General features: G+C 46.2%; 1 protein-coding gene across 3 annotated transcripts; it reads left to right on the top strand.

The window, feature by feature from the left end:
• The first annotated feature begins 73,210 nt into the window (after positions 1-73,210).
• TSSK4 (testis specific serine kinase 4) lies at positions 73,211-264,380 on the top strand. 3 transcript variants are annotated; one of them, XM_069238169.1, is made up of 6 exons: positions 73,211-73,381; positions 114,056-114,276; positions 117,826-117,836; positions 187,862-187,876; positions 189,593-189,939; positions 263,957-264,380. In XM_069238169.1, exons 1-6 carry the CDS (start codon positions 73,214-73,216, stop codon positions 264,203-264,205), a joined length of 1,011 nt encoding a protein of 336 aa, XP_069094270.1. In that variant the 5' UTR covers positions 73,211-73,213; the 3' UTR covers positions 264,206-264,380. The 3 variants fall into 3 exon arrangements, 2 of the variants coding, with proteins under 2 accessions (XP_069094270.1, XP_069094269.1); XM_069238168.1 differs by lacking the exons at positions 117,826-117,836; positions 187,862-187,876 and having other exon boundaries at positions 114,056-114,270; positions 189,591-189,939; XR_011204809.1 differs by lacking the exons at positions 73,211-73,381; positions 114,056-114,276; positions 117,826-117,836; positions 187,862-187,876; positions 189,593-189,939 and adding an exon at positions 211,811-211,887 and having other exon boundaries at positions 263,957-264,081.
• The last annotated feature ends 23,978 nt before the right edge of the window (positions 264,381-288,358 follow it).

Below are 288,358 nucleotides of genomic sequence, written 5' to 3'. Positions count from 1 at the left end.
ATGATGCGTGGGGCCATGAATGTAGGGAGTGATGTGGATGTAAGCCAAATCTGAGGGGTGCTGAGGCGTCCTGGCCAGAGTGCAGCATGTAAGGTGCTCGGTGTATGTGCATCAGTACATGGGTGGGAACTGGTGGGCAATGAGTATGACGGTCCGGACGGGTGAGTGATTTCCATTTCTGCTGTCTTTTCCCTCCAGGTCAGTGTCCACCAGAAAAAGGGTATTTGGCGTGCCATCGCCAAGGAGGTGCGGACCCTGGGGGTCTTTCACAGGCAGAGCACCCACTGCCCAAGAGATGGGAGGACCGGCGCCGCTGGTGCAAGAAGACAGCGGAGGCCCAGCTGGGGCTGGCCTCCCAACGTGGAAGGGGTGCCCGTCGCACCATGACCCCCCTAATGTTCCACAACCTGGCGGTAACCTATCCGGAGTTGGATGGGCGCTTGAGGGCATCACAGCAGCAACAAGGGGGTGAGTACAGATTCAGAGTCATGGCTTTGCGTGCGTTAAGGTGTTACCTTGGTGGGGGATGTGGGCTGTGGGTGCCCCTAGGCCAGGGTGAACATGGCAGTGTAGGTCCCTTGTTGGGCAGGCTCTGGAGCACTACTACCCAAATAGTGTAAGTGGCCATCTACTACTGGGCAGGGTCCTGTGGGTTTCTGTTGTGCAGATGCTGGCATTAGGCATTGTACTCCATGGGCTGGTGACTAGCTGTGTAACTGGTAGTGCATGGCCTAGTGCATAGGGCTGATCCCTGCGTGTAGTGTATGCCAACGGTGGTTTTGTTGCTGCCATTGACCAAGTGTATCCTCTGTCTCTTCCCTCCCCTTTTTTTTTGTCACCCTGTCCTTGTGTGCATTAGCATCATGTGGCAGAAGAGCAGAGGCACCGGCGACGGAGGGAGCTGCATCCCACATGGGCCTGGAGGCCGAATCCACTGAGGGTGAAGGCACCAGTGGGACGAAGGGTGAGGGGAGCACCACGATGGGGATAAGAGGGGAGACCACAGACAGCGAATCCTCCTCCGATGGAAGCTCCCCGGCGGTGGCAGACACCTCTGTGCCCACCCTAACAACAGGTACAACCGCCACCCCCCCTACCAGCACTGCCCTCCCAGCAGCGTGTTTCCCGTGCCTGCTCACCCAGGAGGGTGGGCATCTCCTTCGCCCCAGGCACCACAGGCCCTACCCCAGTCAGTCCTGCTTCCTTCAGTGCGGAGGCTATTGACAACCTGAGATCCCTCTCTGTTGGGCAGTTAACCATTCTGAATACCATCCAGGGTGTTGAGAGGCACTTGCAACCAACAAATGCATACCTGGAGGACATTCACTCTGGCGTGGCAGCCCAACAGAGAGCATTTCAGGCTCTGGCCCAGTATCGTCTCCACTCACACCTGCATGCACTACATCCTCATCCACTACCTCCATCACCAGCACGCCCATCACAACATACCCCTCACTCGCAGTCACCACCCCCTCAACCATGCACACATCCCCTGTGTCCTCTCCCAGTGTCTGTGACCCCTCCTCCCAAAATACACAAATGCAAGCACCCACCCACCCAAGAGCCATCCACCTCACAAAAGCATCCAGTCCATGCACCTTCACCCAAACTCAGCAGACAGACACCTCCTACAACCACTTCCTCTTCATCCACTCCCAAACCTTCACCCTCTTCCCGCCCCAATGTCCCTAAGAAGCTTTTCCTCTCCACCGTTGACCTCTTCCCTACCACTAAACCCCACCCACCGTCCTTCATGTCGGGCAGGGTGGTCAGAACGCAGGCAAGCACCTCAGCCACAGCCACACAGTCCATGGCCACAGTAGTGTCGACAGCTATTGCAGGAGGGAGAGGATCCCGGTCACCAGGCAGCAACACCTCTTCCTCCAAAACCTCTCCATATTTCCGTCCCAGTGTGTCTAAAAAACTTTTCCTGGCTAACATTGACCTCTTCCCTACCCCTCCCCCCGTCCTTCCCCTTGGGCTAGGATATCCAGATCCCAGGCCAGCACCTCAGCACCCAAGTCGGGGTCTGCTGTGGTCACTGCAACTCCCAGAGGATCAAAGGGGGTACCCGCCAGGCCAGACAGTGTGCCACTGACCCTTGCAAAGGAGCAACCCATTCCGCCACCTGCCAAGGTAAAGAAGGGGCCAGCATGCAGCACAGGCAAGGAGCACCACTCACCCAGCAAGGCCTTCTCCAAAACTCAAGCTGCCAGTGCCAAGGTCCCAGCAGCATCTGCCAAGGTCAGGAAGGGGCAGACAAGCCAAGGCAAGGCACTTCAGGCCTCAGCGGCACCAGATGAGGGCCTGGTGTCCACCATCAGAACCAACAGCCCCACCGCCTGTACTGCAGCAAGCACCGCCACAAGCACCATCGCAAGCACCGCCACCTACCCCGCCGCTGCCACAACAACTGTCAGCAGCAGCATCTCCAGTGGGAAGCCGTCCGAGGCTGCAGGAGACAGGCTGGTGCCTCCCTCCACCACTACGGTATCTGCACGACGGACAGCACCACCAGCATCCATACTGCAGGCACCGCCATCTGCCCCGCCACCTGCTCTGCCACAACAAATGTCAGCAGCAGCATCCCCAATGGGCAGCCGTCCGAGGCTGCAGGAGACGGCCTGGAGCCTCCCACCACCACTGGAAGCATCCTCATCAGCACCGGTACTACCACAAGTATGCAGCCTTAGTCTCCACAGGATGGAGTTGGGCCCTGCCTCCATGGAGTATCATGCTACCTGTTCCCTGCAAATCTCGTGCCTCGGACACCCAGGTGAGGGAATGTGAACTGCCACACCCGAAGTGCAGCATCACTGGGCACAAAGCCCCCTCCAGAACCAGTGGAGAAATGCATCCACTCCCCCTATCCTTGGCAGGATGAAGCAGACTGGGCACAAAGCCCCCTCCAGAACCAGTGGAGATGCCACCCCCTTGAGAGACTGTGGCCTTGCACTCCCCAGGACCAAGCAGTAGGCAACCCACCCACTGGAGAGACTTGAGAGACTGTGGCTTTGCACTCCCCAGGACCAAGAAGTGGGCAACCCACACACTTGAGAGACTTGAGAGGCTGTGGTTTTGCACCCCCTAGACCAAGCAGTGGGCAACCCACCCACTTGAGAGACTGTGGCTTGTGCACTCCCCAGGACATCGCTGTGGGCATGGAGCCCCCTCGAGGATCAGTGGCGTAGTACCATCTTCCGGCTGAGGTGTCCTCCCCTTCCCCGTCCTCCTGAGGTGCCTGTGTGTTTTCTACCTGATGCCCCTGCAGTGTTCTCTCCGTATTGAGGCAGGAGTCAAGTGTGGGCTTTGTCCATGATTTTTGGCCCAGTGGACCACGGACATTTACAAAGGACAGTGTATGGCCTTCTGTACATATTGTAAATAATTGTATATACTGTTTTTCGAATTGTTAAGCATATCTGCCTATTTCCAATATATCACAGATTTGACTCCATTCCTTTTCTCCTTGCGTTCTTCCAAAGGGGTTACGGGGTGTAAATGTAATGTTGATGCATGTTTTTGTGTGTATGGTGTTGTGGGTGAGGGTGGGATTGTTGCGTTTTGCATGTGTGTGTCACTCTCTTTTTCCTCCCCCCTCACCTGTGTGCTAGGTGCAGTACTCACCATGGTCGTCGCCGCCGCCTCCTGTGATATTCCTCGTGTATAAGGAGGTACACCAGCATGGGTAGGACCTGCAGCTCGGGCTCCATGGCCTCCTGGTTCTTTGTTGATTGTCGGAAGGTGATTGGTTTCCCTTCCAAGTCCTGTTTCCACTGTGCTTTTGATGGCATTGGTACCGCCCCGGAAAATCTGGCGGATTGGCGGGTTGTGATGGGGTGGACGGAACATTGTCTTCCGCCTGTCTGTTGGCGGTGACAGCCGCGGTGTTTGCTGCTACTGCCGTGGCGGTCAATGTGTTAAAGTGGCTGTTGGTGTTGACGGTTTCCACCGTGGTCATGATTCAATTTTTTTTTTTTTACCACCAGCCTGTTGGCAGTATTACCGCCGCTTTAACACCAACCGCCAGGGTTGTAATGAGGGCCTTAGTGATTAAGTATTTCTGTGATGGCTCTGAAGGTACTTTGTTTCTGCAATGCGACCACAGAAACATTTTGAAAGAAATGTATCCAGTGGCTGTTACAAATTCTCTCATCAGACTTTGGGCTGTTGGATTCTGTCACATTGGATCTGGTGCTCCTTCCTTCTCCAGCAGTGTCTGGACTGGGCCCTGAACATAGGCTTGCACATCCTCTCCTTCTGCACTCTTTGGTGCACTTCTGCTGTTCTGGTTTAGAAGTGGTCCATCTGGAATGATGTTTGTGATCCTCCTCTTTCCTTGTAAAGTCGTATTTTGCTCCTCGAGTTTCATTATCTACTGACTTATCGGTTCTCGTTTTGTGGACCTGTTGTACACCTTTCTGTGTCCATGTATATTCGTAATCTGCCACTACCTTATCTCCCTTTTCCTGTACAGCTTCCTTCTCTCCTCACCATTTTATTTTAGTCTGCCTATGTTCAGGAAACAAATAAGAGAGGAAGACGTAGGACACTTAAGTTACCATCTTGGTGTGGAACCTCAGGTTGGGTTTTTTGTGTCATGAGTGTCTGGGATGCCCTGTTCCCATGAGGAGCAGAGTCAAGACTGATTTGCATATAACTGGGTCCATATTGAGGTGGCATGGCAGGAAATAAACAATGGGATTGATATGTGGTGTTAAGCGATTGCAGAGGCTGAGTTTATTCAAGCATTCCAACAATCACCTTGTTCTTTTTGCACCAATCAACCCAGTCTGCTGACAAGATAGAGAAACCAGGTGCAAACCATCCAAGAACTCTGATACATCCTGTGCAGAGGAACTGGTCTCAGCTATACAGAGCCTTATAATAAATGTACAGTTCTTTGTTAGTCTGTGTCTGGGTATTAACAACTGTTCAAGATGAGATGTGAGCCACCAGGATTGAGTGATGGTGGTATTCAACTCTCAGTAAATGTGCCAACAATCAGCCCACTTTATTAGATTTGGAGCATTGTAGAGTTAGGTTTTGCCAATCATCATGGAGGGACAGGCGCCAGATAGTGTCCATTTGTGTTCTCCTGGTTTTCACCAGTATTAGTCTGATACGGCCCGAATGGGAATCTGTTATTTCAAGGCAAATGAGCGCTATCTCAAGTCTTTGAACATCTTCAGCCAGTGTCTTATGGACCCCATAAAAAGTATCAATACACACCCCTCCCGAAAGCAGACCTTAAAAGATTCCCATTCAACCCCCAAAAATGCAGACATCCAAGTGTTCTCATTGAAATATTGCGAGGTCTGTGTCCTGATTTCATCTCTAAATGCGATGTCTTGGAGTGATCATGGTAGGAAGCGCCATGTAGGTATACAGGAAAGTGGGTTACCGCACTTTATGTGCAGAACTGGTGTGTGGTCTGAAGGAGTGTGGCATAAGAACCTAGGAACATTGTGAGGGTACGTTGTGAATGGAGACATAAGTGTGAACTTCCAGTCCCAACAGGTGATGTTCCTGACAGATATCACTGAGGCCACACTGATGAATCCATAAACCAACCCCTCTGCTACTCAAATTACTAGTGCGCCAGGCACTGGAGGCCTGGATCTCTCCAGTTCTAAAGAATACACAGAGTTTAAATATTCTGTCCAAAGGGAAGAATATCTATTGGCGCAGTGATAAAATATGATAATGTGCCCACAAAGTCAAGCTGCACAAAGGTGAGAGCTTAAATGAATGTCAATGTAAACTGCTGACCATCCAGAGCCCTGTGATGATTAGGTATCTGCCCCCTTTATTTATTACAGTGTAGTGAAAATCAAAGGGGAGGTCTGATCAGATCCACACTAGAATGCCCCATGCATAAGAACAGTAGGAATTTGTTATGTATATGTATGCAGCAAAGTGCGAAGTTCTAGACTGTAGAATGTTTGTTTTAGCAGCGCTGGTGACTCGCAGCGTTCAGGGCTGAAGGTTGTGGCTTCGGACCATTGTGAGGACACCGGTGCTGACATTACCGAGAGAATAAAGCTTCCTGAATGTATTCCCCCTACGGTGTCGTATTTATGTTACTGCACAACACTACATATTTTGGCCACAAGTTTATCAGCAACGCCTACCAAACCTATGTGCCAAATTTATTGTTCCGGCAGATCTGGAGTCCTCACCCAATGGCTCCTGTATCTTCTTGTTTGCTGGTGTGATAAGACGATACGCACTTTCAAAATTCTTTGTTTAGAAACGTATAAGTCTTGTTTTCAACACAGGACTTTCGTGCAGTTGCTGGCGCAAGTCCTTGCTATTCATAACGCGTCCCTTTATGATATTTTATTACACATCAGGACTCGTTTTAGGCCAATGAATCTTTTGACCCAGTTGAGAGACACCTTAGGACGAGATAGCTAATCAATATATCAATCAATACATCAATACATCAATAATGTCATCAATATTTATCACGACAATGCATTTCACTTTAGTCAGAGTCATTAATCAATTCAAAGACATTACCATGACCTTTCAGCCATGAATAACCACACCTTGTTTAGTAGAATTTTATGAATTTTATTCCCTATTAATTACAATCTAACAGCAAATGCGTTAATCTCAACACCAAGAAACATAATAGCATAGTCACAATATGCAACTTTGATATGCTTTCATGTAGGCGAGAATCACAAACATCAGAAAATAACACAGTGTGTACATAGATCAATTTTAGCAGAGTGTCAATAACACGTCAGTTTCAACAAAGCATAGTTTTGGTCGTTTGTCTATTTGCGTCAGTTTGATGAACACCTGTCCTGACCACTGATTAGCATTCGCATGTTGGGCTTCATGCAAAACAATTTAGAACACTAATTTGGAAAACATCTAGCTAAGGTCTCTGTCAAAAGCAAGCAGTTGGTACCTAGAAAGGAAAAGCAAACAGACAAATTAGAAATGCATTGTCATAATTACCCTCCAAGGATTAGGTCAGTACACAGCTTCAGTCTTCGGCTTCAGGACATCAGTCAAATCGCCATCAGTCAGAACTCAGCTCTGGGGCAAAAAGGCACTTCCTCATAAGGAGGTAAAGTGTAAATGGGCAATCTAAGGGCGAGGATGGGTTTTAATTAAACCAAAAAGTCACCAAACAAGTCTGGATAAAATCAATAGCATTCCCTACCTAATTCTAAATGCCTTCCAGTGACATGGGTTTTTATCCCTTTTTTCAATGTACATTCCCCCAAAATTCTATTGGTCGTTTGTTATACCCCACTATCTTTAACCTATCAAATTAAGCATTAGGTAATCCTAATCTTCACCCCATATTGTTTTACACGTTTTTGATTGGTCCTTATAATTGACGTCTTCAGAAATGGCACGTCCGGTGTGATTTCATCCTCCTGTAATTCTTTGCACATCTTTTGGTCAGCAGTTCCATTGTCTTCACCGGTTTGAATGACCTTGTACATTACATTAATCTACACTGTTTCAATTCACTTTTACCATTTAGGGGGTCATTCCAACCTCGGCGGTAAAAGGCGCTTACCGCCAGACAGAAGACCGCCATAACACCGCCGCGGTCGCGGTAAACCGCCACGGTCATTCTGACCCACAACAGGCAAACCGCCAAAATCCCGACATCCACAGAAGTCCGCCACACCAAAGGGCAGCGAGAAACTGGCGATGACCAAACCTCCACCGTCACGCCAACAGAAATACGCCCACACTATCACGACACACAAATCCACGCGGCGGTCTTTCAACCGCGGTATTTCATTGGCGGTACACACCGCCGCGCTCGAAATACACATACTTGTACAAAACACAGCCACATTGGACAATTCAAAATACACACTCCTGATACACATACACACACCACTCCCACACACCCAACACAATATAAAACACACACCCACATCACCCACAAACCTCCACTCCTACAGATTTTGTGATCTCGCATCCGAGAAAAGACATCCGAGCACCCAGACGCCCAATTCACTGTCTCCCAGCAATAGTAGCACGCACTTCACACAACACAACAATACACATCACCACACTTAGCACCACACAATCCACCCCACACATCACCCACACCACCCCATGGCACCGCGAAGACACCCCAGGTTCTCAGATGATGAACTCAGGGTCATGGTGGAGGAAATTGTACGAGTAGCGCCACAGCTGTTCGGGACACAGGTGCAGCACACCACCATTGCCAGGAAGATGGAGCTATGGAGCAGAATAGTCTACAGGGTCAACGCTGTGGGACAGCACCCAAGAAATAGGGACGACATCAGAAACAGACCTACGGGGGAAGGTGCGTTCCATGGTATCCAGGCACAACATCGCTGTGCAGTGGACTGGCGCGGGCCCCCACCTACTCCCCCAGAATTTACAGCATGGGAGGAGCAGGTCTTGAACATCCTGCATCCTGAGGGGCCTCGCAGGAGTAGCTGGAGGAATGGACTCTGGTAAGTGAAATCTTCACTACTTCATCCCCCCCACCCCACCAGCATGCCAATTCATACCCCCACCCCCATCACACCTACTCCTTGCAAATGTCTCACCAACACAACCCACCCATCCCAAAACCTAGCCCTGCATGCGACCACACAGCATGGACACCCATCACCAAAGCATGCCCACTGCACATACCCATCCCCCCCCCACCACCATCACAACATCCCCCACAAAGGAATGCCAGCACTGGGGTACACGGGCACCCACCCATTGCACGCTATTGGCACACACAGAAGCAATAACCATACTTTTATAACCCTGCAGGACCCGAATGCCACGTCACCGCGCAGGAGGGTCCACAAATGTCCACTCCACCCCCAGAAGAGGCTCACAGTGAGGACAGCAGCTCTGTCTCCCTGGATTTAGATGACCAGCCCGGTCCATCGGGGACCTCGGGACAGTCGATTCCCCTCAGACAGCCACAGGCCACAGCAGACCTTCCCCCCTCTGGGAATATTAGCACAGCACCCACCCAGCGGGCCCATACCTCTGTCCCCAGGACACGTCAATCAGCGGTGTGTCGACCACTACAGGGAACCCAGGCTAACCCACCACCCCAACAACAACAGGGACCTGGGGGCAGTGGTAGTGGGCACACGGTCCAGGGGACAGAGGCCCAGGGAAACAGGGGAACTGGGAGGGCTGCTGTGCGACAGGTGGGGGGACCGGCCAAGGGAACCCACTCTCCACGAGGCCCTCTCCTCCATCATGGGAGCATACCACCACTCCCAGGAGACGATGGCGACGGTCCTGGCCAGGTTTCAGGAGATCCAGCTTCTGGAGGAGGAACAGTATATGGGGTTCAGGGAGGAACTCAGAAACATCAGTTCCGCCATGGGTACCATCGTAGTGGCCCTCAATCAGGTAGTCACCACATTGAGGGACACTGTGGCACCTCAAAGGGCCCCTGTCACTAGCATGGACCAAGAACTGCCTACCACCTCCGCCGGCGCTAGTGGACAGGAGGCCCCGACACAAGACCAACAGGCCACCAGAACCCCACCCCCTGCAGAAGGAGAACCACCCTGCAAGCGGGCCCTGAGATCCAGGAAGAAGACAGAGTGAGATGTCAAGACCCCCACCAGCAAAGGATACCGCCCTGATTGTCATCCCACTGTCCCACATTGACACCCTGTCCAACTTTAAACTGCACCTGCTCCACCTTCCACAGGCATTTGGACAATGCACCTGTTATTCTGATAGTCTGGACTCTGCCATGGACAATCCTCCACCATCACCCCTCACCGATTTGCAAGCACCCATCCAATTTAGAGCACTTGAATAAACACACTTATTGCACAGAAACAATCTGGAGTCTGCCTGTGATTTTAACAAATGTATTATACATGACAGTGCCAAAATGTTCATTCACATTGTGATGCCAACAAACCGCTGTCACACAGCTGTAGTCCATGGTGAAACAAATCAGATGTCACGCAGTCGGGCCCACATCTCTGAAAACGGAAGGGAAAGTCACAACTCAGTTACCATAAACTGGGGGAATAAGTCAGACAGTAGAGAGGTAGAACTCTTTAAGTAAATGTAATATACCGGTGTGTACTCTTACCTGTGTGTCATTGAAAATACTGCTGTATTACTGTGTTCCTGTTCTCCATATCGTCCTCTTCGCCTTCCTCCTCTTCACTCTCCACAGGCTCCACAGCTGCTACAACACCACCATCTGGACCATCCTCCTGCAGAAAAGGCACCTGGCGTCGCAAAGCCAGGTTGTGAAGCATACAGCAGGCCACGATGATCTGGCACACCTTCTTTGGTGAGTACATCAGGGATCCACCTGTCATATGGAGGCACCTGAACCTGGCCTTCAGGAGGCCAAAGGTTCGCTCAATCACCCTCCTAGTACGCCCATGGGCCTCATTGTACCGTTCCTCTGCCCTGGTCCTGGGATTCCTCACTGGGGTCAATAGCCAGGAAAGGTTGGGGTAACCAGAGTCCCCTAATAGCCACACCCGGTGCCTCTGGAGTTCACCCATCACATACGGGATGCTGCTATTCCGCAGGATGTAGGCGTCATGCACTGACCCAGGGAACTTGGCATTAACATGGGAGATGTACTGGTCTGCCAAACACACCATCTGCACATTCATGGAATGATAACTCTTCCTGTTCCTGTACACCTGTTCACTCCTGCTGGGGGGGACCAAAGCAACATATGTCCCATCAATGGCACCAATGATGTTGGGAATATGTCCAAGGGCATAGAAATCAGCCTTCACTGTAAGCAAATCCCCCACCTCAGGGAAAATGATGTAGCTCTGCATGTGTTTCAGCAGGGCAGACAACACTATGGACAACACCTTTGAAAACATGGGCTGGGACATCCCTGATGATATGGCCACTGTTGTTTGAAATGACCCACTTGCAAAGAAATGGAGTACTGACAGCACCTGCACTAGAGGGGGGATCCCTGTGGGTTGGCGGATTGGTGACATCAGGTCTGGCTCCAGCTGGGCACACAGTTCCTGTATAGTGGCTCGGTCAAGCCTGTATGTCAGTATGACATGTCGTTCCTCCATTGTCGACAGGTCCACCAGCGGTCTGTACACAGGAAGATTCCTCCATCTCCTCGCATGTCCCAGCGGACGGTGCCTATGAAGGACAAAAGCGAGCACAGAGTCAATCAACCCACAGGTACGTTCCCACAGCTTTCACACTACACGATTCACAATGCATTGAATGGTTTGTATGAGTGTTGATGCAAGGCCTAGGTATGTGTGACGCAGTAGTAATTAAGCCATGTGGGCCCTTGAAATGGCGGCTGCCTGACCTGTGAAGTGCGACAGTGGGATGTGAGGTCAATGCGCTGGCGTGGCACACCGTGGCGGTAGGCGGTCGAAGACCGCGACGCAAAGCAGCATTGGTTAACATTGAACCCTATGGGTCTCAGGAGCCAATGACGATGTGCGCCGGCGGTCGCGGGACGCACCGCCGCGGGACGCACCGCCGCGGGCGTGACCGCCATTTTCTATCTGCTTAATCACTCGATACCTGATCTTCCACAGGAGAGGACCTACACTGCAAGTGCTGCTGTGACCTCGGTCTGGAAGAGAAAATGGCTGTTGCGACTGGGGAAAGGGACCCTGCCTTCACTTCTGAAGAATTGGAGAAACTCGTGGATGGGGTCCTCCCCCAGTATGCGCAACTCTACGGTCCTCCAGACCAACAGGTAAGTACACTGGGACCATGCTTTGTGGCCAATGCCTGTGTTGAGTCGGGTGGATGAAAGATGGTGGGGAGGGGAGCGATTGAGGCATGCATCAGATGAGAGATGAGAGCATGTGCCACATGGCAAGGGTGGGGATGGGGGGCCATTCACATCGAGCATGCAGAAGGTGATGATTTTATTTCTCCCCCTGTACATGTCACATAGGTCAGCGCCCACCAGAAAGTCGCTATTTGGCGTGCCATCGCCAAGGACGTCCGGACCCTGGGGGTCCACAACAGACGGGGCACCCACTGCCAGAAGAGGTGGGAGGACATCCGACGCTGGAGCAGGAAGACGGCGGAAGCTCAGCTGGGGATGGACTCCCAATGTAGGAGGGGTGCCAGTCGTACTTTGACCCCCCTGATGTCCCGGATCCTGGCGGTGGCCTACCCCGATTTGGATGGGCGCGTGAGGACAACACAGCAGACACAAGGGGGTGAGTACAAACACATTCTGGTAACTTTGCGCGCAGTGGAGGTGTCTGGGTGGGGGAGGAGGGCTGTGGGTATCCCTAGGCCAGGGCGATTTCTGTAGGCTAGGCCCCTCCGTAAGGTATGGCCCTGTGCCCCCGCCCCCCACCTCTGTAGGGTGCCAGGTACAGCTATTCATGGCCCTGTGTCATCTATGTGTGCAGTTGTTGTCCATAGGCTTGTAGGCCACGTCCCACTGATTGAGTAGTCGACCCCAAGTGCGCGGCGTAGTGCAGGGGGCTTCTGTGTCTGTCCTCTCCGCCAACGGTGTCACCTATGCATGTACTCAACATGTCTTTATTTCTCCCCCCCCCCTTTTTTGTGGTCTTCCTGTTCATGTGTGCATTAGCATCATCAGGCGGAGGAGAAGTGGCATCGGAGCACGAGGGAGCTGCATCCCACATGGCCCTGGAGGGCCATGCAACTGACTCTGAGTACACCAGTGGGACGGAGGGCGAGGGGAGCTCCACAGCGGGGACACGTGCTGATGTCAGTGACAGCGACTCGTCCTCTGAAGGGAGCTCCCTTGTGGTGGCGGCAACATCCGTGCCCCCTGCAACAACAGATACAGCCGCCACCCAGCGCACCAGCACCGCCCTACCAGCAGCCCCTCAGCGTTCGCCCCGTGCCGGCTCACCCAGGAAGGTGGGCATCACCTTCACCCCAGGCACCTCAGGCCCTGCCCCAGTCACCCCTGCTGCCCTCAGTGAGGAGGTCATTGACCTCCTGAGGACCATCATTGTTGGGCAGTCTACCCTTTTGAATGCCATCCAGGGTGTAGAGAGGGAGGTGCACCGGAGTAATGCATACCTGGAGGGCATTCATTCTGTTCAGGCTGCCCATCAGCGATCGTTCAACGCTCTGGCCTCAGCACTGACGGCAGCAATTGTCCCTGTCTCTAGCCTCCCCCCTCCAACTACCTCCACCCAGACCCAATCCCCTGTACCTCTGCCTATCCCAGATACACCATCAGACCAGCCTGCACACACCTCAACACCCAAGGGAAGCTCATCCAGACATAAGCACCACACATCACACAAGCATTCACACAAGCAACATCCACATGCAGACATACCAACAGCCACTGCCTCCTCTGTGTCCCCCTCCTCCTCATCTCCCTCCTCCCTCCCTGTGACATCTCCACTCACACTTGCATGCACAACATCTTCAGCCACTACGTCCATCACCAGCACACCCACCAGAACACTCCGCACACGTGCAGCACCACCCCACTACCATTTACACGTCCCCTGTGTCCTCTCCCAGTGTGTCTGTCACCCCCTCTTCCAAACCACACAAACGCAGGCAGCCACCCACCCAACAGCCATCCACCTCACGAAAGCCTCCAGCCCAAGCACCTGCACCCAAAGACACCAGACTTCACTCTCCTACAACCACATCCTCTTCCTCCACTCCCATACCCACTACACCTACCCGTCCCTCTCTTTCTAAATTGCTTTTCTTTTCCAAACTTGACCTCTTTCCAACAACTCCCCCATCCCGTCCTTCTCATAAGACTCCAATCAGCACCTCAGCCACCACAAAACCAGGACCTATCAAGACTGTTGTCCAAGGACTGTGGAGTCCCCCACCCTCAAGGGCAGCTAGTTCTGCTAGGAGCCGGGGCACGGCCAGCCCACCCCCGGAAAAGCAGCAAAAAATTGCCAGTGCCCGGCGCGGGAGGCCAACGACACCAGGGAGCAAAATCCCTACCCTGGCTCCGTCAGGAAGTGGGGTGCCACCTGGCACACCGCCAAAGATTGGAAAGGGCCACAGACGAGCAGGGAAGGAGGGCAAGGGCAGCACGCCCGACAAGTCCGGCAGCAGGCCAGCTGGCCAGGAGGGCCCCACCAGCCCCATACCAGGTGTGCAGGAGGACACCCAGAGGCCCGGTACTGCAGCCCAGGAGGGCCCCGCAAGCCAACAGACATATGGGCAGGAAGGCCCCACCAGCCACATGTCAGGTGGCGAGTGACATCCATGCCATGGCCGGATCTGCTGACCTGGACACTCATCTCAAGCACCGCTGCATTGGGCCCTTTCTCTCAAGCACCGCTGCATTGGGCCCTTTCTCTCAAGCACCGCTGAACTGGGCCCTTCAAGTCAAGCACCGCTGAACAGGGCACCGCTGTCTCAAGCACCGCTGAACAGGGCACCGCCGTCTCAAGCACCGCTGAACAGGGCACCGCCGTCTCAAGCACCGCTGAACTGGGCCCTTCAAGTCAAGCACCGCTGAACAGGGCACCGCCGTCTCAAGCACCACTGAACAGGGCACCGCCGTCTTAAGCACTGCTGCGCTGGGCCCTTCATCTCAAGCACCGCTGCGCTGGGCCCTTCATCTCAAGCACCGCTGCGCTGGGCCCTTCATCTCAAGCACCGCTGCGCTGGGCCCTTCATCTCAAGCACCGCTGCGCTGGGCCCTTCATCTCAAGCACCGCTCCGCTGGGCACCGCTGTCTCAAGCACCGCTGAACTGGGCCCTTCATCTCAAGCACCGCTCCGCTGGGCCCTTCATCTCAAGCACCGCTGCGCTGGGCCCTTCATCTCAAGCACCGCTCCGCTGGGCACCGCTGTCTCAAGCACTGCTGAACTGGACCCTTCATCTCAAGCACCGCTGCGCTGGGCCCTTCATCTCAAGCACCGCTCCGCTGGGCACCGCTGTCTTAAGCACCGCTGAACTGGGCCCTTCATCTCAAGCACCGCTGCGCTGGGCCCTTCATCTCAAGCACCGCTCCGCTGGGCACCGCTGTCTCAAGCACCGCTGAACTTGGCCCTTCATCTCAAGCACCGCTGCGCAGGGCCCTTCATCTCAAGCACCGCTGCGCTGGGCCCTTCATCTCAAGCTCCGCTCCGCTGGGCACCGCCGTCTCAAGCACCGCTGCGCTGGGCCCTTCATCTCAAGCACCGCTGCGCTGGGCCCTTCATCTCAAGCACCGCTCCGCTGGGCACCGCTGTCTCAAGCCCCGCTGAACTGGGCCCTTCATCTCAAGCACCGCTGCTCTGGGCTCTTCATCTCAAGCACCGCTGCGCTGGGCCCTTCATCTCAAGCACCGCTGGCCCATTGGCGGAAGGGGCAGGCCCGCATTTATGTCGGGCAGGGCTGCACGAAGCACTCTGGGCACTAGTCCCCCTCCAGTACCAGTGGAGACTGTCATCCACTTGTGAGACTGTGGCTTTGCACTCCCCAGGATGGTACAGTGGGCAACCCACCCACTGTAGAGACTTGTGAGACTGTGGCTTTGCACTCCCCAGGATGTAACAGTGGGCAACCCATCAACTGTAGAGACTTGTGAGACTGTGGCTTTGCACTCCCCAGGATGGTACAGTGGGCAACCCACCCACTGTAGAGACTTGTGAGACTGTGGCTTTGCACTCCCCAGGATGTAACAGTGGGCAACCCACCCACTGTAGAGACTTGTGAGACTGTGGCTTTGCACTCCCCAGGATGGCACAGTGGGCAACCCACCCACTGTAGAGACTTGAGAGACTGTGGCTTTGCACTCCCCAGGATGGAACAGTGGGCAACCCACCCACTGTAGAGACTTGAGAGACTGTGGCTTTGCACTCCCCAGGATTGAACAGTGGCCATGGAGGCCCCTCGTGGATCTGGCGTCGTGGACTCATCTGGCTGAGGTGCCCCCCTTCCATTCCCCCTGAGGTGCCTGTAGTTTTGCTATCTGATGCCCCTGCAGTGTTCTCTCCGATGGAGTCAGGTATCCTGTGTGGGCTTTGCCCATGTGTTTTGGCCCAGTGGCCCACGAACAATGGCTGATACACATATCGGACAGGAGAATTTATGTATATATAGTTATAGATGTTTGATATATTTTATACTCAGCCTTACAATATAATTCAAATTTTATGATCATTTCCTTTTGTCTTTGCATTCTTGCGGGGGGGTTTGGGGTGGGGGTAACTGTGATGTATTGCTATGCATTGATGTGTGTGTTGTAGGGGGTGAGGGTGGGGGTGGGTGTGTCGCGTATGTGTGTGCCCGTAATGTTTTCTCCTCCCCCCTCCCCTGTGTCGTAGGTGCAGTACTCATCGTTGTCTTCTGCGCCGGCGTTCGTGCTCCTGGTAGAGGAGCAGGAATACAATAGCTGGGAGGATGTGGAGTTCGGGTTCCATGCTGTCCTGATTCCTCGTGGGGTGTATGGAGGTGAGCGTTTTCCATTCGAAATGTCTGTTTCTGGCGTGTTTTTATCGGCGGGGCTACCGCCCCGGAAAAGGTGGCGGATTGGTGGGTTGTGATAGGGTGGGCGGTACATTGACTCCCGCCTGTCTGTTGCCGGTGACCGCTGCGCTGTTTGTTTGTCCCGCCGTGGCGGTCGGAGTGTTAAAGTGGCGGTCTCTGTTGGCGGTTTCCGCCAGGGTCAGAATTCCATTTTTTTAACCACCAGCCTGTTGGCGGGTTAGCCGCCACTTTAACACCGACCGCCAGGGTTGGAATGACCTCCTTAGTCTGTGGACGAGGGGAGATGGTGAGAACGGATCTTAACATGGTTACATTCATCTTCCAAGTCGAAGGGAAAAGAATAAACAGGGTCATGGCCCTTTGTGAGTCAGCACAATGAAAAATAGAAAAATGCATTTAATATGAGAGCCAAGCAGCCAAGCTTTGGCTTATGCTAACTTAAGGCCTATGAGGTTTTCAATACAGATTTAATAACGCAAATGTTAGTATAAACTTATTTGAACGTAACAAACATTTGGTCATCATTATTAGTTTGCGTATACATTGGTGGCCACTCTTCGTGGTCACAATTCAAGCGCACGTCTAAGCAAAAGTGCTATTATTATAGTTTCTATGCGGCACCATCACACCTTAATTCATAAACAGTTCATGTTAATATAGATTATATATGCTACGCTCTCCCACTATCGTGTTGCCGTAGACTGCGCATGCCTACAAATTACAAGCCCTAGCTTTAGAAATCACTTCATACAACATTTTCGGCCATTTTGGAAATAGAGAGTCTAATTTTAAAGAATTACAGCAAAAGGCACGCTTTTTGCCTGCGCCGCGACCATTGAATTACATTCTCAGCGATAGGCATGCTTTCTCTGCCTATTACATACGGTTGACAACATCTACTTGTGGTCAACTTTTACAGCGATAGGTACGCTATTATGTGCTTATTGCACTAAATTTGACAATTTAAACATTTTACTGTTGTGCAAAATGTATCTTTATTATGTTTGGAGGGAAAGGAGAATTAAAAAAAAAAATGTACTTTATTATATTTATCCATGATTTTGCTGTTACCATTTAGTTTTGTACGAGCATGCAAACTGCTAATCTTCCATCACCTTTTCTTGCAGAGCCAGGTGTGCCTAGGTTAAAGTGGCTTCACTGGGTTAAAATGTTTGAAACTTATTTGGTGGCTATTGATGGGTTGAATTTCTCAGCTGTAAGGAAAAAAGCTATTTTGTATAACTGTCTTGGGCCGGAGGGTCAAAGGATTTTTCATTATCACCCACAGTTATTTCCTCCTTCTTCCATACAATGGGATGTATTTACAGAGGCAATAAAAACGCTTGAAAGTCATTTTTAAGATGATCTTAGTGTCATTGTAGAGAGGCCTAAGTTTTTCACAAGGAAACAGTTTCAACATGAAACTATTGATAATTACCTAGCAGCGTTAATAATTGTGACTTTTGAAGGTCCTTTAGATCAATATTTAAGAGATCAGTTAGCTGTTAATGGTTTTGATAGCAGGATTCAAGAGAAAAGTTTGTGTTGCAGAAATCCCATGTTATGTGAATTGTGGAGACTGCAAGAGGGATTGAACGTTCTGTTACGGCCTCAAGAGAGTTAAGTAAAACTAAAATGGCTCAGACAGAAAATGTAGCTATACTTGCGCTTAAAAACTAGCTTTCAAAGAATGATTTAGGTGAACTGAAGAGAGGCAATGGGGTTACATCTTGTTTTAGGTGTGGCTCTAAACCACACTTGGCGAATGCTAAAAACTGTCCTGCATTAGGCAAAGTATGTGTGAGATTTAAATAAATAGAACATTTTGCACGTGTTTGTAAGAACACTCCAACAGTCATGTTAGTTGATTCACAATTGTTGACAGATGTGAATCATTTTGATTTGACAAATGAGGTTGGTGATTTGAATTTTGAGAAGAAACGTGTACTATCAATTAACATGTTATCACTATCTTAGGAGGTGAAATATAGTAAATCACATAGCAACAAAGGTCCTATATGTGAAGTGACAATTGGAGCCAATGACATGCGAGTCACTGTTGATTAAGGTTCGATAATTTTGATAATTTCTGAGAATGATTTTTATTCTAGGTGGAAGGACATCACATTGTATCTACTACACATTGAGAAAGTTGCATTTTGGGGAAATAAATATGATCGGTTACTTTGAAGAAAAGATTCAGTATCAGCACAAATACATTCATACAAAAGTATATGTGGCCAAGAAAGGGTACAATATTTAAGGGTGGAGAGACCAGGGTCAGTTAGGACTGCTTCTCAAACCTGGTACTGATGAACCAATTACCTTGTGTTAGACCTGACAGCCTTAGGGTGGTTACCCCCAACTTTTTGCCTGCCTCCCTCCACTTTGTGACACTGTTTTTGCTGGTTTTAGGACCCTGTGCACTTTACCACTCCTAACCAGTGCTAAAGTGCATATGCTCTCTCCCTTGAAACATGGTGACATTGGCCCATACCCAATTGGCATATTTAATTTATTTGTAAGTCCCTAGTAAAGTGCACTGCATGTGCCCAGGGCCTGTAAATTAAATGCTACTAGTGGGCCTGCAGCACTGATTGTGCCACCCACATACGTAGCCGCTTAACCATGTCTCAGCCTGCCATTACAAGGCCTGTATGGGCAGTTTCACTGCCACTTTGACTTGGCATTTAAAAGTACTTGCCAAGCCTTAAACTCCCCCTTTTCTACTCATAAGTCACCCCTAAGGTAGGCCCTAGGTAATCCAGAGTGCAGGGTGCTGTGTAGGTAAAAAGCAGGACATATATCTGTGTGTTTTATATGTCCTGGTAGTGGAAAACTCCTAGATTTGGTTTCCACTGATGTGAGGCCTGCTCCTATCATAGGCTAACATTAAGGCTACCCTCATAAATTGTTTGAGTGGTAGATTCTGATAAGAAAGGGGTAAACAGGTCATATTTAGTATGGCCAGAATGGTAATACAAAATCCTGCTGACTGGTGAAGTTGGATTTTAGATTACTATTTTAGAAATGCTACTTTTAGAAAGTGAGCTTTTCTCTGCATTTACATCCTTCTGTGCCTTACACCCTGTACACCTTAATAGAAAAAATTGAAGTAAAAGTGAACTTATTACAAGAGGTTCTTAAGAAGCATGATTCAATTTTTCAAGACAAATTGGGAATGGTGAAAGGTTTCAAACATAAAATTATACTGAAACCAGATACTGTTCCTATTGTTCACAAAGTTCGAAGTGTCCTGTTAAGTATTAGAGTGGAGTTGAAGGAGCGCCTTAAAGGTCTTTGTGATGATGGTGTCATCAAACTATTGATTCTTCCCAATGGATTTCACCTCTCATGGTGGCTCTTAAAAAAATTGGTGACCTTAGACTTTGCATTGACTTGAGGTCACTAAAAAAAAAACATACAAGTTGATTGTTTCCCATTACCCAGAATCCAAGATACGTTAGCACAGTTGGGAGGTATGAATGTTTTCACTACCATTGGCTTGAAAGCAGCCTATCATCATGTGAACTCAGCAAGGAGTCTCGTCCTCTCACGGCATTCGTTACACACTATGGAGTGTTTTTTTTCTTACGCATGCCATTTGGTTTAGCTTCGGCGGTAGCAATATTTCAGAAACTCATGTATCATCTGTTTGGGGATGTGGAAAGGGGTGTTGGTTTATCAAGTTGACATCCTAATTGGTTCTGATTCTGAGGATGAACATTTGCTGGAGTTAGACAAAGTTTTAGGCATTTTAAGAGATCATGGTATCACGGTAAACAAAAGATAAGTGTAAGCTCATGGTAAATAAAGTGGAATATATGGGTCACAGAATTTCGGCTTCAGGTATGTCAACCAAAAAGGATCTCATTTTGGGGACTAAGAAATGTGCATCTCCTACTAACAAAGATGACAAGATCATTTCTTAGTCTTTGTGAATATTATTCACATTTTGTCCAAAATTTTGAACTACAAACTAAGCCACTGCATAAACTGTTGAGGATAGGGGAAACATTTGTATGGGAAAGTGAGCAAGAAGAGGCTTTTGACACACTTAAGGCGCTCATAGTTGGTGCGCCAGCTCTACAACCTTATCGAGACAACATTACATCTATTGTAACGGTTGATGCGAGTGGTATAGGTTTAGGTGCTGTTTTGAGCCAAATAGTTGACGGTAAGGAGAACACTATACCATTCGCGTTTAGGCGATCGTCATTGGTGGAGGCAAATTACAGCACACTCAAAAGAGAGGCTTTGGCTTGCGTGTGGGATGCCCAGCATTTTTCTACATATTTATGGGGCAGGAGATTCATTTTGGTTATGGATCAGAAACAGATGGTTTATCTGTGGAATTTTAAAACATTTGGTAAGTCCAGCCCAAGATTAACAAGATTGTTATATAAATTATATGATTTCAACATTGAAATGAAACATGTAACAGAAAAGGAAAATTGCAGAGCAGATTTCTTATCCAGAAGTCCAGTGGTTCAGTGTGTGTGTGATTGACGGTGTGAGTGTGTTGGAAGGTGTTATTTCGCAACATTGGTGGATAGAAATGTGCAACCAAGGACAAGGGTCAGATAACTCTCGAGTGGACGTCCTACGGAGGGGTTACTGTCTATGATCTTACAACCTTATTCTAAACTTAAGGAAAACTTGAGTGCTGAGGGTGGTATAATAATGAGGGGAGAGTGTCTAAATCCAACCTGTGCGTTTAAGAGGAATATTGATAAAGTTGGCTCACAGTGGTCATGTGGGCATCACAGGTACTAGAAAACATGTCAGATTGTACTATTGGTGGCCAGGAATTGGCACGGAAATTGAGGTGACAGTAAACAGTTGTAGGGAATGTGGTCAAGCTGACAAGAGAATGCACACCCACAATGTACCTTTGTGCCCAGTGCAGTTTCTGGACAGACCTTGGGAGAAAATAGGAATAGACTTCAAAGGACCCATTGGTGGTCTCTGTGAGGGCAAACGATTTGTGTTGGTGGCGGTAGACTATCATTCTAAATGGATCCATTATAAGTTCTTGAGAGAACCAAATGCTGAAGGTGTAGTGGCGTTTTTAAAAGAATTGTTTCGTAACAAAGGGATACCAGCGTTTTTGGTTATGGATAATGGTGTACAATATGTCTCACGCTTGGTGGAAGAATTTTTGGAAGGGATGAGTGTTAAACATCTCACCACTGCTTTGTATAGTCCTCAAGGAAATGGTTTGGTTGAAAGAGACAATAGAATACTTAAGGAGACTAGCTAACACTTTAGGTAGATTTGTGCAGGACACAGTAGCTGAAAGAGTTTGGTGTTATCACAACACACCACATGCTACCACAGGTGTTTCACCATTTGTGTTGTCAAGAGGGAGACATTCAAGTAATGAGCTGTCTCTGACATGGGTAGTTCATGAAACTAATGTGAGTGACGGAATACTTGATATTATGCAAATTAAGGCAAGAGTTGATGGTTCCCAATTTGCCAGTAAAAGGTGGTATGATTTACTCAAGAATGTGAGTGATGTGCATTTCAATATAGGTGACAGAATTAAGGTACAGAAGCCTAGAAGGGAGGGGTGTGAGGGTTCTAGATTTTTTCCTGAAACCAAGGTTGCATGTGTTTCCAGAAAATGCGGTTAAGGCGGAGAGTGGGAAATGGTGTAACAAAAGAGACATTGTTAAAATCCCAAATTGCAGTACATCTTCCTGGATGCATGAATACAGAACTAGTGGGAAAGGAGAGGTTGGTGAGTGTGGTGGATACATGAATGGAATGAATTCATTTAGCGAGAGTTCTAATCTCGACCTGAATGAGAGGCAGGAATGGAGAACAAGTGATGTGGGTAGAGGAGTTGGTGATGCACCTCTATTTGTTGAGAGGAACACAGTAACAGTTGAAGATGCATCCATTGAGGTTAGAGACATCACACAGAATGTACAAGACGATCTCACATTTGATCCTGTAGATTTTGCTAATGGGGTGACTAATGCGGGTCCCAGGGAGTTAAAAGGGAGACTTAGAAAGTACATCAATAAACTTCAACATTTGAATGATTATGAAACGTTTTAAAAGAAAAGGAAAAGTAATACATTATAATGATGTTTACTGTTTTTGAATTGGTTTTAATGTTATGTGTTTTTGTGATGGTTGTAAAAGGGGAAGGTGTGTTATGTGTATGTATGCAGCAAAGTGCAAAGTGCGAAGTTCCAGATTGTAGGATGTTTGTTTCAGCAGCGTGGTGACTCACAGTGTTCGAGGTAACAACAGTTGGCTGACGGGTGTGGCTTCAGACGGCTGTGAGGACACCGGTGCTGACATTACCGAGAGAATAAAGCTTCCTGGATTTATTCACCCTACAGTGTCATGTTTATGTTACTGCACGACACGACAGGATTCTTAAAGTCCTGGCTTTTCCAGCTCCTCTGCAGGTGCATTCCACCACCACCTGAAAGAGGGGTCTTTTGCAGGCAGGCAATATCAATGTTGCATCCGGGAAGGTATGAGTAAATGCTGTGTCTTGGTCATGTGCCCCATTCCCCCGATACACCAGGACAATATTCTATATGTGTCACCTGCCATGTTTGGAGGTGTTGTCATGGACTTAAGTCTTTTCTGCTCATGAACAGCATTAGGATTGTTTAGAGAGCAGCAGAGCAATCGGCCCACTCCTTTATAATAATAAAATGCACCTTTGCCTGTGCCCCGAGAGTTGGTTCTTAAAGACTTGCCAAAGCTCTTACTTTCTCTAGTCCCTGGAGGCATCTCACCAGTTAGTGAACCTGAGTGCTGCTCTTTTTCCTTTTTCCCTATCAGTCCGAGGTCTGGCCTGTGGAAATTCCAGATCTAGACCCTTAGAATAATAGAAACAAAAAAATACATAAATTGTGCATTCTGCTTGGGTGAGTGGCAGCCTTTCCTCTTACAAAGCTATCCACCGCAATAGAAAACAATAAGAAACAAGCACTGGCAAGCCAATAGGTCTGGCATCACCACCTGTCTTTTGGCAATTTTTGTTTTGTTTTCTTGTGGTTTTGGCTAAATGTATTGTTCGGGAAGAGGCCAGGCCCTCATAAATCTAAACAAAAACCTTTGCTGAAGGCAAAACTTCTGTTTTAGTCTAAAACAAACACACACATTGACATAGTACTCTCTGGCACGGCACTGAAGGGAAGTACTTTGTGTGTTGGTGTGCTCCTTATGAAAGGGGAGCAAGCCATAAAAATTCAGTCAATGGCTGAAGTGGGCTGACACATTACCCCTTGATGCATGCTGGAGTGGGTGCAAAAATGTGAATGACATAACCACAGACTAGTGGATGAAATCTGGTTGAAACCACTTTAGGGGACTATATTATACACATAATAATAGTAAATTCAATTCTTGCCTAGCACAGACTTAAAACAAGCCAGTCTTTCTTACATTAGCTGCCAGCCTCTAGACTTTGGGAAAGAAATGCAAGAAAAAAAGGCGAAGGCAAGAAACAAAGAGGAAGGCTACAAATAAAGATAGAAAGAGGAAGGTAACAAAGAAAGAAAGAGGAAAGAAAGAATGAGGAAGGCAAGAAAGAAAAAGGAGAGGAAAGAAAAGGGAAAGAAGGCAGGAAAGAAACAGAAAAGAAGGAAAGGTAGAAAGAAGGAAAGAAAGCAGAAAGACAAAAGGAAAGGAATGAAGAGGAAAGATGTAAAAAGAGCAAAGAAGGATAGAAAGTAGGGCGTGGCTAACCACGAAGCATGATGGCCACACCGTAGCAGAGCTCCTGCGACCTTTTGGATTAATCCCCAAAAAACCACCACATACATCTGGCCCAGGAGCGGGCATAGAGGCATCCAGTGTTTGCCTCTACTGAGGGAGTTGAGACATCGTATCCGCGACCCGATGATGTTCCGGTGCTGAGTTGGACAGTGGGGCCTGCGTGTGGAGTTGCAGACTCGAGTGGCCAGCACCGCCTCAGGCGCCGCTAACGGGCGAGGCGGGCCACAGCAACCCACCGCTCCAGAGTTTTCCTCTGCAGCAGCAGGCGACCTGACAAGCGGCTGTGGAGTCCCCGATTTGGGGGGGGGAACACAAAAGGAATACTGGCAAGGTAGGGCCCTGGAAGAACCCTGGCCGGTCTGGATGGGACAACCGGTCAGCTGCAGACGCTAAAGTGAGACCTGGGGATGGCACTTCCCTTACAGTAGGCTCCCCTCCACATCTGGATACCCCAGCCAGGGGCTGCCTGAGATCTGCCGCTGTTGTGAGTGGCGTGTGATTCTGGTGTGATTCTGGGTCCTGGGCCCGAGGTAGGAGGGCACAATGCTATCGCAGAGACCCAGAGGGGCAGCCACATGGACTAGGACTCTGGGGCACAATGCTTGCTCTGACACCCTGTGGGCGGTACACATGGACACCCGGGGCCCACACAACACTGATGCTGCCAGGGGACCCCTCCTGGGGGCTGAAATTGTGGACTTATGTGCCAAGGAATGGAGCAGGCAGACATTAATCCTTCCTTTGCATTTTGCGCAGCTGGGGCTGGTGACTGAGACTGAGAGGAAGTGAGGGGGGCAGAGAAACATCGGCCCCTCTACAATCAACTGGACTACAAGTGGAGTGTCTCCCCCAAGGTCCACCCTTTCTGCAAGACAGTAGACCCTATGGTGCTGCCCGTAAGATCCACTGCAGGCAGGTGGCATGGTTGCGGTGAGTCCGGAGCATCTGGACTAACATCACAAGCCTTGGATGGAGTGAGATGCTCCATCCCTCCTGAAAGTTTGCTAGCTGGACGCGGCAACCAACCCTACTGGCCTTCCACACCCTCCCCTACTCTTGCCTGCTGAATGTCCACAGACCCACAGCAAACATGACAGGTGGCAAAAGCACTAGAGATGGGCACCAAACAAAAATGGACATATTCACTCAGCCTAAAGACTCTACAGGGGCTTACGGGATGGATGAACCGTGTCCTGTGACTGAACCTGCACACTTTGAGGAAGAGAGCTTCCCCCAAAAAGACATAATGGCACTATACAGAGCAACCGTGGTGCTCTTGAAACAATGATTGACACGGTCTTGACAGAAGTCACACTCATGAGGGCAGATTTCCACAACTTGACTCCTTGAATACCCTTAAAGATGATTCTGCAACCCTCAAGGAACAAGTCAGGGAACTTAAGGCCACCACTGAGGTACTTCAGACAAAAATATAGGACTTTCAGGGGCGCTCCCACAGGAACAATGGCTGAATAAATGGCGTGCCTGAAAAATCAAAAGGGCAACTGCAGACCTCTTTGCAGAAGAGCTTATCCGGAAGCAGCTACAGCCGCGCTATCTCTCTAAATATTTCTCTGTGGAAAAAGCACACCATGTACCAAGTACACTGCCCAGGCCCAGCACACTCCCGCCCCAATATAATATGAATGTTTAACTATCGGGACTGGGAAGTAAAACTTCAAACTACACGCAGCGCTCCACCTCTCCAGATTGGCAATTAAAACATTACCTTTTTCCCCGACTTCACATTAAGCGTGCAGAAACTACGCCGCAGATTTCTCGACATCAAGAGAGCTCTCTGGGATCGAGAGCTCAAATACTCAATGTTATTCCCAGCACACCTCTGTTTGATATCCAACGGTGCTTCACCAGAGGCAAAATGGGACTAGCTCTAGGGCTTGCAAAGAGTTGGAGAAATGGGAAGACAGGACCACTCCAGGAAGCACTGTGGGGAGCAGCACCGCCTCAGTACACCCACGACTTCCAGAAGAGAGGCCATGCAGAAGCCCCACACCACCAAACGTGGAACACCACCCATCCCAGCAGGAGCAGCCCAACAAAAATCAAAAAGATTGGTTTGAACCTGCAGACTGAGACTGTCGAAGCGGGGACACTCCCTGCTGCATAAACTTGTGGTTCCACTATGCTTTCTCAACTGCATTGAACTGGACATGGCAGAGCTGTTTGACACTGGCTATAAAAGCACTCCTGTTTACTAGTTTCATGTTTAGTTGGGGTAATAGGCACTCTGCACAGTTGATGTGGTGGGTAGTTCGGTTCCCGCATTGCAGGGAGGCAGGTAGGGGGGATGTGGTTAATAGGGGCTGTTGTTTGTTTGTGATTGTTGTTAATGCTAATGTAAGATACTCCTACCACCAGAGAGAGACACCATTACCCACTATAGACAAGCAGGTGCAGTCCATCGGTGGCCTCACCACCAGACAGATTTACCCACAACAGGCCATAAACTCTTAAGCATGCAAACCTGAGTGAAGACAGTGACACTGAGACCCTCATTATGACATTGGCGATAAATCCCACTTACTGCCACGCTGACTGCTGCCAACATACCGCCGCCGCAGCGGGTATACGTTCCCCATATTATGACACACATCCGTCACTATTCAGCCACACATACAACTCCGCCACACAAAAGGTCAGTGATAAACTGGCAGTATCCAAACCCACACCGTTAAGCCAACAGAACAACGCCCATCACATTATGACCCACGAATCACGACGGCGTACAATGGCGGTAAACCATTGGCAGTACATACCGCCGTGCTCAAAATACACACACTCAAACAAGACAGCACCACATTGGACAAATTACATAATACACACCTGACACCCATGCACACACCACACCCACACACACCCACACCACTATAAAACATACACCCACAGTATGCACAAACATTTACGACTAGAAACCATTGCCACAGGACAGACACCATGACCACAGACAAGACCAGAGCCACACACCACCATCACCTATTTCACCACGCACGCACTCCACATCACACACCCAAACAATCACCCTACACACCCTCACTCACGCTACTCACACAACACCCATGGCACCACAAAGAAACCCCCGATTCTCAGAGAAGGAGCTAAGGGTCATGGTGGAGGAAATCATCAGGGTAGAGCCACAGCTATTTGGAGCACAGGTGCAGCAGATATCCATTGCAAGGAAGATGGAGCTATGGTGGAGAATCGTGGACAGGGTCAACGATGTGGGACAGCACCCCAGAACAAGGGATGATATCAGGAAGAGGTGGAACTACCTACGGGGGAAGATATGTTCCATAGCAGCAAGACACCAGCTCGCTGTACAGCAGACTGGCAGTGGACCCCCCCCCCACAACTAACAGCATGAGAGGAGCAAGTCTTGGCAATCATGCATCCTAAGGGCCTGGCCGGAGTAGCTGGAGGACTCGACTCTGGTAAGTCAACTCCATACTACTACTACCCACCTACCTGCATGTCATCACATACCCCCACCCCACCCTCATTCCCATCACTCCGCCACCTCCCACACACCCCACCATCACATATCACCCAATCCAATGCCAAGCCCTGCATGCACCACCAATTCATGGACATCACTGACAGCCCTGCATGGACACCTATCACTAAAGCATGCACACTAGAGAGAATCAGCTAGCCCACCACATACCAACTCACACAATTTAAAGCTGCCAGGGCAAATACAACCATAGAGGGCAACCCACTGATGCACAATATGTCACACAAAGAAACAATAACACTGCATTTACATCCCCACAGGTATCCCAGCCAATGTCAGTGCAGAAGAGGAGCCAGCAATTTCCAGTCCCCCCACAGAAGAGGCCCACAGTGATGACAGCGACTCTGGTCGCCTCGGTCTGGATGACCAACCTGGCCCATCAGGGACCTCCGGACAGCTGGTTACCCAGGCACAGCCACACACCACCACACAGCCTCCCCCCTCAGGAAACACCACCACAGCACCCACCCAGCGTACCCATACCTCTGTCACCAGGCTACATTAATCAGCAGTGTGTCCACCACTACAGGGACCCCAGGGCACACCTAGCCCCCAAGACAATCAGGGACCTGGGGTCAATGCAGTGGGCACACAGTTCAGGGGACGGAGGCACAGGACAACAGGGAGACTGAGAGGACTGCTGTGCGCCAGGGGGAGGACAGGCCCAGGGAACCAACTCTCCAGGAGGCACTCACCAAGATCATGGGAGCATACCAACATTTCCAGGATACGCTGGGCCAAATCCTGGCCAACGTGCAGGAGAACAGGCAGCTGCAGGAGGGACAGTAACAGAGGATCAGGGAGGACTTGCAGGCCATTAACACCACCCTGGTCTCCATTGCAGGGGTACTGGCAGACATGGCCAACATAATGAGGGAGGCAGTCTCACAACAGCGGGCCCCTTCCACCAGCCAGACATCTGAACTGCCTTCCACCTCTGCTGACGCTACTGGACAGGAGGCCCCGCCACAGGACCAATAGGCCACCAGCACCTGCAGAAGGAGAACCACCCTGCAAACGTTCCCTGTGATCCAGGCAGAAGCCAGAGACTATTGCCTAGTTCCCCGCCAGGAAATGAGACTCTCCTGATTGTCACCTGAGTGTCCCACTATGTCACCCTGTCCACCCTGAACTGCCATTGCTCCGCTTCCTATGTTTCCATGGACAATGCATATGTGATACAAATAGACTGGAACTCTACCCTGGACTTTCCTCCATCATCACCCCATCCCAATGCACTTACCCCACTCCTCCGTATCACTTCAATAAATATCCTTTTAACAAATACAAGTATGGAGTATGTCAAATGATTTAAGTATGTATCCGTCTAACCAGGTTCAAACATTGCAATGCAACTGTACAGTAATGTACACATAGGATAGACCTGTAGTTGGCTGCAGTGATCACACCAGGAGAGATAGTGGGGCACCAACATCTGCAAAAAGAGTTGCCAAACGGTCCAGTGAGTGGGCATAGAAGTGGGAAATTACAGCCTGCTAGTGGCAATGTTAAACAAATAAAATATCAATTAAATGTGAAGTAACACTGTTTTACCTGTGTGTCATTGGAAGTATTGTCGAATCACTGCAGTTCTGTTGTCCTCATCCTCATCCTCTGCCTCCTCATCTTCACTGTCCACAGGGTCCACTGCTGCCACACGGGCATCTCCAGCCTCCTCCTCCTGCAGAAAAGATATATGGCGTCTCAAGGCAAGGTTATGCAACAAGCAGCTTGCCACGATTATCAAGCAGACCTTCTTGAGTAAGTAGCACAGGGATCCACCTGTTAGATGGAGGCACCGAAACCTGGCCTTCAGGAGGCCAAAGGTACGTTCAATTATCCTTCTTGTTCGCCCATGTGCCTCATTGTAACATTCCTCTGTCCTTGTCCTGGGATTCCTCACAGGGGTCAGTAGCCATGATAGGTTAGGGTAACCAGAGTCACCTGCAAATATCGAGGGACAACATTTAGCCACACACTATCCCATATGGCCCACACCATACCCATACACCAACATGCACTGGGTGGGAACCAGGGCTCACATATTAGCCACACCCGTGCCTCTGTAGTTGGGCCATCACATTTGGGATGCTGCTATTCCTCAGGATAAAGGCATCATGCACCAACCCAGGATACTTAGCACTGACGTGGGTGATGTACTGGTCCGCCAGGTACACCATCTTCACATTCGTGGATAGAAAACTCTTTCGATTTAAGTCAGCCTTCACTGTGGCCAAATCCTCCACCTGGGGGAAAACAATGTAGCTGCACATGTGTTTAATCAGGGCAGCCAACACTCTGGTCAGCAGTATTGAGAACATTGGCTGTGACATTCCTGCTGCCTAGCCCACTGTCACTTGGAAAGAACCATTTGCCAAGAAATGGAGCACAGATAGTACTTGCACAAGAGGGGGGATCCCAGTGGGGTGATGGATAGCAGATATTAGGTCAGGCTCCAATTGGGCACACAGCTCCGTGATTGTGGCCCTGTCAAGTTTATAGTTGAGTACGATGTGCCGTCCTCCAGTGTTGCCAAGTCCACCAGGGGTGTGTACACTGGGGTATGTCTCCATCTCCTATTCATCCGCAGATGTAGCAATCTATGGGGCAAAAGAGTAAGAAGACAGTCACAAACTGTACATCGTAGCCACAACAGTACATTGCATGATGCCAGTTTTGTATGTATATATGGCATATGTCCTGTATGTCCAATTGTGTACTGTGACACAGTTATAATCAAGGGCCTGCCGCCCCCCCCCCGAAATGGCATCTGCCTGTCCTGTGTGGTGGGACAGGTGGAAGTGAGGTAATTCTGCTGACGTTGTACGCCATTGCGGGAGGCGGTCAGGGAACCACTGTGCAACTCCTCATTGGATAATATTGGCCCCTATGGGTTACAGTGGCCAATGGTGATGTATGCCGGTGGTGACGGTATGCACCACCATGGACGTGACTGCCATTTTCTATCTTATCATTCACTTGCTACCTGACCTCCAACAGGAGAGTACCTACACTGCATGTGCTACTGTGACCTGTGTCTGGAACCTACCATGGCTCGTATGACTGGGGAAAGGGCCCCTGCCTTCACCTCGGCGGAGTTGGAGCGACTGGTGGATGGGGTCCTACCCCAGTACCGACTGCTGTATGGCCTCCAGACCAATAGGTGAGTACACTGTGAGCACGATGCATGGAGCATGAATGCATGGAGTGGTGTGTGTGAAGGCCTTGTGTAGAGGGGGAGGGGGTGGATGGCCTCTGGGCGGCAAACAACTTGTGTGCTGGGCTCTGTGTGTGCAAATGGCAATGTGAAGGGGCTTGGTGGGTCATGAGTGTAACAGGCAGGACGGTCTGACTAATACCTTTACCTGTGTGTATTTTTCTGCAGGTCAGCGCCCATTAAAAAGAGTCTATGGCGTGCCATCACTAAGGAGGTGCGGACCCCCAGGGTCTACGGCAGGCGGAGCACCCACTGTTGGAAACGGTGGGAGGACCTGAGACACTGGGCACGGAAGACGGTGGAGGTCCAGCTGGGGCTGGCCTCCCAACAAGTAAGGGGTGCCTGTCAAACCCTGACCCCCCTGATGGCCCTCATACTGACGGTGGCCTATCCGGAGCTGGATGGGCGCTTGAGGGCATCACAGCAGCCACAAGGGGGTGAGTACAGTTCCCATCATTACAACTTATGCATGGTAGGGGGGTACCCGGATGGGGGATGTGTGTCAGTGGGTGCCCTTAGGCCAGGCCTGACATTGGAGAGTAGGTCCTATGTTGGCCCCGGGTTCTGTACTGATATTCCTGCTACCTAGCTTGTAGTCATCCACTACTGGGCGGGGTTGTGTAGGTCCCAGGTGTGCTTCAGTTGGCGGTATGTGTCCCTGCCCATGCCCTGGTGGCTAGCATTATTACTGGTAGTGCATTGCATAGTACGTAGGCCTATACCCTGTGTGTTGGTGTGCTATGTACACCAACAGTGGTGTTGGTGTAGCCATTGACCAAGCGTATCCTTTGTCTCTCTTTGAGACTGTGGCCTATCACTCACCAGGACCAAGCACAGGGCATGTTGCCCCCTCCAGAACCAGTGGTGCTTTTCCATCTGCTGGCTGAGGTGCCCCCTGTTCCCCATCCCCCTGAGGTGCATGGCTATTTTCCAGTGGATGCTCCTGCAATGTTCTCTTGGTGTTGCTGCAGGAGACAAGTGGGGCCTTGGACTTTGTCATGTGGCCCTGTGGCCCACGCGCATTGAGGACTGGGCAGTTTCCCTTGAACTGTACATATGTATATAGCATTAGTTGTATTTTGGTATTTCTACTGTATTTATATTATTACACTCACTTTCATCTATTCCTGTAGTTCTTGCATTATTCCTGACGGGTACGGGTACAGGGTAAATATGTTTTATTCCTGCATCTGATTGTGTGTATGCTGTTGGGGGTGTGGGTGGGGTTGTGTGTTGTGCGTGTGTCTCACTTTCTTTTTCCTCCCCTCTCCCCTGTGTGCTAGGCTGCTGCACTCACCATGGTCTTCTTTACCGTCATTGGTGTTCTTGGTGGCGCAAGCCCTAGAAGATCATTGGAAAAATCTGCAGCTCGGGCTCCATGGCGGCGTGGTTCTTCCCTGTGTCTCCAATGGGGAGTCCTTTCCCTTCTGTGCAGTGTTTCTGCCAGGCTTTTGATGTTGTTGGTACCGCCTTGGAAAAGGTGGCAGATTGGGTTGTCTTAATATGGCTGTAGACAGCTACCGCCGTGGTGGCTGTTTCCGCCCTGGAGGTCAGTGTGGTAAAGTGGCTGTCTATCTGAGTGCTCACCATCATGGTCATAATTTGGCGTTAATTACTGCTAGCCTGTTGGCCATATTACCGCCACTTTATCACCTACCGCCAGGGTTGTAATGAGGGCCTGAGTCTCCTATCCTGTAATGTTAATGGGCTTGGGGCCAAGGTCAAAGGAGGAATGGTCTTGCAGTACCTTAAGAGACACTCCCCAGGCTTGGTCATCCTGCAGAGCCCCACCTACTGGGAAATAAATGCCATGGATTAGACAGGTGTAGATACAAGATGATCGTCCACAGCCGATACACTGCCAATGGGGTGGGCAACCTGGTGAAAAAATCACTCACCCTCTCCATCCAACGGATTTGGCCCAATGAGCAGGGACGACATGTGGCCCTTGCAGGGAGCTGGGAAGAGTCTCCATTAACATACTCTCAGTGTACACCCCCCAACACTCCACGATGCCACACTATCAACACTGAACACTTTCTTACTAGATCTCCCAGAAGGGGAATAATGAAAGGGGATTTTAATGCAACACTATGTGAAGCTATGGACTATCAACCCCTCAGACAAACAAGTCCAGCTTATCGACCCTTAGCGGACTTCCTCGCAGCCCAGGGGCTAATGGACATGTGGCACACATTTAACCCCACTGACAAACACTTTACATTTCATTCTGGGGCACACAACACTCTCTCCTGCATTAACTACTTCATCGCATCGGCCCACCACCTGACACAAGTACAGGAGGTCTACCACCTGGCATGGGGAATTTCAGATCATTTCCCTTTGTGAATGGTCTTTGCTTGGGTGAGGGACACAATCACAGACGTATTGTGATGAACCCCTGGTACCTCAAGAAGCCGAAAGTCAGGGCAGCACTGACAGAAGAGACGGAGCACTACTTTGAGGAGAATGCCTCCTCATGGACTCTGCACAAACGTTATGGGAGGCCTATAAGGTGATAATCAAAGGAGTTGGTCTATCCGCAATAGTGGGGCAGAAGAAGGAAAAATGGGCTAAGATGGAGACTCTTGCGCAGGAGATTTTGGCTCTTGAGGTGGGCCCTCCAGAGGGGACAGTCGCTGCCCAAATACTGACCCTCACAAATCCACCAAGACAAACCACGAGGTGGTACAAGCCCACCTTTACAAAGCCGGTGACAAAGCAGGGAAACTCTTAGCCTGGCTAGATAGGAGGGAAGCAGCAAACAGGTGGGTAGGGGGAGTACGGTCCACAACTGGAAAATTGGTCGTGACGGGGAGGGCATAGCGGAGACCTTCCCAACCTATTATACCGGACTCTACTCTCCAGGGGTTACAACCACGAGAGTAGACTCCTGTCAACTTCTGGCAGACACCTACCTCCCAATGTTACTCACAGAAGAAAGAGAAACCCTGGAGAAGGAGCTCTCAACATAGGAAATAGTAGTGGTCATCATAGGTCATCATGGGTTTTGAAGCCTGGCAAAGTGACAGGCCCCAATGGAGTCCCAATTGAACTGTATAAACTATAAGCCACTAAACTTGCCCCCCACTTTAAAAAGATGTATGAAGATAGCCAGATACAGGGAATGCTCCCTATGGACTAAGGCCTGGCCTCCACAGTAGTTATACACAAGGACTGGAATCCGGAAGAGGAATGCAGCTCCTACCGGCCGATTTCTCTTCTCTATGCGTGAGTGAAAATACTAGCTAAAGTGCTGGCCTCCTGACTTATCACAATTATTCATATGTTGGTTCACCCCAACCTATCTGGCTTCATGCCGAGCTGAAGTACAGCACTGAACTTTCGCAGATTGCACAGGGTACTTGGCCAGGCTGGGGCAATGCGAGAGAAAGCCCTTATGTCCTTCAACACAGTGGAATAGCCATAACTGTTTGCAGTGTTGGAGAGGCTGGGATTTGGCCCCCGATTTATCACCTGGGTGAGGCTCTTTTACTCTTCTCCTCTAGCATAGGTGGTGGTGAATGGGGCAATATCAAGGTCATTTGCGCTTTGGCATGGCAGTAGACAGGTGTAGGAGGCTGGTCTGGCTTATACTGGGTACCTGATGGTACTTACACCTTGTACCAGGTCCAGTTATCCCTTATTAGTAGATTAATAGTGTTCTAGCAGCTTAGGCTGATAGAGATAGCTATAGCAGAGCAGCTTAGGCTGAACTAGGAGACATGCAAAGCTCCTACAATACCACTTATATCATATAGCACTATATCATAAGAAACACAATACTCAGAGTTACCAAAAATAAAGGTACTTTATTTTAGTGACAATGTGCCAAAAATATCTCAGAGCATATACTCCCTTAGGAGGTAAGTTAAATACACAAAATATACACACAAACCCAAATCAGGTAAGTAAACAGTTAGAAAAGTAGTGCAAACACTGTAGAATACAATAGGGTGCATTAGGAGACAATAGGCCTAGGGGCAGCACAAACCGTATACTCAAAAAGTGGAATGCGAACCACAAATGGACCCCAGGCCTAGTGTAGTGTGTAGAGGGTCGCTGGGAGTGTAAGAAAACACTAAGGGTGTCCAAGATACCCCACCTTAAGACCCTGAAAAGTAGTAGTAAAGTTACCCTACTGCCCCAGAAACACAGTAAAGTTGTGATAGGGGATTCTGCAAGAACAACAACTGACTGCAAAGCACTGAAGGCATATTCCTGGACCTGAGGACCTGCAGAGGAAGGGGACCAAGTCCAAGAGTCACGCAAGTGTCCAGGGGGGATAGGAGCCCACTAGACCCCGGATGAAGGAGCAAAAGGGCTGCCTCCGGGTAGAAGAAGCTGAAAATTCTGCAACAACGGAAGAAGCCAGGAACTTCTCCTTTGCCCAAAAGATGTCCCACGGCGTGCTGGAGGATGCAGAGTTGTTTCCACGTATATAAAACAACACACAAGCCTTGCTAGCTGCAAGAGTCGCAGTTAAAGAAAATGGGTGCTGCCCGGGCCCAGGAAGGACCAGGAGGTCGACTCTTGGAGTAGGAGACAGAGGGGGCGCTCAGCCCGCAGAAGCACTTGAACATGCGTTCAAGAAATCTGAGCACGGCGGTCATCTCAACACTACAAAGGAGGGTCCCACGAATTCAGTGGTCAACTCAGTGAGTTCAGCAATGCAGTTCGTAGTGCTGGGGACCTGGGCTATGCTGTGAACGAAGGATTCCTTGCAAAAGTGCCCTGAAGCCCTAGCAGCTGCAGTTCACGCAGTACACAGGATTACTGTCTGGCGTGGGAAGGCAAGGACTTACCTCCACCAAATTGGGACAGAAGGACCTCTGGACTGTTGGAGTCATTTGGATCCAGCTCCTGTGTTCCAGAGACCACACTCGTCAATATGAGAGGGGACCCAGAGGACCAGTGATGCAGAAGTTTGGTGCGTGCATTAGCAGAGGGAAGATTCCGTCCACCCACAGGAGATTTCTTCTTGGCTTCCAGTGCAGGGTGAAGGCAGACTGCCCTCAGAGCATGCACCACCAGGAAACAGTAGAGAAAGGCGCCAGGATTAGGCGCTACAATGTTGCTGGTGGTCGTCTTGCCACTTTGTTGCGGTTTTGCAGGTGTCCTGGTGCGGTCAGTGGTTGATGCTTGGCAGAAGTCAAAGAGGGAGATGCAGAGGAACTCTGGTGAGCTCTTGCATTTGTTATCTGAAGAGAAACCCACAGGAGAGACCCTAAATAGCCCTCAGAGGAGGATTGGCTCCCTAACCAGGTAAGAACCTATCAGGAGGGGTCTCTGACGTCACCTGCGGGCACTGGCCACTCCGAGGCCTCCATTGTGCCCTCACACCTCTGCATTCAAGATGGCAGAGGTCTGGGACACACTGGAGGAGCTCTGGGCACCACCCCTGGGGTGGTGATGGACAGGGGAATGGTCACTCCCCTTTCCTTTGTCCAGTTTCACGCCAGAGCAGAGGCTGGGAGATCCCCGAACCGGTGTAGACTGGTTTATGCAAGGAGGGCACCATCTGTGCCCTTCAAAGCATTCCCAGAGGCCAGGAGAGGCTACTACTCTCAGGCCCTTAACACCTATTTCCAAAGGGAGAGAGTGTAACACCCTCTCTCAGAGGAAATCCTTTGTTCTGCCTTCCTGGGACTGGGCTACCTAGACCCCAGGAGGGCAGAAACCTGTCTGAGGGTTGGCAGCAGCGGTAGCTGCAGTGAAAACCACAGAGAGCTAGTTTGGCAGTACCCGGGGTCCATGCTGGAGCCCCGGGGATGCATTGAACTGGCACCCCAATACCAGACTTGGCATGGGGGGACAATTCCATGATCTTAGACATGTTACATGGCTATATTCGGAGTTACCATTGTGAAGCTACATATTGGTGTTGACCGATATGTGGTGCACCCGTGTAATGGTGTCACCGCACTCACAAAGTCCAGGGAAATTGCCCTGAACAATGTGGGGGCACCTTGGCTAGTGCCAGGTTGCCCTCACACTTAGTACCTTCGCACCTAACCGTCACTAAGTGAGGGTTAGACATATAGGTGACTTATAAGTTACTTACGTGCAGTGTAAAATGGCTGTGAAATAACGTGGACGTTATTTCACTCAGGCTGCACTGGCAGTCCTGTGTAAGAATTGTCTGTGCTCCCTATGGGTGGCAAAAGAAATGCTGCAGCCCATAGGGATCTCCTGGAACCCCAATACCCTGGGTACCTAGGTACCATATGCTAGGGAATTACAAGGTTGTTCCAGTGTGCCAAATTAGAATTGGTGAAAATGGTCACTAGCCTGCAGTGACAATTTTAAAAGCAGAGAGAGCATAAGCACTGAGTTTCTGGTTAGCAAAGCCTCAGTGACACAGTTAGGCACCACAAAGGGAACACATATAGGCCACAAACTATGAGCACTGGAGTCCTGGCTAGCAGGATCCCAGTGACACAGGCAAAAACAAACTGACACACAAGTAAAAATGGGGGTAACATGCCAGGCAAGATGGTACTTTCCTACAACAGAGGTGCCCGCTTCCCCCCCACTCCTGTTTGCCATGGATCTTGAACCACTGGCAGCATTGGTGAGAATGGTCCCACTGATTAAGGGACTATGTTGGACTGAACAGTGGGAGGACAGAATATCACTTTATGCAGATGATATTCTGCTCTATGTTACAGAATCCCCTACTTCTCTTATCTGGATAATGCATATAATGACCCAGTTTGGGCAATACTCCAGATACACAATAAACTGGGCAAAGTCAAGCATTTACATCCTTAAAGGTGAGGTGCCTCGACTGCCTCAGGGCTGTGCCGCAGAAATAGTGACCAATGGATTTAAGTATCTGGCAACCTATGTAACTGCTGACCCTGCTCGATAATACGCCCGTAACCTGCTTCCTCTCCTGACTCAACTCAAACTGGACAGCCAACACTGGAGATCTCACCCGCTGTTGCTGTTAGGAAGAGCAGCCTATGTTAAAATTATAGCCCTACCTTGCTTCCTGTATATTCTGCACAACACACCCTACCCTGTCCCTCAAATCTACTACAGAGAAATAGATAGTGAACTTAGGACTCTCTTATGGAATGGGGGCCAGGCAAGAATAGCGTTAACCAAACTGACCAGGGGGTGGTACGACGGAGGAATCACCCTTCTCAACATTGAGAAATACCCACTGGGCAGCGCAAATGACAACCATTAATTACTGGGTACACACACTCCGAAGATGACCCAGTGTATGAAATGGACAGACAACTGATGCAACAAGGAGGGTACTTAAGGGCCTTTTACGCATCCCCCAAGCTGACGCACAACCAAGGACCAACATTGGTGACAGCCGGTTACTGGCACATCGCACTCAACACTTTGGGGAGGGAGGGGAATATAACACAGACCACCCCCCTCTGGGACTTAAAGGCACTGGGCACACTGGGGAATTTACCAGGCTTTGATAAATGCGGTCTGTGCTCCCCAGAGGGATGGAACTGCCTGCATCCTCCCCTCTGGAGAGTAGGTTGCTGGAGGACCATTTACCTAAAAAGGCCATCTCCCTCACTTACTAGGCATTGATTAACAACTCTCCAGACCCGCTAAAGCACTTAAGAACAAAATGATGTGGGGTATCTGGAAGAAGAAGAATGGTGCAAAGCATGGCCACCCTGCGGGAGGTGGGGATTCAATTCAGGTTTCGCTTGGTGTAGTTGAAAATCCTCCACAGAGTATATCTGTCATGCTCGGTCAGAATTAAGATGGGCAGGGCACCTGCAATCTTTGTCTCAGGTGGTGTGAACTAGAGGGGGTCCTTCCTACACATTATTTGGAAATGCCTTGAGGTACAAAACTATTGGTCTTCAGTGATGGCATGCCTGAATGAGATCTGTGAGAGTATGATGGCAGTCTCGATAAAATGGTGTCTGTTAAATATATGAGACACATCGGATCTCTTTTGTTGATGACTCTCGGCATGTTGATCGCTAAAAGGATTATGGGGGTTGCCCCAGGTATCATCGCTGAGAGACTGGAAGCCAGATATGGACTGGTGTATGATGGCAGACAGGGTGACATATGAGAGTTGGGGTGCCCATAGAAGAGGGGGATAATTCGGGGGAAATGTAAAAAATACAGGGGAGGACTGTGCAGCGCCCTTCCTCACAGCTCACAGACCACCCCTTCTCCACTGACTGGATCCCATTACAAGGAGAGCACTGGTTGCCACTCTGGGGTGGGGGATGAGAGTGAAATGCCAAACGGGCCATTTAACACTATGATTATTGATTGTCTCTATTGTGTTATTCTATTCCAGTCATGAGTTAGCATGTATTTTGTATTCTTGCCATGTTACTAATAAAAGGTTGTTTTTTTTAAAAAGAAGGAAAGAAAGTCAGAAAAAAGAAAGAAGGAAGGAAGGAAAAAAGCAACAAAAGCAAGAGGAATGAAGGATGAAAGGAATGAAGAAGAATAGAAAGATGGAATGACAGACAATGAGCTCATATTCAAAGTTCATGCGAGCTGCTGGTATTGTGTAAAAAATCAGCAGTCAGATAAACACAAGCCAATTCAAGAGGCAGTCACCACTATAAGTGAAGTTAGCCAGTAGCTAAAGTAGGCAAACCCAATCCCCCATGCTGCATGCTGTAGCGGGCGAATGCAAAATGTGAATGACAAAAGAACAGGTGAATAGATGAAGAGAGCTGGCTAAAAGCCCCTTTATGTAAATATATTACACATATAATTTTAATAAAATCAAAAGAAAGGTCTTGGCTACTACCATACCTAAAAAGGGGGAACTCACAACGAGTGATTTCATCTGCCCACTGCCCAAAAATGGTGTAACATGGCGACAAAGAGGGAGACATCCTTTGAAAGGAGGTATCCAATGCTAGAAAGTACAATTACAGTACCTACCCGATAATTGATGGGGCACTGAATGGGGAGGAAATAAGGAGGGTGGGAAGGGGCTCTGCAGAGCGGCACGTCTGGAGGCGGGTAACAGAGTTCAGTTTCATGTCAGTTTATTCCATTGGACTGACCGCACCACTCCAACACTATTACATTTAACATACAAGTAATGTCAACAGGGCATTTAAATCCTCTAACCTGGAGATCTAGGGAGTCTGTTGACTGGAGACAGCCTGGGCATGAGGGCATGGCAGAAGAGTGACACTGTGGGAGGCATAGCCGCAACGGCTATGGTGGTGGACATGTGGCGCTGAGTTCCGCAGCCAGGACTCCCGTAGACCCATTAATCCTGTATCCCACGGGGTCCACAGCAATGCGCTTGACCGCAGACGGTCAGCTGATGATGAGGGATAAGCTCTGGGGACCACAATCCCCCTACAAAAATTGGCTAGGAAAGTGTTGGAAATGGTGCTGGCTCAGATTGCCCTAGTGGTCAAGGACGATGCTGCCAAGCTACATAAGCTTCAGGCAGAGGTCAAGGACCTCTATACACACCTGGAAAATGCAGAAGAGTGGTCAAGATGTAACAATGTGTGTATAATTGGGGTCTGTGAAAAGACTGAGTGCCCGAGTGATAACCTATTTGTTAATAAATGGCTCCTGGATACCGTGCTTGTGGCCAGGTTTTGACGTTAAAAACGGTATAGTAGAGTGCACTCAAAGTCCTGGGGCGCCCCCTTGGCTCTGTGGTTCCCCTCATGTTTGATCATAGCCAGACTGCTGAATTTCAGGGACTATGACTTCATCCTGCAGGTGGTGCGCATACATGGCCAGGGGGCGATGGACGATCTTTCAGTGAATACTTACCCAGACAATAGCAATACAGTACCTCCGCACTCAGTTTTTAAATATGTGCTGCTCTTCCCAGCAAAGCTCCAGATTTCCATGGCAGAGAAATCCTGTTTTTCATGACACTGGGCAAAGTTTGGGATTTGTTGGAAACACAAGGTCATCCATGACCCACATCCGAGGAAGTAGTACCCCAGACCGAGAGGCGTCCCTAGAAATCACCCCACATGGGGTGTTGGGGGAGGAAGATGACACCAACCAAGCATCAGGCCTGTGAGGCGAGAGCCCAGTTGGTACGAGAAGTTCAAAAAGTACATCCCAGGGCAGCGGACAACAAATGGGCAGCACTCTGATGAGGATCTTCTGAATCCAGCAACAGCAATTTGGCCTCTAGGGTGGAGCTGGACGAGGCAGGTCTGACGGCGGTCACCCCGATGACTGCAGAAAAATTGCTCTAGCCCATGAGGACAAAGGCCAAGGACTAAGATGTACAGCAGTGGGCACACAACACAAGGATGGCTAGGGTTCCACCGCCTTCAGGCAATGGCAACACTGGCTGCGGGAGGGTAGCCACTCCCATATCTAACAAGAACTTTCTGACAATGGTGAAGGATTGTATATAATGGTTTAGGATGCCACATGCATCTCAAGCATTGGGGAGGCGGTCAGATGGATGGTGTGATGCTGTACAAGGTGACAGGGAGGGTGCAGAAGATTGTTGTGGGGGAGTTGTGATAGGCAGAGACTCGACTCTTATGCTAAGGGGAGACCTAGGTAGGGTGGTCAGAGGAGGGGGACACACGCAAGACAGACACAAGACTGGGGGCATTTCTGGCAGCTTTGGGATAGGCTGACCCATGGCAGCACACAAACGCAAATGAACGACAGTACTCATACTCATCAAATAAGATGACAACTTTCTCAAAGACTATTTTCTGAAGCCAGTAGGCTATCTGGGATGATGTTGCAACATAAGATACTTACTGAGAGCAATCTCAGACCATTCTCTGCTCTCAATGCAAACAACACGACAACATCCCAGAATTGAGAAGGGCTGGTCTTTTGATCCCAGTGTCTTGACTGACTAGCGGACTAAAAACTTTACACAATACGTGCTCTGTATAATTGGACATCACTATCTGGGAAGCATTTAAGGCATGTGGAGGGCAATGGAAGGAACATGAGAGAGAGGAACATGAAATAGAGGAACAATTGGTAGAGCGAGAAGCACAATATGTGGCTCAACCAAGTCAGTGGTTGGCAACCTCAATAGAGACTAAGGCCCTCATTAGGACCCTGGCGGATGGTGGTATTTTGGAGAAAACTAATGCCAATAGGCTGGCGGTACCTTTCCCCAAAATATGACATTGGCGGTTTGGCTCAAGCCAAACCGCCAATGTACCACTCCGTCCGTCAGGGCGATAACAACCGCTGGGCTGGAGACTTCAGTTTCCAGCCAGGCGGCCGTCACTGTCCCACCCGCGGGGTTATGACCCTGCCTACCACCATGGTTTTCGTGGCTTTCTCACCGCCACGAAAACCATGGTGGTAGGCACTATCAGTGACAGGGAAACCCTTCCCTTTCACTTATAGGGGTCTTCCCTGCCCCACTCCCCAGGTTTCCCCCCAACCCCACTCCCATTCCACACCCTCCCCCACGACATACACACACATCCACGCACCATCGAACACACGCATTCACACACATACCCATTCAACCACGTATGAATACCCCGATTCACACGACACAACATACATGCGCACTCACAATCATACATGCACACACGCATTCCACATGCCACACACCTGCATACACGCACGCACCAACATACATACACACAACACCCCCTGCCCCCTCCCCTGTCGGAGCACCCAACTTACCTGATGTCAGGGGGTCCTCCAGCAGAAGACGGGACAGGGCGCTGCATCCGCTAACAGAACACCACCAGGCCGTATCATATGTCAAGATACGGTCTGTGGTGATCTACGGGCGTGGTGCTGCTGCTGGCACCAGCACCACCTTACTATCATGGCCGCAGCCGGCATTCCGCTATCCTTCTGGTAGCCGCAGCAATGGTATTTTGGCAGCTGTTGCCGTGGCGGTAGGCGGTCTATACTGCCATTGTTATAATGAGTTCCCAAGTGAGAGGAATATCGATGCCTTATGCATCAATAGGCCAGGGCAATTTTTGGATCCAACGAATATAAATTGTACAAGGTGGTAAATAAGGCAGGGAAATGACTTGCATTGCTCGCGAGACATGAGGAGGGACAGACGTGGATGCAGAAGATCACCCTGGCTGCCGGGCAAGAGGTCGAATCAGCAGCAGAAATAGCAGAGGCATTTGTAGACTTCTTGTGGAGTCTCTCAGCAGCATAACAAAGGCCACACAGCCCCCATGGAGCAGAGGGGCCCCGAGCTCAAGTGGGCCCCCTCAACACAATATCCTGGCCTGACAGCTCCCGGGTGAGTTTGGGGGAGGCCCTCCATGTACTTTGCAGGGAAACCCCCTCAAATATCATTACACCACTGAAGCCTCTATGCCCCATGTATAGAAACCACCACTATATGCGAACTGAAGGGTTTTCTGGCAGATATCCCAATGCCTACTCTAGGAGTGGGGTGAGGCAGTGAAGCTCCTGGAGGAGGAAATCCTGGAAGAAGAAATAGAGGAGGCACTGTCTCAGATGAACAGCTGAAAAGCTACTGGACCCAATGGCCTTCCCCAAGAACTCTTTAAATGTATCAAGAGCCAAGTATTAAAGCCAATACAGGCCACGCTTTGCAAGTCCAAATGGAAAGGGGAACTGCCACGAGATCTGCAACAAGCAATGATAATCTTTATCTATAAAAAGGGGTGTCACCCTGCTCAGTGTCCTCTTACAGCCCTATCTCACTCCTGAATGTGGAAGTGAAACTGTTGGCACAGGTGTTGGCGAACCGCCTAATGCGGATTATACATCAGGTGGTGGCACAAGACCGATCAGGCTTTATGCCCCACAGGTGCACTTTCACAATCTCCGGCAGCTCTTCAGATTTCTGGCAAGATGGGGAGACTGGCGAGCCAGCAGTATTCATGGCCTTGGATTGGCCATACGTACAGGCTGCATTTGAACAGATGATGATTCAGCTCATCATTCTGTGCGTGGGTCAAACTGCTCTATTCCAATCCTATAGCCAGTGTGTGCATCAACGGGGCACTTTCAGTAGAAATCCCCCAGGAAGAAAAACTAGACAAGGACGTTCTTCTCTGTTCCCTCTCCTTTTTGCACTTGTGATTAAATCAATGGCCAACTGGATTAGAAAAGATGCTTTAACCCAGGGACTGTGATGGGATCACATTGACAGGATACTGGAGATCTTTGGGGTGTTCGGACACTATTCAGGCCTCCGGCCTCAATCCTGTCAGTTCTGTGTGTGGTAAATGCTACACTCTCTTTTAACAAACATGTGCTGACAGCCCAAAGGTCTGCATTTTATTGGCTGGAGTGAAACATTCCTTCGAATTAGAACAACCAGTGGCGGCTGACACAAATTAAAAGGGGCGGGCAGGTGGAGGGGGCACAGGAGGGAGTGCGGAGGGAGAGGATATAATTCCGAAGGAAACATCGGAGTGGTAATTACAGAGTGAACACAAAGCATGATCTAAAATGATGTGCAGGGACACCTTTCTCTTGTATATGTAAGTCTAATGATCATATTGTCTACTTGTTGCATGTAAAAACTTGCACGACGTCCTAAGATATTTTGACTTTGCATATAGATGCCTCGCTGAATTCAGACACCCATGCACAATTTTTATACATTCCAGAATGTTTTTAATATATTGTGGTTGGATTTCAGCACTGGCTGAAATTTGCAGGGCGAAAAAAGGCTGGCAATTACTAGGAGATTTAAATTTGTTGCACAATGCATCAAAGTCAGCCTGCTATTCCACATTTTTAGGGATAAACTTGAAAGTGGCTATATTTAGTGCATTGATAATCCAGTATTGACGAGACATTCATAATTGGAGGCCTTTAAAGCAAATGATGCGTCTGTTGTCTTTTGTACTTTTCTAAGTTTTTTATTAAACAAATATAACAGAGGTAAAATACAGTACTTTCCTGCCATAGTGTGTGACAAACCATGTCAACCTGAAACAGAAGAACAAACCTCCAACTTTCCGATCCTTAAAATGTTTGAACATAGACAGCCTAATGACTGAACTCATCTCAACTCCAAGTCTGAAGATGATACCTCTCTAAACAACTTCAACGCTTTTTGGAAAAGTATGTGAAAATCCACGTCCTAATTGAAACATGCAAGTGCAAGCTAAAGCCTTCAGCCTTGTACACTAAAGACCATGCTGACAATAAATGATCCACCTGCAGGCAAGAAACAAATAGAAGAAAAACAGAGCTCCTGATGATGTCATGACACTTAAGTCCTGCCACGTATAATGCAGACAGCTCATCATATCAGCCTAAGAAAAGTACTTAACCAACAGCATAAATTAAGTCATCAACACAAGCAGATCACTCTTCGAGATAACCAAGCACTACATCCATCTCCTGCCGGACCCATCAATCCCTCACTCCACAGAAAAGTGCAATGCCACCAACCTCTATAGTGCAAAAATTACAGAAGATCCGAAGGCATAGTGACAATACCAAACATGCTTTAATGCGCAACCCGCCCCATGGAATCATGTAGTGGTTATCCCTCAAAGCCATGTGCTTTTGCACATCTAGCCAATACACTCAACTCCCTCACAAACATTTCTTATGCAGATGAGCTCTTATCCTTGTCCTTCATCAAAGTTCCCTCTGGGCACACTCTCTCATTCCTACTCACCACTGTCAATGTCTCCCTCATTCAAGGCATCCTTCCAGAAGCACGTAAGACATGCTACAAACCTAGACTCTAATGATCTCACCAACTACAGGTCGTCACTCACCTACCATTCATCAGCAAGAACATTGAAAAAATCAGTCTATGCTCAACTCCAAGATCACTTTAGTGCTAACCATCTCCTGTACGACCTCCAGCCTGGACTCGGATCACACTAAAGCATGGCGTCAACTACCTTACACACTGCAAACAATGCCATCCTGATCACAGATGAAGATGACCCCTGCATCCTGATACTGGCAGACCTCACAATTGCATTCAACACAGTCAACCATACCCCATCCTTATTTTCACCCTGGAGTTCTAAATGAGATTTTCCAGCAATGTCTTTCACTAGTTCTCATCCTACATGTCCAACTAACAACAGTTTCTTTACGTGGGCCCCTGCAGATCCCAAAAGATCCATGTTACCTGCAGAGTCCCTGTCATCTTCAACCTCTGCATGGAGCCCTGTAATGCTCTACTCACAGATAACAGTACAAGGATGAACAAACATGTAGATAACACACAAGTCTACTTGAAAGTCTGTGTTTTAGACATCCAATGCCTTTAATACTACCTGCATATAAATCAGAACTGAATGTCAGGCGCAACCCAAACAAGACAGAAGACATATTTGCCAAGAATAACAAACAGAAACAGTACAAACCTGGCTCAATAACATCACTCTTGATGGCGTTGAACCCCAACTTTCACTGGGTGCCAAGTCACCTGGATTCACCTTGGACCCCAGCTTCAACCTCAAGGGACACCTTGCCAAAAAACAAAGACAGCCCCTTCAGATCTCTCTTCTAAAGAAAGTGAAACTGTTACGTCCAGAAAGTGACTTCAGAATGCTGTTCAATCTCTTGTATTCTTGCACATGGATGGTGGTAAGCCCTGTTCCATGGACTTCCAGACCGAACATTGCACCCTTTACGGACATCCATGCCGCAACACGTCTCATCAAGGGCATGATGAATTATGACCACATGATCCCCATCCTGATGGACCACTGATTCTTCTTGCCAGCCTACAAACCAAGTGCAATATGTACAATACTGTCACCAAATGTATCATCCAGACAAGCTCACCATCTCGGGTGGTTCTCTGCACATTTGTAACCAAGGCACCATCAGACTGCAGACTAAGAAGTGTAGAAAAGGAAAAACAAGACAGGAGACCTTCTCCATGTATGCACGTAGGATTGGGAACAACATTCCCGTACCTGTTGGGACGGTTCTGAAGCTGCTCCAATTTAGGAAAAGTTTAAAAAATATATCCTCATAGAACACTACATCACAGTGCATTAAGGGTCCCCAAAGCACCTTCCACTTCTATCACTTTTTTACTTTATGCTCGTCTTTGATCATGTACAGTACTTTGTTGTCTTTTTAGCTCAATTCACAGAGTAGACATAAAATTATAGTAGTATATTGCTAATTATTATAATCAATTTGTATACTTAAAGTGGTATATTGCACATTATTATAATTAATGTTTATACATATACTTATCATACAACTCTGAACATTGCTGCCGAATGAGGTCTTTACCCTTTGTCCGATGCCTTACACCAAATACTACAGATAGAAAAATATCATAAAATGAAATCTTCCTATAATAGTACCCTGAATTATATGGGATGACTCAGATCACACCCCAGTTAGATATTGATCTATACCTAGGTTCAATCATTCTCAACAGAGTTTCCCTGACCAATATGAAACACTAAACCACTCTTTTACAGAGACAGAGATAAAGGTGACCATATGCGGCACAGCTCACAAAGACACTGGGTTCTGATGGACTGTCTGTAGAATTCGACCATACATATTCAAACTTGTTCCCCCACATTTTATTCAAATGTATAAAACTGCTATACTAATAGTAACTCTTTCCAAATCTAATCAGGGCCCCCCATGAATAGACTGCCCTACAGGACCTTTTCAATGAAGAACACAGACTAGAAGATCCTCTGCTAAATACCAGTCGGAAAACTATACTATTACTACAGACAGTATATCCCGATCAAAACAGGTTGACCTCGTAAAGCATTCAATTTGCTTAATTGGAGTACTTATTGACAGGGCTGTGGGGCTGGAACATCAAGTGATTTTTTTTAATTAGTCTTTTATTACTCACATCTCTCTGGTAGAATTAGAATTAAAACATAACAGAACACTCTTATTTGCACTGCAAACGGCACACCTAATGCCCTAATTGTCCCCAATGCTATTAGCGTTAGCCATGGAACCACTGGCTGGAAAAATAAGATCAAAGGATGAAGGGTTGAATATTCCACAAAGAGATGGTATGGATACAATATCCTAGTTTGTGGATGACCTGTTGCTATACTTCCATAATGGCAATGCGGGTCTGGGCATGATTGTTTGGTTTGTGTGAAACTTTAGGCAACCTTGGTCCTAGATCAAACAATGCTGACCAAAATGGTCATGCTCCCTCATGTACTGTACCATTCTAGTGTGTTACTGGTTTGGGCGTCCACGAGATACTTTAAAGAACTGGATAACCAGCTGACTGATGTAATCCAGAGCCTCGACTGACAACGGGCTGCGCTATACACAAATCAAGAAATGTTAAACAGAAGGGAGGCCTGAGAGAACCTGATTCTGAATTACACTATCTGATGGAGCAATTAAAGTGGATTGCCAGGTGGATAGAGGGTCAGCAGGTAGCAGGAACAGAGTTCACAGATACACAAATCTTGAAAAGGAAGCTAATCTTCTTGCTCATGGGCAAGCAAACACCTCACAACAAACGTTGCAGACTACTAGGTGCTGCCCTGAGAAGTTGGAGAAAACCTCTCACAAAGACACGAATGACCCAGATGTATAACCCCACTTTGCCACTGATCGGATTTCACATATGCAGGGGATTTTACACAGGTGTAGAAAACATTCCCTGGACAGATAGTGGAATACAGACGGCAGACACTTCTATGACTCAGACACCTTCAGATCACTATAAGAGTGTATTGATAACAGCAGACATCGGAGTCCCGGGAGGTAAATTCCTGCAATATGATATGCTAAAAACATATTCAGTGGTGCGTATGGAATAAAAGAGTAGCAGCCTGAAATATATTAAGTACTAAGTTATTATATACAATGGGCTGAGAGGAAAAACAAATGAATCACTTGGTTCTATAAAGCACTAATACGACAACACTTATATATGAGGGGGAGACAGTATTAAATGGGAGGCGGGCTTAAGTAGGGGACTGGAAGCTGCAGAATGGCATTGCATTCTAACATACACATACAAGGTGTCAAGAAATACCCGCTTCATATACACAGAATTTAATTTCTTGCACAAAACTTATCTCACTCCCAAGAGGGCTCATCGAATATATCATATGACTCCCTCGGAATACCCCAGATGCATACAAACTGATGCTGGCTTTTTCCATCTGGAGATTCCCGTAGGTAGGTCAGTATTGAGGAAAGACTGGAGGGCACCAGGAGTCCAAAAAGGGAGGGGCAAAACGATGCATAACGAAAGGGTGTTTATTAGGCCAATTCCAGCACACTAAAAACAGAAAGCAGGCTCCAGAGAATGTCTCTCCTACGGGCAAAGAGAGTAGTAGCATATTCCAGATAAAACAGAGTCACAGTAATTTAACAATAGGTGCGGTGGGTACAAAAAAATAGGTTGAGGCCCAAAGTATAACTGCACAGAGAAGAAACCATTGTGCTGAGGAGAAAACCGATAGCCTAACAATGAGATGAAGTATTATTGTCCATCCTGATGGAGCAAGATGTTATAACACCACAAAGTGACCAAAACTAATGCATAGACCAGCTTATCACCACATTAATTAGAAAAGACTTAATTGATTTATTAAGCCTCCTAATACCAACAAAGTTCACTCCACAGCATTGAAAAAAGTCGGAATAGCATCCCTTGTCACTGCTCAGCAAGCTTCACTCTTAAACCCCTCGACCACCTGTGTAAAATGTATCCCTGTTGTCCAGACCACAGGAGAGAAGAAAGTTGAGAGCCTTTCACTCACACTAATTAAAGTACGGATATAACTGCTAAACAACCAGGCCCTAAAATTGGTTGTTTAATTTTTAGACTAAGTTTAGGAATGGTTGGGAAAGGTTACAGTTTAATTAATGCTCTAAAGGCATAAATCTGAGACTTACGACGAAATCATAAAGAAAAGGATGCGTTTCAAATGGTAATATGGGACACCTTACAGTAAGGTATAGTACAACGGCAAGTGTAATAACTATTGTTATTATACTTTGTAAATCACACTTGACAATGCAAGTATTGAATCACTACTTGAAATGTTTTAATACAGTCATATTGTGAATGTAACTTAATATATCCCAAATGCTAATAAAGTGTATTTAAAAAACAGATTTATTCCAAAGCAGAACCATACAATTGTACACTGAGTGAATCCTTAGTCATATTTTCCAAGGAGATTCGAACTCCAAAACTCCTGAGAGTATAACTTCTACATGTTATAATGAATAGGCTCAGATCACAAAAGATGTACAAGTCCACTTAGTGAAGACATCTAAGCTCTACAGCTTCCACTGCATAGTTCTCTGTGGCCTATACAAAGGCCTTGTTGGCCCCCACCAGAATGACTGGGTGTCTAGGAGATATTTTGGATTACAACTGGTAAAGACCTTTACTCCTCCAAAGACGGTTATGATCATCAATCAAGCAGTGGGATATTTGTTGACTACTGAGGTGTGGTTCCAGAGACTTATGACTGCAAGTATTCTGCATATTCCCCATTAGTGTACCCTGAAATTAAATGTGGAGGAGGACTGAGAATAGCTATGAGAAAACTACCTGAGGTCCATCCGAGTCCAGTGAGCCATGGTTCAAAATTTTGAATACTGGGCTGATTTTCCTAACAATGGGATGGTACACTTCTATCACCTACCTGTCTGCAGCTCACAGTCACCACTGACTCCACAGAATACAAACTGAAAACAAACTGTGAGGAAATCTCCACCAGTGTCCTGACAGTGGCAGAGAGTTTCCCACAGTGCACTTTCAATTTGCACAAACCGGATATATTCCGATGCATATATATGTTTGAGCTGAAGACAACCTAAATGGTGTTTACGGCTGTCCTGTCAGTGACTAAATACAGGGTGTTAGTGGTCAACACAATCAATCAATAAATCAATTTATTAATGCCTGCTTATCACCCAAGAAGTTATGCAGGAATCTGCCCACGGGACTTGTCGAACAGCCTGTTCTTGTGCGCCTTGCGAAACTCCGGTAGAGAGGGGAGGTCGGGCACTGTAGAGGGAGGTTATTCCATGTTTTCATTATGAGGTAGGAGAAAAGCATCCTCTGCTTCTTCTTCGGTAGATGCGGGGAGTGAGGGGGAGCAAAGGGTAGATATCTGGCTGGTTGGTGGAAGTCCAGGTAGTGGTTGATGTAGGCGGGTCCTTGGTTGTGTAGAGCCTTGTATGCTTGGGTTAGCAGCTAGAATTGGCATCTCTTCTGTATTGAGAGCCAGTGGAGTTCTCTGAGGTGAGGGGTGATGTTGATTAATTGAGGAATTAAAGACAAGTCTGGTTGCGGAGTTCTGTATGGTCTTAAGTCTCTGTAGAAGACGTGCAGCGATCTCTGACTACAGAGTGTTGCCACAGTTCAGTCGGCTGGTAATGAGGGCCCTGTGTGACTTTGTGTCTTGTGTTCTGTGGAAGCCACTTAAAGATTTTTTGTAGCATGCATATAGTAAAGAAGCCGGCGGAGGCGACCGATTTGATCTGGGACTTCATGATCAGCTTGCTGTCCAGGATGATACCAAGGTTTCTAGTGTGGTAGGCTGGGGTGGGTGAAGATCCTAGCTCCGAAGGCCACCAGTAAGTGTTCCAGGGAGTGGTGTTGTTGCCAAAAATCAGTACTTCTGTTTTATCCATGTTGAGCTTCAGGCAGATGTCCCTTATCCAGTAGGCGGCGCTCGTCATTGTCACTGTTTCAGGCGGGTCTGATCAGGACTCTGATTGGGACACCCCTTGAGGTCACCGAATATCCTAAAGAGGATGGGGAAGAAGAGCAGCTAAAGGCATACACGGAAAGGACAGCTATGAACAGGCACAGGAAAGTAAAAGCAGAGCAACCCTTGTGTAAACAAACAGGAAACAGATTACTAATGGACAAACACGCTGGGGTTGTACACAGAGTAAGGCGCAGAACGTCCCACAGCGACAGGGAATGTCAATGCCTCTGTGCAGTTTGCTCTTACAGATAGTCACCCTGCCAGCCCCATGGAAAGGAGGCAGCAGAAGTGATTCTGTCTCTGGACCCTAGAGCACAGACAAGGAAAGTACTTACATACACAAGACACTCTCTTGTGGGTCCAGCTGGAAACACAGTGGCGATTCCTGAGAAAACAGCAATAGCACACTGTCACTGTTAGGGACGAAAGACAACGTATAACACTGGACAAGGATGGGGGCTGGAATTGCCTCCTGGAAACCAGGAGCCAACCCCAGAACAAAGGAGCACACTTATACACTGGTGAAGACTGATAGAACATTTACCAAACACAAATAACCAAGAAGAAACAGAAACAGAAGGGAACAAACTAAGAGGCAGAGGCAAGAACTAGGAACAGGCTCAGGCTGAAGCAAAGGCGGGACTAGGACTTGAAAACAGGGCGCAAACTTCTGGCTGGAACAAACAGAGACAGGACTGGGAAACTGAGAGCAGGCTCTGGCTGGAACAGGCAAGGACAGGCTGGAATACAGGGAGTAGGAAATGAGCAGTAAACAGGACTGAGAAACAGAGAGAAGGTTCAGGCTGAAACAAGGCAGGAGCAGGCCAGAGAAACAGGGAGCAGGCTCTGGAAGAAACAAACAGGTACAAGGCTAAGAGATAGGGAGCAGACTCTTGCTGGAACAATCAGGAGCAGGGCAGAGAAACAGGAAACAGGATCAAGCTGGGACAGAACAAGAACAAAACTGGAACACCATCCGACAAAGGGTCTGTAACACAAAGGAATCAAACTCCAATGCACAACGGGGATCTTGAGGAAATGGTTGCTTATAAACAGTTCCAAGCTGGGCTGCACAGGAGAGGTCTCAGGTGTGTATAGTTTCAGACACTTGCAAGTCCTGGAGGAGAGGATCCAGTGAAAAGGAGCAACTGGACTTCTCCCATAGAAAACAATGGGAAACAGAATCCAGGCTTTCCTGACTACCAGGCTGTGCATTATGGGATTTGCAATCCCAGGAAGCAAATGTAGTACTACACACGTGTACGATGGAGAAAAGAGAAACAAACAGGAGTCAGCAAGGGACTCTAGATAAGTGTTTAAGGTGATTCCCAGGCTTCCGACAGTCCCCTTACAGCGCCCCCTAGAAATGGGACGACAGAGTCGTAACAGTATACCCCCTCCCACCAGTCTGCTCAAGAAGAGAAGGCGATCCTTTGGCTGAAAAAAGTTGAAGAGGAAAAGCCACAGCAAGAAAATCCAACACCAACCTTGGTTGATAAGTTTACAGTCCTGCCACAGATGAATCATCCAATGAGCAAAGCATGTACTAATACCCATATGAGCTCCGATGTCTTTCCTCTTTATTGTTCGATTGATATGGGAGGAGTGCATTGAGTTGGTTTCTGGTAAAGTGGATTCAGGAGCAAGGAGATCTGGAATGGCATTATGGGCGGTATTCTTCAGGACATTAGTTTCCTGTTCAATACTTTCTTCTTTGGAAGAGATAATTGGCATATTAGTAACTGTCAGGTCTATAACACCTTCCTACAAGCATGATATGTCTGTTTCTGCAGCAGTATTTGCATTGGTTGTGGTCTGAGGCTTGCAAAGCATAGAGACTTGGGAGACATGGGGAACTGGTGTTCTCAAGGTAAACATGAAAAAGTCAGAATTTTCTTTCGTCTTAGATGACTTTGGAGTATCAAATTCAGGAGCAACAAGAGTTTTCAAGTCTTTAGAAACTGGATTAACATCTGAAAATGTAGAAGTTCCACAAGCTAATTCTTTAGGGTGATCTTCAGACAAGACTGAGATTTCTTCATTGCAACTGCTCTGTGGTGAATTTGTGATATCAGAAATGGTTTCTTTGCAAAGCGTTTCTACTACAGGTAGTTGATCTTCAACTCTGTTAACACTGAAAAGTTGTTCTTTGGAAAGAAATAGAAATGGAGTCTCTTCAGAAATCGCCTTTACACTTTTACCTAAATTTTCAGTTCTAGCCTTTGAATTGATGATGGTTTCTTGCAATAAAACACTAAGAACAGTACTTATCATCAGATCTTCGAATACAAGATTCAAATTCAAGTCTTTAGTTTTAGTGGGAAATATTACATCTTTCAGTACTTGAGCTTCGGTTTCAGATTGCTGGTTTTCAGGAGTCTTTAATGTCAGAGACACAGTAGGTGGCATTGGTGTGGCTGGTCTTACATCAAGATCAGATACCGGTAGATCAGACATTGTTCTTCGCTAACCATTGAGCTGGAAACAGGATACACACTGGCAGGGATCAGCAGGTCAGGATCAGTGGTTGAGGCTGCAACTGTGTCCTGTTCTAGGAGATGGCTATCATTTCTTATGACATGCTGTTCAGTTTCTGATTGCTGGCTTTCTTTCTTGTCTGAAATTTCCACGGTTTGCTTTGACACAGAAGAGATTTTTAGACTTTCTGAGAAGTCCATTACATTCTTAATAACTGCATGTATTTCTTCACAGTCAGAAAAATCCATTAATTCACTTGAAACAGGAACTGTCTCTTCATTATCTGCAAATTCTATGATAGCATTTGAAAGGGCAGGAGTATCCCCACAATCTAAAAATTCCGGTGTGTGTGTCATTTGAACAGCACTATCTGCAGGTTTGTTCACCGCAGGGCAGGAACCACTGTCATCACTAGATTCAGATTCTTCAACACTGTTGCACGCCTTACTCTTACTCTCCAGTAAAGTCATATCTTGGTTTCTTATGGTGCAGCTATTGGAGTCTGCAACATTGTCTTCTTCCTTTGACTTTATTTGTTCTGATAGAGTGGCTGAGACACTTCCTTCGGAAGACTCTGATTCATCCTTTGAACCAAGAGGTGTCAAATCTCCTCGAGATGTCAGAGATTCAGTCAACTGCACAGGGATATTCTCTGGAAAACTACAAGCTGAGAGAGAGTCTGAAGAAGAGACTGATATATTTATAACTGGAGCAGTCTTTTGACATTCATTCATAGCAGGGAAAATCTGCTCTATAGTAGTCTTTGGAGAGGCACATGAGGTAGCATACTGTTCTTTAAGCCAAAGCTGGTGATCATTTTCTTTTTTCAGGTTTTCAAATTGCCTTGCAGTAGTTTCCATCAGCTGCTCTGTTACTTCTTCTACCTTGCAGATAAACAGTATGTCTAGTTCTGGCAACAGTGAAATATGCATTGATGAAAAGAGCCCACGGGCAAGATTTCTAGTGTATGTTATAACATATTCATTATAGAAGTCCAATATCTGCCTTTTAATCTGCCAAAACTGCTCTTTTAGTGTGTGTATGTCCATATTGTTATCAAACCCACTCAGAATAGAAAAGGGTTTAGCAGAGCTTTTAGGGATTGAGACTGGTGTATTATCATCAAGTTTGGGAAGAGCACAAGCCTTTTGAGTGGAACTAAGGAATCCCACAGTCTTTACTGATTTCCTTAGATAGAGGGTCTAGCCTGCTGACTTGAAAGCTCTGAGGGACTGATAGGTCTTTATAAGAGTCAGCACTGCACTTTGAATTCTGAGAAACTGGCCTAGATGGGCTGAAGCACTCAACAGAAAACAAGGGAATCCCTCGTGTGGTTTCTTGAACAGTGTCAGGGTTCTTTGTTTTGACAGAGTCCTGGAAGTGAATGTGGGATGCACTAGCATGAGGCAAGGAATAAACCAGGTTTTCTTGAGAGTAAATGTCTTGTGCAGAAGTAGAAAAAGCACTTTCACTGTTAGCAACATTCTCCCCTGTTTGAGGTAATAGAACCTCCAAAAACTCATTATTACTTTGTAATTCTTCTACAGACAGGGATTGGGGGTCATAATCACAGATATTATAATAGTTGAACATTGATGGATCAGCAAGCCACGCAATGTAGTACTAAATTTGCAATCTTTGATTTTCTTTAACAAGTCTATCCTTTAAACTAAGGCCTTTTTTAGAGGTCTTCAGAGAATGTGTAGGTTTAGAAAGGGGTGTCTTAACATGATAGGAAAGCATCTTAGGTCTGTGTGTGCCTTTACTGCCAGGGGAGCATGACATTTTTGGGTCGTGCATTCTGTCACGGTTTCGGGCGGGTCTGATCAGGACTCTGGTTGGGACACCCCTTGAGGTCACCGAATATCCTAAAGGGAAGAAGAGCAGCTAAAGGCATACACGGAAAGGACAGCTATGAACAGGCACAGGAAAGTAAAAGCAGAGCAACCTTTGTGTGAACAAACAGGAAACAGATTAATAATGGACAAACACGCTGGGGTTGTACACAGAGTAAGGCGCAGAACCTCCCAGCGACAGGGAATGTCAATGTCTCTGTGCAGTTTGCTCTTACAGATAGTCACCCTGTCAGCCCCATGGAAAGGAGGCAGCAGAAGTGATTCTGTCTCTGGACCCTAGAGCACAGACAAGGAAAGTACTTACAAGACAAGGAGCGGGGGACATGGCGGGTTGCGTAACGGTCGCAACTCGCTAGACGCACTTCGTGCTGTGCCTGGGGGCGTGGCATGCGTAAGCAGTGATCAGCTGAATGTGCCGCTCGACTGCACGCTCGGCTTCTCGAACCCCTCGAAACTCGGAAACCCGGCAAATCCAGGCTCCGGGTGAGGTACTCGGCGGGAGGCTCCGGTACTGGGGCCGAGCAGCGCTGGAGCTCCGCCGGGTAAGAAAAGGCTCAGCGAGGATTCCCCTTCGGGGGAATCCGGACAGAGTCAGCATCGGCAAGGCCCCCGGGAAGGAGTCCCGGGACCCTGATAGTGCAACTACGCGCTTTTCTTCGCCCTCATCGACTAAAGGAGGAAAGACAAGTAAGGTGGTGGGGGCTGGGGGGGCCAGGGGCACTGCCAAACTCAGTATTAGTAAAGCTCCTGGGAAAGTGTCCCGGGAGTTTGACAGCGTGGTAACACGCCCTTTTTTATCTCTGAATACAGGAAGAATAAGTAAGGCGGTGGGTGTTGTGGGGGTCAGAGATAGTGTAGATAAAAGCCCGTCCCCACCCTTGCCTTCCTTTAATACCTTGCGGGGGGGCTGAGTTTGGAAGAGGAAAAAAGAGATAAGGAGGTTACCAACAGACAGGATAAGATCAAAGGCAAAACTTCCGACCTATCGAATTGTTTATTCACAATTAAGAAAAAAGGAAGTGAGGGAAGACCAGGGAAAAAAAACAATAATAATAAACTTGCGCCCTCATTAAGAGCTTATTTTAAGACTAGGCCAGGAGACATTGTGTTGGTACCCGGAAAAGGAAAAATGGATACTTATATGACTAAGTATACCAGAAATAATGCAGACTCCGGTGAGGGGGGTATGAATGATCCTCCCCCTTTGACTAACAATTCGGCTCACCAGGTGGATAAACAAGCCGGTCTTGAGGTTTTATTGAGGCAAGATGGTAATTTACAGGAGGTAGGAGTTGTGGTAGAAACACCCACCAGCCCCCCCCTTTCTCAAAACCTGGCCCCCGACCCAAGACATAGCCAGTCCATGGAGGAGATGATTCTCGCCATTTCGGAGGACATAAAAAAAGGCTTTCTAGCTCGGAGAGCAATCAAGGAGAGATCAGAGAGGCCTGTGAGGTACTGGAAAGAAAATTTGATAACTTAATGGAGAGGATTCAGTCATTGGAAGAGACGGTAGGAGGGATGAAGGAAGAGTTAAACAACCAGAAGGAGGAGATTCGAGACTTAAGTGAAAAAGAACAAGGATTACAAGTAAAAATGGAACAGTTGGAGCACTATTCGCGTAGAAACAACATAAAGCTGTTAAAAGTCCCGGAAGGAGCAGAGGGAGCAAATCTGAAATCATATGTGGTTTCTCTTATTAAATCTGCGTGTGAATTGGAAGAGAGTCGAGAAGAGATTGAAAAAGATATTCAGAGAGTCCATCGTGACCCTTTTACTAGGCGGCCAAACAGCACTAAACCGAGGAAAATCTTGGTTAATTTTCTGACTTATCATTTAAAGGGAAAAAAATTGAGTAGTGCATTGAAACAGAAATCATTAAAAGTTGAAAACGTGACATTCGAGATTAGATCCAATTTATCTAAGATTACAATGGACAGGCAGTGGGAATTGGGGAAAAGGTTGGATGAATTTAAAAAGTTAGGAATTACGGCACAGTTGAAGTGCCCAGCATTCATGCGAGTAATGTATAATAATAAAATGTATAATATAAGGTAACAGTCAGGGCGGATGAGCTGTTAGAACTTATAAAAAAGGAACAGACCGATCATGTAAAATAGGTTTTTTTGAAAAAATTTTTTTTAAAAAAAAGCTCCCGGGTAGGCGGGGTGCTCTAAAACAAGGCCCAAGTTGGCTGATATATGGGAGGGTGTTGGGAGGGGGGGTTATTAATTAGGGGGGTTTCTTTTTTCCCTTTTGGGTTTTTTGATCTTGAGTTTTGTGTAGAAATAGTTCCTAATTCACCGAGGCAGAGGGAAGGCGGGTCACTTTGGAATGGCTAGATTAAATAAAGGTCAGGGGTTGGAGGAATCTACGATCAAATTACTCTCCTGGAATATTAATGGTCTAAGGACGCAAGCAAGACGGAATAAAATCTTACAATACTTCAAAGATTCTTCGGCACAGATTTTTATCTTACAGGAAACTCATTTGGCTGCAGAAGAGTGTAAGGAGTTATTTAAGGCTCAAAAGTAGGTACAAATGAGTTTCTGCACCACCAACAATTTTCACACAAGGGGAGTAGTTATTTTGGTTAAACAGGGATTACAAGCTAGATTGGAGATTTTAGAAACAAGGGCAGATCATGCTGGTCGTTGGGTCATAGTAAGAATTCACATTGGTGAGGTAAGGTTGGTATTGGTTGGATTCTATGGCCCGAATTGCGATGATATTGAACCTCTTAAAAGGGTTTTTTCTCAGCTAATCGATTTTTTAGATGCAGTTATCATGACGGGGGATTTTAATGTGGTGCTCAATAATGGATTAGATAAAACAGATACTTGTCGATCTTTAGGCACGCCAAAATCGCAACATTATTTAAGGAGAATGATGAAGGACTATGGCCTGTGCGATATTTGGCGGAAGAGGGAAGGGGGGGCTAGAGTTTTTTCATTCTTTAACAAGAAATATAGTCATGCTTCACGTATTGAAATATTTTTTAGTGGATGTTAGGTTGTTGGAAAATGTTGGCAGGATTGAATATTTACCCCCGCATTCATCAGACCATGCAGCGGTAATGCTGCATTTGACGCTCCCACAGAGAAGAGGTTTTAAGAGGTGGATACTGGGGCGCGCATTATTGTTGGAAGAGGATGTTTTGGTGCAACTACGTAGAGAGACTGAAATTTTTTTTTTTCAAGGTCAACATAGGTTCAGCATCGTTATCAACGGTTTGGGACTCCTTTAAGGCTGTAATACGAGGGGAAATTAGGAGTATCGCATGTTATAAACACAAAATAGTCAGAGATTAAATAAATATGTTAGAGCAAGAAATGTTAGTAAAATGCGAGAAATTGGTTGGTAAAGGAGAAGGGGCCCAGGAGGAAGCAGGAAGAACAGAAATGGCTGAGTTAAGAACACGAATAGCAAACATTTTACAGGCACGTATGGTCAGGAAATGGGAGGCTGGTAAATTAAAACATTTTGAATATGGGGAAAGCTCAGGGAAATTACTTGCCTGGAAAGCTAAAACAGTTCAAGTTACGGGTCATATTAAGGAAATAGTGGTTGAAGATGCAGGTGTTAAATTATTTAGTACGGAAGACATTGAACGAAGGTTTCAAGATTTTTTCACATTCTTGTACACAGAGCAGGCAGAGGTGCGAGAAGAAATGGTGGAGAATTTGTTAGCTCAGGATGTATTACCAGAAATTTCGCAGCAGAATCAGGAATTTCTTAATGGCCCTATTACGGTGGAGGAAGTGCGAGCAGCCTTAGCTAAGGGTACGGAAGGGAAAGCCCCGGGTCCGGATGGCATCTCGGTGGAGTTGTATAAAGCACTAGGTGAGGTAATTGTCCCTTTCTTGGCTGAGTTATTTGGTAGGGTCTTTTTTGATGAGATAAGTATGCCAGCTTCGTGGAATGAAGCAGTCATTACATTGATACCGAAACCCGGGAAAAACCCAGCTTACTGCTCTTCTTATAGACCTATTTCATTATTGAATAGTGACTATAAGCTGTTTACTAAAATAGTGGCGGACAGGTTAAATAAGGTAGTAGACAGCTTAATCCACCCCGACCAGAAGGGCTTCTCGAAGGGGAGGTATTTGCATGAGTTGACATATGAATTAATAGGAGCCATAGATATGGTAGTAACATTGGAATCCCCTTTGGGGATTATTACGGTTGATGCTGCAAAAGCTTTTGACCAGGTAAACTGGGTATACTTGAAACTTCTGCTAAAAAAAGCTAAACTGGGAAATAACCTCTGTGAGGTAGTGAATCAGATATATAGGGCTCCTATAGCCAGAATATTAGTGAATGGGAATCTTACAGGGCCGATAGCTATAGCCAGGGGCACTAGACAGGGATGTCCGCTATCCCCTGCACTATTCAACTTATACATGGAACCATTTGTGAGGAAAATTCAGCGGAATACGATGATCACTCCTTTTAGCTGTCAGGGCTGGGAAAGAAAGCTCGCTTTGTATGCTGACGACCTTTTGTTATATACAGATAATTTAGACACTGCATTTCCCGAGATCCTTAAACTGACCGAGGAGTTCGGGAGGGTGTCTGGTTATCAAGTGAATGTAGAAAAAACAGAGATCATGGCTTGGAATTTGGAATATAAATCTGCTTATCGTAAAAAAGAAATTAGATATTTGGGATTTTTTATCCCTCAAGATATTAATCAGTTAGCGGAGAGGAACCAGGAAAAACTGTTGGCAGAATGTAAGAGTTTATTACAAGGTTGGATGCATCTTCCCTTGACGATAATAGGTCGAGTAAATCTGGTAAAAATGGCTATTCTTCCGAAATGGAACTTTTTGTTTTCTACCTCCCCACTTCCAATGCAGAAAATATATATAGAAAAAAATGCAGCGCCTCATAAGCAATTTTATTTGGCGATCTAAGGGTGTTAGAATCTCTCAGAAGAAGTTACGTCGGCGTAAGGTTCAGGGCGGTTTGGCACTGCCTGAGTTGCAATATTATGCATGGGCCTTTCTTTTGAAAAATTTTAGACTCTTGTCTCTTGCATCAGACTCCACGACAACAGGTTTAATGTTTAAGATAATGGCCTCTAGAATCAACGGTGCTTCAACCAATTTTATGATGAAATTTGGGGACCCTAAATTTTTCAAAAAGATAAGGTTAAAAATTATGCGAGGGCTGGCAGAAAGTTGGTATTATATCAGGCAATCTGCGAAACTTACTTATTATAACATTGACGCACCTATCTGGGACTCCCCGGGAACCCCGGAATGTTTTTGAGATGTTCTGGCATTACCGATATGACAAGCGGGATTAGAATATTGGGGAGATTTGTTTTCGGAAGGGATTCTTCTCTCTTGGGAGGAATTGCAGTTAAAGACGGGTGGTTCTTTGTCCAGATGGAAATTTTTACAAATAAGAAAATGGGCTCAGGGGATTAAGGAAGGTGTTGGTATGTTTAATCCATTGAGTGAGATCACCCCGAGCCCACTAGGAAGTCCTCACGGAGTGTCAACTTGGTATTGGGGGATCCTGGAAGGGGTGGATGGCGAGTTCGTATTACCTAGCGATTTGTGGAGGACATTTTTTCCAGAAGAGGCAGTTAAAAGGTGGTGGGAAGAGTCATTAAAAATGCTTTTTGGTATTGTGAAACCAGCCACTCTTAGGAAAAATCATTATTTTACAATACATAGAGTGTATATTTCCCCTGAGAAACTATCTAAAATGAAAGGAGGGCAGGAGGTGGGATGTCCAAAATGTGGTTTAATGCAAGCAACTGATATTCACATGTTTTGGGAATGTCCTGATATTCGACTCTTTTGGGAAGGGGTATGCAAAACAATCTCAGGCATATTGAATCGGGGAATTGAACCGTCTCTCCAGTTAATAATTTTTGGGCAAGTTCAAGATCAGCAGGGGTGGTCAGGTCGGGACATTATTGCAGATAAAAAGTTTGTATTCTATGCAATACTGTTGGGGAGGCGAGAAATTTGCAGAAAATGGACTTTAAAGACCCCCCCAAACTACTCAGAATGGCTCAGGGATGTTTTTTGTACAGCAGAGTTGGATCAAAAGATGGGGGGAAAGGAAAGGATGCGGGGGAATTTTTGGGTATCATTAATGAACTGGAAATCAGGAGATTGATGTATAGATGTTTGTGTAATTAATGTTGGAATGGAATTGCATTTGTGACATCTGTCCAATGATTTTACACCCTGCTCTGAAATCCTCATAGAATTGGGACAGTCTGAGGATTGTTTGAGAGTAATAAGCAACCCCTGGCCGAGAAAAACTTCCTGCGTTCCGGTTGAAAAGAAAAGGAGGTTTGCATATGGCCTAGGGTGAATGAGGAAAAAATAATAATAATAGTAATAAAAAAAAAAAACGTATAACACTGGACAAGGATGGGGGCTGGAATTGCCTCCTGGAAACCAGGAGCCAACCCCAGAACAAAGGAGCACACTTATACACTGGTGAAGACTGATATAACACTTACCAGACACAAATAACCAAGAAGAAACAGAAACAGAAGGGAACAAACTAAGAGGCAGAGGCAAGAACTAGGAACAGGCTCAGGCTGAAGCAAAGGCGGGACTAGGACTTGAAAGCAGGGCGCAAACTTCTGGCTGGAACAAACAGAGACAGGACTGGGAAACTGAGAGCAGGCTCTAGCTGGAACAGGCAAGGACAGGGCTGGAATGCAGGGGGTAGGAAATGAGCAGTCAACAAGACTGGGAAACAGAGAGAAGGTTCAGGCTGAAACAAGGCAGGAGCAGGGCAGAGAAACAGGGAGCGGGCTCTGGAAGAAACAAACAGGTACAAGGCTCAGAGATAGGGCGCAGACACTGGCTGGAACAATCAGGAGCAGGGCAGAGAAACAGGAAACAGGATCAAGCTGGAACAGAACAGGAACAAAACTGGAACACCATCCGACAAAGGGTCTGTAACACAAAGGAATCGAACTCCAATGCACGACGGGGATCTTGAGGAAATGGCTGCTTATAAACAGTTCCAAGCTGGGCTGCACAGGAGAGGTCTCAGGTGTGTGTAGTTTCAGACACTTGCAAGTCCTGGAGGAGAGGATCCAGTGAAAAGGAGCAACTGGACTTCTCCCATAGAAAACAATGGGAAACAGAATCCAGGCTTTCCTGACTACCAGGCTGTGCATTATGGGATTTGCAGTCCCAAGTGTACCATGGAGAAAAGAGAAACAAACAGGAGTCAGCAAGGGACTCTAGATAAGTGTTTAAGGTGATTCCCAGGCTTCCGACAGTCCCCTTACAGTGCCCCCTAGAAATGGGACGACAGAGTTGTAACAGTCATGCACCAATCAAAGTTGGTTCTGATTGTGGTAGGTTATTTGGCGAGAAAGAGGTTAAGTTGAGAGTATTCTGCGTAGGATATGATGATGAGTCGGTGGGATCTGACAATGTTGGCCAAGGGTGTCATGCAGGTGTTGAAGAGTGTGGAGCTGAGGGAACACACTTGGAGAACCCCATAGATGATGTCCTTGCCCTCGGAGGTGAATGGTGGTAGGCAGACCTTCTTTGTTCTTCTGGTGAAGAAGGAGCGCATTCCTTTGGATGCCAATGTTGTGCAGCCTTGCAAGCAGCGTGTGGTGGGATACGGTGTCAAATGCTGCCGAAAGGTCGAGGAGGGTCAGTGCTGCTGTCTCTTCCCGGTCGAGGAGGGCTCCGATGTCATCAGTGGCTATGATTAGGGTGGTCTCAGTGCTGTGAGTGCTACGGAATCCGGACTGGGAGGTGTCAAGAAGAAGGTTTTGCGCCAGATGTTTACACAGACCATACCACTGCCATCTTGTTCAAGCAGGAACTATTGCTAGAGCTCTGCAAGTAGCTCTGTGGGTGGTAGCAGTGACACAAGGCATGTCTCCAAGTCTCAAACTTCCTTCATCCCAATAGTTCAGTCAGCCACTTGAATGAGGAAAACATTTTTATATGCCTCCTCAGCTGAAACTATGCATAACCTGGATGTGAAGCATTTTTTCTTTCTCACACGTAAGAATAGGATAAAGTTACCTACAAGGTGACTCTGTCACTCTAAGCCTCACATACTATTAATGGGTATGAGCCTGCGCACATAAGAGTAATAGAGTCAACATAAAGGTACTTTTATTTTTCACATCTGGTGGTATTTTACAATCATTTTTAGGTCACAGCTAGACAGTGCTTGCACTGTCTCTTTGAGATATGTTGTATATACTTTGTGGGCTTACAACATGCCCACTGACATTTTATTCATTCCTTCCATTATCCTTTAAAAATGCTTACTTCTTACTTGCTAGTGGTGAATCCATCTTCTTTGTCCCTCCTTTTAATGTTTTGCTTCGTCCCACGGAACACCACCCAAGTAGTGTATCTTTACGCTTTGGTTGTTTATGTGTTTGTTTTGTGGGACTACTTATCTTTTCCTGCTCGTGCTACTGTTTGCCTGTTTTCGGTGGGTGCGTGCAATGAAGTAACAGTTTTCTTCTTCACGCATGTTGTTGCAAAGTGTCCCCGGAGGCATGGGAATGCTCTCTCTTCAGATAGCTGCTACTCTTGCCTTTTGATTTCTAGAGCACAAACAATTGAGAACAGGCCAGTAAATCCTGTTCTTAACTAGTTTTTTATGTATTTTTATTAGCTAGTTAGCACTCCATCTGCAGATTGTCCTAGTTTTTCTCCCGGTGAGCGCCGACTTTGCGTAATTACTGTTGTAGCAGCTGCTTGTTCAGGAGAAAATCCTCACACAAAACATAAAGCAGTTTTTTGTTTCTGTAAAGAAATATTTTTTTTATGTATTTACGTTGGAAAGGGAGCTCCTTTCTCTAAGCAGGCCTGTAAATCGTGTTCTGATCTCATCACATTTGCTGAGCACTCAAAGATCGAGATCAAATGTCAGGCAGTGTTTTCACATGGTGCCTGTTCCATGCCCCAACCAACTCCCGCTTTGCAGCTTAACCCACCACCCCACCCCTACCATCTCTTGAAATGAACTTGGTGTCTGCATTTCTTAGATCCTACATTCTTACAACATGGAAAGGATGTTTTCTGCTCTGGAAGAGGCATTTTTCCTTGCATATTGAGTTGCACTGAAATTCCTGGAAAGCAGCAGATAGCTGTGCGGAGGACATTTTGCTCACACCAGCTATGAGGGAATGTGGGAGATTTCTCAGTGGCCCGCAGAGTCTAACAGGGCTGGAGTGGAATTAGACTCCATCTTCCTCAGTCCCCAGATGTCTCCATTAGTTAATGTGGCTATGCCTATTCTCCCCAGTTAGAGAAACCCCACTTCAAACACGTTGTACAAATAACAAATTCCTCAAGGCTTTTACCCCAAGCAGAAAATATTGGTTGAAATTGTTTATCGTTTACTTTTAGTTCAAAATATCCTAAATGATAAAAGCAACACATTACTTGCCACTGCATACCAGGTTAAATTAATAAAAATATTAATGATCAGTGTGTGGAATAGCGATACAGGGTAAGATTATGTATTTTTCATCAAATACCATTTCAGAATATTTGTTTTCTAGCTGACGACACACTGTGCAAGTACCAGATTGATTTGTTTCTGGTTCACAACTGTGTTTGTTTGACCCTTATGGGCTGACCATGCTGCTCTATTTTTAATGCACTGCACAGAGTGGCTTTGCTTCTTCCACTTCCTCTGTGCATGGTTTCTTGCGAAGAGCAGGAAACCTGGGTTTAAAAGATCATAAACCAGCCCTATAGTACAAGCCTTTTTTAACCGTGCATCTGTAGCTGAAAAGTGTACATTAGGGTCTGGAGTTTATGTGGATCCTTCTGTCCCTTCAACATGGACCAGCATCCTACTCCACTCCTGAGAAGTATATCAGGGTGACTATTGCACAGAGTCTGATGCCAGTTATTGGTTCCATTTTACCTGATCTGAGAGACCGAAATGCTGGGTATTGCTGCAGGACCGTTTTCTACCCCCATTGTTACGTAGTGTGTAGCGTGAACATAGATACAGTCCAACTTAACACAGTTGAGTGGCTACGATATTAGGTGACTCTTTACTAGCTGTCCTAGTGGTTAGCTGTGACTCTTTCTGTACCCTCTCACTGGCTCCACTCTGGGCTCATCTGTGCTTCCAGGACCTCTTTCTGCACTGCCTGTAAATCGTGTTCTTTTCTTGTCGCATTTGCTGAGCATTTTCAGACCAAGATCAAATGTCTGACGTTGCTTTCAGATGGCGCTTGTTCTGTTCCCCCACCTCATCATTGCTGCTTGTTTAGTTTTCTTTAATGCTAATCAGCTTCGTTGAGTAAAAGCAATGTCAAAATAATGTAACAATAACCAAAATATGTATAGAGAATACATTAAACTTCCAAAACTGCCAGTAAGAAGATATCCTGCTTAACATTTTTATTTTTTTGGGGGTATAAAGTATAGAGAGAGAGGGGAAAGGGAACAGGCTTGTTTAGCTTTAACGTGTTATTTTTGCTTGGGAGCATGGGGGTTGCGGTCTATCTATCTATAAACTATCTATATATACTTTATCTTTTATTAATCTATCTGTCGATGTATCTACCTTTTATCTATCTTTTTATCAATCTATTTATCTTTTATTTATATTTTATCTATCTATCTTTCATCTGTCTCTATATCTATCTTTTATCTATCTGCCTGCCTTTCTTTTATCTATCTGTATAGCTATTTGTCATTTATCTATCTATATATCTACCATCTATCTTTGATCTATCGATATATCTTTTACCTATCTTACTTTCATCCATCTACCTTTTATCTATCCATCTATATTTTATCTAGCTTTTAACTATCTATTTATTATCTATCTATCTTTCACCTGCCTTTTATCAATCTATCTATCTTGTATCAATCTTTTATTCATATCTTATCTATCTATCGATCTATCTGTCTTTTTCATCTATCTTTTCCCTATCTATATTCTGTCTTTCTATCCTTTTGGTATCTGTCTTTTATCTAGCTATCCATCTATCTACCTATCTTTCATGTATTTATCTATCTTTTATATATTTACCCGTGTCTTCTATCTATCTATCTTTTTATCTATCTAGCTACATATACAATTAGCAGATAAACAGAGCCAAAGCATTTGTGCACTTGCTTGATTGTTTCCTGTTTGTCTGTAGCTGTCCTTGATATGGGACAGCTTTTACGCCAGCCATAAGGCACACTTGTGCATTACACTATTCCTTAATGGGTCCTTAATGGGGCATTGTGATTACGTCGGAAAGCTTTTAGTAAATTTCTCATATAAGACAAGAACAGCTGTCAGATATGTTGTCAAGCAAAATTACTTTTATACAATCCTGGCTGGCCGAACATTAATAGCCATTTCTCAACATGGGAAAAAATAACAGACCCAACTAATTTCCTTGACAGCGAAGAGTTACATGTGTTTTCCACTGTACACCTTATGACAAGTTTACAGTTCTGGAAAGCTGGAACTATCTGAGCCCTGCTGTGGAGCTGCTTCAATAAACCTCAGATGTGTTTAGCTACTCCAAGTGATTGTTTGCTTTTGCATTTACCCATTTCCTGTCAAAACAAGGGAGCATTACATTAGTTAATTAAGCACTTACTGTTTCATATCCTCCCACTTTTTGGGCAACTTGAAACACAGTCCAAAGTTGAACTGTTAGAGGGACTATGGCTAAACATGGCTAAAAGGCATTGATACCTCCAATGCCAATACCTCTGGCATTACCAATGTTTGTTAAAGCTTGAATCCACTTTTGAGAAAATAATTTATATATATGTGGGTGTCTGTGTGTGTATATACATAAATATATATATATATGTGTATATATATATATACACACATACGCACACATATATATATATATACATATATATATATATATATATATATATATATATATATATATATAACATAGTAATAAACAAAACAACAGAATGCTTGGTTCAGTGTAGGCAATATATGTCAGCAGATTGTGCAGAAGGTTTTCTGCAAAACCTCCTTTTCCCCCCCAGAGTCTCTGGGGCGGGCACTTGGACTCACAAGAAGAAAACATATAGAATCGATGGATGCATATGTATGTCCCATTTGAGTTGCTTTGCCTCTGCATTTACATACTCAGTATATAAGCACAATTGTTCTTAATTTTTATGCAGCCAGCTCTTTATTCCCTGATCTTTGAATCTTTGGCCTATTCTTTGAATCGGCCTGATTGCAACTGCGAAAAAGTTTTGTACATATGCCCCAAATTATTTTCAATTAAATGAAATAACGTACTGTTAACCTGATGCTATTGCTAATTCAATCTATGGGCTGTGATAAAGATCTATTTATATTCACTTATTCATGGTTTCTAAATCTAACCCTCATACTTTCGTTACTAATCTTCATATATGAATTTCATTTGCTCTAAATTAATCAAGGCGCATTCATCCTAATGCTATCATCTTTAACCCCTTCGCTGCCAGGCCTTTTCACCCTCCTGTGCCAGACCTTTTTTTGGCTATTTGGGGCAGTTCGCACTTAGGCCCTCATAACTTTTTGTCATCATAAGCTAGCCAAGCCAAATTTGAGTCCTTTTTTTCCAACATCCTAGGGATTCTAGAGGTACCCAGACTTTGTGGGTTCCCCTGAAGGAGGCCAAGAAATTAGCAAAAAAACAGTGAAATTGTTTTTCAAAAAAATGGGAAAAAGTGGCTGCAGAAGAAGGCTTGTGGTTTTTTCCCTGAAAATGGCATCAACAAAGGGTTTGCGGTGCTAAAAATCACCAGCTTCCCAGCTTTCAGGAACAGGCAGGCTCGAATCAGAAAACCCAATTTCTCAACACAAATTTGTCATTTCACTGGGACATACCCCATTTTTACGATTTTTTGTACTTTCAGCCTCCTTCCAGTCAGTGACAGAAATGGGCGTGAAACCAATGCTGGATCCCAGAAACCTAAACATTTCTGAAAAGTAGGCAAAATTCTGAATTCAGCAAGGGGTCATTTGCATAGATCCTACAAAGGTTTCCTACAGAAAATAACAACTGAAAAACAAAAATATTGAAATTGAGGTGAAAAAAACAGCAAATTATTTCTACGTTTTACTCTGTAACTTTTTCCTGCAATGTCAGATTTTCGAAAGCAATATACAGTTACGTCTGCTGGACTCCTCTGGTTGCGGGGATATATAGGGCTTGTAGGTTCATCAAGAACCCGAGGAACCCAGAGCCAATAAATGAGCCGCACCCTGCAGTGCGTTTTCATTCTATAATGGGTATACAGCAATTCATTTGCTGAAATATAAAGAGTGAAAAGTAGCTATCAAGAAAACCTTTATATTTCCAAAATGGGCACAAGATAAGGTGTTGAGGAGCAGTGGTTATTTGCACATCTCTGAATTCCGGGGTGACCATACTAGCATGTGAATTACAGGGCATTTCTCAAATAGATGTATTTTTTGCACACTCTCTTAACTTTGGAAGGAAAAAATGTAGAGAAAGACAAGGGGCAATAACACTTGTTTTGCTTTTCTATGTTCCCCCAAGTCTCCCGATAAAAATGATACCTCACTTGTGTGGGTAGGCCTAGTGCCCGCGACAGGAAACGCCCCAAAACGCAACGTGGACACATCACATTTTTTGAAAGAAAACAGAGGTGTTTTTTGCAAAGTGCCTACCTGTAGATTTTGGCCTCTAGCTCAGCCGGCACCTAGGGAAACCTACCAAACCTGTGCATTTTTGAAAACTAGAGACCTAGGGGAATCCAAAATGGGGTGACTTGTGGGGCTCTGACCAGGTTCTGTTACCCAGAATCCTTTGCAAACCTCAAAATTTGGCTAATAAAACACATTTTCCTCACATTTTGGTGACTGAAAGTTCTGGAATCAGAGAGGAGCCACAAATTTCCTTCCACCAGCGTTCCCCCAAGTCTCCCGATAAAAATTATACCTCACTTGTGTGGGTAGGCCTAGCGCCCGCAACAGGAAACGCCCCAAAACGCAACGTGGACACATCACATTTTTTTTAAGAAAACAGAGGTGTTTTTTGCAAAGTGCCTACCTGTAGATTTTGGCCTCTAGCTCAGCCGGCACCTAGGGAAACCTACCAAACCTGTGCATTTTTGAAAACTAGAGACCTAGGGAAATCCAAGATGGGGTGACTTGTGGGGCTCAGACCAGGTTCTGTTACGCAGAATCCTTTGCAAACCTCAAAATTTGGCTAAAAAAACACATTTTCCTCACATTTTGGTGACTGAAAGTTCTGGAATCAGAGAGGAGCCACAAATTTCCTTCCACCCAGCGTTCCCCCAAGTCTTCCGATAAAAATGATACCTCACTAGTGTGGGTAGGCCTAGCGCCTGCGACAGGAAACGCCCCAAAACGCAACGTGGACACATCACATTTTTTTAAAGAAAACAGAGGTGTTTTTTGCAAAGTGCCTACCTGTAGATCTTGGCCTCTAGCTCAGCCGGCATCTGAGGAAAACTAGCAAACCAGCGCATTTTTGAAAACTAGAAATCCAGGGGAATCCAAGATGGGGTGACTTGTGGGGCTTTGACCAGGTTCTGTTACCCAGAATCCTTTGCAAACATCAAAATTTGCCCTGGCGCCTAGAGGTTTCTGCCCCCCCTGGGGGCAGATCGGCCTAAGAACAATAGGCCGATCTGCCTCCAGGGGGGGCAGAAATGGCCTAAAATAAATTTGCCCCCCCAACCTCCTGCCCCCCTGGGAGTGACCCTTGCCTATGGGGTCGCTCCCCCTGCGTGACATTGGCGCCAAAAAAAAAATCCCCGGTGCCTAGTGGTTTCTGCCCCCTTGGGGGCAGATTGACTTAAAATCTGTAAAAAAAAAAAAAAAAAAATCCCCGGTGCCAGATCGGCCTAATCAAAATAGGCTGATCTACCCCCCCCCCAGGGGGGCAGAAATGGCCTAAAATACTTCCCCCCCTAGGGGAGCGACCCTTGCCTAAGGGATCGCTCCCCTTGCGTGAAATTCACGAAAACAAAAAAAAACTCCCTGGTGTCTAGTGGTTTCTGCCCCCCTTGGGGGCAGATTGGCCTCATCAAAATAGGCCAATCTGCCCCCAAGGGGGGCAGAAATGGCCTAAATATAATTTGCCCCCTAGGGGAGCGACCCTTGCCTAAGGGGTCGCTCCCCACCTAAAAAAAAAAAAGAAAAAAGATCCCTGGTGCCTAGAGGTTTCTGCCCCCCCTGGGGGCAGATCGGCCTAATAATAGGCCAATCTGCCCCCAGGAGGGGCAGAAAAGGCCTTCCTAAAAAATGCCCCCCATTGGGAGCGACCCTTGCCCAAGGGGTCGCTCCCTTATGCCAGTTTCAAACAAAAAAAAATAAATCCCTGGTGTCTAGTGGGCGTTTCAAGAGCCGGATTGCAAGCAATCCGGCTTTTGAAACACTGGGAGAGACTTCAAAGGGAAGGAAATACATTTCCTTCCCTTTGAAGCCTCTCTGGGCCTCCCCCACATGATCGAAAGAGAAATGCTGAGCATTTCTCTTTCGATCGCGCTGGAAGCTCAGCTTCCAGCGCGATGGGGAAGCCCTGTGACAAATCAGCGCGCACTCTCGCGCTGATGTCACAGAGGGGGTGGGGGGGTCAGGGGTGGAAGGGGAAGGCCTTCCCCTTCCATCCCTGCCTTGGGTGGGTGGGTGGGGAGCACAGGGGGGGAGCGCTAGCGCTCCCCCCAGTTCCTGTGCCTTGGACGAGGTGACCTCGTCCAAGGCACCCAACTGGTTAAATCATTTTAAATGTTAGCCTAAATCTAATACTAACCCTAATACAAATCCTGTCCTTAATACTAAGCAAAGTTTATTGTTTATTTTGACTATCTGTGTTAAATAAAATTATACTAATTTTTCGAGTTCTAAAAACAAGGAAAATTATGCAAATGAATTGAGTTTATATTAAATTATTTATAACAATGATTCACCTACCCTGACACTATAGCAACCCTAACCTTGGTCTATCGAATGGTAATCACTTTATTGTATAAATTGTAATGATATTTTACTATCATTTCTAATCATGATAGCATTTAATCAAATTAAAATAGATACAGATATGAATATGTAACCTTATACCCTTTTAACAAGGTAATGGTGCACAATGTAGGAGCAAATAGGTTAATAATGCTTTAAAGTGTAGTAATCACTTCAGTCTTATTTTGATGTAGGTTCTTTATTTAGCAACCCCAGACAACATTGTACAGGCAGAGGATCCTTCACCACCAGCTTCCTCCACTCCAACCGCCACCCATAGAATTCCCCACACCACAGGTTCTAATGTTACATCATAGCACAAGACTGTGCTAATCTATCAATATACATAAGTGTAAAGAATTACATACATTACCTACGTTACAACATAAAGGTTTTTTTAATGACAAATGATCAGTATGAGGTAATGGTCAATAAAGGTAATATTGGAGAGGTAATCATATACACTCGGTTGCATTGCTAATACCCTGTCAACCCCAGATTGTGGCATTACATCAGCTTGATATTACCACATCTGGTTGAATGACCACAGGTCCCAGGCAGGATGGAAATAGGTTCTATTGCACAGCCAAGCAAGAAAGAGAAAATAGTACAAAATAATTCTTTTTTTTGTGTGAATTATATCTAGGCTCAGCCTTGGACCACCATGAACTATTGTGTTGCCATGTTTACTAAGCTATAGCCAATCAGAGATGCCTAAACCCTCACTGAAGCATGTGAACTATGATGCTGCAGTGATGTCATAACTGGAACTTGGGAACAGCTCAGATCCTATGGCAACCAACCCTAGGAGACAGAGAGGCAAAGTTGGCAGTACATAAATAAATTTATAAATATATATATAAAAATAAGTAGATCTACGTAGGTCTATCTAGAGATGCAAAGGTACACGGATTAGTTGAGGACGACAAGTGGAGCAGAGGCAGTTGACAAGAGAGCTTGGAAGATCAGGCAACAGAGGCGTGTCAGGAAAGAGGAGGCCACAGTCTACTGCTGTTGCCGTGGACACTATTGTTGAGCTATCCAGCCCAGAATCCTTGGCTGGCATTCCAAGCAGACACTAGTGTTGGGGCCTATGACCAGTTGAAGGCATCTTGGACTGCGATGAGGGAGGGGGGTAAGATGCTTCGCCCCCTTGGCCTTCTCACAGACTGACTAAGCCCCTTCCCCCCAACACAATCTTGCTCAGTTGGCTGGTAGTCTGCACCAGCCGGGGGAGAGGGGGGGAAGGGGCATCAGAGGGCTCTATCCCCCCCCACCAACACACGTACGCTATTAGACAATGGCGACTGCAGGGGTTGGGAGCGAGCAGGATGTGTCCTGCCCGGAGCAGGCGGCTGCCCCTCAGCCACACACTATCATGGAAGAGTATGGTTATAAACTAGGCAAGACCATTGGAACTGGCTCGTATGGTATCGTCTATGAAGCCCTGCTAGAGAAACAGAAGATACCAGTGGCTGTGAAGATCATTTCTAAAAGGAAAGCAGTTGGTGAATACCTCAGCAGGTTTCTCCCACGAGAAGTCCAGGTAATGTGCCACAATTTATTATTATAAATGCAGTCCAAAAGGTCAGAGTGATACAAGAATGCTTTCAATGCTGCCTATTAAACTATGGGTAGTAGAGTTCCATTTCTAATTCTTATTGGCACTCTGTGTGTGCATAAGTATGGTTAATGGTAAATGTGTGAAATGCAGAGCCATTCCAAGTCTGTGCTTGTGCCACTGCCAGTTCTTACTAGAAGTCTCTCCCTCACAACAGTTCTTTTTACATTGCACAATGTAAAATTGTAAGTGGAAAATTTGCAGACGTGTTTGAATGATAATTGAGCGATTCCATTCTTATACCTGGAAAACACATATGTTATATCTGCAGTATTTCTACTTGTAATACTTATTGACACACTTTGGGATTGCCATGGCCAGCAAAGGTTCTTCATTTATCCATTTATTTTCTGGAAATGGTGAAGAGTGTGAACCTTATAAAAAAAAATGTCAGACAACCTTGCAAAGAATGCACTGGTTATAAAACCTAAACATATATATAATAATTACTACAATTTTGTAGGTACAATTACATTTATCTCACAATTGATATATTACAGTGTTTAGAAGCTAACTGAGAATCACAAAAACAGCTTACTAGATAATTTCTGGAAAGTGACGCAAGAATAGGAGGTATTTTTCAGCTCTTTTTTAATTAAACTTATGAGGGGTTAGATCTGGATCCCAGGAGGAATGGATTTTAAATCTTGGATGCACTCCCTGTGTCACCTCATGAAATATTTATATATTTTTTATTTTTTGAAGATCAATATTCTGAGAAAGGGTACATACCTCAGAAAGTGAAACACCTTCCATAGACTGTCAATGTTTGTATTTGGTAGTTTTGAGTTCCAGAGTGAAGAGCTTTGTGAAAGATAGGGTTCAGATGGAAAATATGCTTTAACTTGATAGGCAGCCACTAAAGGTTGGTAAGAATAGGTATGAGATGTTTTGAGCATTTTGTCTCTGATGCCAGCTTGGCTGCAATGCGTAAGGCCACTTTTAGAGGTGCAATCTTTGGAATTCCGAAGAAGAGGTTCCTGCAGTTAAGCCTAGAGAGGACTAAGGACTGACCTACCATTTTAAGTGTGTTCTTGGGTGTGAGATGTAATCCTACATAAAAATCTGAACTAGTGTGGAGTGCTTTTCGCTTGGGAGTTGAAAAGTGCTGCCAAATTAAGATTTGTTTGTCAAGAATGAAGCAAAGATATTTAATGTAGTCAATAAATGACAGCTCGCAAACTAGATCCCTCTGGCACAAATGGTTTCATAGACAATAGCTTAGATAGGATGCCGCTTACTTGTGTTTGTGAATTATGTTCCTCCAAATAGAAGGAGAACCACCTGAGGAATGCTCCTTCCATGTCCATGTTTTCTTTGGGGACGTTTAGTTGTGTGGTGATGAACTGTATCAAAGACAGGTGTGATAGGTGCAAGAGGATGAGGAAGCAAGAGTCACTATTAACTAGTATCCATATTCCCAGAATGGAGTTCTGTGTACTGTGCCCAGGTCTAAATCCTGATTATAAATGAAGGCAACTTCTAAAGCACAAACAGTTGCTCCAGTAGGAGCATCCTAGGGCTATGCTAAGACAGAGAAGCAGTGCCTGATTATATTAGAAAAGTCTTCAGGTAGGCCTTAACAGCTGGTTCCGAAGATGTTTCCCGAAGATGCTCTGGAAGGAAATTCCACAGGCTGGGGGGCAAGAATGAGAAAGATCTTCCCCCTGCTCTTGCTTCATGCACTCTATGGATGCATGAAAGATTTTGACTAGCAGAGTGGAGGGCCCTAGGAGGTTTATATTTTTTGATTTTGTCCTGGCATTAAGACTGGCCCATTTTATGTACAGTCCTATGGGTGATCATGAAAGCGTTAAAAGTTTTTTCTCTGCTTGATCTGCAGCCAATGTAACAATTTCAGACCTTGCCAAATAGATTGACGTTTAGAAATGTTCAGAACATGTCAAGCTGCAGCATTCTCCACACACTGCAACCTATTAGTTCACTCCAGACATGCTTCAAGAAAGAGGACATTAGCATAGTCCAATCTTGAACTAATCAGTTCATGAACAATGTCTTTCCGAGTGACCTCTGGGAGATATTTTAAGGTCTTTCTCAATGATTTAAGAAGAGAAAAAACAAATCCTGCAATGTAATGTATAATAAGTAAGAAAATCACTCATGTGTACCAGAGTATGAATTATACTTAACTGAACTTGTGTTACATTGGCCAAATATAGATGCAACGCCTTCTTAAACATTGCTGAACATGAGGTTTAAATTATAATAAGGCTGTATCTATTTTCACCCCTAGACTTTTGGCAACTGATGTGGGAAGGTGGGGTCGCCCAATACTGTAGGCCATAATCTCTTCATATTCAAAGGAGAGGAAGTCCCAAAGACTAATAGTTCATATTTAATAGACAACCTCTGTTCATTTGATATTGACCACCAAAAGGCAGCCCTAATATTTACCCATCAGTAAGTCTTCCAGTTGGTGAAACGTAAACATCAGCTGTGTGTCATCCACATATGACACAAAGTTGAAGCACCAGGACTGAACAATAGGTGCCAGTCGAGCCATTTAAATATTAAACAATATGGGGCTAAGCGCTGACCCCTGCAGAATGCCACAACTCAACTCTCTGTAGAAAGACATATAGGGATGTAGATAGACAGCTTGTTTTCTGTTGGAAAGATAAGATCTTAGCCAATTCCATGCTTTAGATATACCTGCCTTTTCCAATCATTGCAGTAGGATGTCATGGGATACCATGTCAAAGGCAGAAGACAAATCAAGGAGGATAACTAAAGACTTTTTTCCAAGATCAGGGTTAGCAAGTGCTGATAAAATTGGTTACCTCTAAAAGGGCAGAATCTGCACTAAAACCCACATGTTGGTGGGTGAAGACAATTGGTGTTTTCAATATGTACGGTAATCTGGAGATTGACTGATGTCTCTGACATTTTCTTTAATGGAGGGAGTAGAGAAATAGAATTTGTAGTTGCCCATGTAAATGCTTTATTTTCAACCTGCATCTGTGATTGTCACTTTGCCATTTCTATTTTTTCACTAAAAAAGCCTTTATTTTCTGGATTGTTTTCTGCTGCTCACAGACAGTCACATTTCAAGTTGTGAAGTGCTGTCTGGTGGCTGAAGAATTTGACTATGCACCCTCACACACTTGTGTGGTGGGTATAATGGACACTCATGTTTTTAAGAAGTTTCTTAATATCTTAGCTTCTTAATTTCTGTCATGAAAAAAGTTCCCACACAACCCTTAAGGGTTGCTAGGGAATCGGGCGGTGGAGTTCAAGTTCAGAGTTCAACAGTGATAGGATGATTGCCAGCATGTTCTCAATTGTAACCATTCGATGATGATGATGACTACCAACATCTAGACCTTTCTTGCCATTTACAGTCCTAAATGCGAAAGTCGACATCAATATATTTATTACTATCTTCAAAGCCCACTGGATATCATTACTCAAGAAAACATTAGTGGAAACACCCTCACTTCACTGGCACTCAAACCAAAAACTTTAGGGGACAGAGATTCTCCACCAAAGCAAGGGCCAGATGTAGCAACCCGTTTGCGAGTCGCAAACGGCGAAATCCGCCGTTTGCGAGTCGCAAACGTGGGTTTGGCATGCAGAAATGCATATTGCGAGTCGTTACCGACTCGCAATATGCATTTCCGACTCGCAAATAGGAAGAGGTGTTCCCTTCCTATTTGCGAGTCGCTGTGGGATGCAATACCATTTGCGACCGCGTACGCGGTCGCAAATGGCATCGCAGTTACCATCCACTTCAAGTGGATGGTAACCCACTCGCAAATTGGAAGGGGTCCCCATGGGACCCCTTCTAGTTTGTGACTGGACCCCAAAATATTTTTTCAGGGCAGGGAGTGGTCCAAGGGACCACTCCCTGCCCTGAAAAAATACCGAAACAAAAGGTTTCGTTTTTTTTTGCAGTGCAGCTCGTTTTCCTGTCAGGAAAACAGGCTACACTTAAAAAAAAAAAAAACCTGCTTTATTTAAAAGCAGGTCGCGAACATGGAGGTCTGCTGACGTCAGCAGGCCTCCATGTTAGCGAGTGCCTATACTCTCAATGGGGCCGCAATTTGCGACCCACCTCATGAATATTCATGAGGTGGGTCATTGCGACCCCATTGCGAGTCGCAGTCGGTGTCTGAGACACCGTACTGCATAGCAAATTGCGACTTGCAATTTGCGAGTCGGATGGACTCGCAAATTGCAAGTCGCAATTTTGCTTTTTGCTACATCTGGCCCGAAATGTCTTATTTTTTAATCAAGGGAACACTTCCACATATGAGAAATATAGAATGTCTACATCTACAAATACACATGTTATCAAAATATGATGGCCAGTGGTTGAGGTGGAGAAAAGGGAATGAGAATAGACAGAAAGAGACTGTCTCAACTGTTCGCTGGTCAGTGAGAGGTAATTTCTTAAAGCCCTACAAAGCAAGAACAAGTAAGCATAACTGTGGATATAACTGGATATTCCTTAGCAATATCTCTTTGTAACCAACTCTCTCATGTATTATAATTGCAATGGATAATTCCTGAAAACTAAACCTCACCAAGAAGGTATCTCAAGGATAATTGTGCATCAGTACTTCTCATAGAATTTAAGATAACTATCTCAAGCTCCATCACCACACATTCTTTGGTAAAGGATAACTTGTATAAAACTGCAGAATTGCCAATACCGTTAATAACTTGTTGTTGTCTAATCTTGGCAAATAAATAAACTTACGGGAATTCAAATACTTACGCATTATTATTCATAAATACATGGGAGATATTCCACCGCAAGAGTCCTCCCTGTTACTTCTAAGGGTAAACTAGTGTATAAACCTTGTCTAAATAGTTCAACAAATGTTCAGGAGAAAAGTAGAAAAGTTTAAGTTACTTTTCATTTTCAATGTGACTTCAGGATACTTCTATGTACAATGTAATCTAACTGTCCATTCAAAACAATTCTTCAAAGAGCAGCAAACTCTTGCAAGGAAAATCAGAATCCATGTAGCCAGGTCCTGGCTGCAAAAACAGTGTAGCATGATCACCTAGCAAAGGACACTGAACCATGAGAAACGTTTTACCCAATAATCTTATATGGCCACCATCTATCTAGGACACACAAGAGTTTGTGGTCTTCTGTAAATCATAATTCATTGCTAGCATCTATCTGCGCAGTGTATGCACACCGAACCAGCACTCTGTGATAGCCACCAGCCTTTTCTATTATGAAATGTTTCCATTGTAAAAAGATTTGGAGTACGCCCCACGAGCATGGGCCCCACAAAGTAGTAACTAGAACCTTTAGCCTTGTTCCTCACAATTGCATATTCCTAGGTAGGGCAGGTGTTTCTGTTTGAATGTGTGTTAAGGTAGGTGCAAATCCAGGGGAAAGTTTGCATTTGCCGTAGGTTTGCTTCTGCCTCCTACCACTGAAAAAAGAGATAAAGAGAAATGCAGACGAAATCCATCTATATTTCTTGTTCCTAAGGGTTGGTGGTCCTCTGTCTGTGGTACTATTGCCTGACCCCAATGCCCCTGATAAATAGTAATTATAGACTGAGTCCCCTTCTGTGTCCCCAGTGACTACTAATGAAGACTACTCCAGTCTTTTCAAATGCAGTCATAGAGGCCTATATGCTATAGTCTTCAGCACTAAACTGAATAACTACTAATTAAAATGCTGCTTGGGGAGTTGGAGATAGAGACAACTCTGCTGCCTCCCCCATTCCTACAGCATCTTAATTACCATTTGAGCCTTACTTAGTAGCTGCGTTTAAAGGCTGTACCATATCTCTATCTATTGTTATTTCCTCTGCATATGAAAAAAAGGCAGAAAAGGTGTGAAATGTTATTTGGCATTATGTTTCTATTGTCACTAGTTAATAGTGCCCAACCCGTCCTTTTCTTAAATCTGCTGTCAGAGCGGTCTTAACCCCATGGCCAAAGTTCTAAAAAGAGCGTTTTTTTTGTTTTTTTTCACCCAAACCTTTGACCTACCTCTATTCCCAGAAAACTGTGCATCCAGAACCAATGTCATTCTCCAAGGAGAAAAGATACTTCAAGGAAATCTTGCACCCCAATAACAGACACAGCCCAGACAAAGATTAATCTCCAATGGAAGGTATATGTTTACACAATGTACAGCAACATCTCTTTCTTGAGTTTCACTTACCAATTATATTAAAATATTCCACACAATTTCCACCAGAAGGGTAGTTACTGATATGTGTTTGCTATAAAATTTGCTAGGATCCCAGTAACTTTGAAAACTTTGCAGTATTGTACACCACCTAAGCCTCTTCTGCTTGTCACATGTCTTGTCGAGCCAGCAAAGAACTCCAACACTCAACAAAATATTTGATATTTCATTTCTGATATCCAATCCAGAAATAAACTTGTTGATCATCTCAGCAGTATTTAAAAGGTTATCTTCTCTGCCACAGTCAGCCTAAAAATTTGCCATAGACTCTGCAAACGGGAAAAAGCAGGCATTTGAAGTTTTGAACGAGGACTTGTTTTTCAATTTCATTATGTGGCAGCTCGCACACATTATCCTCCTTGAGATGATCTTAGTGTTTGAGATTGAAAAGGCTTCAAACCCTACCGTTGGCAGAAGGTATTGAATCATCTTAGTCTGTTGTAGGTTAGTTAGATTTCGAAAGCAGAAATATAAACTCTGGAGGAAAAGAGAGTATTTACAGGGTCCATGACAAATATAAAGCTAAACATTACAACACAAGAGTTCAACCCTGTATTTGTCAACAACACCTTCTTTAACAGTCCAACCTTGAAGGTACCCAAAAAGAAGAGGAAGTCATTAACCTTCTATAATGGCTGAAAGCCCACTGCAAACACCATACAAGGACACCAATATTCCCCTCCTCTGAGAGTAAAAGGGTAGATCTTAAATAATTCCCAAAAGTGGCTGGTAAAAACCTACTTGTCACATCTCTTTGATTTAGTTGTGCCAATCTGATAGCAATCCGTGGTGGAGCCTTCTCAGTAATCACCTCCAAGGGCTGAGACTCTCTACCTCCTCACATCTATTCGTCCCCATCTCTCCTGTGGATTAGGAAGCAGTTAAAAACGTATCACTTCTCTGCATACAGGCTATGTTTCTAGCTCCATGGCACAAGGACTCCCATATTCCTGGATATGTTGCACCCTGTAAAACAAGGAAGTAGCCAGAAAAGTAAAATACCTCCCACATGAACTACAGGGCTACCATAGAGTGGGTGAAGTGTGTGAACGTGATTGTTTCAAGAAAGTTCCTCAGGAATTGTTCCTCTATGGCAAGCTTCCTTTCTTTCCTTCTTCCTTTCACTATTCTCCTTTCCACTCATCTTTCCCATCTTCCATTTCTTTCATTCCTTACAACCTACTGTTCTGCTTTCCTGCTCTTATCTCATAAACGAGATTACAGAACCTCTCTGGAATGCACTTCTGAGTTTAAAGAAGACATTTATTGTTATTATTTCTTCACCACGAGGTTCTTGAGAGACGAAATTAGTAGATTGGAAGCACACGTTCAAAAGTAGTCGCAGCAATGAAAACACAATATATTAAAGTACTTCTCAGTTGCAATGTACACAGCAAATACATGTGATGATATTATAGCATAACTTCGAAGCAAAGCATAAAAGTCAAAATTCATCACCGTAGGGGCAAGGCTGTAGGGCCTATATTCAGCTTCATCTTTCTGGGGTCTGCAATTTGATGACTCCGGTCAACTGCGAGAAAGAGATTTTCTACCCAAACGGGAGACAGGCAACTGGTGTCTCCGTTCCTGTCTGAAGTCAAGCAGATTCAGTCTACCCCTGCTGTAGTCCAGAGTCATCCTTAAAAGCAAACTCAGTGTGAGAACCGAAGAAACTTGGAGAGTGGCCAATTCTCCCGAGCTCACTCGTTCTCAGACTGGATTGCGAGGTAAACACAAAATCTACGTGCTCTTATCAGCTAAGGTCTGGTGTGAAAAACACTGCTTGGTCTACCATGTGGAAAAACACAGCTTGGAAAAAACACAGCTCATCTGCAATGTCTCAACTGCAATGTCTAACCCCACGTTAAAGCCATTAGGCAGCTAACCTAAATTTCAAATGAAATGTCTAATGTCATGTCAAAGCAAATAGGCAGCTAAACTGAATACAGAATGTAATGGCTAATGCCATGTCAAAGCCAATAGGTAGCTAAACAGAATACAGAATGTAATGTCTAATGCCATGTTAAAGCCAATAGGCAGCTAAACAGAATACAGAATGTAATGTCTAATGCCATGTCAAAGCCAATAGGCAGCTAAACTGAATGTCTAATGCCATGTCAAAGCCAATAGGTAACTGACCTGAATACAGAATGTAATGGCTAACTCCATGTTAAAGCCAATAGGCAGCTAAACTGAATACAGAATGTAATGGCTAACTCCATGTTAAAGCCAATAGGCAGCTAAACTGAACACAACATGTAATGTGCTACTGGTGAACATTGAGCAACTAATATGCGCAATGGTGAAACACAAAGTCATTGGTCAAACACGATTAATAGCATCACACCTATATAACCTCCTTTCTTTTTTCTTTCCCAATTGGCATTCTTTTTCATTCTTTCTTTCACACTCTCACTCCATTTGCCCATCACTTACATTTTCTTAGCACTTTTCATCATTTTACTTTTAAATCTGTCCATTGGATGCCCTTGCTGTAAAACTCATTCAGTCTGGGGAGGGCTGGGCAAGGGAGGGAAAAAGGAAAGGAGGGAGAACAAGTTAACAAACATGCCTGTCAGATTTTGGGTGCATGTAGTCACCACTTTCTCAAGACTTCTTGTGAACTTTATGTCGATAAGCTAATAATTTGGACCATTCTTGTAAGCTTTTTGACTCCTCAAAGTTATCATAGTTTGCCTCAATTAATGTGTTGTAAATTGTTTGTAAGGGTATATTTGTTTACACTTACCCAGTGACTTGATATATCACACTAGTTGAGCTTACATGCTGATAGTTTAATCTTCTCTTTCACTGCAGATAATACTGTCTCGCTCCAGACCACATAATTGTTTCAGAGTACATCACTGTCTACGTCTTTCTTTTGTAAACCTTTCCCCGGTGTACTGCCATTATGTGTTTTTTCCAATACTGCCTGTACCTTTGTGCAAATACATCCAGGAATAATTAGGGCCATCCTGCAAAGGGCTCTCTGGTGCACTCAATCTGACAGTTTCCTTCACCCTTTCCCTGTCCGTATGTATAGGGGACTCACCATTAGTTCGGGAAATGTGCACTCACCCTCCTAGTACTACACAATATGGCCACCGGTCTTTTCCACAGTTAACAGTTTGACTGTTGCAGTTTTCCTTAGCAGTGAGAGGATTAGGGAATTCTCCAAAGACTCAGTTGTTACTGCAGGTGGTCAGTCAGTTCTACCCCCTCACTCCTGCCACCCTTTACGATGCAGCCTCAGATTAAAATGGTGTCTGTGAATCTGATGCAGAGTGTTACCTCACCCTGTTTGGACATTTTCTTTTGGAATACATCCCTCATACCACAAGAACAGGAGGCAAAAATACCTATCTGTCTTCTCCAGGCTGCTCTGAGTGGTAACTTGAAAATCCCACCTGATTATTACGCAAGCACTCTGAAGTTCTCAAAGGTTGGAAAAGTTACATTGATGGACAACAGCTTCCTGAAAAAATTGATTTTGAGTTGCATCTGCCATGGTTGACACAGGGTACTTTCCCATCAGCTAAATGTTCATTTCTGAATGCAGGTTACTCCTGTAGGTAAACTCTAAAATCGGCCAGGATTGCTATATAACAGGATTTGTTGTTTTCGGCCACTCCCCTGTTAGCGGCCAAGTCTCTGTCACTGAAAGAATATTTACCAGAACAATTTAGAACACAGGATTTAAGATGTTTCTATGCTCTGTGCCTTTCTGTCATTTAATCAATCAAGGGCCACTTACGCTAATATCAAAGTTTTCAAGTGCCTGAATCCTTTGTATTCTGCTGAGCCCTGAATGATGTGCTTTGCCAGTATCCTCTAGCAGAACTCGAACCAGCAAGTCTTTAATCAGGGCAGCGACATTCTGATCTCCACACCAGAAGAAAAGCATATGCCCCATCAGCAGCCACATCAACACTGTAAGCAATACCTGTGCACATACAGAAATCAATTTAATGGAGCACAATTACAAGACTCATTTAGATGAAGTTGTGGATCACAAACTACAACTAGAAGGTACATGTAAACCGCATCAGCAATAAGACACATACAGAACAGTCAATCAGACAGGTATCACAAACGTGTGGAGTGACTAAGCTGAAGAAGGTGAGAAAACCTGTTGTGGGAAGAACTCTCCTGTGGCTTTATAAAAAATAACAGTTTGATTCACAGAAAAAAAAACTCATTATAAAAAGCTCCTATAATCGGAATAAAGACTGGTAGTGTGCCACTAACAATCACGGTATGGTTTACTCCTAAGCAAGTCGTTCGAGTCCTAGAATGCAGGAAAAGTACACATAAACATACTTACCAGGAGGCACCAGAGACCAGCAGGCAAAATCATGTGGTGTGGAATTGTGTCACTTGGCATGCATGACAGAGTTTGTGATCAAGGACAACAGATTTTCAGATTTATTTTGTCCACAGGACAAGCATAGCCAACCTCCAGTAGGACAAGCCAATTGGCTGCCAGTTTATACCTCCGCAGTACGGTAGAGAGAAACTGAATGGTCTGCTGTGAAGGCAAGATACGCATTTGTATGTAATGGATGTTGAAAAAATATATATATGATGTTTACTAGTGCAAAGTCTTTACTACTAGAGTGACCACTCTCAGAAATTACACTCAACTTACATTACTAACAGTGGCTCCAATATAACAGTACATACACGTGTTTGTAAAATGTATCAATTTATAGCTATTAATAATGTCCCCAAGATGCTAAGCAAATGTAATCAGAACAATGGAAACAGGAATGGTGATTGTCTGCTTCCAAAATAAAAAGTACCCAAAAACATATTTGCAATGTGAAAAAGAATGGAGGTTGCAGACAATTTTGTAAAACTACTACACAACTTGTTTTCAAAATGCAATGGACTCAAAACTTGAAAAAAATACATTATGTTTACAGAGAGTTGTTAGGGTTTAAGGACAATACAATTCTCAAAGGCAACATGTAATTAAATGTGTTTGATGCATGCCACTACTCAAAATAAAATATAAATGGAGAAGCAATGTAAAGCCACTACAGCAATATGTAAAAAAACTATTTCTGGGCCTCACACTAAAAGTCACAAAAGTGATTCTGTGTGCCTATGCAGATTTTCTTCTGGGATTCACAAAGCTTTACAGAAGTATAACTGGAAACCAACCACAGTAGCAGGTTTTCATGAGTACTCCTAGCATACGTTAGTGAATTCCATTTTTGTATGGTATGATTGAGTATAATGTGCCAATCCGTTGAGCAAATGCAAATTTGGTTGTTAAAACTGTATTTCTTCTTAGTCCACTGGGGAAAATATTTCCCAACAGAGAAACACCTTTACCTACAAACGTTTTACGTCTCCCTTTGTCAGGTCTAACCTTTTTCCAGTGTGCAAAGAGGTTGGAGAGGAGTAGGTGTATAGCCTTAAACATTTCACTTTGTTGGTGTGCACAAACTTACTGTGCATTCCAGCGTATACAATGCCACTTCCCATCTGCCTTGAGCCCATCAGTGTTTTGGTTTACAAAAATCTTCATGTGAATAAATACATTTATGAGTGAAAAACTACTTTTGAGCCTGTAAACCATATATATACATGTGCAACTAGCTTCATGAACTGGGCCCATAACATAACATTGTCTCTGTGATGAAAGACTTGCAGAGTTTTCCTAATTGTAAAATGTAAATGCCCAGTGATTAATAAAGGTCTTCGCAAACAAGGGAACTGAGCCATAGAGTGATGAAGTGGATTGCCCAAGGATTATTAAATGTGGTCAACTGGAGAAGGATAGACTGTGGGTGGTCTCTGGTGACACATGCACTAGACTTCAAATATAATCAGCAAGGCGGCATAATAAAAACCCTTTTAGAATCCAAACCCTGATCTAGCATAAGCTCTCATAATAAGAGAAACGTTTCAAATCTTTGATATAATGGAAATGCTGCCATAATTTGTCACCGCACTTTAGGGCACCAAATGGGACAAGTGGGTTTCTCTACAAGGCAAGTAGATTTCTGAAGTATCTCTTACCTTGGACAAGTATAAATGTTATACAATTTGTCACCCCAGCCTTTATAAAACAGATCTTGAGTTTCCTAAATCAGTGAGCTCAACGGGGTGGTGAAGATTCCGCATTTCAGTTCATCACTGTTGAAAGCACATGGCAATATTCACCATTCTAGACAATTGTGGCTATGAAAGTGGCACCCTTGTGGGGTGGCATGGTTAGAACAAGAAAGAAAGACTTAACCCAGATCTGTGACTGGGGGTGAGTGTTTGAAAGGTTTAAGCACTCCGTGCATCATCTCTTTGTGTGTTGATATGTTCGCCCATTACTTCAAGGAGTTCTAGGCCCGTAAACAACACCCCAACGTCGCCACGGTGCCCCCTTTGGTGGAGTAACTCCTACCACAGATGAGAATGGGGATGCGCTGGCAGACCTCAATTCAGGGAAAAACACTGTGACCGGACGGGCTCCCCAGGGAGCTCTAGCGCAGGCTCCGCCCAGACACAATTCCGCCCCACTTCAAGTGATATACTGAGGCAGTAGCCCACAGCCACTTCTCCCAAGAGAATGAACAAGCTACTGTTGTTGTCCTCCCTTAACTGGGCCACACTCCAACAACTTAAGCTTCTTTTTGTTCTATATCCCTCATGAACAGCGAGGTTCAAATATATTCGAAGATTCTGGCTAATCGGACGTTAACAGTCCTCCATGCCTTGTTCTGCGTGGACCAATGCATGTTTATCCCCCCCGTGGTACCAGACACTGTATCCGTCTAGTTCATAAAGCACTTTCCCATATCAGAACTCTAGGAGGCCCCGCGGCTCTCCTCTTATTAGATCTTGAAAAGGCCTTCGATACAGTGAATTGGACTTATCTTGAAGAGGTGCTCTGTGGCATGGACGTGGGCCTCGATTCTAGGGTCCTCTACGCAGGTAACCGAGCCCAAGTGTGAGTTATTGGTGTCTTATCAGACCTCTTTCCAGTGAGGATGACCACCAGGTAGGGGTGCCTATTGTCTCCGCTTTTGTTCATGCTCACTATTGAGCCATTGGCAGTGTGGATTCGATGTGATGCCCAGGTGTGGGAATTTGATTCGGGGCTGGCGATGGAAGACTGCTTAGCCCTGTATGCGGATGATGTCCTTTTATTCATGTCCAAAACGGCTGACACGGGCCTAGATTTCTTCAAATCCTTAACATTTTTGGGGATGCTTCAGGACTTCCAGTGAACTGTGGCATATTCTTGCTGGTTCTGCTAAAAGGGGACCACCAAGACGAGGCCTGGCGAACAACAATCCTTGTGTGTCGGGTTAGCTTCCACTACCTTGTGGTGCATATATCCTGGAAGCTGGACTTGATGTGGAGCATGAATCTCACCCCAGTGGTGCTCAGGGCTAAGGAGGACCTCTCGTGCTGGCTTAACTTCCCTCTTATTATCATGGGCAGGATCACCTTTAACAAAATGATGGTCTTGCCCAGACTCCTCTACAGTTTACAAAATTATCCTTATCACATTCCACATACATGGTTTGACTCAGTCCGGGCTTTGGAAGGCAGATTTATTTGGGCTGGAGGCGCTCCTAAGGTGGCCTGTGGCAAGTGCACTCAGGCAATGTATGACAGGGGCTTGGCCATTGGGGATATACAACTATTACTGGGCGACTCAGTTAATCCCCATTAATGGCTGTCTACACAGAGGATGGGATGACCCAGCCTTCAGGGGCGAGTTGGCCTTCCAGGACTAGATGCTGTGTTCCATGTCTTATATGGAGCCCCTATTCCTTCTGATGTCCCGGAGATAACCTAAGTGGCATTTAAAGTGTGGAGAGCAGCCCTCTGATGGCTGGGAGGGGATCACAAACTTACTAGGGAGACTCAACTCTGGGTAGATAGATGGCTGGCTTGGGTGACCTCCCTGGAGGGATTTAAAGGGTGGGATTCCTTGGGATAGCACGCCTCGAAGATGTATGGGACAGCCACTACATGAAATCTTTCCATAAGCTCCAAACAGAATTCCAAATGCCAACCTCCCAATTCTAACATTATCTACAACTCCAACATGCCCTACATACCTATACTGATGAACTTTCTGGTCTCCCGAGTACAGTCCCCTGGAGAACAAATTCCTCATGGGCCACTTCGATAACGACGGGGTATCCCAGAATTACACATACCTGGTAACACATTCACCAACCTCACTGATTCCCTTGAAAGAAAGATGGGAGGACTGGGTGGAGACATTGGATGAAGCGGATTGGTGAAATGTGTGTATGGCTCATCGCACTTTAACTATTTTGGCCAGACTCCGCTTTATCCAATTCAAGTACTTCCATCACATTCACATGATCTCTCTCTGTTTGTGGAAAGCAGGACTGATAGACTCTCTGGAGTGCCGTAGGAGTAAGAACCCCACAGTGGACTTTTTCCATGTTGTGTGGCAGTGCCCTGGGGGACAGAGGTACTGGGCAGCTGTTTTGGCTGTGTTATCTGATGTGGTATGTAAGACTATTGCAGCAGACCCAAAAATTGCTCTGCTTGACAGCCTGGATGAACTGAGCAGGCGTGGAGAGGTCAGGACTTTGGCAGGCCTGAGTACCCTACTGGCTACAACAAGATATAACTCGCAATTGGGCCTCTTTTGTGGCCGCTTCGATTGAGGTGTGGACAGGGGGAATAGATTGGTGCGACAAAATGGAAGGAACAATTTATGAGGCTGTGAGGTGTCCACGTAAATATGATAAAATCAGAAGAAATGGTGGGAAACGGTTTGGCAACTTAGATGCCAGCCCCTGAACTTTTTACTGCGTGTGTAGGGGGGGGTAACTTGTGGGACTCGCACTGTTTACACGTGATACTGATGATGCCATGTATATTATTATTCTTACTGTGCAAGGCAAATGGTTTGATGTGAACCTGTAAAATGTCATTAAAATGTTTCTATAAAAAAATAGTGGCACCCCCAGAGCATTCCATTGCTCATTGGTTGTGTGTAGATGCTTGGCATTATGACTCATGACCACACTACATAACAGTAAAAAAATAATATGTTTAAGCCACCCTTTCTCAAGATGATCATAACAAGACTGAACCAGGGTCTCCAAAAACAAAAAATACTCATATAACTCCTTATTACAATTTAGGTTAGTCCCCATAAATGCGAAAAGGGTTAAGAATCAAGACATAGTTAACTATTCTCTACATGTAAACCTAGAGCTGGTGCTGTAGGAAGCTGGCCCAATGTGTGGTGAACACCTATTGTGTTACACCTTATAGTAGGTCCAGGCAAACCCCAATTAGTTAGTGTTAGTGTCTATATAGTCAGGGCCCTCCAGGCTAGCTGTGGTGAGCAGCCAAGACTTATCTAGAAAGAAGGTATGTGAAGCAATTGCAAACCCATAGTAAGCACACAGCAACTTATCACACCTGAAAGGACCCACTCAGTGTTGCAAAAATAAAGGTACTTTATTATAGGCACACCAAACTAGACTAGCCCTTGGTATACATCCCTCTTGAGGTACAAACACACAAAATAGACACAGGTAAGTACTCAGGGAAAGCATAAATTAGCAAGGGTCCTATTGGGGGGGCAAATCATATACTAAAAAAATGGAATGTGACTGGGTGTCCCCCACCAGAGTGTAGGGAGCATTTAGACAAGGGCTGGGGGAGAGTGGAACCCCAAAAGGTAAGTGCATAGAAGATCCCCAGTGGCCGGGTGCAGAGAGGTAAGTTACTAGGCTAACATGGGGACGTGGCAGTTGGAGAATGCAGAAGCAGGACCGGACCAGTGGAACCCAAGGGCAGATTCCGGGTGAGGAGGACCTGTAAAAGAAGGGGACAATGTCCAGTCCACGCAGGAGTGTCCAGGTGGGGTAGGAGCCAATGCCCACCCTTCTGTAGCGGAGGATCTGGATCAACAGTTTGTGGATGAAGTCTGGCTGCGGAATCCAAGAGCTGCAGAGGAGTCTCAGAAGAAGCCTACAAGCTGTCCCTCGATGGTTGCCTGATTGCAGACGAGTCAGTGGTCAGGAGGCCCACAAATAAGCACAGGCAAATGCAAAATAAATTGTTGGAGGTTTTGCAGAGCTGTGGAGGACTAGCAAGGTGCTGGGGACTCCACCCTTGGAGGGGAGTCCAGGCTGCCCCTCGGCATGCAGGAGAGCCAGCAGAAGCAGTCAGAGCCCCACAAGAAACCTACTGGCAGCAGGCACAGTAAGTCGCAGTGAGGCCCAGTCAGCACACCTGAAGACGAGTCCCACGTCTCTGGAGCAGCAGAGAGGAGACTGTCCTTGCAGAAGTAGAGTGCTGGCGGCCAGGACTACTTGGATCCTGAAGATCCTTTGGAGCAGGAGTCAACAAGCCTTGGTTTGTGTAATAGTCGCGGTGCACAGAGATCCTGTCCCCATGGAAGGGGCAAGGGCTCAACGTCTCCCACGTTAGATAGAAAACCAGAGAGGACACAGGGGATCCCTCAGCACCACCACGTGTGTTGGAGAATCTTCGCAGATCCGGAGGACAGAAGATCCCACAAGCCGGACGGCGTTGCCGTAGGTTCCTACGGATGCAGGGGAGTGACTCGCCAAGGGAGATTCCTTCTTGCTTCTTGTTGAGACTGAAGTCTTGCTGACCCCAGAGGATGCACAGCTGTGGAGATGTTGCAGAATGCTGACAGGAGCCGTGGAAACAAAGTTGCAAGGAGAGGTCATCTCAGGCGGTGCAGTCTTGTTCAGTTTCTGTGCAGCCCAGCAGCGGTTCCAGAGGCCAGGTGCAGAAGATGTCTTTGTAGAGAGGTCCTGGTGGAGTCTTGCACGACAAATCTGGGGAGTCCCTAAATAGCCCAAAAAGGGGGTTTGGTCACTCTCTGGGGTGACCACTTATCAGGAGGGGTCACTGACATTAGCTACCTGGCATACCCAGTCAGATGCTCCCAGAGGCCTCTGCCCATATTGGTTCCAAGATCGCAGAACCAAGTGGCCACCTGGAGGAGCTCTGGCCGCCACCTTAGGGGGGGAGCTGGATAGGGGAGTGGACACTCCCCTTTCCTATGTGTATTTTGTGCAAGAGCAGGAACAGTGGTCCCTGGACTGGTGCAAACCGGATTATGCAAGGAGGGCACCAAATGAGCCCTTCAAAGCAGGCCAGTGGTGCGGGGAGGCTATCCCTCCCCAGCCCAGTAACACCTATTTCCAAAGGAGAGGAGGTTGCACCCCTCTCCTACAGGAAAATTCTTTGTTTTGCTGTCCCCTGCTCGAGCTGGTCAAGCAGCAGAAGGGCAGAATCGTGTCTGCGGGGTGCAGCAGCGTGGGCTTCCTGCAGACCCTAGAAGGCAGGTAGGAGCAGAACTAGGTGATCATCCAAGGAACCCCCAGAGTGCCTGAAATCGTGCAACCAATACGGGAATCAGTATTGGGGTCTGATTCCGACATGTTTGATACCAAATATGCCCAGGTTCGGAGTTACCATTATGTAGCTGGACCACACGTAGTTGGTGACCAGTGCTTGGCTAAAATGGCTTCCCCGCACTTAAGAAGTCCAGGGAAGTGGACCTGGAGTTTATAGGGGCAACTCTGCTCATGCAGGGGTACACACACAGAGACCTGCACCCTGCCCTTTTGGGCTGAAAGGGCCTACCATAGGGGTGGCTTAAAGTGACCTGGTGTATTGACCAGCAGTGAAAGGGTGCATGGACCTTTTCACACAGGCTGCAAATGGCAGGCCCACAGACACAGTTTGCATGGACTCCCAGGGTTGGCATAATACATGCTATAGCCCATGGGGGACCCCCAGAGTACCAATGCCCTGGGTACCTAAGTACAATCAACCAGGGACTTACAGGGGTACACCCGTATGCTAATTGTGGGGTGTATGAAGTACCAAAACAACAAAATTTGGAGGAGATAGCACAATCACTGGGGTCCATATTCGGAGGATCCCAGTGAAAACAGTCTAAGCACACTGACATCAGGCAAAAAGTGGGGGAACCATGCCAGAAAGACGGCACTTTCCAACAGGTGCAAACTGAATTGTGAATTTCTGACCCCTATATATCAGTCCTCTTCCAAACCCTACACACCATTTTAAAAACATGGTGATCATTAGTACCTCAAATTACTATGTCTCTGGAAAATCTGTGTACCTCTCCAAACTCATCATCAACTAGAGCTACACAAGGCCTCGAAATTCACACATCTTGACTAATGAAATATTATTTATCTTGGAATCACCCAAGTATGCATAATCTAGCAGACAGAAGATGTCCACGCTTACACAGATGTGAATTTATTAAGTTGGCCCTGACAGCACTCAAATGGCTCCCAGTGTAGTACAGGGTTAAATTTAAATGTTGCTGCATTATATACAAAGCCTGGAGGGGAAAAGGTTCTACCTACTTCCAGATCTGGCATCTCACTAAATACCAAAACATGAAGTCAACTACTTCTCACCCGATTCAACAAGGCTTCTTTAAGAGAATAAAGCATGGTGGAAGATCTTTCAGGGTTCGGGTTTGTGAGACTTTGGCACACTCTTAGCCCTCAGTCCTAGTCTGGACTTAGCTATCTCCATTTTTCGAAATACCTTGCAAATAAAGACTTTGAGATTTGTGTTCAATTAGACACTTGTTGCATCTAGTTGTGTAACTCAAGAATGCCAGATCCGGGACCAGTCCTGCCACTGCACTACATTCTTTCCCCTTTATCCCATTTCTACTGGTTGCATAGTTCTACAACTAGTACTTTGAAATGGCTAGGAAGGCATTAGGTGGTGTACAAAACATCTAACAGATAAAAAAACGAGAAGTTCCAGGAGTGGGCTTCCCAAGCCTGTCTTAGTGGAGTGAACAACCATTTCTTGCATCTTGTTTCATATTGTCAGTAATAACTATACTTTGTGCCTGAACCATGAACCATAAATTGAATCATCATTCCTCAAATATTCAAAGACCAGAATTAATTCTGGGCCATATATTATATTCATTTATATTGCACACTGACGTCTCTCTCTCTTTCTTTCTTTCTCCCTCTCTCTCTTCTTGATGATGTCAGGGCCCTCACACACCCAATGGAAGTCATGCTTCATCATAGGGCCGGCTCCTCATCGGGCTGGCGCTGCAATGTCCGACACGGCCCTAGAGGGGGCTCTTTGCCAGAGATCTTTTTAAATGAGTACTGTGGTTGAGAGTAGAGGTAGATTCAGACCTATGAGGAGAAGTGAAAACCTGGAGAGGGTGAATTAAAATTTTCTCTAGACCCTACCATCAGTATGTTCTATGCGAGGAGTCTAGGTCATGGTTAAAAACAAGGGGAGTGATAAAGGAAATAATGTTCCTCCACTCTACCAAAAAAGAAGTGGGGAAAAAGAAAAATTAATCCTGCAACCCTAAATGATGGTCGACATGTTTCACACCTATATTGTCCGAGAGGATCAGTTGGTGTTTCTTCAGGACCTAAAGACAAAACAACTCCTAAGCTTCACTAAAGAACTCAAGTGAGTGTAAAGTATGTGAAAGGAATACAACTTACATAAAGAGCTATCCAAAAACCTAAATAGGTGTGGACCTGCAGAAACAAGAGAGTTACTTGTGTCACACAATTAACATACAAATAGTGCAATGACACTCAGTTGATACATGCAGACATGTTATGAGTCAAAAGGTGATCCTGACTCGTCATAAACCCGCCAACTCCATGGGTAAATCACCATGAAAAGCTGAAGAGAATGAGCTTGGTATCTTACCCTTCTATATTAGGGAATGGGCCCCTTTGGGAAAATGCGAGTCGAGGGACTACTGTGGCCCTGAAATAAACAAAACTAAAACATGAAAGAATGTATGTTATGTAGCAGAATTGCTATAAATGACAAGGCACATGGGAGATGTAAAAGAGCCTCCCTATATACAAGATATATAAAAATAAAAAGCATAAACCGCCGTACTAAAGAGGGAACCACACTGGATACATATAGAAGATAAATAATCTCTTATACCGAAATGCAGTGTGTAAAAAGATCACAGCCGCCATTCTGAAATGAAGACCCCACTCGGTGGGAGGGTCAGGCATAAGGATGCATGGTAAATACTATAACATATGTGGCGTGTCATAATAATATTAGTTGTCATCCACAATACAGACCCCGTAAGGTAAACCAATGGTAGAAGTGACCCACCGTTAATCAGAGGGATGCGGATAGGGAACTCAATAGACGACACATAGGCCTAAGAGAGCAAGTTCCAAAGAGTAAAAAACATGTTTTAAAAAACGGGTGGTACTGTAGAAATGGACCACCATGAGTACAAGCAGATCATAAGCGGTTTCCCATGAGCAACAAATCAGACATAGAATAGATGAGCAACCGAAAGATAACCAAGGTTGGTTATCTATTTAACACACTCAAGACATATCCGGCAGCCGCAAACCTAAAAATAAAGAGGTTTCAGGAATTGCCGAGTATGTATATTTGGCACGGACGGGGTATCAAAATGGGGAAATATCTGGTTAACTGGCCTAAGAGTGCAGTGCATAAAAGAGACTCAAAAAAGTCAATCACGCTCATTAGCCGAAATCGAGAGTAAAGGGGACGAGACTTACAATCGGGGGCATAGGCCGGTAGAGCAGGTCACGCTAAAAGGGAAAACGCGATTTATGAGAGAAATCAGTATACTTACTGTTGCCTGACGTAGCCCCTGCACAGAGACTTACCTGACAGCAGCAAACCCGGAAGTAAAGGGGCCGGGTATAAGTGTGAGTCGTGGGCAGGGCAGCCAATCGGAAGGCAACATCTGAACCGGGAAACTGCAAGTGGGAGGAGTGGAGCCGCCCAGTTTTAGAAACAGAAGGGTGACTTGTAAAAATATCCCAACAGAGCGTTTGCTCGTCAATGACTCACCAGAGCCTTTGCTCATGGACAGAGGATGATGTAATATCGGGCGGGGGAGGCCAAGGAGTGAACGGGGCAGCTTGAAGATGCTGATAAGTGTCTGCAAAGCAGGATTAAAATGGTCACAAGAGCAGACTGAGAAGCATGATTCTAGTCGCTCAATGCCAATAAGTAGAGGGTCATATATGAATTAAACAATCATGTCAAAGGGGACGTACATGTCTAGTTAAGGTGGGTCACTAAGTGAGGTAATGAAACTCCCACAAGTCTATATGTGCTTTAAGACTGAAAGTCCATCCATTGTATATCATCATTTAGTCCAGTAATGTGAGTCTTAAGCTTAAACACCCAACGTTGTTCCCTCCCTAGTAGGCTTTTTGAGCTTATCATCAGGTGATTGGATGCCTCAAGGATTACCCAACACAGATTGGCTGGAGTGTGTCTTTTTTCAATAAAATGCACACTCAGTTTGGTTGTGGATCGTGCACACCTGCTATTGCTATGGTGTTCATTAATCCTAGTTTTTACTGGTCTTGTTGGCATCCCTATGTAGCGTAAGTTACACGGTCATATAATCATATAGATACAGTTGCGAGTGTTACAGTTGGTAGGTTTTTAAAGTAGCCACCTCCTTATTGGTTCTAGATCTAGGGAATCGACTCGTCTAGTCAGTGGACAAACACTGCAGTTACCACAGGGATGGTGACCTTGTACCGGTGGGAGTTGCCATAGTGTGGCATTTCTAGGTTCAGAATAGATAGTTTTTCGAGCGGGTATGAAGCACCAGAAGCTTGATATTCTTGGTACGCTTGAAGGAAAACAACAGTTTGGATAGTTCTTCACAACCAGACGACCAGACCATCGTTTGTTGACAATCTTTTTGATGGTATTAGAAAGAAGGTGACAAGGTTACTGCAGATGCCCTGGGGAGGTGGGGGGGGGGGAGGATGTTGATGGAGTCCATGATAAGTTTTGTGCATTTCTTGACAATGGTGAAGAATTCCTTGCTGCTGTGTGCATTGATTCTCTCCTGAATGGCCGATTTTCTAGCTGCCCTGAGTCGGTGGTGTTGTGACAGCGTCCTTGAAGGCGTTTACTGCTTCTGCACTTTTTCTCGAGTTGTCTGCATGCGCTCTTGGATTCTTGGAGGTCGGGGAAGAACCAGTTGGGTCTCTTGTGGTGTTGACACTATGCAACACTCTGCAATGGGTATGTCCAGGCATGGGTTACATGCTCACTTTGTCATTGGAACCAAGCTGCACCCAATTGAACAGGCTCAAATAGGCCGACACCAATCCTGAGTTGCTTGTGTTCTGGTTGAGAGTGGACCTGACTTGACAGCTCAGGCTGGACTGGTTCTACAGGAGCAGGAACAAGTCTGATTTGCATATGGCTGGGCATAATCTGAGGTGTCATAATGGGTAGGAAAAATATATTAAAATCGATATATTGGGAGGCAGCCTGAATAAGTATGAGTAGCTGAGATGAATTCAAGCATGTCATCAATCACTTCTATGTATTCATCAGTTCTCTGTCTTAGCCATTCCTATCAAGGATGGCCACTATGTTCTGTATCTAAAAAACAAGTGGAGGAAGGGGCTGAATCTTTAAGGCCGGTCCATTGGACAGAAAAGTCAGATCCAAACAAATCCCTTACAGGGCTGTATGTGTACCACTACAGCATAATTGTATGAAAATTCATACAATACCTGTTTGTATGTACCACTTCTATGACTCCTGAGGGATGGTCTGTCTCTCTTTAGAAAGTCCAGGTTCTCTCTGGAAGATCCGAAATCAGAATAATTCACTCAGGAAGACGGAGCCTAAAAAGTATTGGCAGATAATACTACATCTTCTACAACAAACACCTCTTGGTACACAACGCTTTTATTTGTTAAGTCCCCGGGTAAAGATGTAGACTGGTTAAGGTTTGAGGGTGTGTTGGGGTGAGGGGAACAGGCACACTACATCATCCTCTGGTCACTTAGGTACATTAGTAATACAAATGTGAGTTCTGACCCAAGAACATATTTACATTCTATTTGTTTGCCTCTCATCAGGGCAAGGAACTTTGCCCAGTCCTAGGTCAGGATAACTAATGGGAACTTTGAGCAACAAAGGATATGCTTGCTTGATAAGTCATGTTAGTATCTAATATAGGGCATGTACCTGTGGGATAGCATGCTGTTGGACAGATAATCTTCCCTGTCATTTGTTAAGCTTAAAAGCTAATATGAGACTGTCAAGAGTTTTCTTAACCACTTCAGGAGCAGATGTGTCTTTGAAGAAAGTGAAAAGCAAGGTATCTTTAGCTATTTTTGATTTTAGAAATCCCTATGATTTCGCCTTTGTTAATATTCCATTTTGCATCTGTTTTTTTGTTTTAAAAAAAAGGGGGACCCTATTACACTTGAGTTTATGACCTCTAAGCATTTTTCTGGCCATTAAGACTCAAACATCACCAATGGCTTATGTGCCACTCCTATAAATAAAAGCTGACTGGTCATCCTAAACACAACAGTGCTCTACGACAGATAAATATGCTTAATGAATAATCATTGCCCTAGTGTGTTGTGGCCCAGATCCCATCAATGCTGTTTCTACAAAATTCAACACACTGTATTACTTCATTATATTAAAGCAATACTAAAATAAAAGAAAAACACAAGGACACATATACTGACAGACTCTATAATTAGGGCCACTTGAATTATGTGACACAGGAGTACAAAATTATGTGGAAGAAGTAACGGATGTGTCAATAAGACGCTCATGAGCTATTGGTAGCTCTCCAGCAGGGAGTGCAGAATTATTAGGCAAATGAGTATTTTGACCACATCATCCTCTTTATGCATGTTGTCTTACTCCAAGCTGTATAGGCTCGAAAGCCTACTACCAATTAAGCATTTAAGGTGATGTGCATCTCTGTAATGAGAAGGGGTGTGGTCTAATGACATCAACACCCTATATCAGGTGTGCATAATTATTAGGCAACTTCCTTTCCTTTGGCAAAATGGGTCAAAAGAAGGATTTGACAGGCTCAGAAAAGTCAAAAATAGTGAGATATCTTGCAGAGGGATGCAGCACTCTTAAAATTGCAAAGCTTCTGAAGCGTGATCATCGAACAATCAAGCGTTTCATTCAAAATAGTCAACAGGGTCGCAAGAAGCGTGTGGAAAAACCAAGGCGCAAAATAACTGCCCATGAACTGAGAAAAGTCAAGCGTGCAGCTGCCACGATGCCACTTGCCACCAGTTTGGCCATATTTCAGAGCTGCAACATCACTGGAGTGCCCAAAAGCACAAGGTGTGCAATACTCAGAGACATGGCCAAGGTAAGAAAGGCTGAAAGACGACCACCACTGAACAACACACACAAGCTGAAACGTCAAGACTGGGCCAATAAATATCTCAAGACTGATTTTTCTAAGGTTTTATGGACTGATGAAATGAGAGTGAGTCTTGATGGGCCAGATGGATGGGCCCGTGGCTGGATTGGTAAAGGGCAGAGAGCTCCAGTCCGACTCAGACGCCAGCAAGGTGGAGGTGGAGTACTGGTTTGGGCTGGTATCATCAAAGATGAGCTTGTGGGGCCTTTTCGGGTTGAGGATGGAGTCAAGCTCAACTCCCAGTCCTACTGCCAGTTCCTGGAAGACACCTTCTTCAAGCAGTGGTACAGGAAGAAGTCTGCATCCTTCAAGAAAAACATGATTTTCATGCAGGACAATGCTCCATCACACGCGTCCAAGTACTCCACAGCGTGGCTGGCAAGAATGGGTATAAAAGAAGGAAATATAATGACATGGCCTCCTTGTTCACCTGATCTGAACCCCATTGAGAACCTGTGGTCCATCATCAAATGTGAGATTTACAAGGAGGGAAAACAGTACACCTCTCTGAACAGTGTCTGGGAGGGTGTGGTTGCTGCTGCACGCAATGTTGATGGTGAACAGATCAAAACACTGACATAATCCATGGATGGCAGGCTTTTGAGTGTCCTTGCAAAGAAAGGTGGCTATATTGGTCACTGATTTGTTTTTGTTTTGTTTTTGAATGTCAGAAATGTATATTTGTGAATGTTGAGATGTTATATTGGTTTCACTGGTAATGAAAAATAATTGAAATGGGTATATATTTTTTTTTGTTAAGTTGCCTAATAATTATGCACAGTGATAGTCACCTGCACACACAGATATCCCCCTAACATAGCTAAAACTAAAAACAAACTAAAAACTACTTCCAAAAATATTCAGTTTTGATATTAATGAGTTTTTTGGGTTCATTGAGAACATGGTTGTTGTTCAATAATAAAATTAATCCTCAAAAATACAACTTGCCTAATAATTCTGCACTCCCTGTATGTCTAAGTAGCTCTCCTGTGTGTGCAGCCCATTGTACTAAATTAGAAGCTCCTGCTTGGTTGATTTAACATATTTATAATAAACTTTACAAATGTGTTTTTGCAGAATTCAGAAACTGATGTCTGGGTAAATATAATATAATTGTACTTTCAAAATAATTTTGAAGCTGATATTTGAGTGATAAATCATGAGACATTGAGGAGCCTTATTAGTAATATTATTATCTAGGTGCCAGAGGAATTTCAGCTATGGTTGTTAAGTATTACTCGCATAGATACAATTCACATTAACAAAGCCTTTTTTACATTACTGCTGGCAACTGTGCTTGATGAATGAGATGATCGCTCGTAATCTTTAATATGGGGGCCACTAAAGTAGTCTTTGTCTGCTGTGGTCCTTATTTTAACAGTAATAATATTATTAGGCCAGGAAGGTTTTTATTTACACATAAGTACCTCTTTATGCAGAAATGGTTGGAGACGCCTGACCTAGATACAACAAACACCAACTGAAAAGTGGCAAACTGTGTGAGGTCAAATTCTTTTGGGTTAAAATGTACAAATTATGCAGGAGATGGCGGGTTATTAGCTAACTGAGGCAAATCCAAAATTATGTGGAAAATGCTGTATTTGCAAAATCAGATAATTTCAGTTGTCTCTAAATTATAGATAACATGAATAGATAGCAACACCACAAAATAAAATGATGGACAAAACCCCCAGTCACAGATCTGGTTTGATCCATTGTTACTTTGCTCGCCACCTCACACCAGTTTGGACCCAGCCATATGCAAATCAGTCTTGACCATGCTCCCCATTGGAACAGTCCAGCCCCAACTGCCAAGGCAGGTCCTCCCTGGACTGGAAACAAGCATCCTGGGACCGGTTTCACGGTATCACCTCTCATCAGTCAGGTTAGCTTGAATCCAATGGAGCAGCGAACAAGGGACCCACGTCTGGGCATATCTTTGCCATTTAGGACGCACATAGCTACACCACAAAATAAAATGATGGACGGAGTGTTGAAAATGTTTTCAAATACTCACTCCCAGTCACAGATCTGGGTTTAATCCATCGTTATTTTGCTTACACATCACGTCAGTTTAGACCCAGCCAAATGCAAACCAGTATTTACCCTGCTCCCATTGGGAACCCGGTCCAACTGCCAAGCCATGTCCTCCCTGGACCGGAAACAAGCATACTGAACCTGTTTCAGGATCTCATCCCTCATCAGCACGGCTAGTTAAATCAAGTGGTGAAGGGAGCAAGGGACCCACGTCTGGGCATACCTTTGCCAGTCAGGGCGCATATAGCAACTCCACAAAATAAGACTGATTTGATAATGTCTGGGTCCAAACTGGGGTGACCTGGCAAGCAACATAACTTTTTTGTGGTGTTGTAAAGTGAATAGATAGACATCATCAGATCCTCCCTATGATAGGAGATAGGTTATTTCAGTGCTTGAGAGGTCACAAATTAGAACCCCAGCAAAGCGCATTTCGGCCTTTTTCCTTCTAAGGTGTGTAAATCAGTGGCGGCCAGCAGCTTAAGGAGGGAGGGGTGCGGGTGGGAAGCACACACACACACACACACACACACACTCTCTCATTCTTTCACATACAGACATGCATGCATGCACATTCATTAACAACACTCATAACATTCAAACTTGCACGCACGCACCAAACATTCATTTTAAAAGTTCACACACACTCATTCTTTCAGACACACACGCACGCACATCCATTAACAACAATCATACCATTCAAACAAGCATGCACGCACCAAACATTCATTTTAAAATATCACACACTCATTCTTTCGCACACGCACGCACATCCATTAACACTCATAGCATTCAAACATACATGCACGCACCAAACATTAATTTGGAAAGATCACACACACTCATTCTTTCACACACACACGTGCACATCCATTAACAACACTCATAACATTCAAACATGCACCCACGCACCAAACATTAATTTTAAAACATCACACACACACACACACACTCTTACCTTCAGCCTCGAGGCCCCAGGAGGCAGCAGTCCCAGCCTCGTCACTGAGTAGGATGGGGTCAGTGAGACTGCTGACCCCACCCCACTCTGTGATGAATTGTCACTGATTGACTCTCGCCCTGGGCGCTTCAAGGCTTAAACCTGAAGCGCCCAGGTCGAAGTCAATGGTTGATGCTTTCCTCGTCATCCAGGGGATGGCCTCGAGGCACCTTTGCTGAGCCGAGGAGGTCACGCCCATAGGAGCTGTGACCTCCTCAGCCCAGCAAAGTTCAGCTCAGGCATCCAGGAGTCTGCGCAAATCGTGCATGTCTCACCCCTGGCTGTCTGAGCTGAAAATGAAGAGTGTCTGTCAGGCTGACCTTTGCTCAGCCTGACAGACACTCTTCATGAGGGGCAAAAGGTGGGGGGCGTGGCCCCTCTGCCCTAAAGGACCTGGTGTAAATTAGGTTCCATAAATCGGGTAATGGTAGCATTTGCTTTTAGAACGCTTAGAATCAGTAGAAATGCCATTAAACAAGTTATTATTTGTATTGTTACATTGGTTAGATTATAATCAGCCGAGAGTCTGCACACAGCCAAGAAGCACCAAGAACAGCATAAAACAGTTCGGAACAACAAATAAACCCGTGTTAAAAAGAAACAGCACCTTATTTTACTATGTCTCCAAGTTTTATCCTGGCCCTTTCCATCAGGCATAAACTGTATGCGCCATGTCCAGGCATCGTACAGGAACCATAGACCATTTAGCCTCTAATTAGGGACTCAATACGGAGCAAGTTCTTCCTAACACTAATGCCTTCAGTGACGCCTCTTCTAACATCCTAACTCCATTATAGCATTTCCTGGGAAACGAGCGCGCGCCAGCCACCATATAAACAGCTGACAGACGTTGTATCGTTCTTCCGCTAGCAGTAGTCTTTCTCCCCCCTTTAACCTAGAATGCGTGCATATCGTACTCGCATTAACAGTAACAAATGCCCAACTCGTTAAACATGACTGACCTTTTGCGCTGGCTTCCCCTATTTCGGCTGTCTGTTGTCTTCTCTGCCCAGCCGAATGTCTCCTGTTTTCCAAAGTTTCACACATCCGTGCCGGCTCCTGTGTGACACCAGGTAAGCTGTTTCATCAACGTATAGTCTGGTTTCACGATGCAGGTTTCGTACTCAGCCTTTTATTGTCTTGGAATGTATTGTTTTTTAGGTGTAGATTGGCCTTATGCGGTCAACGAATAAAAAACAGCTTTCATATTACTACTTGGAGAGGGGCTTAGGCTCCACCCACATGTTTGGTCCTGAGTACAGGATTTGATTGGGCCGAAGTTGTGTACTTTTACTGAAAATAGAGTTTGTATCAGACATGCCAGCAGGCCTGATTCAAGTGGGAGACTCCCAATTATGTGAACATATTCCCCTGATTATTTTTGGTACATTTCCCGCTTTCATTTGTGCAAATGTCATGTATGGTTGTACTGTACATTTTGGTGTGCGGCAACTTTTATGCTCCATACAGAGGAATAAAGTGGTCATAGTGGCAAGCCAATGATATGTTTTTTGTATCTGTAAAGACCACTGTTGCTGAGGAGGTGTGTGTACCTAGCCCTACTTTTGTCAGTTTGGTCAATTGAAAAGCCAGATCTTCAGCTTCTTGTTGAACTAAAGAAGAAAGGAGGAGGCTCTGTTGTGGAGTGGGAGGTCATTCCACGATTTAGAAACAATGGAAGAGAACCACAGTCTTCCTGATTTGTTTTTGTATATGTGTGGAAGTAGAAATCCTGCAGAGCCAAGGGGTCTGGGTGGTTAGTGGAAAGAGATGCAGCTGTTCAGACAGATGGGGGTCTGAGTTGTGTAGTGCCTTGAATGTGTGTTTTTTTAATTGAGCATGTTTGTCTATAGGAAGTCAGTATAATTATCTAAGGTGTTGTGTGGTGTGATGTGAGTTCTGCATGGGACATTGGGGATGATTCTGGCCGCCGAGTTCTGTATGGTTTGTAGTTCCCAAAGTCCAATTTGGTGGTTTCTTAGGCTGTGAGTGACAATTGTTCTAGTGTTGTTTGAGAGCCATTTGAAGATCTTCACCAGCATCTTCAGTGTGTGAAAGCGGGATGCAGTCATAGCTATAGGCCTCATCTTTTTATCATCAAATGTTAAGATGAAGGCAGTAGGACCGACATAGCTATTGTGAAAAGCATATGTTGACCCTTCGCTGCCAGGTCTTTTCCCCCTCAGGTGCCAGACATTTTTTGGGCTATTTGGAGCAGTTCACGCTTAGGCCCTCATAAGTTTTTGTCCACGTAAGCTCCCCACACCAAATTTGCGTCCTTTTTTTTCCAAATTCCTAGGGATTCTAGAGGTACCCAGAGTTTGTGGGTTCCCCTGAAGAAGACCAAGAAATTAGCCAAAATAGAGCAAAAATGGGAAAAAAGGGCTGCAGAAGAAGGCTTGTGTTTTTTTCCCTGAAAAGGGTTTGTAGTGCTAAAATCACCAGCTTCCCAGCTTTCAGGAACAGGCAGACTTGAATCAGAAAACCCAATTTTTCAACACAATTTTGGCATTTTACTGGGACATACCCCATTTTACTATGTTTTCAGTTTTCAGCCTCCTTCCACTTAGTGTCACAGTGTCCTTTCCTCGGGATCTGCACGTCGCTGAACAAAAAGGTCCACCTTCCGGCGTCACCAACTCAGAAAGCTATTATTGCACAGAGTTATGATGAAGCCAGTCGGGGGGAAGGGAATTAGGGTAGGGAACAGCAGGGAGAGAGATCTGAAAAGTAAAGGTTAGAACAAATATGCATTTACTCATTCACAGAACTGTAACTCATCAAAGCCTCTTGACTAAATGCATCTCCGAGATATCAGATGGAGACCCCTTTTGGAACAAGGGCAAAGCCCCATCTTTGAAACATGGAACAAGGGTAAAACACGACCTTAGAATCAAGAGATGGCAAGAAATTTGGACTAAGATTACACTTAGAATATCAATCCTGTAACATCTATGCCTTCACAACACAAACCTTTGATCATGACTTAGAAAATCTCAAAGAATTAAATATGCTTTTCACATCTTAAGCTTTTCAAAGAACCATGAAAACTATGATTTGCTTATCTCCAGAAATACTTTCACATTCACAACAATAAATGCCAAAAAGTTTTACTCATTGAACTTGAAGCGCTTTATTTAATAATATCAGGAAGCGCTTTTACTCAAGTAGCCTGAATCACTTAAATTGTGGCAAGAACCTTTTACTCCTGTGAATTGAAGCGCTTTGATTGTCGTGCCAAGACCGCTTTAAACCTGAGGACTGAAGCGCTTGAATTGCTGTGCCAAGAGCGCTTTACATCTGTGAACTGAAGCGCCTGAATTGTCGTGCCAAGAGCGCTTTACATCTGTGAACTGAAGCGCCTGAATTGTCGTGCCAAGAGCGCTTTACAACTGTGAACTGAAGCGCCTGAATTGTCGTGCCAAGAGCGCTTTACCTCTGTGAGCTGAAGCGCTTTAATTGCTGTGCCAAGAGCGCTTTGCATCTGTGAACTGAAGTACTTGAATTGCCGTGCCAGGAGCGCTTTACATCTATGAACTGAAGCGCCTGAATTGTCGTGCCAAGAGCGCTTTACATCTGTGAACGAAACGCTTTGAATTGTTGTGCAAAAGAGCGCTTTACATCTGTGAACGGAAACGCTTTGAATTGCTGTGCACAAAAGTGCTTTACATCTGTGAACTGAAACACTCTGAATTGCTGTGCAAAAAAGCGCTTTAAATCTGTGAACTGAAACGCTTTGAATTGCTGTGCAAAAGAGCGCTTTATATCTGTGCTCTGAAATGCCTTTGGTCGTTGCGCCAAGGTCTAGAAACTGAAAACGCTTTGCTCGTTATGCTAAGGGGTGCTTTACCTTTTGGAAGTAATGACTTCAAACTTGGATTCAGCAAGGCCTTACCGCTACAAGTACAACCTACTCGTTGTTTAATGCACCATGGAAACAAGGATACTTTGGTTGGATGACACTCTGCCATTCAGGAACTCTGCTCTTCTCCAGAGAAACCCCAACGAGGTCTGGCTGCATCGAAGTCTTCAAAATAGTGAGCAACGTGCTTGGGTGTGGCTGGGCTTTATAGGCCTGCCACACCCCAAGAAGGCTGCTGCCTCCAAAAACATGGGAATTTTAGTCCATTCATAGAATAGCTTTGATAAGTGCATCTTGTCCACCAATGTCCTGAACCTGCAGCTCTATGAGCTTTGCCACAGGGCAGACGACGCTGATGGTCACCTTTGGAACAAGAGGGGATGACAAGTGGTGCACATAAAGCGCAGCAGAATCGCGCAGCGGAGTATCGGGTGAGACCTGGACCGCACCTGGCCTTATTCCTGACACTTAGTGACAGAAATGGGCGGAAAACCAATGCTGGATCCCAGAAAGCTAAACATTTCTAAACAGTAGACAAAATTCTGAATTCAGCAAGGGGTCATTTGTGTAGATCCTACAAGGTGTTCCTACAGAAAATAACAGCTGAAATAAAAAAATATTGAAATTGAGGTGAAAAAAACAGCCATTTTTCTCAATGTTTTACTCTGTAACTTTTTCCTGTGATGTTCGATTTTTTAAAGCAATATACCGTTACGTCTGCTGGACTCTTATGGTTGCAAGGGTATATAGAGCTTGTAGGTTCATCAAGAACCCTAGGTACCCAGAGCCAATAAATGAGCTGCACCTTGCAATAGGTTTTCATTCTATACCGGGTATGTAGCAATTAATTTGGTGAAATATAAAGAGTGAAAAATAGGTATCAAGAAAACCTTTTGCATTTCCAAAATAGGCACAAGATAAGGTGTTGAGAAGCAGTGGTTATTTGCACATCTCTGAATTCCGAGGTGCCCATACTAGCATGTGAATTACATGGCATTTCCCAAATAGACGTCTTTTTTACACACTGTCTTACATTTGGAAGGAAAAAATGTATAGAAAGACGAGGGACAATAACACTTGTTCTGCTATTCTGTGCCCCCCCCCCACGTCTCCAGATAACAGTGGCACCTCACTTGGGTGGGTAGGCCTAATGCCTGCAACAGGAAACGCAACATGGACACATTACATTTTTATACTGAAATCTGACGTGTTTTTGGAAAGTGCCTAGCTGTGGATTTTGGCCTCTAGCTCAGCTGGCACCTAGGGAAACGTACCAAACCTGTGCATTTTTTTAAAGTAGACGCCTAGGGGAATCCAAGATGGGGTGACTTGTGTGGCTCTCACTAGGTTCTATTACCCAGAATCCTTTGCAAACCTCACAATTTGGCTAAAAAAATACTTTTTCCTTACATTTCGCTGATAGAAAGTTCTGGAATCTTGAGAGGAGCCACAAATGTCCTTCCACCCAGCATTCCCCTAAGTCTCCCGATACAAATGGTACCTCACTTGTGTGGGTAGGCATAGTGCCAGCGACAGGAAACGCCCCAAAACACAATGTGGACACATCGCATTTTCCCAAAGAAAACAGAGCTGTTTTTTGCAAAGTGCCTAGCTGTGGATTTTGGCCTCTAGCTCAGCCGGCACCTAGGGAAACCTACCAAACCTGTGCATTTTTTAAAACTAGACACCTAGGAAAATTCAAGATGGTGTGACTTGTGGGGCTGTCACCAGGTTCTGTTACCCAGAATCCTTTACAAACATCAAAATTTGGCAAAAAAAACCACTTTTCCCCACATTTCAGTGACAGAAAGTTCTGGAATCTGAGAGGAGCCACAAATTTCCTTCCACCCAGCGTTTCCCCAAGTCTCCCGATTAAAAATTGTACCTCACTTGTGTGGGTAGCCCTAGCGCCCGTGACAGGAAATGCCCCAAAACACAACATGGACACATCACATTTTCCCAAAGAAAACACAGCTTTTTTTTTTGCAAAGTGCCAAGATGTATGGCCTCTAGCTCAGCCAGCACCTAGGGAAACCTACCAAACCTGTGCATGTTTGAAAACTAGACACCTAGGGAAATCCTGGATGGGGTGACTTGTGGGGCTCTCACCAGGTCCTGTTACCCAGAATCGTTTGCAAGCCTCAGAATTTGGCCAAAAAACTCAATTTTTCCTCCCATTTCGGTGACAGAAAGTTCTGGAATCTGAAAGGAGCCACAAATTTCCTTCCATCCAGCGTTCCCCCCAAGTCTCCTGATAAAACTGGTACCTCACTTGTGTGGGTAGGCCTGTGCCCACGAAAGGAAATGGCCCAAAACACTATGTGGACACATCAAAATTATCAAATACTAAACTACCTGTTTTTGTGGGGCGGGGGTCCTTCGTTTTTAGTCCTGGGGTCAGCAGCCATATAGAGAAACTTGCCAAACCCAAACATTTCTGAAAACTAGACACCTGGGAAAATCCAGGGAGGTGTGACTTGCGTGGATCCCCCAATGTTTTCTTACCCAGAATCCTCAGCAAACCTCAAATTTAGCTAAAAAAATCAAATTTTTCCCACATTTCTGTGTGGGATCACCGCACTGGGACAAATTTCCTACCACCCAACGTTCCCCTCAGTCGCCAGGTACAAATGATACCTCACTTGTGTAGGTGGGCCAATTGCCTGTGACAGGGAAGAGCCAAAAACATGTCAAAATTGAGGGGGAACCAAAGCAAGTCCAAAAGGGCAGTTTGAAAAAAAAAAAAAAACATTTTTAGGCTGACAAGTGGGGCAGAATTTTTATCGGTATAAATGAGACAATGCTGGGTGTCAGGAATTTTGTAGATTCCGGAAGGTTCCATCACAAAAATGTAGGAAAAATACGTGATTTACAGAAAAGTTGGCGGTTTACAGGGCATTGTGGGTAAGAAAATGATGCAGGTGCATGTGAAGCACACCACCCTGGAATCACCCAGATGTTTGGTTTTCAGATGTGTCTAGGTCTTATGGATTTTTCTACATGGCAATGTCCCAAAGTCCAAGCAGCCCTCACCATTCCACGTGGGACGATTTTGAGAGTTAGCCAAGCTCTCATGGCCCAGATGTAAGACCAGAACCCAAAATAATCAAATGTCCTTTTGCGTGCCGTGTTATAAGATGTTTTAGTGTGCGGGGGAGAGCTGAAAGACTGTTACCCCCTTCAGTTAGGGTAGGACATAACCAGGCCCATACTGGTTGGTAGCCACCACCCCACTATTTATTTTATTTGTTTTATTCCCTGGCATCTAGTAGAATTTCTGCCCCCGGGGTGTGGATCAGGAGTAATTGCCCCATCTGCCCACTGGTGGGCAAAGCAACTTTGGCCCCATCTATTTGGGGTGGGGGTATGGCCATACCCCCACCCTCTTATATGAACAAATAAAAATCTTCCCTGGTCTCTGGGTCTCTGGTGGACTTTCCCCCCTTGGGGGCAGATGGGCCTTCCAAAAATAAACACACACATACACACACCAATCCCTGGTTCCTAAGTGGTTTCTGCCCCCCCTCCCCACCCCCTCGGGGCAGATTGGCCCAATAAAAATAGGCCGATCTGCGACCCTTGCCTAAGGGGTTGCTCCCCTACTGCAAAAAAAAAAAAAAATACATAATCCCTGGCATCTAGAGGTTTCTGCCATCGACCTAATAACAATAGGCTGATCTGCCCCCGGGGGGGACAGAAAAGGCCTTAAAAATAATTGCCCCCCCCCAGGGAGCGACCCTTGCCCAAGGGGCCGCTCCCCTTATTGAAATATGTATAAAAAAATCCCTGATGTCTAGTGGGTATTTCTGCTGCCCGATAGCATTGCAATCGGACAGCAGATATGCTGAGAGAGACATGAAAGGATAGGAAAGGTCTTTCCTTTCCTTTCATGCCTCTCCCGCCCCACATCGGAGGTGACCTCTGATTTCTTTGTGGGAAATTCCTGATGATTGCTTTGTGGGAAAGGTTCCACCGAAAACAGGAGGCCTCTATTATGCTGGCAAGCTAAGGGCCTGCTTGGTGGACTAGGAAATGTATATACGATGCCATAAGTCAGATTTGCTTATTATGAGAAGTAATGACAAAGGCAGTAGGCCTACCTTATTTATGATGAAACGCATTTTTCAAATTTTGCACCGTTGTAAAGTATTTATGCAGACGCAAAGCAGTAATAAAGTCAGAACACCAAACAATAATAATCCCAAAACAAATTAGAACATTTTTTATAAAAACAAATACAACAAAATGACAAAAATCCTATAAGTAAACCAGAGATTTGAATATTTCAAGTTTTAAATAAAAAATAGCCCCAAAAAATCACTAAACGCCTGGAGATCGTAGAGCAGGGACTAGGTCTGATTTCATACAGACAGCAACGGTGTGTGGGTCAGATGTATAACAAGTGGATTAGTCATGACTAAGTCTGGAAGTCAAAAAGTTCAGAAAAGTTTCTAAGTCCCATTTCTCAAAGGGTCACGTTTTTGAAGAAAAGTGTTGAAATTTCTTCAGAGTCCTAATGCAGAAAATAACTTTGTCACTTTTTGAAGGGAAAAGAGAGGGCCAAAGCTGAAATTGTAGCCGCCACCATGGAACCGAAGGAGAGATACCTGAAGCAGGCTGGTCCTGCTGAAACTTCAGAGATTTCTGTCTAGAAGCCTTGAGCTGGACGAATCTGAAATTCATTTTGATGCCATGGAAATTCTAGTCGGGTACTTTTGCAGCAGGACCCCCCCTGAAGATCTGGGTCTTCAAACTTTGTGAAGGTGCCCCGCAACCACAGACATACACTTCTAAGGCTCTCAGGACCTCCGGGAAAGGCACCATGAGACTTTTAGTGTCTCAGGCAGAGGACAATATCAAAGTCCAGTTGCCACTGGTAAGCTGGGAACCTTTACGAAAAAGGCCTCTTGCAGCTTGTTTTATCCCTGTAGCCACACAGGAGGTCAGCCAGTTGACCCTTGGAATCCACTTCTTTGGAGGGACATCTTAAGGATTTTGGAGGCCGTGGGCCAAACCTTTTTTGGGGGCCCCTTTTCCCAATAAAAAGAAGACGATCTCTCCTTTATCTCTTGTTCCAAGTTTTATTCTCAGTAGAAGATAAAGTCATCCAACCCTGGCAGATCACAGCAGCAACTGGCTTCTGCCTTACAAACTATAACTATTCTACATTCCACTTGCTGTTCCTAAGCAGCTTCCCAACATTCTTCATCATACCATCTAAATACAACACATCTTCTCTCTAATAATTTGACAGAATAAAAAAAAAACAAATATACATCGTCCTAAAAAAAAAATGACACAATAGAATAACGAAATACAATGTAGAAGCATAAAAGACACTACATAGAGAACTATATACATAAATATTTGTTTAGTAATCTGAATAGCACATTACTTTGTGTAGTAATCCTTCAAATATTCTGGACTTTTAACAGTCCTCTTCTCCAGACACCACCTTCTCGGCAATGTCTTACTTACTTCTCCCGACCATACTTGATGCACACTCAACCACACCCTTATCTCTTGATCACTACACCTTACCACATCACCCATGTTCCATCTCTTACCATCTTCAACAACCACAACCACACTACACCTTTTCACTCCCACAATGTGTTTAGGATCTGACCATCTGGACAAACCTTTCTTCACATCATGCTCCAATCTGGTACGTACCCAATCAACAACCTTTATCTTGTACATCCTTACCCTACTCTTCAACCTTCCATCATACCTTCCTTGCATTTCTTCCACACGACGAAGCAACTTCTCACTATTTACGTATTTTCTACCTGCTCTTCTCATACATCCTGGAACAATTTTTGTGCACGGTTTTCTGCCGTTCAATAACATAAACGGTGTTTCCAACGTTACAGAATGAGGAATTGTACGATAACTCCATAATAAATTCTTTAACTCTGTCTTCCAATCCAGATTGTTCTGAAGAGACAACTGGATATTATCCCCCAACACTCTATTAAAGCTTTCCACCAATCCATTCTCACTGGTATGTGCTACCGCTGTCCTTACCTGTTTAACTCCACAACCATTTAAATACACCTCAAACTCATTAGACGTGAACTGTGGTCCATTATCCGTCACTAATTCTGTGGGATAACCTTCTCTTCTCCAAACCTCCTCACAAAATTCTATAATCATGGACGATCTAATGTCCTTCACTACACTGACCTCTGGCCACTTGGAATGGTATTCAACCATAACAATTACAAAATCTCCTCCACTACCCACCAAATCAAATGGTCCGCAAATATCCATTCCCACTCTCTGCCAAGGATTCAGTGGAAAAGGAACAGGAATAACTGGTGCTTTTACACTTACATGAGTCTTGTCACTCCGTGCACAACTCACACAATCCCTTACAAACCTCTCCACATCCTTATCTATGCCTGGCCACCAGAAATCCTCCCTTGCTTTCCTTTTCATGCCAGACATTCCACCATGCCCATAATGCAACATTTTCAACATGTCTTGTCTTGAATGGTACAACCAGTTTGCCCCCTCTCCACAACATATCATTTTGTACTGACAACTCTGACCATACATTTTTGAAATTCATTAACAAACCAGAATCCTACTTCCGACCACCTTTTACACACATTATTCATTACGGTTTGCAACTCTTTATCTTCCTGTAAAGCCAATTTCCACATACTTTCACTTATGGCCATACCATCTTTGTCCTCCAAACTTGCTACCAACCATTCTTCATCTTCTTCCTCAGATTTCATTTCAATCAGCAACCTTGATAAACAATCAGCATTCACATTTGCAATGCCCGGCACATACTTCACATTAAATGTGTATTCTTGTAATTTGTACAACCATCTTGCAATTCTTGAAGATGCACGACCCACACCTCTTGTAGTGAATAAATCCACTAACGGTTTATGATCCGTACGCAGCTCAAATCATAATTTCTAAAATATTGTATTCCCCACCAACAAGCTAAGGCTTCCTTTTCAATCACTGAATACGATGTTTCTGCTCCCTTCAGCGTCCGATATGCAAATGCAATTACGTGTTCTCTTCCCTTGTGAATCTGCATTAGTACTGCATCTAATCCATACATGCTAGCATCTGTTGAAACAATAGTATGATCTTGTACCACAAATGGTTTCAATTCAACGGCATCAACTATAAAAAAATTTAATTTAAGAAATGTTTGCTGACATTCATCTGACCATACATACTGTTGATTTCTCTTCAATAATCCACGCAACGGTTGTGCCAACATCGCAAACTTTTTTACAAATTTGGCATAGTATTCCGCTAATCCCAGAAATGACCTTAACTGATCTTTGTTCTCCGGTCTGGGTGCCTGTTCAATGGCATCCATTAAATTCCGCTTGGGCTTTATTCCTTCCCATGTGATTGTGTGACCTAAATACAATTGCGTGCAAACTTACATTTATTCACTTCAACTGTTAAACCCGCATTTTCTAATATCTGACACACCTTCCTCAACAAACTATCATGTTCCATCACATTTTTACCCCACACCAGTACATCATCTTGGAAACATCTTACATGCTCCAATTGACCCAATAGGCTCCGCATAACTCTCTGAAATACAGCAGATGCAGATGCAAGACCAAACGGCACGCAAACAAATCTAAACGCTCCCTCTGGTGTAATGAAAGAAGTTAAATGCCTAGATTCCGGATGCAGCATGATCTGATGATATGCGCTTGAGAAATCTAAGGTCGAAAAGATCCTACCACCCTTGACTCCGGCTAATAACTCATTTATATTGGGGATAGGATGCCTATCCACCCATATGTTGTCATTCACAACTCTCAAGTCCACACACATTTGGATCCTACCATTTGGTTTACGAGCTAAAACCACTGGACTTAACCACTCTGATGCCTCTATTCTTTCAATCACGCCCAACTCCAACAATCTTGTAAGTTCTTCTTTCAAAGCATCCTTAAAAATTATCGGTACACTTCTGACTTTATGTACAATTGGCAATGCTCCTTCCTTCAACACTATCCTATGTTGAAATTTTTTCAAACAACCTAGTTTACTATTAAACAAATTTGGAAATTTACTTTTCCACTTTTCCGCTTCATCTTGTTCAACAGCTAACACTTGTTCCTCCTTGTTGGGATCCAATATTATTTTTAATGCTCTTTGTTATCTCCAACCTAACAAACAACGACCCTTCTCCACAACATACACCCAACACTCAGTTTCCCTTTGTTTAAAAACTACTTTTCCCAAAAAACAACCCATAACGGGAATTCTATTTCCACCATATCCCACCAACTCAACATCGGAATTGGATAAATCACATTGCTCCATCTTCTTCCACGTCGTTTTGTCAATCAATGTGTAAGGAGAACATGAATCTGCCCACATACCAACTACAAGGCCATTCACAAAATTTCACACTCAGGTGGAGTATACTGATTTTTCTCGAGTTTACAAACTTCACCCCCTTGTTCTTGTACCTGCACTGGACTGCCATTTATCATGAGTACATATATATAATTCTCAAAATTTCCATTGTTTTCTGACATATTTTGTTCCTGCACATCATCACAAAGGGGGGGACAGGCACTTTACTTGTGTTTAGCAGCGGTAAACTGCACACAGTTCTATGTCCAGCAAAAATAGAGTCCAGGGTGAAAGAACTGGAGTGACCATGCAGAAAAGGCAGTTATCCTAAAAACAGTGTAGGTTGTGGATGTATAACATGCTGTCACATAACTTAAATTGCTCTAAATCAAAATTGAATGCCCTTAACCTTAGTTTTACATTTAATGACCTCTTTCTTTTGATAATAGGGGAAAAGTGAAATCTTATTTAGGGTACGCTATTTATACTTTGAAAATATTTTAGAAATCTTTTCTAGAGGTAGAAGCTTTAATCATTTTATTCCATATTAAAAGGATATCTTTTAGAGAAAACTAGTTTACCCTTGAAGGTCCTCTTGATCGCTAAATGAAGCAGGGAGAGAATATCTGGGTACATTAGTTACAGGAGAACCACTATGGCTGTACCAGCTACGGTAAGTGACAGTTTACCCCTGTGAAGGTATCAGTATTAGGAAAGATCAGAATTTGTTTCTTACGTCTAAGAACTCTTTTAGAACGGGATGGTGCCTTATATTAACATTTTTTTTTTTAATCACCCCCACCCCACATCTAGACAATTGTTTTTGATCTTTTGATCTGTCTGTGAATGCCTCTCATGCCTCCTTTGTGTTCCTTTCACTTCAGGTCATGAAGGCTCTACGTCACAGGAACATCATTAACTTCTACCAAGCCATTGAGACAACGAGCCGAGTGTACCTGGTGTTGGAGCTGGCCCCACAGGGTGACATTATTAGACGCTTGAAGAAGCTAGGGCCCTTACAGGAGTGCCAAGCCGGAAAGTGGTTCAGCCAGCTGTCCAGGGGCATGGCGTACATCCACAGCAAGGGCATTGTGCACAGGTGGGAGTAAGATTAGAGCACAGTAAGATATCAAACACAAGTGAGACACATCAAGAGCATCATGGACAGGTATAATATAGAATGGGTGTAGTATAAAGCAAGAACATTATGCACAGTTGTAAAATCCAGCATATCAAGCACAGGTGAGGCAGGGCAATAACAGTGAGTAAAGTTAAGACACAGCAGAGGATTAAGTGCAGGTGATATAGTGCATCGCTAACATGTGAAACACTCACTGCAAGAGTATAATGCACAGGTAGACAAGACAATGTCCTAAGACCATGTAAGACACAACCCATCATCAAGCACACAAAACAGGAAAAGTGTTAAACACATGTGGAACCCATCAAAGGGGTAGTATACAAATAAGACACATCAAGAACATTGACCATAGTGAGATACAGGGCAGAGGAGTCAACCACAGGTGAGACACAGCATAAACATCAAGTCCAAGTAAGGCACAGCAGAGGAGCGCCATGCTCTTGTGCAACCCAACAACACTTAACACAGGTGAGGCACAGCAAGAACATCAAGTGCAGCAAAGGTACAGGAAGAGCATCATGCACAGGTGAGGCCTAGCAAGTCAGCATTGAGTTATCTGTCCTTTCCAGCTAACACCCTCACATATTTTTCCGTATTTTTAAACATCCCTTAAAAGTGGCTTTTGTGTGCTATGGGGAACCTACTTATGCCTCCGATCTTTCCCCAAACTTTCTCCTAATTGAATACATTGTTATTTTCTCACATTTACAGTAATATTATTTCTAATCACCATTCTTGTTAAGAAAATCTGCTACATCTTTTCATTCATTACAGTCAGATATAGCTGGTGGTGATATTATTCACTGCTTCAAACAAATTGCTGAAAACCAATTAATAAAGGACAGAACTGAGGTAGCTTATATGAGTACACACAGGGATAGATGTCAGTCTTCTGAAAATAGCTTGATTTATTTTTATTGGAAAGATGTTAGTCCTTACTTAGTGTCACTGTTTATTGCCTGCCAAATTGCCTGTTACAATGACTTTACACAAGTAAACAATTCTTCTAATATTGACAAGGCTCCTTTAATGTAACCTTACCATTTAACTCCACTCTTTGCATTCTGGTTTTGGGAAAAAAAAAAACATATACATATATATATATATATATATATATATATATATCAGATCTCAACATGAGATCGCAGAGGTCGCAAATCCTTTGCGTCCATATATATATATATATACAAATTAGGATTATCTTTAATTTCTCGAAAACTATTCAATAGATTTACATCAAATAACAAAAAGGTCTCTTTCTGGACAGAGAGCTACCTCTAAGTAGGCCCTAACTATAACATTTGGATTATCTTTAATTTCTCGAAAACTACTCAATAGATTTACATCAAATAACAAAAAGGTCTCTTTCTGGACAGAGAGCTACCTCTAAGTATGCCCTAACTATAAGATATATATATAACTCTCTGTCCAGAAAGAGACCTTTTTGTTATTTGATGTAAATCTATTGAGTAGTTTTCGAGAAATTAAAGATAATCCTAATTTGTATATATATATATATATGGACGCAAAGGATTTGCGACCTCTGCGATCTCATGCTGAGGTCTGATTGGCTCCCAACACTTCAACAGGGTAGTGTTGGCAGCTATCTTGGGACTCGGCTACAGCTGAGTCCCCAAAAAAGATGTAAAAAAAAAAAAGCAGCCAGGGTAGAGTCACCCTGACCCCTTAGCTCTGATGCGGGTTCCCAGAGGACCCCTCCAGAGATAAAAAAGCATTTTTTTTTATTTGCACCGCAATTCGTGGCGGATCCACAGATCTGGTGAAAATATTTAAAAAAAGAAAAACCAAGTGCAGGCTCCTGTGCTTGTTTTATAAACAGCCCCCAGGTGGGCCAGGTCCCAGTGGCAATGCCATTTTAATGCCTGGCCCCCCACTGCCCATGGGGACACCACCTCTCTCGGCCTACAAAAATTATGTGTGCAAGGGGCCACCCGGCCCCCCAGGGACCAGCACCTCCCTGGGTCTTTCAGCAATCAAATACAGGGAGGTGCCGAGCCACCCTCGCAGCCCCAGGGAACGGCCACTTCCCCAAGACTTTCATCACATTCAATGCAGGGGACCACGTGGCACCCCCCACAGTCCAAGGGACCACCACCCCCCCGGGGCTGCTATAAAAAAAAGTGAAGGGGGTCTGTTTTGGACCCCCAAACCCCAGGGACCACCACCTCCTCAGGGAAAAGGTTGTTAGAGGGGGGGCCCTCCTTTGAGGACCCACATATAGCCATGGGGACCGCCAATCCCCAGGGGCATCTCCTGCTATGTCCTGGGGTGCCCAACCCCAGGACATAGTTGTTTGCTTTTGCTCCCAAGCAAAAACAAACAAACTTCGCTTCCTGCAAGAAAGATCTGTCAAACAGCTCTCCCTTGCAGAAAGTGAAGTTTTCATTTGTCTTCCCCGCACACAAATACGTGTGCGGGGAAGACAGAGGAAAACAATGCTCCGCAAGCTTTTTAAAAGCAGGTCCCTGCTTGTGGGAGCAATGCCGGCTCCTACAGGATATGGAGAGTTGGCAAGGACTGCGATTCATCCCATAATGGGATGGAAGCGAGAGAGTCATTGCAATGGTCTCTCCATGAAATGACTTCTAAAACAAAGTCACAGTAAGGAGTCACCTGCGGTATAATGGTAAAGGTCACAGCCCCTCTCATTGTCAGTTTAGAGTTCTAGTCCAGGTGTGTCTGTGGTCATTTTCCTCACTTTAATTAATGTTTTACTTCAAAAGTTTAAGGTTCATAATAAAAGTTGTCCTCACTCTTTTTAATAGACAAATACATTTTTCTTTTCAATTTGTCCAGAAACATCTCATTCTAAGTATTTCATCCATCAAAGCCTAAAAAGATATTTCTCTCCCTCTCTCTCTCTTTCTTTTTCTTTCAATCTCTTTCTCCCTCTCACACATCAAAAGGGCCGTGCACAGCATGGAGTTGAGTAGTCAGGCGGTTGGCCTGATGGTTTGGCAGCACGCCAGGCTCTGCAGCCAACCACCGCCTCACACGGCCGAAGACTTTACATTTAAAAAACATAGAAATTCACTTTTAAAAAAACCAAAGCTTACAGGGACGTTATAGTTAGGCTCTCATTTAAAATGTACCAAACCATAGAAATTCACCAGGTTACAGTTAGCTCAAGTATCTATAACTCGTGTCATAAGGTAACTATGACTGATCCAGAGTCTGTTATGCTACTTATTACCATTTTGAGATATGAGAGGGGCTTTATGACCGCTAGAGGTTTTGTGTCTTGTGTTATTGCCTGTTCCCACACCTAACAATGCTAATATGTCTGCACATCTGTATCTATACTATGTATGTTTGAGTGTGTGCACTGTAGTTATGATTCAGCCACACTTTAAAGAGGCATTTATTTATTAGTCTATACCTTTGGACTCCATGGACTGATCTGCACAAAATTTGGCACTTGCTTAGAATAGGCAGTAGGATTCCTACCAGATGCCATCAACTCTGTCTATGCTACACGTCGTCTTGATGCAGACCCAGCCTTTGTGTCTCTACGGAATCTGATCTGTAGACCTGATTCCAGGGTAACGAGGGTTGGAAACCTCTTCTCATGGACATGGTACTGGCAGATTAGGTTTAACACACCTGGCTATCTTGAGGTTAGAGATTAGGTTCATCATGCTAGGGTATTAAGGCCTATTTCACATCTTATGTTATTGCAAAATGGTGGGGGTCTTTATATTCACGATTCTTGTATTTACAATTCTTGCATTGTTCATTATCCTAATCATTGCAGCCCATACATTTTACAGTAGATTGCAGTCTTGTTAATAAGAGTGAGGTCTCTAGGACAGACTCTGTGGGAACACGAATGTTGGGTCTGCATCAAGGTGACGTGTAGCATAGATAGCGTTGATGGAATCTAGGAGGAATCCCTCTGATAACCTTGTCTGCGTCAGATGTATTTATACAGATCTTGTAGGACCCCTGACGCATGTATGTTCCCAAACAGAAGATAAGAAGGCATGCTTGGGTTGGCAATTATATAAACTATTCATTATATAAACTATTCCCTCCCAAGTACATTATGTTCATGTCACACGTAAGTGGGAAAGGGACATGATGTGAATACTTGCGTATATAACTTGTCTTTGACGCTGATAGTGGCACCTTCTCAGAGTGCACTGATAACGTAAAATAAAAACATCTTCCTAACTATAAACATAGCAGCCATCTTGGAAGAAATAATTCTATAAATACACTAAAACAGAGCAGGCTAAATAGGTTAAAAGTCACTCAGTGATGGGAATACATGCCTGCAAGCCAGAAGGCTAAGCAAACTCCTGATACCCAATAAAGCTGAATAGGATCCACTACATCCTCCCCATTGCTGGAACAAGTCTGATGCCACAGTGATGATGCCTGAGAAGGTGCGTGAGCCCAAACTAAAATGCTCTGAACTAAAAACAAACTAAAATACTATTAAAATCTAATTAAAAACTAGTTAAAAATAGCTAAAACATACAAAGAGATAAAATGTCAACCATGACAAGCACAGCAGGCCTTAGCTAATTTGATCAAAAGGCAATTTCTTGTATGACTTTGAAAGCCAATGGTCAAATTCATCTAAAAATAGTCACGATCTTGAAGAATGTCTCCGAAGTCATCAAAAGGAAGGGCATCCAGAAATGATTCCACATCTTCAGGATTGGCCGATGGATCCACGGAGCAGTGGTGCGCAGCAGCCTCAAGTGCAGGAGCCCCCGCGAGGGCAGCACCATCCAAAATGCCTGTAGGAGCCAGGTTGTCCACCAAGGGCGGCTCGTAAGTGGCCTCGCGAATCAGCCACAGTCTCATGGGGCATGTCTATGAATGAACTCTCATCAGGAACATTAGCAGTTCTTGATCCACAGGAGGCACTGGCGGAACAGAAAGGCACACAAAAGGTAGATGTTTGAAGAGGAACCAGGTGCAATGAAAGACTGGTCGCACACACCATAAGACTGGTCAGAATTACAGTGTCCAATCATGCTCCAATTCTTCCAGCAACGGAGCACCAAAGAACTGCACCATGCAGTAACGGCACAGCTGGGCTGGTGGTAGTAACTCCATCACTCCGCTTAGCTGAGAAGGCACAACCAGTGCCTATCAGGAACAGCAACAGCAGTAGCCTGCCAATCAATGCCAAAGTCACAGGAAAGCCACCAAACACACTTGAAAAGGCTGAAGGAATGACTCCGAAGACAGTCTGGAAGATGGACACGTATCTAGACCCAACAGCCTTAAAGAAGTGAACAATCCCTGTAGTGCTTGAAGCGTTGAATATTCTGGAGACCAGCTCTCCAAAGTGCTTGGGGAAGTTGATATTTAATAGGGATTGTATCTCGGCTGATGATCTTGCTATCTGGAGAGCATACGTCTCTCTAACCAATGTCAACGCATCTTGTTTCTGGAATAGTAGCGCCTTTAGTCTGCTCAGATTGTCATAATTTACGTTAGTAGAATCAATGAGAGGCCACATTTCTGCTACTCTTATATCTTGTGTGGGGGGGGATAAAACATGTCTACAACAAACAAGTTACAATCTTGGAGACTGAAATTATGTAGGCAGTTCCTGGTCTAACTGCCACTCCCACTCTTCTTTAATATAGCTATCACCTAGCCGCTTGTATTTGCCAACGGCAAGATGTTCCAACCATTTTGAAAAAGAAAAGGTGGAAATGGGCAGATTTATAATGCCATTTACGAGCCATACTGTTAATGGACTTTCTGCAACCGTGAAAGAAAACTTTTCTATATGAAGCATGATGAAACTCGCTTCCTTTTTAGCCATTGACTGTTGTTCCCTGGATAAATGAAAAGCAGCAAACAGGTCACTACTGTTTATGTATTTCATGGAACGTGGTCATTTTTCAGAATCTGTAGTGTCCAACCTACCTGCATGATGGAACGCAGTTGACTTTGTCCATGGTGTAAAAAGGACATGTCATTATGAATGATGTTTATCACAGATGACACTATGTTATTAAAGGAGTATATTCTGTTGGACAGAGTACTCATGCCATTATCGACAACAGCTAAAGACTTTTCCAAATTTTACTTATCTATCTGCTTTAAACGCGCAGCTGCTTTGAGAAAGCTTCCAGATCTCATTATATATGGCATTCAGGAATCTCTTAGAGTGTGGCTTTCTGGGACCTAACAAGAAATCTTGTAAATCTTCAGATAGCGTATTAAGTTGCAGGTATTCCTCATAGGCAACAGTTCTGTATCCAGTAGTATGTCCGCAGTGTAGGAAAACAATAATTGAAGGTCTATGTAGACCCTACCTGTGCCGCCCCGTAACTCCGGGAAAAACAAAGGCAGACGGTGTGAGTAATGCCCCGCAGCACCTGATAACGCTGCCGTGTTCTAGGAACTGTTGCATATGAGGAATACCTGTCCCTATCATAGATGGGACGCACATATACCTTTTTGGACTTTTTAATTTTTTTGACAAAATCTCACCATTTGGATTTCCTACAGAAGCACATTAGTTACTCTATTTTCAGTTTTTTTGAGCCTTGAAAAAGTCCGTGAGGACGAAACACGTGTTGGCTGTTTCTGTAACTCGTATATACCTGTTCATTTTTGAGGACTCTGACTGTTTTTGTAACTCGTATATACCTGTTCATATGTGGACTTGAATATCTTTGAACTGCCATTCAACTACCGATCACAAAGGATTAAAGTGTCTCATACAAATCCATCCATTTTGGACTTATTTGTTTGGAGTGCCCTGGTTGCTCCTTTCCTACATTTTGTATTCTACAGCACATGACATAGGTGTTTTGGTCTATCCACCTCTGTTTGTGTGCATCTCGAAACCCTTGGTGGTTGGGTTTCTTGCACCAGGCTGGCACCCGCCACAGGACTCATTGATGATATGCTACCTTGCTGTTATTTGTTTCAGATGTGCGTCGCTTAGCATCAACCACCTTTTTCTAATACAAGTGTTTTATAACAGTTTGAGCGTCAGCTGACTGCTGTGGCCACACCCACAGGAATCTAGAACAAGAATCCACAGCGACTATGATGTATTTGTATGCACCATCAGGTTGAAGGGGACCACAATGGTCCAGATACATGCATTGTAGTGGCCTGTTGGACACTAAGAGGTCTGCGGTGGGCGTTTGATATTTGAACCCTTTATCTGCTGGCAAATGTTGCAGCAACAAACATATTGCTTGGTCTGTTTGTATAGACCAGGCCACCAGAAGCGTTTCTATAAGAGTGTTATTGTGGCCGCAACACCAGCATGTGTAGAGGTGACACCCTCAAGCTCTGCTTTGATTAGATCTAATCTCTGGTCTTTGTTGGGGATCACTCGATCTCCAACCCCAGGAATTGTTGCACAGGCAACATTCGGTGCACTGATGTGGTATGAATATTTTGTAGAGTATGCTTTTGGGAGAGGCTTGCCTTCAGGTGAAGCTTTCACCGCAACCAGTATTTCATTATAAAATCTCGTCTGGGAATGAGTCACTGCAGCAACAGAAGCCATAGCTACTGCTGATTTGGCAGCTTCATCAGCCAAAGAGTTGCCAATAACGTGTCCTCCTACTTGTTGGTGGCCCAATGTATGGACTACATGAGCATTAGGTAGCTTATCCCTAAGATCTGCCACCCTCCCCCACAGAGTTCTGTATTTTATGGTGTTCCATCTGAGTCTCTGAACCCGTTCAATCACCAGTGAATAAGATAATCATTATAGGACTGGACACAGTAGTACGAATCACAGGCAACCAATGTGAATTGTCCTGGATCCGTATGTTCCAGCGCTAGGATAAGGGCTTTAAGTTCAGCCAGCTGAGCTGTGCAGTCTCCCAGGGTCTACATGTGGGAATTGTGAGGGTGGACTATACCATCCTTCATCATTCTGCTCACGGCTGCGCAAGCAGCTGAGTACTGATGTTTAGTACCTACAGCTGGTTGTGCTGAACCTTCATTGTAAATGACATTATGATATCTGTCAAGCAACAAGATGTCAAGAAGTGTGGGGTACTCTTGTTCATATTGGAGAAATTCTTGTGTTTGAAGTTTTGGATCAAAGATGTAATCAACATCAGTGGCAGTCAGGGAGGTTGCCCATTGAATCAAAAGTGGATGTAATGCTTCATTGTTAGGAACGCTTGCTTTGGTGACTACCCGTAAGGCTGGCACTGGGATAATGACAATAATGCTTTTCCCTTGGGCAAGTGACCTCTCTTTGATGACAGCCATTTGTATTGCAGTTAGAATTTTTTCTGTGGGTGCAAAGCATTGTTCTGCATTAGAATATAAATGTGATTTATATGCTATGGGCACTGTGTCGCCTTCATTAAAGGTGACATAAGTGAACCCAATGGCACCAGCAATTATTCTGATGAGCAAATTTGTTTTGTTGTCATGAGTGTGTAAGTGTTTTGCTTCTAGCATGGTGTGTTCAACTGTCCAGTGTCTACTGTCAAAATCTGGGCGTATTAAATCATATAATAGCTTGATGTGTTGTGCATAGTCAGAAACGTAAGTTCTGCCAAAGGTAAAGAAACCAAGTAAAGACTGTAGTTTCTTAATAGTGTTTGGTGGCTGGAGTTGAGTAAATATTTCTAAAAAGTGCGGGGCCAGACTCTTGCCCTCGTTTGATAGCTCATATCCCAGGAAAAATACACTGAGAAAGGCTATTTTAGTTTTCTTAAAATTAAATTTGGAACCAAGGGTTGCAAATCACAGAACGATCTGATCGACCCTAGCAAAATTAATGTTTAGGTTGTTAGCTGTGAGATAGATGTCAACCACATAGGACAACGCCTCCAGATAAATATCATGCTAATTTGATGATACACGGGCTGAGAACAGCCCTGGGGCAACTGACAGAAGCGTTTTTGTGAGCCAAATGAGAATGCACTCAGGTCCCGACTTTCGTGTGCTACTTTTTGGCAGAAAAATGTTCGAGATATCCAAGGTTGTTTTTTTTTTTTTACGCACTATGTTGTTAATTAGTGCTGTGCTGTGTGAATTTTGTATTGCATGTGTCCGCGTGTGACTGTTTAAGTGTCTTTAATCTAAGACTATATGAATGGTCTGGTTTTGCAACAGGGAATAACGGGTTATTCATTGCAGAAACACAGGGCTCAGTTACACTCTGGTACTCAAGCTGAGTGAGGCTCTCCCTCATCGGAGCTTTGACTTTGTGTTTAACAGGATATTGGGGGCTGAGGCTGATAGACCTAATCGGTATTACGTGGTAAGGAGAATCCTTATCCCAACCTACATGGTTGCGGTGTAGCATAGGTGCCTGCGCTAAAGCCCAGATGACAGCGTAGGCTTGTTTTACCGCTTCAGGAACAAGATCAGAGAAAGAAGGCAAGATGACATCTTCCCCATGTGGGAGCTTACGGAGGTGTTCAGGTGGCCAGTCTTTTTCGTCCAATAGGATATTTCAACTAAGTTCATCCCAGAATATTACACTAATGGTGTGCTCTATGTCTCCTTCAATTTGGATTTTTTTTTTTTTTTAAATAAAATGGCTTTATTGTTTTTTGCACAACAGAAAGACAACATAACGTGGTAACAGCATTGTATAGGTATATCATGTACATGTGGTTAAACCTTATTAAAGTCTCGGACAAGCCTCTCTTTACCCCACCAGGGAGCTCTGTCCATCATTCACTCCCCAGGTATCTCCCTCACACCCTTTCGTACTTGGTGCGGCAGCCCCTTGCTTCATAAACAAGTTTTTCTTGAGAGGCGCACCACTCTACTCCTCTGCGCCATTTCGTCAGCGTGGGGGTTGATTCTGCCAGCCACCCTGAGGCTATATCCCTTTTAGCCACTAAACAGGTTATTCCAATAAAGGCTTGGTCTGCCCTACTGGAGCCCACACCCTCGAGAACTCCTAGTAGGATTGGCAAGGGGGCTGGTGCTACTTCCACCTGCAGGACTCGGGACGTCTCCGCCAACACTACACGCCAGTAAGTGGCAATGTCGGGACATGCCCATACCATATGAAAAAAGTCAGCTGTTGGGGTGGTGCATCTGGGGCATCCTGCTTGTTGTCTGAGGCCGGCCATGTATAATCTTTTGGGGGAGAGATATGCTGCATGAAGAAAATAGGCCTGCACCAGTCTTAGACGGGAGGATATAGCCCACTGTCTTGGGGCCATCAAAGCGTCCCTCCAGTCCTCGTCCTCCATAGGGCCCACCCATTGCTCCCACCGTGTACGGAGTGCATCTAGGGACCGTGATGTGTTTGTGATCAATGTGCGGTATATACGTGACACTACCCCCTAGCCCAAGTGTCCCAAGCCTCTACGGGGCTGAACTCTGGGAGAACCGTTCCCGCCCGGAGGTGTACTTGCAGGGCGTGACGGAGCTGTAAGTACTTATGGAACTGGGTCTGGTTAAGTGAAAAATGCTGCTGCAGCTCTTGAAAGGACCGCATGTGTGTTCCCGCCCAGATGTCTCCGAGTGATGATGTTCCCACCAGATCCCATTTGTGGAACCCCTGGAGTGCAGAGACCTCTTTCAACCATGAACCCTGCCACAAGGGGGTCTGTTGGGTCAGTCGGCGTCCCCATCCCGTCGTTCGCAATGCCGCCCTCCATCCCATTAGCACCACCCTCGTCACTTCAGGGATCTCACGTGATGTGGGGTCGCCATACAGCAATCCAAACAAATCGGTGAAGCCCATAATCTCAATTTGGATTTTTAAATCATAAGCCCTGTCGGGTGGTAGAACGCGCCTGTCCGTAGTCTCGACTGCAACAAAGTTGCTAGTTGCTGTTGTATCCAGATCATCTTTTAGACTCTGGCGACACATTGTGACTTCTGCTGCACTGTCCAGTAGTGTCATAGCCCACGTCTTGTTCTTCAGCATTGTTCTCAGGTTTACTGGCACTTTAATTGAAAGTGCTGCCACCTTTTTCTTTTTAAACAGTGGCTTTTGTTGTGGGGATCTGTCTTATTTTTTTTTTTTGTCTGAAGACCACAGTGAGTCTTTCTTCTGTTTCATGTAGTCAGGACGTTGCTCTGACTGGTCTATTCTCTCTCTACATCTATCTGGTGCGTCCTGAAAGGAATGGGAGGGACGTGAATCAGTATATCTGTCAGGAACTTTTATATTCTCTCTATTTCTGAGATTATATATCCTTTTGGAGTTCTCCGGGTGTGGAGAGTCTGCTCTCTGACTTTGTCTGCTTTTGTTTACCCCAATGCCGTTTAGAACCCTCCTGTGCTTGTTTGGTACCTTCCTTAGGGTTGGTACTCTGTATTACAGGCTTTTTCAGCTTGGCTCCCAACTTATTCCATCCTATAGTAGTATAGGTATCGGAAATTATTTTTGGTAGCTGTTTCTCCTGTTCCAAGTGTGGAATCTCTTGGAGACTCTAGGGTATAGTCAATGCTACTGCTTCTCCTTTATTGTTACTGAGTATTATTGAGTAGTCTGTGTCAAAGTTACGCATCAATTTCATCCCCAAATCTAGGGCTGGAGCAGCCCCGTGTTCATTCTGAATTTGTTTTAACACTTCTGGTAAATTGGAAGTGTTGGGGTACCATGCGTGATAGTATATATTGCAGCAAAGACCATACCCCAAGTGGTGCAATCGTCCATGGAGGGAACCATTCTGAACGGCAAGCACATTGTGAGAATTATGGGGGTCATTACAACATTGGCGGCAAAAGCCACTTACCGCCGTGCAGAAGACCGCCAACACACCACCGCGGCCGCGGAATTCCGCCACAGCTATTACGACCCACATCTCGAAATCCGACAACATTCAGACACCCACACAAGTCCGCAACACCAAAGGTCAGTGATAAACTGGCGAAAACAAAACCGCCACGCCAACAGAAATACGCCCATGCTATCACGACCCAGAATCCACGCGGCGGTCTTTCAACCACGGTATTCCATTGGCGGTACACACCGCCGTGCTCAAAATACACACACTTTTACAAAACACAGCCACATTGGACAATTCGAAATACACACACCTGATACACATACACACACCACTTCCACACACCCAATACAATATAAAACAGACACCCATATCACCCACAAACCCCTACGACCAAAAATTCTGAAAGAAGGCCAGAGAGAGACACCACCATCCACAAACTAGCAGCCACAGGCACTCAACACCATCACCCACACTACTTCCACGCACAAAACACCACACACCACTACATATCACCACACTTATCACCACATACACCACCCCACACATCACCTACACCACCCCATGGCACGGCAAAGACACCCCAGGTTCTCAGAGGAGGAGCTCAGGGTCATGGTGGAGGAAATCGTCCGGGTAGAGCCACAGCTATTTGGATCACAGGTGCAGCACACCTCCATAGCTAGGAAGATGGAGCTATGGCGAAGAATAGTCGACAGGGTCAACGCAGTGGGACAACACCCAAGAAATCGGGACGACATCAGGAAGAGGTGGAACGATCTACAGGGAAGGTGCGTTCCGTGGTCTCAAGACACCACATCGCGGTACAGCGGACTGGCGGCGGACCCCCACCTCCTCCCCCACAACTAACAACATGGGAGGAGCAGGTCTTGACTATTCTGCATCCTGAGGGCCTCGCAGGAGTCGGTGGAGCAATGGACTCTGGTAAGTCAAATTTTAACTATCATATCCCCCACCCTACATGCATGCTATCACAGATCCCCACCCTCGCCCCCTCCCCTATCACTCCAACTCCTCACAAATGTACTAATAACACAAACCACCCATCCCAACACCAAGCCCTGCATGACACAACAAAGCATGGACACCCATCACTAAAGCATGCCCACTGCACATACCCATAACACCCCCCCTCAGACATCATCACACAAGCCCCCACACAGGAATGCTAGCACTGGGGTACACGGTCACCCACCCATTGCACACCATGACACACACAGATGCAGTAATCATGTTTTTACACCCCTGCAGGACCACTACCCAACGTCACCAGACAGGAGGGTCCAGACATCTCCACCCCACCCACAGAAGAGGCCCACAGTGATGACAGCAGCTCTGTCCAACTGGATCCAGATGACCAGCCCTGACCATTGTGGGCCTCAGGACAGTCGGTTCCCCACACCCAGTCACAGGCCACCACAGAGCTTCCACCCTCTGGTAACACCAGCACAGCACCCACCCAGCGGGCCCATACCTCCGTCCCCAGGACACGTCAATCAGCTGTGTGTCCACCACTACAGGGAACCCAGGATAACCCACCACCCCAACAACAACAGGGACCTGGGGGCAGTGGTAGTGGGCACACGGTCCAGGGGACGGAGGCCCAGGAACACAGGGGAACTGGGAGGGCTGCTGTGCGACAGGGGGCGGACAGGCCTAGGAAAACCACTCTCCACGAGGCCCTCTCCTCCATCATGGGAGCATACCACCACTCCCAGGAGACGATGGCAATGGTCCTGGCCAAGTTTCAGGAGACCCAGCGGCTGCAGGAGGAACAGTATTTGGGGTTCAGGGAGGAACTCAGAACCATCATCTCCGCCCTGGGCACCATTGTAGGGGTGCTGAAGGAAATACTTAACACCAGGAGGGACACTGTGGCACTACAAGGGGCCCCTGACACTAGCATGGACGATGAACTGCCCACCACCTCTGCCGGCGCTAGTGGACAGGACGCCCCGCCACAGGACCACCACACCAGCACCCCACCCCCTGCAGACAGAGAACCACCCCGCAAACAGTCCTTGAGATCCAGGAACAAGAAAGAGCACGATGCCAAGACCCCCGCCAAGAAATGAGACCACCCTGATTGTCATCCTACTGTCCCACTTTGTAACCCTGTCCATATTGGAACTGCCCCAGCTCCACTTCCTTTGCCCATATGGGCAATGCACCTGTGAGACTAATAGACTGGACTCCACCATCACCCCTCACCATTTTACAATCCCCCTCCAATATTTCACACTTCAATAAACACCCTTGAAGCACAAAACAATCTGGAGTCAGTCTGTGATTTCGAAAATGTTTATTAGCAATGACAGTGACAAAATGCGTTTTCAAACGTAATGTCAACATACCTATGTCACACATCTCAAGTCCATGAGGAATCTAAGCAGATGACACACGTTGGAAACCACACCTGTGAAACCGTAAGGGAAATGTACAACTCAGTTACCATATACTGGTTGAAATCGACAGACAGGATAGAGGTAGGAGTGTGAAAGTACTAGTAGGCAAGAATGTGTTCTCACCTGTGTGTCACTGGAAATATTGCTGGATAACTGATTCCCTGTTGTCAATGTCTTCTTCCTCTGCTTCCTCCTCATCACTGTCCACAGGCTCCACAGCTGCCACAACACCGTCATCTGGACCATCCTCCTGCAGAAAAGGCACCTGTCGTCGCAAAGCCAAGTTGTGAAGCATACAGCAGGCTTCGATGATCTGGCACACCTTCTTTGGTGAGTAGAGTAGGGATCCACCTGTCATATGCAGGCACCTGAACCTGGCCTTCAGGAGGCCGAAGGTGCGTTCGATCACCCTCCTAGTCCGCCCTTGGGCCTCATTGTAGCGTTCCTCTGCCCTGGTCCTGGGATTCCTCACTGGGGTCAGTAGCCATGACAGGTTGGGGTAACCAGAGTCCCCTAATAGCCACACCCGGTGCCTCTGGAGTTGACCCATCACATAAGGGATGCTGCTATTCCGCAGGATGTAGGCGTCATGCACAGAGCCAGGGAACATAGCATTTACCTGGGAGATGTACTGGTCTGCCAAACATACCATCTGTACATTCATGGAATGATAACTCTTCCGGTTCCTGTACACCTGTTCACTCCTGTGGGGGGGGGGGAACCAGAGCTACATGGGTCCCATCAATGGCACCTATGATGTTGGGGATATGTCCAAGGGCATAGAAGTCACCTTTAACTGTAGGCAAATCCTCCATCTGAGGGAAAACGATGTAGCTCCGCATGTGTTTCAGCAGGGCAGACAACACTCTGGACAATACGTTGGAAAACATAGGCTGGGACATCCCTGATGCCATGGCCACTGTTGTTTGAAATGACCCACTTGCAAGGAAATGGAGCACTGATAGCACCTGCACTTGAGGGGGGATCCCTGTGGGATGGCGGATTGCTGACATCAGGTCTGGCTCCAACTGGGCACACAGTTCCTGGATTGTGGCACGGTCAAACCTGTAGGTGATGATCAAATGTCTTTCCTCCATTGTCGACAGGTCCACCAGCGGTCGGTACACCAGAGGATTCCGCCATCTCCTCACATGTCCCAGCGGACGGTGCCTAGGAATGACAACAGCGACCACAGAGTCAAACAACTCAGAGGTATGTACCCACAGTCTACACAGAACACCATTCATACACAAAATCTGGCCTGTATTTGTGTTGTGCGACAAGGCCTAGGTCTGTGTGATGCAGTTGGTAATTAGGCCATGTGGGCCCCTGAAATGGCGGCTGCCTGACCTCTAAAGTGGGACAATGGGATGTGAGGTAACTACGCTGGCGTTGGACACCGTCGCGGTAGGCGGTCGAAGACCACGGCGCAATGCTGCATTGGTTAACATTGGACCCTATGGGTCCCAGGAGCAAATGACGATGTACGCCGGCGGTGATGGTACGCACCGCCGCGGACGTGACCGCCATTTTCTATCTGTTCAATCACTCGACAGGAGAGGACCTACACTGCAAGTGCTGCTGTGACCTCGGTCTGGAAGAGACAATGGCTCCAGCGTCTGGGGAAAGGGCCCCTGCCTTCACTGCAGAGAAGTTGGAGAAGCTCGTGGACGGAGTCCTCCCCCAGTACACGCTACTCTACGGTCCTCCAGACCAACAGTTAAGTACACAGGGAGCACGTTGTATGGGCTATGCCTGTGTGGAGAGGGCTGGTTGTAAGAAAGAAGGGGGCACAGTTCTGCGTGCATGAAGGACTGTGAATGCATGTGCCACATGGCAAGGGTAGGGACGTGGGCCACTCACTTCAACGGTGCAGTTGGTAATGACTTCTCTTCTTCCCCTGTACATGTCATGTAGGTCAGCGCCCGCCAGAAGAAGGATATTTGGTGTGCCATCGCCAAGGACGTCCGGAAGGAAACATCCTTTTTTATGACTTTTTTATTACGAAAGTCGTGGTTAACGAATGTTCTGAACAACGAACATGCGTGGTTAAGGTACAAAGAAGGGAGTTGGCGAAGGTAAGTGGTGGGTTTAGGTTTTGGGGTGGGGTTGGGGGGGTGGGGCGTTTTTGGTTTTGGGGAGTGGGTGGGGGGTCAGGGGGTTTTAGGTTTTGGGGTGGGGTTGGGGGGGTGGGGCGTTTTTGGTTTTGGGGAGTGGGTGGGGGGTCAGGGGGTTTTAGGTTTTGGGGTGGGGTTGGGGGGGTGGGGCGTTTTTGGTTTTGGGGAGTGGGTGGGGGGTCAGGGGGTTTTAGGTTTTGGGGTGGGGTTGGTGGGGTGGGGTGTTTTTGGTTTTGGGGAGTGGGTGGGGGTCAGGGGGTTTTAGGGTGGGGTTGGGGGGGTGGGGCGTTTTTGGTTTTGGGGAGTGGGTGGGGGGTCAGGGGGTTTTAGGTTTTGGGGTGGGGTTGGGGGGGTGGGGCGTTTTTGGTTTTGGGGAGTGGGTGGGGGGTCAGGGGGTTTTAGGTTTCGGGGTGGGGTTGGGGGGGTGGGGTGAGGGATGTAGGGTGAATGGTGCCTATTGCTAATGATTTTATCAGGAATGCCTTTACAACGAAATATCGTTGTTAAGGCATTCATGGTAAAATCATTAGTAGTAAGGCCGACCTCGTTGTTAAGGTTAGTAGTTGTTTTTAATTCGGTGTTCCGTCATATAATCACGTCCGGACCCTGAGGGGCCACCACAGACGGAGCACCCACTGCCGGAAAAGATGGGAGGACATTCGCTGCTGGAGCAAGAAGACGGCGGAGGCTCAGCTGGGGATGGCCTCCCAACGTGGGAGGGGTGCCCGTCGAACCATGACCCCCCTGATGTTCGGGATCCTAGCGGTGGCCTACCCTGAGTTGGATGGGCGCTTCAGGGCATCACAGCAGACACAAGTGGGTGAGTACAACATCCTTCAGCTGACTTTGCGCGCAGTGAAGGTGTCTGGGTGGGGGAGGAGGGCTGTGGGTTTCCCTAGGCCAGGGCCAGGGCGAGTTCCGTAGGCTAGGCCCCTCCGTAATGCAGGCCATGTGGCACCCCACCCCACCTCTGTAGAGTGCCAAGTACAGGTATACATGCCCCTGTGTCATCTATGTGTGCAGATGTCGACCATAGCCATGTAGGACATATCCCAGGAATTGCATCTGTAGAGCCCAACAGCGCGACGTAGTGCAGGGGGCTGCTGTGTCTGTATTGTCCGCCAACGTTAGCGGTAAGCCATGCACTCAACCTGTCTTTCTTCTGTTGTCCCCCCCCCTTTTTGTGGTCTCCCTGTTCTTGTGTGCATCAGCATCATCAGGCGGAGGTACAGTGGCACCGGAGCACGAGGGAGCTGCATCCCACATGGCCATGGAGGGCCACACCACGGACTCAGAATACACCAGTGGGACGGAGGGCGAGGGAAGCACCAACGCGGTCACAGGATCTGCAACCAGCGACACGGACTCGTCCTCCGATGGGAGCTCCCTTGTGGTGGCGGCAAAATCTTCGCCCCGTGCCTGCTCACCGAGGAGGGTGGGCATCACCTTCGCCCCAGGCACCTCAGCCCCTGCCCTTGTCACCTCTGCTGCCCTCAGTGACCTCCTCAGGTCCCTCACTGTTGGGCAGTCTACCATTTTGAATGCCATCCAGGGTGCAACACACAAATGCATTCCTGGAGGGCATTCATTCTGGTCAGGCTGCCCTTCATCGAACCCTGCAAACTCTGGCCTCAGCACTGATGGCAGCCATTGTCCCTGTCTCTAGCCTCCCCCTCCAACTTCCTCCACCCAGACCCAATCCTCTGTACCCCAGCCTATCCCAAGCACACCATCAGACCAGCCTGCACACACCTCACCACACAAGGGAAGCTCAGGCAAACATAAGCACCACACATCCCACAGGCACTCACGCAAGCATCACACACATACAGACACACCAACATCCACTGCCTCCACTGTGTCCCCCTCCTCGTCGTCTCCCTCCTCCCTCCCAGTCTCGTCTACACTCACACCTGCATGCACTACCACTACAGCCAGCACCGTCCCGCACCAGCACACCCACCACCACACCCTGCTCACGTGTACTCACCACCCCCACTCCCATATACACGTCCCCTGTGTCCTCTCCCAGTGTGTCTGTGACGCCCCCTCCGAAGATACACAAACGCAGGCACACACCCACCCAACAGCCATCCACCTCACGACAGCCTCCAGCCTCTGCACCTTCACCCAAAGGCACCAAACGTACACCTCTTACAACCACTACTTCTTCCTCCACTCCCAAACGCCCTCCAGCTACCCGTCCCAGTGTTCCTAAGAAACTTTTCCTGGCCAACCTTGACCTCTTTCCCACCACGCCCCCCCTCCAACTCATAGGTCCCGTACTAGCACCTCAGCCAAAAAATCTCCGGGACCAGTGGTGCCTGTTACAGGTATGTGGAGTGCACCGGCCACCAGGACAGCCAGTGTGGCACGGAGCCACAGCACAGCCAGTCCCCCCCCTGTGAAACACCAGAAGTTGGACAGTGCCCGGCAGGAGAGGGGGAAGACTCCAGCCAGAAAAGCCGCTCACAAGGGTCCTGGGGAAGTGTCAACTCAGCGGTGACTCCTCCCAAAGTGGGGAAGGGGCAGAAGAAATCTCCAAGGTCTGGGAGGAGCAGCACGGCGGAGAAGACCGCCATCATCCCCGCTGCCCAGGAGGCCACTGCCAGCCCCATCGTCACTGGCCAGGAGGCCACTGCCAGAGTCACTGCCCAGGAGGCCAGCCCCATCGTCACTGGCCAGGAGGCCACCGCCAGAGTCACTGCCCAGGAGGCCAGCCCCATCGTCACTGCCCAGGATGCCACCGCCAGCCCCAGAGTCACTGGCCAGGAGGGCCCCGCAAGCCCCAGCCCAGCTGACCCATGAAGGACCGCCAGCCACAGGCCTGCTGGGCAATGAAGGACCGCCTTGGCAAGCACCGCTGAACAGGCCAGGGACCGCTGAACAAGGCAAAGACCGCCATGGAATGCACTGCTGAACAGGGCAAGCACCGCTGAACAGGTCAGAAACTGCCAACTCAAGCGCCGCTGTACAGGGCAAAGACCGCCATGGCAAGCACTGCTGAACAGGCCAGGGACCGCTGAACAAGGCAAAGACCGCCATGGAATGCACCGCTGAACAGGGCAAGCACCGCTGAACAGGTCAGAAACTGCCAACTCAAGCACTGCTGAACAGGGCAAAGACCGCCATGGCAAGCACCGCTGAACAGGGCAAGCACCGCTGAACAGGTCAGAAACTGCCAACTCAAGCATCGCTGAACAGGGCAAAGACCGCCATGGCAAGCACCGCTGAACAGGGCAAGCACCGCTGAACAGGGCAAAGACCGCCATGGCAAACACCGCTGTACAGGGCAAGGACCGCCGAACAGGGCAAAGACCGCCAAGGCGAGCACCGCTAGCCCATTAGCGGCAGGTGCAGTGACGCAACTGGGACCGTCACGGGGTGAGTGCTGCACTCTGGGCACCAGTCCCCCTCCAGAACCAGTGGAGAACAGAATCCACTCTGTCTGTCCTGCACAGGATGAAGCACTCTGGGCACCAGTCCCCCTCCAGAACCAGTGGAGACATGCATCCACTCCGTCTGTCCTTGGCAGGATGAAGCACTCTGGGCACCAGTCCCGCTCCAGAACCAGTGAAGAACAGCATCCACTCCGTCTGTCCTGCACAGGATGAAGCACTCTGGGCACCATGCCCCCTCCAGAACCAGTGGAGACTGTTATCCACTTGAGAGACTGTGGCTTTGCACTCCCCAGGATTGATCAGTGGGCAACCCACCCACTGTAGAGACTTGAGAGACTGTGGCTTTGCACTCCCCAGGATTGAACAGTGGGCAACCCACCCACTGTAGCGACTTGAGAGACTGTGGCTTTGCACTCCCCAGGATGGTACAGTGGGCAACCCACCCACTGTAGAGACTTGAGAGACTGTGGCTTTGCACACCCCAGGATTGAACAGTGGGCAACCCACCCACTGTAGAGACTTGAGAGACTGTGGCTTTGCACTCCCCAGGATTGAACAGTGGGCAACCCACCCACTTTAGAGACTTGAGAGACTGTGGCTTTGCACTCCCCAGGATGGTACAGTGGGCAACCCACCCACTGTAGAGACTTGAGAGACGGTGGCTTTGACCTCCCCAGGATTGAACAGTGGGCAACCCACCCACTGTAGAGACTTGAGAGACTGTGGCTTTGCACTCCCCAGGATACATCAATTGGCCTGGAGCCCCCTCGTGGATCTGGCGTGGGGCACTGAGGTGCCCCCCTTCCCTTCCCCCTGAGGTGCCTGTTGTATTTCTATCTGATGCCCCTGCAGTGTTCTCTCCGTTTTGATCAGGTATCTAGTGTGGGCCTCGCCCATGCATTTTGGGCCCAGTGGTCCAAGGACAATGAATGGTGCATTACCTGCGTGGTGTATATTTTGTTTAATGTGTGTATATATATATATATGTATATATTTGGTTACTGTATTTTGATATATTACAATGGTTACACTCATTTCCTTTTGTCTTTGCATTCTTCCGGGGGGGTTGGGGGTTGTTACTGTAATGTTTGGATATGCATTGGTGTATGTGTTGTAGTGGGTGAGGGTCGGTGAGGGTTGGGATGTTGGTTGTGTGTGTCCCTGTGTTTTTGCCTCCTCCCTCCCCTATGTCGTAGGTGCAGTACTCACCGTGGTCTTTGCCGCCGGCGTTGATGATCCTCGTATAGGAGCAGGAAGACTATCGCTGGCAGAATATGGAGTTCCGGCTCCATGGTGTTGTCGTTCCTCGTGGAGTGTGTAGAGGTGAGCGTTTTCCCTTTGAAATGGCTGTTTCCGCCGTGTTTTTATCCACGGTGAATCCACCCCGGAAAAGGTGGCGGATTGGTAGGTTGTGATACTGTGGGTGGTACTTTGTCCTCCGCCTGTCTGTTGGTGGTGTACGCCGCGCTGTTTGTTTGTACCGCCGTAGCGGTCGGAGTGTTAAAGTGGCTGTCTTTGTTGGCGGTTTCCGCCACAGTCATAATTCCAATTTCTTTACCACCGGCCTGTTGGCGGTTTTACCGCCGCTTTAACACCGACCGCCAGGGTTGTAATGACCCCCTATTTGTTTTTCCTGGGGAAACACAGATTCCAGCTGATGAGTTTTCTGAGCTATCCAGAACGGGATTTTCTCTCGTTCCGTGGGCACTTTGCCCATGATAGAATGCACTGTTTGTGGATGAATCCTCGGCCAATTGTTATCCAGCAGGTGCTGGTGGTTCTGGACGCACTGGTGTTATGTTCAAAGTTTGCATTACGAACTGAAAGAGTCATCTATATAGTGTTACTAGCTCATTGTATAGATTACACAGATAAGCTGCCTGCATGTTTGTACATCGGGGTGAGGTGTATATGTGGCAAAGGGTTGTATTACGTGTGGTAGGGCGCCATTAAACCAGTTCTGATGTTTTTGATAATTAATCGGTATTTCAAGATACTGGTATGCTTGCTACCGTTCTGGTGCGTTTGCAACTCTGTATGTGTGGAATGTGTATGTTGTAGAGTCTTCCTCAGGAAAGGTGACCCAGGAATAGAATGTTCCTGTTTGGTAAGCTTCTACAATGAATGTGACATTTCCAGTCTCATCTGTTAAGCCATGCGTTATTAGATGAAGTGTTAATGCATGTCTGACATTCTTGGGAATGTCTATGGCGTTAGCCATATTATGAAATGGGTAAAGAGATGGAATACCAAATGGGGAGAAAGTCCTTTTAAGAGTTCGAGCTCGAACAACCTACAGCCTAGTTAGGTGCTTCCTGTTCAGCTGAGGAGAAGTATCCCAAAGACCACAGACGTCTCCGTATAATGGTACTTAGGGTATCTGTTGTTTGTGAGACAGAGATTCTCAGGGCATCCGTAAATCAGTGCCAAAACACCAACGTTGGTAGCGCCATGTCATAGTTGGACTCTTGCTCTAGGCAAAACTGCTGGTTTAGGGGTGACAGCACTTTTGTTTGTAGGTGCCTAGGTGTAGGAAAGTCCTCCTTTTTGCCCTGGTCACCCCCACACTTTTTGGACAGGTACTGGTGGTTACTGACTCTTGGCTGTGCCCTGGGTACTGCTTACCAGTCCCAGGGCCAGTGCTCTGTGTAAAATGGATATGCAAATTAGGCTAATTATAATTGGCTAAGTTAACCTACCTATAAGTCCCTAGTATATGGTAGGGCATGTAGGTTTAGGGACCACAGCATAGGTAGTGCACCCATAGGTGCACTGCTGAGGTGCCCAGTGTCATTTTAAAGGCAGGCCTGCCTTGCTGGCTGCTTTTAAATTAAAGTTATATGCAAATTCGACTTTGGAATTAAAAGTAGTTCCAAAGTCTCAAACTGCCTTATTTTTACATATAAGTCATCCCTAAGATGTGCTCTATGTGCCCCTAGGGCTGGGTGCCATGTAACTATAAGCAGGGACTTTATAAAAATAGTTTTATAAGCCCTGGTGAGGTAAAAACAGCCAAATTCGTTTTTCCCTCACTGTAGTAAATGGCCTTCATAGGCTAGAATGGGGAGACTTTATTTTAATTGTTAAAGTCTCCTTAAATGATGCATACCAAGAATTTGGTATCAAATTAATTGTTGTAATAAATCCCACAACTTCCAGTTGTGGGATTTGATATATAACTTGTTCAGGTAAAGAGTTTTAAACTTTACCTGAAAAGTTGCCCATTTCAGCCCTGCATTGTTTTTGCTGCTGTGCTCTGATTGGCCAGCTCTAGTAGATTGGCCAAGCTGCCTTGATGAGGTGTGAAGTGGCCTGGCTTCACACAAAGGAATGTGCCTGTGGGAGGGAATCTCCCCTCAGCAGATGGTGAGGCAGGAAGGGGGAGGGCTGCCAAACTGGTCTTCAAAGGCAGAGAAGGACATTTGGAGCAACCAGCAACACCCCCACATCCTGCAACCCCAGACAACTAAGTGCCCCCTTGATTAGATTAGGAGAGGGCAGGAGAGGGGTGTGTTTATGATTTTTAGCCACACCAGTGGGTGGGCTCAGCCAGATGTAACCTCCAAAAATCAGATTCAGCCATGATGGATTTTTAGAGAATGTTGCCTCCTGGGATTGATTTTTGCCACACTTCCCAGGAAGTGGTCATCACAGGGGGAAGGACCCTGCACCTGATTGGAGAACCAGGACCCCCCTGCTTTTCACCCAGGAGCAAGGATAAAACTGGCAGACCTGCACTCACACCTCAGATCCCCATCAGATTCCAACAAGGAAGAACCAAAGGAGAAGAAGGACTGCCCTGCTGGACCCCTGGCCTGCACCTGGAACCTGCACTCAGAAGGAATGCACCAGCTGCACACTTGGGCTTCACCACAAGAAGGACTTTGCCTGGCTTCAACTGGTTCAAGGAGGGACTCCCTGTTTGCCGCAGGTGAAAAATTGCTATCCAGAGTCCCCTGCACCAACTCCTGAAGAAAGCAACCAGCTGACCACTGTCCAGTGGCCAAAAAGGAGTCTGTGCCAGGTGCATTCTGGGAGTTGTAGTCCGCACCCCCCCAAGGACCATCTCAGAACTTCTGGACCCTTGGGGTGAGCTGTGGACCCCAAAAGAACCTTAAAAGGACATCTGGGAGAAGCCCCAGAAGTTTGGAGAAGTTTGGACAACTTTTGTAAAAAAGCTCCATAGAGGGACTGATCCGCCGCGGAAACTCTAGCCGGCTTGCCTCAACCGCAACCCGGCCTGATTTGCTGGTTCGTCCCGGTAAAGAAAATCTCAGAAAAAGAGACTAAGGGGGTCATTCTGACCCCGGCGACCGCCGGGGCCGGGGTCGGCGGTACCACCGCCAACAGGCTGGCGGTGCTCCGCCGGGCATTCTGACCGCTGCGGTACAGCCGCGGCCAGAAACGGAAAGTCGGTGGTGTCCCGCCGACTTTCCGCTGCCCATGGGAATCCGCCATGGCGGCGCAGCTTGCTGCGCCGCCATGGGGATTCCGACCCCCTCACCGCCATCCTGTTCCTGGCGGTTCCGCCCGCCAGGAACAGGATGGCAGTGAGGGGTGTCGTGGGGCCCCCGTAAGAGGGCCCCACTTTGAATTTCAGTGTCTGCTCAGCAGACACTGAAATTCGCAACGGGTGCTACTGCACCCGTCGCACATCCTCCACTCCGCCGGCTCCATTCGGAGCCGGCATCCTCATGGAGGGGTGTTTCCCACTGGGCTGGCGGGCGGCCTTTTGGCGGTCGCCCGCCAGCCCAGTGGGAAACCCAGAATACCCGCGGCGGTCTTTTGACCGCGCAGCGGTATTCTGGCGGTTCCCTCCAGGCGGGCGGCTGCCGCCACCCGCCGGGGTCAGAATGACCCCCTAAGTCCGAAGGTAAAAAGTTGACCGGGACCTCCCAGCCAGCGTATCCGAGAAGGGCTCCATGGACGTCAGATCAAGATCCAGGTTTACCCAGGTCAAAGGATTTTCACCTCGAAAAAACGACTAAGTCCGAAGGTAAAAATCTCCACCGAGGATTCCAGCATCGCGTATCCGGAGAAGGGCTCCAGGAGGTCGGATTGGACTGGCAGGTTCGTCCCGCTGAAGAAAATCTTCGAAAAAAAGACTAAGGGGGTTATTCTAACTTTGGAGGAGGTGTTAATCCGTCCCAAAAGTGACGGAAAAGTGACGGATTTACCACCAGCCGTATTACGAGTCCATTATATCCTATGGAACTCGTAATACGGCTGGTGGTATATCCGTCACTTTACCGTCACTTTTGGGACGGATTAACACTCCTCCAAAGTTAGAATAACCCCCTAAGTGTGAAGGTAATATTTTAACCAAGGCCTCCCGCGGCCTGTAGCCGAGCAGGGCTCCATCGCGGTCGGCCTGAAACTTTGACTTTGCCCCGGTCGAGGTGCAACCAGATGACCCGATTAGCGCTTTTTGTTTCTAGACGCAAAAAAAAAAAATATTCTTTAAAAATTCATATCTCCAGTTCCCCTTATCTGATTTTATTTGTTTTGGTGTCATTTTAAAGATAAAAATATAATCTATTTTTATAAATTGGTTTTGGATTTTTAAACTGTTTCCTGTTTTTTATTTAATTACTGTTTTGTGATATTTGAATGCTTTACACTCTGTCTCCTAAGTTAAGCCTTGACGCTCGTTGCCAAGCTACCAAGGGTTGAGCTGGGTTTAATTTAATGAGACCTAACTGGGCCTTAGTGGAGGTTAGTGGCCTATTGCTAGGTGTAGGTACCTACCTACCCTTACCAATAACCCATTTTCCAACACTAGGCCAATCCTACAACAAGTCGCAGCTGTCGTCCCAACCCTCCTAGCTCACAAGCAGTACCTCACCAAAAGCCCAAATAGTAAAAGGTGATTTGTGGCAGCCTTTACGCATGGACTCAAGAGTGCAACATCTCAGGGGAGTCGTGGGTAAATGGAGATAACCCTTTTCTCACATGAGCAATAAGTCTCATTCACACATGCCAATGAAGGAGATGGAGTAAAGTTTTCAATAGGTTTTATTAACATCGCTGCAATCTACTGTAAAATGCATGGGCTGCAATGATTAGGATGATGAACAATACAAGAAACTGAATTGTAAAAACGAGACTCATGAATATAAAGACCCCCACCATTTTGCAATAACATGACATGTGAAATAGGCCCTAATACCCTAGCATGATGAACCTAATCTCTAACTAAAGAGAGCTAGGCGTGTTAAACCTAATCTGCCAGTACCACGTCCATGAGAAGAGCCCCACCCCAACCCTTGTTTCCATGGAACGACTTCTCTAGATCAGACTCCGTGGGGACACAAAGGCTGGCTCTGCATCAAGGCGACATGTAGCATAGATAGTGTTGATGGCCTTTGGTATGAATCCCTCTGATAACCTTGTTTATGTGAGATGTATTTATATGGATCTTGTAGGACCCTCTGACACAGGTGTGTTCCCGGACAATAGATTAGAAGGCATGCTTGGGGCGGTAATTACATAAACAATTCCCTCCAAAGTACATTATGTTCCTGTCACACGTAAGTGGGAAAGGGACATTATGTTAATACCTACGTATATTATTTGTCTTTGACGCTGATAGTGATGCATTCACAGAGTGGCACTGATAACGTGAAATCAAAACATCTTCCTAACTATAAACATAGCAGCCATCTTGGAAGAAATAATTAAATAAATATGCTAAAACAGAGCAGGCTAAGTAGGTTAAAAGTCACTAGTTGATGGGGGTACATGCCTGCAAGCTACAAGGCTAAGTGAACTCCTGATTCCCAATACAACTAAACAGAATCTACTACAATGGCACAGGAAATTTTGTGCAAAGTTAAGGGAGGAGGGGACTATAAAATATGTGTTTTTCCATTTTAGGTCCCATACAAACCTTTGCCTGCAATTAGTACAAAACTTGCTGTATGGATTTACATCGAACTTGGACTTAAAGTAGAACTTTCCCCAGAAAGTGTGCTTTTGTTGGTATGGTGTAAATCTGTTCAGTAGTTTTTCAGATATTAGCATTTGTAAATGCTGCCAAGTGGGTCTTAAAGAGTTAACGCTATTTTTTTATCTTGGCGGTTGAAGAGGTATTTTTTGATTATCTTACTACCTTTTTAGAAAAATTGTTTTAATTTTAATCGTTATTGTTATCAGAAATATGAAGACTGAGTATTTTCTTTGTTCATATATAACATATTAACATTATAGGGTCATGGTGGCCATCACAGAAGATGATCAGTGAATATAAGACTAAAACCATTGTATACAAATTACAACAAGTGTCCGAAATTATTAATACAAAGACGGTCCTATATGTCACATTTTCAAATACTTTTAGAGAGGCAGTAGATCATTTGTTTTTTTATCATGAGCTTGTTTTGTGGTTTTGCAGAGGGTTTAAAGTGTTCTTGTAATAGTGCCTATCTTTGTATAGAATGTTAAATTGGGGTCAAAACATATTTGATTTACTAATAACTTTGACACTGTTTGATTAGGCTGCACCATATTCAGCTGAGAGCAGGGTTAGGTTTTTGTCAGTATGCCAGCATTTTAGGAGATACATCAGTGGTCGACAAAGAATAATGACCTTTACTCAGTAAGTGTGCCTTTTGTTCCTAGTATGAATCCATTCAGTAGTTTTTGAAATATTAGCATTAAAGAAAATGTGTTGAGTGGGCATCCGAGAGTTACAATTTAGAGATTGACCCAATAGGACCACTTCCCACCTGATGTAAATAAAAAAAAAAACACATGTATGAGGGCCCACATTAAAAAAATATACAAAGTGATATGCATGTTCTATCTCCCATTATGTGCTTCTGGACCTCAGACCCAAACTCTATGTCCTGTTCACAAACTCGAAGACCCTTAAGGAATTGGGAGTCTGGTACCAGAGTCTGAAATCCGCAAGGTGTGCCTTGCAGCTAGAAAAGCCTACAGATCTGTTAATACAGAGCAACTATTGCCCTATTTACTTACTAACTGTCCCCTGTAAAATTCTGTAAAGATAAGTTTATATACAACTCTCTGCATTTACAGAGTGAAATAACATCCTTGACTGGGAAACATCCTTTTTTACGACTTTTTTTTTCTGAAAGTCGTGGTTAACGAAAGCACAACAACGCTTTTTTTAACCACGACTCCGTTTTTTTGTGCCTTAACTACGTATGTTCTGAACAACGAACATGCGTGGTTAAGGTACAAAGAAGGGACTTGGCGAAGGTAAGTGGTGGGTTTAGGTTTTGGGGAGTGGGTGGGGGGTCAGGGGGTTTTAGGTTTTAGGGTGGGGTTGGGGGGGTGGGGCGTTTTTGGTTTTGGGGAGTGGGTGGGGGGTCAGGGGGTTTTAGGTTTTAGGGTGGGGTTGGGGGGGTGGGGCGTTTTTGGTTTTGGGGAGTGGGTGGGGGGTCAGGGGGTTTTAGGTTTTAGGGTGGGGTTGGGGGGGTGGGGCTTTTTTGGTTTTGGGGAGTGGGTGGGGGGTCAGGGGGTTTTAGGTTTTGCGGTGGGGTTGGGGGGGTGGGGCGTTTTTGGTTTTGGTTTTGGGGAGTGGGTGGGGGGTCAGGGGGTTTTAGGTTTTAGGGTGGGGTTGGGGGGTGGGGCGTTTTTGGTTTTGGGGAGTGGGTGGGGGGTCGGGGGTTTTAGGTTTTAGGGTGGGGTTGGGGGGGTGGGGCATTTTTGGTTTTGGGGAGTGGGTGGGGGTTAGGGGGTTTTAGGTTTTGGGGTGGGGTTGGGGGGGTGGGGTGAGGGATGTAGGGTGAATGGTGCCTATTGCTAATGATTTTATCAGGAATGCCTTTACAACGAAATATCGTTGTTAAGGCATTCGTGGTAAAATCATTAGTAGCAGCAACGAGGTCGGTGTTCCGACCTCGTTGTTAAGGCAGTAGTTGTTTTTGAAGTCGTTGTTTCGTCGTACAATCTCCTAGACACCACACTAGTGGACTTTCGCTTTCGTCATAGCATGGAGGTAGCTGTACTGGCTGTTGCAGATAACATCAGATGATGCTAGTTAAACGAGGGATAGAGCACAGCACTTGTTCTCCTGGAACTCTGTGCTGCCCTTGACACTGTCTCCTCTGCTATTCTTTGCCGAAGGCTATATTCTATTAGCACGTGGAATAAAACTTTAAAATGGCTCCTCTTTGTTCTGACCAATTGCCTCAGGTTGGTTGTTCTATTGTATCATTCTTCAACATGTAATATTTTAATATGTGGGGTACCACAAGGGTCTTCATTGAGTTCTAAACATTTTAATATCTGCCTCACATCACTTGTTGACCTAATCCACAGCTGTGGATTCTCATTAATGCCTCATGCTGATGAAAGCAAGATTGCTGTCTCATTTCCTAATAGACCTATGGCTTCTGCCAACAATTTCCACACCTGCCTAATGTCTGTAGCTGCCATGATGGAAAAAATATTCTCTTAAATTGGATAGAGAGAAGACCGAGCTGCAGTGCTCTGAAGGGGCCTCTATACCAAGATCCCCTTCCTGATGGCCTTTGGAAGTAGGTGATGCTCCCAACCAAAGGAGTCGACAAAAAACATTGGAGTGATCATGGATGTCTTGCTTACTTTTACAAAAAAAAATCATTGCCCTTATCTATTCCTGCTTTTACTGCCTGTGTACACTGTGCAAAGTGATCCATCTGAACCATCACCCTTTCTGGTATTAACTACTGTAACTCTTTACATCTGGGGCTGCCTAAAAGATCTATTCAACAATTAGACTTAATCCTTAATCTTGTAGTAAGGCTCTTACTATGCCTGCCTTTGCAAAAAATGCATTTCGTCTTATCTCAAAGACTTAGACTGGTTGACTTTGAAGGCTTTTCGTATCTGTCATAGAGCATTTGACAAAAAGTCTTGTGGACTTCTTCGCCCATCCGCCTTCCTTCAGAAATGGACTATCTGCAGTATCATAAATGCTTGGAAATTGCAGAGCAGCAAGAAAAAGAAGTGATCATAATTTAGTCTTGTTACTTAAGACCCACCCATTATAGTTGTGCAGAAGACCTGGACTTTATTGGCATGAAAATCTCAGAGTTTTGCCATATTAGCTGTAAATGCCACACCTAATCAGGAAAAATCAGAAATCTATAACTTATCTTCAGGACTCACTTATGAAAAGCATGAAAAAAACAAAAAGGGCATGAATAGCACCTTTCTTGGCACACAACAAGAAGGGGGGGATACTTTGTCTTGAGGATAGCCTGGCACAGGCCTTGAATACAAGTCATTGTGAAGCCCCATAGGTTCCATCTTACTGTCTCTGAGACCGCTCAGCAGGTGATTGACTAGTGGCCTGTCAACAGGTAACTGGATTTTCATCCAATCGACAAGAAACACCAGTACTCCTTTTTTTTTTTCTTTTTTTTTTTTAGCCATCTGAGGACTTCTCAGGAATATTCAACTTTGTGTACATAGAGCTCTTTTGCCAGATTGAGCGAGATGAAGCTATGGTCCACCTACTTTCACCTGTTAATTGAGCAGGAGTTGATGCAAAAGTGCCTGTGAATGGACAACATGTGTTTACATGGTGCCTGGGAGAGAGGAGTTGTAGCAGAGCTGCGCAAAGAAGCTATAGAATGACTCTTTAACGTTAATGTTTGTGAACAGAGACAACTCTAAACCAGAAAACCATCGGCATTAAAGCTTTTAAGGAAGCATGCATTTCCTGCTTGGATCGGTGCTTAATGAATAGTCAGATCGCCCCAGTCAGAACCATAGGGAGGACTGGAAAAACACACAGCGATGACGATAGGAAGTGTAAAACATCAGACAGAGGATGAGTAAGGCAAGACGGAATGAGATTGACGAGACGACTAGGGAGTAAATACAACATAGAAAAAACAAATTGGAGCATGGCGGCGGCTGAAGATGAAGAGCTCTCGCCCGCCACGCAGCTATGAGGGACAGATAACCTACAAAAATGTCCCCCTGAACTGGTTGCAAGGGGCTCTATCTAAGAGGACTCCCCGTCCCGAGCCGGAAACAGGGGAGTTCGGGGAGGCATCACCCCGGCGGCCCAAGCTTTCAAAATTGCACCTCTTCTTGCAGGGAGTGAGGATGGGCACATCTGTGTAGCGAGGCGCCAGTCAGCAGACACGGGCTTGACTGATAAGGTGGGAAAGCTTTGCAGCCAGAGGCAGCCTGGTCACTTGTGTGCGGAGGAGCCCGGGGCTGCAAAGGGGCCGCTGCCCTTCGGGCTTCAGGAGCTGTGCGCGCCGCGGCTCTGCTCTTCCCCTCGGACCGTATTGGGGAGAGCGGACTGCGCAAACAATTAAACCTGGACAGAGAGCCCCGGAGATACTCGCGGAGATGACCCCTGCCCGGATATGTGGAGCCATTGTTCCGGGCGGGTTTGAAGAGTGCCAGACAGGAAGGTGCGGTGAGGACTGGACTTGACATGGGCTATCGAGAGCGTCAAGCAGAAGCTTGAGGTACGGCTGTGAGAGCCTGGGGGCACTGAAGGGCTCACGGCCTCTAGGATTACTGCTGGGGATGATGTGGTGCTGCTTCTTCATTGATGGTGAGAGCAGTGATTACTCACGGAGCTGAGCCTGGGGGGACGTGGGAGTTTAGAAAAGATTGACTTGAACGTTGGGCCTTGTTGATCTGGCGGGCTCCCAGGAGATACATATATTGATACTGTGGTTTACTACTTAGTACTGGCTTACTTGAGACACTGTTCGAGCCAAGCCCCGTGGGCTAGATAGTTATCAGTCTGCCATACATGCTCGGGTTTTCCATCCTCTGTACCCCATACGAACTAAAGTAATATTTAGTCTTTCAGAGGCTGGAGAAATGAACTCACTGCACATTGTTGATGCAAAACCCATTCAGACTCCACCACGGACCCCCAATGTCACATTTTAAACAGTGGATAAAGTATCAGGATTGCCTACCCCATCTATAGCCTCCAAAAGGGATGCAAGAACCCCACAGAGGGGGAATCATCTTGCTAAAGTCCAGGGGCAAATGGTGGGCTGCTTGTGCCCGAGGAGCGGTAGCTTGCAGAGTTGTGTGTAGCCAATTGATTTTCCACAGCCCCGCCGATGGCGGCCATAGACTCACATCACTTAGCGTATTAGAGAGAGGAGAAGAGAAGCATCTGACCACACACCTAGGAGACACATCTGCCCTGGTCTGGAGGGGGAACCGTTCACTCAAAGACTTCACAACAAACTTGTGGAGAGGCTGGAAATGGAGATAGGGAGGCTTCACCCACACCACCACAAGGTACAGTTGATAAAAGGATTAGAATCACATATAGCAATAATTTTGGCGGCCATCAAGAAACTAAAGAGACTCTGGAATGGAAAATTGACACTGTCACAGAATCAACTCTAGCACACACAAGGCCCACGATCCTGGCCCAAAGAGAACACCTACCTCAATTGGTAAAGGAGGTAAAAGTACTCTGATAAAGGATGGACGACGCGGAAGGACGATCACAAAGAAATAATAGGTCTCGTTGAGATGGTTGAAGGCCCATCCATGAACTTATATATGGAAGATTGGTTGGCTAGTACAGTGCTGGAGGGGAAGACTTCCACATAGTTACGGTGGAAAGAGCGCACAGAGTGCCAGTCAAGGAACCAAAACTGGCATACCCCCCCCGAGTGCCAATGGTGCGACTCCCTAACTATATGGGCAGAGATGAACTATTACAAAAAGCCAGCCTGGCAAGTGGATGGAGCCAGTGTGACTCTATATCCGGATTATACAATGGCAATGCAAAAACAGAGACGTACTTACCTGGTGGTCAAGCACCATCTCCGGTCTTTAAACATCCAATAAGCACTGTTCTTTCTAGCAAGAGTCTGTGTCATTGTGGGAGGTGAGACACACTTCTTCTTGACCTCGACGAAGGTATGGCAGTGGCTGGAACAGAGGGGTATCCACCCCCACAGACTGGATGAGAGGCTCAAGCTGAGAATAATTGGATCAAATCAAAATGAGACATAATCCACATAAGAAGTTAATGCAGAAACTCTCCTGTGACCAAGTGGCTAAGGAAAGTACAAAGGTTGTGGAAGCTTTACATCCACAACAAGCGGTATCGGGTGGTACGAGATGGGATGCACTCCGGGAAGAAACAGATGATTTGGAAGCAGATGGTTTGAGGTCTATTTCCTCTAAGAGAGCGACGCTGCCACCAGTGGTGACACTGATTACCTCAGGTGAAACAATCTAGCTACTGTTTGAGAGTCGGATGGACCCTCATGTTCGGGGATAGAAATATATCCTTCACAGACTTCGCCATGCTGCCTTCAATGTCAGGACCCCTCTGATATAACTGTTTAACAGTTTTTTTTTTCTCTCTCTCTCTCTTTTTCTGTTTGTTTCTATGAGGGGCAAATGCCGTATCGCGAATTAGGGGAGGGACTAGTTGGATGTCTGTTGCACATTAAGATAGTGTGGGTTAGGAGCTGGGGAGATATTTCTAGTTTGTTTTAGGGTCTGTCAAACAGGATTTGGGAGAGTTAGCCAAGAAAACGATACAGTGACATTGAGACAACACAATAGAGCATACATGAATGCTAACATTACTGTCATGGAACGTCAATGGGCTGGGTCACAAAATTAAGCAGGGTCTTGTACATAAAGCCCTATCACGATACGCGGCAACCTAGTGTTTCTTCAGCAGACACTTATGTGTGGTACGAATGCACCTGTTTTGCATAGTGAGAAATATAAAGTGTTGGGACATTCTAGTTACACTAGGGGGTCTAAGGGAATGGCCATTTTGTCTCGAAAATCGCTCCCTTCTGAAATAACTAAAATGTGGAGAGAAACCTTAGGCCATTATATAGTAATAGTGGGCAGCTAAGCGTGAGAACTGAAGGCATATGTTCCTCCGGGTCTTCATAATGGTAGGTTACAAGTATTAAGTAGAGTAGTGACGGAGATCCCACCGCCTTGACAATAATGGGTGGAAGATTTTAATATTTGAATGGATCTCTCTATGGATAGGACATGTACAAAGCACGTACAAATATCTCATGAGGGGAAACTTCGTGGATTCACTCAGGCGTTGAGAATGGTGGATGTGTGCACCCTCAAGATAAGGCATACTCCTATTATTCTGGGACTCAAAACACACATTCCCATATAGACTATATGTTAACTCCTTGATACTACATAGATGTATAGATGCACAGTTTAAAGCACAAGGTATCTCGGATCACTCCCCTGCTTAAGATCAGAATACAGGTTCATAACGTGAGACAGATGGGCACATGACAGATGGCAGCTTGGCGTATAACTTTCCCGGCCAAAGTGGAGAGATTGGCTCAAGTCAAAGATAATTACTTCAAAGAAAATAGAGAAGCGGACATGGATGAGACGGTCCTATCGGAGGCATATATTGTGACATTAAGAGGAGAGATAATAGCTGGAGAGGTGGCAGACTAAAGGGGGACAAAGAATGCGAAGATTTGGAAAAGGAGGATAGACAGGTCCATTCACAAACCTATACCATAACTGGACAACTAGAACAAAGAAGAGCAGAATATAAGGCCGTACTCAGAAATTAGGTTAAATTAATATATCAAGCACGACAATGGAGAATATATGAAGGGGGAGCTAAGGTGGGGAAACTGCTTGCATGGTTGGTGACTAGGGAGACAGCGAGATCACATATAACGGAGATAATAAACCCTCGAGGGAACAAGGTACAAACTAGCAAGCTTTTAGCAGAGACTGTAGCTGCTTATTGGCAGGAGTTTTATAGGGGAACTCATAGTTATATTGATGTGGAGCTGAAGGCCTTTGTGAACGATTGTCCCTGCAGAATATTGAACAGGATGAAAGCATTCCAATTAGAGGCCGACTTAAAAAATGAAGATATAAGGACTGCGCTTGCACAGTTGCAATCTGGGAAAACCCAGGGTCTTAATGGACTACTGATAAGAGTCATTTGTCATATGGCTGCCAAGGTAGTACCGCCCTCACACAGGATGTATATTAAGGCTTATGAAAAATGGGCATTGCAAGGGGATCTAAGGACGGCGACAGTAGTTCCCATCCTGAAGCCAGGGAATCCGATGGATAATGGGACTCGTATAGACTGATACTGTTGCCAAATGTAGATGCTAAGATGTTGGCAAAGGCAAATAGACTGAGGGGAGTGATATTAGACCTGATACACCCAGATCAAAACAGCTTTATGCTTCATCGTTCTACCCATTTAATCTTAAAAGATTGTACAATATTATGGCAGTGTTAGCAGGGCTGCAGGTACCATTGGCTATGGCCTCCCTAGATGCTCATAAAGCATTTGACTCAGTGAAGTGGCCTTAATGTTTTCAGTACTAGCAAAAATGTGATTTGGGCAACAATTTACCATACACTGCACCTCAAGCAAGAGAGAAGGTGAATGGTGTTCTCTGGAATATATTTCCGATAGTGGGGAGAAATGCCAGGGATGTCCCCTGTCACCATTACTGTTTGCATTAGCCAAACAGCCGCAAGCGGAATGGGTGAGACATGATGCACTAATCAAAGGTTGGAGGTGGGATTCATCAAAGGAAGAGCGTATATCATGGTACACAGATGATGTACTGCTGTAGTTGGCAGACCTAGATAAAAATGTAGATGAATCAGAGAAATATTTGAACTCTTCAGGGAATACTCCGGACTTCATATTAATTGGGATAATTCCTTGTTTTTCCCAATGGGCACCTGGGAGACTAGAGAATCTCTCCCACTGCCACTACTGATCAAAATGACACTGGACTTTGGCTATCTAAATCTGCTACTATACACTATAGTGATAATATTGCACCCATATTATGGAACCTAGGAAAGGTAGTAGAACATTGGAAAGGCTTGCCCCTTTCCGTCTTGGGAAAAGAGGCAGTATTTACAATGGTGGCACTCCCACGTTTATTTATATACTATGAAATACCCCCTATAGCTTACTTAAACGATTTTTCAATGAAGTAGATACGCTTCTGCGGACTCTTCTCTGGCAAGGTGGTACTCCGAAGATAGCGCTTGCTAACTCCCAGCGCTCCACATTTGAGGGAGGGATAGCCCTCCCTAATGTGAAGAGATACTATGAAGCAACACAGTTATCTATAATTCATGACTGGGCATTCACACTGTTGACCCATTAAATGTTTAAATGGGTAGGGAAATGATGGAAGAGAAAGTTTATCTACATGTCTAATAGGGGGGCAAATTGAGAAAAGACGCTCCCCAGCCACGAGACTGCCAGTGGAATTGTGGCATGAGCTACATAAAGCAATGGGTTGGAAAGATAGACTAACACCGGGGACCGACTATGGTTGGGTACGAGGCTCCAAGATGTCACGGCACTGAAAGGTTTTAAAAAATGGGATCTCATCAGAGTATGTATATTGGCAGATGTGTGGGGCACCAACAGAATGGCAGTTTTCTCACATTTTCAAATATTTAAATACCATCAGTTACGCCACGCCTTAACATCGTGTATCGCAGATGGAACTGAAACCATGGGGTGCTGTCCGCTAGAATATAGGTTATTAAACAGACCCCTAGAAAAGAAAATTATCTTGCTTACATACCAGACTCTTATGAGAAATATCTAGAAAGATTTAGTCACACTTAGAAATAAATGGCAGATTGATATTGGAGAGATGGACGATGAAGACTGGATAGAGGTGTTACAATTCCCCAAGCTTGTAGCAAACAAAGCCCGTTATAAACTAATACAACTAAATATCCTATATAGAGTCTACTATACTAGAGCACACCTGCATGCTGTTGGGAAAATATCTGATTCCTCCTGTTTATGACAATGTGGGAAATTAGGGACCTTCCACCATACTTTGGAACTGCCTGGCATTGAATGTTTTTTGGGAGAAGGTCAATCATAGGCTAGAGGCAGTCACTGGAGTGGGGATAGAGAGGAATGCGCCACTGGCCTTATTTGGAATATGGACTGATTCGGATGCTACTTCGTACCAACAAATACTTATTAATTTGGGGTTCCTGCTGGCCAAGAGGGAGACAGCATGCAGATGGGGAGCTGTTGGGACCACAAAGATAGAATATTGGGAAAGGGAAATGGATCTGAGTTACATACAGGAGAAATAATTATATAAAGGAAGAGGATGTCCTAAGAAAAATCAATAAAATGCTTTTCAAAAAAGAAAAGACATATTGGAGAGACAAGAGAGTGCAACTTTAAAAGATAAAAGAGCTAAAGAGATAAAGACAATAAAGCAGGAGTGTTAGAAATGGGGTTTTTGGTTGGCAGTTAGGTTGCCCTCTGTCCAAGCAAGAACCCTCACTCTATTCAGGGTAAGTCACACACAATCCAAAATCAGCCTGTGCCCACCCTCTGGTAGCTTGGCACGAGCAGTCAGGCTTAACTTTGAAGGCAATGTGTAAAGCATTTTTGCAATAAATCATATAATACCATAATATACCACCACAAAAATACACCACACAGTGTTTAGAAAAATATATAATATTTATCCGAGTATTTGCAGGTCAAAACGATCAAAGATGCAATATGAATTTGTAAAGATATCACTAAAAAGTGATATAAAGTGTCTTAAGTCTTTAAAAAGAAAACAAAGGGGGTCATTCTGACCCCGGCGGGCGGCGGTTGCCGCCCGCCTGGCGGGAACCGCCATTTGGCCGCACCGCGGTCAAAAGACCGCTGGTGCCATTTCAACTTTCCCGCCGGCCCAGCGGGAAAGAGGCCTGCAACACTAAAGCCGGCTCCGAATGGAGCCGGCGGTGTTGCAGGCGTGCGACAGGTGCAGTTGCACCCGTCGCGCTTTTCACTGTCTGCTAGGCAGACAGTGAAAAGCATGCTGGGGCCCTGTAAGGGAGCCCCTAGACACCCATTACCGCCAGCCTCTTCCTGGCGGTGACAACCGCCAGAAACAGGCTGGCGGTATGGGGGTCAGAATCCCCATGGCGGCGCTGCATGCAGCGCGCCATGGCGGATTCGCCCAGCCGGGGGTAAACCGACGGGAAACCGACGGCCCCGGTTTTCTGACCGCGGCTTTACCGCCACAGTCAGAATGGGCAAGGAAGCACCGCCAGCCTGTTGGCGGTGCTTCCGTCATTCGCGGCCCTGTCGGTCTTTGACCGCCAGGGTCGGAATGACCCCTAAAGTCTCTTTCAAGCACAAAGTACCTGGTTTGGAGTGGAAAATCTCTGCAGAGGGCCGCAGAAGAGGAGATGCGTGGAAAAATGGTGTGTGCGTCGGTTACGCCCCTTCACACACGGACTTGCGTTGTTATTTTTCACACGGGGTGATGTGTGTCGTTCTACGGGAGGAAAAATGGTGTGTGCGTCGGTTACACCCCTTCACAGACGGACTTGCGTCGTTATTTTTCACTCAGGGAAGACGTGCGTCATTTTCCGGCACGCGGACCGTCTCCTTCTATGTATCACAGGATTACCAGATGTTCCAGGGTCTGTGCGTGGATTCTCCTGCTTGTTTTCCGGCTGCGTGTCGTTCCGCGGGGCTGTGCGTCGAAGTTTCGATCTCACGGCAGGCATTGCGTCGATTTCTCCTCTGGAAGTAGGGCGGCGTGTCCTTGCGAGGCCGTGCGTCGAAGTTCCGGCCGTCCCGAAGGCATCGCGTCAATCAGCGTCGGTGTGCGCCGTTTTTCTCGCCACGGAACAAGCTGTGCGTCGAAAATTTCGGCGCACGAAGCGTCCAAGTGAAAAAGAGAAGTCTTTTTGGTCCTGAGACTTCAGGGAACAGGAGGCAAGCTCTATTCAAGCCGTTGGAGAGCACTTTTACAGCCAGACAAGAGTTCAGCAAGGCAGCAGGCCAACAGCAAGGCAGCAGTCCTTTGAAGAAAGCAGACAGGTGAGTCCTTTGAGCAGCCAGGGAGTTCTTCTTGGCAGCATGTAGTTTCTGGTTCAGGTTTCTTCTCCAGCAAGTGTCTGATGAGGTAGGGCAGAGGCCCTGTTTTATACTAAGTTGTGCCTTTGAAGTTGGGGTGACTTCAAAGAGTGTCTAAGAAATGCACCAGGTCCCCTTTCAGTTAAATCCTGTCTGCCAGGGTCCCAGTAGGGGGTGTGGCAGTCCTTTGTGTGGGGGCAGGCCCTCCACCCTCCCAGCCCAGGAAGACCCATTCAAAATGCAGATGTATGCAAGTGAGGCTGAGTATCCTGTGTTTGGGATGTGTCTGAGTGAATGCACAAAGAGCTGTCAACTAAACCTAGCCAGACGTGGATTGAAGGGCACAGAAAGATTTAAGTGCAAAGAAATGCTCACTTTCTAAAAGTAGCATTTCTAGAATAGTAATATTAAATCCGACTTCACCAGTCAGCAGGATTTTGTATTACCATTCTGGCCATACTAAATATGACCTTCCTGCCCCTTTCAGATCAGCAGCTGCCACTTCAACAATGTATGAGGGCAGCCCCAATGTTAGCCTATGAAGGGAGCAGGCCTCACAGTAGTGTAAAAACGAATTTAGGAGTTTTACACTACCAGGACATATAAATACACAGGTACATGTCCTGCCTTATACCCACACAGCACCCTGCTCTAGGGGTTACCTAGGGCGCACATTAGGGGTGACTTATATGTAGAAAAAGGGGAGTTCTAGGCTTGGCAAGTACTTTATAATGCCAAGTCGAAGTGGCATTGAAACTGCACACACAGGCCTTGCAATGGCAGGCCTGAGACAAGGTTAAAGGGCTACTGAAGTGGGTGGCACAACCAGTGCTGCAGGCCCACTAGCAGCATTTAATCTACAGGCCCTAGGCACATATAGTGCACTCTACTAGGAACTTATAAGTAAATTAAATAGCCAATCATGGATAAACCAATCAATAGTACAATTTACACAGAGAGCATATGCGCTTTAGCACTGGTTAGCAGTGGTAAAGTGCCCAGAGGTCAAAAGCCAACAACAACAGGTCAGAAAAAATAGGAGGAAGGAGGCAAAAAGTTTGGGGATGTCCCTGTCAAAAAGCCAGGTCCAACAAGGAGGATAGGGAAAATAGAGCATGAGTGATGAAAGAGTTGGAGGAGTGGCAAGAGATAAAGCAAGATGAAAGAATGGTGAGTGTCTAAATCGAAATACATACAGGAAGAGCCTAAGGATTTTGGGGGGCCTGTTCAGAATATTTCTGAATTTATTATCCAATTTCATCTCTTTCATACCCTCCTAGGACAGTTCACTGTAAGGGGACAGACAGGTGCACTGGACCCAAATCAAATTTTGAACCTAGACTTGGTTGATTTGGACTTATTAAGTAGCACAAATTACACACCTCTGAGATATAGTTCCCTATATGAATTCCTGGCTGCGAAAGAAGGACTACAATTTACAAAGACACATTGAATTACATAAACTACAACCAGAGTTTGTCAAACATAGGAGACAGATAAGAACATCAGTAAACTTAAAAATAGGTTTTTATTTTAAATGCAATTAGATTAAGGAAAATGTGAGCTGTACTGCTGCCTTTTCAGTACCATTTTGCTATTTGTAAGCTTTTTATAAACACTTGAGTGTTCTACAGATTTGTAGGTATAGATATTTGCCTTCAGCACAGATTTCTCAGCACCGGATTTTAGAAAACTGAGTTTTGTTCCTATACCACAAATGATGCATGCTTTCAAAAGGAAAGCACTGTCTCTGGTTGCATATATCTTAACATAGGCTCAGGCATCACACAAGAAAGCTGTCACACCAAAGGTTATAAATGCTTTACAGGCTCAAGTTCAACTCCATGAGTTGTAGAGCTCTTCTAAATTTTTGGAGGTATCCCTTTTGTTATGCAGTTTGTACAGGTTCAGGCCTCAGATAAGTCTAATTTACATATTACAAGGATCTCACAGAATTCAGTTTTAGACAGCAGTTCTATCCGTTAGACATCTAACATTAACACCATCCCACTAGTTCCACAGGTCTTTCAGACCTAGTCCTCTAACAGCTTGGCAACTTACAAGTTACATGTTCAAGCATCTAAAAGCAAAACTGTCCCTCAGGTTACCGATAACGTACAGATTCAAGACTCTGACAGTAAAGTTAACTCCCATGTTAAAGAAATAATTTTTGCTCTGACATCAGACACATGAGCTGTAACTTAGGTTGCATAAATCTTACCAGCTAAGCGATAAGCAGGAGTACATCGTACGCACATCTCAAAGTCTCAGGCATCTTGCAGCGAAGTTATTCGTCAGGGTACACATGTCTTATGTGTTACAGCGTCAAAGTGAGAGAGAACTATCCTGCACAGATATTGCATGATTATGTATCAGACAGGACATCTAAACAAATATAATGCTATCTTGTAAGTACTAATGTGAGAACATACCTAGCCAGTTGGGAGTAAATGTTCTCACTTGTATGCAATACTCTGAAACCTGGGTTATAGCAAACTACTATGAATGCCAAACTTGAAAACCAACAACAAAGTTTCACACTGTAACTTATCCATTTCAATAACCCACAAGTAAGTGAAGACCTACAAAACATCAGTGGGTAATATGTTTAGGCAGTTTTAAGAAGTAGTCACATCCGGCATGTTTAAGCATTGGGGGAATGCTGAACACTAAACCTTTATGAAATGGACACACCAACATAGCAGCAGTGCAAGCCTACCTGTGAAAAAGAGCAGTCACACTAGAGAGAACAGCAGAGCTAACATCCTTTTTACAGCTCAGGTAGCAGTAGTGTAAAGGACACTCGCAAAAAGAACAGGCAGCAACAATGTGAGCTTTCTTCAGGCACTAAACAGCCATCACCAGCAAAAGCTGTTCTCAGAGACAAAACTGACCAAGAAAATGAAGGATTACATTTGCAAGGTCCTCTCACATGAACAGCAGACCAATGTGTCCGTGAAACAAGGAAGATGCACCAAGAGTTTTAGGGCCTGATTACAACTTTGGAGGAAGGTGTTAATCCGTCCCAAATGTGACGGATATACCACCAGCCGTATTACGAGTCCATTATATCCTATGGAACTCGTAATACGGCTGGTGGTATATCCGTCACATTTAGGACGGATTAACACCTCCTCCAAAGTTGTAATCAGGCCCTTAGTGTCCAGAGGTAGAAACAGGTGCAGGCCTCACTATCACTGGTATACTGTGAACAGCAGCGGCACTGCAAACTGCCTCCGCACACAGCTGGTTCTGCTCATTGATAGACACCAATGAAGCTTCCCTCACAAAACTGACAGAGTTTCAGAAAATAGAGCAGACCAGCTGCATAGCGCTTGAAAGTTGAATGTGGAATCTGCACAGGACTGAATGTCTTTCTTTTTTGAAGGAATATGTATTAGAAAAGTGACCTTGTTGAGAAGGTGCCTTCCGAAATAACGTGTTTAGACAGTTTTACTGACAATAGATATCATGGCCCTGCTTTATTAATGTTAAAATGTGCTGAAACAAAGTAGGTGAGATGAAATATATAAAAAAATAGGTACATATATGCCACGCATTAGATGTAACTGCAAATTCTACAAGCTTTTACATCTAACATTCTTAATATGTGCACCAGAAGGCAGTCTAGTACTGTGTGTTTTCAATACAATGCAGCAGCTGCAGCTCACTAATGTTCTTGAAAATAATCTGTGTGACTCCCTTCCATTTCTCATAACTGAGGTACGGTTTAACTCTAAACAAAACCTGTTATTGGACGTAGCATGGCTTTAAAAAAATAGAATTACCACACATTGCTGTTACTAAAAAAAAAATGAAAAGGACATGCTATTTAAACAATCGACCTTTAAGAATCATTCAAGGTCACCAGGTCAGGTTTTCCTGCAGACACAGCTGTCTCAGGCACACAGTTGACAAGGCTACTGGAGGTCCTACCTGAAGGACTGGGGTCCTGGGCCAGAGCCCACTTTGCACATGCCTTAAAACGTCTCTGTATACATACAAGAATCACGATGAAGGGAAATAGAAACGGGTGACAGAAAGGGGAGAGTATAGAGATCACAGGAGGCACAGGTAAGAGCACAGCATTTATTATGTATATCACAGACCGATAAAAAGCATTTGCAATGCAATGGGTCTCACATTTGCTCGAGTTAGAGTTACTAGCAAACTCCTAACCAACCTTTTCTTGCCACATAAACTGATAATAAAAAGTAAAACAGTTTCATATATGCGAGCCGATGGTCGCCATAAGCGTGAAGGAGACACAGAAAAGGAAACAGAAGTTCGCTTGCAGTGAAACTTATTGGCAAAAGTGCAATTATCCATGTATCCGGCAAATGTAGAATTATCCATCTAACTAGCAAAATTAGAATTATCTATGTAACAGGGTTGATCACATGCAAAGCACTCAACTACTGCCCAGTGAGATTGCGCTGCGTAGGAAATAAAAAGAAAAAGTAGTGCAGAAGCCATTCGGAAAACACAAAGCCTCTTATGTTTTCAGTAGTTTACTGGTGTTGTAGAGGAGGGCTAAACACCGGAAAAGGCATGACGTATGCATGCCTATCACTGATGAAATCAAGCAAATTTTAAAAGGCAAACCCACAAACCGACGGGAATTACACAGGCGTGGTTAAAAGCCCACAGAGAGATTACAACAGGGGCCAGAGTGCTTGCGCACTCTTGACCCTAAAAACAGAAGGATAGAGACCTTTAAGTAAGGGAGAGAAGATGTGAGTGAGAAAATAGGGCAATAGAAAGGATGAAGCACGAAAGGAGGAAGAAACCGGGAAGACTCTCTGGATGCGTTATTTTTACACCTAGTTAAGCAACCAACAAATGCCCAGAAGACAAAAATAAATAAGGTCTAACACACGTTGTCCAAGCACCATCAAGAGGTTTTCTCAACTGCAGTCAGATGCTGGGTAAGTAGGCAAACATGTTTGTACAGAAATTATGGACCCTTTATTAATGCCATTTATCAGCAGGGGAAGACAGTGCTGGGAGAGTGTTAGCTGCTCCTCCCACCATGGTGCAGTAGATGAGTGAACTGTGCTTCTGCCTCTCATCTGCAGTTTCACTGGGTGTGGATTCTCACCAAGTAAAACCAGGGTCCATGAATACCTGGTCTGGAAACATTGGGTCACTTGTAGTTGCCCAGAGCGGTATCCTTTTCCTATGGGGATACTGTTCCGACAGCTTGCGAAGAGCCCTTAATGTCTTACAGTTTGGGATTTAACACCTATTCTAATTCTGTGACCTGCAGATAGCACATGTTCTTCAGTGATCGATGCACCAGAGTCCATACACTCTAACACAGACGACTTGTTTCTGATGGTGTATAAAATCAAGTGCAAAATCACAGATCTGGAGGTACATGGTTTACCTCCACTTTAACACCTTACTAGCTATTTGATTATTTCTGACAGTGGTGTAAATGTAATTAAATTTAATTTAAACAAAAAACAAACCCTTGTTTAGGCAGGCATAAGTTCAATATTGTATTAAAAAGGGGAATTGCATCAGTGAATATCACTGCCACTTGTAGGAGGCTGGCTCAGTATATGGTGTACACCTACGTATGTACGGAGTCCAGGCAACCCTTGGTGATAGTGTAGGTGGCTCTAGATAACCAGAGCTCTCATAGGGGTAGCTGTGGAAAGCAGCAAAGTGTTATCTAGGAGGGTGTAACGTGGGTGCAAATGCCACACAGGTCAGTCAGTGAAGTACACACAGGAAAAAGAACCACACCAGTGTTTGAAAAATATGTATATTTATTATAACACACACTCTAGAACCAACTTTGTTATATCTCCTAAACGGAGATATGGTCATACAAAAATGTACTTAGCAAAAGGTAAGTAAAGGCATAAAATAACATGGGCCCTGGAGGGGGGAGAGGGGGGGGGAGGGCGGTAAACCATATACTAAAAAATGGAATGCGAAAATCACTCCCAATCCACCCTACCTCCGATGGACCCTTAGAACTGGGGAGGAACTAAACCTCCAAAGGTAAGTAGATATGATTCCCCAGGCACCCGTGTGCAGAGTAGAAATCTCGGGTCAGAGAACATTGGCTAACGTGGGGAAGTCGCAGTTGAAGTTTTCGCATTCTAGGACCCTTTCCAGAGGACCCAGAGGAAAACTATTGGGACAAGGGAGGTTGGATAGTGCCCCCACCCGTGGATACCCAGAACAGTGGAGTACCTACACCAGGGAGCCAAGGTGCATAGGGTTGAAGTTGTTTCGGAGAGCCTCCAGTTGAAGTCAACGGGGACATCCGTTGTCCAGCTGCAGTCGCGACCTGTGGACCAGGTCGGTGGAACCCATTCATGGATTCCAAAAGAAGAGGACCTTAGGAGAGAGGGGACAGAGTCCAGGCCACCCAGAGGGTCCCAGGTGGTCCAGGAGGGTAATACCCACCCTTCTTGGTGATTCTTCCTGAAGGACGGTGGACGAAGAAGTGCAGCTGTGGAGTCCAGACAATGCAGGAGGATTCCAGGAGTTGTCTGCTAGCTGTCCCACACCAGTCGTCAAATTGCAGAGGGGTCAGTGGTCAGTGGGACCATCAACAAGCCTTGACAAATGCAGAGAAGCATTGCACAGAGTTTGCAGGAGTTGTTGGGACGAGCAAGGTCCTGATGACCCAATCATGGTAGGTAGGTCAGGGCCAGCCCTCAGTATGCAGAGAGCTACGAGGAATCGTTGGAGCCCCTAGCAGAACCCTCTGGCAGCAGGCACAGGAAGTCGCAGAGATGCCTTAACAGCACAGCAAAGAAGGTTGCCTACGTTGCAGGAGTTACAGAGTGGGCATCGTTCTTGGAACTGGAGAGTGCTGGAAGCTGGGGCTTCTTGTAGCTATAAGGTCTTTGGACGGAAGAGCCAACAAGCCTTGGCAACAACAAGTAGAAGCCTTGCACAGGGGTTGCAGCCAAGGAGCTCCAACGAGGGACTACAAACTTCCCAGATGCAAAGAACATAGGTCAGACCTTGGAACCACCACATGTCTTTCAGTCCCCGGGAGAGTCCATGGGACAGAGGATCCACAAGCTAGTTGTCATTGTTGAGGTGCCTGCGGATGCAGGCGAGTGACTCCTTCACTCCAAGGGAGATTCCTTCTTGCTTTTCTAAGTGCAGACAGAGTCCCTGGGACTCTGGAGGATGCACAGCCACGGGTTTGCAGAACTTAGAAACAAAGTTGCAGTAGGAGCCCTCCTATTGGTTACAACCTTGCTTCTGGTTCCAGCGACGAACAGCAGTGGTTCCAGTGTCCAGGATGTAAAAGTGCCTTGCAAAGAGAGTACTTGCAGATGTTTCCTGAAGTCTTGCAGACAAATCTAGGGTTCCACCCTCAGGGGAGCCCTTAAGTAACCCAGGAAGGTAGTTGGACACTTATTGCTGTGACCCAACTATCAGAGGGGGTCAGGGACATCACCAGCTGGACTAACCAGTCAGATGGCCCCTTGCCCCTGCTCATCTTATTTCCAGTGACGGCCGCCACAAATCTCAAGGAGGGGCGGGGTGGATGGGGGACAGGGCAAGGGAAAACAATAAAATAAATTTTTTTTAAAAGCATACCTGTCCACCACCGCCGCCAGCCGCCTCGCTGTTCTCCCGATGCTGATGATGTCCCAGCAGTCCCTGGGACACCAGCACATGGTCCCCATGCAATCCTGGTGCTGCTCTCGTACTATACCTAGCATGACAGCAGCACCAAGTTTAGTCTGAGCTGCTTGGTCTGCCACTCAGACACTGCATAGGAGTCTGCTCAGTTTCTCCAACCCGGCTGTGCAACACAGCCGGGTTGGAGAAACATAAGTGCGCATGTCAGTTTGGCCAGCCTAAGACAGCCAGACAAACGGACATGCGCACTCACTCCACTCCTCCTCCCCCCTACCATGGCCCAGCCCCACCCCTCCCTGCATATGCTAGCTCAGAGCCAGCAGCTGAAAAATAAAAGAATACTCAGATATCATTTTATTTTTCAGCTGTTGGCTCTGAGCCAGTGGGGAAACGCTCCATTGCCATTGCAGAGGAGCTACTCCTGTTTATTTCCAAGATGGCAGAATCAAGTGGCCACCTCCAGAGCTTTGTGCAGCTTCCTAGGGGAGGAGCTGGACCGGGGGTAGTCACTCCCCTGCCCTTTGTATGGTTTCGAGCCAGAGCGGGAACCAGAGGTTCCTGCACTGGTGCAAACCAGTTAATGCAAGGAGGGCACCAAATGTGCCCTTCAAAGCAGTCTGGTGGTGCTCAGAGGCACTGTGACCCCTGCCCAGTGACACATATTTCTAAAGAAGAGGTATTCACACCTCTGTCCTACAGGAAATCCGTTGTCCTGCCTTCCCCTGCCTGAGTTAGGCTCAGTAGCAGGAAGGCAGAACAGTGTCTGGGGTCGGCAGAAGCACGGGATGGCATGCAGACCCTGCAAGGCTGTACAGGCAGACATGGGGGATCCCCTAGGGAACCCTCAGCGTACATGGTATCATGCAACTAGCACTGGAATCGGTGTAGTTTCCAACATGTTTGATACCAAACATGTTCGGGAGCCATTATGTAGCTGGACCACTCCTGTTGACCAGTGTCCACCACATACCTTACAAAGCACTTACAAAGCCCAGGAAAAGGAGTCTTGATTTGGAGGGGCACCTCTGCACACGCAGAAGTGCCCTCACACTGAGAACCATGCACCCTGCCCTTGGGCTGAAGGTCCTACCTTAGAAGTGACATAGGGTAAGAGTGCAGTGATATAAGGTAAACCTTATATCTGAAGTGAAAGGTGCATGCACCATTTCACACAGGCTTTAATGGCAGACCTGCAGTCACAGTTTGCATGGGCCCCCCTGGGTGGCACAATACATGGTGCAGCCCATACGGGACCCCTGGTGTACCAATGCCCGGTGTACCTAAGTACTGCATACTAGGGAATTACATGGGTGCACCAGTATGCCATTTGTGGGGTGTAAAAGTTACCTTACAACTAAGTTTAGGGGCGAGAGCACTGACACTGGGGTCTTGGTTAGTAGGATCCCAGTATACTACAGTCTAAACACATTGACACGAGACAAGAAGCGGGGTAACTCTGCCAGAAAGCTGCAACTTTCCTACACCACTGCACCCTGAAAATCATCTGCCATTTGCCATTCTAAAGGCCAATGTGACACTGAGCAACTATGGGGTTAGTCCGGCGAAAATAAGTACAAAAAGTAAGTCAAAGAACTCCTGTCAGTGCTTGAAAAAAGACACACTTTTCCACTTTTGGGTATTAATAATATCTAGGAGAGTATGTATGTTGGAAAGTGGGTTGCTGGCTGTGGTAACTATGAACCTACCACTGGCACTAAGGCCATTAACCAAATACAGGTTCAGTACAGGTCCCAGTAAATTAGCCCCTTGCTCAACCCTTGGTAGCTATAACCGAGCAGGCAGGCCTAACTTAGGAGACAAGAGTGTAAAGCATTCAAAAACACCAATACAGTAAATAAGTGAGACACAACACACAATAAAAATCCCACACCAATTTATAAAAATAGGTTATATTTTTATGAGTAAATAGACACCAAAACGACAAAAATCCAATGTAGGGAACCAGAGATATGAATTTTAAAAGAATAAACACTTTCTAGCGCTTACAAACACAAAGTACCAACTTTACCAAAATTCTCCAAACTTCAGGAGGTGTTTCCTGAAGTCTTCCTTGCAGGTACAAAAGGTCCAAAACACAAACCCAAGAGTCTGGAATCTCCGGGTGGGTCCTTGGAACCAGAGATATGAATTTGTAAAAGAATAAACACTTCCTAGTGCTTAGAAACACAAAGCGCCAATTTTACTAAAATTCTCCAAACTTCTCCAATCTTCAGGAGGCGTTTCCTGAAGTCCTCCTTGCAGGTACAGAGGGTCCAAAACACAAATCCAAGGGTCCGGAATCTCCTAGATGGGCCTTGGAAAGGTGGACCACAATTCCCGCAAGGCACCTGGCCAAATCCTTAAAAGTCCACTGGATGCACTCCAGGCTGGGGACTTTTGCTGGGGATGATGCAGGTGAAGCTCTGTTAACCTGTAGCTGCAGGGAGTCCACTCCTGAGTACTTCTTGAAGCAAGGCACTGTCCCCAGGGCTGTAGTACCAAATTGTGCAGCAGGCGCAGTTCACTGCAGGCCAAGGGTGCAGATCCAGATTCCAGCAGGGCAGTCTTTCTTTCTCTTGTAGTTTCAGGCAGCAGATCTGAGAGGCTATGCACCTCTCACATATTTATTCCCAGCTCCTGGGCACCAGGAAGGGGGGCGCCCAAACAATAGAATGCTGAGTGACGCCCAGATGCATGACTACTTCCTGCAAAGTGTGGCATATTCCTGCCCCAGAAAGCACAATTTTTCAAAAATCCATGAAGTCTGAAACTAAGAGCTGACTAAACCATCCTCCAGTGTGGCTCATTTCCATAGCTCTCCTCCTTCTAACATCTGCAAATTCCTTCCTTAAGCCTAGTATCTGGCTGAGGGGTCCAGAAGGTGGGGGTTAGGTGATCTGGCATTCTCTCCTGTCTTGCTCTCCTTTGAGTTTGTATGTTTTATACAAACACAAAGTACCAACTTTGCCAAAATTCTCCAAACTTCAGGAGGTGTTTCCTGAAGTCTTCCTTGCAGGTACAAAAGGTCCAAAACACAAACCCAAGAGTCTGGAATCTCAGGGTGGGTCCTTGGAACCAGAGATATGAATTTGTAAAAGAATAAACACTTCCTAGTGTACTCCCCCTGCTCATGCATTCCTGTGTAGCCCCCGAGCTGCCCTTCACCAGATATGCTCTCCCCTGGACAGCCACTTATCACTTAATCAAGCAGCTCTGCTAATCCTGTTAGCACTGACCAATCAGAGGGGACAGTCAGAATGCTGGATTTTGGCTTACAGAAAGAAAAGCCTTATAACTTATTTTCTGTACAAGTTGTGATAAATTCACCAATGTCCAATCGCTGGATTTATCAAAACAAATCTTTTAAGTCCTTGAACTACTTTTCTGCGCTTTTCCTTACTATTGTTACCATGAAAATACCATATAGCAATGATAGCTTATGAAGGTCAGTATCTGTAGTGGGGGAAAATGAAATTATCAGTTTTCCCTTACCTGGGTTTATAAAACATCTTTTATAAGACCCCTGCTTATGGTTACATGACCTCCCGCCCCTGGGATACCTAGGGGAGATCCTGGGGGTACCTAATATGTGACAATAAGGTAGATCATCACATTTAAAGTGTCCCAGCACCAAAGTCGAATTGGGACACCATTTCCATGTTAATGCAGTCTGCAGAGTCAGGCTGCATTTTAAAATGACAGAACACCTTCAGCAGTGCCCACATGCAAAGGGCAGCAATTCTGCTGGGTCTCTACTTCCATGCCCTATTATGTATGAGGGTCTTATAGGTAGTTGGCACCCCCCTTGCCACATTGTTTACTAGGGACCTACATGGGCTGTCATACAAATGGTAGGAATGTAACTTTTAAAGTCAGGCTGCAAGGCAGGTCTGCATTTAAAAGGACAGGAAGCACACAGCAGTGCACACATGCAAGTGCATAAATTCTACTGGGCCTCCAGTCTCCATGCCCTGCTTATAGGCAGATTGTACACCCTTGCCCATTATATACTAGGGACGTACAGGGTCTGTCAGGACAATCGAAAGGGTACCCTAATACCTAGTGTACTCTACTACAAGTGTGTGTTTTAACATAGCACTGGCCTGGGTCTGGCTAACAGAGTCCAGGGCACAGTCAGAGTCAGTTATAATCAGCACCAGTCAGCAACAAAAAAATGGGGATGAACAGGACAAAAAGATGACTTTGCAACAATGTATATATATTTAGCTATTGCTTTATCAACTGACTAGAACTGTCCAGTTTATGTTGGTAGTGAGCCACAACCTCTATCAAATTGGGAATGGTGGTCATTTAGGAAGGTTGAGATCTTCTCCACAGCACACATGCTTCATACTTTATTCAACTACATTTGCGGAAAGGGCTGGCCAGGATCCTTCAAGGATTGGTCTTTCGTTAATTTCATAGTAACTATTAGGTGGCTATTGATTCAACATGACTCAAAAAGCACATCAAAGATTGTGCAACACAAATGTAGTTATTTGCCTAATTCAGAATAGTATCTCCCTCCAGCAGATGCTAATCACTGCATCTGACATGAAACATTGTTCCTTTCTGAATGCAATTCATGAAGCATAATCGGGAGGATTCACTGAAGACTTACATTATCTTGTATAGACATTATGTCCACTCCCCTTCTTTTGTACACATTGTGTTGCTTTCAATGATTCCTTGCACCAACAGTAGGCCAGTTGCTGTTTATTTCTGCAAAGCCAGGTGCCTACTCTTGTTACATTGAAATCTGTTTGATTCAGGTAATTCAAAATTACCTTTTCACTGCTCATATGAGTTAGGTTGACCATTAGCATACAGTTACTGGAGGTTTCTCAGCCCTTTGCATTTCCAGGTCACCAGCTCATCCAAGGGAGTCCAAGGGAGAATACAGAGGTGACTGAACCAGAGATGAGGAGCTAACAAATATTGTAACTTCTGTGTCCTATTACCCAGTCCCTGTCTGTCCTACAGAATACGCCTTTGACATCCCTCTTTACTTTTACTGGACAACCACTATAAGCTTTTGCTGGGTACTCTACCTGCATCCAAATGTGTATATATCTAAAGCTTATCTTTAGATGGATTAATCAAATCAGAGTTGGGAACTAACTTTTTCAAGATATTAAGTCTTCACTTGCTTGTACATAAACAGAATGTCACCTTGGGATACCTAAGGTGTCTTATTTTTCTAAAATAGGAGTTAACAGTTTGCTCTGTATTTTGCTAATTACCTTAACTGGAATCTCTGTTGACTGGTTCTGCAACACATGAAATAGTTGTGGCAGGAGATTCATCTCAAGTCAGTCAACCTACCTGCTCTATCATTTAAGATCAGCATTATTAACTATCTAATAGTCTTGAAATGTTATGTGGGTAAAGAGTTCCATAGTTCTTCAAAGTGAATACCCTTACATTTTTAACTTTTGCTTCTGCCCAGGTAACTACAAATGAGGCATCTGGAGGATGTAATTTGTTACGGTCACAGGTAATATTTAGTTTTCTAATATAGGTTGGAAACCCAGACACCTCATGATATTTTATAAGTCCCCATGTGATTGCTGGTAAAGCCCTAGTTGGGTCTGATATGGGACATATGATATCAGCTGGAGGGCCCGTTCAAACTGAAATGTCTATTAAAAGTTGCAGTAAGGACTCAATTGACAGAGAAAATATCACTGGAGATTATATGCATCTTTGAAATGTTTTCTGTGCAAAAGTCAGTTATTAGTATAACCTTCTAGTTCTTCATGTTGGGGCTGCACAATTAGGTAATAAAGGATCTGGAATTTGAAATGAATTTAATTTGTCTGTGACCTGTTTAATAAAGAGATTGTAGGCTCTTGGATTGATGACATACTGGCTAGATCTTTTGGAACATCCCAGAATCTTGCCCTCATGGCATGACACCCACTGCTTTCCTAACAAGGTGGGACTATCTTTGCTTGTTCTGTCGGATCTCTGTGGCATTTGGTGCAATAAACCAGCAGGACACCACTAATAGATTTTTGCAAATATTTCTGAGAGAACCACCTCAATGGGCCATCCTTGGCACCTTTATCTCCAAGTGGTCCTCCAGGGATCTTGACTGTCTCCCACTCCAGCTGTATACCTTTCCCTACTCTTCACTCTTCCAAGGGCTCCATTTGCCACTCCTTCCTTATGCCACCCAGGTATTTATTAGGTTTTCATCCCATCTGACTTCCTGCAGAGATTTGGAGTTGGGGCTAAATAATATTCAGACCTGAATCACTGCAAATTGTATTCAGCTTAAGAGATGTAAGAGGGAGGCCATTGCCTTTGGTGCAACAGGCAGGTCTATACTTAAAGCTCTTAACCACCCAAAATAGTACAGCTAGGCTGGTATCCGTCTGAAGCAATAAATGGATGTAGTATTAGATACCAATGGCATATTCTTTTTTAAAGTAAATGTAGTAGTTATAGACTGCTTTAATTGACTCAGCAAACTGAAATTGTATTTCTTTTACTCACAATGAATAACAATGTGTTGCTAGGTGGAGCAGCAATTAACTCAGTTGTGGTGTGCATATCTCCTTTTTATGAGCAGTAACGCACACTGGATGCAACTGCTAGGGCTATATTGGGCTTAACAAAAAAACTGTCTCACCTGTTGTAGGAAGTTGCAGTACCCCCCAGCCACACACACACACACACTTCTTGCCTGTTTTTTATGCAACTTTGACTAAAGTGCAGTGGGTTTCTGCTAACCAGGTCTCCAGTGCCAGTGTTCCTTCCCCAAAACAAGACACCTGATCACTTGATCCTCAAGTTAACAGACCCTGTAGCACCTTTGTAAGTCCCTAGTAAGTGGTACCTACAGGACCTGTGGCCTGGGTGCTGCAGAGGGTCCCTACAAGCTGTAGCACAACTTGTGCCACTCTAAGGGACCCAGCACCAACTGCATGCCAGACAGCTATTGCAGGCTGTGTGACAAGGTGTCCCCTAAAAGTGAAAACACAACATTATACACAGACTGTGTGCCAACACTGCATGTGATATTTGTAAGTCATTACATGTGTAGGCATCTCTGCAAGAGCAGATATGCCCCTGCTATATCTTTGTCAATTCTTAGACATAGTAAGTGAACAGGGAAGCCATTTTAAATTTGGTCACTGGGCAATACGAGTTCCCCAGCTACATGATGGCTTCTATGAAGATATGGATGTTTGGTATCAAATATCTCATATTAAAAACCCTTACTGATTCCAGAGGTGCCCCCTGAAAAGCCTACCAACCGGTAGTGAATTCACTGACCAGTTCTGGCCAACCTGCCACCAACAGAGGAGAATCTGACTCCCCAGGGTGAGAGTCTTCGCTCTCTGGAGGTCAGAAACAAAGCCTGACCATGCTTGGGTGTGGAACATCCCTCCCCACAGGGTGATCTGAATTACAAGGCAAGGAGATTCAAAGAAGCCCACCACCTGTAGTGTACAGATCTGTCCTTCCTCAGAGGAAGATGCCAACCCCTCTCTGTAGGAAGCTGGCCTGGTGTGTGGTAAAAACCTATGGTGTTATCACCCTATACCAGGTCCATGTATCCTGTATTAGTGAAGTCTAGGGAGTGTCTAGGAAGCCAGGGCTCTCTAGAGGTAGCTGTGGATGAGCAACCTAGACTTATCTAGGAGACATGCAAAGCTTATGCAATACCACTATAGTCACACAGCACTATCACACATGAAAGAACCACACAATGTAACAAAAATAAAGGAACTTTATTAGGGTAACACAAATCCTAGAATACTAATAGACAGTCCCTCCAACTGGAGGTAAGTAAACACACTATAGTGTACACATTAGCAATCAGTAAAGAGCATAAAAAGCAATAAGCATTGGTAAAAGTAATAGGAAATAGTGAGGGCTCTAGGGGAGGGCCGAACCATATACTGAGAGTGGAATACGAGATACAATCCCGCACCCAAGGATGTGGAGTTGTTAGAGAGAAGTTGAAGGAACTATGAACTCCAAGAGGTGAGTACCAGAGTGAACCCCAGCAACCAGGAGAGCAGAGGTAAGTACCTGGTTTCCCCAAAACCAATAGGAGGACTTACGAAAGGATTGTGCGAGACCCAAAGAAGACTGGAAGAACTCAGTGGTGGATTCTGGCAGAAGAGGACCTGCAAAGGAAGAGAAGCAAGTCCAGTTCGTGGTGGAGTGCCCGTTTGTGAGAGTAGTAACTACCCACCCTTCTGTGAATGCAGGACCAGGTTGACGGGGGACGAAGAAGACCAGCTGTGCAGCACAGGAGCTGAAGAGGAGTCCCTGAAGTGATGCAGGAGTTGCTCCACTTCGGCTGTCAGGTTGCAGTGGGTCAGTGGTACAGGAAGACGACCAACGAGCCTTGGCAAATGCAAAAGAAGAGGAAGAGGACTTGCAAGGCTGAAGAGGACCAACAAGACCCAGGGGACTCGACCCAAGCAGGGGTGTCCTCAGTAGTTCGATGAGTCACCAGAAGAGGAGGCAGTCCCCACAGGCAACCCACTGGCAGCAGGCACAGTACGTCGCAGTGAGGCCCACTCAGCACACCTGAAGAGGAGTCCCACATCACTGGAGCAGCAGAGGAGAGACTGTGCTTGGCAGGAAGAAGTGCTGGGGACCAGGGCTACATTCAGCCTGAAGATCCCTTGGAGGAGGAACAAACAAGTCTCAGTAGCTGCAAGAGTCCCGGTGCATAGGGGTACAGTCATGCAAGGAGAGGCAAGGCCATACCATCCCCCAAGTTGGATAGCTGGCAGACAGGGCCAAGGGGACCACTCCAGACCACCACCTGTGATGCAAGATCCACGCAGTTCCGGAGGAGATCAGATCCACGCAGCCAGTTGCTGTTGCAGTTGGTGCCTGCAGACACAGGGGAATGACTCATTCACTCCAAGGGAGATTCTTTCTTACTTCTTGGTGCAGCCTGGAGTCTTGTCGACCTCAGAGGATACACAGCCTGGGAAATGTTGCAGTTGCAGGAAGGAGTCGGAGAAACAATGTTGCAAAGCCAAGTCGTCACTGGAGTTGCAGATTCCTCCTTCCTGAAGAGTACAGTTGCGGTTCCAGAAGATTAAGTAAATGATGCAGAGGAGTCCTGCTGGAATCTTGCACATCGAATCTGAGGACCCCCAAGAGGTAGACTCTAAATAGCCCAGGGAGGGGGATTGATCACCTAGCAAGGTGGCCGCCTATCAGACGGGGGCTGTGACGTCACCTGCCTGACCTGGCCACTTAGATGCTCCCAGGGGCCTCTGGACATCTTGGATTCAATATGGCAGAATCAAGTGGCCACTTGTAGGAGCTCTGGGTACCACCCCTGGGGTGGTGATGGACAGGGGAGTATTCATTCCCCTTTCTTTTGTCCAGTTTCGAGCCAGAGCAGGGACCAGGGGTCCCTGGACTGGTGCAAACTGATTTATACAAGGAGGGCATTAAATGTGACCTTCAAAGCATCCCGGTGGCTTGGGGAGGCTACCCCTCCCAAGCCATGTCATACCTATTTCCAGGGGTAGAGCATGTTGCCTCCCTATCCCACAGGAAATCCTTTGTTCTGCCCACCTCTGCTTGAACTGCTCAAGCTTCAGGAGGGCAGAAACCCGTCTGGAGGGTGGCAGCAGCGTGGGCTGCTTGCAAAACCCTGCAAGACTGGTAGGAGCAGTACTTGGGGGTCCTCTAAGGAGCACCAGAGTGCATGGAATCATACAACCAATACTGGCAACAGTACTGGGGTATGATTCCAACATGTTTGATACCAAACATGCCAAGGTTCAGAGTTGCCATTATGTAGCTGGACACAGGCAAAATGGCTTCCTCGCACTTTCGACGTCAAGTGTAATGGAGCTGGAGTTTGTTGGGGCACCTTTGCTCATGCAGGGGTGCCCTCATACACAGGTACCTGCACCCTGTCCTCTGGGCTAGGAGGGCCTATGATAGGGGTGACGTGCAGTGACCTGTAGTGAAAGGGAGCATGCACCTTTTTACGCAGGCTGCAAAGGCAGTCCTGCAGACACATTTTGCATGGGCTCCCATGGGTGGCACGATACATGCTGCAGCCCTGGTGCCTCAATGCCCTGGGTACTTAATTACCATATACTATGGACTTATATGGGGGCACCAGTATGCCAATTGTGGGGTGTGCAAAGTCCTAAGCTACCAAATTTAGACGGAGAGAGCACAATCACTAGGGTCCTTGTTAACAGGATCCCAGTGAAAACAGTCAAAGCATACTGATAGCAGGCAAAACGTGGGGGTAACCATTCCAAAAAGAGGGTACTTTCCTGCACTCTCCCCCAGGGCCCCTGGGAGTAACCATGCCATAAAGAGTGTACTTTCCTACATTCCCCCATAGGGCCCATGGGGCACCTGGGCAGGCAGGACAATTTGCTATGCAGGAGGTGTGTCGATTTTCTGGACTGGGCACACCCCTAGGGTAGGCAGTGCAAAGTGGACACCACCTAGGAAATTCTGCCATCTTGTGTGTGGTGGAATTTAGGACCTCTGGACTGGGTGATGCCCGCTCCCCACAAGAAGTGGTAATCTAGGAGGGTGTAGTGTCCCGAAGGGTAAGTAGCCAATTGGCTACTACTCTTCACTCCCCTTAACACCCTCTAAATGTAGCATTTAGGAGACCCCTGATACCAGGTCTTCAGATGTTCGCTGGATTCAAAAGAAGGAGTGGACAAGAAGCCTGCTGAACCAGAGAACCGAGGATCAGAACTGACTTGTCACCAATCCTGCCGGCCTGCTTGCTGCACCCGAACCTCGAGGAGCAAATTACCTCTTCTGCCACTGCAGCCTCCAAGAAATTGGGAGAGCTGCCAGTGCTTCGCAAATTGCCAGGAAGAACTGCCTTGGAGTAGAGGAACTGCTTCCCTGCATCTGCAGGCACCCAAATAGAACTGTGAGGACCGGTACTACCAAAAACATGACACAAGGCATCACCACTGCACCCGAGCCGCCTAGCCCAAGGTGAAGTGGGCCAACAGTGTCAGCGTGGTCCCCAGACCCTCTAGAGACTAAGGGGGTCATTCTGACCCTGGCGGCCGGTGACCGCCAGGGTCACCGACCACGGGAGCACCACCAACAGGCTGGCGGTGCTCCCGAGGGCATTCTGACCGCGGCGGTTCAGCCGCGGCCAGAAAGGGTAAACCGGCGGTCTCCCGCCGGTTTACCACTGCCCTTGTGAATCCTCCATGGCTGCGGAGCGCGCTCCGCAGCCATGGGGATTCTGACACCCCCTACCGCCATCCTGTTCCTGGCGGGTCTCCCGCCAGGAACAGGATGGCGGTAGGGGGTGCCGCGGGGCCCCTGGGGGCCCCTGCAGTGCCCATGCCCATGCCCATGGCATGGGCACTGCAGGGGCCCCCATAAGAGGGCCCCGCAAAGTATTTCAGTGTCTGCTAAGCAGACACTGAAATACGCGACGGGTGCAACTGCACCCGTCGCACCCCTGCAACTACGCCGGCTCAATTCTGAGCCGGCGTCCTCGTTGCAGGGGCATTTCCTCTGGGCCGGCGGGCGCTCTTTTGGAGAGCGCCCGCCGGCCCAGAGGAAATGTCTGAATGGCCGCCGCGGTCTTTTGACCGCGGTGCGGTCATTCAGCGGCGGTACCTTGGCGGATGGCCTCCGCCGTCCGCCAAGGTCAAAATGACCCCCTAAGTCTACCCTGAGTTCACCCAGTGTGACTTAGAGACGGCACCTGCAGCCTGATTCTGCAGACACCCTGCAACCGTGATTGACCAGGAGACAGAAACCTAACGCTTCAGGACCCCTCTGCACCCGTCCACCCCAGACTGAGGAGATGAGGACCAGGAGTGCCCCCACGTCTCCCAGCCTTGTGAGACCTGGGCTCACTTGTTGGCTTGGTCGGACTGGACCCCCCAGTCCACACCTGCAGACTGCAAGCATGAGGAACTCCATATCCGGACCCAACACCAGAAAACACCACTGCACCTGCACCCTACAACTGGAGGAGGAGTGAACTGACCGTGTAACCACACATGCTTGAGGACCTCAAGGGTCGAGCTCCCCTGTGGGATCCCCTGGACTGACCTTCCAGTCCTTTCCTGCAGCAACTTTGTGACCAGACCATTCCCCATTGAAGTGAATGGGACACCCGATGCGATAACACACCTCTGCACCTAGACGCACCAGAGCCTACCGAGGTGACCTGTTGGTGTGGCCTTGGACTTTGCCCCATATTCACCTTACGTCCTGGAGAACAGTCCCATAAGTCACTGTGAAGTGTCCGAATTCAGTACATGTTTGCCCCCCATAGAATAACATTACCGCACCCAAAACTTGCACTGTAAACTTTTAAAAACTCTAAAAATCTATATATCAAAACATAGTAACCTGATTCTGGTGATCTTTTTATCAAAGTTTATATAAAAGGACATGCTATTTTTATAAATTGGTGTCAAATTTCTTTATTGAGTGTGTGTCCCACTTATGCATGAGTGTGTGCCTTACATGCTTAGCACTACCGTCTTATATGCCTAACTGCTTGACCACACTAACCAAAAAGAGAGCATTTGAGATGTCATTTATATCTCTGTGATACCTCTGGGGATTGCTTTAACTCTTTGCACAGTGTACCTCATTTTGGTCCACTATATGAAGAGCCAGCTTCCTCCACCTGTAGGCCACATATTTTGCAGGATCGGCTTGTTGAACTTTAAAAACCCAAATCAGCTGGCCCACGCTGTCTTGTGTTATCACTAACTTATATTGTACTTATCAGAAATAAAGCTTTACTGAAGATCCCTAGATTTAACCATATACCAACAGGTGATCATTTCTTCTTGGTCCAGAGAAAAAGTTCAAGAAAATACTGTTTAAAAAGCACTGAAAGAGTAACCTTCAGTATTTGGGGAAATGTCTTAAAAAGTACTGGGCGCATCCATAATGCTGAAGATCCTTCTAGTAGTTAAGGTACTATTGCAGGGTCTACAGTAAAATGATGTCCCCCCTCATCCGCTGTTTGTGCTTCAAAAAGGGGTGAGATTTTTCCACAATTAGCTTAGCTGCGCTAGCCTTATCAAAGACAAGAGAATCCTCATTATTTCAAGCTTTGGGACAAAGTTTCTATTCTTACATTTTTTTTTATTCCCACAACTGTAACAATTTTGTTTTTTTGTACAATAGTGCTTTTCTACATTGCCGTGCTAACACTGAGTCTAGATCATCTTGAAGGGCATGCAATTGACAGTTCACCCTACTGTTACATCAACTTTTTTGTGTTAATATTTTAACTTCTTAAGTACAGTTTACCCATCCATCCCTTAGCCTTCCTTCTCGCCATGCTAAGCTACTGAACCACTAATAACTGATTTTAATATGTCCAATGTGGTACTTGAACCACGTAGAGTAGAAAGTCTGCAAAGTACTAAGTGCATTTTAATCGTTGCATGTAATGAAAAAAATCAAGTTGTCTCTTTCCTATAATTGCCCCCTCTTGCCAGTTTACATCCCATATGCATCCTTCATAATCTTTTCTGATATAAATCAACTCTAGGATTTACTAAAACTGCGATCCCTTCTTTGTAGTAGAAAATAAAATACACCCAGTTAGAATTCTCACTGAGCGCATCCTCGCGTAATCTTTGCTGATATGATTCATCTCCTTGAGCAAGTAAAGTCAATATCCAAATCAATAAACCTCTTTCTCATGGATTACCTCTCCTTGGTTGATGTAAGTCCCATTTTAAAAAATATATATATTTTATTTAGTTTTGAAAAACAAAATCAGACTAACATACAAAGGGGGTTATTCTAACTTTGGAGGAGTGTTAATCCGTCCCAAAAATGACGGTAAAGTGACGGATATACCACCAGCCGTATTACGAGTTCCATAGGATATAATGGACTCGTAATACGGCTGGTGGTAAATCCGTCACTTTTCCGTCACTTTTGGGACGGATTAACACCTCCTCCAAAGTTAGAATAACCCCCATAGACTGTTCCATCACAACAAAAGACATGACTAGGTGATTTCCATTCTGCTATAATGACGCAATACTCATTAAGAAGACAGAAAAGGTTCAAATATAGTTCATGGCAGTGTGAATATGACATATATCATCTTGCACATAATGAGCAACATCAGTTCTGAGCGGGTGATACATAAGCCTCCTCATCCTGGACATCGAGGTTAAAATAGTTGATCCAACATCCCCATATTTTTGTGGACTTACGTGGGCAGCCTCTCCTTTGGTACATGACCCGCTCAGCTGCCATACAGAGGTCCATTCGCTTCTTCCATTCCCCTAGGGTTGGTGATTTGTGGGCTCCCCAATATTTGGCAAGGTCTTGCTTCACGATCACCACTCCCAGATTACAGAGCAGCAATTTTGCCCGGGGGAAATCTACTTCAGTAGGGATACCAAGCAGGATATATTTGGGATAGTTCGGGAGAACTGCCCCTACCATCCTTCCCAATACCTCAATTATCACTTTGCAAAAGGAGTGAAAACTCAGACATATCCATAGTGTATGTATGAAGTCGCCCTTCGGTCCTCTGCAGCAAAGGCACTTGGGGGACATCGTTCTACCCATTTTATGGGGACTTGCCCAATCGTAATAAATTCTATGTAAGATTTTAAGTTGGATAAAATGCAATCGTGATCTGATCAGATCGCCACTTCCCTGTGAAACATCAGGGTAGCAAACCAGTCTTTATCTTCCAGTTCACCCAGTTCCATCTCCCATGTAAGCCTCAATTTCTTTAGGGTGTCAGGTATGTTGTTATTTATAGTTTTATATATGTATAATACCGCCTTTTCTGCTGTATCCCCCGTCAGACGTCTACCTTCTAAAGGTGCGTATTCCTGGGGGTTCTGACTGTATAGATTCGACCCTCCAGGCATGTTGAAACTGAAGATATTTGTAGAATTGTGTATTGTGGAGTTGGTACTCATTCTGAAGGGAAGGACATAAGGGCGCCATCTTCTAACATGTCTCCCACCTTAGAGATACCTATGTTATCCCAGGACCTGAACCCCTCCATCATCCCCAGTTCTTACAGATAATTCCCGATCCATAATGGGGTCTCCCGAGAAATGTTATTAGCCCATTTAATGTATTTATTTGCTTTATGCCATGCAAGGATTGTTGCCTGAGTTGCTAGAAGTAGTGTCCCTGTCCCTCTGCCCACATACAGGTAATGGAGATAAGAGCGACGGAGGAATTGTGTTTTTTCCAGTGTGTATGTGGAATGAGCCCTGGCCGTATATTCCCATTTGTTTATAGTGAGGAGATGGGAGGCCCAATAATACGCCCTAATGTCTAGGAGTGCTATTATATGCGCTCTGCTGCAGAGTACGGAGGGCCATTCTAGGGTGTGTCTCATTCCACAATAATTTCCTGTTTTCCTCAATTTTGATAAACATTTCTTCTGGTATGGTATAATAGCTATTTTAGAGGGCATACAAAAATTTCTGTAGGGTGATCATTTTGAACAGAGCTGCTCTGCCTAGAATCATGAGGGGCACGGCTTTCCAGCGAGCACCATCTGTTTGGAAACTTGTCAGTATGGTTCTAATATTGAAGTTTATACTCCTCTCCTGGGTTAGGGTAGCGAAGATGCCCAAATATCAGAAACCCTCTGCCATTCTCAATCTCCCGACAAAACTCACCAAGTTATCTTGGCCAGTCACTGGGTAGAGTACTGATTTATCCCCGTTGATTGTGCATCCTGAGTGTGCTCTATAGTTTTCAAAGGCCTGGACCATTACCAGGACTGAGTCATAGGGGGTGTGCGAGGTATAGAAGGATGACGCCTGCAAATAGCAACATTTTTTTCTTCGTTGATCGGGGAACCTTCCACCCTGAATCCCCTGATATGCTGGAGCATGCGGATGAGACAAGGTAGGGGTTCTAATGTGAGCACGAATAGGAGGGGTGAAAAAGGGAAGCCCTGTCAGGGTCTTCTAATTGGGAATTCAGTTGAACGGAATCCCATTGACTCTTACTGTTCATGTGGGTTCTCGATATAGAAGTCTATACAGGATATGAATTTCGGTCCATACCCCTGCTTCTTCAGGGCTTGTACCTCAAACGGCCAATGATCCACGTCAAAGGACTTTTCTGCATCCAGAGAGACCAAGTTGTGAAGTCTGTGGATGTTCCCTCTGGTTGACTGCTTTTGCATAAAGTCGGTAAGGTCTTTATGTATTAGAAGGAAATGACTCCCTGTAGTCTGGTGGCCGGCAGTGTGGCCAGGACTTTGGTTTCAATATTAAGGAGTGAGATTGCACCGCAATTGTGTGTATGGTTCCCCTTTTTGTGTATTACCACAATCGTGGCCCTACGTAGGTTGTGAGGAAGAATTCCTTCTTGTCGGGCAACAACATATAGTTTATGTAAGTAAAGTGCCAGGAGGTCTAACTTCCGTCTGAAGAACTCCACCGGAGCTCTTTCCAAGGTTTAGCTTGGACACCACAACCTGGACCTCCAAGAGGGAGATCTTCTCTTCCAGAGCCTGTCTGTCACTGGTAAGGTGAACATGTCCTCCTCCGCCAGGTAGTCTTCAATCTGTTGCTGGCCTGCCAAGAGTCACTCTTTATAAAGAGTCTTGTAAAATTGGGCACATGCTTTGCATTGTCTGTTGTGTGTATTTTACTGCCTTTCCCTTTGATCTGCTGCACCCATCGAGATTCTACTTCACGGCGACCAAGCCATGCCAGTAATTTACCCACCTTATCGCCTGCTTCACAGAAGCAATGTTGGGTGGCCATGTACCGGTTGCGTGCCTCGTTTGTCATGAGCTCACTGTATTCAGTCCGCAGAGCCTCGAGTTGTCTCAGTTTCAGGGGATTCGGTTGGGCAATATACTGTTTTTCTACCATCAGGAGGCGCCATTCGAGGTCTTCTAGTGCCCTAGTGTCCCTCTTCTTTTTGTGTGCAATTACGTTTTGCACCTTGTCTCGGAACACTGATTTATGTGCCTCCCACAACGTCACTGCAGAGGTGACTGAGTCTTTGTTTTTCTGGAAATAAAGTTCTGTTTGTACTCTAAGCTCTTGGAGAACCATCTCATCCCTGATGTCCCAGGCATTCAATCTCCAACCCCCTCGTCTGTCCATAGGTCAACCTTCTAAGGAAACACAAAACGGGGGAATGATTAAATAGGCCCCTGAGCAGGTATTCTGCTTTGGTAATCGTCCCCTTCTCTCCGGCCGGTGTGAAGATCTGGAAAACACTCCATGCACCCTGAGTAAAATGAATATCCTCTCTTGGTGGGATATTTCCATCTAGTAAAACCTAGAGTGTCAGCAAATCAGGCTAAAGGTGTAGTCCTTGGAGGGTGGAAGGGTTCCTAACCTATTGATGACTGGAGACATTACATTGTTGAAATCACCCCCTATTATTTGAAGCGAGGACTCCGTGTCCAATAGGATTTCAACCAGTGCATCTAAGGTAGGGTGTTGTAATCAAGGGGGTGCGTATACATTAATGACTGTGACATCTTCCCTTCCCCATGTCCCTTGGGCCGCTGCATAGGTTCCATTGGAATCTATTCATGACCTCTGTATCTGGAGAGGTGGCATCTTTTAGGCCAGAATCGCCACCTCTCTTGCGCCACAGGTGAATCCTGTGTGCACAAGTACTCTATAAGCACCTCTAGCCAGAAAATTACAGTGGTTTCCTTTCATGTAGGTCTTCTGAAGAAGAGCAATAACAGGCTTCTGACGTCTGATAAACACATTTACCAGCCCCCTTTTAATTTTGTTGCCCAGTCCATTAACGTTCCATGTGAGGAGGCAGTATGTCCTCTGATTAGGGACAGTGTTGTGAACCATCTCTGAGTTTCTGCCTATCTATTTCCCCCACATTTATGATTAGGGGTTCATTTATGGATCCTACTCTCTTTCTGTCTGTCTTATATTTGAAAACATTTAAAACCACAACGGACTCTGATTTTCTCAAAACACCTGACAAAGTTTATGTGGTATTTAAATATTATTCCCCTGGAGCAAGTTAGTGAGTATAAATATCTCGGACTCACATTTGCAAATAATCTGAAATTGGATAAACTTATAGCAATAGAGGAGGTTTAGTGCTATCAACTTTAAACTTACTGAAAAGGCTTGATTGGCTATTTGGGGGTTATACATTTGAACCTATTAGGAAGACAGCAAGGGGCAGGCATATTCCCAAAGCACTTTATGGCGCCAATTTGTTAGCCCTTTACAAGCATGTGGATTGCAAATCTTTAGAGAAGGGAAACATCCTTTTTTACGACTTTTTTATTACGAAAGTCGTGGTTAACGAAAGCGTAACAACGCTTTTTTTAACCACGACTTCGTATTTTTGTGCCTTAACTACGTATGTTCTGAACAACGAACATGCATGGTTAAGGTATCAAGAAGGGAGTTGGCGAAGGTAAGTGGTGGGTTTAGGTTTTGGGGTGGGGGGTCAGGGGGTTTTAGGTTTTGGGGTGGGGTTGGGGGGGTGGGGCGTTTTTGGTTTTGAGGAGGGGGTGGGGGTTAGGGGGTTTTACGTTTTGGGGTGGGGGGGTGGGGCGTTTTTGGTTTTGGGGAGGGGGTGGGGGGTTAGGGGGTTTTAGGTTTTGGGGTGGGGTTGGGGGGTGGGGCGTTTTTGGTTTTGGGGAAGGGGTGGGGGGTCAGGGGTTTTTAGGTTTTGGGGTGCGGTTGGGGGGTGGGGCGTTTTTGGTTTTGGGGAGTGGGAGGGGAGTCAGGGGGTTTTAGGTTTTGGGGTGGGGTTGGGGGGGTGGGGCGTTTTTGGTTTTGGGGAGTGGGTGGGGGGTCAGGGGGTTTTAGGTTTTAGGGTGGGGTTGGGGCGTTTTTGGTTTTGGGGAGTGGGTGGGTGGTCAGGGGGTTTTAGGTTTTAGGGTGGGGTTGGGGGGTGGGGCGTTTTTGGTTTTGGGGAGTGGGTGGGGGGTCAGCGGGTTTTAGGTTTTGTGGTGGGGTTGGGGGGGTGGGGTGAGGGATGTAGGGTGAATGGTGTCTATTGCTAATGATTTTATCAGGAATGCCTTTACAACGAAATATCGTTATTTTTTTTTTTTTTTTTTTAATATATTTTATTAACCTTTTGTTGCTTTACATTTATACGTTTGCTCGAGTTAACAACTTGCATTTGTTGTATGTGAGCATTAAACAGTCTGCATTTGTGACACACATTATACAATTTTAGTTACTTATTACTTTGGTATTGTTAACATTTTCTATGCATTCGTTGGTACTTGGTGTTGATATACCCAACCCTATGACGAGCCGTACTATACACTTCGCAATCTTATACTATCAATTTAACTCATATATGTGATCAGTCAACTTAAACCCGTTCTACTCTGTACTTTAAATAGGAGAATGAGAGCGAAGCAAACTGAGAAAAAGAAAAAAGAGAGAAAAATAAAAATAAAAAAATGGATAGAGAAAAAAAAAAGAAGGGGGGGAAATAAGCAAGATAGGAGAACAACTTTACGGCGTTATGTGGGTGGGATTTGTAGCTAACGGTGTTTGAGGAGTTAAAGCATGTAAGCATGTAGGGGGAGGCCAGGCGCACCATCGCGAGAGGGGGGACAACAGGCCGTTCGCTTCATCCCCGTATCCAATGGTGATATAGTATTTGGTGGCTCGTTGGTTTCTGTTTCGCGTTCCTCAGTGTGGGCTCTACGAGTGTTCAGTTACCCCATGGAATTCCCTGGGGGTCCCAACCCATAGGTCAATCCACCAAGATGTGCTAAGTATCTCCCACCATTCCCATTGGGGCTGCTGCTCTCTTGCATAGTCCATCCCAGTTCGCCACTAAGTCTTCCCAGGCCGGGGCAATAGGAACCTGACGGATGCCCTTGGCCTCCTCCGCCTTCAGGACCTGTAGTTCAGCCCTGGACCATTTCGTAACATCCTTTTTCCAATCAGCCAGTGAGGGGTGGTCTGAGGATTTCCAGCCCTTTGAGATCAATCTTTTGTAAAGGGCCAGGGTTAGGTCCAGGAAACGCCCTCTTACTTTCCCGTTTAATGCTGCCGGCCTGAGACCCAGTAAGCACAGTTCCGGGGTAGGGAGTAACTCCGTACCGAATAGCTGGGACAGAATAGACAATATCTCCTTCCAACCAACCTGAAGCACTGGGTACCCCCACACCATATGGTCAAAGTCTGCCTCACCCCCCCGACATCTTGGACACGCCCTGGGGGGCCCCCCGTATATACGGAATAGTCGGTGCGGTGTTAGGTACGTTCTGTGCAGGTAATTATATTGGATGTATTTTAACCGCGCATTCCGTGTGATCGTCTGGGGGTATGCCAACGTTTTGTTCCACTCAGGGTCAGACAAGTCCCGCCCAATCGTGCCTTCCCATCGCTCCCTCAATGACTGCAAGGGATCTAATATGGATTGTAACTGGGTTCGGTATATTTTGGTTATCAAGTGGGGCTCCTCCCCCGACGTCAGTAGGAGGTGCAATACTCCGTGAGGAGTGGGTTCAGCGTTTATCGTGCACCAGTGGTCCTTCAGTGCGTGCACTAACTTCCCGAAGAGCAGGAACTGACCCCGGGGAACACCCACACCCGTTAGATCAGCAAAGCCCCTCAGTACCCCCCCCTCGAATAGTCCACCCACTGTCTCAATCCCTGCACCCATCCAGGGACCGAGTCCCAGGCTTTTCGGTCCTTTCCCCCCAGACTCCATAATCAGTGCCGAGAGCGGTAAGGCCGGGGAGTATGGTGGGCCCACTCCTACTCTCTTCGCGCATCTCTTCCAGCATGCCATTGCGACTTTTAACATCATGTTGTTTCCAGGCAGGACTATTTTCTTGCCTGTCATGAGTGTCGCAATCCGTGACGTGTCCATTACCCCCTGGGTTGTCCACAGGTCCAGGTGTCCCTTGCCCGCCAGCCAGCCGGCTACCCACTGTAGTTGGGATGCCAAGTAATAAGCCTCAAAGTCGGGGGCACCCAGTCCTCCCATGCGGGTCGGCCTACAAGTGGTCGTGAGTGCAGTGCGTCTACGTCCATTGTCCCAAATTAGCTCTCTGAGCAGTACGTTCAAGCCACGGAACCATACCGGAGGGATCAACAATGGTAAATTGACAAAGTAGTAGAGGAGTCTTGGAAGCATGATCATTTTAGATAGTGCCACTCTGGCCATTATTGATAACTTCAGGGAGCCCCAAAACCCTACCGAGGACCTCAAGGATCGAGTCGCTTTGCCAAGGTTACCCTCCCTGAGATCTTCCAATTCGTGGAATATTTGAATACCCAAGTACCTGAAGGACCGAGGGGCCCAGTTCACGTCTGTCGGGCATGTTGGTGGGCGCTCGCAACCCGCAGTCAAAGGGAACACGTATGTTTTGCCACAGTTTAGGCGCAGTCCCGAAACCACCCCGAAGTCCTCCAGTGCCCCAAGTGCCCAAGGGATACCACTGGGACCGTCCCTAAGATAAATTAATATATCGTCAGCGTAAAGGGAGACAATGTGTTCAGTTGGCCCCCACTCGACCCCCCTACCCACACCCCCCTCCCTCAGCCGAGTCGCCAGGAGCTCGATAGCCAGGGCAAACAGTAGTGGGGAAAGGGGGCACCCCTGTCTAGTGCCACGGAACACCGGGTACGCCCTGGAGATTGTTCTACCCGTCCTCACCCTTGCTAGCGGGGACGAGTACAACAGGTCCACCCATCTAACCCAGTTTTCTCCCAGACCCATTTTTAACATCACCGACCTCAGGTAGTCCCACCGAATTGAGTCAAATGCCTTCTCGAAATCCACCGCCAACAGGGTCCCCGCCAGCGGCCTCAGTTCTTCGGGCATGTGTAATACAGAGAAGAGTCACCTAAGGTTTAAAGAGGTGCTGCGACCGGGAATGAAGCCATTTTGGTCAGCATGTATCAGTGTGGACATGTGGGGAAGCAGTCGGCCGGCTAAGATCCTGCTGAGGATCTTGAAGTCACTATTTAGCATGGATAGCGGGCGGAAGTCGGACACCGAAGCCTCCCTGTTGGCTGTCTTGGGGAGTGGGACTACCAGCGCCTCACGTAGTGTACATGGTAGCTCCCCCTTTTGTATTGCCTCCGCATACATCTCCGCCAAGCAGGGAGTCAGTAAGGATTTATATTTCTTGTAAAAATCCATAGGAAGGCCGTCTGTACCAGGGGTCTTCCCAGGGGCCAGTTGCGTTATGGCATCATTTATCTCTTCCATGGTCACTGGCCCTCCTAGCCTATCCCTATCCTCGAGATCCAGCACTGGTAGGGGGATCCGTAACAGGTAGTTGTCAAATGTCGCCGTCTCCAAGTCGTTAGGTCTTCTATACAGGTGTGCGTAATAATCCCTGAATGCGTCATTGATGGGGCCTGGGCATAGCCTACGGTTTCCCCTTCTATCCAGCACGCTTGTGATGGGTTCACTATCTCCGTTTGGGCGCACCAACCATGCCAACAGTTTACCCGACCTCCCCTCCTCAGATTGTATGGATGCTAGATATTTTTGCATGTCATGGCATCTTAGTCTTTCTTCAGCCTGTGAGTGTTCTCTGCGTGCTTGATTATATTTTTCATCCTCTTGCGCTGCAGGGCCCTGTCTTAGCTCCCCCTCGTGTATGACCTCCTCCAGGGCGGTTAGCTCCCTCTCTAGTGTGCGCCTCACTCCCGCCGACTGCCCGAGACAGAAACCCCTCGTCACCACTTTGAGTGTCTCCCACTCCACCGCCCTGGAGGGGGTGGATCCCTTGTTTGTTTCAATGTGTTCTGTTAGGTGGTTGCGCAGTGCCTCTCTATATGCCTGATCTTCGAGTGTCGCAGGGGCCAGTCTCCATGACGGGATGGGCGGCCTGTCCCGTGATACCCTCATCGTTAGTAGTAGAGGGTTATGATCCGATATTGTGCGAGCAAGGTATTCAGACTGGGTCATATCGCGAGCCAGTCCCGAGGTGCAGACCACCCTATCAATTCTAGTGTGCACTCGGTGGAGGCCCGAGTAAAATGAATAGTCCCTGGCGGTTGGGTGCTGCACCCGCCAGACGTCCACTAACCCCCAAGTACTCAACCACTCAGTTAGATTTTGTGCTGTTTTAATTGATGTTGCCCCTTGGAGCGATGGGGTAGACCTATCCATGTTTATATCTAGTACTGCGTTGAAGTCCCCTCCTATTAGTACTTCCCCTGTGCTCTGGCGGGTGAGGTGACTTGATAAGCCGATCATGAATGGGATCTGATCTTGGTTGGGGGCATAAATGCAACTCAGAACTAACGGGATCCCCTGTAGTTTCCCCTCCACTATCACAAACCTTCCCTCTTTGTCAATGCTGGAAGACTCAACCGTCAGTGGGACCCCCGCTCTAATCCAAATCAGTGCGCCTCTTGCATAAGCTGAATACTCTGTGGCAAACACCCGCCCCCTCCACCTCCGTCTTAGTTTCTCTCCCTCGCCCATTGCCAAGTGGGTCTCCTGCAACATTGCTATCTGCACCCCCCTTCTCTTGAGGAATGATATAACTCTATGTCTTTTAGCCGGAGTGCCCATCCCCCTGACATTCCAGGTTATAAGGTTGTAGTCTGCCATCCAGTGCTTGGGACCTGCTCGTGGCAGGTCTGGCGCGCCCTTGATCTCAATAGCCTCCCCCACATGCCCACCCCTCTACTGTAGTCAGATTTCTCCACCCATTTAGCCGATTTAACTTGTAAATGTAAACCCCAACTCCCAAACCCCAGGGCGCCTCCGGAACTGTAGGTTGCCCAATAAACTGTGCTATAATGCAACTTTTCCAAACACATAACTGCAGTACTCGCCAGCCAAGTCGGACAGGCAAGAGTCGAGTCAGGGGGGGGAGCCAGGTCCGGAGGGGCCACTCGCTCAAGCAGTGTGCTATGTCTCTGGGCGCCGCTTCACGTCCGGGCTATACGAGCTCGTCGGCTGTCTGTGGGGTCACACTCGGTGCTGGCGATAGGCCCTCCGAGTCCTCGGCAGAGGACACCATTGTATCATCGGACTCTTCTTCGGTCCCTCCTCGGGGGGGGGCACCTCACCACCCACCCGAGCCGCCGCCTCTAGGGCTGCCCTCCTGTCCGTTTCTCTCTGCGTTTGCGTTGGTGCCAACCGAGGGCGGTCACTTGATCTCTTCCCCTTCGGGGCTCGGCGGGCTCTTCTCGCTCCAGGGCTTTCACTTGCAGGTCGCACTTTTTGGGATCCACGCCTCTCAAGCCATTCCCATGCTTCCTCCGGCGATTGGAAGAATGTGGTCTTGCCCTCCACCATCACTCTTAGCCTGGCCGGGTATAATAGCGAATACTGGATCCCTTCGTCTCGCAGGGCTCTTTTGACCATTAGGAATGAGTTTCGCCTGTTCTGGACCTCCATCGTGAAATCCGGGAACAGTGTAACTTCCCCGTTCCCTACTTTGAACGGGCCCGTCTCTCTGGCTTTCTGTAGGAGGATGTCCCTGTCTCTGTAGTGCAGAAGTTTAGCGATTATAGCACGGGGGGTCTGCCAGGAGCTAGAGGTCTCGATGGTACACGATAGGCACATTCCAGGGTGTAGAAGGGGGTCAGGCATCCCGGCGCAACCACCTCGCTCAACCATTTCTCCAGAAAGCCCACCAAGTTTGACCCTTCGGTCCCCTCAGGGAGGCCTACCACTCGCACATTGCTCCTCCTGTTTCTTCCCTCCGCGTCTTTGGCACGTTGTTCAAGTCTCGCCACTCTGTCGGTCAATGAAGTTACCTCCGCCGCTATGTCTTTCTGCCTTGGTACGATGTCCGCTAATATGGTTTCCGCTTCTTTGACCCTGTCAACCAACTTGTGATGGTCAGCTCTCAGGAGCCCCACCTCAATCGCAACCTGGTTGATGTCACGTTGCAATGTTGATTTGGTATCCTCTATGGCCCCCAGTATCTTGTCTAGGGTGTCCTGAACTTTAATTTGGGATTGGTTTAGTGAGTCCGCTTCGCTCACCCCAGGAGGCAAATCGTGGTCCATGGTTCTATTCTTGTGACGGCCCTTGGGGGGCATCGGTCCGGCAAGCAGACGCGCCTCGGGGGCCCCGGCAACGGCCCGCGCGCGTTCGTGTGAACCACAACTAGGATTGTCCCTTCTTTTCGGACTTTGGAGCTCTAACTTCTACTCTCTGTCCTTTTTGGCCGAACTCCAAGAGCTCCGCTGGTTGTGTCTAAATTGCGGCTCCCAGGATGGGGGGCACTCATGCAGTAGGTCGCTGCTAATTACTCCCTATTTCAGTCCTGGTGCCTTTGTTCGGATTTCCAGTCAGGCCCTGCCCCGGCAGCCAGATCCAGGCGCCCGCCACAGCCAAGGCCCAGTCATCCAACCAATGGGGCACTCACCCACTTTCCAGTCCTCTTTCCGTGCTCAAGGGTGTCCACCTGATCGTGTTCGTAATCTTCTCTCCGGAGTCAGTTGTGCCCCAAGACGTCCGGTGGCTCCGCGGTCCCCTCACGCCAGACAGTTGACCCGGGGCCGTCCGTTATGCGCACCTCTCTCAAGGCGCAACACATGGGGATCCGTGTTCAACTACTGAACCTCCACAGATGACACACTCCGTTAGGCAGCCCATCCCGTTGCCTTTTCCGTGCCCAGGTACTCCAATTGGGCCAAGTACAATGCCCTCAGGTCGGCTCTGGCAAAGGTGGGGCCGTTACGCCCGCTCCGTCGCTTCCGTTGAGGGCTTACACCAGGGAGGGCCCCCAGTTCTCTCCAACTGCATCAGGGGCCCCAGGGTCCGCGATCTGGACTCGCGCCGCAGTTGCGAGCGCAGCCGCACCTGGTCCGCCCGCCTTGTTCCTGCTGCTGTTGGCCGCTCACCACCGGGCCGCGGCTTTCAGCGAGGGGAGGGGCCGCTAGCCTCCCCTCGCAACGGTAACTTCAGCCTCCGACGCGAGCGCCGATGGACTCTGGCCGCCCGTCTCGCTCCCGCCGCGGCCGACCGCACAACGTCAGGCCGCGGCTTCCAGCAGGGGAGGGGCCGCACGCCTCTCCCCGTAAAGGAGCAAACTGCACCGCCCGCCTCTCGCCCCAGGACTGCGTTGGGGGCCCAATCGCGCCTCCCGGCGGTCCGCCGCAGGGAGCCCACACTCCGTGAGCAGGCGGCCCGGACCAGCGCGCTGAGAAGGATTAATCCGGCAGGCCCCTCCGGAGCTAGATAATCAGGCGTCCGCCATGTTCCGGACCCTGGCCATGCCCCCAACGAAATATCGTTGTTAAGGCATTCGTGGTAAAATCATTAGTAGTAAGGACGAGGTCGGTGTTCTGACCTCGTTGTTAAGGTTAGTAGTTGTTTTTAATTCGGTGTTCCGTCATATAATCTTTAGAGAATCTTAGTTTAAAAACGCTTGTGGACCGCTCTAAAAATGTCATGATCCAGGCAATTAGGCAGGGGTTGGGCTTTGACTCCTGGGGGGAAGACTTACTAACACTTGGCTCAGTGCAACTAGATGGACAACTTGCTTTGCTGCATCAAATGGTGAGGGCAGGAATGTGCCATAGCTGCCAAGATACAGTGCAATCCTGCTGTCTCACTGCACTGGTGATCTATGTGCTGCCTAGCGCCAATGCAGGCATCCTTGTGCCATAGTGCAAGGGTTCCTGCATTGCAGGCAGGATTATTTTGTGCAGGGAGGATTACCTTCCCTGCAAAAAAATAAACCTTAGAGGCTTTTTTCTCTTTCTACGTATACTGCAGAATGCAACACACCTGAGGAGAGGAAACAATGAAGAAAAACAAAGATGTTTCTCCTTGTTTTGCCTCCATCAGGAAGGTGTACAATTTTGACACATTCCTGGGTTTACCACTCTTAGTAAATCTGGGATTGCATAAAAAAAGAGTAGGCGGGTGCATGGGAACGCCCACTCTCTACCCATGTAACGACTTCCCAGCACAAAGTAAAGCAAGGCAGCAACTTGCGTTGCCTTGTGTTTGTTTGAATTTATCAAGCCACACAGGGCCATGCTAGGTGGATTTGTGTGGCTTGATAAATCTGGTTTAAGGATTGCGTTCCCTTTGTGTCACGTTGGGTGACTCAAGAGCAACAAAAACATTTTCTAAATCTGACCCTTGGTCAAATGCTTGGGAGATTCTTTTGTGTGCTATCCATTCAAGTAGCCAAAACAAACTTTCCACCCTAATGTTACAGGATTTACTGTCACCATCTGTAAAACCTTCAGTTTCATTCAGAAATTCATTGCTAATTCAGAAATATGAATCTATATTTTAAAACTTTATAGCAGCATGCTACTTCAAAAATTAAAAAATGTTTTAAAAGATGGTGTAAAAAAGACCACTATTCTTTTAGATAGACTCCATCTACAGAAAAGGCAGTCAGTACCACTGACAGTAAGTAGCCTTGGAGACACCAAGACTTTTCCCTTTATTTATAGCATACCAGACAAAAGGGTAAGGGGTACAATCTGGGGCAGCTCCTTCGCAATGGCAGAGGAGCATCACCCCACTGGCTAAGTGCCAGCAGGTGCAGGGAGGGGTGGGGCTGGGCCACAGGAGGTGGGATGAGGAATTGTGTGCACTAAGTGCGCATGAGTGTTTGACGGCCTAAGACAGCCATCCAAACACACATTCGCACTTAGGTTTCTCCGGTCTGGTTATGTACACAGCAGGACTGGAGAAACTGCACAGGCCCCAGGGTTGTGTAATCCTGAAGCTGCTTACATGCTATGTTTAGCATGTAAGCAGCGCCAGAATTGCTAGAGAGCATGTTCTGGGACACCAGAACAGGAAAGGAAGACGAGCGAGGCAGCAGGAGAGGATGGAGGTGGTGGTGATGACTGGTACGTTTATAAAAAAAAATGTGATTTATTCCCGTTCCCTTTGTCCACCCTGCCCCTCCCCTTGATATCTCCAGAACCGCCGCTGGGTACAATCCTACGATTTCGATTAGGAGTTGTTAATTGGAGAATTGTGGATTTTAGAAGAAATGTCAATAAAAACCTATGCTACTGTCTGTGTGAGTTCAAATTAAAATATTCTGAGGTACAGCTTTTATTAGACTGTTCGCTTTTTATGGGTGAGAGCAAAAAAAGCCCACCATTCAATGGTAAACAAGTATGGGATTATAGGACGTAACAATGCACAAATCACTTTATGTTCTTTGAAGAACCTTGATATCACAATTTATCTTGATATCGCAATTGTAATTGGAAATCATATTAGGCATACTTTACAGGCAAGATCGTTTTACTTAAGTGTTCTCTTTTACTTAAAAAATTGATTTGATTTAGATGATTTGCATTTGTGTTTAATTGTCAGATATTGCATGTAGTACCTGGAATGTCTAGTGTGTCGACATACACTGTAGGAACAGGATATAAAGGTCTTAAGTTTTGTACATTTTCAATATTTTTAAATGTACAATGTGGAAGTTGTTCTGTTTTAACTATCATATTTTCCTAAGAATTATTTCTTGTAACTAAAGAAATTGATTGATTAAAACCTGGGCAATAAGAAGCTCGTATTACCTGCTCCAATTTAGAGTGGGTGCAAATTTCAGTGATGTACAGCAGGATGATATTGTTGTATAACAGCATGCCAATTTGTTCTTGAAAATGAAAACTGAAATGGACTTTCAGATTTCAAATGTTGTGGAGTATGCCACGAAGTCTTTAACTGTTGAGTACAGTCCTGCATTTTTAACAAAATCCACAGATTTCTGCAAAAATACACACTTTCATAGCCCTCATCAAACAAGGAGGTCCTACAAAAGTGGTGGTTATTCCCAGAATCCACAGTTGTTGTTCCTTAAGGTTACAATAGATCCAGCAGTCTTACAGACTCTTGTGTGTGCATCATTAAGTAGTAATAAATGAATAAGTAGCACCATGCTCAAGTTTAGTGTCGTTAGAATCTGGCCCCAGGTGATTAGGGTATATGAGAGTGAACAATAGAGTTCTCTAGCATTAGACCTTTCATTAATATACACATTCTTTCAATACTCCCTGATCCAAGAAGACCTTCTCAGTTGTCTTTTGGCATTAAGTGTGCCACTATGATAATTTATGAAATCCTTTTGGGCAAATATTAGGACCTGCAAAAGAGGGTATTTAGATGTTTTTGGCAGTCAAGTCCTGTAGAATACAGCAGGGTACATGGCTCCCACGATCATGGCTCCATAACTGATGGCGATCATCTCCTCAAATTAAAATCTAAACCTAAAGTACCTCTTCTCTGTTAACTTTCAACAGAGACCTGAAGCTTGAAAATCTTCTGTTGGACAAGAAGGAGAACATCAAGATATCAGACTTTGGGTTTGCCAAGGTGGCCATGATGCCCTCTGAAGGGAAGCGCAACATATACAGTCAGGCCAACCTCTGCCAAACTCACTGTGGAAGCTACGCATATGCTTGCCCTGAGATTCTGATGGGTCAGCCCTACAATCCCTTCCTGTCAGATGTCTGGAGCATGGGGGTAATCCTGTATGCCTTCGTGACAGCCACCATGCCCTTCGATGATACCAACTTGAGGAGGCTGTTGAGATCCATGCAGGATCAAGTGCACTTCCCAGAGAAGAGTGACATCTCAGATGATTGCAAGGTAAGCCTCAGGAATCACAGCAATAGAAATGTTAAAATACAATACAATCAACAATGAGTATGCACCTCTTTTTCACAAATATATGTCTGAGATAAGGTTTCCAGCAATGAACACTGAGTACCATTTGTAGGCACATTGTGAGTGAAGGCTTCAGCCACAGAGATGGGTTTCCCATAAAAAGAAGCTGTGGAGATACAGTTTTTCCCTATGAGTCACTATTGTCAGACATTAGAGGTAAGGTTGCCACCAGTTACCCAAAATACCATACATATAGATATGAAAGTCAGTGGTGGCTATCAACCAAGATAGGGCTCCCACACATACAGATTTTAGAGATACCTTAACTACTGGGATGGGACTTCAATACTTTTGAGTTGTGGCTGGAAGTACTGAGATGTGGTGGAATTTCTGCATTCCCAAATATACCTTGCAAATCTAAAATTCCACCGATTTTCTAGATGCATTCATAAATTTGCAGAAAAATCTATATGTGGACTATGTAAATTGCAATGGAGTTGTGGCTGCATCTAACAGAATTTTCTATATATTTGTATTCCGTTAGAGAAACTGTCACCTGCACATATCCAAAAAGGTGGCCAGGTCTCATAATTCATGTTGGGTGTACTTTCTAAAGACACATAGATCTTACTTTATGATTTGCACATATTGTACTGCGTTTGTAGATTGCTTTCTAGACAGCCACCTGCATCCCACACAAAGGTTTGGAGAAATAGCAACATTTCTAGTTTAACATGCTGCAGTGAGATATATGCTACAATGAGATATGCGTCGCTAGCAATGGGCTATTGTACCACAAACATATATGTTTCATATACTTGCAACCCAGAGACCTATTGAACTGCTGCTTTCTCTAGAGAAGTAAATTCACATACAGCAATTCTCAATGCAAAAAACACATTAGAAATGTAATCCTCAAATTGCTCAACTATTTCTGTGATTTATTTCACCATCCTACATACTTCATTGAGCATCTACAGACCCTTTGCGACTGCCTTCAAAGCTATGCTGTGAGAACTGACAAGAGACTAAGCCCTCCTATGCCACTGCCCTCTGCCTTCCTTTTTCCTACGAGGACACCCCTTTGCTTTCCACAATATGTCTGATACTTTGCTATCAGGTGTAGCATGTGGGATTTATTATCTCCCTTACGATGCATCTTACTCACCAATAATGAGGAGTTGCAGTAGCATTGTCACAGATATAGCAGAGTTGTAAATAAATAACCGAAGAGCCATGCATTACTAACACGTTCAAAGGATAGGGAGCTTTCCAATTGGTATATTTTGAGAGCATTCTCACCAGAACGTGGACAAATCACTGACAAGTTCTAATTGGACGAGGATCCTCCAGCCCTCTTACTTTGTATTTGCCTTTTGTCTTCTGCCAGTGGGTAGTTTCCTGCCATATCTTCTTTCTGAAATCTTGACCTGTCTGATCACCAGCTTTCCCATTGCCTTGATGCCACTGCCTTTTTCTCCTTGCACGGGTAAGCTTGTTCCCCAAATGGCTCCTGTATTTTTGGTCCCCTTATTGATACATTCTTTCTGGACCCCATTGTGCATGATTAGCACAGGTTATCATGGTTAGACCTACCAAGTATGTCACTCAGCATTCTGGCTTCATGACTAGATAACTTTTGCTGGGCGACATTACACAGATGAGGGCTCCTCCTTCCCAGGTCTGAAAGTGTTTCTTTCAATTTACAATCTCAGAGAAACTGGTGATTTGCCAAATGTTCAGGAGTTTTCTGTTGCAGAAAGTGAAAAAATAATGATTGATTTACTCATACTCATTTTGCAGGGCATGATTTGTAATCAGCATGCTGGGATTCATGCAAGCCACAGCAATATTGTTTTTTTTTTTTTTAGAAAGGTGTGGGGATGGTAGAAGTTTGCCATGGTTGACAGGCTGAACCCAAGGCCAAATACTGCAGACTTTTTAGAGAACCTTCTCAGTCAAAAGCAATTTCCCGGTGTTTAGTGTATGCATGCCTTCTTAAGTCCAATGAAAACTCACATATGCTGGTACACCCCAGTTAGGAGACCCAGGGAACATATATGGGTTAAGCCTTAAGAGGGATATCTTTTTGTACCATGATAACTAATGGAAATTAATATGTTTTGAACATAAAATATGCTCAACGTGTTTTACTGGCCAGGAGATATGGTAGCCAGCATCATAAACCTTGGGACATGTAGGTGTTACAGCTATATGGCTGTGCTCACCCACAAACAGTTACCCTAAACTAGCATGCATTTCTCAATGGCTGGATGTCATTTTTTTTCAAGGTTAAGCGATTTGTCTTTTAGTTATCAACATAGCAAGATCAATACATTTATATTCAATTCCCAGGTGCTTATGACACGGCATAGGTCTTAATGAACTTGTTTTAGAAACATTGAGCGCTTCCTGTTCCACTAGATTAGGTAATATGTATGTAACTGCTTCCCAGTTAGACTAAACCATGTATACAAACCTATTCTTCATAGAAGATTGATTTCCGATCGCCTTCCTAACGTAAATCGAGCTCTTCAAACAGTGTGAAGGTATTCTTTCTTATATCCGTAAAGAATTTAATAACTTCCTTTCACCCCATACCAACAACCAATAATGTCTGTAGTGCCTTATAATCGATGGGTTTTCTGACTCACAGCTCGTTGTTGTACTGATTTTATTGTGCAAGTAGCTTATAAGTGGGATTCTGTCCTGTTACAATGCATACTTTTGCTGAAGCTCGTTTATGACATGAATTTGCCTGCTTCTAATAGCTGACCTACACAGAGAATACCTGCTTTGTGGATCATGAGGGGTAGGTACACAACAATCAACTAACAGGCAGAATTACCAAATGCCCAGCCCCATGCATGTCTTTTAGAAAAAGCAATATTTAATTCATGCAACAAAATGAAGCACTGCATAATTCAGTTTATGCTGAACAAATAGAGGTGTATTCTTGATTGTGTCCTACAGAGGCACCGCACCCTCCTATTTCAGTATCCTCTTCCCACCTGTGTAACCTTAGGGGCTACAGTGCCCCATAACTGGCGGAGGGGCATGAATTAGGCACAAGTGCAGATTTTCATTATTAACTCCATGAGGAATTGAGTGCAGTTCAGTCACTTGAACTTACACCGGGCTCATTCTCGGTATAAAGTCTAAAGTCTCCAGTCTCAATGCCTTTGGAGCACATTTCAGTTGTTCGTCTCTGGCCATGATGAGGCCTTGCAATGTTTCCATGCTGGTTGTACCAGGTTGGCTGGTGCGGTGGCACAGCCTACACCTTTGTATTTTTGCAGTAACCTTCCTCTGGTGCCAGTGTTGTTGTGTGAAGGCAGCACAGCTGGTCCAGGGCCATGGCACCTGTGGCCTCCCAGGCCAATCAGGCTAACAGCAGCAGTGTGTAGTTTTGGTTTCCCAAGGTGATCAGTCACAGGGTTGGTCGGTACACATAAGAAACAAAAACTTACACAAAATGCATGATTAGACCAAACTCTCCTTGACACAGATAAAAATGTCTGGTCATATTAAGGATTCAGAAAATCTGCCACACCACCACCACACCCAGGACGGGCAAAGTAGTCCTCTGATCACTATGAAGGCTAACTTGTGCTCCTCTCAAGATCACAAGACAGGTCTTGGACCTTGCATTATCAGGGACACTCCTAGGCCTCTGAACATATACTAGAGTTACATGATGCTAGGCCACAACAAAAGTAAAGATGCCAGATTCACAGGCAGTCAAGTGCACAGTGTAGGGGAATTTATATACTACGCAAGGAACATTCCTGTCTAAACATGCAGTTTTCAACGCAGCCATCTGTCTTGATGCTTGCTACAGTTGGGCTACCAAATAATAGCTCTCTAGATTTGGTGTCCTTGTACCCCTGATAATAGAGGCGGCTTCAATGTTGATAGCTATCTGCTTTCATTCTCTCTGCATATTATTTCCATAGGTGGAACATACCATCTTTTGAAAGAATTCCTGTCTGGTCCTACTAGAATATTTTACAAGTTAATAAAAAACCTAGGTGAAATGGTCCTTTTAATCAGGGCTCCTCTCGCCCGTTACTAATACTGGAAGATGTTTCCAGAACTGTGCTAAGCCATAAAGGGCCATTAACGTCCTCTTATGATTGCCACCTATAACATCTTCTGTTGTTCTATAAATCTTGATGCCTAACTACTTGAGGGTGTTTGGCTCCCTTTCACACCAGTACCAGCTAGGAACGGTGCTGTTTGAGCATCGCCTCCCCTCAGTGGGACTAGGAATCACGTATCCTTGTTCATACAGTGGTATGTGTCCATGCGGCCAATGAATACTACCTGTAACAAAGACATGTACCATAAATGAGTGATTCACTTTCAGATGGATTCCAATTTTCCTAAATGCACCGACGTTATCGCCTGCGTGCACACTGAAGCCACTCAAAAATATACATATCTGATACCCCGACACTCAGAAGACCCATACATGCACAGATTGAGGTCCAAGTGACTGGTCATAAACATGTTCCTATGAAAAGGAGACTAGACAGAAGTACCATGTTTTGGAACAAAATACTGAAAATCTGACAGACATTATAATAACAACTCTACAAAATTATCCTAATCTCTATTGTGAACTACACATTTGTTACTCATATTCGGACTAAACCTTGCTAAAAAAGCAGCACATACAGTAGTTTTATAGAAGGGGAATTGCAGAAGGGGCTGGCAAAAATCACTTTTTCACATAAAAGTACCAAAAATATGTATTGAAGAATTGTTTATCACACGTTAGCGAGAACAGGTTAGTTCATGAAAAATGTCAAATAACATGCCATAAACAAATACAATAAACTACAAAAATACATAAAAACGTATACATAACAAGCACCTCTTCTACAATAAAAACGAGGCTCTATATTATAATCACAGACACAGTTTTCCAAGCAGTCTGTGAGTTGTAGGAAGCTGGCTCTGTAGATACTATAGCAAAATCAGGTATAGTGTGCACATAGTCCAGTGGATCCCCAAAGGCTTAAAGTAGATAATACTAATGCTCTCTTTTGTGGTAGTGTGGTCGAGCAGTTAGGATTATCAGAGGGTAGTGCAAAGCATTTGCTGTACACCCACAGTCAAGAAATGAGGCACACACTCAATGACTAACTCCAGGCCAATGTGATTATATAGCAAAAATACATTGTGATACTTTATTTCTAGAACCAAAAGGATCTTTTCTGCAGGTAAGTACAGTTGTAAGTTTGTATCAAGCTTATATATCAAATGCACTTTGTTTGGGTTTTGCAGATAAAACAGTTTACAAGTAAGTAACACTTTTCAATTTGAAAAGTAGACTGTGCAGTTTCTCATAGGAACCAATACAGTCCTAGGGGAAGAAAAATGATAGAATAGTTCACAGGTAGGTACTCGACTTACGATCCCAGTCTCCAGGGGTTAGGATGTCCACAGGTCAGGGTTCAAGTTGACCCCAAATGTGCACTACCAACACCACAGAGTTAGCCAATGAAGAGGTCAAAGTTGCTGTCAGGTTTTTAATGGAATCATATGGAGACTGAGGGCACTCGGAAAGAAACAGGTTGCAGGTAAGTACCCACGACTTCAGGGCACAGACCTGGGGGGTTTAGATGAGCACCAGGGGGGCCTCAGGTCAACACCAAACACACATCCTTAGTGGCACAGGGGCGCCCGAGCGTAGGGTGCAAACACAGCATCAGGCACCCAGTGCTTTTCAATGGGGGAACTCCGGGGGTTTCAAAGATGCTGCAGGCTGGGTCCAGAGAGTCAGTTTCAGAAAACCAAAGGCTGGACAAGTAGGAGAGGTGCTCGCTGGACGTTGCTACACTGTCGGTTGGATTCCTGAAGGCCAGGGGGCTGCGGGTACAGGGGTACCTTCAGGCATTGGGAATCTTTGTCGGATCCAGTCGCGGTCAGGGGGGTCTTCCGGATTTAGGCTGCAGGAGTCCTCGTGTTGGCCAGAAGGGGTCAACCCAGGGTGGACTTGAAGTTGGAATCATCTGGGAACCTTCTCTGGACTGGTGGGCCACATGGACTCGAGCCATGGGCGTCGAGTGCAGAGGGGGCAGTGCTTGCAGATCCGGGGTGGTTCTGGAGTCCTTCTTGGATGTTTCTTGTGGACAGTGCCACTGTCCTCGAGAGTTCTTGGTCCTCTGGTGAGCAGGCAGTCCTCTGGGGGTTTGTAGATGTTGCTGGTCCTGCAGGATGCATCGCCTTTTTGTAGCAGGAGTTTTGAAGCTGCAGACAGGCCTGTAGAGCTGGGGCCACGTCAGCTGTTGTCTGGAGTCTTCACTGCTGGAGTTGATTCTTCAGTCCTTCTTCTTCTTCTTGAGGGTACCAGGAATCTGAAGAGCAAGGTTTGGTGGTGCCCCTAAATACTAGATTTAGGGGTGTTACAGGGGTCAGAGAGCAGTAGCCAATGGCTACTGTTTCTGAGGGGGGCTACACCTTTCCTGTGCCCACTCCATTTGAGGAGGGGGGCACATTCCTATCCCTATTGGCTACTCTCCTCCAAAGCAAGATGGAGGATTCTGCAAGAAGGGGGTCACTTCAGCTCTGGGCACCCTAGGGGTGGTCCCAGATGCAGTGGTCACTTTGCCTTGTTTTTCCTAATCTTCTCACACATAAGCTTTATTCGGCCAACAGACCATCAAAGCAATACAATACAATACAATACAATATAGAAATATAAATAAATATCATAATATCATAGCAAACAAATTAAAAAAAGAAAGTAAAGTCCATGTTTGCCCGACTTGGAACAATTTCAAATCATTGTAGATAAAAAATGCGTATGCGCCATGCCATTACTAAAAACTTACTTACTGCATAAATTGTCACATTTGAATTATGGCTTTTTAAAATCCTCAAAGCTATAAAACATTTCCTTAAATTCAATTCCCGACAAATTTTGTGAATCCTTGGGGTTGAGTAAGCGGGACAAAAAAACATAAAATGTTCTACTGTTTCGGAAGAAGTGCCACATGCGGGACAAATATCAGAGCTTAACTTAGGTCCCCATCTGCTCGTCAAGGCCTTCAAGGGTAATGTTCCGAATCGAAATCTGGCATACAAACTTTTGCCTAGTAAATCAGGTATTATATCTAAATATAGTTCGAACTCTGGGTACCATTTAAAATCAATAAACAAATTAGTTAAATGACCATTCGATTTTTTAGAAATGTAATTATTGCGTATGTGGGACCAGTAAGCTCCTTTCATTATTTTTACATGGGACTTCACGAGCTGCTGGGGATTCTCCCAAAAGTTCCTCAATCCCAGCGTGCAAAACCAATCGGATACGAATTTGATTTTCCTAATTTTCCTGCCAGACCTGCTGCCAAAGGTGGGGCTTGGTCTGGGGGCAGGCATCTCCACTAGCTGGAGGCTCACCACCAAGTGATGCAATTCCTGCAAGGGGGGGGGTGTAGAGTACCTCTACCTAGAGCAGGCTTTGTTCCTGACCCCAGAGCGCACAAAGGCTTTCATCCCATAGGATCGGAAATGTGTCTGTTAGGGGCAGGCTGGCACAGAACGGTCAGCCTTACATTAAAGGGTTGGGTGAAATACAGGGGGCATCTCTAAGATGCCCTCTGTGTGAATTTTACAATACATCCAACACTGGCATCAGTGTGGGTTTATTGTGTCAGGAAGGTTGATACCAAACTTCTCTGTCATCAGTGAAGCCATCATGGAGCTGTGGAGTTCATAATGACAAACTCCCAGCCTATGTGCTTAATATGGTCACACCACACTTACAATGTCTAAGAATGGATTAGACACTGTAGGGATATATTGCTCATGCAGCTATGCCCTCACCTGTGGTATAGTGCACCCTGCCTTAGGGCAGTAAGGCCTGATAGAGGGGTGACTTGCCTGTGCACAGGCAGGGGTTAGTAGGCATGGCACCCAGAGAGGGATGCCATGTCGACTTTACCTTTTTCTCCCCACCAGCACCCACAAGGTGCAATGGCAGCGTGCATGTGTTTGATGAGGGGTCCCTTAGAGTGGCATAATACATGCTGCAGACCTTGGGGACCCTCCCTGGCCACAAAGCCCTTGGTACCACTGGTACCTTTTACAATGGACTTAGCTGTGTGCCAGGGGTGTGCCAATTGTGGAAACAATGGTACAATTTAGGGAAAGAACATTGGTGCTGGGACCTGATTAGCAGGATCCTAGCACACACTCAATCAAGTTTGCATCAACATCAGGCAAAAGGTGAGAGGGTGAGGGGGGAAATCATGCCAAAAGGGGCACTTTCCTACAGTGGTAAAAAAGACAAAGACCTTAGAAGCAGAGGTGGGTTGCTGCTGCCAACAGCACCTTGAGGAACACTCTTGCAGCTGACTTTAGACTGAAGGTAGGAGGTCGTAATGGTGATCAACTTAACTGATTGGAAATCTGTGATCTTGTTTTATTGGAATGTGGAAACATGCATTCTATAGATCATCACAACACATTTGGTCCAAATTCTGCATCATGAACAACACCGGATGGATGAAAGAACAAACAGGTTTTGTATGTACTGTCAAAAACACAGGAAATAGCAGGTTCCCACTGAGGAAGTACTCCTGTGTCAGCTGTATGTAGGAGATCAGGAATGTCCATCGTCATTACAGGGCAAGAGAAATTCATCTAATGAGTATGTGCCACAAGACTTGACAAAATGGCTTCTTTGGGGAAGTTATGAGCTTCCATTGCTTTAGTATGACCAGTTTACACTGTCAATTGAGCTACACAGTCTTTACTTCCATCCCAAGTGAAAACATCATTTAGAATTTCTTCATAGATCCGAACAGGTTTTCTTGTGGAGGATCCAAGGGTACAAACAGTTCATATGGAGTGTTTGACATGAAAGCACCTGGAATTAATTCTTATTTTCTTTTCTTTTTTGGGTGCTTTTAGTCTGTAGATGTTGTCAAAAAAAATGATCAGACATGAGTGTGCATTATTAGCTGCGACAAATATGGAAGTTTATGAACTATATGCTCAAAGTGTGTGCTCCTGACCTACAATCAAAAGAGACATATTCATGACTAAAAGTTATATGAGCAAAGCTTAATCTTTAACAGAAAGCTCTATGCAGATGAACAGGGTAAAATCACATGCTGCACGAGAGTACAAGGCAGCCAGAAAGCGGGTTTGAGAAGGCTAGATATTAAACTTCAAACATGCACTTTTTAAACTGAACTTTTTCAACCTACAACACTGCACAACACCCATTTCCAGTCAATGATCAAAAATAGAAGTATAGAAAGTTGAAATCATAGCAATTCAAGTGTTAACTTGAATTATCCATTTTACTATAGCACTGCCATGCCAGAAAGGCGTTAGTGGGCTTTCCATTTAATAATACACTTATATGATTGCAGTGCTTCTTTCTGTCTCAAATGAAGATGTTTGCAAAATTGGCATCATATATGCAATGGTCTCTGTCATATAATTGCCCCACGCATGGCTCTGCTTTTTCCCAACAGCAGTGCTTAAGCATTATACCTTCTTACAGAACCCAGACATATCTCTGTAGAATAGGGGTCGCCAACCTTTTCTGTAGCGAGTGCTACAATCATTGTGAGCTACTGAAAGCTAAACAACTCACGCATTATTACCAGACTGCCCTACACCCAGCTTCCTTGGCTTTGAGCCTAATGTCCATAGAGCCAGATACTATGGTTTGAACTAAATACTTTGACTTGGGGCACTATGACAGGGCTGCCATGTGTCAGCGAGAGCGCGGTCTTTGGGGATGTATGAACATGTGTGCATATGAATGGAATATATGTGTTTGGGTAACTGAGAGCCTGTGTTGCATATATTTGTGGAACAGGACATACCTTTCGGCATATGTGGCACTGTTATACATATTTATTACAAACATACAACTTTTTTTTTTTAAATAGGAGAAATTGTAAGCGCAAAAATCTTCATAATGTGGAACATTTTTCTACACTTCAAATTTACCCCTTTTAAAAATTGTCTATATTTTTTCAGTTATAAATATGGCACAGTGTTGTAATGGCCACTAGGGAGTGAGAGGCCTGCTGTTTGTAAATGCAACTCTTTAAAAAAAATGTAAAGTTAACTTAATTCTAAGATAACTTTCCATTTTGATTTTCTCTTATTTAAAAGCATTGAGAAACATCATTCTGTTCTCACCTCCAATACTGAGTTGACAAGGACTTTTATTTAAGAGTTAAATACCCTATTGCTTCAATTCTTCACTTCTGTGGCCCAGCCCGGGTCATAAATCTGACTCCAGGACTGCTCCTTATCAGTCCCTGCTATCTGCAGCCTGATAATCATTGTTATATAAAATAAACACAGCCTTCCTTTCACTTTGAAAGGGAAAATGTGACCATATGCTTATGTAGAAATTAACTCCAGGCCGTGAGCTACTTTGTACGGGTCTAGGAGCTGCTGGTATCTTGCGATCTACTGGTTGGAAATACCTGCCTTAGAACAAGAGGTGGGGATTGGGTAAGCTGTGAATTAATCATAAAAGAGATTTCTGAGACACTCTACTTCCAATAGAACTGTATTGTAGGGTGTATCCAAGTTAGATGTAGAAAGTTTGGCATCTCGAGCATATACCAACTACATCAAGGCCAAACCTCCTGAGACCTATTGGGGGTATGAGATACTCTACACCCAAATTTGTAGTGAAACAATCTATGCCCGTTATTTATAGAAATTGTGCCTAGTCTATGGATAGCATCATGACCATTAGGAATCACTCAAAGGAGTGCCTACGTTAGTGACGCAGCAATGTCTGGCTAGTGAACAACCTAACTTTGCAGTGCTGAATATAGTTGAATAAATACAGAAAATATAGTTGAGTAAGTACAGAGAATAATAAATCAGTGTGGTTCAGTTCCTTTTATCAATTGTGAGAGAGCAGTAATAGGACTGGGAGGTAATGAGAGCAGGAATGCAGTGTACTAGGCATTTTGAAATACAGAAACAGGTCAAACGCAAATATTTCCCCTTTATCTTTACATTTTTCCAGTGGCAGAAATCAGCAGTGCATCCATGGATTCTCCATTGAAGCCACACCTATTTTACCAAGTTGTTCCTTTGGTGTGAGTGGGTCTGAAAGACAGAAATCTGGAGTGTTCATCAGCAGGAACTCGGGGACATAAAGTATGTACAAGCCCAGTTCTTCTAGGTGCCTGGGTTAATGTGAGTCGTGGGCCTAGGTACCATATTTGCCACCACTGAGTACAATGTGCTAGGGGCATTATAATCTGCACTATCATCAGATGTTGCATGAATGGCGGTGGCTTAGATCAAAATGTCTCAATGCAGTGTAGATATATAGGGGGTCATTCTGAACCCGGCGGGCGGCGGGAGCCGCCCGCCTGGAGGGAACCGCCGTATGACCACGGCGGCCATTCTGGCTTTCCCGCTGGGCCGGCGGGCGACCGCCAGAAGGCCGCCCGTCGGCCCAGCGGGAAACCCCCCTCAACAATGAAGCCGGCTCCGAATGGAGCCAGCGGAGTTGTAGGGGTGCGACGGGTAGAGTGGCACCCGTCGCGATTTTCAGTGTCTGCAAAGCAGACACTGAAAATCTTTATGGGGCCCTGTTAGGGGGCCCCTGCACTGCCCATGCCAGTGGCATGGGCAGTGCAGGGGCCCCCAGGGGCCCCACGACACCCGTTCCCGCCATCCTGTTCCTGGCAGTAAAAACCGCCAGGAACAGGATGGCGGGAAGGGGGTCGGAATCCCCATGGCGGCGCTGCAAGCAGCGGCGCCATGGAGGATTCCCTGGGCCAGGGGTAAACCGGCGGGAACCCGCCGGTTGCCCTTTTCTGACCGCGGCTTTACCACCGCGGTCAGAATGGCCCAGGAAGCACCGCCAGCCTGTTGGCGGTGCTTCCGCGGTCCCCGGCCCTGGCGGTCATGGACCCCCAGGGTCGGAATGACCCCCATAGTGTTAAACCGGGGACAAACCTGCCCACCTTGCTACACAGTGATGGCAGGATATCCCAGCCTATAGATGTCTGTTTGCCTGCCCACACCAATTTTGCCAGAATCAATCTTAGGGTTTTAAAGAAAGTATTGGTCAGGGTTAGAAATATGTACAGAACCTGGGAAGGACACATGTTTGATATACATGGAGAGAGTCAACCGAATGTCCACTCTGCAATCTCGCTACAGTTGGCCTTACATCACCCTCTTTATGGCTATGCACCCCAGGGAGCATACCCACACAGTTCACCATTGCAGTTGGAGCTCGAGTTCCATCCAGCCGTTTACCAGTGTCAAACTGTTAATTTTTTTAACTTAATTTGGGAGTGGCTAGAGCGCCTCACCCAAGCTTGATCACCTCCTGAATAATCAGTGATAAATTAACACATGGATCTTAAACATGCAGAAGTACCTCATCTGAAAATATATGGTGCAGGATTCCTAATTCTCGAAAAGCTGTACCTCTGTCTGAGTGGCGTTCTTTTCTTTTAAATCATTTTTATCGACTTTTATAAACATGAAACAGATAAAGTCAACAGTGGATATCAGGTGATGTATACTTGCTAAGACAGAACCATAACTGTTAAATACAAGTAAAGGAGTGGCAAGCAAGTCCATCAAGTAAATAAGACAGGAGTACAAATTGCAGGTATCATACAGTCTAGTGTACGAGCACACAGTTATAGATACTGTGTAAAATAAGGTCAGGTTTGTAAACTGGGAGAGAGGGGAACATATGGAATTGGAGGAAGTGGGTACAGCAGGGTATATGATTGAAGTACGCAATATATTTATGCTGACGGTATGGTTAGGGTCTCCAGATGCAGGAGGAGCTGTGCAGTGCATTGAGAGTAAGCGAAGATGGGGGTATGGTGAAAAAGTGGCACTTGGCAAGAGTGGGAGCACGGGCTGCTATTGGGGTAGATCATCATTCCATGTATGTTGCAAAAATTGAGAGAGGAGTGTAGCTCATTGAGGACAGATGGGCTGTTTGCACAGGCCCCGGACCTCTTCAAGGTATCCAGCTGCCCATGGGTGCCCATTGAAGGGCCGACACAGACAAAAATGCCACCTGTTTGGACCTGCTCAGACCTGAAAGGATCTAGTGCTAGAATCCCTGGTACAGGTAAACCTGTTTCATCATGTTCCTGGTAAACATCACACTTCACACTGTTACCACATTCAAATCCAGACCATGCCAACGAATTGATGATCTAATTCCACTTACTTTATCCACATTCTACTCACTAGAATCCACTCCTCCCACATCATGCTCAATTGGTCATTAATACACACTTTGCTTCAAACATCGCTGACATCACCCAGCATATTCTAGATGCCATCTTTATCACTGAAACCTGATTCACACCTTCCTTCACAAACATCCTGAATACCCTCATCTCTGATGGCTATAATATCCAACACTCGACCACACACTCAAAGTACCAGGGAGACTTGAGTCATACACAGGTCATTCTCTTAGCAGCTCTACCACATGAACGTTTTTCGAGCTCTTCTCTCGCCCCTTCCCTCTCTTAGACTCCAGAACTGCCTCATGTCATCTGATGTACAGACCACCCTGGCCAAACCAGCATTCTGTATACGAAATCTCAGACCTCATCAACTCTGCTGCCGTGCAGCACAGCCACCTCAGAACCCTTGGAGACTTTACTCCTGCCCCGCTTCCGGCAACTCCAACATAAAGTGCACAAAGGAGGCCTTTTTTGTATAGTTCGCAACACAATGGAAATGGATACTACCCGTCTCCTGTGGAATACCTCAGAGCTCCATCCTTTCTCTTATCATCTTTAATCTTTACATAGAGCCCTCACATCCATTCTTGCAGACAGCAGCATCGAGATCCTTCAATACACATATGGTACTCAACTATAACCTAAAAATATCTTCACCCAATGACATACAGAGACTGAAAACCTGCTATAACACATCCAGTCTTGGATGTCAGCTTAAATCCTGAAGCTAAGCCCCTCAAAGACTCAATGCTTGCGGTGTACCAATACCATCAAGCAATCCCAGTTTAAAGCTTATCTATCCTACTTAAACCTATTCAGCTTGCCCCCAAGGGACAGACCATGTAATTTTTTTTTTGTTTCACCCTCAATACAGACCTCACATTCAAGCTAGTCATCACGAGGGAGACCAAGGCAACTTAGTGTCAACTCTCCCTCTTGAAGGAAGTGAAACCGTTTCTTCAACAAAACAACTTCACAATAACTGTACAAGCCTTAGTCCTCTCTCATCTGTACAGAGGCAACATCCCGCTCAGCAGCATCCTCAGTTCTACCCAGCGCCACTTAAAAGCATCCTATTTGCAGCAGCACAACTCAAGGGTGCAAACAAATACAACCACGTCACCCCTACATTTAAAGGGTCTACACAGGCTCCACTTTCTAGCCTGTATCATCTTTAAGACAAGTGGTATCATTTATAAAGCCCTCAACAACAAGACCTAAACTTACCTGCAAACAAATCAAGCTCTTGGGATGCCAGTCTGGTAACTTGGATTTTGCAAGACTAGAATCAAAACATTGCAAAAAGGAAAGAAACAGTAGGCAAGCCTTCTACATTCCTGCTCTGGAATATGGAACAGTCTCTCTATCGATAGCAGATCAGCACTAATTCTCCTACAGTTCAGGAAAACTGGCACACACCAACTCAAAGAGCACTACTCCTGAGCAGCCAGTCTACCACTCACCTTACCCCCAATGACTATATGTGGGAAGTTGGCTCTGTATATACTATCTCAAATTAAGAGATAGCGTGCACAGAGTCCAAGGGTTCCCCTTAGAGGTATGATAGTGGCAAAATTAGATAATTCTAATGCTCTATTTTGTGGTAGCGTGGTCGAGCAGTAGGCTCATCAGAGGGTGGTGTTAAGCATTTGCTGTACACACACAGGCAATAATACACACACAGGCAATAAATGGGGAACACACACTCAAAGACTTAACTCTAGTCCTTTAGTTTTTATATTGAAAAATATATTTTCTTAATTTATTTTAGAACCACAAGATTCAGGATTTGAAGGAAATACATGAAATGCAAGGTACTCCACATAGGTAAGTAAGGAACTTTGAATTAGAGCAGTAACATACACAGGTTTAGGTAAAATGGCAATAAGCTATTGTAAAAGTGGACGCAGTGCAAAAATCAACAGTTCCTGGGGGAGGTAAGTATTGGTTAGTTTTTCAGGTAAGTAAGGCACTTACAAGTTCAAGTTCCTGGGCATAGGCAGCCCACCGTTGGGGGTTCAAGGCAACCCCAAAGTTACCACACCAGCAGCACAGGGCCGGTCAGGTGCAGAGGTCAAAGAGGAGCCCAAACCACATAGGCAGTCCCTTCTTCTTTCTATAGGTTGCAGGAATCTGATTTCCTGGGTTATGGGGTGCCCCTAAATACTTAATTTAGGGGTGTGTTTAGGCCAGGAGGGCAGTAGCCAATGGCTACTGTCCTGGAGGGTGGCTACACCCTCTTTGTGCCTCCTCCCTGAGGGGAGGGGGGCACATCCCTAATCCAATTGGGGGAATCCTCCAATCTCAAGATGGAGGATTTCTAAAGGCAGGGGTCACCTCAGCTCAGGACACCTTAGGGGCTGTCCTGACTGGTGGGTGACTCCTTATTTTTTCTCATTATCTCCTCCAGCCTTGCCGCCAAAAGTGGGGGCAGTGGCCGGAGGGGCGGGCATCTCCACTAGCTGGGATGCCCGGGGGTGCTGTATCAAAAGGCATGAGCCTTTGAGGCTCACCGCCAGGTGTTACGGTTCCTGCAGGGGGAGGTGAGAAGCACCTCCACCCAGTACAGGCTTTTGTTTCTTTCCTCAGAGAGCACAAAGGCTCTTACCCCAGGGGGGCAGAAACTCGTCTCAGTGGCAGGCTGGCACAGACCAGTCAGTCCTGCACTGAAGGATTGGGTAAAATACAGGGGGCATCTTCTAAGATGCCCTCTGTGTGCATTTTGTAATAAATCCCACACTGGCATCAGTGTGGGTTTATTATTCTGAGAAGTTTGATACCAAACTTCCAAGTATTCAGTGTAGCCAATATGGCACTGTGGAGTTCGTTTTTGACAAACTCCCAGACCATATGCTTAATATGGCCACACTGTACTTACAATGTCTAAGAATGGACTTAGACACTTTAGTGGCATATTGCTCATGCAGCTACGCCCTCACCTGTGGTATAGTGCACCCTGCCTTAGGGCTGTAAGGCCCGCTATAGGGGTGACTTGCCTATGCCACAGGCAGTATTTTGTGGGCATGGCATCCTGAGGGGATACCATGTCCACTTTGCTTTTTTCTCCCCACCAACACACACAATCTTTAATGGCAGTGTGCATGTGTTAGGTGAGGGGTCCCTTAGGGTGGCACAACACATGCTGCAGCCCTTAGGGACCTTCCCTGGTCACAGGGCCCTAGGTACCACTGGTACCTTTTACAAGGGACTTATCTGTGTGCCAGGGGTGTGCCAATTGTGGAAACAATGGTACATTTTTAGTGAAAGAACACTGGTGCTGGAACCTGGTTAGCAGGGTCCCAGCACACTTCTCAGTCAAGTCAGCATCAATATCAGGCAAAATGTGGGGGGTAACTGCAACAGGAGGCCATTTTCCTACACTATATCTTCCCGGGCCAGGACCCCCGATTATCTCCTCATTTCTCTTGAGCTGGATTTATGAACTACAAGTACCACACATATCAACATACTACACACCATACACCCTCAAAAGTCCTGCATCAGACTTGATATGAAGAATTTAAAGAAAAATAAGATAACAGCTCACCTTGCACCTGCGATCTGGAATGTTATTGCTGTATCCATCAAGAACGCCCAAACCCTGCTCCAGTTTAGGAAAGAGCTGAGAAGGCACCCATTAAAAAAAGCTATATCATGATGCAGTATTATTCCACAAGCAAGCTACCCCTACTATGCCACTTTGACGCTGTCTTTACCTTAGATCATGTACAGCACTTCACTGCCTATCACCTAGATTCAAGCTATACACATACCATATGCATACATACCATGGAATCTAACCTATAGCGATGTTACTCACTCTGAAAAAATAACCAAGACCTGATTCTAAACAACACAACAAGGGGTACTGAGGTGTGGTCCACACATCGGGTTATCAGATTCCAAGCGGCAATATCATTATTAAACAAGCATTGGCATAACCAATAGGTCTCGCCTTTTGAATGTGAATACAGAACTACTTGTTTTAACATAGTTTTTTGGCGATATTGTTCAGCTTCAGCAGAAAAAAGAATAGGTTTGATGTGCATGCGTGCACATGTAATTATTAGCTGGGAAGGTGGAAGAAAGTCCAACCTGGAACGACGAAATGCAGCACATAAGTGAGAAAGCAGGGAAAGACGTACGTCCATGGAGCGATGATGTTGGAGTATGGAACAGTGAATGGACATCTCATAAGCACCTACGAGCGAGTGCACCAAAAAATGCCCAGACGTGCACGTCGTTGGCAGCAGTAACCTTGGGCTCGCACATAGAAGGCATGTAATCTGATGCGCGGCATATATGACAATGTATATACAAAGGCACAAGAACAGCAACAACAAAAACAGACATTAATAACCATACATGCAGGGGGCAGAGATGCCATTAATACTTCATGTTTCAACACCGTCCTCATCGATGACATGAGAGCTCCATCTGTTGCCGCCATGCCTCTGCGCGGAATGCAAAATAACAATGGGTGTGCAAAAGAGAGGAGATGACTGCAGCACCGCCATGTTTTGGGGTGTATTTTGAATGACGAAATCCTGCATGACTCGCCTCCCAAATACCTGACTCAAAAACTGTAACTGTGTGGTGCTCGACGTGGTTCGTGAAACACAAAATCCCACTTCATGGAGCCTCACTGATTCATGCAAGAACATTATATGGACCAGTCCTTCTCTGGAAGCCAAACTAGGATTTGGAACTCCCCTCCTCCAGCCCGTCACACAACCCCAGTCAAGCTACCTTTAAAATGTATTACATGAGCACTCGTGTGGTATGTGATAGGACTATACGTGTAGTTAACGCCTATGAGAAACAATGCACTGTACTGTCACTAGGTGGCATGCTAGCCATTGGTTATGAAAATAGGAGAGCCAGGCACGAGCGTCGACCCCTAAGGTTCAACGAGATCCCAAAACATTGCTATCTAAAAATACATTTTTATTATCGGATAACAGTTCTAAAGCTTTTTGAAGCCCCCTGACCGCAGTAATGGATCTCTTTGAAAAAAAATAAGCGATTGTGCACAGGTGGGCCTAAACTTTCGTTTTTAGGTGGGAAAGCAGTTCCATTTATTATGTTTAGTACAATAAAGACAAACGGGGGTCTCTTCACATTAACTGTGCAGTAGTAAAGAAAAAATAAAAGCCAAAAAGGATTGACGAAGACCTTGAAGACAGTGAGACGGGGGCTGCTTCTAAATTGCCAATTGCTCGTTTATCGACATGTGTTAACTGTAATGTGGGGCCCTAGGCCCTCATGCTGGTTAATGATGTGACGCATACACGGTGGTAGGGTGGTACTGAACTGGCCTCAGGCACGTGCGCCCGGCCCCTTTTATTGGCAGGGTCACCTGACTGGTGACGCCTGTGTTGGGTGGGTGTGGGTTACATATGTAAGACCAGCCCTCAGCAGAGTGGCTGTCAGAAAGACTAGAATGAGTCCAGCTGGACTCTACATCCCTCCCAAACTTTATTGAGGAACCAAACAAAAGTCCAACCTGTAAAAGAAACAATAACAAAGCACCACAATCAGTCTCTCGGCCTCGAAAAGGCAGACTGCAGAATTGCAGTGGACATGGTGCAGCTGGGAGCACCCGGACACCTCCACACGAGTCCATAATTTAACCAGGCACAGCTGGGCACGAACATGGTGTGTATGAAGTCCAGATACTTCAGTTGCTTGTCCACGACCTCACAGTTCGCTGGATATTGTTGATCGGGTCCTGCCTGGGCTCATGTGGTCAAAGTCTATTTACAGTTTCGGATGCAGGTGCATCTGGAGCAGTGGGGAGTCCACTGTACACAGTTCTGGACGGCATTCTGACTCTGGAGATTGTCTACCTCCTAAGACTGCAGATGACATGACGGCCTGGGGCGCCTGGGAGTCCAGCGGCAGGGAAGCAGCAGTCTTCCCTCTCGTGCCAGATCTCCATCAAGCAGGAGTCTCCTCGAGGCCCTTTCACGGGCTTCCACGGGACTGTGTGGGCTGTGCTTGCCTATCTCAGGCCCAGCAAAGACGTCTCAGAGGAACAGCCTACAAGACCACATCCTAGTCTCGCATGGAGCCACAAGGGTTGTTGATGCAGGGTCCGCTTGCTCGAGCCATCCGGATTCAGGTGCTCTGGCCATAGTGCAGAGTCTTCAGGTGACCAGTCTCTCGATATGAGACCTCCGTGCTTCCGGATGCCTGACGTGGAGCTGTCTCAGATGCATTCTCTCTCAGCGAGATTCCGCTCTCACAGGAATTCGTTGGAGGCCCTTGTCCCTGGATTGCGGCGGGACTGCGTGGGCTGTGCGGGCCAACGTCTGCCACGCCAAAGGAGTCTCTCTGAACTCCCAACAGGGCCACGTCCTAGCCCCGGCTTATGTTATAAAAAGGCTACAAACAGTCCAGAACGCAGCCGCCCGGCTTCTTGTCAATCTTCCCAGACATGTATCCGCTAAACCTGCTCTTTCCTCGCTTCATTGGCTCCCTTTCAAGCAACGTACCTATTTTAAGGCCCTATGCATTGTTCATAGAGCTCTTCAACATAAGGGCCCAATGTTCTTTAGAAAGCGGCTATGTCTTTATGTTCCTTCTCGAAGTCTGAGGTCCTCCTCCTCTCGTCTTGTGACCATCTTGAGGTCCAAGAGAGCTTGGGGGGCCAACTCCTTCCTTACCAAGGCCGCCCGTCTTTGGAATGATCTTCCTTCCGATCTACGTCAGGAACATTCAGAACTACTTTTTAGGAAAAAACTCAAGACCATTCTTTTCTGTAGGTAGCGCTCTCAACTCTCCTAGTGACAGCACCGGTCAGGTTAGGTTAGCGCTGGGATGCCTTCGGGTCACTACGCGCTTTATAAATTCTTAAACTAAACTAAACTAAACTTGTGCGACCCCCAAGGGTGGATGGTCCAAATGATGTGGTCTTCTCTCACCGGCAGGTGTCTGGTTCACAGAGCTCATGGCAAGTGTTCAGATGATAAGTTTCTACGTTGCCAGAAATGCCTTGTCAGCATCGGTTCTTGTTGCTGACTGTCTCCACTCAGGTGGTGCTGTGCTCCTCCTTCGATGATTGGGCAATGCACCTCATCATGATGATGATGTTTTTTCATCCTTTTGAAGATCAAACAGGTGGCGGCGGCTTCGTCAGCGGAAGGACCACTTGATGGACGTAGTGGCCACGGCGGGTCTTGTGTGGCCTGTGCAGTCGGCGTCAGGGATTCCATCACAGCCAAGCAGCCGGTGACAGGAACAGGTCAGTCGTACTGGGAAGCGTGGGGGACCACCCGCATCGCTGTCTTCAGTGACGTCTGCTCACCCCGGTGACTGTCTTGTACTGATGGGTGCCTCCTCATCTACTCGCACGAGTCCTCAGTTGTGTCACTCTACTTCCTTCCACTTTCACACCTGCGATGGAGTTGATCTGTGGTGTGACCGGTCTGTCACACTCCTCTCCTCATTTCTTGTTGGCATCGTGCCACTCTCTCTTCTCCTTGGTGTGGCGTCGTGCCACAGGTCACATGTTGCGGCACATGGACCTTGCGCTGCACCTCTGCTGGTACATCTTCCTCTTTGTCCTCGACGTGGCGTGGTGCCACGGGTCGCATGCTGCTTCACACGGACCTATCACTGCACCTTCGCTGGTGCATCTTCCTCTTCGTCCTCGATGTGGCGTTGTGCCACAGGTCGCATGCTGCGTCACATGGACCTATCACTGCACCTCCTCTGGTGCATCTTGCTCGGTCGCAGCCTCTCACAGGCTGAGTCCTGCGGGTAGGACATGATTTGCTCTTCATGGAGACCTCTCCCGGTCTGGTCCGTTCCCGGATCCTCTTGGTGAACCTCTCTGGCAGGAGGGTCCCCACTCTCTTCCTCCTTCTCTTCACTCGAGGGCGCCATTCTTGCGCCTCGAGGCTGCGCTGTTACGGCGCTCACTCCTGCCATCTGCTCTGGCAGGGTCGGTCAGTTCAGATGACCTGCTCACTGATGGGCCAACAGTGGCCATCTTCCCACGCTGCGCGGCCAGCTGACATGGCCTCTTGTCCCGTGCGTTACGTCACGCTCTCGGGTACTCTCTCCATCTTCACGGACTTTACCCATGTCGTCACATTCTCGGGCGCAGCTCTCTGTGCTCGCTGCGCACGTGTCAGTCTCTTTTTTTTGGGGGGGGGCGTCCTGTGGCAACGCCTGGCATGTCCCTTTCTTGTCCTACGGTGATGTCCATCACTGCTGGGGCATGTGGCGTTCTCTCATCGGTGGCGGCGGATGGCCGCCAGAGGCTGCGCAGACCATGCGCGCTCTCTTCGTATCTCTTGTGGCACTGCGTCCGTTTCTCACCGTTGCAGCTTGGCTGGGACAGCTGCAGTCTTCTCCTTCCCTTTTGCAGCGTCGCCCGCGTCGCTTCCTTCTTCCTCGCCGTTTCCGTCTTCTGCGCCGTTTCTGTCCACGGGCGCACTCTTGGTTTGGAGCAGTCACTTTCTGAAGGTGCTGCTGTAAACTTTCCTTCATCCAAGTTTCTTTTACCTTTTAAAACAGAAATAGGATGCAATACCAACTCTGGCCACTGGATGCCAGTAGTGCACTTTTTTTTCTAGCTTCAAGACGGTCTTTCCTGTTACCGGCCTGTTTATTTCAACAGATGCCGGTGAGGGGGGCATGCTGCTGAGAGGACTTCTCATGCTGGTGGGGGCTGCAGGTAAGTGCAATTTTATTTATTTTCTTTCTCATCTCTCCCTTTTCTCTTCTCTCTTTTTCTTTCTGTTCAATTCTTTTTCAACCTGCACAGCCTCGTTTGAAGAGGCGTGCAGATGGCACCAATGTCAGTGAGGGGGGCGTGGGGGCTCCGGGCAGTTTTTTTTTCTATCTAGGTGCGTGTGAGCACCTCTCTTCTTATAAGTTTGTTGGAGGTGGGGGCGGCCTTGGGCACCTGTTGCTTTGGTGCGTGTCTGCACCTTGTGCTTCTCCCGGTTTTTCCTTGTTCTCTTTTTTTTTTCATAAAGGTGGGGGGGCGGCCCTTGGCAATTATCTTCTGCTTGGTGCGTGTCAGCACCACTATATTCGGTCCTAACGAAAGTTGGTGGGGGCGGCTCTGGGCATTTTCTTGGGCATTTTCTTTATTTTAAGGTGCATACCAGCACCCTCACGGATCTCTCGTTGCGGCCGCAGCAGTCCTCCGTCCTGCGGCCATTGTGCCGGCATTTTTGGGGTGGGGGCGGCCCTGGGCAAATCTTCTTCGGTGCGCGAGTGCACCATTCTTTAAAAGTGAAAAGGGGCGACCGGCCCGGCCATAATACTTCTTCCCCTCACGTAGGGTGACCACCTGGCATTAAGGCAAATTCTGGACAGGACTGTAAAAAATTTAGGACAAAGGGTCAAAATTCAGGACAAAAATTCAGGACAAAGGGTCAAAATTCAGGACAAAGGGTCAAAATTCAGGACAAAAATTCAAGAACAAACGTCAGTTTTACAGACACGTGCAAGAGAGGCCATGCCTCACTATGTTGTCAGTGCATTTATTTACTCTTTTTTAACATAGCACTATTTATTCACTGTGGTCTTTTTGTGATTGCCTCCTGGTATGCTACATTCAGGTGTCACATTACGTCCTTGTTCAGTAGTAAATTAATGCCCTTCAGTACTGCGGCAAGGCCATCACCCCTACCCAAATCTACCCGATCTTTCCTGAAGAGAAAGTAACAGCAAAATTTTGATTATGTTTCTGAACATTTTAAAACCCCTGGCAAACAGTTTGGGAAACATTAAGGTAATTAACCTTACTCTAGTTTAAACAAATTGAACAAAAACATCTGGCTTACCCCAACCGCCCATGGACTTTCAACTTAACGAGGCAGGGCAGATGGTGTGGGCGACAGTCTCACACCTAATGTCAGGATGTGATGTACCCATAACTTGTCTGTGGTCTCACAGCACTAGAGTGTATGTCCGGGACTCTACATTTATCTCAGAAATGGGAGCCCGGACTACCAATCAAAGATAATAAAAGAGGAGGATGAAATCGAGAGCAAATGGGAGATCCACGGCAAGTAATTCAAAGGGTTGTTGCCAAGAACTGGGTAAATAAGGAAGAGAAGTACAAGGTGAGACAATTCCTAAAATCAGACAAGATGGGTCCACCAAGACTATTCAAAGGTATTGGGAACCTGGGGAGTTGTCTCTGCACACAGGAGCGAAACAGAAGGGGCACTGTCAAGTGGTTGAACAAGCAACACCCATCCACCTTGGCAAACTCTTCTGGTGCAATGGTCCGCTGTTAGTGCTTTTGAAGGGTGAGCAGGGGCCAGACCCCTTGCAAGGTTGTGCAAGGCAATTGCCCACTTTGTCCATGTCTTTATATGGTTTTGAAATTGAGCAAAAGCCAAACTAGAGATCTGGGTTATCCCTAAGTGTCAAGTACACATAGAATCTTCAAAATATTTGGGATGTAAATTGCACAAACACAATTTACAAATTTTTAAATTTAATTAGTGTTTCTTTGACATATGACACTGTTTTTGCCTTTATATACATTTAGATTTCAACCTTTTGATACCTAATGATTAATATCTACCATTCTTACACTGATTTCCAGGAAGAAAATCTCGGCAGAGCGAACGGTCCCTCCAAGCCCAGTTTGCTTTTTGGGTCTCTTCTGCTTTCTGTAGAGGCCATGTGGCACTAGTGAATATGGTGTGCTACCCCAATGATAGTATTATTTTGCAAACCTTCCTCTGCTCGCCCTTCATTCCTTCTTCAGACAGGCCACACATCTGATTTGGTCACTGCGGCGCCATCAGGAACTCTTTCCACTCTAAAACTAACTGTGACTGTGGGTGGATTAGGTCTTCTGGACTTAGAATGCTATTATTCAGCTGCACAGGTCCAATGGGTGGCTTGCTGGCTTTCTGCCCACCTCCCTGCATGAGATGGGGTTTACCAGTAAAGACTTTTAAGAAAGGCTTAATGCACTGCTCATTGTTTCCTACTGACCATTCTACAGATCACCATTCAGGGTTATCATGCACAGCTTTCTCTTGCCTTGCCAGAACCTGTACACCACTGCACTGACACTCTACTCTGCAACTCTGCACTCTACACCACTCTACTCTATGCCACTGCACTCTAGGCACTATACTCTACTCTACACCACTCTACAATACTCCACTCTGCACCACCCTACACCACTGCACTCTATGCCACATGAGTCTACTCTGCACTCTGACACTTCACCACTCTGCATTACTGCACTCTCTGCTTCTCTATTGTATGCCACACTACTCCACTGCACTCTATGTAACTCTACCCCATGCCACTCTATGCCACTGCACTCTGCGCCAATGCACTCTAAACAACTGCACTGTACGCCACTGCCCTCTACTCTGTACCACTGTACTCTACGCCACTGCGCTCTGTGCCACTTTACTCCACTCTACATCACTGCACTGACACTCTACTCTGCAGCGTTCCACTCTCCACCACTGTACTATACACCAATGTACTATGTACTACTGCATTCTATGCCACTGCACTCTATGCCACTCTACATCACTCCACTCTACAGCACTTTTCTCTACTCTGCACCACTCTACACTACGCCACTGCACTCCCTGCAACGTCAGTCTACTCTGCAATCTTTGCCACTGCACCACTCTACACTACTGCTCTATCTGCTACTCCATTGTATGCCACTCTACTCCACTGCACTCTATGCCACTCTACTCTGTCCCACGCCACTCCATGCCACTGCACTCTAAACCACTGCACTCTACGCTAACGCACTCTAAACAACTGCACTGCACCCCACTGCACTGTACTTTGCACCACGGGGCTCTACACCACTGCTCCTATGCCACTCTACTCCATATGCCACTAACTTTACGCCATGCTGAACAGCAGCTACTCTGGTGTACAACATTGCTTATGGCTAAAACACATTAGCAAGGCCAATAACTCTTTCGTAGATGAGACCTATTGGCTTTGCCAATGTTTGTTAGTACTATGAGGTACCGAGGTACCTGAAAGAACTTTTAAAAATACAATTACATCATAATAAAGGCTGCTACAAAATGCGCAAATACATTTTGGTTAAATAAAAAAAAAGTGCTTCTCAAATACAGAATTGAATAATATACAGTTTATACCTAGTACTAAAAAATGTTATAACACTCCATTAAAACCACACACCCCACAGCTCACTTTGGAACACCATTACAATACCTCTCTAAAAGAAATATCTTTGCACCAGAAAACTTCAAGTGACTCTTTTTAGTAAAGTCAATGCAGGTTTTCAAGCCCCTTTGCATTTGCAGATTTACCAGTTGGGCACATTTGCATGTCTTTAGGGAAGGAGACCCCCTGGCAAGAAGGTCTGATTCTTATCTGTCTGCCCCTCCCTCAGAGCGCAGGAGACTCCCAGCCTTCCAGTCCAGCTGGGGAGACTGATCTGCCCGTAATTTCGACCTGCCTCCTTTGTCCTTAAGGTGAAAGGCTAAAATTACGGACAAATGCTGTCCGTGAAGACTTTCATCACGGACAACGGACGGCAGGGCGAAATTACGGACAGTCCGTGAAATTTACGGACGGGTGGTCACCCAACCTTCACGGCGCACGGCTTGTTACAGCGCCAATTTAAAAGGACCAAGGGGGAAACGGCCCCCGGTCTTTTCTTCACTCTTGGTGCTCGATCGCACCATGTTTTTTTTTTCTTTTCTGCACGCGCGGCCGCAGGGGCACGGGACACGCTGCGGACCGCGTTTTTTTTTTTCTTTCTCTTGGAAGCTACAGTATCGGCCCTGGTCACAATTCTTTATTTTCTTTTGTTTTCTCACGGCGCGCGACAGCGCCATTTCCCCCACATACTGTGCGGACCCAGCAGCTTTCTCGCACGCTGCGGGCCGCACTGCATCAGACTCTTTGGGGGGCTTAGTGCATTTTTCCTCGGGCTGGGGGGAAAGAAAATCTGCGCACTTTGTAGCGCTTTATTTTCGGCGCCCGCAGCCGTTTTTACAGTGCTGCGGGACGCGCTGATCAGCAGCACTCACCCCCTTTTACACCAGTGGGACTGGGGCTGCGACGGCCTCGCTTCTCTCTTTCTTCCACCGAGTTGAGTCCATCCCACTCGTCGCCAATGTAATGTGGGGCCCTAGGCCCTCATGCTGGTTAATGATGTGACGCAGACACAGTGGTATTGAACTGGCCTCAGGCACGTGTGCCCGGCCCCTTTTATTGGCAGGGTCACCTGACTGGTGACGCCTGTGTTGGGTGGGTGTGGGTTACATATGTAAGACCAGCCCTCAGCAGAGTGGCTGGCAGAAAGACTAGAATGAGTCCAGCTGGACTCTACATTAACCAGAACTCTGGTAATGACGCCAAAGGTGGTATTTAGTCCAGTTCAGTCTTGTACTGGTTATGAACACTACTTACAAATCTTAGTGACCTTGCGTAGTCCTAGTACATTAGTGTGGGACTGTTGTTTGTAATGTAGTGAAACTTGGCAACTGGTGCAGGGCGCGACAGGATCAATGACGGAACACTACGCTCGAGTTAGGAACTGTGGTGGCCCAGGAAGTACGGTGATGTGGGCGTGTTCTCTTATTTATTGTGTCTATTGCGTCATAGGGACACTAATACCATTTGGGGGACGGGCAAGCCACACTGTGGAATCCTCTTACTTTGAAGTCAGACAGTGTAACTAGATAAGAACAGGATTTACAGACCTATTTAACACCCGCACTTGTCTCACTCCAGTAATTTGTATCATACTAATACTGGCCCGCCAACGAGCATCTGTAACAAACCAGGCAATGTGCTACACTTAAGCGTGGATATAACTCGGTCACTTTTATTGACATGGACAAATGTGTAATTGCCCTAAATTATTAAATTCCGTTGATTCAGCGAACATTAGTTTCACTGCTAATCAAATCACAATTCTGTTAATACAATCATCAAACTTAGTCATGGTCAAGAACAATACATTTACAATGAATTAAAAACCGGAAATGTAGAACTAGCAGTTGACTGATCGGCCTTAGAGTCCTGGCCTCTGTTAGTCATGTCGCTTTGACCCAATATGTTGTAGGCAATCCCACATTTCTTTTTGGGGGGGGCTCAGTCCATAGTGTTCGTTTTACCGTGTTTCTCCAAGGGGTTTGCCTCTAATTCTTTGGATTAGGCCCAACTCGCTACCTGGCGTGTACCTGTACCCTGCCTTCTGACCCTGGCGGGTCTGGGCTGCGAGTGCCGTGTTCCGCTTACTCCCCTTAGCTGGCCTCCTTTCACCCTGCCGTAAGGCATCCCCAGGTGTGTGGCCTTCAATTTGCACACCGCCTTACTAGGTGTGCTTACCGTCCATTTTGGTAAAACCTCCTTTTATTTCCACCTGCCCCTTCCGTCTGTCCAGCATTGTGACTGGATGCTTTATTGTCGGGGTGAGATGGTGGTATTTTCTTCAATTTTGTCAGCGCGCCGTCCAGGCTAATCTGCTGTCTGTCCCCAGAGGACGGTGCGCTCCTTAAATGCTCCCCCTTGACCCCTTAATGCAGTGGTTCCCAATCTGTGTGCCGTGGTGCCCCAGTGCGCCGTCAAAAGGAGCCAGGGGCGCCCTGCACCAAGGGTTTTAAATTTCGAATTGAAGAAATAATCGCTGGTTAACATCTAGACAGAAATTTGAGGTTTTCAGTATAAGCATAAAACCACTAACGTTTACCACTAGATGGCAGCAGTGCATTATTCTTCAAGAGTGCAGAAGTGAATGTTACTAGTCCCTCCATGCCTGCAGCACCAGTTCCTGCTCTGACCTGCATTTCAGAAGAGGGAGACATGGAAGCCTCAATTGCTGCAGCTTTGGATGTGTGAGAAATTTGGGGATGGAAGCTGGGTGCAGGGCTTAGGCAGCCCTCTTGAAAGGTGCTCAGAGGCTTGCTCTGCCTTTCTTCTCCTATAAGGTAATCAATGAACTGCCTGCTAGCTGTATAAAGCCAGTGTCATCACTTTCTGGCCTGGGCTAGCCGTGCCAGGTCTTTTACAGGATACTTTCAAGGAACGAATGTAGCTTTTAAAAATGTTTCCCTTTTTTCCCCTTGCTCACTTTGTCTCTCTCGTGTTGAGGATGATCTCTCATTTTTTGTCCTTGCACCAATAATTACCAATAAAGTATTTATTTGGCGTAATCATCTTATTCTGGGCATGACAACCTGCAAAAGATAAATACAAAACAAATGTACTGTAAAAAAATATTAATTTTACAAACTTCTATTGTCCCATTCATTACCTCATAAAATTTTCTATAGCACTTGAACGATTGATTGTGAGAGCGATTCTCTCAAACACATTGACATTTTCATTTTTATTTGAACTAAGACAATAAGAAATCAAGGCAGGATTAGTCCTTGTCTCTTGTCTTAGGTTCACCTTTTCTTACTTTATAAGGATGCTTAACCTCCATAAAAGACCAAGCAACTCCAGTCACAGCTATGCCAGCCAAGAAACTGAAAATGCTCTACTACATACAGTGTCTCCTGACATGCAAGTGTAACATTCTTTTATTGTTCAGCAACTCAGCGTACAAGGAAAATGAATGGTAGTGTGTAGAGAAAGTAAGGAGTTTGTTGTTTACCCGACTCTTTTAAGGAGAACCTAGTAGTGGTGCTACCTCTGTCCCTCTACATGCCCTTCAGGTAGGTCAGCAACGCTGGTAGTGACTCCGATTCACACACATTTCTTCTGTGGCTTGACCCAAACTATTTTGGAGTGAACACACCTTTTTTAGGGATTTGAATGTGCCTGCCCGAAGAAGGAATTTGCTTGCAACATAAAATTGTGTACTTTTTTTGGAAATCTTTATACTGACTTTGCAGAGTGCTCTTTTATGTAGTTTTGAGGCCCAATGTTACCATCAGACTGGAGGTAATAAAGTGCAAAACATTTAAAAAAAACTAGACGGGAGACCTCTAACAGTGAACCCAGGATCTGAAACAACTTTCCTGTATTTATCAGGGCCTCACAACGCTGCTCAGGAACAACCTAAAGTCACATCTCTTTAAAAATAGAAAAAAAGAGCACTAAATCACAACGCAGTAAGAGTACACTTCGATAACCCTGTATCTTCCCAATCAGTTGTTGACATTGCAAGACGCTCTACAGTGGATAGGATAGCATTACATCTTCGATTGTAATCCTGACCCACCTACCAAAATAAGTAACATAACAGGGAACTGCGACCACTGGCAGTAGGTTAAGTGAGCCGCGGGTCACAAAAGTTTGGGAACCACTGCCTTAATGGAATATCCTTGTTTAGCCATTGGGGGGTTTGAAAGATTCAAACCCCCCTCATTGGCCTTTCATATCTCGCACCTTCTCCCCCAACTTGCTGTTTCGGGGGGGGTGGAGGATGCCACAGCTGTGCTGGCACGCCCTGCCCAAAACCAGTTTAACCAGTCCCTTCCGGGTCCAGGGAAGCCATTACGGCGCCAGCCCGTTATACCCCCTTTGGGGGCGGCCTTTTCTCTAACACCCGCACTTGTCTCACTCCAGTAATTTGTATCATACTAATACTGACCCGCCAACGGCGTTCTGTAACAAACCAGGCAATGTGCCACACTTAAGCGTGGATATAACTTGGCCGCTTTTATTGACATGGACAAATGTGTAAGTGCCTGTAAGTATTAAATTCAGTTGATTCAGCGAACATTAGTTTTACTGCTAATCAAATCACAATTCTGTCAATACAATCATCAAACTTAGTAATGGTCAAGAACAATAAATTTACAATGAATTAAAAACTGGAAATGTAGAACTAGCAGTGACTGATCGGCCTTAGAGTCCTGGCCTCTGTTAGTCATGTCGCTTTGACCCAATATGTTGTAGGCAATCCCACATTTCTTTTTGGAGGGGGCTCAGTCCATAGTGTCCATTTTATTGCGTTTCTCCAAGAGGGTAGCCTCTAGTTCTTTTAATTAGGCCCAACTCGCTACCTGGTGTGTACCTGTGCCCTGCCATCCGACCTGGCGGGTCTGGGCTGCGAGTGCCGTGTTCCGCTTACTCCCCTTAGCTGGCCTCCTTTCACCCTGCCATAAGGCATCCCCAGGTGTGGCCTTCAATTTGCACACCGCCTTACTATGTGTGCTTACCGTCCATTTTAGTAAAACCTCCTTTTATTTCCATCACGCTGCCTAAGAGGCTAACGTCTCCGAGCAGCTCCACCCATCATTTTCTCTTTTTTTTTTTGCAGCCTGACTATGCTATCCCTGCTGCCAGGTTTGCCCAAAAGATGCCCATCCCTTCACATGAAAGGTGCACACCGTCTGGCGCGTATAACTCTGGGCGTCTGGGGTGCATCAAACCGTGGTGTATGCTCTGCAGCCCATTTGCTTTGCAGTACTTGATGACTGCAATGTTCAGCTTTCTTCTGGAGTTGTCTACTGCCTTGTTTGAGACAGCCCCTCGCCAATTGATCCTGGGGATTATTTCTGACCAAATGATGGTGGAGTTCCCACATAGTCTTGTTATTATCAGCAAACTCTGCCTGATCTCATTCAGAAGGATCTTTCTCCCCACTGTGGCCAAATCGTTACCCCCTAGGTGTATGATTATAACATCCGGATGCCTCTGTGCTGTCTCTAACAAACTTTGCACTGTCTACAAAAGCTGTGCCCACTTCATGCCTGGGAAACCCCATCATCTGATTGTCTTTGACACTCGGTCTCTCCTTTCAATATTGCCGTTCTGTTTCCACCATGCTTGTAGTCTGGATATGAAAGAGTGCCCAACCACCCATACAGTCCTGGGTGACGCACCTGTCAATACAACCAGAGCCAATTTCCATCTATATCAAATGCGGTTGTATATAACTTTTATATGCTTTGGATCGCCACCTGCCGACTGCTTTAATGGCGTTTTCTTCTAAACCTAAATCTGCTGCCGTTGTAGCTTCCCCTATGCGGAAAGAGTGGGATCCCAAAACTGCTGGGGCCAGGCCTCCTTGCCTTACTGCTTTGCGCATGACTGCTGAGAACTGGAATCTGCTCAACCAGTTCCTGTTGTTGTGCATGAATAGTGGGCCAGGCGAACTGGGGCGCGTAGATAGATAATCTTTTAAGCTGCAGACTGGGCAATACTTTTTTTGTTTTATGCATTTAAGTTCAATCCATGTACCCCTGCCCTGCTGGTCTGTCTTTGACCTTCTCAGTAACAAACGCACCCTGTCTGACTCTGGTCTGCAACCCTCCACCTGGAGGCAGATGCTGCCGCCCATTTGTTTTGCCGCAGCTACCAACTCACGCTGAAGGCCCCAAAGAAAGCTGTGGAAAAAGCTGCTCTAAATAAACCTATTTCATAAGGGTTGGTTGCTACCGTTTCCAATGCGTCTATCAGTATGGTCAGCTTGTTGAAATCTATGAGGAGTCTGTTGTCCTGCCTAGGACTCTCAAGCCGTTTCCAGCCTTTCAGCACAGTTCTAATGTAGTGTGAGGCTGTGGGGTCTATGCCCGTCTGTATCTTTGGAAAATGAGCCACTGCTGCTAGGTGCGCTTGTGCCCAGGACTTAGCTTTCCCCTGTTGGTAGGCCCATTTAATGAAATTCTCCACTGCCAGTCTGGTCGCCTCTGGGTCCCTAAGTGATTCAAGACCCCCTATTACCATGAGTGCCCTGGCGTATTTGGCGTACCTCTTGTGTGTCTCTGGTTTGAGTGCATTATGCTCTAAAATTGACAAGTCCCCTACGCCAGCTCCCACAGACCGTCTGGAAAAGGTGTCATCGCTAGACTCGCCTCCGGGGCTAGCTTCCTGAATCTGTCCATCTGGGAACGAGAGAGAGCATCTGCCTGTTAATTTTTCATGCCCTGCACGTGTCTCGCCCTCATGTCCAGGTTCCCTTTGAGTTGTATGCTCACCAAATGCCTCAACAGCCGCAGTATGTCGACCAGGATGCTGGCTCCTTGTTTATTGCTAAGACCACACCTAGGTTGTCTGACCACATCGTTATCTTCATGTTCTGCAGTTGGTCCTTCCAGACTGTCATGGCTACCATTATGGGAAATAGCTCTAAAAAAGTGATGTTCTTGGTGATCCCCAAATTGTGCCATCTGCCTGGCCATTTGCCCGCACACCACTCATTGCCCAGCAGCCCCCCGAAACCACAGCCGCCTGTGGCGTCTGTGAACCGTGCAATCCCTTTGGCCGATATCCAGCCCTCTCTCCAGATGAGCAGACCGTTGAATTCATCTAGAAAGGAGTCCCACATGGCGAGGTCGCTCTTTACTCCTGCACCCAACCTAACATGGTGGTGTTTCTTGCGAAGACCTGATGTCAATCTGCATAATCGCCTTGCGAAAACTCGCCCTGCTGGGATAACTCTGGTTGCGAAATTAAGTTTACTGACCCTCCTTTGGAGCTCCCCGAGGGTTGCTTTCTGTTTACCTCGCAAAGACTTGATCTCTTCTCTTAGCTCTGCCACCTCATCTCCCGGGATCCTTGAAGTTCCCGCAGTTGAATCTAGTTCAATACCCAGGAAAACTAGTGACGTTGTCGGCCCAAAAGTCTTATCTGCTGCCAAAGGGACACCCATGTCTTCTGTTAGTTGTTGGAAAGCCTTCAGTAGGCTGGCACATTAGGCTGTGCCTGCTTTTCCCACAAATAGGAAATCGTCCAGGTAGTGCATTTTCCCCCTAGCTGGATGTTTTTTATGTAAAACCCATTCCAGAAATGTAGTGAATTGTTCTAAATATGCGCAGGCGATGGAGCAGCCCATGGGCATGGCTTTGTCAACATATACTTCCCTATTGTGTTGGAAACCTAACAGGTAGAAACTGTCTGGGTGTACCGGTAATAGCCTGAAGGCTGACTCAATGCCCGCCTTTGCCAATAGCGCCCCTCTGCCTGCTGATTTGATCATGTCAATGGCGTCATTTACAGTGGCGTAACCTACTGAACATGATTCCGTGGGGATGTTGTAATTTACTGATGTTCCCTCTGGGAAAGATAAATAGTGTACAAGTCTGTATTGCCCTGCCTCCTTCTTGGGAACCATGCCCAGCAGAGAAATAATCAAATCCCCAGCCTCAACTCTATTTCAATTTTTTGCTGAACCACCTGTGGGTGTTCTATGGCTGATCTTAGGTTCTTGTCATTGCCTCCCACTATTTGGCCTCTTACTGGAATTCTGAAACCTTCCTCAAATCCTCTAACAAGCATTTCCGCTTCCTTTTTGTTGTAATGCTCATTGGCTAGCTTTCTCAAAAATTGAATGTTGATGGGTGATCTTGCTAGCTTGTAGTTCTTCCAGCCACCCACCTGCGCCTACGTTGGCAAACCAATTTTAATGTTTCTTTTCTTTTTTTGTCTGATCGGTGTCTGCTTTTCTTACAAGCTGAAGCTGGGTGCTCCCCCACCGTATGATGAGCAGCTGTGCCTAAACTTGCAGCTCTGACCCCAGGTGCAATTGCCAGTCTCGAATTTCCAGCAGATTGCCTGATTTCCCTTGTCACCTTGACCCTTACCACTGTGCCAGGGCTTGTATCTGTGGGACGATTTGTATTTCTTGTGCTTCCCTTTGGAATGCATATTCCGAAGGGGCTGTTCCCCCCTCCCAGCCCAGGAGCTAACGTCTTTGGCCACCATCATCTTCTGTATGTATCTAGACACGTCCTCCTCATTCCATTCCATTTCTGGTTGGGCCTGCATTTTCAGCCTGGAACTTTTGTCGTATTCTAGCCATGCATCGCCCGGGAATTGGTAGTGCGCCTCGTGTACTTTTGACGCGTATACCCAGAGGCCAGCTGCGCAGCGTGAGAACTTCTCAACTATTACGTAAGCCATTATTCTGAAAGCGTCCAACCAAATCTCAAAATTCCTTTCCTTCCTGGCTCTCTTTCAGTCCTTTCTGTCCTCGTCCTTCTTATCGCATATTGTGAGATCCAGCCCTTCCAGCTGAATTTCTAGCAGTAAGAAAATATCTATGAATTTTTTTCGCCATATTCTCTCCTTCACTGTTAAAGGGATGGCGTTTGCTAGGCCTGCAGCTCTTGTCGTCATGGCTGGGGGACCTAATGATGGTCTAGTGTAGGTCTCCACTGACCTTGGGGGGTCTATTTCTTTCCTGGCTATGCCCCAAGCTGGCGTGGGATCTCCGGGGGTTGGTCGCTCGCTCCGAACTGCTTGTGTCCCTGACCCTTCACCTTTATTGGGGTTCCCTTGGCTCTCCCTATTCCCTGCGCTTTCTAGACCTAACCCTGAGCCGCTTCCTATTAGTAGCAATGGTGCAAAAGTTTTCAAACATTCTTTGATTATCGCACTTATATGCTCACCCTCTGTTGGTGTACACAAACTGCTGCTCTCCGGTGCTTTTCATGTTGTTGGCGCCGCGGTAGCCCAGTCTGCCCCCCTTGCCCTTTTGGCTGTTTGCTGGTTTTCCTTCCACTCTGTTTGTTTGCTCTTTGTGAGAGGGCCGCATCCATCCCTGTGCCATTGACATCTTCCGTCGGTGGCAGGATGTTTTGATCTGTCACGTCTAGTGTCTGATCCTCATCTCCTTTCTCAACCATCTTCGCGCGTAACCAGTCCTTGCCACGCCTCAGTGCTTCTGCCCTCATATGTGCCAGCATCCTCTCCAGATCATCTTGTTGCTCAACTACCTGCACTTCTTCCATGCTGTTGCTGGTAGTTCATTATTATTTATATAAATATAAATATAAATATATATATATATATATATATATATATATATATATATATATATATATATATATTTTTTTTTTTTAATTGTCCCTCAAATCGGGTTACTGATGCCTGTTTCGTCAATAGCTTATCTTATAGTGAAGTTCACCTTAAAACTCCAGCGAGGATGCTTTGCTGGTGATCTAGTATTTATTTTTATTTTTTTACATTTTTTTGTCCCTCAAATCAGGCAACTGATGCCTGTTTCGTCAATAGTTGTGCCTTACAGGGAAAACACCAGAGGAAACCAGCGGGGAAGCCTTGCAGAGTTTCTTCCAGGATCCCAAGTTCTGGGTCCCGCCCCCCGGAAGCGCTTGCAGTCGGTGCTGCCGTGCGGCAAGCTTTGAAGATGGAAGCTACGCTGGGCGAACGCCTCCAGATCAGGTAAGATTATTTTCTTAGGGATAGTACTTGTCTTCTATGCTGCTTCCTTGCGTGAGGTCTCTTCGCCCTGTTGGGCGGTCCCACGTTCAAGACCAGCAGGAGGGCGTGGTGTGATTGTTCCGCCTTTGTTTTCCTGCAAAAAAACATTGTCCTCCGTGCCGGCGCCATTTCTCGCCTGCTTGATACGGGGTCGCGTCGCCTGGTTGGGCGGTCCCCCGTTCAGGGGCAAGGATAAAAGAGGGTTTGCGGCTCCTTGCACGGGGTCGTGTCGCCCGGTTGGGCGGTCCCCCGCTTAGGAAAATCAAGGAACCAGGAATGTAAAGATTTGATCGCAGCTCCTAACACGGGGTCACGTCGCCCGGTTGGGCGGTCCCCCACTAAGGAACCAAATCCAGGCGCCAGGAAAGTTGATGTGATCGTGGCTCCCGGCACAGTGTTGCGATGCTCGGTTGGGCGGTCCCCCGCTCCAGGCAAAACCACGGTGCCAAGGAGAATCAGGGAAATAATGAACAGCTGAAAAAACAGGGTTGCGTTGCCCGGTTGGGCAGACCTCACCCTACACCGATGGTTGTCGTTGTCGTGTCGTCTGGGGTGGTGGTCTCACGTACGCTGCAGCTGTCAGGGGGCCTCAAAAGCGAGAGTCGATCCGAGGGTCTCCGTGGGTCATCTATTTTCTTCCTCTTCAATTTTGTCAACGCGCCGTCCTTGGTCATCTGCTGTCCGTCCCCAGAGGACGGTGCGCTCCTTAAATGTACCCCCTTGATCCTTAATGGAATATCCTTGTTTAGCCATTGGGGGGTTTGAATGATTCAAACCCCCCTCAAATGGCCTTTCATATCTCGCCCCTTCTCCCCCAACTTGCTGTTTCAGGGGCTGGGGATGCCACAGCTGTGCTTGCGCGCCCTGCCCAAAACCGGTTTAACCGGTCCCTTTAGGGTTCAAGGCGACTGTTACAGCGCCGGCCCTTTATGCCCCCTTTTGGGGGCGTCCTTTGCTCTTTTGGAGCGTGTGAGAAGACATGAGCGCTCCTGTCGAGGACTGATCAGACACAAGCAGGAAACAAATATATGAGGGAAGATGGGCAGACTAGGCACGGTGCGAGTCACACTCCAAAAGGGCATTCCTTTCTACATGTGTTAGTTTACCAACTTCTTTGTATGGTGCTCTACTATCTTAGATGTGGGGTTGCGCTATATAAAAAAAGTTTAACTGCCCTCATGATTTCTAACACTTTTTGTTTCTAAAGAGATGGCTTTGGTATTTATCTATGAATAATCTACCATAAACATAGCGCAAGGTATTAACCTTTTCAAAACCAGGGTGTTGTGTGAGCCACGTGTGCAAGGCTTTTTGTGCATGTAAAGAAACAAGCTCCAAGTACCATCACGAAACAAGAATTGACAGAGCCCATATGTTTCGCTTTCATTTAGAGGCCCGACTACAGTATTCAACTACAGTATTTAAAACTAGTCAGACTGATTTGTTCTCCTTTCTCCAAAAGCCTACACATGGGGGGAGGAGCGAAGGGAAGAGAGCGTGAAAGAGCATCAATATGGCTTCTCTGAAAGGGGAGGGCAGAGAGAGAACAGGAGCAGCCTGCTTGGAATTTGCTTTTCATTTTTGTTTGTCATCCATTCTTGCACCGTGGCAAAAGCCGTAGACACCATCAAATTGCACGAAAGTTAAAAAATACATATATTGAACAATAGGTTAGTGCAAAAGAACAGCTTCACCTCCTTCATTGTGGTACTAGACGGGCGCTTGATACTGATTGAAGGCAAACACAGGAAAAGTTGTGAGGGGGTGGGGGACGGGTTCTCACTCTGAAGTTAGAGAAAGTAGAAAAGGAAACATGTGCCCTTATGAAAACAGTCTCAGACATTTGAAATCGGTCTTTGAATGAACAGCAAATGTGAAGAGATAAGAACAAGAATTACAGCCCTGTTTACGGGAAAGCTCGAAGCAATGAAAAAACAAGTGCTTTCCTATGAGGTGCATAGACAAGGAAAAAAGGAGTTCTGAATGCTATAACTAAAATGGGACAAGTGGAAGGCTACAACTAATAGGGCACTGCTGTGTCTGAGTGAACAACCAATGAAAAGGAGGGACAAATAGTAAAGATTAACCACTCGGAAGGAAGGACTTTTAAAGGACACTGAAAGAAACAAATGAAAAGCAATGGTCTGGCTGTAAGTCCACAAAGTATATACAGCTTAGAAAATGAAGACTCACATGGGTAAGGTTAGTCTTATCCTGTTTCATTTGGGAGGGGGTTATGTGGGAAAGTAGCATCTTTCTGGCATAGTTGCCCCCACGTTTTGCCTGGTATCAGTATGTTTAGACTGTAGTACACTGGGGTCCTGCTAACCAAGACCCCAGTGTCAGTGCTCTTTCTCCTAAATTTAGTTGTATGGTAGCTTTCACACCCCACAATTGGCATACTGGTACACCCATGTACGTCCCTAGTATATGTTACTTAGGTACTGAATAAATTGGTACATCAGGGTTCCCCCATCCTCCATGGGCTGCAGCATGTATTGTGGCACCCATGGGGGCCCATGCAAACTGTGACTATAGACCTGCTATTGCAGCCTATGTGAAATGATGCATGCAACTTTCACTCCAGATACAAGATTTGCCTTATATCATGGTCACTGCACTCTGACCCTCTAAGTTACAGTTTGCATGGGCCCCCCATGGGTGACACAATACATGCTGCAGCCCATGGGGGAACCCTGGTGTACCAATGATGAATGGAATGCTTGAATTAATCTCAGCCAGAGGTAATTACTCGGACTGCTTCCCAGTCCATAGTTTTTTTCCCACCATGCCACATCACAATACTCCCAGCCATATACATATCAGACACAGTCCTGCTCCAGTAGGAACAGTCCAGTCTGAACTACCAAGCCCGGTCCTCTCTGAACTGGAACACAAGCAACGCAAGACCAGTTCATAATCAGCATGTTCAGTCGGTGCTGCTTGTTTCAATGTAACAACAGCACTTTACTGCCTGGCCCCTTTCAAAAATATAGGGAGGCTAGCAAAATGGTCTGCCCCATGGTACCCCAAAGAGCTCAACAACCAACGGTAAGAAATTACAAAAGTAGAACAAATCTCTCTGAAAAATTACTCCATGCAATCTGCACACCCCCAGACAGGAAAGGGTGTCTTATAAAAAGAACATTTGTAAAGCCAATGCATTATTTTTAACATCCAATTCATTTAATGAAATGCTATCTGGCAAAAGCTGACGCAAGACCACTTTTGAAAAATATTACACATATCATAGAATCAGTATATTAAAAATACACCATTCCATAGCGGGACACCTAGTAGATTTACAGAATTAGACAACCTGCAATATGGAACATTAAATTTACTTAATAAAATGTCACTGTAGAAAGGCTTATGATTGTCAAACATGATGAAAATTCAAAACCTGCATCAACAAACCTAAATAAACAGTTTGCAACAAACAATTTAAATCATGCTTAGCAAGACATTTTGTGGTGTGTGGGTATCACATTTCCCAATTATGACATCAAAATTGTGAACATGTCAATCTGGCACTACGGCTAGGTAATATGAAAAGATTGCTACTACCACAAGAATTGTACTGGATGGAATTACTCACTTTACACTTACCAGAGGTGCTCAACGAGGCACAGGATTGGCCCTGCTTTCTATTAAAGTTTTTTTTTTTTTTACATAGAAATGTTAAATATTAAAAACTGAAACCGTAAATTGCGAGTTTATTTTAAAAAAAAAAACAGTATGGAATGTTACTTCTGGTGAAGCAAATGGAAAAGAGAGGGTTGAAGAAATGCCAGTAATGAGTAATTACAATGACACTGGCATAGATGCCATAACAGCCTCCTGCATGCATGCCGTATGGACTGATAAAATGGAAAACTGAAAAAGGAAAATTATCTGAAACGCCTCAAAAGACTAAAATGCATTGATTGTCAATAGGATGAATGTATTATCAATAAGAATTATTAGCAACAAATATATACTTTGTTGAAACTCACTATTTCCAACTCATTTAATACATTCTTGCAGGCCTTTTGGTCCTTACACAGTGCCCGCTTCTTTAGAGTTGGCTATCTCTTTGTCAATCTCTAACATACTAGAATGTACGTATGCGCTTCCCAACCCTCCTAGTCAAAATCTGTTGGAACTGGCAGGTTTGGAGGTCAGAAACCCTTTGCATTGTCGAGGGTTTGTTTCTTTGTTATGGCCATACAGAAACTTAAGCCAGGCAATGCAGCCCAGTAAACATTTCAGCTACTGTTAGCTTAGCTCGACTGACTGGGGACTCTTCGCTCATTAGCCTTTGAAATCTTATTAGCATTTGCCACATGCCTTGCCGCAGGAATGAGGGAGGGCCAAAACCATTGAATATTGCAGACCCTTTTGTTGTCTCCAGCGGACCCCCTTGGACACTAGATCATTCTTATCACTAGGCACCTCAGCCAGTACTATGTTTATTGTCATTGCTTGGGAACCTAGAAGACCTGCATACCACTATAGGATAGAAGACTGCTGTTCCATGAGTGGTGTCTCCATGTGGTTGTAGTTCTTCCTCCAGACTCAAACCAGGGGTGTAACGCAGTCCTCTGCAGCCCCTGTGGTTGGGGGGGAGAGGGACTAGTCCTTCATGGGGCCCCCAACATTTCCAGGAATGTTCCAGTTAGCCCAAGGAAAAAGAATATCTATGCAATATGGGAGCACCGCCCCCTTCACATTCTGCAGGGCACCCCTCATTTTGTGTTATGCCACTGTCCCAGACAGAGCCTATGAAGTTTTCTTGCTGCAGTAGTCTGTGGAGAGACAGAGAGCCTGCATGTCTGCACGAAGAGATGGACTACACCTTCCAGAAGAGCTGACCCTTCTCACAAGAAGACTAGAAGAAGACCCAGCTGAGTGAAACATCTACATGTGGTTGTGTCCAATGACTGAGGTCGTACCTGAGCCATGAGACCTTTAGAAGTTAGCTGGCCAGAAAAATGAGATCCACAGAACGTCATCTGGGTTTCATTGGCATTATGAGTTATGAGAGTGAGAATGCACATCCTTGACCCACTGACATGCTGTGCCAGTGCCCCCCTTCTCAATGCTAGAAGAACCAGGGGAAATTTGACCTTCTCTCCCATGGTGTGGAGTTTGCTTTGTCTGGCTGCTGGAGGTCACTCTGATTCTGAAACCATCTGAACTATCTTTCTAGCCCTTGTAGTGACCAGATCCAGGATTACCACTAAAATTTACTGGAGCACCATTGGCTTTGCTGTTTATGTGGTGGGCTTTTGTATACTTATTTTTGGGGGTGACACCTTTTAGTTTTGGGCTTTAGGTACTGGACACAACTTTTGGGACTTCTGCTCACTAATTGGTCCAGGGTGTCCAATAACCAACTTGGTCCAGAGCTCTTCCATCTCTTTCCCTTGTCCATATCTGTTACCACTTTGCAAGTGAAAAGCTCTCACAAAAAAGCCCGAGAGCTCCCAACATTCTGAAAGTCAATCTCAAAAGATTGTATTGTAATAGTATTGTATTGTATTGTATTGTATTGTAATACTATTTATATAGCGATTACTACCCCTGTTGAGGCGTTAAAGCGCATTTCGATGAGTAGCACGCTACTCCGGTACCCAAAAGGAATTAGTGGTGGATTAGTATAGGGAAATATGAGTATAGTTTTAGTATTATTATGAGCTAGTTTGAGCCGCGGATATGTGGGTTTGTTAGTTGGACTGACTGGAGTAATGGAGGGGTAGAGGAGGGAAGAATCCAGAAGTGTTACTTGGGAGTTTATAATAATAGGATGAGACTTGGGATGAGTAAAGGGGGTATGGAGGAGGAAAGAGTCTGTGGAAAGGGTTAGGGAGAGCATAGTAGCAGGAGGGGTTTTGGATGAGTCAAATGTGAAATAAATGAGGGAGAATTTAGTAGGGTTGTTTGGGAGATCATGGTAGTAAACTGAGGTTTGGCTGAGTTACATGTGGAAGAGGAGGGAAGAGCTTAGGCAGGGTTATTTAGGAAATGAATGTAGTAGAATGGGTTTGGGATGAGTCAGAGTGGGTATGGAGGATAGATTGATAGAGACAGGCCATATGGTGATGGGTAGACAAAGTAAAGCTTAAAAGAGAGTAAAAATCTATTTTTTTTTATTTATATATATATTTTTATACATAGGTATATACACACGTTTTATCATTATTTTTATTTAATTTATTCATTATTATCATTAATATTTTTTTACTAATTTATAATTTGAATTTTATTTATAGATTTTATTTTTATTTATTTTTTCTCTAGTACAGTTGGACTAGAGTAATAAATAGATTTGTAAATACAAAGTAGGGGAATATATGTTCAAGGAATATAATAATGGGTATAATATGAGAAGAAAAAGTAAAATTGTATAAACACAGACTTTCAGGATTTGTAATTTTTGGAGTTAATTTATAAGTGTACTTTTCTAACATTTATTTATCTTTACTCAATTTTGGAATAGCCAAATGCTTAAGATAATAAAACATTTGATCAGTGTGATATTAAATGAGAGCAGGGATTCATAAGTATCTAATATAACAACTTATCTAGGAGCTATGCAATGACCTATGAACATGTTAAGAATATATATACGGAAAATGTCACTTAACCAGTGTACATCTGTTTGTGGCATGAGACGCTGCATATTCACATGCTGTGCACTGTTCCTGCCATCAAGTGTTGGGTTTAGAGTGTTAAAGTTGTTTTTCTTCGAAGAAGTCTTTTCGAGTCACGGGACCGAGTGACTCCTCCCTTTCGGCTCCATCGCGCATGGGCGTCGACTCCATATTAGATTGTTTTCCCCGCAAAGGGTGAGGTAGGAGTTGTGAGTATACTAGAGGTGCCCATGCAATGGAGTAGCAATGTATGTACATAGTGTGTATTAAAATAATAATTATTGATATATTTACAATTTTTATGCAACTAAAAACGACTACAGGCTCCCGGGGAGGTGGGTGGGCGCATGTGAATCTGCAGCGTCTCATGCCATGAACAGATGTACACTGAATATGTGACATTTTCCGTTCGATGGCTTGTGTAGCTGCAGATACACATGCTGTGCTGTGCATAGACTACAAAGCAGTAATCTCCCCAAAAGTGGTGGTTAGCCTGTAGGAGTTGAAGTTGTCTGAAATAATGTTCTTAATACAGCCTGTCCTACTGTGGCTTGTTGTTTTGCTAACACGTCTACACAGTGATGCTTAGTAAATGTATGTGGCGTAGACCAGGTGGCTGCCTTACAAATTTCTGTCATTGGTATATTTCCAAGAAAAGCCATTGTGGCGCCTTTCTTTTTAGTGGAATGAGCCCTTGGTGTAATGGGTAATTCTCTTTTAGCTTTAAGGTAACAGGTCTGAATGCATTTAACTATCCAGCTGGCAATGCCTTGTTTGGATATAGGGTTACCTGCATGAGGTTTTTGGGAAGCTACAAACAATTGTTTTGTTTTATGAAATTGTTTCGTTCTGTCAATGTAATACATTAGGACTATTTTTATGTCTAATGTATGCAAGGCCCTTTCAGATACTGATTCTGGTTGTGGAAAGAAGACTGGGAGTTCCACAGTTTGGTTTAGATGGAATGGTGATATGACCTTTGGTAAGAATTTTGGATTTATACGGAGAACCACTTTATGTTTATGTATTTGTATGAAGGGTTCTTTAATAGTAAATGCCTGTATTTCACTCACTCTTCTAAGTGATGTGATGGCTATTAGAAAGGCTACTTTCCAAGTTAGAAATGTGGATTTGACAAGAATGCATGTGTTTGAATGGTGGGCCCAAGAGTCGTGTTAATACAATATTAAGGTTCCACGAAGGTACTGGTGGTGTCCTTGGGGGTATGATTCTTTTTAGTCCTTCCATAAATGCTTTAATAACTGGGATTCTAAAAAGCGATGTTGTATGTTTAATCTGCAAATAGGCAGATATTGCAGTGAGATGGATTTTAATGGAAGAGAAAGCTAGATTAGACTTTTGTAAGTGTAGTAAGTAACTTAAAGTGTCTTGTGTGGAGGCATCTAGTGGCATAATTTGATTAGTCTAACAGTAGCAAACAAATCTTTTCCATTTGTTTGCATAACAATATCTTGTTGTAGGTTTTCTCGCTTGTTTAATGACCTCCTTACACTCTTGTGAAAGGTTTAAATGTCAGAATTCTAAGACTTCAGGAGCCAGATTGCTAGATTGAGCGATGCTTGTTTCGGGTGTCTGATCTGTTGTTTGTGTTGTGTCAACAGATCTGGTCTGTTTGGTAGTTTGATGTGGGGTACTACTGATAAGTCCAACAGTGTTGTGTACCACAGTTGTGAGCCCAGGTTGGTGCTATGAGTATTAGTTTGAGTTTGTTTTGACTCAGTTGGTTGACCAGATAAGGAATGAGCGGGAGAGGGGGAAAAGCGTAAGCAAATATCCCTGACCAGCTGATCCATAGAGCATTGCCGTTGGACTGAGGGTGTGGGTACCTGGACGCAAAGTTTTGGCATTTTGTGTTTTCTTTTGTTGCAAGTAGATCTATGTTTGGTGTTCCCCAGCGGTGGAAGTGATCCTGTAGGATCTGGGGATGTATTTCCCATTCGTGAGTTTGCTGTTGATCTACTGAGATTGTCGGCTAAATGATTCTGAATGCCTGGTATGTATTGTGCTATTAGGCGAATGTTGTTGTGAATTGCCCAATGCTAAATTCTTTGTGCTAAGAGACACAGATGTGACGAGTGTGTCCCCCCCTTGTTGAGATAATACATTGTTGTCATATTGTCTGTCTTTACAAGAATGTGTTTGTGGGCTATCAGTGGTTGAAACGCCTTTAATGCTAGAAATACCGCTAGCAGTTCCAAGTGATTTATGTGAAGTAGTTTTTGTTGATTGTCCCATTGACCTTGTGATCAGTATAGGGAAAGGTGCGGAAGACATTGTGACGCGAAAGGTTAATTAGCTTGAGCAGTGTAGATGAGCGTGATGCCTGCTGAAACCCCCGAACAACGTGGAAAAGTTCATGATATTATTTTCAAGCTTGTTTGTGTAGGAGACTCCGTCTCAACCTTGAGAACGAGAGTACAGGGAGAAGATGGAATGAAAACAAAGGCTGGGGAAGGGCAGAGCAGCCAAGAGACAAGTACTGATAATATAGCTAGAAAATGCCAGAAAGAGATAGAATCCAAGCTTTTTGTTATTTAAGCACTGAAGTGTGGGTGAGGGATTTGAAGCTCGCAGATGGGGTTGTGAAAGCTTCCATGGCCCAGCGCTGCCTCCCTGTTTTGCTGTTCAGAGACCGTGACGCTTGAGGGGGAGAGAGGTCCAAGCAGGCGGTAGAGGGATTCCCAGCATTTCGTGGTCTAAGTTAAGTTCCACACAGGGATGAAAGGCCTTTGTTTCTCTGCTCTATTATTATGATTGATTATTATGCTTGCACTGTGTTTATAATCTGAAGTATTCAGCTCATTTATATTTTGCTTTCTGAACATTGTAGTGTGAGCTTGCTGCAGTAATTGAAACATGCATTTTGGTATGCAGTTAATCAAAGCTAATCTGAAGTATTCAGCTTGTTTATATTTTGCTTTCTGAACATCATAGTGTGAGCCTGCTGCAGTAATTGAAACATGCATTTTGGTGTGTAGTAAATCAAAGCTTATCTAAAGTATTTAACTCGTTTATATTTTGCTTCCTGAACATCGTAGTGTGATGCATTTTGGTATACAGTTAATCAAAGCTTATATCTGAAAATGAACTCTTTGCTTATATATATGCATAGATGCTTTGTAGTGTACTCATATATAAATAGATGCTTTTCATTGCTATTCTTATTCTACTATTGTTGATGTACTAAATACATATATTCACCTGAAATTCTAGTAAAGCTAAATTGTATTCATAATTGGCGTGTGGTCCTTATTGACCTCTACCGAACAGGTGTCAACCAATCACCTGAAAAAGACACCTTGAATGCTGTGATTGTTGAGGTGTGCTCCCCACCCAAGCATGGAAGCATCTGTTGTGACAATGGCGTGAGGCACTGGGTCTTGAAATGGCTGCCCTTTGTTTAAATTTATAGGGTTCCACCATTGAAGCGAAGAGTGTGTTTGGCGGTCTATCAACACTAGATCTTGTAGTTGACCCTGTGCTTGCGTCCATTGTTTTGCTAGGCACTGTTGTAAGGGCTGCATGTGTAGTCTTGTGTTTGGGACAATTTTTATGCATGAAGACATCATGCCTAGTATTTTCATTACAAACCTTACCGTGTAGTGTTGGTTTGGTTGTATGCATGATCTTACATTTTGGAACGATTGGACTCTTTGTGGACTTGGAGTGGCAATTGCTCTTTGTGTGTTGAGTGTTGCTCCCAAGGATTGTTGTATTTGGGATGGTTGCAGTTGTGATTTTTGGTAATTTATAGAAAACCCTAGTTTGTGTAGAGTTTCTATGACGTATTGCGTGTGAAATTGACATTGTTTTTGAGTGTTGGCTTTTATTAGCCAGTCGTCCAAATATGGGAATACGTGCATGTGCTGTCTCCTTATGTGAGCTGCTACTATGGCTAGGCATTTAGTAAATACTCTGGGGGCTGTTGTTATCCCGAACGGTAGCACTTTGAATTGATAATGTTTGCCTTGAATTACAAACCTTAGGTATTTCCTGTGAGAAGGATGGAGGGGTATGTGGAAATACGCATCCTTGAGATCCAGTGTTGTCATGTATTCCCCCTTTTTTTAGTAAGGGAACTATGTCTTGAAGTGTTACCATGTGGAAATGATCTGATTTGATTAAGAGATTCAGGGGGTGATTCTGACCCCGGCGGTCTTAGACCGCCGGGGCCAGGGTCGGCGGGAGCACCGCCGACAGGCCGGCGGTGCCCCGCAGGGCATTCTGACCGCGGCGGTAAAGCCGCGGTCAGACCGGCAACACTGGCGGTCTCCCGCCAGTGTACCGCCGCCCTGTTGAATCCTCCAAGGCGGCGCAGCGAGCTGCGCCGCCGAGGGGATTCCGACCCCCCCTACTTTCCGGGAACCGGATGGCGGTAGGGGGGGTCGCGGGGACCCTGGGGGCCCCTGCAGTGCCCATGCCACTGGCATGGGCACTGCAGGGGCCCCCGTAAGAGGGCCCCTACAAGTATTTCACTGTCTGCTTGGCAGACAGTGAAATACGCGACGGGTGCAAATGCACCCGTCGCACCTTCCCACTCCGCCGGCTCGATTACGAGCCGGCATCCTCGTGGGAAGGTAGTTTTCCCCTGGGCTGGCGGGCGGCCTTTTGGCGGCCGCCCGCCAGCCCAGGGGAAAACTTGAAATACCCGCCGCGGTCTTTTGACCGCGGCGCGGTATTTTGGAGGGCGGAATTCTGGCGGGCGGCCTCCGCCGCCCGCCAGAATCAGAATCACCCCCTCAGTGTTCTGAGATCTAAGATGGGCCTTAACGTTTTGTCCTTTTTTGGAACGAGGAAATATAGTGAGTAAACGCCTGTTCCTTTTTGGTGATTGGGTACTAGCCCTATTGCTTGTTTTTGTAACAGTGCTTGGACCTCTATATGTAATAGGTCTAAGTGTTGTGGAGACAGTCTGTGCGGTTTTGGTGGCACATCTGGAGGGAATGTTGTGAATTCTGTGCAATAACCATGTTGGATAATTGATAGGACCCATGTGTCTGTGGTAATATGTGTCCAATTGTGGTAGTATTTGGTTAGCCTCCCCCCCCACTAGTGACAAGTGTTGGGTGTTGTGACATTGAAGTCACTGCTTGCTAGGGCTTGGTTTGGCAGGCTGGAATTTCCCTCTTCCTCTTGGGAATTGTCCTCTATAGGAACCACAAAACTCCCCCCCTTTGGTATTGTGATTGATAGGTGGGTTTTGTTTGGGAGGTGGAAGGTTCAGATGTTTGTTGCCGAAACCCCCCTCTAAATTGTGGTTTTCTAAAAGTGCCTCTGAATTGTGGGGAGTAGAGCGCGCCCATGGCTTTGGCCGTGTCTGTGTCTTTTTTTCATTTTTTCGATGGCAGTATCGACTTCCGGCCCAAACAACTGATGTTGGTTAAACGGCATATTTAATACCGCTTGTTGAATTTCTGGTTTGAGTCCAGAACTTCTCAGCCGTGCATGTCTGCGAATCGTTACAGCCGTGTTGATAGTCCGTGCTGCTGTATCTGCAGAGTCCAATGCGGACCTTATCTGATTGTTAGATATGGCCTGTCCCTCTTCAACTACTTGCTGGGCACGTTTTTGGTGTTCATTGGACAAGTGCTGGATGATGTCTTGCATCTCGTCCCAGTGTGCCCTGTCGTAGCGTGCAAGTAGGGCTTGCGAATTTGCAATTCGCCATTGATTGGCTGCTTGTGATGCCACTCTCTTGCCCGCTGCGTTGAATTTTCTACTCTCTTTGTCAGGTGGTGGGGCATCCCCTGACGATTGTGAGTTCGCCCTTTTTCTTGTCGCCCCTACAACCACTAAGTCTGGTGTGAGCTGTTGCGTTATAAACACTGGGTCTGTTGGGGGTGGTTTATATTTCTTTTTGACCCTAGGCGTTATAGCTCTTCCCTTTACAGGCTCTTGGAAGACCTGTTGTGCGTGCTTGAGCATGCCCGGTAGCATTGGCAGGCTTTGATAGGATGCATGGGTGGATGCCAGAGTGTTGAAAAGGAAGTCATCTTCCACTAGTTCAGAGTGCATCATTATGTTGTGGAACGTAGCTGCCCTGGCTAGTACTTGCATATATGCTGTACTGTCCTCTGGTGGTGATGGCTTGGTTGGATAACACTCTGGGCTGTTATCCGATATCGGTGGATCATATAAATCCCATGCATCAGCATCATCTTGGGTCATCCCAGAATGTGTGGGTGACTCCATTAACGGTGTTCCCACTGGTGACAAATGTGGTGAGTGCAGTGGGGATGGTTGTGGTGAGACCTGTGGTGGTGGTGACTTGTCTGTAACCACTTTGGCCTTTGGTTGCATCTCTGTTTCTTGAAATGCAAGTTTTCTTTTAGATTTGAGTGGAGGTAAAGTCTGAATCTTGCCAGTATCCTTTTGGATATGTAACCCTTGTTGTCTTTGATCAGGTTCCTCTATATCCAACTCTTGCTCAAATCTATGTATTTCCTTGAGTTGCAAGGAAAGCCCTTGCTCCTCAGTGTATGAAGTTCGTTTCGGCTCCGAGGCCGCTTTTTCTGGTACCGAAGTTTCTAACATAATAGTCTTTTTCGGTTCCGAGGAGCTTTTACGGGGTTTGGTCGATTCGATCACTCGGTGTCGAACTTTTTCAGTGCCGGAATCTCGACCGGAGTCGGAAGTCTTCGGCAACTCTTTGGCCTTTTTCGGCGCCGATGTTATCTGGTCACCTTCCCTTCTGTGGGTTGAGCCATGGCCTGCTGGTGGTGGCATCCCCATGGCCTTGAGTTTCTTGGTGTGACCCTGAGTCTGGGACGGGGCAGGTTTACTCACGGTTTGTTGCACCGTCGAGGGCCGTTCACTGTCGGATTCATCCGAGTCCGTTTCTTGGATGGAGATTCTTTCTTCCTCCTCGACGTTGAGCTGTTCTTTCAGTTTCAACACCATGTGCAGTCTTCCTGCGCGTCGATTTCTCAAGGTTTTTTTCAATCGAAACGCTCGGCAAGCTTCACAAGTATCCTCTCTGTGTTCGGGCGACAAACACAGGTTACAGACCCGGTGCTAGTCTGTATAAGGATACTTTGCATGACACTTAGGACAGAAACAGAAGGGGGTCCGGTCCATTAGTCTGGGACGACGGGTGTGGTCGGGTTGACCAGTCCTCGACGAAGAGTGGAAGCCCCGAAGGGCCGCCGAAGCGGTCTTGATGTGGGTGCCGATACACTAACACTAAACCGGTACCGAACAAGAACAATACCGTCGAATTTTCGATACTTTAGCTAACTTTCCCAATTCGAAATACGGAGCGAAGAGGAACACATCCGAACCCGATGGCGTAAAGAAAACAATCTAAGATGGAGTCGATGCCCATGCACAATGGAGCCGAAAGGGAGGAGTCACTCGGTCCCGTGACTCGAAAAGACTTTTTGAAGAAAAACAAATTGTAATACTCTGAGCCCAACACTAGATGGCAGGAACAGTGCACAGCATGTGTATCTGCAGCTACACATGCCATCGAACATATATATATATATATATGTGTATATATGTGTATATATGTGTATATATATATATATATATAAATATATATATATACACACATATACAAAAATATATATGTATATATACACATACATATTTAAACCGTGAGTAAATATACATTAAACAGGTGTAGAGTATGTGTGTGATTTATTGTTATGTCATAGTAGCGATACATATTTCCTAAAGAACTATACATATCTAGAATATACACATAATCAGATTAAAAATATTTATCAACACAGGCATTTGCAGTCCATAGCTGTTTGAATATGGTGGTTATGAAGGAGAGAGCCAACTCTTGAGTAGTCTTCTGAAGACAAGATAGTTATCTGTGGATCTTATATTTGGGGGTAATGAATTCCATAGTTTGGCTGCTTGAACGGAGAAGGATGTACCACCTATAGTCTTTTTCTTGCACGGTGGTGTTCTAAGGCGGGGTGCCAATCCTGAGCGGAGGTTTCTTTGTTGAATGTATTTAGTTATTTTGTTTCTGATAAAGAGTGGTCCTGTTCCATGTATAGCTTAGTAGGTGATACAAAGCAGCTTGAAGGTGCATCTTCTGGCAACGGGTAACCAGTGTAGTGCTCTCAAGGCAGGTGAGATGTGGGCTTGTGGCTTTACATGTAATAGTAGCCTGGCAGCGGAGTTCTGAATACGTTGTAGTTTTTTCATATTAGCTAGAGATGATCCATGGTAGACGCCATTGGCAAAATCCAGTTTGGATAGTACAAGCGAGATAGTAGCCTGCACCTTGTGTGGCAATTGGAGGTGAGGGAAGATGTGTTGTTGAGTCTTCAAGGTGATGAAGCTTGTTCGTGCTAATTTGTCCACTTGGGCATTCATTGTTAACTTGGAGTCCACTGTAATTCCAAGGTTTTTAACTTCCTCATATAATTGAGGAGGTGGTCCGAGATCGCCAGGCCAGGCGCACAGTGGGTCATAATTTTTCCAGTCACCACATATGAATATTTCTGTATTGGAGGCATTTAGGCCCATATTTATACTTTACTAGTGCCGCATTTGCTTCATTTTTTGACACAAAAGCGGCGCAAACTTACAAAATACAATAGTATTTTGTAAGTTTGCGCCACTTTTGCATCAAAAAGCAGCACAAATGCAGCGCTAAAAAAGTATAAATATGGGCCTTAGTTTGAGATGGCTCCAAGTCATTCACTAATCAACGGCTCTGAGGCAACTGAAGATTTGTGAGTTTTCAGTGTTTTTGGGGCATTCTAATTTAAGTAGTATTTGTGTGTCATCTGCATAGTAGTAGCATGTAACATTGGCCATAAAACATTATAAAGCAAAATGTAGTGCCTAGAAGCATACGGCGCTGAAATAATGTTTGGGTTCCATCCTGGCCCAAGAAGATACTCTCATCTGCTGCCTTTCTGTATTTAGTTTTTGGTATTTCTTTCTGTGTACTTGTTAATAAAAGTTGTTTTCCTTTTCAGAAATAAAAGTACTGACTAGCAATAGATATTACCGATTGTAAATGAAATCTGATTTTCTAATACCATGTACATCCTGAAGTAAGTGTTGACTATTCACCCTCATAACCCTGAGAGGCAAGTACCCAAAAGGAGTAACTTGGGTAACCAGATGGGATGCACCATTATATTGCCTGTGACACTAGTGGCAATCCACAGTACCCATACAGAATACCACCCAAAAACTACTGACTGACTGACCCGGACCCCAACAAAAGGTGGTACACAGTATAACATTCTTATCTCCTACACCTGTGTAATATTTCGGGTAGTATGGTGTCAATTTCCATCTGGGTCACAGCTTGTCCAGATTTTGGATGATTGCATTTTAGTTTGTTTGGAATATAATATGCTAGAAAATCGGGAGCAGATGACTGAAATAACATTGTTGTAATGTCAGGGAATTAACTGAAGAAAATAATTTCATAACTTTTTCATATATAGCGTTTGATACCACACATAAATATGAGATGTTTCTCTTTCTCCATTTACGGAACAATACTTACCAATCTTGTAAGTAGGCATCTTTGCACGGAGCTAAACTAATGATCTCCTTATCACCACGTGTCAGTAGCAAATGTTCAGATCACCGAACCATCCTCTCGGCTTAAGGAAAAATTACCATTCAGAATTTCTGACATATTTTGGGACCTCTGCAAGTTCTGTCCAGACCATTTGTTCACAGATATAAGCCCACCAACCACAAAGTCTACTTTATGACATACTTTCCTCGAACTGTTTGAACAAGCCCTTCTGGCTACCAGAATTAGTAAACTTCTTTTTTACAAACCACACCAAAATGTATAATTCCCTTTACTCACTACGTTTAGATCTCTATATATCCTTTCCTAAAAGATGTGTGTAGGAAGTTGGCTCTGTATGTGCTATTTCAAAGTAAGGAATAGCATGCACAGAGTCCAAGGGTTCCCCTTAGAGGTAAGGTAGTGGCAAAAAGAGATAATACTAATGCTCTATTTTGTGGTAGTGTGGTCGAGCAGTAGGCTTATCAAAGGAGTAGTGTTAAGCATTTGTTGTACATACACACAGGCAATAAATGAGGAACACACACTCAGAGACAATTCCAGGACAATAGGTTTTTGTATAGAAAAATATATTTTCTTAGTTTATTTTAAGAACCACAGGTTCAAATTCTACATGTAATATCTCATTTGAAAGGTATTGCAGGTAAGTACTTTAGGAACTTTGAATAATCGCAATAGCATATATACTTTTTACATAAAACACATATAGCTATTTTAAAAGTGGACACTGCAATTTTCAACAGTCCCTGGGGGAGGTAAGTTATTGTTAGTTCTTGCAGGTAAGTAAACCACCTACGTGGTTCAAATTGGGGTCCAAGGTAGCCCACTGTTGGGGGTTCAGAGCAACCCCAAAGTTACCACACCAGCAGCTCAGAGCCGGTCATGTACAGAGGTCAAAGTGGTGCCCAAAACACATAGGCTTCAATGGAGAAGGGGCTGCCCCGGTTCCAGTCTGCCAGCAGGTAAGTACCCGCGTCTTCGGAGGGCAGACCAGGGGGGTTTTGTAGGGCACCGGGGGGGACACAAGTCAGCACAGAAAGTACACCCTCAGCAGCACTGGGGCGGCCGGGTGCAGTTTGCAAACACGCGTCGGGTTTTCAATAGGTTTCAAGGGGTCTCTTCAGCGATGCAGGCAGGCAAGGTGGGGGGGCTCCTCGGGGTAGCCACCACCTGGGCAAGGGAGAGGGCCTCCTGGGGGTCACTCCTGCACTGGAGTTCCGATCCTTCAGGTCCTGGGGGCTGCGGGTGCAGGGTCTCTTCCAGGCGTCGGGATTTTGGATTCAGACAGTCGCGGTCAGGGGGAGCCTCGGGATTCCCTCTGCAGGCGTCGCTGTGGGGGCTCAGGGGGGACAACTTTGGTTACTCACAGTCTTGGAGTCGCCGGGGGGTCCTCCCTGTAGCGTTGTTTCTCCACCAGTCGAGTCGGGGTCGCCGGGTGCAGTGTTGCAAGTCTCACGCTTCTTGCGGGGATTGCAGGGGTCTTTAAATCTGCTCCTCTGGAAACAAAGTTGCAGTCTTTGTTGAACAGGGCCGCTGTTCTCGGGAGTTTCTTGGTCTTTTGGAAGCAGGGCAGTCCTCTGAGGATTCAGAGGTCGCTGGTCCTGGGGAAAGCGTCGCTGGAGCAGTTTTCTTCTGAAGGAGGGAGACAGGCCGGTAGGGCTGGGGCCAAAGCAGTTGGTGTCTCCGTCTTCTCTGCAGGGGTTTTTCAGCTCAGCAGTCCTCTTCTTCGTAAGTTGCAGGAATCAAAATTCTTAGGTTCAGGGGAGCCCTTAAATACTGAATTTAAGGGTGTGTTTAGGTCTGGGGGGTTAGTAGCCAATGGCTACTAGCCCTGAGGGTGGGTACACCCTCTTTGTGCCTCCTCCCAAAGGGAGGGGGTCACATTCCTATCCCTATTGGGGGAATCCTCCATCTGCAAGATGGAGGATTTCTAAAAGTTAGAGTCACTTCAGCTCAGGACATCTTAGGGGCTGTCCTGACTGGCCAGTGACTCCTCCTTGTTATTCTCATTATTTCCTCCGGCCTTGCCGCCAAAACTGGGGCCGTGGCCGGAGGGGGCGGGCAACTCCACTAGCTGGAGTGCCCTGTGGTGCTGGAACAAAGGGGGTGAGCCTTTGAGGCTCACCGCCAGGTGTTACAGCTCCTGCCTGGGGGAGGTGATTGCATCTCCACCCAGTGCAGGCTTTGTTACTGGCCACAGAGTGACAAAGGCACTCTCCCCATGTGGCCAGCAACATGTCTCGAGTGTGGCAGGCTGCTAAAACCAGTCAGCCCACACAGGTAGTTGGTTAAGGTTTCAGGGGGCACCTCTAAGGTGCCCTCTGGGGTGTATTTTACAATAAAATGTACACTGGCATCAGTGTGCATTTATTGTGCTGAGAAGTTTGATACCAAACTTCCCAGTTTTCAGTGTAGCCATTATGGTGCTGTGGAGTTCGTGTTTGACAGACTCCCAGACCATATACTCTTATGGCTACCCTGCACTTACAATGTCTAAGGTTTGGCTTAGACACTGTAGGGGCACAGTGCTCATGCACTGGTGCCCTCACCTATGGTATAGTGCACCCTGCCTTAGGGCTGTAAGGCCTGCTAGAGGGGTGACTTATCTATACTGCATAGGCAGTGTGAGGTTGGCATGGCACCCTGAGGGGAGTGCCATGTCGACTTACTCGTTTTGTCCTCACCAGCACACACAAGCTGGCAAGCAGTGTGTCTGTGCTGAGTGAGGGGTCCCTAGGGTGGCATAAGATATGCTGCAGCCCTTAGAGACCTTCCCTGGCATCAGGGCCCTTGGTACCAGGGGTACTAGTTACAAGGGACTTACCTGGATGCCAGGGTGTGCCAATTGTGAAAGCAAAAGTACAGGTTAGGGAAAGAACACTGGTGCTGGGGCCTGGTTAGCAGGCCTCAGCACACTTTCAATTCAAAACATAGCATCAGCAAAGGCAAAAAGTCAGGGGGTAACCATGCCAAGGAGGCATTTCCTTACAATGTGACTTCTAGCTGCAAAATCACATTTCACCTCTGCCAAGAAGCTCAGGGTTTCTCTTTCCATTATGTGAGCCACACTTTTGATGTTGCCAAGCAAAACATTTATGGATATTATCTTTGAGGAACAGCTTTCCTTAGTTTGGGCGGTCCTGATGGATATAGGGACTTTTTTCCAGTTCTTAGGTGCCCAGATGGGAAAGGCTGGCTTTTCTGTTTTTTACAGTTCTTAGCCTGCAGTTTGATGGTGTCCTGGCTATCAGATTTTGTGAGCAATTGTGAGCTTGTCTGCAAGATAAGCAGGGGTGCTTGCGGTGATGGCTCTGTAAATGATGCAGCTGGTTTTGAAGATGGTACGGACCTGCACGGGGCGGCAATGGAGTTCTATACCCAAAAAGTGTTACACTTTTTTGGGTAAAGGGAGTTAAGGTAACACATGGTGTAGAGAACAACGAAGTGCATAAGAGGTGGCTAAAGATTCTGCAAGGGAATAGGCTGTGTTTGCTTGGAGCTGGGAACTTATACCAAGGCTGAAATGTCTAAGACTTTAATGTTGGTGTAGAATATTTGTATTATAAATTGGGCAGTGAATAGGCACAATTTTGGTCATATGTAGGAAGTAAAAAGATCCAAGTTTTCCTGCATCAAGTGACACATTTGGCTAGAGTTGAGAGTAACAGACAGACGAATGTTTTTGCCAATCTTTACCAGGATGAACTGGTAGAATGCTACTTCACCTCTTTCAGAATATTCATACAGCCTGGCAGTAGATTAAAATAACTGTACAGGGAGTGCAGAATTATTAGGCAAATGAGTATTTTGACCACATCATCCTCTTTATGCATGTTGTCTTACTCCAAGCTGTATAGGCTCGAAAGCCTACTACCAATTAAGCATATTAGGTGATGTGCATCTCTGTAATGAGAAGGGGTGTGGTCTAATGACATCAACACCCTATATCAGGTGTGCATAATTATTAGGCATCTTCCTTTCCTTTGGCAAAATGGGTCAAAAGAAGGACTTGACAGGCTCAGAAAAGTCAAAAATAGTGAGATATCTTGCAGAGGGATGCAGCACTCTTAAAATTGCAAAGCTTCTGAAGCGTGATCATCGAACAATCAAGTGTTTCATTCAAAATAGTCAACAGGGTCGCAAGAAGCGTGTGGAAAAACCAAGGCGCAAAATAACTGCCCATGAACTGAGAAAAGTCAAGCGTGCAGCTGCCACGATGCCACTTGCCACCAGTTTGGCCATATTTCAGAGCTGCAACATCACTGGAGTGCCCAAAAGCACAAGGTGTGCAATACTCAGAGACATGGCCAAGGTAAGAAAGGCTGAAAGACGACCACCACTGAACAAGACACACAAGCTGAAACGTCAAGACTGGGCCAATAAATATCTCAAGACTGATTTTCCTAAGGTTTTATGGACTGATGAAATGAGAGTGAGTCTTGATGGGCCAGATGGATGGGCCCGTGGCTGGATTGGTAAAGGGCAGAGAGCTCCAGTCCGACTCAGACGCCAGCACGGTGGAGGTGGAGTACTGGTTTGGGCTGGTATCATCAAAGATGAGCTTGTGGGGCCTTTTCGGGTTGAGGATGGAGTCAAGCTCAACTCCCAGTCCTACTGCCAGTTCCTTGAAGACACTTTCTTCAAGCAGTGGTACAGGAAGATGTCTTCATCCTTCAAGAAAAACATGATTTTCATGTAGGACAATGCTCCATCACACGCGTCCAAGTACTCCACAGCGTGGCTGGCAAGAAAGGGTATAAAAGAAGGAAATCTAATGACATGGCCTCCTTGTTCACCTGATCTGAACCCCATTGAGAACCTGTGGTCCATCATCAAATGTGAGATTTACAAGGAGGGAAAACAGTACACCTCTCTGAACAGTGTCTGGGAGGCTGTGGTTGCTGCTGCACGCAATGTTGATGGTGAACAGATCAAAACACTGACAGAATCCATGGATGGCAGGCTTTTGAGCGTCCTTGCAAAGAAAGGTGGCTATATTGGTCACTGATTTGTTTTTGTTTTGTTTTTGAATGTCAGAAATGTATATTTGTGAATGTTGAGATGTTATATTGGTTTCACTGGTAATAATCAATAATTGAAATGGGTATATATTTCTTTTTTGTTAAGTTGCCTAATAATTATGCACAGTAATAGTCACCTGCACACACAGATATCCCCCTAACATAGCTAAAACTAAAAACAAACTAAAAACTACTTCCAAAAATATTCAGCTTTGATATTAATGAGTTTTTTGGGTTCATTGAGAACATGGTTGTTGTTCAATAATAAAATTAATCCTCAAAAATACAACTTGCCTAATAATTCTGCACTCCCTGTATTGGACGTGTTCAGCAGTCAGGCCATCAACTTTACCAATTCAGGATTGTAAAGAAAGATCCAGCCTTTGAACCTGGAGAGGACCTACAATTTAGCTTCCTGTCGCTGATTAGGCCTCTCTGAAGCGTTCCTGGGCAGTGACGATTGTTAAAGCTCCAGTATGAAGAATCATTCGTGAGGGAGAAAAAGGGTAAACATTTTTTTGATGAACTGATCAAAAAGTCCATTTCCATCAAACTAGACCTTGTGAAACCTGGGTGAAAATACTCGAGATTTGCTTTTTCTGCCAGTTAGTAATGATGTCTAGTATCTTAATGTGGATTACCCCTTAGTGATTTTCTCCCGTGGATCTGTGCACATTATCTGCTTCTGCATTCTGGACACTTTTTAGATGGACTTCTGTTTGAAAGGTGTTGAATGATCAACCAATGCCAAATGGTTTGAGCTTCTCCCAAGAAGGTCTTAATCATTTAACTCACTGCTTCTTCAAGTAATCTGTAATATAGGTGTGGATATTATTAAGAGATATCTTTTAGGTCTAACTGAACTTCCCTCACTGTCTAGCAAACTAATGTTGTGGGAGAATTCTATGAACCTTGTAACACTAAAAATATGGATTGGGAGGTTGTGGTGAAAAGATGTCTTTTTATTATGTTTTTCCTCTGACACCATCCTGAAAGCGACCTGAGGTCCCAAACAAGGAGGTTCTTGGTGTTCTTTAACTGACTATTGGCTGCCTTGACCTCCCACCAGGGCCGTTACAGGGAAGCCACAGAGGACATTATGTACCATACCCTGTGCTCCTCTTCCCGCATCTATAAATCAACAGATTTCTAAAACAAACCTTGAACCGTTTATTAAATATGTGGAAGCTAACATGACCTATCACTTATTTGTTTTTGTTTGGCATTAATAAAAAAAAAATAAAAAAACAGTAAATAAGTATTTTAAAAAATGACCTACAACTAAACAGAACCTGGAGCGTTGTGTTTTAATTCTTCAAATCCCCATCCAGTCAATGGCTGGACGTTAATACTTTGACCTTGACCTTGCCTCTCTGAGGCAAGGGCTACACTCCTCAGGACCCACTTTATCTATATGTGTAATAGCTGCTGTCAGCAGGAAGAAATCCTACGGCTGTAGGAAAGTGTTTCAAAAGAATAAAAAAAACTCTAGAACGAAGAAGACACCAGAATAACCCCGCCAGGAACTCTTCAGATGAACATAGGAGAGACGATAAAGAGTGGGAAGGAGGCACTGATAGGACTGGAGATTTAACAAGATGAAACAGACCTACAAACTAATAGAACTTGACCAATCATGAAGCTGTTGAAAAATCAGACTTTGTGTTACAGTGCAAGGATAATTGGTCTGCTTTTCCACAAATATTGCCAACCAGGAAGCAGGATTATAAAGCTTAATGCACAAAGTCAAAAAGCCATTTTAGAATGGGCAGTAGCATACACCTCAATATGAGCTGCCATCATAGAAAAAGAACTGCATGGAGTATTCAAGTCTGTACTAAAAAGAGCATAATCACAGATACTCAGAAGCAGCCTAATTTTTCTCTTCTTCCTCCAGTTCTTGTCAAGGTTAAGGAGTCAAGGAGAAGGCCCTCCTTGATTTGAGCTATTTGGCGGAACCAGATGGAGGCCAACCTAAGGAGAAAAATGCTGCAAGCAATGGTCTCCCAACAAAACAGGCAACCAAGGAAAATCCGTACCTGCAAATCCACGCCTTTTGGCTACTGCGGCACCCATCTACCACGCAGACACAACTCGGCAGCTTCCCAACCTGCAGCTCCTCTCCAAGCAGACGCTCCCAAGCCTGTTACTCTTCTCCAACCTTTAGGCACAACACCTCTTTCTTCCAGGACAATTTCTTTCTTAATACTTATAATGAAGCACCCACAATGGTCCTGCATGATCTTCTCGACTTGAGCACCACAAAAACCACAGACAAGCATGCCTTACCTACTCCTGCAGTGGTCTCATGTGGAGACAAACATTGGGAACAGTGAATATACAGGACACTATTAATCTTAACAGAGATCTGCAATTACCTAATGATTCAACTGCAGAAACAAACACTACTTTTGAATAGAGAAGAGTCTGTCCTCCAAAAGATATACGCTTCCAGTTTGTAAATCTTTTATTACTCCCAAATATTGTATCATCTGTATTGGTGCTGAAGTGAATGCGTTCAAGATCCTGACGTATGGCCTGGTGCTTATAAATATTAAGAATACTATGGTAGGTTTTGCTTTGTCGGTGTTCTAGCCACTGCTAAAATCAGTTCTATTTTCTTCTGGTGCCATTGCTGTCTACTACCAGTGGTGGCCTGTCCTTTAGGGCGGAGGGGCCACACCCCCCCACCTTTTGCCCCTCATGAAGAGTGTCTGTCAGGCTGAACAAAGGTCAGCCTGACAGACACTCTCCATGTTCAGCTCAGGCAGCCAGGAGCAGACATGCACAATTTGCGCACACTCCTGGCTGCCTGAGCTGAACTTTGCTGGACTGAGGAGGTCACAGCTCCTATGGGTGTGACCTCCTCGGCTCAGCAAAGTTGCCAGGAGGCCCTCCCCTGGGTGACAAGGAAACCGTCACCAATTGACACTCTCCATGGGCGCTTCAGGTTTAAGCCCTGAAGTGGCCAGGGCGAGTGTCAATCAGTGACACTTCGTCACAGAGTGGGGTGGGGTCAGCAGTCTCACTGACCCCATCCCACTCTGTGACGATGCTGGGAGGGAAGGCAGCAGTCCCAACCCTCCTTGGACCTGAGGGAGAGGGAGAGGGAGAGAGGGGGAGAGGGAGGGAGAGAGGTGGAAAGAGAGAGGGGGAGAGGGAGAGAGAGGGGGAGAGTGTGATGTTTTAAATTGAATGTTTGGTGCGCGCGTGCATGTTTGAGTGTTATGAGTGTTGTTAATGGATGTGCGTGCGAGCGTGCGTGTGTGTGTGTGTGAAAGAATGAGTGTGTGCGATCTTTTAAAATGAATGTTTGGTGCGTGCATGTTTGAATGGTATGAGTGTTGTTAATGGATTTGTGTGCGTCTGTGTGTAAGAGAGTGTGTCTGTGAAAGAGAGTGTGTGTGTGTGTGTGTGTGTGTGTGTGTGTATGTATATATATATATATATATATATATATATATATATATATATATATATATCCCACCTGCTCCCCTCCCTCCTAAAGCCGCTGGCCGCCACTGTCTACCACAAAGTTAAGGGATTTTCAATGTGACTTTGCTATTGAAATATGAAATTAGGACTCCTGAAGTCCTGGATGGTACATCCAATTCACATGATGAACTTACAAACAGGTTGTATGTAAACCTAATATTCTCAGTTTCATTCTTATCTCAATTTTTTAGTTTTCAAGGTGAGAGCAGGCTGCAGGCCTATACTTTTGCACCAGATTGCTCTTCCATGACAGAAAATTTCAGGAGTGGACACCTCCCTTCCCCCTTTTGATCTGACAGAATGTGATCACTTGTTTATTTTGCAATGTTTGGTCTTATTTCATTAGTTAGTCTTGATACAAGTGCTTGGACTTTGGGTAGAATGCTTGGTGTTTAGGGACTTGAACTTTGTGGTAGGACTAATTTACACAATATTGAGAAATCAATTCTTTCTCGATATGTACCCACTGCAGTAGAAAGAAAAATATAATTCCATATCTCAGAGTGGAACAGAATGAAGGTAGAGTGCCATTGCTTAATTTTAGCAAGGGATTGGGATTTACTTGCATATATGTTAGTAGTACTATCTTTATTGTTGAGATTGGTTTAGCTGCCAAAAAGGGCTAAGTTCTTTGCTAAGAGCAGCACGTGTGCATAGATGTATAATCACAGTGAGCTGAGACATCTCTTATGTCAGGTTAGGGGCCAACAAACCCTCAATTAGGATTACTTGGATTCCTACTCCGCCTCACTGAGTAAATGCTTTGCAGAGCACCACCTAGGTGGCCGTAGGAATACACCCTTTCATGCAGGGAGTGCAGATGGAGCCCTCGTTGTAGCAGTGGATGTGCCCCATATCTTGTTCTCAGTTTTCTTACCTCCTTATCTGTGGGTGTAAAAGAAGAGATTCAGGGAGTTACCTTTTACAGACTTTAAAACAATGACTATACCAGTCTGAGGGTCGATTTTAAGATAGAGTCCTGCCCTGGAGACTTGTGTTGCTTGATTGGCTGTGGAGAATTCTCAGTTTTAGCAGCTGTGGATTAATTTGATAAATTTCCTTAATGAATAAAGCCAGTCTGATGATATCATGGTGACGAAACTCTATTATGGAGAAATATCAAATTGGTGAAATCTCTTTACCACATAATAGCATATGTTCATGGAAGAGGTATATGTCTATTAGAAAGTAAAATATCATATCAGTCTTAGCAGGAGGTGGTAGACTGTGGTAAACAGGAAAGGGTAGAGGGTAAATGAAACAGCAAATGGGATTAAAAAATGGAAGAAGAGATAGATATATGGTGAAGCCCCCTCAAAAGAGACAAAGAGGAAAAAACCAGGAGGAAAAAAACATTTCTTCAAGAATGGTTTTGTCCATGTTGGCTCTGTCAACCCAGTGAAAACTATTCATAAAGAAAAATCTTCAGTAACAGTTCAATGAAATAAATTTGTCTGGACCATTTACTTCATGTTTATTTTCCACCTAGAACACATACCACTAGCTGCCGGATTCAAGAATCTCCCTTGGCTCCTTCAAGCAAGCCAACAGCCAGTGGTAGAGTGTTTCTCATGGGGCCCAAAGTTAGGCGTTTCAAAGCACGACCAAATATTGTGCCTGGAAGTTAACAAAGGAATATCCAGCATTGTTGCTCGTGTGATTATTCCTCATGGAAATAACTTATACCCTGTGTAGAGGACATCTGGATAAAAATTATACCTGTGAGTAGGAGTTCCACAAGGATACATGACTAACATATATGGCTGTTAGATGATCTTTGCTTGGAGCATATGATTCATAAGAATGTAACTGACTTTGCCTTAAAGCATGAAGCCCATATGGCACATGTTTTCTTTTAATAGGAATGTGCCTCTTTTCCTTAGGTGTACCTGCATTTGTATGGGTAATGGTGTAATTCATTTTTTATTTAGAAGAAAGCTCACATATAGGATAGGAATGCACATCCTCTCAGGCCTAGACAGGGATGGGGTGTCTGCGGAAAATGTTCTTTCCTGCTATATTGTGACGATAGGTAGATAAAGGTCTAGTTTTACTTTCTGAGAAAACATCTACTCAAGGTGTATATGACCTTTATCCAGTTGATCTACTACTTCAACGTCAAACACTTTAATGTTCATTGCTTACAGTTCACTGAAAACCCTGTAGGTACCCTTGGCATTGAATGCTTTAATGGCAAGTATCTCAGCATCAGCCGGGAATGACTGGAATCCTCGTCATGTGTCTTTTTTTGTCAAAGCCCCTGCAGGCGGGCGAGTCGATTGGTAAGGGTTACAGTCTGCTTAATGTTCTCAGGTGACAGTAACACGTTATCTAGACTTCTTGGTGGGATAAATCAGGCTCTGACTGAGTGTAGCTTCCCTCACTTTCAACATCCTTCACCTCATCTCAGCAGCTTCTGTCTTTGGTCCCCTGAGACAGTTCTCATAATGGGAAGTCTTCGACAGAATGCAAGTCTGAAAGGTTCACAACACAAATAGACTGAGAGTCTTGTTTTGATAAACAGTTTTTATGGATTTCAGTACAATACAGAAGTTCACATCCATATGAATTGATATGTCACAATCATTATTACCTGCATATAATACGGTATTTGGTACAGCAACCACAGTGAACCAACAGAGCAGCCAATTAATTAGTATAGCGTCAGGCTTATTACAACAGATCCACCCCAGAGGCCCCCACAACTTGTTCCAGATCCAGTCATATTTAGCAGGGCATCCCCTGGCCTCATACACCGGTTTTTCATGTTGGGCACACCAGTCTACCCTGCGATGCCACTGCGACAATGTACGAGTCACAGAAGCTTTCCAGTGAGTCGCTACATCTTCTTTGACCACCATAGTGTTCGTGCCCAATAGTGCCCCGTGTTCTCCCCCCCCAACTTCACCAAACACCCCCCAACAACAACATCAGCGGGGAAAGTTCCTCCTCCCATCCCAGTACCTCTGCAAGTTCAGTAACCACAGCGTTCCAGTATTGTGTTATGACAGAGCAGGACCGAACCACATGGCAGAAGTCCGCTTGGGCTTGGGAGCAAAAAGAGCACTCAAGGCTTGTAAGGAGACCTGCCTTAAACAGAAGGTCCAGAGTGAAATATGCACAGTAAGGATAATATGTTTCTACTATCGGAAGTCTCGAGGATATCATGATGACTCTGGGGGCCATCACGCATCACACCAATCTTCATCCTCGGTGGGTCCCAGCCAGCCTTTCCACCAGGTTCCAAGGTGACTCAGTGTATCGGAGGCATTAATGGTCAATGTGCATTATATGGGAGATGTAACCTTTTCCCAGCGCGCCCATCAAGGTCTTAGCCTCAACAGAGCTAAATTCCGGGAGTGGTGTGCCTTGTGAAATGTGTGCACACAGTGCATGTCACAGTTGCAGATGTTTATGAAATTGTGTTGTGGATAAAGCGTTATGTAGGTTGGAGCTCCTGAAAGGAGTGAATTTGTGCACCAGACCAAACGACCCCCAATTATGGAATGCCAGTGGCGTCCGAATGAATGAATCCTTCCAGAGCCGCCACCTCCCTCAGCTATGTGACCTGCCACAGTGGAGTCTGTTGGGTGAGTTTAGAGTTCCACCCAGTATGGTGGAGCGCAGCCGTCCACCCAAGAAAGACCATCCAAGTCACCTCCGGTAGTGTAGCAGGGACAGTAGCACCATAGTGCATCACTATGATTCGCTAGAACCCTAGTGAAGTGAGGTCTACCCTGTATCCTGGGTCAGACCATCCCCTGTTGAGCCAGTCATTTATTACCAGAAGCTGCAATGCCAGGTGTAGGTGGCCATACCAAAGCGCCAGTCGTATGGAGTGCACTGACAGTTGACGTAGGCCAAGAGCAGTCTAGAGTTATGCCATACATAGAAAGGAGATTGACATTGAGTCCATCTCATGAAGCCAGTGATGGGGCAGCAGTTGTCGAATGTTTTGAAAAAGATATAGGAACTGCAGCATCACCATCATTTTGTACAGGGCTATCCTGCCCATCACGTTTAATGAGAGAGACTGCCACTTCTTGTTGTCTGCCTTGACTCTACGGGTCAAAGGAGTATCAAGTCAGAGTAGTAACGATAAGGGACCAATTCAGTTCAGAGTGGAATGCCACCTGAATAACCATATAGCGGAAACTCAATAGACAAACTGGAATAGTTGTTTGCTAATCCACACAGCTCCGTGATAGCTATAATGGTACCAAGATCGATTTAGCTGGATTGAGGTTTAATCTGGAGGCAACAGGGGCCACTGGATTCAGGGTCCCAGAGGAATAGGAGGACATCGTCTGGATACAGTGCAATGCTGTAATCGTGGCCCTTGACCCACTCCCACCATCAAACCTGTGCATCCCATCACATAAGTTGAGCAAGAAGCTTAATCGCTTGCACAGAAAGGAGGGGACGACAAGGGGCATCCTTGCCAAGTTCTCCAGCATATGGGGAACTCATCTGAGACCATCCCATTAATCTGCGCACGCACAGTAGGGGTCGAGTAGAGCATCCAAATAAAGTTGCAGAAGCAGTCCTGGACCTCTGCAAAACCTGAGAGAGATATCCTTAGTCCACCATGTCAAAGGCCTTCTCGAAATCAATGAGAAGCAAGGCTGACTGGGGTGTGAGGAGATTGCGGTGAACGAGAGCTATGTGGAGGTGCCTACATCAGTGTATTGTACTCCTGGCTGGCATAAATCTGCATTGGTTTGGATGTATAAGAGTCTGGAGGACACGTTGAAGGCGTGTGGCCAGAATGGGTGCAAAGATTTTGACTTATGTATTAATGAGGGGGATAGGGCATTACTTTGCACAAGAGATGGACATGGGATGTGCTTTTGGAATGATGGCCTGGTCAGTGTCTCAGGGGAAGGAACCTAACTCCACTGCTTCCTTATAGAGGATCAGTAAATGGAGAACACGGACCTCCCTGTATTTGACACAGAACTCTGCGGGATAGCCATCAGACCCAGGCATCTTTCTGGATGCCATGGCTTAGATGGCGGTCCTGATGTCTTAGATTGTTAAGGGTTGATCTAGGTCTTGTACCTCCGCGTGAGAAAGTTGAGGAAGAGGCACCTCATCTAGAGAGGGGGAGGCTGTTTTGAATAGTTTAGTGTAATATGCGGCAAATGTCTAGGCAGTGGCATGAGAGGTACCTTGAAGGCAGCTGCTCTGGTCCATTATTACCGGTTTGACTCTACCAGCCAACGGCTGGGATGCCAGCCAATATAGCAATTTGCCAATTTTGTCCCCTCACCCGTACACCCGTGCAGTAGACACACGCCAGATCTGCCTCGCCGCCTTGTGCGATAGGAGGTGAATTTCCTCACAGACCAATGTCAGCTGTCAAGATTTGTCTCCTTGAGAATCTGTGGGATGTTTCCAAGCAGCGGACGCAAGTCTCCAGTTCGCTCATGTGGTGATGTTTCGCTTTCTCCTTTCCTGTAGGAATTCTTTTAACATGACCCCTGATGTTGGCCTTGCAGGCCACCCAAAGGATGCTTTCTGACCTTTCAGGCCACCCATAGGGTGCAGACAGAGCACACTGTACCAGTACTGTTTTGGAAGTAAGCCTTTATCTCCTGTTCTACCGCGAAGGTGACTCATGTTCGAGGTTTCATGCGTTGAGTCTAGACATGGGACGTAGGGCTTTGCTAGCCATACCCAAATGCAAGAGCACAGGGCATTATCGGAAATCCTGCATGGAAGAATCTGTACTTGGAAAACCGGCAGTCAGTAGCAGGCATGAAAATCATATCAATGCGCACATGCGAACGATGTGCCGCTGATGTATGTGTACTGTCTTTGTCTGGGATTCCACAATCTCCAGATGTCACAGAGGCCCAAAGTATTTGCCCAGCTGAGCAAATGTCAGGCGATTCTCCAACGGGATGCCAATGTAGTCGATTTTGGGATCGAGCCCCCTTATTTGTGTAAGACCCTCAGGTAGCTTTGCTATCACTTCTGTGAGCATACTAAGGAAGAGCTCAAGTGCTGTGTGTGTGGCAGGGACATGAGAAAACAGGAGGCTCAATGGTTGACCTTCCACAATACCAATAAGGATAAGGTACGGGTGAGGTACCTACCCTGGAGATCAAGCATTGTCTAGGTAGTCATCATGGGTACTGAACAGTACAGAAGGATCAATACTTTACTGGATCCTCTGGCACAGCAAGCGAGGATCCTTTTCCCTTGCCGGAATGCCTCTGAGCCCACCGCTGTAGATACTCCAGCCAAGCAGGTGCAGAGGGGGGAAGCGAATGGCCCCAGCCAGTGGAGTTGTTTTTCATCACTGGACCAGTCCCAAGCTGATTCTGGTGTCTCAAAGAATTGCGTTTTGTTGGTGTGGATCACTTTGAGCCGGGCTGGGAACAGAAGCATGTAAAAGAGGTTAAGGGTCCAGAGCTTTTGTTTAACTGCCTCAAAGGACATTCACTTTGCCTGCATTTCCTTGGTATAGTCCAGGAAAATGAGGATTTTAGATTCCTGATGCAGTTCTGGGAGGGACCGAGCCTCTCTTAGGATACAGTCTGTCTTTGAAGTTGAGGAATCGGAGGAACATGGGCCGATGTGGTGCTCCAGAAGGTGGTTTAGGTGTAAGTGCCCTGTGAACCTGAATCCACCATGAACAAAGGGGAGCATTTATCTGCAAGCAACCAGAATTTGATAAATTGCTGCATGAACACGGCAGGCTGCGTGAATTCCTCACCTTCGGGGAAACCCCACAGATGTGAGGTTGTTATGCCTAGAGCAGTTCTCTGCATCTTCTGCGTGGTGATGGAGCTCAGCCATCTGGGGGAGGAGGCGGGCAACTTTTACCTTTAGATTTGAAACTTCTTCTTCAACTGTAGATAGACGCCCTTCCCCAGTACTACCAGTGGCATTTTGCAGATCTTGACAAAGGAGTGTTACGTCAACATGGATTTCACTAAGTTTAGATTTGACCACAGTCTCTGTGATAAGTGTGAAAAGTTGTGGCCAGGTCTCCATCAGTGAGGGCCCCTTTATCTGTTGCACCACCCCTAGCTGTTCAAGGGCCCATGGTATACTGGTTAGTGTGGAGCTGGGAAGAGTGAGGTTTCAGAGCTTTATCTTTCCCTGTGCTTACAGCAGGGGTAACAGCCAGCACATGTCATGGCCCGCAGCACGAGCAGCCAGGCAATATAAGAAAATGTCTGTCACCAAGAAGCATCGAGCTGTAGGAGAGTGGGGCATTCTGAGCAGGAGACTGGAAGGTCCCCAAGCTGTCAATGCCCTGTTAGCAGGACTTTAGCTGGGTCATCTCCCCCCTGTGCCGTCCAGATCAATCTTGCACCAAGGGGGGTGAAACTAATGTCCCAGAGGGCCTGCCTTGGGGGTGGTAAGGTGCGAGGAGGAGGCCTATAACCCCAGGTCAAAGATGCCACTCTTCAGTCAGAGACAAAACTTGCTCACCAGACAGTATGGGTCCACTGTTAAATCAATGGGCCAAAGTTACTGTACCTTTAGTAGCAGCAGGAAGGAGTATCAGCCATTGGGCAATTGTCAAGTGCAGCAAAGTTGGGCTCAGCATAGGGGTGGTCAGCGACCCTCCCCCACCACATTTCAGTCTGCAGGCAACACTTGGCATGGGGAGGGTCCACTCCCTGCTTCACAGTTTGCAAGGCCATGGTATAAGATGGGGGCCCCCTTCGAGTGACCAGGCCTCTGACCTTCAGGGCATTAGATCAATGGGCCAAATCCAAGCAGGGGTGGCAGAGAGGAAGGCGATGCCTACCAGTGCCTTTAAGTAGCCCAGCTCGCCTCCATTGCCAGCCCCGAGCGGCCTGCCCTGTCGACATGTGGCCACCCGGCTCCACAAAGGCTGCAACACCAGGTGCAAACACCCTCCTCCTATCGTCCCCACCCGCACCTCACACTGCTGCTTGTAATAGCAGAGTGTGTGCTGCCCTAAATATATCCGTCGAGCCAGGATTCACGGTCAGGTCTCACCCTGTTTACTGCTGCATCTTGCTCTAGTGTGACAGCAGGTCAGTGGCCATCGCGGGACCAACATCTTAGTTCAAGGCCCAGCATCCACAGTGGCTCTCATCCTCCATGGCCCGATTTTGCCATTGTTGGCCTTCGTGGTGGCACTCAGGAGGGCAGCGACACTGGTGCAATAAATCAGGGTGTTGGGAACCATGGTAATTGAAGGTAGATGGCGGCCGTTGATGGAGGGTCCGTAGCACTCTTAGGTCCATATTTAAGGAAAATTAACCAAAACTGTGATAACACAGTTTTGCATTATTTTCTTAACGCTGGCTAACGCCATTCCTTAGAGCCATCTTAGCACCATATTTATGAAATGACACAAGATGGTGCTAAGGAATGGCTAGCATCTAAAGAAATGATGCTAGCTGGTCAGGTATGGTGTTACAAAAATGGCGCTAGTGGGTCTGAAATGATGTTAGGCTGGTTAGCAGCAAAAAATAAGCCACTAACCAGACTAGCATCATTTTTTGACACCCAAGCAGCCACAAAATGACTCCTGTCTAAGTGTAGGCAGGAGTCATTCCACCACCCCAATGTCCTCCACAGGGGACTAGTGCCCCCTGGGCAAGTCCAACATACCCAGTTGCCAGGTAGAGGGCCCCATGTAAGGGGCTCCCAATGGCACTTAAAAAAAATATTATACTTACCTAAACTTATCTGGGATGGGGTCCTCTTCTTGTAGTGTCCCTGTGGTGTGGGTGGTGGTGTTCCTGGGGTGTGGGGTGGGCATCTTTGTGCCCATTCCATGGTGTTCCACAACAGAAATGGGCCTACCTGCACCCTAACGCCTGGTTTGACCCAGGCGTTAAATAATGGCGCTAAGCAGGCTTAGCACCATTATTTAGGTCCACCTCCTCTTTGTGCGTCATTTCTGCGCCTGGAGATAAATGGACAGCGGTGTGTTGAGGAAGGTAACACCTACCTTGCATTTCATTGCCGCAGTGTAGTTTTGCGCATCCTAAACATGGTGCTAACTCCAATATTTCAACACTATACGGGTCTAGCATCAAAATATAAATATGGAGTTAGGTTAGTGCCGTTTTAGCGGCAAAATAAATGTAGAAGGAATGCACTCTGTAGTGGGATCTTCTTCAAGTCTCAGTATACTGAACATCTCTGCCTGGCCCCTGTGCCTGAGTCCAGAACACTTTTCCAGAGAGGAACCTTTTTCTCATTTTTTTTTTTTGGAAGAATAATTGCCTTGAGGCCATCTTTAACTGGATAGTATTAATTAATGAGGGGAGGCTGAGGGGTATTGCAGGAACGTTTGCTTTCATGCAGGAACCCTTCACTGAAGGACGTGATAGCCATTGCAAAGGCAGTGGAACGCTCCATGGTGTCTTCCAAGGAACTGGCGAGCACTAGTCAGGCTTCAAATGTGTTCTATGTACAGGACAGTCGTAAACATGTGCCCAAGACTCCAGACAGGGCGGCGAGTGATAGAGGGGGAGGCAGGAGGCCGCTCGTTTGTTTTAGGTGTGGGTCAAAGGATCACTTAGCGGATAGCAGGGCCTGCCCTGCCTTGCACAAAAGTTGTTCTAAATGCAGGAAGTTGGGCCACTTTGCGGCAGTGTGTAAAGCCAAGAAATATAGTATGGGCATGAAAGTGAGCTCGGTAAGCGATGCGGATGCGGACATCGTGTTGTCCATTGATGGTGAGGACGGAAGAGTGAAGGGGCCAATTGGCTCCGTCATGATTGGTGCGATAAAATTGCCATTTACGGCTGATTCTGGTTCCCCTCTTACCCTGATCTCTGATAGGACATTTGATTCGAAATGGCAAGATGTACGACTGCATGAGACGGATGTGAGTCCAAAGGCCTTCGGGGAACACGACATAGTGATGAAAGGTTACTTCTGGGACTCCCTCACCTTTCGAGGGCGCACTGTGAGAACAAAGATATATGTGGCTGAAAAAGGGAGGAGCCTTGTGGGATGGAAGGACCTGGCGAAGCTAGGTGTGATGCTAGTCCCTGGGGCAGAAGATCCCATAGTTCTGAGAGATGACTGGGTCAATTATGTGCAGCCTGATGATTTGCATGAAGGATTAGCTGAGGTCCTCGAAATATTTGATTCCGTTTTTGAAAACAAGGTAGGGTGTGTAAGAGGATTTGTGCATGCCATACGGTTGAAAAAGGGTGCCCTACCAATTAAGCACAAAGTCAGAACGATTCCTCTTTCTGTAAGGGGGGAGCTGAAGGCTGTTCTGGATAAGCTGAAAATGGAAGGAGTAATAGAGGAAGCAGGTGCATCAGAGTGGGTGTCCGCAATCGTGGTGTCCAAGAAGAAGAGGACAGGGGACATTCGTTGTGTGTAGACCTGCGATCCTTGAACAGGAATATCCTGGTGAACTGCCATCCCCTGCCCAACATTCAGGAGATATTGTCTTCCACATCAGGATCGAAGTTTTTCACCCTGATAGCCCTGAAGTCTGCATACCACCAGGTATGTCTCACGGAGGAGTCTAAGGAACTGACCACCTTTATTACCCCGTTTGGAGCATACAGATACGTCCGTCTTCCCTTCGGCCTTGCATCGGCCTCGGGCGTCTTTCAAAAGCTAATGGACCTCCTCTTCTGCGATATGAAGGGCGTTGAAGCATTTCAGGACGACATTCTGATACACACGGAAGACGAGAAGGGGCACCTGGAACTGCTGGGCAGAGTGCTGGAGGTGCTACAAAAAAGGGGGATGACGGTCTCCAAAGACAAGTGCAAATTCATGAAAGGCAAGATAGAATACTTAGGGCATGTGCTTACCCCAAATGGCATTGTGCCGAAAGATGATTTAGTGAGGGCCATACGAGATGCCCCTTGCCCAGGAGACAAAGACGCCTTGCGATCGTTCCTGGGACTCAGCGAATACTATTCCAAGTTCATGCAAGGGTACGCAACCACTGTGGAGCCTCTAAGGAAACTGCTACGGAAGAACGAAAAATATACGTGGACGCAGGAACAAAGCACTGCCTTTGAATCCGTCAAGCAGGCAATCGCCGCGGCCCCAGCATTACAACCGTACAACAAGGACCTCCGGAATGTAATCACGGTTGATGCTAGTGTCAAGGGTATCGGTGCAGTGTTTTGCCAATTCCAAGGGAAGAAGGAGAACACAGTTGCATTTATATCGCGGTCATTGAGCGAAGCAGAGAAGCACTACAGCACCATCGAGCGGGAGACGCTCGCGTGCGTCTGGGCCGTGGAGAAACTGAGGAATTATCTGTGGGGCAGGGAGGTCGAATTGGTCACCGACCACAAACCCTTGATATACATGATGGATGGTGAAGGACGTGGCAATGGCAAAGCCAGCTCGAGGCTCCTACGTCTACTGTCTAAGTTGCAAGAATATCACTTCACCGTCAGACACATCAAGGTGGGTCTCAACTGCAGGGCGGATTGCCTATCGCGCATACCGATCACGGATGAGGAGGATGATTCCCTGGACGACACGGAGTGCGTTGTGGCAATGGTTGACGCAACAGCCATGTGCGAGGGATCCATATCAGAGGAAGAATGGTTGACGGCTTAGGAGAAGGACGTGACTATTCGGAGGGTGATGGACCACATGAAGGCTCATTGGCCCCCTATCCGGAACTTGCACGGGGCACTCAGGAGTTTCCAACAGATTAGTTCTGAACTCACCATCGAGGGCGGCTTTGTGAAGAGACACGAGCTGTTTGTACCTCCGGAAAGTTTGAGAGACAAGCTAATCAGGATTGCCCATAAGGGCCACCCGGGCAGTACCGCTACAAAGAATCTCCTCAAGCAGTACTACTGGTGGCCAGGGATGTGCAGCGACGTCAGCAGATTCATTGATCGGTGCGGACCGTGCTTAAGGGCCAATAAGCACTGGAAGACGACAAAAGGAGAGTTGCAGTTGGTGGACATTCCTGCTGGCCCATGGAACAAGATTGCCATTGATTTCGCGGGCCCATTTACCATGCTACCAGACGATTGTAGACATCTCATCGTCCTTACGGATTACTTCTCCAAATGGATTCACTACAAGTTTGTCAGGGAAGTTACCACTGAACGAGTGATCAAGTCATTGACGAAAATTTTCGCGATTGAGGGACAGCCGAAGATCATGGTGTCGGACAATGGCACCCAACTAGTGTCCAGGCAGATGACGGATTTTCTGTCCAGGTTAGGGATTAAGCAGGAGAAGACCCCGCTGTACAGCCCGAAGAGCAATGGGCAGGTTGAGCGTATGAATAGATTCCTCAAAGAGGGCGTGCAACAGGCAGTCGCTTCCAACATGAATGTGAAAGCGTTTCTGGCGGACAAGGTGCACACTTTCCATAACACGCCCAGTGAAGTTACTGGACACACTCCGTTTTATTTGATGAGAGGGAGAAGATGCATGAGTGAGCTTACCCCCAAATTCAATAAGTGGTATGACATGAAGGAGGAAATTGAGGCAGGATCTGATGAGAGGTTGAGAGTCAAAGCAAGAATAATGGCTAAACAGGAAAGCAATAAGCGGTACGCTGACATTGTGAATAGAGCCAAAACTAAAAATATAGCGCAAGGGGATTGGGTATTGGTGAAGAAACCCAACAGGGTGATGAAGGGGGAGTCTGTGTTCCAAACCCCTGTGCGTGTGCAAGGAGTGACAAGAGGGGCAGTCTGTCTGGAAGGAGTGGGGTGGCGGAGCAAGGACGACATAGTCAGGCTCAAGGCTGGTCAAGAGGAAATCATCATGAAAGGTGGCCGTGTGGATGAGGCCGAGTGCACGGACGATGTTGATGAGTGGCAAAGTCACGAAGCCAGGGATGTAGGCATTGATGAGGAGGAGTGTGCGAATACGCCTTCCAGGCGAGGACGAATCGGACATGGAAGTGCAGAGCGATGTGAGAAGGCATGGCGTGGCTTGATGGATGTCGAAGGACAGAATGGTTGCAGGCCCGAATCTGCGGAGAGCGACAGTCACAACGTAATGGGTTCAGGCCGAGATGATGCGTGCGCCGTCAGGGCGAATTCACTTCAGTATGTTACTCCGAGCAGGCCAACTAGGCATATCCAAGCTCCCAAGAGGTTTGAAGATTTTGTTATGAGGTGAAGTTCCTTAAGTTCTCTTGTTCTGTTAAAAGGGGAGATGTCGTACGTGAGTTAACGTACGAGACCGGGAGGGACAGAATTGGTCCGTCTACTATGTTTGGTCGCCTCACGACGTCACGACCAATCCGTATCGAGGACGGTCGTGACGTCAGGGGGCGGCGCGGCAGAGACGGAGAGAGGCGCGAACAAGCGCGGTGTTGCGCGCTGGCCGGCTCCTCGTGGGCCTTGTTTCTTGCGGCAAGACAATAAAAGATATTACAATGCAACCCGGCTGCCTCGCATCCTTCATACTTGCCACTACAGGTATCTTGTGGGGCTTCGAAAAGACGCAGGGAGAGACACAAGAACCACCTGCATTTCAGTTCAACACATTTCAGTCTCGAGCAATGGGATCCATAGTTGGAAAGGGGAGTGCTGGCACGTGAGTGGCGGTCTAGGTGGAATATGGGAGCAAACGGCTCCATCTGTACTAATGTATGATTTGACAATGAAAGCATCAGTAATGGCTAAAGAAAATACATATTACCAAATTGTGTTTCAGACTCTCATTGAAGCCGTGCTCTCGGTAAAGGAGCACAGCACTGTTATGATAGTAGCTGGTGATGGAAACTTGATCCTAAACTGTTTTTGACAACTACTATTAAACATAGAGAATGGACTACCAAAATAAAAGTAAGAACCGTGGAAAGGAAGATCGTGTGATTGTATTTAAAGTTGCCACAAAACATGTTTGTAAAAATGGCCTTCAAATCAAATGACCTTGAAACTTTCATTGTCTCTTTAGTACAAAGCCTTGATCTCGGCCTCCCATTGCTTTTGTGTAATACTAATTTTTTCTCTTGGGTTCCAGGGCTTGGTGTGGGGCATGCTGAGGCAGGCCCCCCGTCGGATCACCGTACTAACAGTGCTGCGCTCCCCGTGGGTGCTGAAACACCTGCCTGAGAGGCCAGAAGTCGAGCTGAAAGCCCTGGAAGCATTCTGCGACCCTCTAAACCTCGAAGGGGAGAGCGCTCCGAGCCCAGAGCAGGTGAACGGCACGAAGTCGCGGCCTCGCAGTGAACCCCAGCTCCAGGGAACTGGAGAGTCCTGTACGCAGTAAGAACCCCATCGGAGCAGAGGACATGGATTGGGGAGTTTGGCTGTTCGCCCGCCCTGGCTGCTTTAATTAAAGCTCTGCATCCCCTCCTCCCCCAAACCACCCCTTCCATGCAGAAAAGGCTTGATACACTCCATGGAGGAAGCGTGTGATGTCCCGACATTCACTAAATAAAAGCAGCACTTACTTTTCCAAAATTAAAATGATGGCGGTTCCTGCCTGTGTCAGTACAGGGGGAGGGGGCGGGTGGGATGGGGGAGACGTGGGGTGTGGGGGGGGGTGAGGGGGAGGAGGGGCGCAGAGGCAGCTCTGCATTGAGGAAGGGAGAAGGAGTACATATTTCTTACCAAACCACGCCTGAAACTTGGTCACCAGGGGTGGGAGTGGGAAGGAGGCGTCATCTCACAAGGTTGGTTGTACAGTAACAAATTTTCTAGCATTCGCATCAAGAATTTTTCAATTTTATTAAGGACAGGGAGGCAAGGATTATGCTTCTCTTTCCATGCTTTAATTTTCCAGCAACCAATTTAAACAAAGATTACAAACACTACACTTCCCATGAACATGTTAACATCACATGACCAAGCATAGAGCCTACCAGCCCTATATAACCTTAATGAGACAATAAGCCTCCTCTTTCTTTGCATATTGCCATCAAGGAGGGAAAAGAAGGAAAACACTTAAAACATGTGCAAGTGAAGAACATCACAGCAAATGAACTTCAAGCGATACGCAGTAAGTAATCATGAATTCAGAAAAAACAATACAATAATAAAACAGACAAAAGGGTGGGATAATCCTCGCCTCCGTGTCCTTAATAGAAATGAAAAATTATTGACGCAAATGCAATTTTTTTTTTATTCGGTCAGTACCAGAGGCTCCAATTATACCAGTTTAAACCTGAGCCACCCCCACTGAAGCGACATCAACAACAGGTTTACAGTAAAATGACTTAAAAGTGGACTCAGATGATCAATCAGCCGCCTTTAAAATGTCCCCAAGGCTGGAACCCAATGAAAAGGACTTAGAAGCCATGGAACACCTGGCTGAATGAGCACCAAGTCTGGAGCTGCCAATACCTGCTTCAATCAAAAGCCATTGCATCCATATAGCCCATGCAGCCGATTAAACTGGGAAAAAAGGTTTCTGTAAGGAAATCAACAATTCCTCCCCCCCCCCCCAAAACTCCTTCAGGAACAAACACTCTATCCGCCAATCCAAAGCCCTTCAGAAACCTGTTTACAAGAAGCTAAGCACCAGAGCTTGGTAAGCTTAGCAGAGAGTTCCTTCCTAGAAAGATATCGATTTGCAGGCCAAGAGTCTAAAAAACACAAAATGATATTCACATATATAAATAAATATCTCGGTTGAGGAGGACGACTCAAAATGCACCACAAGAGTTTGCATACAATAGGGAGCTCACCCACAGGCTTACCGTTGACAGGCAAATGACCTGCAGAAATGGCTGACCTATAATTTTTCACAGATCTATAGGCCATATCATATGTAGTTAATGAAGAGGGATCAGCACCGCATTCACTGCACCAATTACACCAGCGCTTCAAAGCTGAGTGGTAGCGCTTGTGAGTGCCCAAGGACCAGGCCTGAAAGATGGATTCATTAAACTCTCGCAAAAGTCCTGGGAGACTTCTTCTCTCACTGAAACTTTCTACACCACAAGAGAGAGGCGTTCTGACTGAACAAAAGGATAAGGAAGGCCCAAGGGATCTAGAAGTAGATTCCATCATGATGGTAGAAGGATTTGGAAGGAGCAACTCAGTTCCAGTACCACAGGAAACCAGGCCTGTGCTCTCCACAGGGGAGTTACTAGAATCAGGTCCACCTACTGACGATAAGCCTGAGCCAAGACCCTGGGGATCATTATGAAGGGAGGGAATGCACACCCCAGAAATTGAGACAAATCCTGTAGAAATGCATCGGTCATTAGAGCCTTGAGATCCGGATGATAGCTGAAAAATTAATTCAGCTGTCAGTTGAGCCAGGAGGCAAAGAGGTTGATCGAGAAAGGACCCCAATGGCGATGGAGAAAATGGACGACTTTCAGATGTAGCCTCCAATCAGTGAAGTCTTGAATGTGACAAGACTGCCAATCCACTACCGAGTTGTTGCGACCAGTGAGATATTCCATCACTAGCGATATCCGGTGTTGAAGGCAAAAATGCCAGAGATCCTTGGCAATCTCCGCCAGAATGCGGGACTTTGTCCCACCCAACGTGTTGACATACCTCACCGCTGACATGTTGTCCATCCGAAGGAGGATGCAGAACTCCGACTTCTCCAGCGAGAGGCTGCGTATCACAAAGGAGCTCACCAACAGTTCCAAGCAATTGATATGCAGGGCCAGCTCCTCTCAGGACTAACGACCTCCCATGGAAATCGGCTGCAGCGAGCTCCCCAACCCCAACGGCTGCCATCGGACTCTATCACGCTCTCCGTAGATGACCCAAAGATCGCTCTGCCATTCCAGGCTCCCATATGTTCCAGCCACCAGAGAATCTCTGTCCTGGCCTCCGGTGACAGGGGAATTATGTCTGAGTAACTGAGGCCTTCGTGGAGGTGAGATATTTTGAGGCGCTGAAGGGCTCGATAGTGAAGGGGACCCGGGAGATAGCTTGTATCGAGAAGGACGGCAGACCCACCATTCATGCTATGCATCTCAATGATACCATCTGTTTGCACAAACTTGATCTCAGTTCTTTCTTGAGGTTGCGGATATCTAGAGAGGGTAGAATTAATTGCGTCAGAACAGAATCCACCTGAAACCCCAGAAACTCCATCCGCTGTGAAGTGGTCAGGATGGACTTCTGACTGTTAACAATAAACCCCAAGTCCTGGAGGAGAGAGATAGCCCACTCCAGGTGAGTAAGTATTAGAAGAGGACACTGGGCCACGATGATGAACCCCTCTGGCTGGAAGAGATTCCACAATCGGGCACATCACTTTTGTGAAACACCAAGGGGCCGAGGACAGGCGGAAGGGAAGGACCTTGTATTCAAAGCAACGCCCCTGCCAAAGAAATTGCATGAACCTTCGATGAGGTGGAAAAATAGGAATGGTCAAATAAGCATCCTTCAAATCTATTCAGACCATCCAGTCCCCTTCTCGCAGGATATCTCTCAACAAGTGGATGCCCTCTATCTTGAAGTGGCGATAGTCAATCCACCCATTGAAGTCCTTCAGATTTAGGACGAGGCGGGATCCACCACCCATCTTTTCCACCAGGAAAATGGGACTGAGGAAAATGTGAGGATGATGAAGAAATTCCACTATGGCTCCTTTGGCCAGGAGGTCTGTCACCTCTGAGGAGATAAACTACTGATCTTGTATTTAAAAATACATCTTGGGAGGAGTAAACCCTTGAACTGGGGAATTGTAGAACTCCAAATTGTAACCTTTTAATGCTTCCAGAACCCAGGGGTCCAGAGTAACTTTTTGCCAGTTATGAAGGAATAACTTGGTTTTGCACACTAAAATGACATCTGATTTTGAAATTAGGCTCACCTCTAGAGGCGAAGTCCTGATAGGAGACTTGGGAGCCTCCGGATCTTCCTCTTCCGGGAGGGATAGAAGGTGGAGGAGGAGTAGAAATACTGATAACCTCCTCTGTATTGCTGGTTATAGCCTTGCTGAGGACCTTGGTGGAAATTGCGGCTGAAGGCTCGCCCTGTAAACCATCCTGCCCTGGTAAAAAGTGGACAAAGGACCTTCTTGATGGAGCCCTGAGCCTTAGCCAGGTTTGCGCATGTCCCTGCAAATTTAGAGAATTCCTTGAAGAAAGGGGCACCAAATAGTAATTCTTGTGGCAAGGTCGGCCAATTTCAGGTTCATCTTAATAAGAATAGCAGTCACTCACTGGAAATAGTGAAGTTGGTGTTTCCCAGAAAACACATGGCCAGAGAGGCCCAGCCCACTTGAACTTCGGGGTCAGTGGGTGCACCAGATTCTTGGTTGTGGAAACTCATCTCCAGCATCTTCGTCAGAGGCCCAGAAACATCAAGTAGCTTGTCCTAAAATCCGTGACATGTGCGATCAATGCCCTTCTTAGGGTCTTTTGAGAATGTTTTCAGGTAGGTTACAGTGTAGGGTCTATTTCTGTGGTTTCGGTAACCTTGGTAGGGAGATCAGGTCTAGGGCACTCAGACCTCAGCTGAGATCTGACCTCTTTAAAAAAAAAGCTGTGGCATTTGTGGGCCTGTACGTATTCCGCCACCTCAGACGGAGGAGTCCTAGAGGTCGACTGAGAATGGATAACATCCTCAGGTTTGAAAGTGAGGACCTTAAGAGCATTCAAGGCCACCTGAGAGTGGCAAGGCTTCTTCTTGTGTATGCAGGGGGGAATCATCCCCTTGATCAGGGATTTGGGTTGAAGATGACAAACCCAAATCTTCCTGAGTACTTGCATTGGGGGTAGCACTGGAGTACTGTAGTCATGGTCCTTAGCTAGCGACCTCACAAATTGCTTAAAGTCGGCCACATGGGGATTATCAGATGTAGAGTTTGCAGAGTCCTGCAAGGCTGAGGGATCTTCGCTGCCACTAGGCATATTGCCAGGGATCCATCCCTGCTGTTCAGCAGTCAAAGAAGTGTTGTTTAATGGGCTGTATACCCTTAGCCAAGGCCACATTTACAGTGTGGCGTACCCCAGAGTCAAATCCATAGACCACGTCTTGTTCTAAAGACCCCACAGAGTCATCATAGTAGAGACCTTTCCCTGAGTCCTCATCATATGAAGCCATGATAATTGAGGTAATGGTCCACAGTACCAAAAATCAGGGAGTACCTGATAGTATTAAGGTTGAAACGGGGAGAAAAGTTCACACACAAAAAAAAAATTCCCAAAGGTAGGTAATATCAAACTACCCAGAATAGTAAACTGGGTGAGAGAAAATAATAGGAGGGAGACCTGCCAGAAATAATAATGAAGCCAATGCTAAATTGAATTATGGTAGCCCAGAAGAATATTTTACAACTAGGCGTAGGCGGGGAGGTAATTGCTTGTGGCCAGAGACAGTTACACGCATCTCCACTCATGTTCAGCAGCACTAAAAAGAGGCCGGGCAAGAAGCTATCAAGTGCGCATTCGCGCGAGGCCCCGAACAGCAAACAATGAAAGCGGGCAGTGCAAAAAGGAGATGTGTGTCCTCACTCCTCTAAGCTCCCGCTCCCCAAAACAGACAAAGTAGCGCTGCAGCACATGCCTTGCGGTGAGGATAAACGCTCTCTGAATTCCTAATGCACCGATGCACAGATTAAATCACGGTAAAACAGCACAATAGCGAGCGCAAAGCGTGCAATACATATAAATAACCACAATAGCAATAAGGTTCAAAGTAACATGAAAAAAGACTAAGGGTACTTAACTGGCTGCGTAGCAGCAAAGAAAGAGAAGGCTTATTGGCTCATTACAGTTATGTAGGGCTGGTAGGCTGTAAGATTGGTCATGTGATGTTAACTTGGTAATGGGAATTGTAGTGTTTTCAATCTTTGTTTTAATTGGCCGCTGGAAAATTAAAGCATGGAAATAAAAGCATAATCGGAGCCGCTGGTCCTGACATAGAATCATATCATCAGAAGTCCTTTCAGGGGTGGATTACACTCACCTTCTGACACCAAACACTATTTATGGCTGAGTTATACTTGAGCAATGCAACCTGACATTTCTATTTCGGGTTGACATGTAATGTCTGTTCCATTAATGCAGCTCCATGCTGCAGTCTTTTTTTTTTATGTCCTAAAATAGTTCATGTCTTCATTATCCCTTGAGCTGATCTCAAGGGATTACATTCTGGTCAGAAGAACCAACAGGCTGAGTAGTTCCTTTTCCCATTTTGAAATGATAGTCCAGGGGATCCCCCTTCAGCCCTACAGGCTCAGAGCTTCTCAATTTTTCTAAATTATTTTCCCACGTAACACGAGGCTTCCAGCAGAGGGTCTCGGTGCAATACAGGGGGCCAAAAACTTAGCACAACAAATCACAGTCGCCATAATGTTGCTTCATTGCAGTTTTACTTGATTTTCACAAAACAGATCACCATCACAAATGTGTACTTTACAAGCTTCCCAGAGCTAGTGATGTGGTAGCTATGATGGCAATGCAGGGTGTCTGCTATTAATTTCCTGCATAAGTAAAACGTCCCAGCCTGTACAAGACTCACCCCAGAAGACTCTCAGTGTCATCTTCCCATCTGGGAAGGGAGGGACAAGGGAGATGCAGGCAAACAAAATGTTGGAATGATGCAAAGCACAGACGCTAAACAGCATTGGTAGGTAGCCACCTAGGTGCACTGAACACCAACAGCACACACAGTAATGCCCACAGGAGACAGTGTCCTAAGCTGGGCATTCTGAAGGTATAGATGGCACAAACGTAAACAAAGGCACAATATAGTTCAGTCCCAGCACTGAAAGACCCATATCCTGGAGGGCAGCTTCCTTGGGGCTACTCACACAGGGAGCTAACAGTAACATCCAAACAAAACTGTACAAATGTGCCAAATTCAGTGCCTCCAGGAATTTCAGCTCTACTCACCTCTTTTATCCCCATAGTGATGATAAAAGTGGGATTCTTACATGTGAGACGCTTAAACTCTTGGGGAAGTAATAAGAGCCTCAAAATGGAAGCACTGATTCAACCCAAATTGCCAGTGACCTCAGTACTGAAGCATGCACGTCTCCATTAACAAATGCAAGCAAGAACAAGTATGTGGCTTTGAAGTAAAATAGTGACCCAAGAAAATTGTGTACAATTTTGCAAGATATGCCTTCTACAACTGAGAAGGCTCTGCTGGAAGTGTTTCATATGGCTGAAGTTATCTAGCATTGAGACTGCACTGCTGGACAAAACAATGAAGGCCAGTTTTACTATGATTTTGCACAATGCAGCCAGACAACTTGCCGAACTGTTTCAAATGGAGAGAGCAGAAATGCGCCATATCTGTTAAGATATGGTGCATTTCTGCTCTCATTATGCTGGCACACACATTGCAGCCTGGCACCAACCCAGGCATCCTTGCTCCATGGTGCAAGGGCCAACTTCCTGCTCAAAAAACAATCATCAGAGGTGTTTTCCTCTTTCTACATGTGCTGCAGACGAAGAATGTGGAAATAACTAGGAGAAATAAAGATATTCCTACTCCTTATGCCTGTTGGGAAGGTAAATAATTTTCCTGCATTCCCAGGTTTGCAATTCTTAGTAAATCTATGAATGAGCCAAAATCCATGGGTGGATGCGTGGAACATCTTCGCCCCTCACATGGAACGCCTTCTCCACGCAGAGTAACAAAAGGCAGCCATTTGTGCTGCCTTGTGTTGCTGTAGATTTATTAAGCCACGCAAGGTGGCTTTGCGTGCCTTAGTAAATATCATTGAAGCCCTTGCACCACCTTGTGTGACCAAGGGCTTCATAAATCCAGGCCATAGTGTGGGGATCCTAAATCTGACAAGACCCTATTGAAGGTAGGTCATATTGCTGAAGTTCCCTATCCCAGAGACTTGCTCCCTCAGAGCTGCTGTGAATAGTATTGTTATATCACTAGAGTTATATATCTGTAGCCTGTGCCCTTCTACTTCAGGCTTTTGGTACTGCTGTTCTGCCCTGGGACTCTAGGGAGTTTGAGCAGTCCTGGCCAAGAGGTCAGCTGGTTTTGCTGTTCTGGGTGGGTTACATGGGCTTCTCTTAACTAGAATGGTCTGAAGGTTGGTGGATGTCTTCCCTCTCGATTTAGAGACCTCTGCCAACCTGGTAATGCTCTTTAAAGCCTTTACAGCATCCGCTTTGCAGCAGTTGTTCTGGAAGCACAAGTGTGTGCTGATCAGGTTCCATGTTTTTTCGCCCTTTAAGCAAACATTATTCTGTGCACATGGCAGCCTTCAGGGCATCAAAAGCGGTCTGTCAAGCCTCTGTCCAGATCACCTTCCTGGGTTGCTTCTTAGAAGTCAGCTCAGTCAAGAGGGTAACAATGGTACCATATCCCTTGACAAACCTCCTGTAGTATCCTGTGAGACCTAAGAAGGCTCTCACTTCAGTCTGGGTCTTGGGAGGCTCCCAAGCCAGAATTGTGTCAATCTTAGGCTGTAGGGGGTTCCATCTGGCCACTCCCCGCCTGGTGTCCTAAGTACGCCACAAAACCCTGCCCTATTTGGCACTTGCTCGCCTTGATAGTGAGGCCTGCCTTCTGCAGGGCCTCTAACACTCTCCAGAGGTGTTGCAGGTGTTCCTCCCATGTGGAACTAAACACAGCAATGTCATCCAGCCCAGCCAACACCTGGTTGACCAACCTCTGAAAGGTGGCAGGGGCATTCTTCATCCTAAATGGCATCACTTTAAATTGAAAGTGTCCATCTGGGGTAGAAAATGCTGACCTCTCCTTGGCCCCCCTCAGTTAAGGCAATCTGCCAGAACCCAGACATTAAGTCAAACGTGCTGAGGTACTGGGTACTCCCAACCGGTCTATGAGCTCATCAGCTCGGGGGATGGGGTGTGCGTCAGTCTTGGTGACCCCATTAAGTCCCCGGTAATCCACACAGAACCAGAGTTCTGGAGTGGCACCAGGCGCAGCAGCCTTTGGAACCAATACCACTGGGCTGGCCCAAGGACTGCTGGAATGCTCAATAACCCCTAGGGTTAACATTTTGGATACTTCAGCCTTAATGCCAGCCCTGACCCTGTCAGTCACCCTGTAAACCTTTTGTTTAATGGGTGTACTGTCCCCAGTGTCCACATCATGTGTGCACAAGTGTGTGACCCCTGGGATCAGAGAAAACAGTGAGGTGAACTGTCCCAACACCTGGCGATAGTCACTCTGCTGCTCTTCAGTCAGGGAAGGGGAGAGGATCACTCCCTCCACAGACCCATCTTTTTCTACTGCAGACAGGAGGTCAGGAACAGGCTCACTCTCCTCCTTCACCCCATCATCTGTTGCAAGGAGCATGGACAGTTCAGCCTGCTCAAAGTGTGACTTGAGGCGGTTGACATGCAGGACCCTTGAGGGATTCCTTGGAGACTGCAAGTCCACCAGGTAGGTGACTCCACTCTTGCGCTCCACCACCCTAAACGGCCCAGTCCACTTGTCTGGAGCGCCCTAGGCTCCACTGGTGCCATCACCCACACTTTTTGTCCAGATTGAAACTCGACCAGAGTGGCATGCTGGTCATACCAGAATTTCATGTCCTCCTGGCTTGCTTCCAGGTTCTCCTATGTGAGACTCCTGAAGCAGGCAGTCTGGTTTCTCAGAGCCAGCATGCAACTGAATACATCCTGGGGCGGATTTACTGGGAGCGTTTTCCAAAGCCTCCTTGACCAGAATTAAAGGTCTCCTCACAGGGTGACCATAGATGAGCTCAAAAGGACTAAACCCAAGTCCCTTTGAGGCACCTCCCTGTAAGCAAACAGACGGCATGGCAAGAGGACGTCTCACTTCTGCCTCAAGGGCTCTGACGGGCCCATGATCATGCCTTTCAAGGTGCGGTTGTATCTCTCAACCAGACCATTACTTTGGGGGTGGTAAAGGGTGGTGAACTTGTAGGTTACCCCACACTCCTTTCACAGAGACTTCATATACATGGATATGAAGTTGGTACCACTATCACATACCACTTCCTTGGGGAACCCCATGCGGGTAAAAAACCCCATCAAAGCACGACCCGCCACAGTGGAAGTGACTGACCACAGAGGAATGGCCTCTGGGTACCGGGTGGCTTGGTCCACCAAGACCAGGATGAACCTGTTACCCATGGCTGTCTTGGGATCCAGAGGCCCCACAATGTCAATACCTACCCTCTCAAAGGGTGTACTGACAACAGGTATAGGTTGGGGGGGAGCCTTACATTTCCCCCCACAATTGCCACTTGACTGAAAAGTTTGGCAAGACCTGCAATGCGCTTCGGAGTGCCTGCGCATTAGGGGCCATTAAGAGTGGGTGACAAGCCTTGTCCTGCCCCAAATGTCCATCTAAAGGCACATCATGAGCCAACCCCAGTAGGAAGGCCCTGAAGCACTGGGGTACCACCAGCACACTGGCTGACCCAGGCTCAGGAACCTTAGGCTCACTATACAGGAGGTAATCCTCCCAATAGATCATGTGCGATCCTGGCTCCTTGCCAGCCACCTGGTCTGCAGTCTGCTGCTGCAAACCCTCCAGAGTAGGGCATGTCCTCTGTGCTGCACAGAATGCTTCCCTGGTGGGCCCCCCTTCCTGCTGCCACTGTTACAGCTCAGGGACCTCACCCAGTTAAGCCACCTGTTCCCCTGTAGGCTCCGGGGCGTCACCCTCAGGCTCTGCCTCCTCCTGGACAGTGGGAACTTCTGGGGGGGGGGCTCCCACACCTCCAGCCCTTCCACTTCTTGGCAGTCCCCTGGGCCACTGTTTTAGGCTCCAGGGGCCCTTGACCACCCGGACGGGCTGCCATTGACCATCTCCAAGTGAGACCTATGTTCCACCTCCTTCCAAGGGGAATCCTCCGGATCATTGCCAGCAAACAATCTACAGGCATGGTTGGACTCACAGCTACCTTCAAGGAATCTGAGACGCCTCCCCCCCATTCAAAGGGAACCTGCACCACTCTGCACAGGCGCTCTGAGTTGTCCACTGCAACTACTTGGTGAAGTACCCAGGTTTCAATCTGCTCTTCAGACACCAGCTGACTCCTCACTGTAGTCGCACTGGCTCCTATGTCTCTTAGAGCCACCACCCTCTGTCCATTGATGGTCACCCACTGCCTGTACTTCTTAGTGTTCTCAGGCATGAGAGTTATATGGACCATCTCACTGTCCCCTAGTGAGACAAGGGTCATCTCAGCTGGCTCCCACCCACCTAGAACCAACTCCTCCCCAAGCGCTACACTAGCCAAACCCTAGGATGGCACACCAGTGGGTGCCGGTGAACTCTTGGGGCATTTGGGGTGCCCCCTCACATGACCCACCTGGTCACATGCATAGCACTTACGTGGGGGATCACCTGCCTTTGGCTTCCCTTTGGAGAACCATTGCTTCTTCTCACTGGGGGGGCTGGACTCCTTACCATGGGAATCAGTTTGGGGCTCTTTAGAGAACTTCCCTTGTTTACCCTTACCCCCACCCCCTTTCTTCTGAGAGGGACCCTGCCCACCCTTGGCGTGGTCTCACCCATACCTCTTTTGGACCTTGGCGATCTCCCAGTGCTTCCTGGGATCAGTCAGCTTGCTATCAATCTGGTGCTGACGCAGCTCTAGAAAACAAACTGTACAAGAGCTTCCAAGCAATCAGATTGTAAAGCCCCTCATATGTAGTTACCTTACTGCCCTTCACCCAACTATCCAGTGACCTGCAATAAGAATCAACACATTCCAACCATGTTTGGGATTCCTACTTCTTATAGGACCTAAACTTATCCTTATACTGCTCAGGGGTGAGACCATACCTTGTGAGTAGGGCATCCTTCATGATAGTGTAGGTGAGATTCTGAGAATCCCCTAAGGCTGTCAGTGTATCCCTCCCCTCTGCCTCAAAGTGCTTCCACAGACCCGCCAACCAATGAGCTTCAGGGACTAGATTCATGTGGAGAGCAGTCTCATACCACTTAAATCACAAGTATATGTTGTCCTCCATTTTGGAATCCTTCACAAGATCTTTAAAAAAAGGTGCACCATCCTCTCAGGCTGCACTGTGATGTGGCTACCACCATCCCTACTAGACAGGCTCCTCTGATCCAGCTCCCTCAAGCTGAGCTCATGAGCCAACAACTACTTTTTCTCCTCTATGGCATCCTCATTTTCTCCAACTCCCTCTGGTGCTCCCTCTCTGCCTGTCTGTCCTGCAAATCTTCAGGGGTCAGACCCTTAGATGAGACACTGCTACCTGCCCTGGAGACCCTCTCCTTGGACATAAGAGGCCCACCCACAATAACACTGTGTATGGAATGCTCTTGCTCTACCTCCTCCTCCTCCTCCTCCTCCTTATCCCGTGTGTGCCCTTCAGTGCTCTTGGCTGTCACCCAGGCCCTCAGCGCCTTTTGCAACTCCTTCTTCTTGGATGAGCTCTTAATGGGAAAGTCAAAACTTTTACAGAACTGCTTCAACTGAGCTTTTGTATAGCTCTCTACTTTCTCTAGATCAAAAGCAGCTCCAACTGATGCATCTCCAGATTGGAGCATGATGAAAAGTCAAAAGTGCAAAGTTCCAAAAGGCAGAAAACAAGTTCCTAATTAATTTCAGAAGTCAATCAAAGATTACCACAAAAATGGATGTAGGAAAGAAATCCAAGAAAAAGAGAAAAAGCAAAAATCACAAGACAAATAGTATGTGGTCACGTAGTGGTCTGCACTCAAAACAGTAGTGTACACTTAATCACTGTATGTCAAGTACAAATACAAATACAATCCCAACCGCTGATCACCAATGTTAGAAATGGTGTCTTTGGTTGACAGTCAGGTTACCCCCTGTCCAAGCAAGTACCCACACTCTAGTCAGGGTAAAAGATAATCACCCTCACCTAACCCTCAGTCATCCCCTTGGTAGCTTGCCACGAGCAGTAGGCTTAACTTCAGAGTGCTAGGTGTAAAGTATTTGTACCAACACACACAGTAACTTAATGAGAACACTACAAAATGACACAACACAGGTTTAGAAAAATAGAAAATATTTATCTAAACAAAACAAGACCAAAACAACAAAAATCCACAATGCAAGTCAAGTTATCAATTAAAAACCAAAAAGAGTCTTCATGTAATTTTAAACACAACGGCAACGTTGTTAGCATTAAAATGTACCTTGGGTGCGTCAAAAATAACCCTGCATGGGTGAGTGGGTCAAAAAGGGCTTGCGATGCGTCGATTTCACTCACGTGCAAGACCTTGCGTCATTTCTTCTTTAGTCGGGTTGGCGTGCGTCGTTTCTTCTATTAGCAGGAGGGCGATGCGTAGATCCGGTCAGCACTCTTGCATCCTTTCTCCAGCCGCGGGCATCGATCTTCCGGTCGCGTTGCAGGCGAGCGTCGATTTTCAGCTGGGAAGCTGGCGGTGCGTTGATTTTTCAGCCAAAGATTGGAGTCGTGTTGATCATTTCCCCACACTGTGGTCTGTGCGTGGATTTCTCACTCTTGGGCTGACATCTTCTCTTCTCAGGGTCCCAGGAACAGGATGGGCACCACTTGGCAGAGTAGGAGTCTCTCCAGAGGCTCCAGGTGCTGGCAGAGAGAAGTCTTTGCTGTCCCTGAGACTTCAAACAACAGGAGGCAAGCTCTAGATCAAGCTTTGGAGAGTTCTTCACAAGAAGGAAGGCAACACAAAGCCCAGTCTTTGTCCTCTAGCACAGGCAGAAACAGCAACTGCAGGATAGCTCAAAAAGCACAGGCAGGGCAGCTCTTCTTCCTCATCTCTTCAGCTCTTCTCCAGGCAGAGGGTCCTCTTGGTTTCCAGAAGTGTTCTAAAGTTTTGTGGTTTTGGGTGCCCTACTTATACCCATTTTGCCCTCTGAAGTAGGCTTAGTTCAAAGGAAAGTCTCTCTTGATTGTGAAATCCTGCTTTGCCCAGGCCAGGCCCCAGACATCTGGGGGTTGGCGACTGCATTGTGTGAGGGCAGGCACAGCCCTTTCAGGTGTGAGTGACCACTCCTCCCCTCCCTCCTAGCACAGATGGCTCATCAGGAAATGCAGACTACACCCCAGCTCCCTGTGTGTCTAATGAGAGGTGCAACCAGCCCAACTGTCAAACTGACCCAGACAGGGAATCCACAACCTGGCAGAGTCACAGAAAGGTTTAAGCAAGAAAATGCACACTTTCTGAAAGTGGCATTTTGAAACACACAATCTTAAAACCAACTTTACTAAAAGATGTATTTTTAAATTGTGAGCGCAGAGACCCCAAACTGCACATGTCTATCTTCTCCCAAAAGGAATCTACCCTTTAATCAGATTTAAAGGTAGCCCCCATGTTAACCTCTGAGAGGGACAGGCCTTGCAACAGTGAAAAACAAGTTTAGCAATATTTCACGTCCAGGACATATAAAACACATTACTATATGTCCTACCTTAACCATACACTGCATCCTGCCCTTGGGGCTACCTAGGGCCTACTTTAGGGGTGTCTTACATGTAAGAAAAGGGAAGGTTTAGGCTTGGCAAGTGGGTACACTTTCCAAGTTAAATTTACAGTTAAAAACTGCACACACAGACACTGCAGTGGCAGGTCTGAGACATGATTACAGAGCTACTTATGTGGGTGGCACAACCAGTGCTGCAGGCCCACTAGTAGCATTTGATGTACAGGCCCTGGGCACCTCTAGTGCACTTTACTAGGGAATTACTAGTACATCAAATATGCCAACCATGGATAAGCCAATTACATACACATTTTGTATAGGAGCACTTGCACTTTAGCACTTGTTAGCAGTGGTAAAGTGCCCATAGTAACAAAAAGAGCAAAAACAGAGTCCAGCACACATCAACAACCTGGGAAACAGAGGTAAAAGGTTAATGGAGACCATGCCAAGGATGAAAAGTCCAACAGTAAGCTTCTGCATAATGAACTCAGCATTCGGCCTTGTTCCTCCATAAGGTTATAGAACTCCTCTGTGACTTGTAATACCCTTATAATGTATGGAAGGGGATACTGTATCTCTTATATTAAGAACTGTGTACTGAAAGCTATAACCTCATGCAAATTTCAGTGATCCTGCACACTGAACCCCCATCCATCTCCCGGACCTGTGCCACCCCTTCCGCACCATCTGCCACCCCTACATCACTTGGAGGGGAGCTGTGTGAAATGAAACATTCATAATTAACCAATTATGATACACATTTGAAGATTGACTAAGAGATCTTGCTCTCTGCAACACAGACTCAAATATATGCAGAATTACCACTTCCTTCTTTGAGAACCAAAGATATCTGAGGTATGCTACATATCTTTTTATTCCATGTTGCTAAAGACGAGGATGTTGAACCATCGACCTCTAGCCTAACCTACATATCACAGAAAATATTCTATGCCCATGAAATAAATGCTGCCACTACTTGGAGATCTGACAGACTAGAATACAATACGCAATCTAACCACTGTGACAGTCGAACTGTATCTTGCTATTTCAAGGCTTTTACACACTCTTTTGGGCATGGACTGCACTCACATGCATTTTCCTGTAACATTATGGAATGTGTGCAGATTTAAGCAAATGCATTGCCTAGGTTGGCTATCACCATGGCCACTGGAAGTATGCGATTGTGCATTGCAGTGTTTTTTGCATAATTATGGATTTGCATTTACCACAAAATCCATCATCTGCTGTATAATCTGCAGATTTAAAGAAAAAAATTGTTCCTAGCTCAAACGGTTCAAAAGTGCAACAACACGTGTTGGTGCACAGTTGAAGGCTCCTATGCAAAAGTTGACTGCTAATCTTTCTTTTGCTTGTTGCTATATTTAGGTGTTAAACTGGTACTAGTGACGTTCATCCTAAATCCAGAGAGTATTACCAAGTGTAAAAATGGCAAAATAATGAAATAATATCACAAAATGTGTTGCATTATGCCACATAGTTTCCCTCTTCTTACTGTATATTTTAGTCAACCCTGCCACATCATGTGGCCCTCTCCTTCCGCATGATTCCAGTGGCCCTAACTATCACCAATGTTTCCTCAAGTATATGTTATTCTTTGTTATTTGCCATTTTTCTTTCTCTACTCATAAAAATTGTTAAATAATTTAAAGAAATACAAGTCAAACAAGAATGTTAAAAACAGAAAAGATATTATACTTCAATATGCTTAAGTATGTAATGATAACAACAACATAAATAATAACCATAGGCAAAACTGGCTAAAATGAAACATGGCTTCTTCCTTTAAGCCACACTGTAATCTAAACCTTAATTACTTAAATAAAACACATTACACGTAAATATTAGCAAGAGATACTGTTCTAGTACCTAAATTGTATAGTGTGAAAAGGTAAAATCTGGGCTCAATCTCACCTTCCCTGTTTCACCAAATGGTGTGATCCTAGGCAACTAAAAATACTCAGGGCCCAAGACCTCAAAAAGAAGTGGGGGAACTAACAAAGTTAGGCAGTATGCAAGTTACATCACAGCACATTACATCATGGTGCATGATATTGCACTTGGCATAACAACCCATGACCTCACAGGAAATGGCATCAGCTCTTTTTTTTTTTTTTTAAATATATTTTTTATTAACAGTTCACTGTTTACATTTCACAGATACATTGATGGGAACATCTAATAATCGTTATGCACAATATCTAAAAGGATACATCTCTTTACATGTGTTCACAGATATCTTGTGTCATGGTTTAACGTACATCTAGGTCTTTATCTGAATTCTGTTATCTGTTAGCACTAGGATTCTAGTGTTGCTTTCCTTGAGTGTCTAGTTCCTTGTCGCTCTATGTTACCCATTTGTTTTATATGCACTCATAACAGCTTCACCTTGAAATTAAACTATGTACACACTTAGTGGCTTTTTGTGGGTGATTTTAGTGTTGGGTAGCGAGGGTCATTCCGTGAGGGAGCTATACCTGGGGGGACAGCCATCCTACCACATGTATTTTCCTACTGCTTTTTGCGAGTGAGTGTACCCAACTCCACGTTGCCCCCTGTGGCTTATCCTGGGCTGTCAGAGTCTAGCTGTTTCATTTATGTTTTTCTCACCCCCACAGGTGGTATTGTTGGGCATATCCCTTATCTCCTTTCTATATTCACTCAGCTTTCTGTTTCTGTTGGTGCTGTATTGGGAGTTAATGGTCTTTCCCCTGTGCTATCCCAGCTCATCATTAGTTCTTCCCACCCTGGGGCCATGGGGGTCCGTCGGATACCCTTTGCTTCTTCAGTCTTTAAGACCTGTAATTCAGCCCTGGCCCGCCTCGCAACGTCACTTTTCCATTCAGCAAGTGAGGGGTGGCTAGAAGCCTTCCAACCCCTCAGAGTGACATCCAGGAAGCGACTCCTAATCTTCCCTCGCGGGATATCCGTCTTTAGGCCCAGCAGACAGACATCGGGGTTCCGTGTCATATAGCCCTGACATGCGCTCTATCACTGCCCTCCATCCCATCTGTAACACTGCGCATTTCCACATCATGTGGTCAAAGTCTGACTCGCCCTCACCACATCTGGGGCATGTCCTGGGGGTCCCCCCATATATACGGAACAGTCAGTGAGGGGTAAGATACGTTCTATACAGGTAGTTATATTGGATATATTGTAGCCGGGTATTACGCTAAATCCTCCGGGGATAAGCCAGAGCTCTGTTCCAGTCTGTCTCAGACAATACATGCCCGATCGTTTTCTCCCACCTCTCCCTCAGCGAGTGCATGGGATCCAATGCAGCTTCTATCTGGGCTCGGTATATTTTCGTAATCAAGTGGGGTTCTTCCCCTGAAGTCAGCAGGAGGTGTAACACTCCATGGACCACGGGCTCCGCATTAATCGTATCCCAATGGTCTTTCAGAGTATGCACTAACCTCCTGTACATCAAAAAACTGACCCCGAGGGACCCCCTTTCCTACCAATTCGACGAAGCTCTGCAGTATACCTTCCCTAAAAAGCTCCCCCACCGTCGTCACTCCCGCATCCGTCCATGGGCCCAGCCCTCGGCCCCCGTAACTGGTTCCCTTCGGTTCCACAACTAAGACCGGAAGTGGTAGCGCCGGAGAGTAGGGTGGACTAACTCCAGTCCTACTCATACATCTTTTCCAGCACGTCGTCGCAGCGTTAGTCATTAGGTTGTCTCCGAGGGGGTAAACCCTCTTCCCTATCATACGTGCTATTATTCGGTCTATGTCCAACGAACCATGGGAAGTAAGCAGGTCCAGCTGCCCTTTGCCCACCATCCAGCCGGCCACCCACTGCAGTTGGGATGCCAAGTAATATGCCTCGAAGTCAGGAGTCCCTAGTCTGCCCGCTTGCATCGGTCTGCACATAGTAGACAGTGCTGTGCGCCTACGACCCTCATCCCATATCAATTCCCGAAGCAGAGCGTTCAATTCACGGAACCACGCAGGGGGGATCCATAGCGGTAGGTTAGCAAAGAAGTAGAGGATGCGGGGCAGCATCACCATTTTAGACAATGCCACTCTGGCCATTGTTGTTAGCTTCAGTGATCGCCAGAACCCGACCGAGGTGCGCAGAGACGGAGCGCCCCACCCAAGTTGCCATCTCAGAGGTCAGCCAGCTCATGAAATATTTGGATCCCCAGATATTTGAAAGTCCGCGGGGCCCAGTTCACATCTCTTGGACACGTTTCGGGGCACATGTAGTTTGGTAGCATGGGGAATACAAATGTTTTGCCTCGGGTAAGGTGAAGTCCCGACAGTTCCCCGAAGTCCTCTAGAATCTTTAAAACCCACGGGAGACCACTGGTTCCATCTCTCAGGTACACCAGAATATCATCCGCGTATAGGGAAATAATATGCTCGCTTGGACCCCAGTTAATTCCTTTACCGACTCCTTCCTGTCACAGCTGGGCCGCAAGAGGCTCAATTGCCAGGGCAAATAGCAGCGGGGATAGGGGACATCCCTGCCTGGTTCCTCGATATACCAGGTATGTATTAGATATCGTTCTGCCCATCTTCACTCTAGCTAGCGGGGAGGAATACAGTAGGTCCACCCATTTCAGCCAGCTTTCACCTAGTCCCATCTTTAGCATCACAGCCCTGAGGTAGTCCCACCTAATCGAGTCGAAGGCCTTTTCGAAGTCCACTGCTAACAAGACCCCTGTAGGAGGTTTCTCTGCTGCTGGCATGTGTAAGATAGCAAAGATCTGCCTTAAGTTCAGCGATGTGCTGCGGCCAGGGACGAAACCATTCTGTTCTGTATGCACCAGTGTGGTCATTAGGGGGAGCAGCCTGTTAGCCATGATCTTACTGAGGATCTTAAAGTCGCTGTTCAGCATTGATAAAGGGCGGAAGTCGGTCACTGGTGCTTCCCTGTTTTTTGTTTTAGGTAGCGGCACCACCAAAGCCTCTCGTAATGTGCCTGGTAGCTCTCCTCGGCGCAATGCCTCCACGTATACCTCAGCCATCTGGGGCACCAACAATATATTTTTTGTAAAAGTCCATTGGGAGGCCATCGGTACCGGGAGTCTTTCCGGGAGCCAACTGCAATATGGCCTTGCTTATCTCCTCTGCTGATACAGGGCCCCCAAGGCTATCCCTCCCTTCTGGGTCCAAGGCTGGGAGAGCGATTTGCTGCAGGAAGTCCCAAAAGGCCTCCACCCCCAGGTCATTGGGTTTCCAGTACAAGTCATGTAATATCCCCTAAAAGCTTCATTAATTGGGCCTGGGCTTCGCCTGCAAAGTCCCTCTTTGTCTTGTACACTTGTGATGGGCTCTTTCCCCTCCACCTGGGCGTACCAGCCAGGCTAGTAGCCTTCCTGACCTACCCTCCTCTGATTGTACTGATGCCAGGTATTTTTGTGTGTTGTGGCACCTGAGCTGTGCCTCGATCTGGGAATGTTCTCTACGGGCACGTTTATATTCTTCGTTGTCTTGGGCTCCAGAATCCTGTCTCACTTCCCACTCGTGTATTTTCTTCTCTAAGGAGGTAAATTCCCTTTCAAGTGTGCGTTTCACCCCCACCGATTGACCCAGGCAGAAGCCCCTCGCTACCACCTTAAGTGTTTCCCATTCTGTGGCTCTAGACGTGGTGGATCCACTATTAATCTTGATATGTTCTGTCAAATGGCAACGAAGGGCCTCTCTATACGACTGATCCTCCAACGCAGTGGGGGACAGTCTCCATGATGGAATTGGGGGTCTGTCCTCTAAAATACTCAGTGTCACCAGCAAGGGGTTATGGTCTGACAGTGTGCGGCCAAGATACTCTTAGTGGGTCACATAACGCGCAAGGCCGCAGTGCATGTCATTCTATCAATTCTAGTGTGCAGCCGGTGGAGGCCTGAATAATAAGAGTAGTCACTGTCTTTTGGGTGCTGTTCCCGCTCGATATCCACCAGCCCCCAGGAGTCCAGCCATTCACAGAGCTTTTTGGCTATTCTAGAGGACACTGCGCCCTGCAGCGGCAGGGTCGATCTGTCCAGGTTAATGTCCAGTATTGCATTGAAGTCCCCCCCCCACTAGCAATTCTCCTGTGCATTGGCGGGTGAGGTGGCTCGATAACTTGGTCAGGAAGGGGACTTGGTCCCGATTGGGAGCATAAATGCAACTCATGACAACTGAAATACCATGCAGTCTCCCTTCTAACACCACAAACCTGCCCTCTCGATCTATGTCAGATGAGTCTATTATCAGTGGGACCCCGGCCCTGACTCATATCAATGCTCCCTTCGCATAAGCTGAGTACTCTGTGGCAAACACCTGTCCCCTCCATCTGCGTCTCAGTTTCTCAACCTCTCCAGGTATTAAGTGGGTCTCTTGCAGCATTGCCACCTGCACCCCTCTTCTCTTCAAGTAGGAGAGGATTCTGTGTCTTTTGGCCGGAGTGCTCATCCCCCTGACATTCCATGTTAAGAGATTATAGTCTGCCATATTAATAAAGTAATTTGATAATAGCGTCCCTGGTGTCCCCAGATTACTGCTCTATTCCTACCCATGTTCAAACCTTTACTACCATCGTATATCGCCATCCACTTAGCCAAGTTAACTGATAACTGTAAACCCCAACTCCCCCACCCCAGGGCGCCTACTAACCTGCAGGTAGCCCAGAAAATCACACAACAGTGCAACTTGTTCAAACATATAGCTACAGTTCTCGCCAGGCTGGCTAGACCAGTGACGTACTGGTTCGGGGGGGCGGTCAGGTCTGGAGGGGCCTCACGTTCTTCTGTTGTGCCGCATCGCCAGGTCCACTCGCGCAATGTTTATCCAAGCTCATCAGCGGTCTGCAGTGTCACCTTGGGAGCACGTGTCGAGCAGACTGAGTCCCCTACCGAAGACACCACTGTATCATCTGAGTCCTCTCCCGAGCCCCCGGGGGGAGGTTCCACCACTAACTCGGGCCACCGCCTCCAGAGCCGCCCTCTTGCCTTTTTCTTTTTGTGTTTGCGCAAGCCTCGGTCGATTCCCGGGTCTCCGCGCCCCAGGAGCCCAGCGAGCCCAGCCCGCAGTCGCGTTCTCACCAACGGGCCGCCCCACCTGGAGAACCCGCTTCTCGAGCCACTGCCCAACCCTCCTCCGGTGTTTGGAGGAAAGTGGTTTTCCCCTCCAGTATCACTGTCAGTCTGGCCGGATACAACAATGAATATTGAATCCCTTCGTCTCGGAGGGCCCTTTTGACTGCTAGGAATGAGGTTCTCCTGTTCTGAACATCCAAAGTGTAGTCCTGGAATAGCGTCACCTCCCCATTTGCTACCTTAAACGGGCCCATCTCTCTGGCCTTCTGTATGAGAGTGTCTCTGTCTTTGTAGTGAAGCAATTTGGCAATCACCACTCGGGCGGCCTACTGGGGGCGAGAGGCCTAGACGGCATTCTGTGCGCTCGCTCCAGCGAGTAAAAGGGCGTTAGGCATCCATGCGCCACCGTTGTACTAAACCAATTCTCCAAAAAGTCCACCATGTTAGCCCCTTCGGCACCATCAGGAAGGCCCACCACACGCACATTGTTCCTTCTGTTTCTGCCCTCCGCGTCCTCAGCCCTTTGTTCTAGACATGTTACTCTAGGGAGGTCACCTCGGCGGCAAGATCCTTCTGTTTTGGTCCAACGATTGCCAATGTGGATTCCGTTTCCTTGACCCTGTCCGCCAGTTTATGGTGTTCTGCCCTTAGGAGGCCTACTTCGACCGCTACTTGGTTGATGTCGTGTTGTAGTGTTGTCTTTGTGTCTTCAATTGCCCCCAGTATTCTGTCCAGGGTTTCCTGTACGTTGGATTGCGGGTGGGACTGTTCTTCCATTTCTTTGCATGCTGGTGGAGACTTGGTGTCCATGATTTTCCTCTTGTGACGGACCTTGGAGGGCATCGGCCAGGATGGGTGGGGAGGTCCGCACCCCCAAGGCGCAGGCCCGAGCCTCTTCACTGGCCCTCTTTACCCCGTGGTCTCGTACCTCGGCAAGCGCGGACCCGATCTCGGTCCCCAGGCAGGCGCTGGGCAGGGCCGCACCGACCCCACCAGGTATCCCGGCTGTTTGTCACAGTGCCGGAAGAATCCACACCTTCCGCCCGTAGCTGGGCTCTGTTTTCAGCCGCTCCGGTAATAGCCCCCAATAGAGTTCTTTTACTCTTTTTTTTTTTTTCCAAGAGTTTTTCTTCCTTTCTATCCTGCAAGCGTCAGGCACTGTTCAGTCTTTAGATTGTCCTCATTGTCCTGCAGGACGTGTCTTCAAGGCAGGAATTCAGACAGCAATCAGCACTGTTTTCTCTGCCTCTCTCCCTTTGTTCTCAAAGGTGCATAATGGGGGGCAGCTGTAAACAGGACAAACAAAAGGGCAGCAGGCGTAGGTGGCCTCTTGTCTCACCTTCATTCTCTGACGACCAGATTGGTCACCAATAACTGGAGGCAGGAAAGCGGTTCAAGTGCATGGCCATTATAAGTAGCGCTTTATTGTGCTAATGGCCCTGCAAATTATAGAAGTGAGGGGAAAGTATTTTATAACCCCCCCCTTGTCTCCCCAGTATCGCGCCCACTCCAAAATCTGGGGTGGATATATCCCCCACATTTCCTACGCCCATGGTCACAGAGCTGGCAGGGAAGACACATCAAGAAATGCCCTGTCGTCTACCTCCTTGCTTTCTTCCATTATGAAAATGAATAAAGACGAGAACTTAAGGCTTTTTTTTTATTTAATTTTTTGAATCCCTGCTGTGCATCTTGTAAATGGGCAAGTTACAATGGATCTGTAGAGTCCGAACAAACATCAGTTATGTGGTGAAAGCTAGATGATGTGGTGGCTTAACTTTGGAACTAGGAAATAAGGTTTGAGTTGCGCCATCAGCTCATTATCTTGTGATTCTGTACAAATCACTTAATCTGCCTCTGTCAAAAAAAAACAAAAAAAATCTGACTTTGTGTGATGTAAACTGGTGCTCATGCGAAGTGCTCCAATGCCCTAGGGGCGTGTTTGCACTTTATAAAACTGGAGTGGATGTTTTCTGGTGTTCATCCCCTCGTTTGGCCCCAAGTAGGAGCAGTGTGTGCAAGACTGGCACAGTGAAAGACGTGGGCATCTTAGCCCAACAGGATGGGGACGCCTTGGGTGCTCGCCATCTGTGAAAGTTGTCACCTGAGGTTGGAGAGGTACTCCACCAACCTGCACAAGTGTTAGACAGGAAACAAAGATGGTGATTCCAATTTTTATGTGTTCTTTCAAGACCAGCCTGTTTGGTATGCAGCAGGTTCCCACAAAAAAAATCATATCCCCCCTGCCCTATTTATTTCTGTTGCCCCGCCTTCTCTTCCAGTTTTTTAGCACAAACCAGACCCTTAGCATTGAAGCAGTGTTTCCCAAACTTTTTCGACCGGCAGCTCCCTTGCCCTATTTGGTGTCATTCTGTTACTTTTTTTTTTTTTTGGGCGAGTGGGAGGGGTGTAAGCCCAGCCTCAGAAGTACTTCAATTTTACTCCATGAAAATAATTGCAATGAAGGTATTATCATCATAGATGTAACAAAATAAAAATATAAAAGCTATTTAATAGAGAACTTTAATTAGTTACATCGGAAACAATATTCTTCAGCGCTGGGGAGTGGATGCCATTTGGAATTTTTTTAAACTATTTTTTGTTTAAGAAATTGCTGTTGATGTACCACAGGGTATGCAATTTGCAGGAGACCTCCTCCTCTTAAATGGCTGCCACTCCGACCCTCTGCTACCACTATTGTATCAAAACAGTCTGTTTTGTTTCTGTAGTAAATACTGAAAAAATAAATGATTAAACAAGCCAATCCTTTCTTTCACTTCGAAGATTTTTTTTTAATTAACAAATAACATAACCAGGCTATGCCACACTAAGGGATGGGGAGATTAAGTCCTCTGCCCAGAATAACAGGGTGTTGAGAAAATATTCAAGGAGGCTCCATAAGATCCAAAGTTGGCAGCTCTAGCCACCAGGCAATAGCTCCCTTCTGCATTTTCACTTATCTATTTTCTTCAACCTGTTAGTCAGTAACACCAATTACTATGCTCTATGGCTATACAAATGCACACTGTCATGCATGTCCAAAATATGTGCGTTTCACAAAGTCTACACCAGGATCA

This window comes from Pleurodeles waltl, chromosome 6, assembly GCF_031143425.1.
Source record: "Pleurodeles waltl isolate 20211129_DDA chromosome 6, aPleWal1.hap1.20221129, whole genome shotgun sequence".
Lineage (NCBI taxonomy): Eukaryota > Metazoa > Chordata > Amphibia > Caudata > Salamandridae > Pleurodeles > Pleurodeles waltl.
The sequence above is the reverse complement of the archived record's forward strand: the minus strand, read 5'-3'. Positions and strand labels throughout refer to the sequence as shown.

Bases quoted from the DNA above. Each gene is read 5' to 3' on its own strand.
- TSSK4 (XM_069238169.1), top strand. From the start codon at position 73,214: ATGGAAGAGTATGGTTATAAACTAGGCAAGACCATTGGAACTGGCTCG. The intron at 73,382-114,055 runs GTAATGTGCCAC...CTTTCACTTCAG, and splicing joins TTCTCCCACGAGAAGTCCAG to GTCATGAAGGCTCTACGTCA. The intron at 189,940-263,956 runs GTAAGCCTCAGG...CTTGGGTTCCAG, and splicing joins ACATCTCAGATGATTGCAAG to GGCTTGGTGTGGGGCATGCT.